This window comes from Hydractinia symbiolongicarpus, chromosome 6 (genome assembly GCF_029227915.1).
Source record: "Hydractinia symbiolongicarpus strain clone_291-10 chromosome 6, HSymV2.1, whole genome shotgun sequence".
Lineage (NCBI taxonomy): Eukaryota > Metazoa > Cnidaria > Hydrozoa > Anthoathecata > Hydractiniidae > Hydractinia > Hydractinia symbiolongicarpus.
Genome location: NC_079880.1, coordinates 8,723,748 through 9,008,924, shown reverse-complemented (window position 1 = coordinate 9,008,924; position 285,177 = coordinate 8,723,748). Strand labels below are relative to the sequence as shown.

At 34.2% G+C, this 285,177-nt stretch overlaps 27 protein-coding genes, 5 long non-coding RNA genes and 1 pseudogene across 46 annotated transcripts; 15 read left to right on the top strand and 18 right to left on the bottom strand.

Moving 5' to 3' along the window:
* Positions 1–1,436: 1,436 nt before the first annotated feature.
* On the bottom strand, positions 1,437–10,706 carry LOC130647957 (uncharacterized). Of its 3 annotated transcripts, none has more exons than XM_057453968.1 (8): positions 10,509–10,706; positions 7,491–7,587; positions 6,633–6,828; positions 4,779–5,062; positions 4,230–4,331; positions 3,829–3,997; positions 3,223–3,692; positions 1,437–1,875 (listed from the first exon to the last, which is right to left on the bottom strand). In XM_057453968.1, exons 2-8 carry the CDS (start codon positions 7,543–7,545, stop codon positions 1,619–1,621), a joined length of 1,533 nt encoding a protein of 510 aa, XP_057309951.1. In that variant the 5' UTR covers positions 7,546–7,587; positions 10,509–10,706; the 3' UTR covers positions 1,437–1,618. The 3 variants fall into 3 exon arrangements, with proteins under 3 accessions (XP_057309951.1, XP_057309949.1, XP_057309950.1); XM_057453966.1 differs by having other exon boundaries at positions 4,230–4,334; positions 10,509–10,701; XM_057453967.1 differs by lacking the exon at positions 10,509–10,706 and adding an exon at positions 9,215–9,364 and having other exon boundaries at positions 4,230–4,334.
* Positions 10,707–13,282: 2,576 nt separating this feature from the next.
* On the bottom strand, positions 13,283–19,006 carry LOC130647953 (uncharacterized). The gene is made up of 2 exons (XM_057453962.1): positions 14,265–19,006; positions 13,283–14,162 (listed from the first exon to the last, which is right to left on the bottom strand). Exons 1-2 carry the CDS (start codon positions 18,790–18,792, stop codon positions 13,507–13,509), a joined length of 5,184 nt encoding a protein of 1,727 aa, XP_057309945.1. The 5' UTR covers positions 18,793–19,006; the 3' UTR covers positions 13,283–13,506.
* Positions 19,007–33,069: 14,063 nt separating this feature from the next.
* LOC130647363 (uncharacterized) lies at positions 33,070–35,291 on the top strand. The gene is made up of 9 exons (XM_057453196.1): positions 33,070–33,135; positions 33,293–33,469; positions 33,610–33,690; positions 33,811–33,966; positions 34,052–34,177; positions 34,255–34,356; positions 34,424–34,726; positions 34,798–34,962; positions 35,039–35,291. The coding sequence occupies exons 1-9, from the start codon at positions 33,084–33,086 to the stop codon at positions 35,248–35,250; spliced, it is 1,374 nt and encodes a 457-aa protein (XP_057309179.1). The 5' UTR covers positions 33,070–33,083; the 3' UTR covers positions 35,251–35,291.
* A 9,112-nt stretch (positions 35,292–44,403) lies between these two features.
* LOC130647874 (uncharacterized) lies at positions 44,404–45,319 on the bottom strand. Its single transcript, XM_057453881.1, has one exon. It carries the CDS (start codon positions 45,317–45,319, stop codon positions 44,615–44,617), a length of 705 nt encoding a protein of 234 aa, XP_057309864.1. The 3' UTR covers positions 44,404–44,614.
* A 794-nt stretch (positions 45,320–46,113) lies between these two features.
* Positions 46,114–49,336, bottom strand: LOC130647587 (tyramine/octopamine receptor-like). The gene has a single exon (XM_057453502.1). It carries the CDS (start codon positions 48,725–48,727, stop codon positions 47,012–47,014), a length of 1,716 nt encoding a protein of 571 aa, XP_057309485.1. The 5' UTR covers positions 48,728–49,336; the 3' UTR covers positions 46,114–47,011.
* A 6,228-nt stretch (positions 49,337–55,564) lies between these two features.
* On the bottom strand, positions 55,565–63,118 carry LOC130647137 (uncharacterized). 4 transcript variants are annotated; one of them, XM_057452887.1, is made up of 12 exons: positions 62,915–63,118; positions 62,198–62,506; positions 61,314–61,622; positions 60,753–61,061; positions 60,023–60,303; positions 59,314–59,656; positions 58,547–59,110; positions 58,037–58,459; positions 57,359–57,658; positions 57,080–57,170; positions 56,856–56,941; positions 55,565–56,081 (listed from the first exon to the last, which is right to left on the bottom strand). In XM_057452887.1, exons 1-12 carry the CDS (start codon positions 62,970–62,972, stop codon positions 56,047–56,049), a joined length of 3,108 nt encoding a protein of 1,035 aa, XP_057308870.1. In that variant the 5' UTR covers positions 62,973–63,118; the 3' UTR covers positions 55,565–56,046. The 4 variants fall into 4 exon arrangements, with proteins under 4 accessions (XP_057308870.1, XP_057308871.1, XP_057308873.1 ...); XM_057452888.1 differs by lacking the exon at positions 62,198–62,506; XM_057452890.1 differs by lacking the exons at positions 62,198–62,506; positions 62,915–63,118 and adding an exon at positions 61,862–62,180.
* A 3,468-nt stretch (positions 63,119–66,586) lies between these two features.
* On the top strand, positions 66,587–73,571 carry LOC130647990 (uncharacterized). Its single transcript, XM_057454007.1, has 5 exons — positions 66,587–66,614; positions 67,097–67,187; positions 67,395–67,404; positions 67,901–67,984; positions 70,996–73,571. The coding sequence occupies exons 1-5, from the start codon at positions 66,587–66,589 to the stop codon at positions 72,334–72,336; spliced, it is 1,554 nt and encodes a 517-aa protein (XP_057309990.1). The 3' UTR covers positions 72,337–73,571.
* Positions 72,191–74,525, top strand: LOC130647185 (protein FAM241B-like). The gene is made up of 2 exons (XM_057452949.1): positions 72,191–72,332; positions 73,925–74,525. The coding sequence occupies exon 2, from the start codon at positions 73,930–73,932 to the stop codon at positions 74,263–74,265; it is 336 nt and encodes a 111-aa protein (XP_057308932.1). The 5' UTR covers positions 72,191–72,332; positions 73,925–73,929; the 3' UTR covers positions 74,266–74,525.
* A 2,882-nt stretch (positions 74,526–77,407) lies between these two features.
* Positions 77,408–84,567, top strand: LOC130647003 (putative autophagy-related protein 11). Of its 2 annotated transcripts, none has more exons than XM_057452705.1 (9): positions 77,408–77,542; positions 78,983–79,422; positions 80,314–80,870; positions 81,309–81,623; positions 82,177–82,340; positions 82,866–82,959; positions 83,327–83,461; positions 83,648–83,714; positions 84,020–84,567. In XM_057452705.1, the coding sequence occupies exons 2-9, from the start codon at positions 78,993–78,995 to the stop codon at positions 84,355–84,357; spliced, it is 2,100 nt and encodes a 699-aa protein (XP_057308688.1). In that variant the 5' UTR covers positions 77,408–77,542; positions 78,983–78,992; the 3' UTR covers positions 84,358–84,567. The 2 variants fall into 2 exon arrangements, with proteins under 2 accessions (XP_057308688.1, XP_057308689.1); XM_057452706.1 differs by having other exon boundaries at positions 77,409–77,535.
* Positions 84,568–85,505: 938 nt separating this feature from the next.
* Positions 85,506–86,750, bottom strand: LOC130647988 (serine protease inhibitor-like). The gene has a single exon (XM_057454006.1). The coding sequence runs from the start codon at positions 86,748–86,750 to the stop codon at positions 85,506–85,508; it is 1,245 nt and encodes a 414-aa protein (XP_057309989.1).
* Positions 86,751–88,517: 1,767 nt separating this feature from the next.
* LOC130647006 (protein ABHD13-like) lies at positions 88,518–91,699 on the bottom strand (annotated as a pseudogene).
* A 790-nt stretch (positions 91,700–92,489) lies between these two features.
* Positions 92,490–94,607, top strand: LOC130647007 (pleckstrin homology domain-containing family D member 1-like). 2 transcript variants are annotated; one of them, XR_008982798.1, is made up of 3 exons: positions 92,490–93,088; positions 93,527–93,841; positions 94,406–94,607. XR_008982798.1 is itself a non-coding variant. In XM_057452709.1 (3 exons), exons 2-3 carry the CDS (start codon positions 93,575–93,577, stop codon positions 94,586–94,588), a joined length of 450 nt encoding a protein of 149 aa, XP_057308692.1. In that variant the 5' UTR covers positions 92,513–93,088; positions 93,527–93,574; the 3' UTR covers positions 94,589–94,603. The 2 variants fall into 2 exon arrangements, 1 of the variants encoding a protein (XP_057308692.1); XM_057452709.1 differs by having other exon boundaries at positions 92,513–93,088; positions 94,406–94,603.
* Positions 94,608–95,079: 472 nt separating this feature from the next.
* Positions 95,080–96,664, top strand: LOC130647008 (uncharacterized). Its single transcript, XM_057452710.1, has 4 exons — positions 95,080–95,189; positions 95,557–95,691; positions 95,878–95,944; positions 96,249–96,664. Exons 2-4 carry the CDS (start codon positions 95,587–95,589, stop codon positions 96,584–96,586), a joined length of 510 nt encoding a protein of 169 aa, XP_057308693.1. The 5' UTR covers positions 95,080–95,189; positions 95,557–95,586; the 3' UTR covers positions 96,587–96,664.
* A 590-nt stretch (positions 96,665–97,254) lies between these two features.
* On the bottom strand, positions 97,255–98,948 carry LOC130647005 (serine protease inhibitor-like). Its single transcript, XM_057452707.1, has one exon. It carries the CDS (start codon positions 98,931–98,933, stop codon positions 97,689–97,691), a length of 1,245 nt encoding a protein of 414 aa, XP_057308690.1. The 5' UTR covers positions 98,934–98,948; the 3' UTR covers positions 97,255–97,688.
* Positions 98,949–100,709: 1,761 nt separating this feature from the next.
* On the bottom strand, positions 100,710–108,302 carry LOC130647943 (protein ABHD13-like). 4 transcript variants are annotated; one of them, XM_057453952.1, is made up of 5 exons: positions 107,720–108,302; positions 107,394–107,641; positions 106,285–106,389; positions 105,861–105,968; positions 100,710–100,874 (listed from the first exon to the last, which is right to left on the bottom strand). In XM_057453952.1, the coding sequence occupies exons 1-5, from the start codon at positions 108,252–108,254 to the stop codon at positions 100,779–100,781; spliced, it is 1,092 nt and encodes a 363-aa protein (XP_057309935.1). In that variant the 5' UTR covers positions 108,255–108,302; the 3' UTR covers positions 100,710–100,778. The 4 variants fall into 4 exon arrangements, with proteins under 4 accessions (XP_057309935.1, XP_057309933.1, XP_057309934.1 ...); XM_057453951.1 differs by lacking the exon at positions 100,710–100,874 and adding an exon at positions 100,881–101,093; XM_057453953.1 differs by lacking the exon at positions 100,710–100,874 and adding an exon at positions 105,113–105,232.
* LOC130647951 (uncharacterized) lies at positions 101,707–102,066 on the top strand. Its single transcript, XR_008982910.1, has 2 exons — positions 101,707–101,813; positions 101,859–102,066. It is a non-coding gene; the product is annotated as an uncharacterized LOC130647951 (long non-coding RNA).
* Positions 108,303–109,086: 784 nt separating the features above from the next.
* LOC130647987 (putative autophagy-related protein 11) lies at positions 109,087–112,984 on the top strand. Its single transcript, XM_057454005.1, has 7 exons — positions 109,087–109,659; positions 110,098–110,412; positions 110,977–111,140; positions 111,666–111,759; positions 112,127–112,261; positions 112,448–112,514; positions 112,819–112,984. Exons 1-7 carry the CDS (start codon positions 109,087–109,089, stop codon positions 112,959–112,961), a joined length of 1,491 nt encoding a protein of 496 aa, XP_057309988.1. The 3' UTR covers positions 112,962–112,984.
* Positions 112,507–114,563, bottom strand: LOC130647944 (serine protease inhibitor-like). Its single transcript, XM_057453954.1, has one exon. The coding sequence runs from the start codon at positions 114,493–114,495 to the stop codon at positions 113,251–113,253; it is 1,245 nt and encodes a 414-aa protein (XP_057309937.1). The 5' UTR covers positions 114,496–114,563; the 3' UTR covers positions 112,507–113,250.
* Positions 114,564–116,272: 1,709 nt separating this feature from the next.
* Positions 116,273–120,150, bottom strand: LOC130647945 (protein ABHD13-like). Its single transcript, XM_057453955.1, has 5 exons — positions 119,164–120,150; positions 118,838–119,085; positions 117,739–117,843; positions 117,315–117,422; positions 116,273–116,437 (listed from the first exon to the last, which is right to left on the bottom strand). Exons 1-5 carry the CDS (start codon positions 119,696–119,698, stop codon positions 116,342–116,344), a joined length of 1,092 nt encoding a protein of 363 aa, XP_057309938.1. The 5' UTR covers positions 119,699–120,150; the 3' UTR covers positions 116,273–116,341.
* Positions 120,151–128,819: 8,669 nt separating this feature from the next.
* Positions 128,820–137,060, bottom strand: LOC130647938 (transport and Golgi organization protein 6 homolog). Its single transcript, XM_057453943.1, has 12 exons — positions 136,061–137,060; positions 135,634–135,737; positions 135,317–135,494; positions 134,776–134,834; positions 134,360–134,466; positions 133,569–133,966; positions 133,209–133,477; positions 132,627–132,819; positions 130,727–131,014; positions 129,698–129,924; positions 129,262–129,375; positions 128,820–129,065 (listed from the first exon to the last, which is right to left on the bottom strand). The coding sequence occupies exons 1-12, from the start codon at positions 137,052–137,054 to the stop codon at positions 128,889–128,891; spliced, it is 3,108 nt and encodes a 1,035-aa protein (XP_057309926.1). The 5' UTR covers positions 137,055–137,060; the 3' UTR covers positions 128,820–128,888.
* A 392-nt stretch (positions 137,061–137,452) lies between these two features.
* Positions 137,453–146,071, bottom strand: LOC130647942 (solute carrier family 2, facilitated glucose transporter member 8-like). The gene is made up of 4 exons (XM_057453949.1): positions 145,693–146,071; positions 142,687–142,893; positions 140,708–141,011; positions 137,453–138,909 (listed from the first exon to the last, which is right to left on the bottom strand). The coding sequence occupies exons 1-4, from the start codon at positions 145,984–145,986 to the stop codon at positions 138,164–138,166; spliced, it is 1,551 nt and encodes a 516-aa protein (XP_057309932.1). The 5' UTR covers positions 145,987–146,071; the 3' UTR covers positions 137,453–138,163.
* A 2,049-nt stretch (positions 146,072–148,120) lies between these two features.
* Positions 148,121–157,871, top strand: LOC130647946 (probable serine/threonine-protein kinase DDB_G0272282). Its single transcript, XM_057453956.1, has 3 exons — positions 148,121–148,268; positions 154,756–155,346; positions 156,125–157,871. The coding sequence occupies exons 2-3, from the start codon at positions 154,776–154,778 to the stop codon at positions 156,526–156,528; spliced, it is 975 nt and encodes a 324-aa protein (XP_057309939.1). The 5' UTR covers positions 148,121–148,268; positions 154,756–154,775; the 3' UTR covers positions 156,529–157,871.
* Positions 157,872–158,738: 867 nt separating this feature from the next.
* LOC130647939 (fibropellin-1-like) lies at positions 158,739–167,583 on the top strand. Of its 2 annotated transcripts, XM_057453945.1 has the most exons (14): positions 158,739–160,237; positions 161,523–161,633; positions 164,170–164,280; positions 164,689–164,814; positions 164,944–165,042; positions 165,155–165,271; positions 165,409–165,519; positions 165,607–165,720; positions 165,815–166,036; positions 166,234–166,344; positions 166,445–166,573; positions 166,650–166,769; positions 166,945–167,004; positions 167,353–167,583. In XM_057453945.1, exons 1-13 carry the CDS (start codon positions 159,190–159,192, stop codon positions 166,968–166,970), a joined length of 2,445 nt encoding a protein of 814 aa, XP_057309928.1. In that variant the 5' UTR covers positions 158,739–159,189; the 3' UTR covers positions 166,971–167,004; positions 167,353–167,583. The 2 variants fall into 2 exon arrangements, with proteins under 2 accessions (XP_057309928.1, XP_057309927.1); XM_057453944.1 differs by lacking the exon at positions 166,945–167,004 and having other exon boundaries at positions 158,740–160,237.
* Positions 160,300–160,803, top strand: LOC130647950 (pikachurin-like). The gene has a single exon (XM_057453961.1). The coding sequence runs from the start codon at positions 160,441–160,443 to the stop codon at positions 160,786–160,788; it is 348 nt and encodes a 115-aa protein (XP_057309944.1). The 5' UTR covers positions 160,300–160,440; the 3' UTR covers positions 160,789–160,803.
* Positions 167,584–169,568: 1,985 nt separating the features above from the next.
* LOC130647940 (lysine-specific histone demethylase 2-like) lies at positions 169,569–182,289 on the bottom strand. 2 transcript variants are annotated; one of them, XR_008982908.1, is made up of 20 exons: positions 181,575–182,289; positions 181,217–181,306; positions 180,944–181,148; positions 179,096–179,131; positions 178,708–178,849; positions 177,112–177,238; positions 176,593–176,656; positions 175,813–175,983; positions 175,468–175,542; positions 174,989–175,123; positions 174,518–174,695; positions 174,293–174,351; positions 173,743–173,943; positions 173,428–173,502; positions 172,889–173,005; positions 172,613–172,738; positions 171,786–171,905; positions 170,672–170,824; positions 169,699–170,002; positions 169,569–169,664 (listed from the first exon to the last, which is right to left on the bottom strand). XR_008982908.1 is itself a non-coding variant. In XM_057453946.1 (19 exons), exons 1-19 carry the CDS (start codon positions 181,751–181,753, stop codon positions 169,913–169,915), a joined length of 2,343 nt encoding a protein of 780 aa, XP_057309929.1. In that variant the 5' UTR covers positions 181,754–182,289; the 3' UTR covers positions 169,569–169,912. The 2 variants fall into 2 exon arrangements, 1 of the variants encoding a protein (XP_057309929.1); XM_057453946.1 differs by having other exon boundaries at positions 169,569–170,002.
* A 17,849-nt stretch (positions 182,290–200,138) lies between these two features.
* On the bottom strand, positions 200,139–202,741 carry LOC130647948 (marginal zone B- and B1-cell-specific protein-like). The gene is made up of 4 exons (XM_057453957.1): positions 202,554–202,741; positions 201,667–201,776; positions 201,053–201,157; positions 200,139–200,768 (listed from the first exon to the last, which is right to left on the bottom strand). Exons 1-4 carry the CDS (start codon positions 202,713–202,715, stop codon positions 200,624–200,626), a joined length of 522 nt encoding a protein of 173 aa, XP_057309940.1. The 5' UTR covers positions 202,716–202,741; the 3' UTR covers positions 200,139–200,623.
* A 4,325-nt stretch (positions 202,742–207,066) lies between these two features.
* Positions 207,067–218,842, top strand: LOC130647941 (double-stranded RNA-binding protein Staufen homolog 2-like). 2 transcript variants are annotated; one of them, XR_008982909.1, is made up of 9 exons: positions 207,067–207,257; positions 214,190–214,952; positions 215,543–215,635; positions 215,990–216,174; positions 216,386–216,526; positions 217,057–217,269; positions 217,706–217,856; positions 218,179–218,263; positions 218,361–218,842. XR_008982909.1 is itself a non-coding variant. In XM_057453947.1 (8 exons), the coding sequence occupies exons 2-8, from the start codon at positions 214,193–214,195 to the stop codon at positions 218,190–218,192; spliced, it is 1,557 nt and encodes a 518-aa protein (XP_057309930.1). In that variant the 5' UTR covers positions 207,068–207,257; positions 214,190–214,192; the 3' UTR covers positions 218,193–218,842. The 2 variants fall into 2 exon arrangements, 1 of the variants encoding a protein (XP_057309930.1); XM_057453947.1 differs by having other exon boundaries at positions 207,068–207,257; positions 218,179–218,842.
* LOC130647952 (uncharacterized) lies at positions 208,881–210,057 on the bottom strand. The gene is made up of 2 exons (XR_008982911.1): positions 209,971–210,057; positions 208,881–209,886 (listed from the first exon to the last, which is right to left on the bottom strand). It is a non-coding gene; the product is annotated as an uncharacterized LOC130647952 (long non-coding RNA).
* Positions 212,143–226,144, bottom strand: LOC130647986 (uncharacterized). The gene is made up of 2 exons (XM_057454004.1): positions 226,128–226,144; positions 212,143–213,314 (listed from the first exon to the last, which is right to left on the bottom strand). Exon 2 carries the CDS (start codon positions 213,067–213,069, stop codon positions 212,143–212,145), a length of 927 nt encoding a protein of 308 aa, XP_057309987.1. The 5' UTR covers positions 213,070–213,314; positions 226,128–226,144.
* LOC130647949 (uncharacterized protein C2orf50 homolog) lies at positions 220,332–234,528 on the top strand. Of its 2 annotated transcripts, XM_057453959.1 has the most exons (4): positions 220,332–220,431; positions 227,834–228,151; positions 229,080–229,119; positions 232,944–234,528. In XM_057453959.1, exons 2-4 carry the CDS (start codon positions 227,901–227,903, stop codon positions 233,136–233,138), a joined length of 486 nt encoding a protein of 161 aa, XP_057309942.1. In that variant the 5' UTR covers positions 220,332–220,431; positions 227,834–227,900; the 3' UTR covers positions 233,139–234,528. The 2 variants fall into 2 exon arrangements, with proteins under 2 accessions (XP_057309942.1, XP_057309941.1); XM_057453958.1 differs by lacking the exon at positions 220,332–220,431 and having other exon boundaries at positions 227,767–228,151.
* A 4,551-nt stretch (positions 234,529–239,079) lies between these two features.
* LOC130647256 (uncharacterized) lies at positions 239,080–242,723 on the bottom strand. Its single transcript, XR_008982830.1, has 2 exons — positions 242,089–242,723; positions 239,080–241,313 (listed from the first exon to the last, which is right to left on the bottom strand). It is a non-coding gene; the product is annotated as an uncharacterized LOC130647256 (long non-coding RNA).
* A 3,820-nt stretch (positions 242,724–246,543) lies between these two features.
* Positions 246,544–265,791, top strand: LOC130647937 (uncharacterized). Its single transcript, XR_008982907.1, has 2 exons — positions 246,544–247,069; positions 258,297–265,791. It is a non-coding gene; the product is annotated as an uncharacterized LOC130647937 (long non-coding RNA).
* Positions 265,792–278,428: 12,637 nt separating this feature from the next.
* Positions 278,429–281,632, top strand: LOC130647461 (uncharacterized). Its single transcript, XR_008982858.1, has 4 exons — positions 278,429–278,610; positions 279,824–279,871; positions 280,072–280,148; positions 280,273–281,632. It is a non-coding gene; the product is annotated as an uncharacterized LOC130647461 (long non-coding RNA).
* The last annotated feature ends 3,545 nt before the right edge of the window (positions 281,633–285,177 follow it).

The following is a 285,177-nucleotide window of genomic DNA, read 5'->3' as shown; positions in this document are numbered from 1 at the left end:
ATTTCTTAAAATATTTGACATATGCCAGATGTTGATCGTTCAATAATAACTAATAACTTATAGTTATTTTTAACCGGTTTACACGGATAATCCACACCGTTGTTTAGCTAGAAAGCCTTAAAGCATTTCTCTATAACTTTCCTAAATTGAATCAAACACGGCACACTTATAGTACGACATAAAAGCAGCAAAATGGCAGCGATAATTTTTTGCTTAAAAAGCATTTTTATCTCTGACATCATCGGAAGTTTGAGATTTGTCTAATATATCATTATCTGCTTAAAATTTAATTACTTACGTTCTAAAGCAAATTTTTAAATTCTGTAAGTTTCTGACAGCTAAATAAAAGTTATTTAACATATTTTCTGTTTTTTACATAGTTCGCATAAATAAAGGCCAAAAATTTGCCCGACAATCAGTCTTTTCCTGTATTCTACCTAAAATCAGAAAAAATCGCGTAATCGGATTAATCACGTGACCAAAAGTTTTAAAAAGATTCGAAGTGAAGTTGTATTGTAAGTTTCAAATCCTTAAGAAAATTCAGGGGTAGTTTAAAGTAATAGCCAATATCTACAGCTCTGAGAGGTATGGGACTTAAATATTTGGCATAAAGGTGCCTAATCGATAAATATCAGAACTCAGTAAGTATTATAAACATGTGGTGTAGAAAAAAAATTATTAAATAAGCGAAAAGGGGGGGGGAGGGGGCCGCAAACGGGGGTAATAACGGTTGCGAGGGCATTCTGAACAACATAGAAACAACGTTGAAAAGAAGTTGACGTCTGATGTTGAATAGACGTCGAAAAAAGATTTCCAAAAAACTTTCATTTTTAACGCAAAATCAATGTTTATTTAACGTCACATGCAAAGACTTTTCCACGTTGTTTCAACGTTGATGTGCACACTGAGTGCAGTAGAACAGTTATGTGAGCCATTGTAATTTAATTTCTTTCGTATTTAAATTTTGTTCAATATAAGCTAGACAGTACGCATGACCCAGTGTGAATGTATTTCCAAACTTTCTACAATTAATTTGTTCACGATGAAACCCGAAAAAGCACTTATACAATCTTGTCCCTAGGCATCTTGTATATTTTCGGAATTCGGGACAAGGACGCCGTCTCAATATTAAAAAAGAGACAACAAGCGCTGGGGCGGTTATACTTACAAAATTTAACACGCACTCAAAACTTCGACTGTGACATTTGTGGTGCTTTCGACCCTTGTTTTTATTGTAAAGTGTATCATCTCCTTTTTCAAAAATTTTGTTATGAGCATTCCTCTATCCAAAAATATTGTAGGCTGCGCGGAAATTTAAATACAAAACTTTAGAATTTCAAATTTTCTGAATTCTTTTCAAACATCAGTATAGAATTCGGCATGATGTGTCAAATGTCAAATACAGATTTGCAGACACTGAATAAAAAAGCCAGTAATTATGGAGTACTATTCCATTTGTTTATTCAACATCGTAGATAGCTGGGCAACCTCAAAGTACAAACTTTATACAGTTTGTTAAGTGAATGCATATTAACGTAATCGAAGATGATTACATACATATATAAACAGTAAGAAAATTCCATGATGCATTATTCAGGAAATGAATTTCAGCTTTTTATTATGGTGTAATGGGAAACGGATTTTGATAACGAATTCGTAATCCACAACCGCCTAAATTATTATTGTCTACGTAATAACGTCTTTTCTCTTTTGGTCTAAAAGCAAGAAGGGTAACCGGTCTGGTCCTTCTTTTGTATCCAACAAACTTAAAAGCTTTTCCACGTTTCTGCCATTTATCCCATATGTTGTCCAGCATGGTGTGATGTAACCAAAATTCTGGAGAGTTAGACGCAAAATTTGACTCCATGTGACCACCTGAAAACAAAAACGCAAGATGGATTGTTAACAAGTAGCTGAAAGTTGAAGTTACTTATAGGGTATCAGTTTTATTAGTTGAATTGTTAACTATCCTTGCATTGACTCAGGTACATTAATGCTGGAGTTTCTAAAACCTTACTCACACTTGCTTCTTTCTATGCCACAAAAACTGAATCATTCAGCCTAAGCGAAGGAATGTGATCTTCCAAAAGAACGTGAAGAAGAAGATAAGTCTCAAGCGTAAATGGCTGATTTCACGCCATATTCTGCTTAAAATTTTGTGCGCAAATTTTGTGAATATTGGTAATTTGTAACTCAAAATCGAGAAAAGAAAAGACTGTATGTGACAGAAAATAAAAAAATAAACCGTAGTTTAAAAGAATTTTCGTGTCTGTTTTATTCTAGCAGGAAAAAAAATAATATCAATTTGTTAATTTTATTCCACTGAAAAAAAATAATAGCAACTTGTTAATTTCATTTTAACAGCGCCAAAAAAATAGACAACAGTAGAATAGACACGTGCATTTATAGTAATTTCTTCGTTTGCATTTGTTGTTGACAGCGATGGATTTCTCGTCTACTTAAATATAACTTGTCTGGTTTTGTTTTTAATTTTTGTTTTTGTAGAATTTACCGTTTGAATTATTTTTTATTAGAAATGTTTTCTAGTAGAATTTTTTTGACCAAAATATTAGTCGCTGAATCAACACTTAACTCGATACGTAGATACTAAATGTAGGAACTAACAGTAACCAACAGTAACCAGCAGTATTTCGAAGTAACCACCAGTATTATGAAGTAACCACCAGAGAACCAGCTGTAAATGGATTGTTTTTCGAAAATTGATCTACAACATTGTTCCGTCTATTTGGGCTTTTATTTAAAATATTAATTTTGTTTTTGTTAATTCTCGCGTGTGGTTTTAAAAGCCTTCTGTATCAACTGTTGCATAAAGCCTGAGTCACACCAGACATAAACATTTCCGAAAAATGGGACATGAGCCGTTGTGTACATTATAAATGTTTCACATTCGAGCGGTAGTTGCGTTTATTTCGTTTTATCTATTTAGCTGGTGGTTCTCTTGTGGTTACTTAAAAAAACTGCTGATTCTCTGTTGTTACTTCAAAATACAGGTGGTTCTCTGGTGGTTACTTTATAATACTGGTGGTTCTCTGGTGGTTACTTTTAAATACTGCTGGTTACTGCTGGCTCTTACTTTTAGTAAAAGCGCAATACGTCTTTTTCACAGCCATCAACTCAAGTTTCGTGAAAGTCATTAAGTCAAAAATAAATAGATGTTTCGTAGCTCTTTGAAATAGGAAATAGAAGAAGACATTTACTAACCTATAGCATTGTGAACGTCACTATGCCATTTATCTCTGGCTTTGTTTTCAAACTTTTTGAACTCTCTTAAAGGTGTTCGCATGGTTATATCGAAGACATAGTTATATCTCGGCGGGTGAGTATTAAAACGCCTGCGTAAGCATTTTTGGTATTCTTTGTGCTTCACAAATGAGAGTAAACAACTGTCCCTGGAAAATTTCGCTGAATGTTTCTCATCGCAAGATGCATCTAGGAGTTCTTTTTTGTCTTCATAATCTGGCGTCCGCCATCGGTTGTAACTGAAATTACCACTTGTAACACACAAAGCTTTTCTCGTATCACCGTTTCCACCAAAACCACCTATATTTTTCCACATGTGATGTGATGGTGTAACTGACCACGCCATTTTGGAATATAACGCCCAGTTCCAGAAAGGTAAAGTCACATGACAGTCAAGCACTCGTAAAAGATTTTCAAAAGCAAGTATATATCTAAATATAAAGCCTTTCACGAAAAATGTTCATAAAATCGCCCCTAATGTGAAATTCTGCTTGGTATGTTTATATATATACTGTATAGAGCCTCAGTATAATGCTGATATTCAAAATACACTCTTTTAATACTTACTTTCTATGCCAGGGAAAAAACTGTAATCTCTCATGAATTCCTTTTTCAAAATAGTCAGAATGATATGAAACAATGCCCAGGTAAGATTCTTGCAGGTCTTCACTCAATGAGAGAGCTTTGTAAGTTGATAGATATCGCATTCTTTCACTGTATGTCATACTGGAAAATTCTAAATAAAGAATAAGAAGATTTTTAACAAGTTTGTAGTTAAAACATACGCATGAAAAAAGCATGTATATTATAAAAACCCAGAGACAGGGAAAAAAAATATTAATAACCCTTGATAGCATAAACAAAAAATCAACTTTCTTTTAACTTTGATTTCTGCAATAATTGTTTCCTTACTTCACATTTTTTTTGTTTCATTATATGGTGAATAAAATCTAATTAAGATCCTTTACCTTTTCTAAGCCTGTAACAGTCCACCATTTTGTTCTTAACGCACTTGCATATTCTTCCACATTCATCTCGTACTGTGTGGCTGTGGCGACAATATGAACGTTCTTCTAAACCAGTAAGTATAACGATATTATAAGGGATAACAAAAGTAGTGCTTGAGAAAAACGTTTTTACTGGGCTAAGTGTTAAATGGAAGATATTCGTTGGGGTCAGTTGTAATAGAGATACTGGAAGTCATGCACATATTACAACTAGTCGCAAACCCGTATAGAAATCCATTCACACAGTCACAGCTATCATTTTTGGCTAACAGACAGATAGTGAGAAGTTTAACATAGAGTCTACTACAAAACAAGCTTAGTCAATATAAAAGTATTATAAGCCGTAAAATTTTCAGTCATTTTAGCACCACCAGTTGTAAACCAAGCCACATTGCAACAAAAAAGTTACAACTGAAACTCGAATACAACTAAGTACTACATCATAGCCTCAATACACTAGTTTGTTTGATCGCTTAACAGTAAATATACAAATGCAACGCTAACACTTACGATTAAGAAAAGGTAGATTCTGAGTAGTTTTGGCAATACGTCCTGAATGGGTCACGTGGCTTAAGAATAATTCTTTTGTCGTTTCACGTCCAATGGGAACGTAGTAGATTCCTTTATTCTTCGTCTCACTTTGATATTTCTTTAACACTGAGAGTGAATACTTTTGCAGTGGTCTGTCAGTTATTATTAAAACATAGTTTTGATCGTGACGAAATTTATCAATTACTTCATTTTGAGCATATTTTAGCACGTGACTAAGCGAATGATGTATTCTGTGGTGAGATCTAAATAAAGGCACGATTATTACAGACACATACAGACACCTTGTATTACTCACAAGCGTAATCTATAGGAGCAGAGGAGTATGTAAGGAAGAGTAGGTTGCGCCGCCACCCCAACCTAAAAATATTAAACACGAAAGAGTCCTAGACTAAATATGATTGCTCCATACGCAACCATTGTGAAACCTACTTAGTCACTTAATAATAAAGGTTATAAAATTTACAATCTTTCCCTTCCAACTGGAAACATGTAGTAACTGCAACAAAGAAAATCTTCAAGGCTACCTCTCTTTAACAACAGCCTCATTCAGTCTGTCCGCAAGAAAAAAATCAAATGCGATATTTTTTATCGACTTTGCTGCGATGTGCGAATTCCATGGATTTTCCATGAAATATGGACTAGTAAAGTGAAATAAATTTTTAGAGCATGAAATGTATACCTTATTAAAAGACAATTTTTGAATACTACGATAATATGGTGCATAACAAGTATACATTTCCTTGACTTTCTAACGGTATCAGTCCGTTTGCGTTACAACAGTTGCGTCACAAACTTGTAATAGCTATGTCCGGTTATGAGAAATAATGATTTTTTTCTTTCGTAGAGGAATATTCGAAAATATTCTCTTTGACAAAAATATTGTGTCTGTTGGACTGTTTATGAGAAGTAATGTTTATTTTCTTTCGTAGAGGAATATTCAAAAATATTCTCTTTGACAAAAATATTGCGTCTGTTAGACTGTTTATGGTAACTGTTCTAATTGGGTGATGCCACTTGGGTATATGGGACTTTCTTTTCAGAGAGAGCCTAAACAGTAATGTAAAATATTCACTTTTTATGCTTCTACTAACTTTGTTACCGCTACCTGCACAACATATTCTCTAAAAAATTTGAACTGTTGAACGTAGGATATTCAATCTGCCTTATACATTCATTTCTGGCCTTGTTAATTCGATGTATTAACTGTTTTCAGTCAATAAAATCACATGTATATTATACGATATTGCGCCCAGCAGCAGAACTACAGCCTTGATAATATTCTTGGGTCATCAATATTATTGCACTAATTTTACCGCCCATCAAAACCTCTGTCAACTAATCAACGATAATCTACAGATTGTAAATAAAATTTTATGATAGGCATACAGTTGTATGTCTTTCAGAAACTTTTATTAACACTTAAAGGCCTTACTACCATGCTGGTAAAGTACATTTATATTTGAAATTTCTAAACTACCTGTTCGGGGTGTTAAACGTTTTATGTTTACGGTTTTTAATAGAACTAAAAAAAAAACGTTATGTGGAAGAGAGGATTTTTGTTGTTTCGACTGCAACGACGCAAATCTCAAGGTACATGCATATACGCTCCCTTTTACTAAAAATTATGTTAGCCGAATACCCATACAGCCAGAATACACGTAATTACGGGGCGTATGTCTACTTGGTTTATTTCAAATAGCAGACATCGTTTTTATAAATGATGGAATATGTGTATACGATTTGCATATTTGGGCTGAGCAGAATACATCATCTTTGTTGTCATTGTTAATCTTTCACACTAAAAATAATTACCTTATTTTGTTTAATAAACATTTTCGCGATTGGAATTTAACAATCGGCACTGATACACCAGTTGTAGTGTGCAGGCTAACTCGGTGGTGTTTAAGGGATATACCTTCCAGCACCTGACGTAACATTTTGTATGAAAACAAATGGTGCTGAGAATTGACATCAAGGTAGATGAAGATATTGCTTCTTTGAGGTATTCCTAAAGAACAATTGGTGGATAAAATAAAATACTTTATATACAGCCCCATCGGTTCAATTTTAATTCCTTGAACTTTTGTTTTTCAAGGTTATGAATAAGCTTGAAATGTTATGAAATTTACTTTTCTTCTTCTTTTCTTTCTTTTCTTTTTCTTTCTTCTTATGAAATTTACTTTTTCGTAATGAAAAGAGAAAAAAAACTAACAATTAAAAAAAGCGGTCTTTTTATAAAAATAATAATGTCGTCAGGATTAAATTTGAGAGATGGGGAGGGTAAAATTACTACCACCCAACCGGGCCCAAAATACTTCTTAAATTTGGGTTGAACAGTGAAAAACAACTGCATTGTAGGATGAACGGAAACCGCAAGTTGTATTACAGATAGTTAGAAAATTGCTGTAATTTAGCTGTAATTATATCATTTTCTCTGTTCCAAACAATTTTATTAACTAGTCGGTGGCCCGTGGACAAATCCACAGTTTCGCCCGTCCCTTATTTGCCGCATTTATATAAATATATGACAACAATTTTTAATACTTTTTTAATACTTTTCCCAATACGTTTCGAAATAAACAGCACCCAACCAAGTAATTCCTACAAAGTTTAAAGAGCTGCTTTAACTTTTTAACCAGAAGGTATTACAAACAAAGATTTTTTTTTTACCTTGCAGTCTTTCCAACAAAACCAGAAAGAACACAATGAACGTTGTCTTCTTCATTTTAGCAAAAGTTTCGTATCAAATGCTTTTCGATTTGTATGACTACAATCAAAGAATTTGTGCATTAGACTTTTTTATAAATTACCTGTTAAATTAAACATGTAAATATACTAAAGATTATTCTTGTGGTTGGTTAAAGAAACGTAAGAAGTTTAACAATTTTGTTACGAATATTTCGTCTTTTACATACAAGAAGTTATTAACGCGTAATAAACTCTTTGCAGTTTTACAGCTTTGCAAATTTGTTAAAACATTAACAATTACACATGGGACACAACATTACACTACATCTCATAGAACATAAAACATAATGAGATCGTGGTAACTCTACCGTGCAGTGTTTAACCAATACCTTTCATGAATTGTTTCCTGTTAAAGTAAAGCCACGTATTGTGTACATATAGTGGAAACTATCTTTATTATTCTCAGTAAAAGACATTGTTGTGTAAATGAATACATAATTTATTGTGTACAAGGTTAGTGTTATGCCAGTGTTGCTGGTCTTCAGGTTAGTTGTGTATAAACTAAATGTTGTTATTGTTTTAATAGTTAAAGAAGGAGGAGTGACTTTTTTAACTATCAACTACTAATCTTACCAAAAGGATGAAAACAAAAGTATATGCCATCACGCAAGAAAACAAATCTTTTGTTCAAAAATACAGCCATTAGGGAAAAGGTAATTTCTTTTTGTGGAAATTTTTTAAAATAATTGAGCCTACAAAAAAATTTTTTGTGCCGGTCAGTTACTCGACCAGCTTGGATCCGATTAAAAATTGCCCACACCTTTTGCCCTTTCTTGACAACAAAAAGAATTTTCCACACGCTTTTTATGACTTGCAAAAGTCCACTTCTATCCACGCACTTCACAGATTAATCGTCACATAAAGGTAACAAACACACTTCTCGTCATTGCTTACATCTTGTGTACATGTTCGTCATTTGTCATTTATTTTGCTTGATTCGTAGTGGATGTACTTGTATCTTTTGACAAAATTTCAGTAAAATTGTTCGTATTACATTCCTAACCAAAAGTCTTAAAAAGCGTAATTTGCCGTTTATCTTCTTTAATCCATTGTTTGAAAATTAAGTTGGGAATAACCATGTTTTATTATTGTTCTTTATACCAAAATGCTGGCATATAACATTCTGTAATAATGTAAAAAGAATCATAGAGATGCAAGTGTAAAAACCGCATTAAAGCATCACTTCTCATACAAAAAATGGAATGCGAAAGCACCAAATTCTTTCTCGTCGAATCATTTAGTTATGCTAGGTCTTTTAAGAGTTCTTGGTTTCTGTTTCTGAAAGCAGATATTTGCAGAATCGCAATGCAAGTGAAGGATGTATTATAGCGAAAAATTTGCTCAGAAAAGGAACTGAAATTGCATGACGTTAATGTCATGTACGTGCATGACAATAACAAAATTCTCGTCAAAAAATCATTATAATTAAACTTTTACTGGTGAAAATGCCCGATGACAATCATGTCTGTTATTATACAATGAAAAAGTTATTCTAGTTTCCTATGTAGCGCTTGAATTAAGCAAGTTTTAGGTTAAGGGAAAGTGTTTTTTATTTGAGAAGGGCGTTTCGAGAGACGTTTATTCTACTCAAGGAAAGGTTTTATTTAAAAAAGTATAGCTAGCTACATATTTATTCCGAAAGTTACCTTTTTGCAGAAAGTTGACTTTGCTCGCAGTATCATCTTTAGACATCTTTTCTTCTTTTGTAAATAAAATGTTTTCGTATTTACACAAATTGAGTTTCGACCATCTTGTTTGTTTGTTTTTGTTTTTCAAGGTAAGTTTCCACAAATATTATTAAAAAATAGATGACTTGTTTTTATTTGTCGTCGCGATGACAACACGCATTGTTTAGTGAAAGATTTCTGCAAAAAGCTGGGGTGAAGAAGTATGCTTAAGTTTATTACATAGATAAAAGAAAAAAGCAATTTTTGCATCATCTCTTTTGCTGCAAAATATTAGCAAGACAGTAAGACAGTTGTAACTTTTTATTAACTGCATCAAGCAACTCGATCACAAGAATTACGTCAATCTTCAGAAAGTTCAATCAGTAGATCATTTTGCAAATTTTAATATGTTACTTATCCGTTTCATATTACTTTATTTACCTAGAAGATAGCCTTGATGTTTAACGTACGTATTTTTTTAAAATGATGATTGAGATTTCTTCCAAAATTGATTTCAAAGAAGTTGTTTAAGGTTTCTTGGCACGTGCGCTCAAACAGTGGTGGGACCTACTTTGTATACGTAAACCACTAGCCCCCTAAAATTTTGATTACGGCACTAATATAGGCTACATTTCTAAATGGTTATCTTTTGTTTACACCCTCCTAATCTGGTCTAAGATGTTTTCAAGCACACGTGTGCTTCTATGTGGCTTTATTTTGGATATGAGGTAACGTAGCTAATCTAAAAGGTTATACATTATGCATGCTAACCGCCTACTTCTTACCATAAGAAACTCACTGCGCGTTATTAATTATCTAATTGACTTCTTATGAAGTTTCTCTTAAAACCGTGCACACAAGTAGAGATAATTAGAAAGAAATCTAATATGTTGTCCAACATTGAAGTAGAAATGTTTTTTTTTCAGTTAAAGTAAGACCAAATGAGACTTTGACCCGCATGACTTGACCAGCATGATTTGAATCAGATTGAAAATTGACTACATCGGTTAGCTATTCTTCACAACATTAAGAAGCTTTGCGCACACAAGAGTGATAATAAGGAAACAAATTAATATGTTGGTCCTACATTGAAGACAATCACAGACTAGAAACGTTTTTTTTCCAGTTATAGGAAAGACCAAATGTCCCAAAAAAGTCTTAAAACAAGGAACAAGCTAAGCTCTACTGTTTTAACATAAACAATAGGCACTTCAAGATATTTTCTTTCTATCTGTAATAAGTACGTTTAAAAAAGAAATAATGTCATACGTACCATATTCTTACATGAGATAAAGTCAACTTTCTTCGTGCAAATTTATTTGTATAAGCTATAAAATCTGGTCACAAATTCTGATTTGAAACTGTGTCATGGAACACGTTATCCATCCAGATATCAAAGAAGATATAATCATTTCCTACACATCTTAATGATGATCAACAAACAAAGGATTAATTGCTTTAACCAATTAACATTTCTAAACGCAGGGTTAATACTTAATTGAAACAAAGATAGAAAAAATATGTTCTGCCAAAATAAGCAAGCAAACATTTAAAAATTTGAATGACCTTGATATAATAAAATAAAAAACATCGAGGAAGGAGAGACCAAAGATCGACCCACCAACTGTTTTGTTGAAAAAGGAAATGTATGAGTGAAGACGACACAAGGAAGTAATAATGCCATGTATTTCATAAAAACAACAACACAATAATTACTGCTTCATGGTTGGACAATTTTTGTTATTTATCGTATCTAAGGAATACAAACAAATTCTTCAACAGAATATTTAATTAGTGACATTTGATTTTTTATGTCAAAAAAGGAATTTGGATAGTTAAAGCATACTTCCCGCGAAAAAAAATTAAACTCGTATAAAAGAATTTTGGAAGTTGTCTTGAATTTTGTATTTTTTTGAAAAATCTTCATTAGTTGTTAAAAAATCGGACTTTGAAGTTCCACAAATTATGCATGACCTCATGAATTAGCTCAGGGTGGGGTGTTGTATTTAACAGCTTTACCAATAAATATAGGCTTAAAAATATTTTTGTTCATTCAATTTGAAGAAGGTATTTTACATCAATTACTCGATAACCGCAATCAGGCATTCCACAGTATAGTTAATAATGTCAAATTTTCGCATAATTAGCGAAATTTATAACACTTATATCTTGTGACCAATAATGATTTTCCAAGAAAATAAAAATATTTCCAGACAACTTTTAAAGGTCTTTCACATGAAATTAACTTAACGCGCAGTAAGCTTTGACCCTACTAGCAGCAGAATGGGAGAAGTGCTGAGAAAACTTTTTGTTCGACATGCAAGTAAGTGCTGAAATTTTGTGACGCTTCCTAAATTTTAGAGTCTTGTAAAGAAATATACATTTTTACTTTAAGGGAGTGAAATTGTATTTTATGGACGGGGGTAATTACCAGGTGGTTACTAAGGTGTTTCTAAGGAGATATAGGAGTCCTAGGGACAAAATATAAAACACAAAATGACGTCATTTCTGATTCCAGTGAGGTCATTATGTTGTTTTCCTTACCTCAAACATTTATGAATGCATATTCTGGACTTGTAAAAAATTTAATCAGATGAAGATCAATATTTCTGAAAAACCGATCTTCTCAGTTTTATCGTTAAGATGAGAAACTTTCGTTTCAATCTTAATGACGACATTAAAATTTACATATACTACACGAGATTAGTATTTTCTTATTTGATGTGCAAATTCACCAAGCATTAAGGCAATATGATCAGTAAAGCTTAAAATTTAAAATTTATTGCAAAATTGGGAAAGTGGATTATTTTAGGCATGTATGGCGTCATTTCTGGTCCCCATGACGTCATCAAATTAAATATCTCCCTGGAATCTGTTTGTATGCTACAGAGACCAAAAAATGCCAGACATAAGTGCAAGAAAGGACGAGGTTTTAAAAAATGAATAAAAAAATCAATGTGAATTTGTCTCAATAGATATTTGTTCTACAATAAATTGTACAAAAGAAAAGGAGGAGAGAGGGGTCAACATAAAACTCGACGATACTGACGACGCCTACTCACTCCTTACATAAACTCTTTATATGACACCGTCTTCTTTACGTATACGAAACTATTATTACAAACAAGTTGAACCTTTTGGAAACCAAAATCACACAGCCACAAAACACAGCTACAAAACACTGAAACAACTGCTGTGACAGCTTTGCTTATTGACAAAGTTTTTAATCTTTTTTGCGTCATACTCTCTTCAGTCGTCTAACATACTTATGATTCATGTGAATTCTAGCAACAGGATTTAACATAAAGTACTGTATAACACTTTACTTAAAAAAGGGCGGTATAATATTTAAAAAAAATAGAAGGAAGCACTTAGTGGGAAACAAAAGTAGCCTCTCGATGTAGTGTGAAAAAATGAAGGAAACTCGCAAGGGTTGTAAATTTGCAGTTGAGAAACTGTTCCGAAGAAAAAACAAATGACGCAATTTAAAAGAAACGAACAAAACAAAGTTATGAACAAAATATAACATTGTTGATAAAAAAACCGTAAAAGTGATTGTAATGTTCATAAATATATTGTCATCCATGAAGGAAACTCAGGCTGGCTTTCTATTAAAGAAAATAAAAGTCTTTTTTATGCCATGCTAAGTTCACTGGAAGATTGTGAAAGACATCGCTAATCATAGTTAATTCCCCCCCCCCAACCTACATGTTTTAGAAGCACCAGGTAGTTTTAGTCTCGCAAGGAACGATGAAGAAATTACGCATGCAGCATGACATATCTGGACGATATATATAACCTACTGTCCAATCATAAATGCGATTAATTACAAATTTTTATACTTACACAAAAAAGTTTTTGTTCATGTTTACTTGAAATATGTTATTCGACATCAATGCGTAGTTAATAGTGGCATAAGTTATAATTGGACGCGTTTAAAGTTTTGGATTAATTACTGATCAAGACAAACAGATTGTTTATCCTCAGGTACATCTCTTATTGTCATTACTCACTGAATTTCCAGATAAATTCGGATACAAATAAAACTTTATTTTAAAACGTGACTATATTTTTAAAGAACGAAATCTAAAACTAACATGTGCGAGAATATAAATACATAATAAGAGCAGCTAGAGGACTGGGGAAGATATAAACAAATATGGTAACCACATCCTCCCCCCTAGCTGCCTAAATATCTTATATATAACAAATACGTGATAAACTATAAAAGTGTCAACAAATGTATAACATAATGTCTTTATGTTTCTTATTTAAATGTTCGTTATGATATCATTTTCGTCAATGAATGTGATATTTACTTCTTCTTTCTTTTCAGCTTCGTCTTTCGCTAATTCAACAGGATAAAGTTTGTTTATCGGTCTTCTTATTGTATGTGTGTTTCCATTGAGAACATATCTAACGACAGCTCCCCGTTTCTTGCCGTCACGTGATGGTACGAACTCTTCAACGACTCCCATTTTCCAATTTTGTCTCGGTTGCTTTGCTTCCTCAATTAAAACAACATCGTTGATTCGAATAGAAGTTTCACCACGTGATTTGCCAACTCTGTGATATTCGCGTAACTCTGTCAAATATTCGCATTTCCATCGATTCCAATAGTGGTTTATGATACGTTGCAAATGATCATAACGTTGACACAAATCTTTTTCATTTTCATCGCTATCAATATGTGAGGCTTCCAAATTAATTTTTCTCCCAAATAATAAATGGTTAGGTGTTAATGGTTGCTCACCTATGTTTTCATACAAAAATGTCAGCGGTCTGTTATTAATAACTGCTTGAATTTCAGCTAGAACAGTCAGTAGTTCTTCATACGATAATCTGGTATTGTGTAAAGTCTTCTTTAAACAACGTTTAACGGATCTTACAAGTCTTTCGAACATCCCTCCCCACCAAGGAGCGGCTTCTAAATTAAAATGCCATTTAATTCCTCGATTTGAAGAAAATCGTTGCGTATCTTCGGCAATGAATTGACTACCATTATCAGAAATAATTTCAGAGGGAATACCTCGTTCACTGAAAAATCGGCGAAGACTACGAATACAACCTGAAGACGAAGCATCAGGAACTAAATCCAAATGTAAAGCTCTGGTACTGGTACAAGTAAATAAGAACACCCAAGCTTTATACATACTTCCACCATGATAAACATTTCGAACATATAAAGGTCCGGCATAGTCGAGACCAGTATGTTTAAACGGATGATGATTGGATAGTCGTGATTTCGGTAATGCTGGTGAAACAGGATACGCATAAGATTTCCCTTCATAATAACGACATAAATAGCACTGTCGGATTAACTGCTTTATGTAATTTCGTGCTTTTGGAATCCAAAATTTCGATCTGATGGCATTAAGTGTTTCTTTCAAACCATTATGCAAAACTTGAACATGATAATGCAAAATGACTAGCCTAGTTAAAGGATTTTTTTTCGGTAAAAATATCGGAAACTTAGTATCAAAGTCTAAAGGAGCGTTTTCTAAGCGTCCCTTACAACGAATAATACCATCAATATTTTGAAATCGTAAATCTTTTTGTAACTGCTTGTAACTCGGAAGTTGAATTATATCTTTTTGCGCATATTTAATCCACAGTTTTTCTGCATGCAACTGCTCGTCCTTTGTAACAAATGTATGTAAAACCAATTCTTCCTTACGACGCTTTTTTCTGAGGTTTCCAACAAATCGTAAAACCAATGCGGTAATTCGCAATAAACGTGTGTAATTAGAATATCGTGCAATGTTCATAAAATTTAAATCAATTTCTTCTTCGGTGCTCTCCTCTGATTCGTCGTTACCAACAATTAAACAAGTCGAATCATCAACCTTGAAATTACTGAAATTAAAACTCGAAGCTGAGATGTTAGTGTCGCGCAAGAAATCAGGTCCTGAAAACCATAAGTTATTGTTCACCAACTCAGATACCAAACAACCTCTCGACAAAATATCCGCAGGATTTGCCTTTGACTCCACATGAAACCAACTGTCCGGTGAAACTAAATCACGAATGATACCAACTCGCCGTTCGACAACCACCTCATACTTCTTATTAACATTTTTAATCCAATATAAAACAATAGACGAATCAATCCAACACCGTGTCACAGAAATATCATAAACCAAACTCAACTCATCACGAACATACTTCACCAGCTTCGCTAACATCACTGCACCATACAGCTCCAATCGAGGTATCGTGACCGGTTTAATTGGCGCGATTCTCGACTTAGACGTCACTAACTTCGTAAAAAAACTACCATCAGCATGTTCGAACCTCAAATAAACACACGCACCGTAATCTTTCAAAGAAGCATCAGAAAAACCATGCAATTGTACATCAACAATGTTCCCGCCATCGTAACATCGTGGTACATTCAAATGTGAAAAACTTTTAAAATCATTGTACGTAACTCGCCACTCGTCCAAAACCTGTCCACTCAACTCGATGTCCCAACCAATTTTACCTACACAGGTTTTTTGAAACAATGTTTTTAATCGCATAACAATAGGGTTAATAAGACCAAGAGGGTCATAAATGGAAGCGGTAAATTTAATCAATTGTCGTTTTGTCGGTATGTCCTTCGCTAACGATAAAATGTCGTCGAATGTGAATAAGAGCGAATCTTTCTTTTTATCCCACAAAACACCAAGAACTTTGGTAACATGTCCGGTATGAGCAACATGGGGTTTGGTAACTAATTGTTCCAACTCTTCGGAATTCGAATGAAATTTATGCAGATTGAAATTTGCTTCAGCGAGACGTTGTTTACATTTCTGGTAAAAATCATGTGCTGCATTAACAGTAGCGCCACCGGAAGTTAGATCATCAACGTGAAGTGAACTCAATAACTTCTGTACAAACAAAGGATCAACATGATTAAACGATTCAGCATGCTTAATAAGAGTGGCACTAAGGAGGAATGGTGACGAACTTACACCAAACAATACTCTACTCAATCTATAAATACCAATTTCTGCAGTTTCAATGTTTTGTTCTGATAAATTATGTAAATCTTTAAACCAAATAAAACGAACAAAATCACGATCGGTTGGATGTAAACTAATTTGTAAAAATGCCTTCTCGATATCAGCAATGAAGGCTACTTTGTGAGATCGAAAGCGCAATAAAACGTTATATAAAGGCTCCGTTAAAGATGGTCCAGCATACAAACAATCATTTAATGAAGACAGTCCCACCGATTTTGAACTTGCATCGAATACCATGCGTACTTTGGTGCTTGGTTTATCATCACGAATGACTGGTCGGTGTGGTAAATAGTGAACTTGTCTTTTGGTACAATCGTCGTTGGTAACTCTTTCAATGATACCTTGTTCAAGCTGTTCTTTGAGGATACTGTTATAATTACGCAATAATTCGGGATTATTTTTCAATTTATGCCTCAATGATTCAAGTCTCTTTGAAGAAACACAATAATTGTCAGGGAGCACATCGTGATCATCCTTAAAAGGCAGCCGCACCTCGTAACGTTTAGTCTGCGCGCTGAATTTAACATTTTCACAAAAATTTTCAACAGCTGGTTGTTCCTCGATACCAGCGTTTTCGAAGGACCAAAACTTTTCCAACTGATTATCCAACTTATCTTCGACAAACTCAGCCCCAATCTTCAATACGTTTGCTACCAAGACTGCACTTCTACTACCTTCACTCGACCCTATGCGTCCACTTACAATGTATCCAACCTTTGAATTTAAAGCAACTGGCCCATCCTCACCCCGAACTATACCACCATCAAAAAATTTCCAATAATTATCAGCACCCAACAAGACATCCACCTTCAAATCTCTATTATTACAGTTACTGTCAGCTAAACGTAAGTCTTTCAAGTGTTTATACTTCAAACAATCGTTAAAATTCTGTCCTGTTAAAGGATGACAAATATTTTTCACATAACAATCAACGTTGATTTTATCTCCATCTAAACCGATCACTGAAAACTGCACCCTATCTAAAGTTTCTTTGAACGAATGTTTACCAAAAATACGGATGCAAATCTCACGCTTACCAACAACCTTTAATTGCAATTTTTCACATAACTCGGGCGATATGTAACTTAATTGGGAACAGTTATCGAACAAAATTCTCGTGTTCTCAATTTTTGAAGGATCAGTAGTATTAACAACTTTAACTTTAGCGGTTTGCAACATAACGGAACTCGGAATGTCGAGCGAATTTGAACTTGTAACCAACGAAGTGGCACCAGCAACATTTTCTGGTTTTTCTTGTTCGGTTCCATCCTTATCTCTACGACCTTGGTCAACGTCCCTTTTCTTATCACAAATAGCAACATGGTGTCTACCCGAACACTTTAAACAACTAATCTTAGAATAACAAGACTTGGCTAAATGTCCACCTTTCAAACAAACAAAACATCTCTTCTTGTCACGTAACACGTTTTTCCTTGCGTCGAAATTAGTGATTATTCGGCATTGCTGTGATTTATGCGATTTGTCACAAAATATGCATCTATAATTATTCTGATTATTCTGATGATTGCGATAATTATGCTGATTGTTCTGATACTGATTGTGCGGAAGATCACGGTTCGATTGATGTGAATAGTGAACTGGTAATGCCGATGATGAAAACGGGTTGTTATCGTGTGGCTGTTGTAAAGAATATGCAGATTTCTCACGAACTTCGATCTCCGATTTTAACGCTCTTAAAACTAACTTCATATCCCAGCAATCTTTGTCGTTAAATTGACGACTAATAATTAAATTAAGCTCTTCTGGAAGTTTCGACATAAGTACCGGTATTAATAGCGGACCATAATTTTCAGACGTGACATCTAAATTTTCCAGACTTCTCACTTGTGTCTCAACGTTGTCAAATACATTACGCAATGTTTCTATGTTAGTTAAGTTATTCGCCTGTTCAAGTTTCAGTAATTTTTTCATATGTGCTGAAATAAGTAACTGTTTATTATTATATCTCTCTTTCAGTAAATCAACGACGGTTTTATAATTTTCATTGCTAAGTCTAAACCCAGCGATACAACTTGCAGCGGGACCTTCTACTAGATTTTTTAAATAGGTCATTTTTTGAACGTCGGAAATATCGTCATTAGTGTGTACGGCACATTCAAAGCTATCCCAGAAAGTCGACCAGTTTTCCGGATGCCCATCAAAGGGCTGTAAATGTAAGCGAGGCAATTTTATTAGTTTACTGTGGCTGAAAGTGCTTCCTGCTTCTGAAAAATCCTTTTTGGCTGATCGTTTTTCTAAAAATGATTCAAACAGACGAAGTTTATCCTTTAACATCATCATTTCCTCCGTACTAGAATCTTCTTCCTTGTCGATATCATCCTGCTCTGTCAAGCAATCCATAATCGACTCGTTTAGTTCAGCAACTTTCGCTATTTTTTCCATCAAAGTATCACGGATCGACTCAATTTGACGAACATCTGCAACATTATCGGTATATGACGAAATAATTGTCTCTCCCCTTGTAATTAATTTGTTTGCAGTTCTAACAACAGACTTTCTAACTTTGTTGTACTTCGCGAAATCACCCATTTTTAAAATCAAAACAACACCAAACTTTAAACCAAACCAATAAAAATAAGACAACTAAAAACCACTAAATAAAACCATAGATACATAAGCAAAGTATCTCTCCGAGGGCTCCAATGAATTTCCAGATAAATTCGGATACAAATAAAACTTTATTTTAAAACGTGACTATATTTTTAAAGAACGAAATCTAAAACTAACATGTGCGAGAATATAAATACATAATAAGAGCAGCTAGAGGACTGGGGAAGATATAAACAAATATGGTAACCACACTCACGGTCACTATGACAAAAAAATAGCAAATTGACTTAAAAACCAACAACGAATAGACAAAACATAATGTTTATGGTGTCTCAGAAATATCTGTGTCACGTTGGACTTTAAATAAAAAATTTTGTAAGGAAATACTTTATTTGCAATTTTAAATTTCCTTTGCTTTTTACGTTTTAAATTGTGATCTGAAAAGAAGAACAATGACTCGTTGTTTTTCGTTTGCACGATTTATTTATAAGAATTTACTATATAGGAATATTGAAGACGTAATTATACAAAAAGGTTGAGAATATCCTAAGACTATGTTCATCTTGAAGTTTTCTTGCATCCTAAATGGAAACATACACAAATTTTGCGTGCACGTGATGGATATTGTTCGTCGACAACATTAGAACTCCGAATTGTCAAAAATATATATTTTTTTCTATAGATACTGCCTTGCAATATTTTACTGCACACTTGAAGGAAGTATAAACAGTTATGAATATTGTAAGAATATATCAGGATGATTTTTGTCTTAAAAAATAATCAAGTACACTATTCTTATAACAAAAGAGGTAACTTTCTTATGTCTTACAAGTTCCATATATGATAATCATCCAACCAAAAATTTTCTTAGTTGTATGATCAATACACCCATTTTTCCATGTCTGTCTGTATGACCTCAGTGACCTGTAGTTAGCGGAATATTTAAATGAACATTATTTTTAAACGATACTTAATGACGTAGAGTAAGGGATACGTGATTATTGGTTTGCCAGAGTCAATTATTAAATATGCCACAACGAACAGGAAGAATCAAATATTATAAGGAAATATTTCTATTGTAGTCTCATAGCTTTCCATGTATACGTTGTTGAAATTCCTCTTGAAGATGTGTGTAGATAAAAACACGTACTGAATTGGACAAAGGGCGTTGTTAACGTATGGGAGATCCTCATTAGACGTTGCAGAGTCTCAGAGCGTTTGAATGAAACAGAAGGGGCAGAAAGAATTGGATGCGTCTTTTTTAAGAAATCTTTGTTTGTTATTTCCTTATCTTAAAAGAAACTGTTTATAAATATATCAATGGCTAAATTTGCAAAAATAAATCAAATCATTAAAATCAAAACAAAACAGAAAAACAAAAACAAAGGAAACTGACAGCAATTAACATTTAGTTTGCGTCAAAATAGCATTAAGTATGTTCAATATTGCGATCCTCTCTAACTTATGTCATAAATTGATAACTTCCACAATCGAGGACAAAGTTAATGAAACAAAGGTAGTTTTCTCGCCATTTTTTAAACAATACTTCGCAGATACAGACTGTGGAGTCGCTACTTTTGTGAACATATAGGTCAGGTAGAAAGCGTTTAAAATTTGCTAGGGAAGGACGTCATTAATAAATAGCATGTTTTTAAGAGTATGGATTTAACTAACAACTAAGCATTGATGTCGAAAAGCATATTTTAAAGAAACATAAATAAAAAATTTTTTTGTGGCATTATCGAAAATTTAAAATTAATCGCATTTAGGATTGGGACAGTCATATGTGCGCAAAAGTAGGCCTTCCTCAGTTCTAAGTCCTAAGTCCACTGTAATCATTGACAAGTGACAAGCGAACTTCGCAAGTTCAAAATACACGACTTTAATATAGAAGTAAGTAGCCAATAAAATCAGCTACAAAATTTAAAATAAGCCGTCCTGTTTTTTTATATTTTGTCCATCATTGTTTAAGTCCGATTTTAAGGCAGTAAATTGCAAATTTTTGAACCAAAAGATAATCTGAAAAGAAACTACATTAACTCTCATCTTGTTCAAATAAAATATGTTGTTTATCTGCTGACAGTTCCCAACCTTTTGGGCTCTTCAGAATTTGTCTTACACGTGAAGTCGGAAAGCATTTCCTTCCACATGCTTTCTTGACTTCGTGCGTTTTGATTGACTGCTTTAAACAACAAGAGAACAAGCGATGTTCAACATTTACCTTTAATATATACGAAATCTGGATTTAATGAGAACGTCTATGTGGTTCTTTAACTGATCAATATAAATATTATCATTAAACACAAGTTTATAGGGCTTCAGGCACCAATCTGTCCTGGCAAATGCTTCATTCATATGTAAGACATATGTAACGAAGGCAAATTTTTGCAACAGATTTTAGGCCAGTTAAATAAAACGTTTTCATATGATTTTTCACTTATGGGTAAATTTTGTTTAGTTCATTATCAATTATTTTGACTTGTGTAGTAAATTTAGCCGTTTTCGGGAAGGCCGATAAATCATTTTTGACAGCATATAAATTTTAGCAAGGATGCATCTTCAGAAAACAATAAAGCTAATTTTTATGATTAACATAAGTTAAATAAGGTCTAAATAAAATGTTTACCACGCTTGAGGACAGTTGATTCATTGCAGTCCAAAGAATTTCGGATTTTCATTAGGATTAATAATCCGGATTCCAGATTATTAATCCCAAGTTTATGCTTGTAAAAACTACATCATGTCTGGATGTATGACACAGTTCTCTTTACTAAGCGTTTAATCCAGCTTCATCCTGCTAGTTATGCTAATTATTTCAATATATCGAATTTCTCGTCGTACGTACGCGATTGTGGCGAAATTAAATGAGAGTAGAAACTGTCGAGAGACTGTAAAAATTATTGTATCATTTGATAGAAGACAGACAAGTACCTTGAACCATTTACCCTGTACCCTGCGGAAATGCACTTTTCAAATGTGTTATTAAACGTACATTACATTACGTATGTTATTAAATGTACGACGACTTGGGTCGAATTGTATTAAAAGTAATGTATTAACACCTTTTTGTTAAAAATGGACTAAATGCCGTTAAAGCTGATAATGTATTTGCGAAGAACTTCTTCTTATAAGTCAGTAAAACGTGATAAATATCCTCAACCAGCGAAGATAAAACAATATTTAAGAGCTGTCAAAGCAGAAAAAACAAATCCAGCCAACCAGCTAATATTATTGAAGTTAGTGTTACTTATATCAGACCCAAATTGGGCAATCAAGTTGGGTATAAAACGGATATGGCAGTACCTGTAATAAACTAGCAGGATGGATACTTATGTTTGCAGTTCTCCTAGAACTAACGGACGGTGGTCACCTTTGTTTGATGGACAAATTTCATCACATCAACCAAATTGTAGTCCAAATCTCATCGACAACTAAGCAGGCAAGGAATTAGCGGGCTTTTCAATTAACGAAACATTTGCATACACAAAATGGGTATTTCTAATTAGCTGACACCTGCATGACGCAACTGCTCTTTAAATTGTTTTTCCTAAAAAACAAACGAACAAAACAAACAAAAAACAGTGTTTTTACTAGTATTGATAAGAAATGAATTAATTTAATTTTCTTTTAAATACTTTCTATTGCTATAGAGAACATTTTTATCGAGACCGTTAAAATTGCACTTTTCTTAAGCATTTCCTGGCCCTCGGTAATTTTTGTCCACTTATCCCGGACATTTTACTAAGCGCCTTTCTAGAAGCACAGTTGGAACTACCTAGGTAAATAAATTTGTTACCAAAGGATGAATATTTTCCAGACCTTTTTTTCGGGAAATATAAGTGAAAATGCTTTCTTGAACGGTGGAACCTTTTTTGGTTGAACGTACGAAATTCTTAGTTAAGTAAGAAGCTTTTTTTAATCTGAACTGGAACTAAGCTGGCCATTGTCGTAGGGTTGGAGTTTGTGGTTGAGTTCAATCACGCCCTTATTCACGCCCTTATTCGCGCCCTTATTCAGGTTGTTTAATTTGCTTGAAAGGGTCATGACGTAAGGGGTTTCTTTTCAGGTGCTGAGTTTTGGTGCAAAAATTTAGGAGTTCGTTTTCTTGATTTCTCCGTTTTCATAGTATATGATGTAGAAAAGTGGAATTTTCTCAACATTGCCTTTACACATCTTTAATGTTTGTAGAAGATTTAACTGTGGTAAATAGGATTTACCATGCGATGCTTGATCCATAAACTATCCCACACTGTTTGGCATACTGTAGAATTTGTTTAGCAGGAACGTTCACCGAATTTTATCTTATTATTGACTATATCGACAAGTTTCTTTCACATTTTTGAAAATGACCAGATGATGTCTGTAACGTTTGTTGCATGCGCTTCCATGAATCCCATGCGTGACAAGCACTTTCGTCCTGCAAGAGATTCTTCACAAAATCGTATATAAGTTCTACGGGACAGTATTCTCCAACCGTAGCTTTTCTTTCACATTATTCTCAGAAATATATTCGTCAAGAAGAAATAACAGACGTTAAAAGAAGAGCTGAAATTTTCAATAAATTCTTCTTTGATTTGTCGGATCAAAACACGCAGCGAAAATTTGACGCGTATATAAACAGAAATGAAGAAAACATGAAGCAAGAAACATTGACTGATAAATAAATAACTGATGCTTTCCTCTCTCTTAAAATTAACAAAAGTCCAGGATATGATGATATCAGTTCAAATGTAGTTAAGAACTGTCAAGATCAGCTATTTGAACCACTAAAACACGTTTTTCGATATCTCTAAAAAGAAGGTATTTTTCCCGAGCATCTAAAAATAGCACGAGCATCTCTAATTTTTAAAACTGGAGACGACTCGTTACCAACAAACTTTAGACCAATATCCGTACTGCCCTGTTTCTCAAAATTACTTGAACGAATCATGTACAATAGATTATATAAATTTCTTTTAGAGCATAACATTTTATATGAAAAACAGTTTGGATTTCAACATGCACATGCTACTGAACATGCAATTGTCCAACTTGTTGACCAAATACTCCAGTCATTTAATGAAAATAAATATACCATAGGTGTATTCATAGATTTATCAAAAGCCTTTGACACCGTAGATCATGAAATTCTAATAAAAAACTCCAATCTTGTGGTATGAAAAACATATCACTCAATTGGTTTCGTAGTTATCTCTCTCAAAGAAAACAGTTTATAAGCTATGAAAAAGGTAAAACTGACTATGAACACATACTTTGTGGAGTACCTCAAGGCTCGATATTAGGCCCACTTTTGCTTTTAATATACGTAAATGATGACACCAATTTATTTTACTCTCATAGCAACATAAAGGATTTGTTCGATTCCGTAAATACGGAACTTATCGATATAAAAGAGTGGTTCCGTGTAAGCAAATTGTCTTCAAATATGAAAAAAACGAAATACACTTTTTTCGCAAATTTAAAAGAAGGGAACTACCAAAATTAGCAATAAACAATATAGAAATTAAAAGGGAAACAGAAGGTAAGTTTCTTGGAGTAATTGGCACTTACTCAAGGCATTTAATGAAAGATTTAAAGGCGCTTAACGTTTATATTAATTATCTATCAACACTTAATCTTTATGTTTAAACTTAAAAATAAGTTAGCACCGCAAACATTCCACAATAGTTTTGAGCAAATAAATCACAATTTTCCGACTACATTTCGTGAAATAATCTAAGGCAGCCAAAAATTGTTACGCAGCGAACTAGTTTTGCTATATCTATAAGAGGACCACGTCTATGGAATAACTTTTTAGACAGACATTTAAAAAAGTTAACATCATTATGTGAGTTTGAGAAAAATTTTATTGCGAATTTTGAAAGCGAAGTTACTTTCTTTTAAACAACAAGGAATAATAACTCTCTACTCTAACGAACCTTTTAATGGGGCTTGGTGATGACAAAATTGCTTTCTGCAAGCTCCAGTCAGTCTTTTTCTTCGTATGGTTTAAGATCCTTAATATACTAGCTGATGTTATGTATATATTTTCCATTTACTTTTAAACGATACGAACATGTATGTATAAACGAACTTGTAACTCTCTTTGACGAAAAAGATACACACTAATGCACACACACACGCACACACACAAAATGATGTATTGCTATTGATCTGAATGGTAGTTGCCATTTATTTTCCTATCCTTTTGGAACAAATCTAAATTGCTTTTTGAGTAGGTTGGCGTCCATGTCTTTCCTGTGTGAGTCATCAGACGAAGATAAGGACGGGAATGAGGATGGAGATATCTTTCTCTTTTTCTTTGACCTCTTCCTTTAGTTGTAAAAGAACATAGCGATAATGATAATATAAATTGATTAAAGTTGTTTTTTTTAAATGCAATCCTTAGCGTTTAGTTTCACGAAGGATGAAGAAAAATGATAAGCGAGTTGAGGTCAAGGAATCTAGTATTAGAATATATTTTATGAGATGTAATTGTTACCTCTTTAAAATTGTTTTCTTCGCCATCTTATAAGATTTTACTATTTAGTTCTTGGGGTGTTTTGCAAATGCGCGATGAAATAATGAAATATATTGGAAAAGCATCCGGATCCAAATTATAATCTTCACGACTTCCTTTTACAAGGGAATTTACATTTTGTATGAAATTATTCATCAAAAGACCTAGGATAACATTGACGCAGAAAAGGCTGCAGTCAAAACCCAAGGTGCCGCAGAGCCACCGAAGCTTGACGCTGGAGAAGGATGCTGTTATAAAGATCGTGCGTCTCATACGGCAAAGATCTCGAGTAATACTATTGCTCTTCTGACCAAAATCATGTGCATAGAATTATCCCATGAAGCTTCTACCCTTACAATACAAGGTCTATGGGCATTGGTGAAGTGCTAAGGAGGAGCGCTGTATAGACAAACATTAGTCAAAAGCGATGTAACAGGGGCTGCTGTCATTCGTTAACTTTGCGCTGGACAACAAAGTGGTTGTGAAAATACCTCGAACACGTTCAAAAATATGAACAAAAATAATAATGATTTACAGCACTTTCTCATTTGCTCGTGTTGACTAAAGGTTTAAATATTTGCCTATTTTTAAGGTGGATGGAGTGGGCTCTCTTTCCAGGAGGTACTTATGAAATTATTTTCCTGAGAGTAAGGAAAAAAATTATACTCGTGAGAGTTTCCTAGTCAGCTTAAGAAAGTTATATAGTCCATTGACGGTATAATTTTCCACATTTTAAGGACATTTTTCGTAGTTTGCAGTTTAAGACAACGTTTGGGAAAACGATATTTTAGCCCAATTTTCAAACCATTAAAATTATAACTTTTATATTTTATTGAACAGAACATTAATGACGTCGCCCAGGGACCAAACTTGTCCCCAGCGCCTTTTTTCTTTTTTGCTTTTGTGTCGCCGTCCAGTAAAAAAAGGAAAAAAGGCGCTCGGGACAAATTTGGCCCAGGTATCACTTAAATATGTATAAAAAATCTACCTTAAGCTGATTAATTTTTCAAAGACTTATTTTCGCGATGTCCAAAATCATAATTTGACGAAGATTAATTTTCGCGAATCAGCAGATAAATTTTGCAAATAAAACATTTTTTGCGAGGACTTATTTTTACAAGTTTAGTATTATTCGCAATTTTAATTAAATCACACCTACGGAGAAGTGTGATATATTGATTTACCCTTTCTTCGCGGTGGTTTTCAGGACATTTTCATCACACCGGATTCGACTCATTGTTATTGTTCATTTTACTGGATAAAAAAATTCTGTACTATTTTCTCGCGTATAAACGGGTCCTACACAGGGTAAGGCTGGGTTTTTTCTTCTTTTGACACACCATGTTCTAACTAGTTTTATAAACAATTTGGTTTGAGTTTTATCCCGCCCTTCTCAAATACAAAATTTACGAATATGGAAGTGACGCAACTGGAATTGCGGGTTATTATTTTTTTATTAATATCTAGAACGGTATTATATCGACATATTCTTTGCAGGAATGTGTAGTCTGAAATGTTTATTCCCAATATGTGATTTCAAACCGGCTGCGGCTTCTTGTTAATTTGAGGACGACGATTATTTTTATCAAATTTTTGAAGGATTTGATGCATGTACCCGATGGGCTAAAATCATGCCTTATTTGGGCAATTCAAGAGGCCTGGGACTATAAACACCCCCAAGGCTTTATAAGAAAATTTACTGAGAAGAACAAGAGAAAAAAAAGTTTCGCCAAGTTAAATTTAACAAGTATACAATTCCAGTAATTTCGAAGATTTATTTTCGCGAAATTGACCATACCAGGAATTTTCGCACATATAATAAAATTTCGTTGAAGTCAGAAAAATTAATTAACCTACGGTAGTTTTTTTTTGCATTTAACCCAACCGAAAACCAAATCCTAACAAAAGAATTGCATCTAACAAGCTTCGTCACACGAAAATCATAGTGATCTCCAGATAAATAAGAAAACACTTACAGGTTCAATATATCTTTATATTAGGTGGGTTTGGACAGGCTGATATTTTTTGCGTTTATAGGAGGCGAGCTTGCGTGGTTAGGCCGGCTGAAGAAAGTCACGAAAGTTTGATGATATATTTTTTAACATCGCGTTTTGAAGTAAATTTAAATTACAAGAATTCTTCAAAAAAATGTAATCCATGAGAGTGCTAACAAAGAATGCTTGTTTTGTCAAAACAACGATAAATACACAACAACAAAATTTGATGATGTTATTTATCTGAAGTGTTTTCATATGCATGTGAAATATAATATTATATTCACCAATAGTTTACAAGCTTACATAAATTGTCAAAAAAAATCATAAAACAAGAATGCATTCATCTCGAACCACCTGTGTGGAGCATTATGCTCTGTTCGTTCATACGACTGTTAAACGTATTTTAACTTTTAGTGCAGTAGGAAGATTTCACTCAAACTCGCATCCTTTTGAGGATGCTAGCACTGCATGCCGCATGTAAATAAAATAAAAGAAAGCAATTTCATTTCGAAGACTCCTAACCTATCCATAAACCATTTCTCTGCGTTCTCATGATCTATCAACTTTCGTAGTAAACCGTAATCTGCAGGTCCAAGTACATCAGCTGTAGGTTCAAGTAGATTAACAGAAGAAAGGGCTATTTTATTCTCTCCCTTGCATTTGCGTAGGCGTAATACCAATAATCAAAAAGGCACCATTAAAAGATCATGGACAGGCCAGTTTATCTGATTGCCAATAGACATTCTTCAAAGTTACCATTTGCACCTGATAAATAAATTTGACAAAATTTAACACCCAGTGCAGCGCCTAATAAGAACTGCAAAGAGCCACACATATTCAGGTGGAGCATTTTAGTACAGGTATGTAGTATGTCCTGAATCTAGTAGGGCGGCCACAACATTTTAGAGTTTCGGTTGCAATGTATTTTTTAAAATATAACTTTAGCTAGAATAAAAAAAATACAACTCATTGCTACCCGGTCATAGCAAAAACAGTCTGCCGATCTTTTTTATTTTTCAGAGAATGTTCCCGGTGAAAGTTCAACAATGAATTTTATTTCAGTCTGAGCGCATAGTGCAAATAAACAATGTTGCACATCTATGCAGGTGTAATACCGTTTACCAAAAAAAACTTTAACGGAACTTCGGTTAAACAGAAACACAGGAAACAGCCCGTCGTTAACACTGGACTGAGCTGTACAGGTAAACCATGTTGCACACGATTTATGCTTAATATCCTTTTAACACAGTTTACAACCTTTAACGTAGTCAATAGTAAAAAAACTCAATATTATTTTCTTTTTTCGCAGAACAAGTTTCAGTAAACGATATTAAATTATTACTGACACTGGAATGAGCATTTACTACAGATAAACTGTGTCACACATGTCTATAGGCGTAATAGCTTTTACCTAAAAAAGACTTATTACAACTTAAATAAAAAACCACACAAAACAGCCCGTTGTCAACACGAGGTGAAGGTTTATTACAGGTAAATCATGCCACTCATGAGTAATAGGCGCAATACTACTTTTAAAAAAAAACTTTATTACAACGGTTTAAATAAAAACACAGGAAACAGCCCATTGTTACTCTGCCCAGCTAACAAAATTTACTTTACGGAATAAGTTTTCGTGACGGTAATAAAATGTGTAGTTACCTAACTACATTTTGCATCATAAAAATTAATGAATAAGAAATTTGTTGTAGCTACCTAAAAACTACGTTTGTCTACTTTCGCTTTTAAGCGAGAGCTAGATAGCCATAACCCCAACATAAAAATGAATATTGATATACAAAACTAAATAAAAACTTTAAAAGAATGGAAATAAATACGGCTAGGTATAGCTAACTCGCTAGATTCAGCAGAATGCTGCCTCGAAATCTACGTTCCTAGCTAATTGTGATGAGGAGCTATCATAAGAAATACGAAGAGGTGGAACGCTAAGGTGTAGTAAGTGTTTCAAAGAAAATGAGAAAAGATTGGGAAAAGAAAAAGTGTGTAAAAGCAATGTAAAACCAATCCGTCCTCGTGGCCTCGTGGCCTCGTGGTTGCTTATATGTATATTCTAGTGATCTCGTGGACGCCCCGGCCAAAAATTAAACGCCATAAACAAATTGAAATCCAAATTTACGGGACCGAAAAAAATCAAAATTGTACGATGAGATCGCGATCGCGAGCTCAGATAAAACCATACTGTGTTTTACACAAATGGAATAATTCAGCAACTTATTTTTCTGAATTATTCAGATACACAGATGGAATAATTCAGAGCCTTATGTTGCATGATTTTCTTCGTGTAAAATATGTGTTCGAGATTGCAAATTAGCTGCACATGTGACAAAATGGTTGAACCAGAATTACCCCAATAATTGTCGATGTAATTCTATTCTGCACGTTAATGTTTTAAGGTCTGAAGCAGTTTTGAATTTAATCAAATTATGACGGATAGGTCGAGCGCTGTAGTAAAGGCGCACAGTATATCGCAAATCTGTTTCAGAGATAACAATGTTAACGTCTGCCAACCTCAGCTAAAAAAAGCAGCCTATACAACATATTTACCCTGCTACAGCAAAAGAGTCCAGTCGTCCTCATGTAACAAATCCGTTTGGAGCGCTTACAACAGTAGGGCCTTTTGGGTGTAGTATTCAAAAATAATAACATTCACACAACTTCTGTTTACATAAAAACACAGACTGCAGCCTCCACTGTTGTCATGTTTAGCTAAAATCTTTTTCAGAGCCGTGAGTAGCTTTTGTTTAAGTACCAAAACCATTGCGGCACAAAAGGAAACAATAATTACAGTTGGCTAGGATACTCCCTCACAATCTACGATTGTAGCCAAAATCTTCCTATTTCGTTTGCTTAAGATTTATACATTGATTTGCTTGTTTTAACATGTAAAACATAAAAACAAATATTACAAAAATAAAAAGCAGAAGACAAAGTGACAACAAAGGGAGACCTTTAAACATTAACACCACAACATCCAAAATGGTTGTTGTAACTCTAGCTCTTGTCGTTTCATCTTTCTTCGTCATCATGTTTATGCCCCAAAGAATTGAGGATTGGTTATTCATAAAAATTAGGGCTCATGATTGGTATACTATGCGCGAGCGATTATAACAAAGACGATAATTATAGAAATTTAGGTGAGAGTTTTAATGTAATCGAAGCATATAGAATGCATGCGCCAAATTTGTATAGCTGATTTGCTATTGTTTACAAAACTTTGCTGAGTTTTGTACATGTGCACGTATACTTGTATATAAGAAAAGCAGGAAAATATGTTAAGCTGGCTATTGAAATACATTCAGATATTTCTGAAAAACAAAAAATCCAAAGAAAGTTTTTCAAATGAATATTTTGTTTTTAAGTGACGTTATTTGACTTCTGTGTTCCGTTGTGTATATTTTCTACCTGCTGGAAATGAGCCCACATGTCAATTGTTCTGGAAGTTGTCTATTCAATGAAAACATTCTAATATTATTTGAGCCTAAAGGAGAGCTGGAAAAAGTTTTTATAACCTTTGTCTAAACTTATTTGGGCTAAATAAATACCTGTAATGATCAGCAACCATATTTTTTCATGTTTTGAGTTTCTTTTACACAACTTCGAACGAGAAAATTTTATTGCAGTGAAATGGCGTTTGATTTGATAAACATACAGTCCGGAAACGCTCTACAACAAATCGAACGCACATGGTGGCTTCATATTTAATAATCTTTTCTTTCTCATACACGCTCTCAAATTTGCTCAATAGGTTCAGTATGTGTAATTAACACTTCCAAAAACATTTTAAAGCCAACGTTTTTATGTAAACTTTAGAAGATAGTAGCTGGCGAATTCGAAAAAGCTATTTTACCCGAATACTTGTTTAAAAAATGGTTTTAAAGAATAAATTATGAATATCGAATATTTTTAAGTTACTTTTTTGTTGTCTCAGTTATATTTTGGTGTCAATACAGTATACTCTCGATAAGTGGGACACTCAAGGGACCGAACAAAAGTGTACTACTTAGTGGGCGTCCTACTTATCCGAATTTCCTTGTAAGTAGGGTTTTCATAAAAAAGCTTAACTTGTCCTAGTTATAGAGAGATTTTTTGTAAAACTTAGCGAACAAGAGGACTTTGAGGCTAAATTCATAAATAAGAAATGGTGATAATTGCATTTACTTTTCTATTCCATTCAATATAACATAAGATTACACTACATTAAACGGAAAAATTTTTTGTCAATTTGCTTTGCATGGAACCAGCTATTACTTCCTTTTCGACAATTCTAGAAACTTTGATCGTAAGTGCTTTCAGTTCGGTCGTGTCAATCATCATGGAGTAGTTCATCAAGGCATCGTGTAATTGTGGTTGGTTTCTCCAAAGGGCTAGCTCCATCTTGTGGTTGGTTTCTCCAAAGGGCTAGCTCCATCTTGACCATTACCCTCCTCGTCTTCCATTTCCTCGACCTCATTTCCCAGAATATCCGACAAGATCTCTTCATCGGACATCAAACCTTGAGTTACAGGAACTGCGTCATCAAAAGAGGCGACATCTTTAGCAGACAAATCTTTGAAATTTACATCCAATCTGCTCAGTTGAGGGATGGTATCATTTAGCGCGCGAAACGAATCGTCGGATGATAAGGTGTTTTCATCGATCTCATTAAATCCAGCTCTTTTGAAGCATTTTTGAACGGTTTTCTCTGTTACCTCATCCCAAACCAACACCAGCATCTTCATTGCATTGAAGAAACAAGCAATGTGTCTAGAATAGATTTGTTGACAAGTTTTTGATTAAAATCAATGCAATGTCTTCTGTTTCAAGAAAAAAAATATGAAGTCATTCCATTGCATGTCCCACAAAGTGTGCTACATAGCGGGCGTCCTAGTTATCCGGTGTCTCACTTATCGAGAGTATGCTGTATAATATTTTGTGGTTTTCAATGCTTATAAACCTTTTCCCCGTCATCAGCTTGACTTTCGTGTAAGTCACTAAATTCAAAAACTAACAGTGTCTTTGTAGCCGCTTTAATGATACGATAAAAGTTTAAAATTTGTTCAGTATACCTGCCACCTTTTCTGTGATAGAATAGATGATATGATGGTCACGTTACTCAGTGGCTAAGCAAATAAGAGATTTAACAGCTAATTATGGCTTCGGAAAGATTGCTTTAAATCCAATACGATTTAAATAGAAGGCAAAAAAAACTTCCTTTTTCGTGTCGAACGTACTTGCAGTTTGGCAACATTAAAAATCAAAAAAAAAAAAAAAGGTAAAAAAGACAATTTTCGTTTAACCGCTAATGACAGCGAATTAGTTAGCCTACCGCTGCAATATTTTGCAGAACTAACTCACTGAATGAATTCGCCTGATATAAACGGTATGAAAACTATCAGGCCGCCTAGTTATAGACAGAAATTTTGTCCGCGATTGAGACTTAATGATACGAATAAACTTATCTTGGCTTCATATGTCCATTCAACCTAAATAAAATAAAAAGAGGCAGAATAACCAGCGGTAAAAAACCATTTTTAATTTCAACCAGTTTTGCGTCATAAGTAAAAAACATCGTATTAAACTAATTATAAAATCCCATTGGGTAAACAGGAACATTCTGATTTTCTATAAATTAGAAAATTTTGCAGAAGTGTTCATACCTTTTCAAGTGAATCGAAGACAAGATCAAGGTAGGGTTTGAAGGTATTTCTAAGTTTAATTTAGGCTGTGGTTTTGCATTAACGGGATTGCTATGTATTTAGATACAGGCAAAACTAATCATGCGATTGCTGTGGCTTGTTGCTGTGCTGTGTCTCTGGTGTGCATACGCAGGTATTGTGTTTTCTTACCATAAACTCCACAATATTGTGATAGGGGTGCAGGTTGCTTCCAACCTTTCCCTATGGATAAGGTTACTGAACAATAATTCTTAAAACACCGTGCAATTCCCTCGAAAAATCGCTGAAAGTATATTTTTAATACTTAACAGAAGAAAAAGCTGGCACTACTTGGAATCGGATATATGGCGGATTAAAAGTTGTGTCGACCGGCCAAGCAGGTGTGTGGGGCGTAAACAAACACAACTATATTTACTTCAGACACGGAACATATTTACATGGACCAATATCACGATATCCTTCGACAGATTCCAAGTGGACGCGTATTAGTACGTATTATTTCTTTCTTAATTTCTTTAGTTGAACCTTGTTTTTCAAGTTCAGTTCATTCAACTGTTGTAATTACATTCTGGAAAGGGGAGCGGGGGTAAATTTGAATGTTTTACATGCTGACACTTCACTCTTTTAGGTGGTGGCTTAAAGGAAATTAGCTCAGGCTACGATATTGTATGGGGCGTAAACAGACACGATCATATATTCGTGAGAAGAGGTAAAATTTTTCTTTACTAATAAATTTTTAAATATGAGAAAAGAAAATATGAGACCATGGAAAGCTTTTTTAGTGGAAAAGCTCTTTTCGTAGCTAATAATGCTCTGCTTCTTGTTATAGGTATTTCAAAGACTCGTCCTGGTGGAACAAATTGGCAACGAATTGGAGGTTTGCTAAAGCAAGTAAGTGTGAGTCCTCGAACGAACAATGTGTGGGGCGTAAACAGACGTGATCAGATCTTCTACAGAAATGGTGCAAATCCCCTAAATCCTGTTGGTATGTGGACCTGTCTGCACACTGTCGATTTTTTAGTCCCTACTGCACTTCCTAAACTAGTTTTGAAATTATTTATGCATTTTAGGAAAATCATGGCGACATATTTCCGGTGGCTTAAAATACGTATCTGTTGGAGACTCTGGTGTATGGGGAGTTAATAGTCGTAATCAAATATTTTATCGTAAAGGCACTAGAGGTGGTCACAGCGCTGGTAAGCAGTAAATTGTTACAATTTCACGTGATTTGCCCAACTATTTGTTATTCTTGAAACATTTGCATTTTCGTCAGGTACTGGTTGGCAGCGCATTACAGGATCATTAAAACAAATACATTCTGGACACGACATAGTGTGGGGAGTCAACAAACACGATCACATATTTATAAGAGAAGGTACGTTAGTTGTATGGTTATGTTTTCTTTTTATTTCACAGCATATTTGACTTTTCTTATGTCTTAGCTGTCAGCGCAAAACACCCGACCGGTTTGCGTTGGAGAAGAATTGGTGGTGGACTGAAGTATGTATCAGTGAGCAGCTACGATGGTAGTGTATGGGGAGTGAGCAAGTTTGATCATATCTTTTACAGACGGGGTGCCAGACTTGTTAATGTCGGATACACGCCTTGGACCCGTATGTCTAAATGCAGTCGTACTTGTGGTGGATACCGATATCGATATAGATACTGTGTAAGATATTCACCTGGCTGTGGAAGGGCATTGTGTCTCGGAAAAACTGTGTTAAAGTACCCATGCAGTAACTCTTGTGAGTATAATTGGTTTGTTGACATCTGTTCCTCGATTTCTATAAAATAAACCTTAAAATTATTCTCGAAGGTTATCCAAAATGGCCGCAGGATTTTAAATGGAGTTATGCTGGGCCAATCAAGAATCGTAAATGCGTCCAGATAATCGAGCCATCGGATCCACATACCTGGAGAGACAATTTCCTTTGTTGGTTGAAAAGGCGATACAATCCTGGGTTTAGATGGTCATATGCAGGTATATGGAGCTTACGTTGGTCTTATCATATTTTATAAGAAAGACAGATAAGACTTTATATTTTTTCCGCTTATAGGACTTATTCGTGGTATGAGATGCACTCAAGTTATCGAACCTTCAGATCCTCATACATGGCGTGACAACTATTTTTGCGTGCCAACAAGATCTCCCTATCATTTCAGATGGTCATACGCTGGACCAATTAGAGGATTGTCTTGTATAAGGTTTTTGGAACCATCTGATCCTCACACGTGGCGCGACAACTATTTGTGTCATCGCCGAATGTAAAATGTCTGAAGCATATCCTGACAATATCTTCTTTTCTTGCTTTAGTGTGATTTTAAAGTAACTCTGTAGTAAATTTGAGTAATACTTACATGAAATAAATTTAGTTCTTAGAAAATTATTGCTTAATTGATATCCTCTGTCAATACTGCTAAATGCACTCACCTCATATGTACCATATGAACTTCTCAGCGTGTTTTAACCGACCCCTCATTTGTTCGACAAACAGACTGAAGAATAGGAATATTTCAGCACACTGCTTAGAATATGCATGTGAGTCCTTTGGGTATTATACATTCTGAAGTTTCTATGCTAGCTTTTACAACCATGTTGATTCTGATAAGTTACGGGGGGGATATGTTACACGGAAATTCGTCTTGCTATCATGAATAAAACTTATATTTTTAAAGTCAACAGCAACTTCAGAACACAAAATACTACAAAAAACTACCTCTGATCCTACCCTTCAGGTTGCGAATGATATATCAACATTTACTCGCTTTTTATATTCCAAACACAGAATAACAAGAGAAGTTGCTAATTATTCAGAACCAACGACTACTTCACGTACACCACATTTTTATGGATTCACAAACTTATGTACCCCCTAGAGCCATAGTATTAGCTAACGACCCTCAAACAAAAAACATGTCAGCATTTATAGATCATATATGTCACCCTGTCATGAAGTTATTCGCTTCTTTATAAAGACACTAAACATTTTCTCCGAAATATTCCGAAAATTCTCTTCCTCGAAGTCCTAATATAATTACTGTTGATGTAGTATCACTCTATACCAACATAAGGCATTGCAATTTTGTTAGAAACTCTATCAAAAAATAAAGACATCTTTCCACCAGAAACTCCAGCTTTAAACAGTATTAAAAAAATGATGTATTTTTTCCTGAAATATAACTGTTTTAACTTTATGGATGATTATTACTAATAAATCTCTAAATGTGCACCCCTTTTTGTGAATTTACATGGCCCACCATGAAATTACTAAAATACATCCTCTTACCACGGCTATTATGCTAAAATACTTTTTTTTGATATATACTGACACAGAAGAACATCTTTTTTTAAAAAAATCATTCGCTTAATGTTAATTCGTTAAGACTAACCTGTTTTTTTGGCCTATACGCATGTGTGACACGGTTTACCTGTACTAAGCGCTCAGTCCGGTGTCATGATAAATTTTTGAAAGTTCACTAAAACTTATTCCACAAAACAAAAAAATATCGATTGTTCTTGCTACAACGATGTAACAACGGGTTGTAAACCGTGTTTTTATTTCAGTTGAAGTTGCTGTAAAGTTATTTTTTACACCCGAAAGAGTATAATGTTGTGCGCGCTTTAGTACTGCATACCTGTACCAAAGCCCTCCATCTAAATGTGAGACAAAGCTTGCGGTTCTTATTAAGCGCTCCACTGGGCGTTTAACGGCAGGTCGCACAGTTACTTGTGGATTAACCCAGCGTTTCGACCTTGTCGCTAGTCTCTATAATAATAGTCTTTGTCTGTCTATTTGTCTGTCTATTACGAAAACACGAAATGCAATATAAAAGGACGGGCAACCCCGTCGATTCTTTCACGGACTGACTACTTGTCTATATTATAACACACGATTTTCCGTCTGTGAGCCAATGACGGTAGCCATGGGCTCATAACTACTCACTTATACTATTACCAGCATTCTGTCTCTTCAAAATCGTCGCACACAACTTAGTTACGGGTCCACGTAGAGTAATTTATTATGTTGATGAATGTTAATTTTTGCACAAGATAACAACTAGTTCATAGCTAATAAACTTGGGGTAAACATCCTTAAAAAACTTCCACTATAATGTGTGTTAGTATTGTTAGCAAATAGAGATGAAATATTTAAAGAATAGAACTAAAAAAGTGTGTTATTAAACTATATTATTTACGACAACTGTTTATTTACATAACAAAACTAACATATATTCTAATTATTATTTGCGTGGGACCATTATTTACACACGAATCAATATAACAAATATAGTTGAAACCTGCGATCGAAAACTTCTTGCCCTGTTTTACTCGACAATACGAGATTGCGTTATTTTTTTTAGTTCTTTTCACCAGCTTAGAGATACCTGTTTTTACAGGACCTTTAATACACCTTTCCTGGATTAGTTTTCTTGACGTGCCACAACTCTTTATCAACTTTTTTTTAAGAAAATGGATGTAGTACTTGAAGTCCTCGTGCAGAACTTGATAAAGCTGATAACTTGCTTATTCAACTAGTTATGTTAGGTCAATTTACCGTCTCCAGCGTCTAAATCACGGCAAGCCAAAAACAGTTGCTGACTATTATCATCGCCTAGTGAAAATTGAACTTGCACATTGCCGTTGTTTAAGAATACCAAAAAAGAGTCTCTTGGAAAATCAAAATGACGAGCAGAAATTTTGCAAGCATGAGTCAATAAATATCAAAGATTTTTTGTAAGAGGAGAAAAACGTGGTGAGAGAATATCAAACTTATTGAGTCGAAACTAATTATAAGTACAGACACGTCGTAGCACTGTGCGCATGTCTGGACCTGTTAAATAGAAATGTGTTTTGTAAAGTTACCAAAGCTTATAAAATCGAATGTTTTTCGAAAAATAACCTTCGAGATAACTTGCTAAAGAAAGCTTAAGGGATCCGGAAAATAGTTCGACAAAGCTAAGGTTCGAGATTGCAATGACTGAAGGGACCAGAAAAAAGTTTGAGACAGCGAAAGTTCGAGATAACCGGTAGTTCAGATATCGAATGTTGACTGTAAATACTTTCTGCATATTTTGAAACTTTAAACGTTGGACAGATCGTTTGAATATTTTAGTTTTTTTGTATCAAAGCTACGAGTAAACTACATAATGGTTGCTAACTAGAATTGTAAAGGGTATATACATATATTTCTGTTTTTTTCAAAACTCACGATGAAATAATACATAGCAAAATCGAAAAATCGAAAACAAGACAACACGAGGGACTGTATTTGTTAAAAATTGCTACATTACAAGCTTCAAGAACGTAACTAATACCTCTGAAAAATTTTTAAATTTACTGTTGTTACTTCAACCGGCTTTTTACAAACAAAAGGGTCAACTCTTCCACAAACATCCAACAGTGCAAAATATATTATTACTGTCTAAAACTCCAAAACTAATAACTATTTATAAAGCAGACAGATATTATAATATGATCCTATGTCAATAAATGTTAGTCTAGTTTTAAAAAGTGACACATCCTTATGATGCAGAAAGATTAGAGCTAGCATCGACAGTTGAAAGTGGAAAATATATTTTTTCTTCGGGTAGGTTATTTTATTTTTCTTCTTATTTTTTTCTTTTTTTCTTTTCTTTTTTTTATACAAGAAGAAAGATGAAACTGAATTTACTTTCAGTTGAATCACCCTCGTGTAAAGAAAACTTTCAAATTGAAATAAAGCGTCTCGAATCTGTCGGAAATGAAACTGAAGCTAAATTATAATTTAAAAAGTATCTGATGTTTAAAACCCAGACCTTAGAGATGTTGTAAACAGTTACCTCCCTGTAACTCGAACACCGGATAACTCGAACTTTCATTATCTCTTTCATTACTCGAACATTCGTTAACTCGAACTTTCATTATCTCAAACCATTTTCTTGAGTCCCTTGAACTTTCATTAATACTTTCTTATAAAACGCCCGGTTAACTCAAACCTCGGATAACTCGAACTTTCGTTAACTCGAATATTTTACTGTACTGAAACAATGAAACAAAACATGGCGTAGCCACAGTGACAAATGTTTCTTCACTATAAACCCTCTTTAGATGTCATGTTCCTGTTGAATTGCCTCCCTTTTTTATTTTTAGATCACAATGACTCGCGTTTTTTTACAATTATGTGTTGTGGTATTATTCGCTGCTACTCTGCTGTCAACAGAACTTACCAAAGAAAAACCTGGAAAATGGTTCCTCAATTGCGTCAGTAGATGTCAACAAAGCCACAATATGTGTTTGCAGCACGCAAGCAATAATTTTTCCATTCCTTTGGAAACTGTTGCTTTATGTTCACAAGCGCAAATCTTATGCAAAATGAAATGCCAAATCAGAAACGAAATAAAAAAAGAGTGATAATGCAAATATTTTTGATGTTAAGACGGGAATTTATCCATTTACTCAAGCTTTTTTTATAATCTCGTTCGTTGTGTTAGTTATATCCAAACGAAATGAAGTTTTCGTCGGCAAGGAACGTCGGTAAAAGAGTGACCAAGCCTTTGCTGAGTTTTTAATACCTTGTACCAACCAAAATTGTTTATTGACTACTTTTATTTACTCTATTCTTTGACGAATGAAATTTCTTACCCATATTTGCTTTCTTTTCTTGTAACAACTAAGAACATCTAGGGTCGGTTTGAAATCACACTGACAGAACAAACTAATAGTATATCGAATCGTAATGCAGATTTTAATAAAGAAGATTAATCCCCGCGGCCCTATCATTTACAGGGTCAGAAATTGTACGAGAGACAGATACACAAATTCATAAATTTCAACCCGTAGGTAGGAAGCGCTTTTCACAGGGGAGGGGAAAGGGGCTAAAATGCTTCTTCCTGAGATTCAAAAAATATTTCCATATGTACCGTTCAGATCAGCTAAAAATAATACAGTGTGTGTATTTTAAAACTTATTAGTTTATTTCAATATTTATTTTTCGTTCCGCGAAATATACATACCAAAATACCAAACAACATGACAACAAGTTTAGTTATGGGCACATTTTTAGTTTGCAGGGATGCGGATATAGTTTGTTTACTTGCATTTTTTGTGACAAATCTGTTGTGACAGGCCTAAAGAGAAATACAACGTGATTTGTAAATAGAATACGATATGATGTTGCCAACAGAGAACCCAAAGCTCAGCTCGCCTTATAACGATTAAAAATTCACATGATATCCTAATTTTGAAATTAGATGTTAAAAGAATGTCCTTTATGTTTGTTTGTTTCTTGGGGGACGGGGGGCAAATAAAATTTACCAGTGATTTTTGCATGACAGGCTCACTTGACAAAAGAAGTTTGCTTTTTCCTATTCATTTTTAAAAATTGTTGCTTGAAAAAAAAAGATTCCTTGAACGGTTCTGATGTACCGCCTTGAGAAAAAACGTTTTCGCAGCTTTAATTTTTTTATATAATGCTTGCCATGTTAAACTTTTACTCCCATTGGAGAAAACAATGTGAAGTGTTTTTGTGATTTCAAAAACTACATTGTTTTTCTTCCCACAAATCAACACTATAAAAGAATTTTTTTAAAATTCCTTTTTGTAAACAAACAATGATCTTTCTGACAGAAATGGAAGGAAACAAAATATATTTCATTACATGAAACTATTTTATAAAATCAAATTTACCAAAAGAGGTAAAACATAACCTTATTCTTGTGAAGGATAGATAAACGATACTTTGTAAACAAACAATGATCTTTCTGACAGAAATGGAAGGAAACAAAATATATTTCATTGCATGAAACTATTTTATAAAATCAAATTTACCAAAAGAGGTAACACAAAACCTTATTCTTGTGAAGGATAGATAAACGATACTGTGAACTGCTTTAAAAATTCATGGATAACTAAGATAGATGTCAATATTAGTTTTTCTATTTCAGCAAGTCAAACTCACCGCATAACGATACAATGTGATAAGTTATGTTGATGGTAATGCTTAATTAAGGACCAGTGACAAGATAGAAATTGGAAGAAGAAAAAGAGTAATTAAACATTTTGATCTCTTGCATCTCAACTTCTTAAACGAGCATGAAATGTTGTACGTCACTTTCATACATCATATATATATATATATCATTTAAACTGTAAACAATGACCAATAAATTTTATCTTTTCTGAAACTGAGGATTCAGTACACTTTGAGCGTGATGGATGGACCCTAAAATGTCACAAAATGAAAATCTTTCACATTAGTACTAATGTTGTGACGGATGGACTTTTATTTTGTCCTTTGATTTTTGGAGTAAAAGAATATAATATGTACATAACAACAAGACTGTCATTATTGGTAAAGGAATTTATGATGATTCTAGCCTGACTTACGCAACTAATCAGAGATGATTTGGAAGGATAATGGGACTTTCTGCTTTTTAGTGACGGATGGACAAAGTTGTGACTTTTTTAAGGGAGTTTCTTTTCAGAGAAATCTTTAGTTACGAAAACTTACACCAGTTTAGGACAGTTGGAAAGTATCTGTCCAATTTTCTTTCATTTAGTTAGCAAAAACAAATCCAAAACTCTATTTTACTCATAATGTTTTGAAATTAAACTTGATAATCCAGAGCAGCTCGAGTTTTAAATAAATGATAAGTAAATTAGTCGGAAAGTTCATTTTCTTATATGTCTATTCATCACGCTCAAATATCCTATATCATAATTCTGAACTTGAAATTTGGATATTTATACTTAAAAAATACTTATACCTAACTTTATACCTCTGTTATAAAATTGACAATATTTTCTTTTTTTTGCACTGATTTTGCATCTAAAGTTATATTGTAGTACACTTTGTTAAATGTAAATAATCGTGTAAGAGAAAAAAAATTTATTTCCCTGCTTTGCCGGCTTGATATAGATATGATAAGTGACTGAATTTTCTCAAATTGACTATTATCACACAATGTGACCGTAATATGGAAAATTTCAACGCGACAAATTTTAAATTTAATAGTCACAAAGCATAAAAAACAGCTTAAAAATATCTTACATCAGACATCAACTTCAGGATCCTTCTCTATTTTAATGTTTACTCAGGCAAATGTTCCAAAATGCACTCCAAATGATGCCTAACCTTAATCAGGTAGAAGGTGGAAAACAGGCAGTCCCCCACCCAAAACTGTGTAGAATGTTATAGACGGATTCTCATTTTGATAGAGCTACGTCATTTGTAGACATTTAATAAATAATGTAATGTAGAAAGAGAAGTGAATATTCAAAATAAAAATGGTGCATCAAAATGATGTATTAAATGGTGTATCAAAATGGTGTATCAAAATGGTGTATTAAATGGTGTATCAAAATGGTGTATCAAAATGGTGTATTAAATGGTGTATCAAAATGGTGTATCAAAGTGGTGTATCAAAATGGTGTATCTAAATGGTGTATCAAAATGGTGTATCAAAATGGTGTATTAAATGGTGTATCAAAGTGGTGTATCAAAATGGTGTATTAAATGGTGTATCAAAATGGTGTATCAAAGTGGTGTATCAAAATGGTGTATCTAAATGGTGTATCAAAATGGTGTATCAAAATGGTGTATTAAATGGTGTATCAAAGTGGTGTATCAAAATGGTGTATCAAAATGGTGTATCAAAATGGTGTATCAAAATGGTGTATCAAAATGGTGTATAAAAATGGTGTATCAAAATGGTGTATCAAAATAGTATATTAAATGGTGTATCAAAGTGGTGTATCAAAGTGGTGTGTCAAAATGGTGTATAAAAATAGTGTATCAAAATGTTGTATTAAATGTTGTATTAAAATGGTGTATCAAAATGGTGTATCAAAATGGTGTATCAAGGTGGTGTATCAAAATAGTGTATCAAAATGGTGTATTAAAATGGTGTATCAAAATGGTGTGTTAAATGGCGTATCAATTATTTACTAATCCGACGTTCTTTGGTACTTTTTGTTCTTTGTTCAACACTATGGTGTTCGTGCATCAAATGGATTTTGCAACACATTCAAGATAGAGGCTAGAATTGAATATTTCTTTAAGTTTTACCAATACTCTATTATTTTCAAAAGTTTCAAGAGCTTTCACGTATTATTTCTCTTGCGCTTTCAACATCTCCAACAACACAAAAAGACATGGAGTTAATACAGCAACTTCAGATTATATAAACTTTTCATCTCAGATTGTTTTCATTAACCTTTGAAAGTTTTGCAATAGCGTCCAATAAAAACTGCGCATTAGTCAAAACCTTGAACCACTTGACTAATTTCAGGGAAATGACGAAAATCTCTATTGACGAAAAGTAGTATATAACATTGTAGTGTCCAAATCTACGGCATGCAAATTCGAGCAATTCTTTTGACGTCAACATTCTCCGGCAATGCCATAAGCATAGAAAAATTAATGCATTTAGTTTTTAATTTTAGTTACGACAATGTAATTCATAATACGTAATATTTAGATGTCACCTTGTTTCGTAAAGTAGATTGGCACTTGGATTGGCGGGTTTGTATTTAATCCAAATTTACGCAGATTGTTCCCTAACACCTACCAAAAGGTGTATTGCGAATGCTGAGAACGATAAGAGGATTGTCAGATGGTATTGTGTTTTACAGAGCAAATTACTGCTGCTTTGCTGAACTGCGCAACTAAGAAATTATTGGTGGTACATAGCCATAACCGAAAGAACGGCGAAAATATTCTGATGCCTGCAAAAAAAAGAGAAAAAATATTTTCTTTTTAAGTTATTAAGAAAATTAATAAATATTATTGAAATGACTTTAGCTCATATTTTTTCGCTTAGTAAAATATTTTGTACTCAAAACCTCGGTTATTGCTTATTTTGGTTAAAATGCACCAGCAAAACAGCAGTGCATACTCTTTCCCTAAACTATCTTCATATTGTTTGCAAGCGATGTGTCGAAGAAAAAAGTGCAGAAACTTGACAAAGGGATTCAGTTAATTTTCTTATTATTATTATTACTTTTACTTACCCAGAAAATCCTCTTCCGTTCCTTTTGGACTGTTATTAACAAGGGTCCTACGAAGGGGATCCCAAAAGGGAACGACTCACACTTTTAAACCTCTGACATGACTTGGCCGGCTTTGACCCAAGACATTCCGCACTTGAGGCGAACGCTCAACCACAAGGCCAGCAGTCAGTTAGATTTTAACAAAAAGTAAACAAAACAACGAATAACACATGTTACCTCACAAAGAGAACAAAGCTCCATGATTATTTTGACATCGGAAATGGCAAATGTTTTCATTCAGCGACTTAAAAAATCTCCAGCTACACTACGTTTATCGTCCGTGCAGCTAATTGATAAAGACCTATTTTTTTGTAAAAACCGTCATTCTTACGCCTGCAACAATTAACAAGTGATAACTTTTTCCTTAAACCTTAAACCTGTTGCGACCACCGATACGTAACAAGTTAAAAACGTTATTATAGAAAGCATAGTAAATTAAACGCAAATGAGCTTTAAAGCCAGGCATTTCACTGCTAAACTGATTGCGAGCATAAATAAAACAATTTACACAAAACAAATAAATTGATATGTAAAAATATATTTTCTAAACGATCCTGAGAACAGTGGTTGTATTTTGTTTTATAAAAACTAGACTTCATATTGGTTATTGGATTGCACAGCTTGTCGCTTTTTCTTCTTCATAATCCAGCTGACTAGCGTTTCTGTGATCTTCAGCTTGTTTACGAAATTCACGAACACGTTTTTTCAAATTGTCATACTTAGCTTTTGTTGTTTCTAAGCACTTCTTCGTCTCACATAAGTCGTGTAAAGCCTTACAGACTCTCCCACAGTAACAAGTGCATTCTGGGATATCATTTCTTGAATTTGACGGCAACGAGAACGAATTTTGTTTTTGTATAGCATCTAACTCGCGCGCGTGTTTAATTTTCAACTCGCTAATTTCACATTCTAACTCGACAATACTCTTTTGCAATTTTTCGAGCTCCTCAGTTTTGTCATCATTGTCGTGTCTTTCCTTTTCGAGTTTATTATTCTCGATAAACTCTCGTAAACGTGTTATTTCATCGTCTCTTTCGGTTAACATACGTTTCGATTCCTGCATCGCACTTTCAAGTTCTTTGATGCTTTCTTTAATCAAATCTTCGGTAATATTCTCTGAGGACATTAAGTTACTCACGGATCCTCTCCAAAGATCATCAAAGGTATACTTTTCCATTAAATTCTTACTCGACGTATGTAAATTCAGTCGACTGAAGTTATTTCGGCTTTTTGAGCTGCTCGATTTAACTAGGGAGTTACCTTTGAATGCGTCGAACTTATCTTTTTTTGCTGGAGCTCGCAAATCCATTTTGAATTTGAAATGCTAAATTACTCTATAGACACTGTTGTCGTTACCAAGGTGAATAATATATTTTTTCTCGCCGTATAATATTTTGACTTTTACATAAATGTTATTCTAACCGTCGTTTTTCTTCTACTGATCCTGACTTTCTAAGTCAACGAATTGATCACTGTCTGGTTAGTTTAAAAGTTTTATAACCAGCAAATATCTAGTTCAGTTGAACTAACCTTAGTATTATTTCTCTTCGTATGCTATTAAATCAGTTCGGGTCGGGTTTGTTTATTTATATTTTAAAACAATTATTCAAGCGTAACATTAATGAGAGCTACTGAAAAGTTTCCATCCTCTCTCTTTTTACTTGATCATATTGAGCATGAAACAGCTGACCGTGAACGTAAAAGTTTTCGACTTAAATACAAAAATATTAAACAAAATTTTTAAAGTTGTTAAGGTGCTTATTTAACGATACAAAGTAGCATTCCAGGTGAAAAATGGAGGTGGTATATTATACTCACAAAGAGGCGTTCATATTTGCCCATCTAACCACTCAATTTCTAACTATTTAAACTCTGTTTCATAACAAAAAAAAAGAAATTTGATAACCATCTTCTACACCTAATTTCCCCCCCAACCAAGATGTTGGAGCATTTTCCTGCTTGACTGATGAACTTTTTCACCTTAAAACAACTGTTTTTTCGATGCTAGGCCAAGAGCTGTACTAAGCTGTTGGCCACAACAGACATATATATAAAAAATTTTGCATCAAAGAAATTAGTCTCATGGCATTTGGTGACACGGCGTTTGGTGACAAAGCATTTGGTGACACGGCGTTTGGTGACACAGTGTTTGGCGACACGATATTTGGTGACACGATATGGTGACATGTTCCTTAATTGACCCATTAAAAGTTGACTTTGAGGTAGAAAAGGACTACGTTTTAAAGCATGTTATTCGTCACAAGAGATTTAACTTTCATTTAAAAAAAAGAATGTAATCTGTTTAAAGGTGCTTGCTGTAAGATTTTAAACTTGCATAAGAACAGTAATTTCTAGGGTATCATTTTTTGTGGGCTTCGCTATCGAGGACGTGGGTTTTACATCCAACTTGCTCCAAGGAGGGAGAAGAAATCAAGATGGTACCCTAATTCTAAAATCACGCCTTATGTACAAACTTTTCTAGCTATTTAGCCTTTAGTTGAAACACTGAAAGTTTACAAAGGCGAGGATAAAGGTATGCTTTACCCGTCTTTGTTTACAGGATTTAGCATGTTGACAATAAAAACAACAGTTACTTGGAGTAATTATATTTGTACAAATATACATATATACAGGTCGTTTTTTATGTAAAATGAAAACGATCAAAGTGACTTAGTTACTGAAAAACACCTAATAACCTTCTTTCCCCATCCCCTCCTCCCTTTAATAAGTCACTCTCTTTTAATGACCAATCCAATTTGACCTACATTACGTATGCTTACAAACTCGTTCGCAGGGTATTTTGCCTTGTTGCAGCCACTCTGTAATAACGGCTCAGGAATCAAAAGACCCTGGGACAAGGTTGATAGGCTTAATAATGTCTGCCACTTTCATAAGCCCCCACTTCAATAAACCCCACCCACAGTATTACCCACCCTTAATATTTTAACGATAAATAAAGTCATTGGTTAAAATTTAACTAAGTTGATATTTCTTCAAAATTCTACTCTCTGTTGACATCTTTCGTATAACGGAAACTTTTACGGAAGAAAGATTTTTGTGATGACGTAAATACGTCGGCATTTTTTGGATTACTTGACGTTCTAAAGAAGGAACAGCAATAATTACGGAAGCCGATGTTCATACCGGCATAAATATAGCAATTCATGATGGAATTTGCTAGAACCAGCGTTGATAACCACAAATTTACTTCTATTATTGCTGGTAGGAGTTCATGACGTTCCATTAAGTCAATTAAAATAATAGCCGTCACATAGAAAATGTTGTACGGCAAACTACACACGACAAACACGGAGAACGTCACTATTAACATAGACATTCTGTCACGCTGTCGTTTATTATTGCATTTTTGACGTCTATGTTCCATGGATAACAAACTGCGCAATCTTCGATATGTGTTCGAAGTCTTTTTCGCTTTTTTTTCCACTTCGCGTGTAGCTGTAACTGTCTCACTTTCTCTTGTTACCTTTTGAGAATACATGGCAAGCCCGGTGTTCATAGATATGCTATATTTTCTATGACTTTTAGTTAAGCCATTTGTCTTTGATGCTTGCGTAAGTATATTGTTACCCTTCAACACATGACTATCTTCAGAGATTTCTCCCTCCGCTTTCTCATTCATACATTTCAAAGCCGAGTTTGTTTTACACAGCGGAGAAGAGTCTATACCCAAATTATCCGTATTTGCACGCCCTCCTTCCTCTATGGTATTCTCTTGCAAGACAGGTAAGCTAAAAGATCGTTTTTGAGATTCTCGAAGCAGCTTATTTACTGGTGTAAAATCGCTACTTTTTTCTCTCTCATTGATTTTTGACAGAATGCATTCTTTTTTTCTAACCATCGAGACACTAGACTGACGTGACGTCATCGGTGATTCGGCTTCCCTACTTTCCTTTAAAAACGGCGTCTTTTCAATGTTTGCATCATCCTGAAACTCTTCAGCAACGATGTTCTTCTTTCTGGTTTTGTTCTTCGCTCTAACGGAGGCATTTCGAGATTGGGGTTGACTTGAAGCGGAACTGCGTATAGATGACGGAAGCTTTAATCGATTTCTCAAAGTATGCATGATTCGTGTCACTGTAAATGTCATAAAGGCGATAGGCATAACACTCTGTAACACCAAAGTGACGCACGCGACACCTAATTCGTAAAAGGGATTCTGGTAATTTGGCCAGCACATTCTGTCTGTCATCTCTAACGCATCCATATATGGTATTTGTGATATAAGAGACAAAAACCATATTATACCAACCATTAAATGTATTCTAAATTTTGTCCAGCGAGGCTTGAATGGTTTGACAATGCCTCGATATCTTTCAAAAGCTATACTACCTAGTACCCAGGCTGATACGTTGACTGTCAATGGACCGATGATACTGACGATTGTGCATGAGATTGGTCCAAGATGCCAGATGTTACCGGAAAATACCGCGTAAACTGATTGTATCGGCGTAACAGTAGAAGAAATTAAATCGGCTATGGCTAGATGTATAAGATATATGTTGTACGTGCTACCACGTTTTAAATAGAATCCAAAATACCGGATGACAAGAATATTTCCGATCAAGCCGAAAACAAATATCAATACGTATACAACGATGACAACCACGTCTGCTTGTGATAACACGACGGCTGTTGTTGCCGGCGCCGTTGTTGTTGATGAGCCATTACCGTTATGTGACGTTAAATTGGACGACATAATGAAATTTTTTTAGACCTAAAAAACAATTCATTGACATATGTGTTATTGGCGTGATAAAGCAATTAGACTCACCACTTTATTTTTCCAGCATGTAAAATTTTATTCCCTTTCTTAGTCTTATCGCGTGGTCATGTATTTATTAACTCAGTTAACTCGGTCATTGTTCTATTTGGCGTGTCAATGATTGTTCATTCGTTGGTGTATTTGATGCGTCAATGATTGTTCATTCGTTGGTGTATTTGGTGTGCCGTCTGGGTATAGAAAATTGACAACAGGCGCTGGGAACGAGGTTGCCGTTCGAAAAAAATTACCAGCTGAAGGTAGCAAAGAAAATACACTTAACACAAGCTAACATCCTGGTCTCCAGGGCTTGTTAATTGTGGTTTATTGCGACAGAACTTTTAGCACACATTTCTCAGTAATTCTTTCTGTACTTCCATTACTCTTAATCAGTGTTGATAGAACCATAATTGCGTTTTGCAAAGAAACTTCTACAAAAAAAGATACAAAGGCAAGAACAACCTCGTCCCCAGGACTATCTGCTTCTCAATGACGCTCAAAAATAAAACATTAGACAAAATAGTGTCAGTAATTGCACATTTAAGATTAATTAGACAGCAGAAGGTTTTGTAAAATTCTCATGTTTAAATAATTTTAATGGTTTATTATGAGAGCTATTTTTGGTGCTTCAATTAATATTTTAGCGGAGTTTTTTTTTAATTATTCTCAAACGAGAGGGCTAAAAAAAGAAACTTAACATTGAACTTATTATAAACCAAAAAATTTGGATTGAAACTGAGAATTGTCTCACCCTTTTTATTAATATTTATTTATTCGACAGCACATTACAGATATTTGCCTTTCAATTATGTATAATTTTCCTAAAATCACGCCAAATGATTGTGTGAAAAAGATATTTAGGAAAAATGTAAAAATCACTAAAATTCCGTGTCATTATTTTATATATTCATTTATTCATTTATTTACAACTTCGTTCCCACGACTCGCCTATGATATTCAGACGGGGGTGCCGAGATTTGTTTATTTTCTTATTATAAAACCTGAATCTCATTTCATAAAAACTGCTTGTGTAAAAAATGGTATGACAAATACAACTACAGGAATAATAACAAATATTTCATTCAAATCCCTTTACTCCACAAGTTCGTATCTCTTTAATAATAGCCGTCGTCCGTCTGTCTCTCCGCGGACCCTCCGCTGAGTTAGAAAGACGTGATACGGAAACACGAATATCATATGCGATATATTTTCATCGACTTTGTTGCGACTTAAAGGACGGGCGAACCCGTCGATTTTTCCAAGGGCTCCCAATTAGTCTCTTAAATAATAGCTGTCGTCTGTTGTCTGTGCAGGAAAGACGCGTTCTGTTACGGAAACACGAAATGCGATAAATAAAGGACGGCCGACCCCGTGGATTTTTCCACGGGTAAACGACTAGTACTTTAATAATAGCCGTCGTCTGTCTGTCTGTGTGTCCGCGAAAGCCATGTCCCGTAACGGAAACACGAAATTTTTAAAATGCGCACCAATAACAAATGCGTTATATTTTTGTCCACTTTGTTGCGACTGGTAAATATAAAGGACGGGCGAACCCGTGGATTTTTCCACGGTCTAACGACTAGTCTATATTATAATACCCGTATACGTTTGTCTGTATGTCACGCAAAATGGTACCGCAAGTAGCGAGTAGCACGCCATGCCGTATAAAAAGATGGGTGAACCCGTGGATTTTTCTGCGGACGACGTCTAGTTTGACAAAATTTCCTATTGCGGTGACTACATATTGAGCAGATATTTCGTAAAGTAATATTGAATATCACAATAAACCTGAGATATTCCGCGACAAATATTAGACAAAGGGAAGCTCAGAGAAACTGGATTGTGTTTAAATGTCGAGTAACAGATCGCAAATACTGGTCTTGCCTCAAAAAATTTGAAGCAAATTTGCAAATATTAATATTGCATTTTGCTCTCCATGTTTTTTTTCCCGCCAATGATAACAAGTTTGATATATTCTACCGTACGAATTTCCTGTATCGACATTTCAGGAATTCCTGTTTACCTGTTAGCATGAAGTAACGAAATTTCTCTGTGGAGGTCCGAAAAAGCTGAGGCACACCCATTTTCTGCAGAGACTAATATCAAGACTATTATGTTAACCCGTGGAAAATCCAGCATATTTTTTTAAGGGTGGGGGGATCCGAAGTAATACTACAAGCAACTCTCTTAAACAGGGTCCCATCACCCCGTGGAAAAGTCCACGGGGTAAATTTTACGGGAATTTGCTCAAAATTTGCAACAAAGTCGATAAAATTATAACGCATTTGTTATTTCGTATGCCGTAACACGACAGATTGAATATGGATATTTCTAAAAATTAAAAAGAATAAAGTTTAGAAGAGTTGGTAAAACTTGCACATACAAATGATGAAGAACAAAAATACTAAAAATAAATAAATAAATAAAATACCCACTGCAATAAATAACATACCATAAGCATTCTATCTAAAAGTGAATCTGTTTATTTATGCTACAGATGATAGATAAGATAGGATTTGTATTCTTCTAATAACATTTCAGAATCCAAATCTTTAATTAACATAATTAAGAATTAAATATTAAATATTAAATAATAAATATGAAAACAAAACGTTTTAGCGTAATAAAATTTGCATGTAGTATATCGATATTGTATATTAAGCATATGAAATTCCCTTAAAAGAGTTTCTGCCGAAAATATTAAAACTATCGGCGGCATCTTAAAGAGTTGGAAATTTAGGTTAAAATATTTTAATAATAAATTAATAAAATGCAAAGAAACACGAAGAAGAATAAAACTAGTGTCCTAAAAAAAAGATTGTAGTGCAAAGTAGTTCCAAATTCCGAATATGTTGCCACAACGCCTATAAAAGCACAAACAAAATTATCTGCTAGAAAGCGATATCTTAGCGGTTCTCAGTTGAACAGTATTACAACTGTTCATACAACGTCATCATCGACAACAACAATAACAACAACAACAACAGCAATATTTTAAGGAGGAGATGATGTAATTAAAAGGGAGGCTTCAAGTTCAAGTCTCCACTTCGGCGCACTTTAAATATGGTGGTGTCAGTCCATTTACTGACCGCCAGTTGGATTGTGTGGCAGGCAAGCAGCTCTAGCGTGTAATGTAACATAGTTACCGAAATAATAACAAACTATGAGGATGGAATCCCCATAGACGTTAACACTTGCCGTCAACTTACCTACTTACAAAAATAGCAATCTGCTGAAGATTACACACGGTAGAGTAAGTAAGTAACGGGAAGTTTTAACGTCCTTAGGGATTCCATCCTAATAGTTGACTCTTCATCCCCTCCAACTGTAACTATGTTACATTACCGCCAGATTTACGCATCGCACTGCTCCCACCTGCTTGCCTGCCACACAAGCCGGTTAGCAGTCAGCACTACATTCGACAACACTACATTCTAATTTATCTTTGAACAGATTTTAGTGGGTATACTACTTTTCTCACCTGATCACACGCCATCACCTTGACACAAAAAAAACACAAAAGAAAAATGTTGCATACCTTTTGAAAAAAAAACAAAGACAAGAAGTTTTGTATATTAAACTTTTCTTCAAAATCAGAGTTATAAATAAATTGAAGAAGAGGGACCACTTCACAGAGGTGTACAGATACAAATATTCAATATTTCACGATTGGTGAATAATCGATTATGTGCGTGTGTTATTTCGACTATATTAAAGGTAATTCGTAGAACCACCTTCTTCATTAAACAAGTGTGACATATTTGAATATTTTATGTCAGCTATATTTTAAATTAAAAACCTCTCACAAGACATCCTCCTTTTTATCGCTTTGAAATTTGAATACAAGAAAAAGAAAATTATAATATTTTATTGCAATATTCAGACTGGTATTATCTTCTGAATGTAAACATTAGGTATACACAAGCCTTGCCTGGCAAATTTCTCTCACATAGCATGGGCTTTTTATGAGTTCATAGTTTGTAAAAAAAACTGCGTACAGTAAAAATTCGATATAAAATATATTTTACTTTGCAATATGATTTTTATGTTCTTCGAATAAAATTGTTCGCGGATAAACAAATCCATAATGGCGCACCTCAAAATCGCCTCATCCTTCATTTAACGCATGAAATTTTTAAACGCAATCAAACAAAATATATAACAAGTACTTCCAAAATATTATTTCTCAACATTTTTTTAATTCTTCGAGGTTTTTTTTGTTTTCTGTTTTTTATACTTTTATACTTATTAATACTTAATAAGTAGATATACAATAGGTAAACATAGGTTATTGAGATTTATTAACCCGAGGTGATTTATATTCTACGACGCGCAGCGGAGTTGAATATAATATCACCGAGGGTTAATAAATCCAATAACCTATGTTTAGCTATTGTATATATGTTTTATTATATACCCAAAAGAGATTGTTATAATTAATATTACTTATTTTGTTTTGGACCACTAAGAAACAACCAATCACAGTTAATTACGATAAAAATTAATGAGGCGGAAAGGATAAAATCAAAACATGCGTTTACGAATGTTTTGTCAAAACTATTGTTACGTCACAAGCATTGAATAATACGGGTGGAATACGATTATTTATTCAATGGCTGTTTTTGCTTACGGGTATATAATAATTGTATTTAACAACTTCCATCATATTCCAGAAAGTTATATCCAATATTTTTATGAAGGTATACCCGTTGTTTTTTACTTAAAATATTACGTTGTTTGTTACTTCAGATATTTAGTTTTTATTGAATTTCCGCGCCCGAAGGCGTAGGAAATTCTTTAAAACCGTCGTTTTTTCTTTCGGAGCATTTTTTGAGAAAAAATCGACCCTGGGATTTCACGTTGGTCCGTCACGGATGTAAACTTCGTACCCAAGCTCCTTAACTACTGTTGACGCTTCAGGCCAAAATTGGTATTTGTTTTCGACAAAATTTGACACAGTTAACAAAAAAAGTATGCTGAACATAATGGTGACATAATAATTTTGATTTTTGCCACCTTATATGTCATTTTAGGCCAAAATTGATCCAAAAATTAAAACTACTTCATTTTCAACAAAAATTGGCAAAGTTAACAAAAAAAGTATGCTGAACATAATGGTGACATCAAAATTTTGATTTTTGTCACCTAAATGCTATTTTAGGCCAAAATTGGTCTAAAAATTAAAACCACTTCATTTTCGGCTAAATCTGGCACAGTTAACAAATAAAGTATGCTGAAAATGATGATGGTACAAAAGTTTGGTTTTTGTCACCTAAATGTCATTTCAGGCCAAAATTTATCCAAAAATTAAAACTGCTTTATTTTCGACAAAAATTGACACAGTTAATAAAAAAGTATGCTGAAAATGATGGTCACATCAAAATTTTGATTTTTTGTCAACTAATGCCGTTTAAGACCATAAACGTTTCAATCGCAAGACTTTCAACCATGAATAATAGGCTGTATTTTTTGTTAGCAATTTCTTTTAAAATGTGAGTTTATTATGACACGTTTCGTTTTGTTTGCGTTTGTTCTAAGATATAATGTCACTGATGGGCTTTATCTTCAGAGGTTCATGCACCAAACCCCTTCAAATGTTTAGCACAATAACACAACGAATTAGCAGGTTTTCATCAAATATTTTGGTAGCGCGCGGAAATTCTTAGAGCCCCAAGGGCTTCTTGTTCCTCTTCGCTTCGATTTACATCTGAAAAACATAAACAAAATATTCTGGAAGGGCTTTGATAGCTAATATTTACGATTATAATCCATAAGTTGGTTTATTTCTTTTGGAACTTTGAAATTTTCTGAGGGGGTTTACTGTACAGCATTTTTAACAAATACAGTTTCTCGTGTTGCCTTCCTTCCACATCAAAACGAACTTTTGATTTTGCTAGTTATGTATTAGACCATAGCTTATTTTACCGCCAAAAAAATGCTTAAAGACGATGTATCTAATTTTAGAAAATACCATTTAAAAATAATTATTGATAACCTGGTTTTCTATTTTCTTGAAATAAAGTGTGCATCTTGTATCTAGACCTTTGAGTTTTCGGGCTGTCACACAATGTTATTCAGTGACGGAGATCTTACTTGAGCCCTTTTTTAGTCCCTTCAAACATACCATAGCACCGATTTTATTGAACTTCAATGCGGGTTTTGGTATTCTAGAGGTGCTAATATTCAAAATGTCTACTAAATTCAGAGCACACTAGTTTTAAAAAAATGCTTCCTACGATACTGTTTTGCTCATGTATCATTTTAGCTTTCAGATTCTTAAACATGTAAAAGCTGTACTTTCTCTATCTTTGTAGCCAATAATCGCGTAATGTAAATATGTATCTCTTTCTATATTTTGGTTTCTGATGAAAATTTTTATCTAATAAATTTTGATGCCAATTAAATGATGACATTAAATGGAACATGGCCACTATAAAAAGCGAAAGTCATATATGTTATTTTCCTATATAGGCTTTTTGGGACCATAAAAATTGTAGTTATGGAACTGTACTATTTAAGCATTAGACGAAAACGTTAAAAAAAGAATGTATTTAAAAGTGGTGGCTAAAAAATTAATTAAAAATTTTGAAAAAATTCTTAACGACTGACGTGCCTGTATCTTTATATTTTATCGTAGCGTCCTATACTTTCCCGCGCTTTTGACGATGGACTACGCTATAGTGTCATTTTTGTGGTCAAACTCGCATAGAGAAACAATCGTCGCTCCTTTCTGTTTTGACTGTTGTACAGGTTAGCGCCAATGAGGTATTCGGGAAAGGTGAAAAAGTTTCTATTATATTTTTACAATTATCTATATATACAAATGTCTTATACAAAAACTGTTTTAAAAGATATAACTGTATGATTTTTTAAAGTTTTTTATAAAAAAATCATCTCACATGTTTCTCACCAATAAAATGCTTAGCACTGTAAATGTTTCATTTATCCTTTTTTCTTATGTTGTTCTTCGTTTCGTCAAGGACAACACATAAACCAAGAAGTTGGTTGTAAAACACCAATCTTAACACGCGTCTACGTTTGTACGCAACTTCGTGTACACATCTAACGACGTCATTAGTTAAACCGCATTCAACAAGTTTTAAAGTCACGCCCTTTATATATTTCTCTTCCTTTTCGAATGCCACTTCTAAACGTGTGGGTACTTTACTGGAGAGCCTTTGTTGGTATAGCTACTCCCTGTGCTACCACCAACATCAACAACAAAGAGATTTTTTTATAAGCATCCCTAGAAGATGTTAATACCTTGGTTGTCGATATCTCGTGTGATGCGCTAAAAAAAAAAACATACCTGTTCTAAAAAACATAATATTTCATCTATTATTTTAGATAATAGATACAAGCAGACAAGTGAAGGGTCCTGGTAAAAGTCAACCATTATCTTTAAATTGATTGAAAGCATTTTTAACATGACCCACCCGTCAGTACATCTCTTCAACCTCGTTCCCACGGCATACGGTTCAGGGGCCAAGAGGGACGAGGATGTCCTTTCCTTATTTTTTCCGTAATAGTTACCATTAAAGGCAAAAACGTTAAAAGATAAAGATTTTTGTCATCAATTCTGATATAACTGATTAAAGTACAATCGTGTACCAAATATGTTGAAACAAGACAGCTAAAGTTTACCACCACAAGTAATTGCGTAGGCTATTTCTATATCAGATTCACACATTTTAAACTTGTAATGTTCAGAATAGACTTATATGGTAAAGTCCAAATTCTTAAAGTGTGCTAGTTGTTGCTGACGTCACCAAGGCCTTTATTCACGAATTTCGGGGCCTTCGTGGTCGCCGACGTGAATTATTTCGGTGTGCGGGCGTGCTAAAGAATGTGAAGCAACTTTTTAACTCTGTAAGCCTGTCCTAGGTGTGTGCAAAAGTAGCGACTTTGCAGTCTGCCGGCTGCAGAGCGTTGACTGTTTGACAGTTTTATCTATATTTGGATAATGAAGAAAAAACTGCTTTCGTCTCAACTATATTTTTCCACCATTGTAGGATAAATGCAGGCATAAAGCGATTATACACCGATGACGTGTGTAGCTACTTACGTCGTTTTTTCAATATATGTTCAATCGGCTCCTCATCTTCGTCGTCGTCTAATAATCTTTTGTGTGTTCTTCTCTTAATACGTTGTCTAAAAAAAGAAAACAAAGTTTATCGGTTGCCGGCAAATTAGTAAGATTAAGTACCTTGAAATTACAGGGACAGGAAATGTAAATACAGAATAAGATGATTACTTGATGAGAATGTGATTAGATATAAATAAACTTACTTTCTAGAAAAAGCAAAGACAGCCCATATGAGACCACCCAGCGTTGCGACGAAGGCTAAAGACCCGACTATAATGTACACGATCATATAATCTAAAAAGAAAATTGCTTTCAGATAATACATGTGAAAATTGCAAATATTAATGCAAAAATATGATGGTGGTTTTTTCCAAAAAACAGAGATCCAAAAGATACCCAAAACAACTTTTCGTATTTTATGAATTAAAATGTTGACATTGCGTCATTCACACAAGTCTATCAAATTTTGTATTATATCTAACCTCGTTGCTTTTCACCTAAGCCAACTTTGTTCATATATGCTAACTGTATATTATCTCCTGCTTTTGATGGTTCGCCGGTAGCTTGACATAACCTGCCATCAGCGCACTCGACTGCGTAGCAATGTCCATTCAACAGATATGCTACATCACAGTCCGGCCTGTCGCAACAACTATTTATACATTTCTTCATGGTCTTTTTACCCATGGATTTAAATTTTCCAGCTCTAGTGCCACCTTTGAGTGTTTTGTTAGTTGCTATTTCGACGTTCAGACAAGCACTATCTTCTGATATATCTAAGTCTAAAAAAATAGTTTAGGCATGCATAACATATAAAGCTTGTTGTTATTAGTTAAGCAGTTAATAGTCCTTTGTTTTGCATCCATTTCAGAAAAGAAACGGAGGATCAAGCGAAATAGAAGGCCCCTCTGAAACTTGTTATGCCTAAAAGAATGCGGAAGTCTTCCGAAATTTGACTATATGAACAGAAGTTTCTCATCTGAAAGTATAAGGGAGGGAGATTTACTAAAAAACCTGTTCTATTGATTTTTAAAATTAAACGATTTTGTAGTGCAGTAAACAGTAAAAAAGTAATTTTAAAAGATTTATCAATGTTGCTTTTTTTTTCAATCTTGTTATCATTAACCACCAACATGACTGAATGAGAAATATCCGCTTACCTGTTGAAATATCATTTTCTGCTTCTTCTTCGTCAACTTTTTCTAAGAAATGATCCATGTACGCAAACCTTGGGTTGACTTCAGATTCTCTCAAATCAACCGCAGTGCATGCAGTTTTTTTAAAACACTGAATACTAAAACATTTTGCATCTTCCATGTACGCTACGTCACATTGTTTTTTTAACGAACAACATTTTGCTATACAAGAATCCATGTCTTTAATGTCTTTAAATATTTTAAATTTTCCCGCCTTTTTACCACCTTTAATAGATTTGTCTTTTACTATAGGTTGTGTGACACAGGATTTCTGTTTTGATTTAGTTTTTGGTTTGGATTCTACTTTACTTTCAACATTTTCAGTAGGGTTATTTAAACTATCTAAATTTGTTAAGTCTACATCTTTAATTATGGTCGTCGTGGAAGCTAAAAAAATTTAAAAAAGTAGTTATAATCAAGTTTTAAAACAAAAAACATGGTGCGTTTGGTGCCTTATTTAGTCAAACAACATACCTGTAGTTGAGGGCATTGGTTCCTCTTCCAATCCTCTGACATATTGAATTAACGGATTAAATTTTGTAGGAGGTGCAGGCATGGTACGACATAAGTCTTTGTCTTTACAAGAGACAGAATAACACGTATCACCCAACATAAACGCTAAATTACATTTCTTATCACGGTCATCGCAACATCTTTTTACACAACCTTTCATGTCTTTCAATCCTTGAATTTCTATAAATTCACCGGCTTTACGTCCACCGCGCAGTGTAACGTTCGTTTTTAATATGCCAGGCTTGCACTTTTCGTTTTGAAGTGGCATAATATTTGATTTCTGAGTAACATTCTCCGCTGCTTCAAGCGCACTCATTAGTTCTTGGTCTTTTACAGAAACTTGTGTTTCAGGTTTGACCGTGTCATTCTTCAATAAACCTTCTGTGTCTTTGTTTTGTTCTAAACCCTGTGAAGGAGGGGCGTTTGCTTCAACGCTCTTCTGCTCAGGTGGTGCTACTTTTGCTTCTGTTGTTGTTATGTTTGCTGACGTGGCGCCAGGAGATTGGATTGGATTCACATTTACAGCTAAAGTAGACAGGTGAATAACAGTCTAAAATCCTACATTTTTGGCATTGATTTAGTTTTGATAAACCGTACTGACATTGGCCATTGGTATTATGCAGGGAAGGGGGAGGGGAAGCTACGTAAAACAAACACAGTAAAACAAACACATTTTACGCAATTTAAATTCAATTCAAATTCGATCAAAATACATTTGAATCACTTACCAAATCCGTTTGTTGTGTTATTAATAGTCTGTCCAGGTAATTGAACTCCAGTACCAATAGGTTTCAGACCATTAGGTGTAACTGCATATCCTTGTGCACCATTACCAAGCATATTTGCTTGCGCGGCTGGTTCTGGAGCAGCTGTAGTAGTTGTTGTAGACACAGCCGCTGCTCCGACGATAGCTTTTTGTTGAGGGTTTGCAGTTTGTTGAGCAGCAGCTAATGCAACTAGACTAGGTACAGCAGAAGCAGTTGGTTTGTCTGAGCCTGCAGTGTCTACGACTGGTAGGTTGACAGAACTTGGTAGCAACTCGTTCGTACCAACTTTTCTGATGTAAGATATCTAAAAATTGAACGTGATTTATAGTTTGGACAAATTTCACTAAAAGGATAAAAGTTGATCAACCTGAAGGATGCTTTTCGAATTAGTTTTAAAGTTTTACTTAATCTCCAATTTCATTCCAGGGCTTGTTGCCTTACATGATGTTGTCATATGGACACTCTAATTTGACAATTACTGTAACACGTAGAGCAAGCGTCCCCTTTGAAGAAACATCCCACTTGATAAAGCGTGGCAAAGAGCTGTATTACCCCCCTGCTCCTCTCCTTTCACTTCCCCCACTCTACCCCTCTCCGTTTAAATATACATTTTCTTTTACCGTAAATCTTTGGCATATTACTATAATAATATTTATGTCAAATTTCATACCTTTGGATAATACGCGGATGGTTTAGCCTTCTGGGCACGGCATGCATCAACATTTGCGCACTTTACAGAAAAGCAATTGGTGCCAAGCATAAAAGCTAAGTGACATTCAGTCATCTCACAGCAAATTCTTCGGCATACTTCCATGTCTTTTACTTTGCCATGATCTTTATAAGCTCCTGCATCTACTCCGCCTTTTAAGGTCATTTTTTCAAGAGTTTTTGTTTTTGGACATTCTGCAGAAACACCAGTTGTTGTGGTGGCAGCAGGAGCACGAGCGATACCTGTAAGAAATCATTCGTAATGAAAAGATGCAAATTTCTACGTGCAACAAAGTACTGATGCACTCATACACTTGAACAATAAAAAAATACATTTATCATATCTCATTTTAGGATTTAAAAAGCTTTGCCTAGTTCTTTTTGATATTAAAATCAATAATCTGTTACATTGATTATTTTTTATAATGATTTTTCAAACCACAAAAATTGCATCGCTTTAATTTTCGTAAAATTCAAAATGTTTAGAGCGAATATTTATTTGAGTTAATATGTTGCTATCCCAAGGATAAAAAAAGACTAGATCAATCAAGAGCTCAAAAATTTAAATATTATATATACTATAGTTAAAATTTTACCTTTCCCCTACAATATTGTTTTTACAGTGTAAACTGCCCAATTTCCTTTTTTAAAAAACATTACCTGACATAAACATTATCATAACAGAAGCTTACCTGATTTAGCAATCCCCATACGCTCTCTATGTGGCACATATGCAATTTGTGGATTGAAGATGGAAGGCTGAGCAGGCGTGGTCATACATAAACGTTTATCTTTGCATTGAACACTAAAACAGTTTTGTCCCAACATAAAAGCAAGGTCGCATTTCTCTTGTTGACAGCAGATATCGTAACATTGTTGAAGAGTCGTGACTTTTCCAACGTCGGTAAAATCACCAGATTGCAGTCCACCTTTCAGAGTGACTTTAACCAAAGGATTCATTTTGGAGCATGTGTACTGTACTCCTTTCTCTTGCAGTAACACTGAAACAGAAATCAATTTGGTGTTAGCTAAAAGTGATTTCAAAAAGTAAAAAGGTTTTTATGATAACGCAAAGATGCTTGTTAAAAAAAAGAACCTGATCTATTTTTCGCTTAGCTACAGAAAAATATTTTTGTGTATGTATTTGTGTTGTTGTTGTTTGTTTGTTTTTTGGATGTTGAATAAAAACCTATTCTTCCATTTTTACTAGGATTCATAGTATGAAAGAATAAATGAACGTCCTCTTTATTTACCTGTGTGCTTCACACCCTCGTTGTTCCATCTTGTAACATAGGAAATCATGGGATGGAACTTTGATTCTTTAGCGGGTTGCATAGCACATTGCTTTTGATCGTAACATCCAACTAAGTAGCAACTACCCGCCAACATGAAGGCTAGATCACAGGCGGGGAATTCACAGCATTTATTTTGACACTCTTCCATCGTTTGCACTCCACCGACATCCTTATATGTACCAGCATTTATTCCGCCTTTTAACGTGACTTCTTTAAAGATAGTACTTGGTCGACACTGCCCAGCCATGGATAGATCAGTCAGATTAGCTAAACGTATAAAGACATTACTGTTTAAAAAGCAAACTTAAATTTAATCTCACAAATTGTTTATACAACGGATTTTATCAAAATGGCATAGCTAAAATAGCCTCCAAAAGAGTAAACATATATATCCTCGATTCTGACTTGTGTGTTGTAACGAAAAGTATCTCTAACAGAATCGTCTTCACTTTAAAGTTGACAATGAGTGATGATTTAAAATAAAACAAGTTTTCATTGACTCTAACTCTTTGCAGCACGTTGAATTTAGTCTTAACCTAACTGTGAAAACGTCAATGTCTGCAAATACAGTTCTTACCAGCTCTAATTACATTTTAATTAAAAACTGCCAGAATGCAGCACTAATAAATTGTTCTTCAGGGATAAAAAATAAAATGATTTTTTTCTAGTTGTTGGCCTTTACTTCGCAAAAATTCTCCCCTACTGTCCGATAACCCATGTAAGATCAGGTTCATAAACGTGATTAGAAAAAGTGTTGTTTTTTGGTGACGAGTGCATGTGTGAACTGTGTACATATTGCAAAGCGCGGGCCTACAACTAGAGAGAAACCGCTATGTCCTAACCTGATCTATGACCTGCTCTTACATGGGATATCTCAACACGTATATCGTTCTTATCCGCCGGTACCGAATCGCAACTTTCGTTGCTATTACACTCGACGCCAAAACAGTCATCCTTGTTTCGAAATGCCACCCCACACACGTCCATATTACAACATAAATCAACACAAGTCTCCATATTTGGCGTATATCCAAGGCGATGAAAAGTGCCGGCACCGATACCACCTTTTAATTTCCCATTTCTAACAATAGGACTCCATTTGCATAAGTCTACTTTGGTCAGTGTCAATTGTTGGAGCTTACTTGGTTTCACTGTAAGTAAAATAACCAGAATGAAACTGGTTAAAACAGGTTTGAAACACATCTTTGCAGCAACGTTCATATTTTTGGTTAAAGTGGATTTAAAATCTACCTTATATATATTAGCTGTATTTTTTATATATTTATCTAGCTAAATTTATTAGAGCTTTTTTATCCAATTTTTAACAAAAGCAAGTCTTGCTCAGAACGCCAAAAATATGCGCTTTTTGGTATGTTGTAAAAAATTTGCGGTTTAAATTTTTTAAACCAAAAATAGATTACTTTCAAATTAAAAGGACTAACGTAATGAGGCGTGACGCTCGATTAAAACGAACGTATCGTTAGGTACCACACCAAATTATCCGTGAAATATAATTCAAAACTTAGTGATATAAAAGTAACAGGTTAAGGAACACGTACCTTTGTGAAAATGTACAAATAGTAAAAACAGAGCAATATAGAGCGTGAAATAATCCATGTTTTCTTTGTTTCTTCGGTCGGTCGGAATAGAAGCCTCGAACTAACAAAATTAAAATCTTCGGTCCCCAATTGTATTCAACTGCATGTTAAAAGGTTCGATTTCATCAATATTTCTTTGTTGTATATTGTCAATTACTTTATTTATTACTCTCTAATTCAATCAATATGTTTTTGATAACAAATATATTAGAAAAATTTGTCGCGAGAATCAAAACATCGAAAAATCATAACAAAAATCAGATCACAAGAGAAAAAATGTGCCGACTGAATAGCGTATTGTTCTTTTTGATCACGTGGTTTACTCAATGCTTGTGGTTTCTCATTGAGCACATCTCTATCATGCTGTATAATTTTCAGCAAATGTGTTTTCGTTTTCTTTTTTGCGGCATCGTTTATGCTTTTCAGCAGCTGATGGCTATTTCGCGGAAGTGCGCGAAATTTGTTATCTTGTTTCGCTGATGTAAATTGTAGCTTGCATTCAATAATTGAATGGGACTTCGACACACACAATTAATATGTAGTTTACATCCAATCGGTTGTTGTGCGAAGGGGGGACTGGAAATTATTGTATCAATAATTATCGCAAGCATAAGGGTTCATTTAACATGATTTAGCTAATTAAAGCTTGATTCAAAAAATAAATCAATGAAAATATTGAAATTACAAATAAGGATGATTTGCGTGGATAAATTGTAGGTTTTTTTGGTTTTAGTTTTTAGGTTTTTTAAACATATTAATAGCCATTTACCTATTAATCTGCATTCTTCTGTTTTTCTTTAACCTCAGTGATAATTGTTTTGTCATAGTAGAATGATATAATGTGAAAACGTCCCTGCAAATTGGCAAATGATAAAATTTCTGAAATATTTTCATCAAATGTTACATATCAACCATATAAAGTTTGTTTTATTATTTAGTGTGGCAATGCGAAAAGAAATTTCAAATGATGACAACACCACTATTGAATACAAGCAACTACCTTGCGCTTCAACTCCATTATATACTTCTCTCCAACAACAATTCTATTTTTAGAATACACACGCGCAATAGTGAAATAGAAATTTTTTCCCGCCTTTAAGGCGAAAGTCCACTTGCAAAGCACGAAATGCGCGCACAAATTGAAAATGGCGGCCATATTCAAGCAAATGCATTGGTCGAAATCATGAAATTACGTCATTATACACTCGAGCGCTTACAGCGCTCTTAAAAAAACCAAATGGTTTTGACTTTCAAAACGATCAGCGCGTGCAAAAGCGCTTTCAAATATTCCGCGATATTGAGCACTTTGATGCGTGCGCCCTAAATCGTCGTGCTAAAAGATTGAAGTGGACTTTCGCCTTTACAAAAATTGTGCATTTCCTTCCCAAGTCAACACAATATAAATTAAATTATGTACGAGAATTCTGCTCTTCATCATTTCATACATTTTATATGTTGAGCAATTATTTTAACAACCTTTACCCATCTATCGACGGAAACAGGAAATGGAATGGAAACAAAAATTGAAGCGAGTTTTAAGCCATCCCGATATATCATTAGACCTTGTTGAAAACTTGTTAAGACAGTTAATAAATAGTGTAAACATATTTGTCCTAAAACTACACGTTTTTTTTATAAGAAACCTGGCGAAGGGCCTTGTTCTAAAAGTTTCTTATTCGTAGGCTGAAATTCCATGTTTTTAATTCCAAACTTAATTTTCCTAGTAAAATAAGGGCTTGTGATATCAAATGAATAGCTAGTTCTAAAAGTTTCTTTAATTTTTAGACTAGTTGATTTCAAAATAAAAAATTGTAGCATTTTTCGTTTCAAAGTCTCTCTCTGGGAACTTAGGTACAGTAACGTATAAGTATACTTACTCCCTAGTGATGATTGTAACATCTTCTTTAATTAGTTGTAAGAATTAGTTAGAAACAAAAATAGAGCATTTTTCATTTCAGTCTCTCCCTAGCGATGATTGAAACAAGTTTCTTATTTCAGAAATAGACATAGAATGTAGTAGTAAAAGTTTCTTAAATTTTTGAAGATTCTATATGTAGGTTTCTTATAAACATGTTTCTTATAAAAAACCGTGTAATTCTTTAGTAACAATGGCCAATCTTTTGAGATTGTGAGAAAGAGAAAAAGAGCCCTGGGGACGAGGTTAGACCCTAATCTAAGCCATGAACTTCTCCATCTCCACTACCTTATCTCGTAGCCTTTGCGGCGATAACTTGAAGAGTGAGGTTTTAGTACAATTTTATGGAAAACTTATATAACCACAGTATAGATATGCCAGTGTTGAAAACCCTTAGATTTATTTGTACCAGTGAACAAACAGTAAAATAATGCGCATTGCTTTTATTTCGTCATTATACTAATAGACCCGCACATTATACATGCTTGTTGTCTTTTTTCTTTGACTTTAGCTTAGATCCCTATCAGCTTATTAGAGTTTACAATGTCCCAATGCATAGTCAGTATTTGTTTATGGAGCCTATCACATATTTTACCACGGAAAATGTTTATTTTTAATATCCACTTGTCATGAACGACCAGTGTTGCCATTACCACCTTTCAGACATTCATTCTTAAGCAGTTTCTGTGCGTCAGCAGTTCAATATTTACACCTCCAAATATATACGAGTGGGCAAAGTTTACAAAGTTCAGTCACGCAACATGAAAACAAGATATAACGCCACAACGCCCTCGTTTATATATACGCCCCGCTAGATACAGATTATTTGCAAATTTTTTTTAAAAAAATTGTGAATTTTTGTATGTGCCATATTTGTGGGGAAAGAAATTAAGAGCGTGTATACAATTAATAAAATTGATTTTTTAAAAGCATCAGACCCAAATGGTACTGGAGTTTTCGACTATGCTTTTCTCCCATCACGAAGTTTAACAATTTTAAGAAAAGTTTTTTATTTTACTGATTTCTTTTGATGACGGTATGCAATTGTCTATTCTTTATGTTATCAAACTTTCAGAGCACGCATGTATGGCCATTGTTATCTTCACAAGATAAAAACACCATGTTACATGGAACTTCGCGTTGTATATCTAACTGAAACTCTTTAGCAGTCGTCAAAAATATCTTATGTTAAAGTCATTTCACTACAGAATGGGATCAAGGGGAAAAAAATATTTCCAAGCATCCTCTCATCTCTTCCAAACATTGACAATTGATGATAATTTTGCGGTTTTTTATTATATAAAAGAAGCTTTTACACTCTGCTTTGCACTCTGTTGTTAACTATTCTCGGAATTATTAGCACTATTTTAACAGCACGTTGACACAACAGGATAAAGTATATTCTAGCATTATTCTAGATTAAAAAATGTCTTGAAAAATTTAATCACAAAGTATAGCCAGGTTACTCCAAGTAAAATAATTACTTGCGATACCCGCTTTTTTGCAAAACGTGTCATCACGGCAATTTCCATGGTTTTTACCAACTCGCCCAACAATATTTATTCAACGTTTTCGATAGTGCAGTGGTAACGCATTTGCTTGTAATCATAAGGTTTCAGGTTCAAGTCTCCACACCGGTGCACTTTAAATGTAGTGTTTTTAGCTCATTTGGTGCCATCTACTGACTGCTAACCGCCTTGTGTGGTAGGCAAGTAAGTATGAGCAATCCTATGCGTATCTCTGACGGTAATGTAACATAGTTACAGTCGGAGGGGAGGAAGAACCAACCGTTAGGATGGAATCCCCAAGGACGTCAAAACTTCCCGTGACTTACTTACTTGCTAGCAAGTTTAGTAGAAACGCCAAAAAAGCTGACATGCAAATAAAGCGCTTATTGAAAATTTGGATTATTTTAGGTTCAGATTGAGCATCACATAAACCTGAAGAAGTACAAATAAGTTTCGTAGAAGTAGAAAGAAGTTCTCATTCGCAAAAATACTTCGTGGCGATTATGGGCAAAGACGATGTTGTTTAAGAATCGAATGTTTACGACTGTCAATTGCAAAAACATGCTCTACAAAAATGTCTCCCCGCCATATGTTTTTTTGTGTCTATACCGCAGGGAGAAAACCTGAATGCAATCTTTAGAGAATTTTGACAAACTTTAATATGAATAATTAAATGCATATTGGAAATTAATTATGATTTTTTCAGTTAATCCACGGCAGATACTATAACGATCCTGAGTCAAGTTTACCAAAAGCTTTTTTTGCAACTCGATGACAAAAAGCTAGAGACACTTCGGACAAACTTCTACAAGTATAAATGTATAAGACTTTACAAGCCACGGATTTTAAACATAAAACAAGAAGCCCTTCGCCTTAAAGATTTCCGCCATTAGCAATAATCTGAAAAAGATAATAGCTATAATACATTATCTTTCACCAAAAATATCCAGCCTCAATAATTCCTCTTTAAATTAAAATTCATGAATAATTAATTAGTTATTATATTAACACGCCATAGAATAAATGTGGTAAAAAGTAAAATATAAAAAACAAGTTTTAAAATAGCATAAGCTTCTCGGTTAAAGCTTATGCTATTTTAAATTTTGTTTTTTTATATGTTTTGCAAGCGTATTCCACCCTGCTATTGTCGTTACATTTAATGCAGCGCTACATTTCGCAGTCATTTAATGCTGCAACAACAGTTCTGAAAACTATATTTTAACATTTTCTCTGCTTGGTCCTCAACTTCTACTTCGTTTTTTTCATTTTGGCTCTCCTTTTTCTTCTACTAAGCTCTATTGAACGTTATTTACAAAGAAGATTAGGGCTGAGACTGCGTGCAAGGTTGTTTGTTCTTCATATTACCGTTATGTATGATCTCATAGATACGGAATTGAAAATTAAAACCATGAAAATAGTCAAAAAAAAGTATTAATTAGTCAATTTGGTCACTTTTTGCTGACTTTCTTTTTATTGATAGCTGTTATATTGCTTTGTGAAGCTCTGACTTTTATATCTTCCCAGCTATGTGCTTTTAGCAACCTCGTCCCCAGGGCATATTGTATCTCTTCTGACATCAGGACGGCGATAAAAGAGATACTGGAACAGGTACTGAAAACACGAGGTTGTGCTTTTGGCTATTTACCAGCGTTTTTCCTGCTGATGCTAAGAAAGATCTTGATTTTTGTTTTTAATGTTTATCGTTTGGATACTTACAGGATATAACCCTTAAAAATCAGAAAGGTGTTTTACGTAAAATATCGCGTTACAACAATTCCCTCGCCCCTTTTCTCGGGAACTTTTTCACAACCACCGAAACGGTAAAAAATACCAACACGTGAGAGTAATCGCAAACGTGCTCCCTTCTCTTCAAGAACAAAGCAGAAAATTTCGCATGTTGTCAAAGTTTGTTTTGAAAAAGGTGCTGGGATTTTCACATGTTTTATGGCAAAAAACTAGAGGAATTCTAAATGACACTTGAAGCTTTCTCTTAGCTGCAGGTAACTCATCTTAGCTAATCTTATACACAAAACCTGCAGTGCGATAAGTTACATACATAACATACGTAGCTATGTGTAGCTATGTATAATAATATGTATGTTTTTATTCAGTTGATAAACGAAATTTAAGCATACATTAAAGCTCTAAAGGCCATTTCTCACATATTTCTCACAATTTCCTAAAAATAACCCTTTGGACAATTTGGGAGAGTAATAACTTGGAAAGAATGGAGGGGGATAATTGGGTAAGAAAGTGTAGAGACTTGATAGTTCCTGCGGCAAAACCCAGAGGCAGACTGAGAAAGACTTGGCAGGAGGTTATAAGGACAGACTTGATACAAAAGAAGGATAATTTTTCAGACATTTTTAGACATTTTGGCCTAAATTCTATTTCGGACAGGTGTCCAAAATTTTTTTTGTTTTAGATAGATAAATAGACAGTCAGGGATAACCGCAAATTAGGCTATAATAGTCTAATTAGTCTACGATAGCCTATTTAGGCGATTTATCTCTCCTAATTAGGCTATCAACATGGTTTTTGCTGCCTATCGCTGTTCTGTTGCATAATCGCAATGATTTTATTAGCTAAAAACATTCTATAGAACCCCCTTTTGATGGTCCAAATATATTTTTCTTTATTACTTACGCTGTCAGAAGATATAGCGTTTAGTTTGTTTTGATTAAGAACGCATGCGCTGTGTTACGGCTTCTTTGTTTTACGGCCACGGTTGCTTCTGAAAAAAGGCTAAATTTCCCGTGCGCATATTTTCAACATGGTTGCGCATAGCCTAAATAGACTATTTCTCGTCTAATTAGCCGATCCAAAGACTTTTGACGTATAATTTTTAGTCCCATGAAGCAAACTATAAAAAATTTTGCTCGAACAAAGATGATGTAATGAGCAACAAAGCTCCGAAAGAAGATGGTGCGACCAAACGTGGTTTTCGAGATAATCATAAAAGAAGATAGCAAATCGCCTAAATAGGAGATACTCTCCTAATTAGTCTATGAAAAATCTCCTAACTAAGCTACTAGCCTAATTTGGCGTGGTAGCCTAATTTGCCGTTATCCCTGACTGATAGATGTGCATATTTTACATGGCTAGCCTCACAAATATCGAGGGGTATACCCTGTCTATTATTTCCAGGAGGGGCCATGGCTTAGATGGAGTCCTAGAGTATTTAATGCTCATTTTGAGCTATACAGACCCAATTAGGCCCCGCGCTCTACTAGACAACTCCCAGCAACATCCAACGTCCCACACAGTGTGCCATCTCCCCAATTTCCCTCATATGGCTTGGGTCAACCCGGGGCTATGGTAACATTCACTCGCCCATGTTGAATCGCCATCAAGAGGAATCGATCCCCGGTTTCCCGCACAGAGTATGAGAGCTATAACCACTAATCTACGGCGCCACAAAATTTTTAATAATATGGACAATTTATCTGAGATTATTATTCTTTTTACAGAATATAAAAATCTTATTTCGTTCTTGAGATATCCTGTTGTAACTGAGAGGGTAAATTGAATTATTTTTTCGTAACAATTTTGTCCGCTTCAAAACAGCCCGTGATACGATCTATTTATTGTCTAAACGTATGAACTTCTTTAATTCAGATTTTCAACCTTTTTAACAAGATTGAATGCATTCAATAGTTCGTAAGTGTTTTCCGTTCCTCTTACAAGAGACTTCTTAAAAACTTTGCCAGGAAAGAAGATATGGTCTTCTATGTGTCAATTTAATTAATGTTCATGTGATGAATTATACACCTATGATGGTCTCCATGGCTCTTTTTTCCACCGAAAACTACTCTTCCAAAGTGTGAAACACTTCTCTTCCATGAACTCAAAAAATTCCCAGACCCAATTCTGGTCCGGAATATTAATTGAGCTGGATTTTGATGACTCACGTTTTTGAACAAACAACATACCGTTTCCCCCAGCCATAAAAAATCAATGTTCTTTGTAGCTAATAACTCTTGAAAATGTATAGCTAAGGGACCATAAACTTTGGATAAAAATATATGTAATGTGGCATTCTGTGTAAGACATTCCCATATCTTTTACACTTTTTATTTTTTTTAAACTAAAATCCAGCCTGATGTTCTTATAAAGTGCATTCTTATATAAAAAAGCATTTAGTATGCTTAGTAAACACTACCATCATTTTAATGACTCTGGGTAGCTATTTTGCCATTTGTGTCTATCGATATATAAATTAAGTTAACTACTCTGCTACTAAGCTGATTTGATTTGTGATATTATTATGAATGCAGAAATAAAGTTGAATTAATTAAAAAAAAAATTTTCCAATTACCCCAAAATCAGGATATACAATTTTCTGGGTAAACCTGCACAGGCCCTAAATGTTTGCTTAGAAAATTTGATTGCAAACTGACATTGATATCTTAATTGTTTTCTATTCACTTTTGAATTCGTGTTTCTTCAAAATTTAAAAAAATGGATAAATATCCATTTTCTCTGTTTGTTAAGATTGTTACAAGGGAAAGATTTTGTAAGCAACAAATTCAAAAATTTTGCCCAAGTAATTTTGCGGAAAAAGGCATTGTTTACTACAATTAAAGTTATACTCTTAATGGATTTGATTTTATTTTTAGTTGGGATTATGTTCGCTATACAAACTTTGTGACTTAATGCAGGCAGAAACAAAAGGAGTATTATTTGATGTATTTGTGTCCTATGCAAAACGAGACAAATCATGGGTAAAAAAACTTGTGCAAAAGTTGGAAGATAATGGCTTTTCAGTTTGTTGGGATGTTCGTGATTTTGATCCAAGTTTAACAAGGAGTGAAAATCGAGAAATAAATGTTAAACACTCTTCAGTGTGTATTCTGATATTTTCTCAGAATTATTTAGTTAACAGATCTGAATGGCTGTATTATCTGCCATATTTGAAATTCAAAAACAAAACAACAGTGAAAGATTTGTTAGAATCAAAGGAGATATTATGCATTTTAATTGATGATTGTGATATTCCAGATGAATTTTCAGAACAGGTGATGTTAGATTGGACAGTAACAGAAATTAGACAGCATTTTTGGAGAAAGATTTTTAAGTTTGTGAAGGCTGTTAAAAAAAGGTTGTCTGTCAAAAAGGCATTAATCACAGTCAATGAAGTGGTACCTTCCCTAGAACTTAAAAAACCTGATAAAGATGCACTGGAATTGTCTCCAATTGTCAATGCACATGATTACGAAAAGGAGCCAGAAAGTGAACAGAATGATAACACCTCAATTTTTGACAGTCATACTACAACAGACTTGGGTTATTTAGAAAGTGATGAGGCTATGAATGTTACAGATACTGAAGAAGTCAATGATGAATTAAATTTTGCTGAGAATACAATCAAACAATCACCTGAATCTTTAATTGATGGTGCTGAATCAATGCAATCTGTTATTAAATCACCAAATTATACTATGTATGATAATGTTTATCCACATTTGATCTCCAACAGCTTTACTGCTGAAGATGAAGATTTGACGAAAGAAGATATAAATAATTTAACATTGAAAATGGAAGATATTGAAACAATAATGCTTGTAAATAAACAAAAAGTGCAGGAAAAGTTCAAGTATAAAAAGAAATCCAATCTCGTTTCCTTTCATTCCCAATATGAACAAATTAAATTGTTGGATGCACTTCAAAATTTATATGAACGCCTTTGCAACAAAGTTTCAATGTGTCAAAATGTTTTACGTAAGAACTGCTATAAACGTTTGATAAGTCGTTACAATACTTGCATTATAAATGCGCTGAATGGAAAAAAAGATATTGCAATGTTGAGTGATTTACCACTGTTAGCTGATTTTGTGGATGTTTCAGATCTTCATGGTGTTCAGTGCTGTTGTTGTGATACGCTGTTTCATTCTCAACGTGCTTTAGATATCCATCTGGAAGAATGTGTAAAATCACATTGGATAGCATTGACGAGGTAGATTTTAGCTTTGACCAGAAGTCTTTTTTTGCTTTTGTGGCAGTTTTTACTTCATCTTTTACTATATTTTTATATTTTCTATGCATTTTATACTTTTAAGTACTCATGGGAAACAAACGTTTAAAAAATTAAAAGACAACAAATCTATTTACTGGTATATATGTTTTTGTTTTGTTATTTTGTTAAAAAATGAATGATTTAACTTGTTTAATCTTGCTGACAAAAAATGATCAGTTTTTAACCATCTATAAAAAATGAAGACCTCAAAGTTGTAGGTGACTTGAGCTGTTTTCTCACTGAATAGACAATTAGGTAGTTTGGTGCTAGAAATTAATGATTTCGTGTCTGTCAGCTCGTCATATAGACAGTCCATCGCTTTTTACAACGTACATGTTGTTTGCTCCAATCAGTCATTTATTTATTTGTTTTATTAAGATTTCGCTTGGATCAATGGTGTAATTTAATTATTTTTATGAATAATTTTTATATAGATTTTTATTTGGTTTTCTGCTGGTATGTGATAATCTTTAGCAGTTATACACCATAAACGAACGAATAAAAACCCTATGTGCAACTTATGGCAAAGTTGTGATGTTTATAAAGGACCACTTTTACCTTGAGTGTATAAATTTCCGCCGATTTTAACTCTGTTTGATTAAACCCGTGAAATCTAATTCTTCAGTACAAACAACTAAATATAATTTGCTTTTATGTAGATAATTTTAATTTTAACAAAAAAGATTTTTAAATTCATTTTTATTATTAAATACGCAAATTTTTACATGTGATTTTTATAATTACTAACTTCCAATTTTGCTAATGAGTTCCGGCGTTTTGGTTTTTCGCTCAATATCAACCTTTTAAAAGCATGCAGTTGTGTTTAACGACAACGCAAATTGTGGTATTGTGCACGATAAACCTTTAATATACCTTATTTAACTACCCAGCTACAACATTTTTTTGTCCCCCTTCCTGTAAGACAGGTCTAACAAAGTTCTTAAATTTGACTGATTCTAAACTCAAATATTTTTAGAAACTTGATTCTTTAAAGAAATGTGTATTGTAAATATATTATATATATTTTTTATTTTGTGAACAAAAAAATATGTCTACATTAAAAAAGTATAATAGCAAAGATAATATAGAAAATATATATTATAATCAGATCTAGAACATCAATTGTGAAAAAAGCGATTTCCAACCATGTTTGAATATTAAAGTTATTTTTGTAGCTTATGGATGTATACTTTGTCTTTTGGTTAAACATGTGTTTCGTATCATTTATTACACGTGGTTGTCCATTTTTTCCTTCCTATTGAATATAATTTTTTTCTTTCTACTGCGTCATTTTATCGAAGGAATATTTATATATATATTAGACAAATTAATCTGAAATCATAAGAAGTGTTCTTTTCTGACACACAGAAAACTGTTCAAATCTTGGCCTAAATGTTGTTCTCATAAAATTCTTATGAATTTAAGTTTGTTGTCTGGTAAAAATAATGGTTTGAAAAAAACTTTCACTTCACTTTTTAATGCAACAGGAACTATTATAACGCCAAAATGACGCAAAGAAATTGTATGTTTAGATAGCATGGTTAAAATAATAGGTGGCGAAGTGGTTCAAGACGATGACCCTCGTGCGATCGAATGGGAAAGAAGACAGAACAGAACTGCGCAAGGTGGGCTTGGTAGACCTACAGATACGGTGCACAACTTTGCTCAAGGTGTGAGACAAGATCCCAACCAACCGCCTTTAGTGGCTATCAACAACAGACTGCGTGGGTTTGGAATTCCCGATTTTAATGTAGGTGGACATGTTATCGAACCGCTTTTTTCGGTTGCCGGTGTGTTAGCGTTGGTATTTTGGGGTCTGCCCGGTTTGCTTATCGTGGCTGTGGTGTGGTACGTTATGACGAGACAGCAGTAATAGCAATAGAGATAAATTCCCTTTACCACAAGCGAAGACAGAAAACCACATGGACCACATCGTTGAGAACACAGGTGAAAGATTTTGACGCTTCAGAAATTCAGAGGAGTTTCCATGAGTGGTACCTCTTCATCTTGATAAATAAACAATTTTTTTATTTAATTATAGATTTTTTTATTAAATTTATTATAAATAGAATTTATTGATGTAAATTTTTCGTCTATATTTAAATAGAAGAATTAAAATTCATAGCGACAAAATTACACCTCAGTGATGTTAAAAATTATGGTCCCGTTTTTTATCTTTCAAAAGAACAGCGGCAATACTGAAGGTATAGGTAATTCTTGTTGTTTATGAGTAATTAGAAAAGTTTGTGTCCTAATTATCTTACCCATGACACAAGATAAGACACTTATAAGAAGGGTTCACTAAGGTTGACTTTATGGTTAAAAGATTCCCATATATCAGCCTGAAACACATGATGTAGTAGAGCAATGATTTGGCGTTTATCAGCACAGCCTGTCAAAGTAAGGTGTTACATCTCATGAAGGTTTTTGGATGAATAGTAAAAAATAAAATTAAGAAAAGTTTTTATGGCAAACAAATATGTAGCACAATATAAAAAATATAGAACAACAAAATAAATTAGGTAGGGATTACATATAGTAAGAAAAGTGAGATGTTTAAAACGTGGATGTGGACGTAAGAGGTCATAGCTTGAATCTTGTAAAAAGAAGACTGAGGGTGGCCACTGTTTATGGCACGTGAATGCTGCAGTTGAGTTGATTTTTCACTAGACGGTATAGAACATGCTGCCTGTGGTGGCTATTGTTCTTTTAGCCAAATAGCAACCTCTTTTCCAGGGCATTTTGCCTTTTTTAATGAATTTCACTGCGTAATAACTGCTCAAGAGCCAAAAACCCTGGGACGAGGTTGGCCAAATAAGACGCTGCTCAGCACAGGATCAATTTCACAACTAAACTTGGAAGTTAAACATATCCGTAAAAACTACAATTGTTAACAAAATTAATGAAACAAAGGCATTTTTTTCGTCACATTTTATAATCAACACTTTGCAGCCGGCAACCCTTGTACGCACATAGGTCAGGTAGAACGTGTTTAAACATTGCTAGTTGCATTCTATGCACAACGAAATAATCCACGTCAGGACTCACAAATGTCGCGAAATTCGGTTAAAATTGTCGTGCTGACGTCAAGAGTATGGATTTAACTCACCTCCGTCCCCAGGGTTTTTTGTCTTTTTGATATGAAAGAAGATGAGGAAAAATATTATATCAAGAAGGCAAAAAACCCTGGGAACGAGGGTGGGATTTAACTAAATAACTCTGTAAACATTAACAAGTGAACTTTGATAGGTTCAAAACATGCGGCTCCACTGCAAAAACAACCATATGTTATCACTTGTGGTGGCTATGTTTGAAATTAGACGTTCTGTTTATTATATTTTCTCCATGACTGTAGTATATGAGAAATACTTAAAAAGTCTGCAACCTCGCTCCTAGCGCCTGTTGTCTCTTTTTAATATCGCCTTCTAAATCAATATAAAAAAAGACAATAAACGCTGGGAACAAGGTTGCAGACCTACACCAAATTTCGGAACTTAAACTTTAATTTCATGTTCGTCTCGCCGTGTGATACGCAAAAAGAGACAATAGGTCCTGGGATCAAGGTTGCATAGGTCCTTGTTTATGCCTCTGTTTTATGAAGATAAAATTAGCTTCGAATTTGAAAAGTACTAGCGTATCACTTAATTTACGACTTTCCGTGCGATGTAAAAATTTATAAAAAAAGACCACAGTAGCCAAAAAATCCATTCAAAAAATTTAATTTCAGTGCCTTTTGGATCTTGTGCTTCCTAAAATCCATAAATTTCAGTAACAGCCGTATCACCAGCCTCGTTCTCAAGGCGTTTTGCCTTGTTGATGAAATTGATAGCGGCAAAAAGGCCGTTGTTTGTGTTGGCCATTCTGTAATAACGGCTCAGGTGCCACAAGAACCTGGAGACAAGGTTGTCGTATTACGCTATCGAGGTAGTAAAGCTAATGAATAACATATATTGTTGCATCATATGTGCATCAGTCAAAAGAAGGTATAAAACAACCTCATTTCCAACGCTTTTTTTGCACTTTAACATAAAAGATATACAAGTTACTGGTAACAAGGTTGTTGAATGTGCTGAACGTGTAAATGTTTTAAATGATAAAACAATAAGGAACACAAAAAATTAATAGCAGAAAATATTCAAAAGTAAATCTTGTCTTTTTATGCAAAGATATGTCAAATACGTAAGTCAGCTAATCTTCTTGTTGTATATAGTAATTAGAGTCTTTTCAATCTTATCCGAATGCTGAAAATGGCTAATTATATGAAATACATAGAATAAAAAAAATAAGTAAACACTTCTCCACATGTGATATTTATCATCAAATTGTCTAGCAATTTGGAAACAATGTTTGAGCAAAAATTGTTTTCTAACCAGGTTCAAATCTCTTATGGGACGGTGGAATGTTGTTCCGTCTACAATTTAAACTACATATGCTTATTTCTTTCTAATTTTATTTATTTTAAGACTTTCCCGCCTAAACTTGATGATTACCTAATGTTCTTAAAATAATGTTAATTTTAGTTAGAAAAAAGAGGTCCAAAATTTATTCAAAATATTTCAGTCAATATAACTTATTTTATCAACTCTTCATTTGTAATTACCTTATGAAACAAAGTTATTGTTTTGCAAAATAAAGATCTTCAATAATAACGCTCAACGATATAACGCGGAAAAACAAGGTAAAAGACTTGGCACCAGTTAACGTGGTCGACGGGTAGAATGTATGATAATAATAACAAAATACAACACTACAGAACACTTTTTAGCAATAAAAAAATATAATGTAAAGAATAAAAAAATATTTTAACTCCTTATTATACGCATTTATCAACCATTTTTAAATGTTGGTATTACCCCAGACGACCCTCTTTCGCAGAAATTAATATAGATTTAATTAGTGCAGTTTAAATTAGCACTAGTAAAAAAATAAACATCAATTAGTTAATTAACGCGCTAAATATAAAACAGCGTTATGTGAAAGTTAAATTATTATAAAGGTACATGATTCCATTCGTTTGTTTAGTTCAAATAACATCTGCGACGGAGAGTGTGTTGCTTGATTCTTATGATGTTCTGTGTAGGTAATTACATATTGATATTATAAAACGCGCAGGGATGAAAAATCAAGAAAATCGAAATTTTTAGTAAGCTGTAAGTATTATATTTTTGTACAACGTCCTTTATCTGTTTACTCCTGACAAGTCATGTAAATGAAACACGAAATTACGTGAGTCCGATTTTGTATAAAGCCTTTCTTAGGCCGAAGTACATTTCCCCGCAGAACGAAACAGGAACGAAAACTCATATTTCTGGAATTTAAATGATTTACAAATCTTTCCACCGCTGGAAACTAAAAAGGAGTAAACAAACAGAAAATTAGGAACGTAATAAAGCCAATCAAAAGTTGGGTATTGTTGCCGTTCTGTCTCGTTCATTGCGCTCTACTGGCCTTTGTGATCGTTCTTCTAACTTACATGTGATGGCTGCAAGAAATATTTCTATGTTCCCGCCAAAAAGCATAACAAAAACTACACTACACACTTCATGGTTGGCCAGTTGTTCCTTTTTTATTTTTTTCAAAATTATAAACCTCTTTGATTCCAAGGCCCGTAGCGTTTTTTGATATGAGGATGGCTACAAGCCCTGGGATCGAGGTTGCACCTATACTTGATCACGTACGTTAATAGAAGCAAAATTCTTCTCAATAAGCGGACCTGGCTATGTTTTTCTCTTCGATACCAACCTCGTCCTCGGGTCTATTGACTTTTAAACGACCCTGGGCTTTTCGATATCCATTGGCTTTATATACAATGTATATTCATCGATATAATGGCATCTATGAAACCCTCTCCATGCCTCGTCTGTGTTACCCTTCGTTTAAAATATTTTACAACCTCTACATTTAACTTTCTTCATGCAGTTCAAAATTCGCGTTGTTATACAACGTTTTAACTAATTGAATTTTGTTTCTGTTTCACAAGCTCGCGAGTTTTCTTGTTAGTGCGTGCACACTTTGAAAAGGTTAGGATTTTGAGTAAAAAAAATGCAGTGAAATGGAAATGACACTTAGTGTTTTGCGTCAACCTCATCATCAAAGTTTTGTGGCCCCTGAGCCGTTATTACGAAGTGGCCAAAAGTTTTCCCCGCTATCAAATTCATCAACAAGGCAAAATGCCCTGGGGAAGAGGTTGGTTTTACGTGCGCAAGATTCACTGTAAGCTACCAAACAGTACATAATATCCTGACGGTTGTCACTGGAATGAGATACCATGACTGCATTCATACAATGTATTTTAATGAGTCACAGCATCATCATATTGAATGTATACCATGTGTGATTATGGCAATGACCTTCCTTTGCAGTTTCAGAGAGACAAAAGAAGGTACAAATCGAGAATCTCATGACCCTTATTAATTTGACTTTGACCATATTTCTGATGTATATAGTATGAACTGAAAGATGAGAGGCGGGACAGGAGTCTGGAAAGGATCTGGACAGCTAACTTCTTCTTTCACACCTTTATCGAGTATTGAACATTTTGTTTTTTAAAAAAATGCCACATATGGGTTATTTATTTATTTACTTTATAGGCTCGTTCTCATGACTCATGAAACAATGGCCGAAAAATTACGCAGATTGGAGATAGAGTGTGAACAACTTCGTTCCAAGTTGGCCCAGCAAACAGAAATACAAAGTGAGGTCGAGTCGTTAAAGGAGGAACTCGAGAAATCCCTAGAAACGCATAAAAATCTTCAGCAGGTAGCACTAGCGTTTGAAGAAGAAAATCGAGGCATGCAGGAAAAATATAACGCGGTGTTACGCGATCGCGCGCAGCTGGACGCGTTAAAAATTGAACTGCAACACGAAATTGAAACGAAAACGCAAAGTTTTACGAACTTAGACAAACGATATAATAAATTAAAAGAGAAGATGGATAATTGGGAAAGTGTGGAAGATTTAGTTTATAATTTGGAGAAGGATAAACGAAGAAACACTGAAAAAATACAAGAACTTCAAGAGACGCTCGAAGGTATGTACGTCAGTTGCATTTAGATAGAGAAACCTTTTAAAAGAAACATTCTAAAAACAAATTTTTCGCGCAATACTATCAAGTAAAAATATAAAACATTTTGAACCTCATGGCCTGAACAAAGACGGTAACTAAGTCTCGTGCATGCGCATGGTGAAATATAATCTGCAAAATCTAAAGAATGCCATAGTCTAGGATAAAAAATCGGTAACATTTTCATAGGCAATTTAAAATCATAAACAATCATCTTGAAATAAGTAAACAAACAAATAAGTAAATTACCAGCACAAACGAAAACATTGGGTCTACGATCAACATTATCGAAATCACATTGCCGGGCGTACAAAAGCATACATCTACCGTTATAAACTTCTATTAGGAGATTGCCCAATCTGTTGACCCTGGTCACGTTGGGACCCCTACCGTTTTTAATGGTGAGAAAAAATAAGTTTAATTTTCTTTGCACTCCATCGCTGATAGTTTTAAAGATGTCATATACCAAATTTTTCTTGTCGTTTTTGTTATCTTCTATGTAGATATCATTTCACTGTCTATTTAAAAACATGAGGAGAAAGATTAAATTTAATGTCCAAACACATTTTCTTTGCTTAGATGACCGTGAATAAAACTTAGAAAGACATTTTTCCAGCACTCTATACTTTTCTAGATCCTAGTTATTCTTAGTTATAAGACTGACTTTAACTTATTCTTCACCGTAGAGATTTTACAAGTTATTTAACTGAATTTGTCTCTTTAACTTTGAGGGGCAATCTCATTTTTGCTCCTTGAGACATAACTACCGCTCTTTTATTTTAACAAGTTTGTAAAGACATAAAAAATTTGTGTATTCTTGTTGGCTTGTTTTGAAAACCATTATGAATCTTGTTTCAGCCTTGAGAAGAGGACAAGAAATTCGCGAAAAAGAGAAGCTGGATCGTGTTAATAAATTAACAAAAGAAAACACCGAGATGGCCATTAAACTAGAAACTTATATTGAAGAAATGGAAGAAATGGACTCTCGTGTCGAAAGTTTAGAAAAAGAAAATAAAGAATTATTGAAACAAAATGAACGAGCAAAAACTATGGAACTGTTTGGTTCACATACGGCTGAGTTAGTGGAGCTGGAAGCAGAGAAAGAAGAGTTGACAATCAAACTAGAAAAAGAAATGAAACGACGGGAAAATGTTGAAACTGAACTTTTTAAAGTTGAAGAGGAGTTTGAAAATTATAAACTACAGGCTGAACAAGAAGAACTTCAATGGCAGACGAAAATGCAAAGTTTCGAGCTTGAAGAAGACGAACTTTTAAATTTCCAGGATGATGAGAGTGTTGGGAACGTGGAAGTAAACAAGGATTTAAAAAACATTTTACGTCGCAAACAAATCGCCATTGGTAATTTGGAGGGAGAAAAGAAGGAGCTAATGAATAAAATTCAATCATTAGAGCAGGTAAATGAGACCAGGCTTTTATGTTTCATGTTAAGTAGGTGAGTGAGGCCATCATAAAAATACTTCTATGTCATAAAAGTCTTGTTTTCATTTGAATTTATTTCTGCTATAACGTTATTATAGCGGAAAATGCAGTCAAATGAAAACGAGCCCTAAGTAGGTAAGTAAGGCCATCATAAATTCTATGTTTCAAGGGAGTGAGTTTGGCCATCATAATAATGTTTTATTATTTTGAGTGGATAGGTGAATCCACAGATGAATGGAACAGGCGTTTTTGCTTATGGCGCAAAAAAGATAGACTTTTATGTTTAAGAAGTAAAGTTCGCTAAGCGGAATTCTATAAGCGATTGAAAATAAATGTTCCCAAGTTTTTGAAAATTATGATTTCTCCATATATTAAAAATAATACATTAAAAAGAGTAAATGTCTTGTCATTAGGAGCGTGAAATATTACTCGAAGAAAACAGTTCTCTCGCAAAAGCTAACATGAACCAGAAGGAGAAGAACGTGGAGGTTTCAGAAAACTTTAAAAACAAGATTAATCAACTAGAAAAACAAATGGAAGAAATGACTGAAAATCGAAAAGCGATGGAGCAAGAGAACTTCGATCGACTCGTTTCGTCAGCTGAAAAGGAGTACGAATACAGTCAAAAGTATAAAGAGAATCACCGCGAGTATGAGCGAGTGAAGAACGAGTTGAACGTGGCTCAAGAATATCTAAGATTAGCCACCGACAGAAACTCCGAGTTACAGGTAGAAATTTAATTTTATTTTCCGTTTTCTAATTTGAGTCACCTCACTAAACACGTTAGTTCGTGTCTGCCATTCTTTTTTTAAGATCTTTTATGTGTCCTAAGTAAATTATCGGCCATTCTTGTTTTGAAGCTTTCACACAGTTACATTTTTTCTTCGTACACCAAGCGGCCAAAGTCATGGCTTCAATGTGCTTTGTTTTTTCAATTCTCCAGTCTATATCTTTCCCCGATTTAGTTCAATTCTAAACACTGTTAACTATTTTTCAAGTTTATTGTTAAAAGAAAATGGGGTTAGATATAAATTGGATCTGTTGGACCGTCCAGTAGAATCAACAAATGTGTATGTGTAGCGCAATAGGCAACAAAATTTGGACTACAAAATTATCTATGCTAGCCCATAAACAACCTCATTCTTACCTACCTCTGTTTTCTTTCTTTTATCTGACAGCGAGACAAACGTAGGTCTGGAAACGTGATTGCTAAATAGACTGATTTCTTTTGTTATTACTTAGATGTCAGAATTTTAATTAGAATTAATTTTTTTTAACCAGGCGAAGCATGAGAAATTGCGAGACGCATACGAAAAACTTATGGGTGAAAAGAAGAACATGGAAGAGAATTTCAAACTTGAGAGAATGAAATCAGACGAAGCCTATGAGAAGGAGAAAAACCAAATGCGCGAGCACGCTGAAGAAGAGAAAGAACAAAGAGCAGGGTAAGGGGATTTTGTTTAGTATACTTTGCCAACTGCTATCTTGATGATTTTGTTAGCTACGTTCTTCTAAAATTTGATACAATATTGGGATTGCTTTTGCACGTGCCTAAACCAATAACATGAATTTTTATTTTTCTCATGATGTCTCCTAATCTCCATAATAATAGCCGTCATCTGTCTGTCTCTGCGCAGACACCCCGCTGAGTATGAAAATGATGTTACGGAAATACGAATATTAAATATATATATTTTTATCCACTTTGTTGTGACGGGTAAATATAAAGGACGGGCGAACCCGTGGATTTTTCCACGGGCAACGACTAGTTTATAATAAAATATCCGTATGCGTCTGTCCGTCACGCAAAACGGTATCTTAACTGCGCAAGTAGTGAGACGCACGCAATACGGTATAAAAAGACGGGCGAACCCGTGGATTTTTCCACGGGCTAACGACTAGTAATCGTAAAAAGCTCAATTCATTTTCTAGTAAGATGTTTGTACTACAAGTAAATTTTATATTTTTAGAGAAGAAAGAAACAACTTGTTGAATCGGATGAGTTTGCAGTTACAACAAGAACGATCTGACCATGAGAGAAGATTAATCGAGCAAAACACAGTAGTAAGTCACGTGATTTCCCCGCTATTTTTAATGAATTATTTTTTAAATCAAATTTACCTCTTGCTGCTTGAGTTATCTTCCACCTCGTACTTAGTGCTATTTTTCGCCCACCCATTATCGAAAAAGACTAAAAAAGGCCTTTGAACAAAGTTGTTTGTTCAATTTTTGTTCTGGTCTGGTCAATTTACCCTTTTTTTTAATGTTTCAGTGTTCAATCTTTCATACATTTATTTACGGGAGTTTGGCAACGAATGTTTTGAGCTAACACCGGTAATAATTGTACCATGTTTCAGAAATTAAAATGGTAGCGGTGCTGCGTACTGTTATTTTTTTTGCGACCTTGTAATTAAGAATATTTTAACCTTAGATCCAAAATCTTGAAGAAAGACTCTCTGCAATGCGTTCGTTTTATGAAAGCAAGTCCAACGCGAGTCACTCAACACCATCGCCTGAAACTACTCCGCCTGTCGCGATTAAAAATGGTAGACTTTTTGATTCGATGGTGAGTGTCTGGAAGGGCTATTACTTGTTAAATTGAAATATTTTGCAGTCTTCTGAACTAGAAAAATAGATCTTTATTTTAAAAATACAACTTCTAAGCTTTGCTGCCATGTTGAAGCATGATCCACGTTGCACCAATTTCTTACCTGCAGTGTGTGGTATTTTAATTCCTGCCAATTTTGTATAGGGTGATGAACTCGATAATGTTAGTCGTGAACGGTCAAACGACAGTGAAAACGATATGAATGAACAAGGTAAGTAAACTTTTTGCATGGCACAGTTTGTTTTTTGTCAACTTTTTCGCTACTATAGTCTTAAGAAATAGTCCTGCTTAAAGTCATTGCTAAAAACATTTATTTACAACCTACGTAAAAGAACAAAACTTTTGACAGGTTATATTAACCTCATCCCCAGGACTGGTTAAACTTTTTATATTCAGAAAAAGGCTAACAACTCCTGAGGACGAGTTTGAGGGCATATTTTCGGCTAATGAAACTTCGTCATTTACTCCTAAGCATTTCTCAACTTTTTTAGCACTGTGGTGTTATTTTATTTTTAGAAAGTTTAAGCGATCGTGAACTACGACGAATAGCGTACAAAATAGCGGATGGCAACTGGAACAATATTCCTTACGAGATAGGAATAAACCAACGAGACGCTTTTCAAATTACGAACTGTTTAGCAAACGATCAAGAAAAAGTGTATCGGTTGCTCGTCTGCTGGAGAGCACAGCACGATAATTCTCGTATCGAACTGCTAAAACTTTTATCGGAATCTATTGATTCAAAGCGAAAAGACGTTATTAAATTTCTTAAGGAGATGATTGGTGGACCTGCCAAAGAGTCAGGAGGATTGAAAACGAAGTTTCAGAAGTTGAAAAGATCCGTTAAGCGTTAACACGTTGTGACCACACTTCCTTGCCTTACTAAGTCAATAGTGAAGATAAAACGAAACCAACATGTTTCAGTTTATAGAGTTCAGTCTAGTTATTTGTGTATTTATTTTTTCGCCAGGCGTAGTTTATTACAGGATACAACTATATTTTGTAAATATTTTTCTGTAGCGAAATTATGATCTGGAATTTCTATAAAATAAAAATATTGAGACTATGGCACTTTTACGAAGTTGGCAAATAGCATCAAAAATTTACCGCAACTGGTAGCCTGCGGATGTGCTGCTTTTTTAAATACGTAGTTCAAGTAAGTAGCGTTTTTTTTGACGCGTTTGCTGTACGGAATAATTCACGTCAGGGCCTATAAAGGTGCCAAAATTTGAGAAAAATGACTGCGCTGACGTCAGGACAAATTAGCACTTTTTAGAGTTAGGATCTAACCAAATAATCTAGGATGCTAAGTCCGCTGTGAACATAAACATTGACTGTAGACATTGACAAGTTCAAAAAGTGCATGGATCTAGTATAGAAATGACCTAAAATACTACTCGATGCGATGAACTTTTCCAATTTTCCGACCTGTTCAATATATTTTGTAAGGGGTTGGGGTTTTGCGTGTACTAAACGCCAGATATGTGTATAAGCAGGATCGAGACATGATGGAGAACAGAGCTACGCGAGGTTTTAATTTTGTGGTCATTTCTACAAAATAATCGTAATCCAAATAAGATATAGTTTTCCCTTTTACATAATTCATAATTACTTTAACTACAGCCTCGTCATAAGGAAACTGGTTTACCTTCAAAAATAAGAAATCCAACACACTGGGGACGAGGTTGTTTCAACTAAAAATGCAGATATAATTTTCTACTTTCTTTGTTGGTTTTGGGTGATGTAATTTGAGTGACAGAGTTTGAGTGTTAAAAAAAGTAGTTTCCTCTCTTACTTAAAAAAAAAGTTTAGTTTATAAGCTTGTTCCTATTCGACTACATTTTTGTTGATAGCACAAAAGGCTAACGAGTTTTTTTTGTTAGTGCATGAACTTGGGCAAAACCTCTTAATTTTGTCAAAGCGCACAGGCGCTAACAAGAATATTCGTTAGCTTTTGCGAAAACAGTCAAATGTAAACGAACCCTTACGTTCAAAGTCAGTTTCATGACGATGTTGGATCAGCCACTTTCCCAGCAAACAAAATGGCGTCTGTATTATGATCCACAATATAAAATACAAAAGGACGATCAGCTCGAATTTGAGGTGGCATGGACAATAAAGTTATTCCAAAACCGGTAGCACCACCTGCCACAGTCCCTTCTTCGTCGACTTCTATGAAAGCCTTATGATATGCGCCTGAACAATACAACTCACGTTTGCCGTTTATGCCAGATAAGTCAGCTTTCCCAGAGGTAAATAAATCAGTTATTCCAAGCTGTTGTAAACCCTTCTTTAGATCTACGGCATGTTGTATTTTGAATGTGGGTAGATAGACATCTACATCTTGCGGATATCTCCCAGGTTTTAAACGTTTTAACCAGTTTTGTATAACATCAGGAGTAGCACTTTGAGCAAGTTTATTTGCTGTCATTTTGAGTGGGATAGCTACCAACATACTGTACTTCTCTCCGGCGTAAGGTATTTTCACAACTTGGAATTCTGTTTCTGCTAAATAATCAAATTTATCACTTTTCCACATCATATCCACTTCAATATTTTTGCCATCTTCAAGTTTAAATTCACTTTTCCGGGTGTGCTCCTTCTCGAAAGGTATTTTCCATTTTCCTTTAAAAAAAATAGCATTGGCTAATACAAGTTTTGTTGTAGAATCAATGGAACCATCTGGAAACAAATCTTTGATGTTATTTTCAGTTTGCTGTGCAACCCAGTTATTAATGTTTTGGCGGGCGTTTTCAGAATTTTTTTGAAAATCTTCTGTTCCAAGAACTGCTTTATAAAATGTTTTTAGGTTTTCTTTGTAACTTTCCATAACGTCATTTTCTTGATCAATCCAAACTCTATTGGCCAATGAAACATCGCTGTTGTTACTTTCAAATCCTTCAACAAGCTCTTGTACGAGTTCATGAAACTTATTTTCTTCAATACCTCCCCATCCAAAAGTCGTTTCAATTTCTTTTCTTGTGTTTGTCTTTGAACCTTCATGAACCATCGCCATTGCAGATGAAATGCTATACGGTGAAAAAACTACGTTCCCATTGGAAGTATTTAAAATATGATTGAACATTTTGTAGTTAAAGTCGTTTACAAGCTTTTTCGCCTGCGCCATTCTGTCTAGTTTTTTTAAGAAATGAACAACTTTTTGTTGTCGAAAGTTCCGTTTGTAGTCAGCATCCACTACAAACACGCTGCTTAGAAAAAACACGAAGAGAATAATCAAATTTTCCATCTTCACTTCTCAATGTTATTTCAACATACGTTCAGGCAGCCATATTTAAAGACGGTTTCGAAAACAAAAACAAAACTTAACAGTGTGAAATTCATTGTTTAAAAAAGTAAATATATACACAGGTTTCGAAATGTCAAATAAGGCGTGCTGACGTAAAAAAAATAATAAATAAAAATGTTATTTCATGAATTTGTGTTTTCTGCATACAAAAAAATTAAGTATGCAAAAGCTTTTGCCAAGGTAATGCAGCAAACTACTTTGATCTATCGAACGCGGAAGTTATTTGAAAAAAAAAAGATGTAACGCCTTAATTGGTTTAACAATGGCATTTTTCTATTGTCTGTAAAGACGTCAGCAAAGTGTTACAACGTGACAGCTTACAAGAAACTCCACCCTTTAAGTGGAATGTTAAAAAATGGATCAAACAAACATACTGTGTAATCGAATTTCGTGTTTTGCGAAACTTAACTTTTTCAGCGGAAATGTTCTACAGCGCACGAAAAGACATTGGGCATTTATCAAATGGAAACACAAACAATACTGTTGGTAAAGTTTTAACAAAATAAAAATTCTGTTTAACGTACTCTAACACCAGAGAATTAAAGAATTAAATGAGTTTGTCATTTAAATTTTACTATGCCATGACGTGATTGTCTAGTTGAGCGGATGTTGTGCTTCCGTAACACAAACGGGAACTTTGGATGCACTAGTACACCTTCATTGATAACAGTGCCATTAGGAACAAGAGGTTGTGCTGGGTAAATAATAGTAATAATAATAACAATAATTCTCCTCCACCATATTAAAACCATCGGCCATCTTCAAAGTATACTCGCTCGATCTTTTAAAGTACATCACGTGACCCTGATAGTACACGGTCATTTTAAAAATGGCTTCTAATATTGGTGGAAATAAAGATGTTTTGATATCATCGGATAATTTTTTAGGATTACTGATAATCCTATCGAAGTTTTAGATGATAATTACATAAATTGGATTTAATCCGGTTTTGACGTCAACAAGTTATTGGTGGGTGCGCTAGTTGTGTAAAAGGGCCGAGCGAGGGTTTTACAGCCGTCATACATCCGTTTATGTTTCCAGCGACTTAAATTCGGACGGAGCAACGAACCCAATGTCAAATTTTACTCACTATGTTAATAAACGCAAAAATTCCCCTGGAGTCCCCTTTGCCGGCCAGCAATGTGATGACGTCAAAATTACTTTGTTTGCGGCTTTACGCAGGAGCTTGTTTATTTTATCTTAGTCTTATAAATGCAAATCAGGCAAAAATAGAAATATTTTCTTAAATACTAATGTTATATGAGTGTTTAAGATTAAGTTGTTTAAAGTAAGCTTTAAGCATGTCTGAACCTGTTCTCAACTATTCATATGCTTTTTAAAAAAAACATGTATGTGACGGAGGTGCACAATGCGCTTTGCATATGATGGAGATAATAAAAAGGTGATTTAAAGACAATTTCATTGTGATTTAGAGGACCTTTTTTAAACTGTTCTTTCTCCTCGGGTCATCCTCAAAACAAATTTCTTACAGAAATCGGTCGAAAAGTTCAGAAAAAGATTGTGATGAAATTATCACCAATACATAGCAAATATTTTTTATGTCTTAGAAATGCAACTAAATTAAACGTCTCCACTAGGTTTGAATGTTACGGCGATGGTGACAACGATATTTAATCTAAGTTTGTGAAACCAGGAATAATGTGTTGTTAACATGAAATCACAGAACTAAAAAAAAACATTTATTTATTAGTTCTTGAAAAAATGATGTTATAAATAATTACAGTTATGAAAACATCAAATATCAATCACAGCATCGGGACTTTCATTTATACCGTGTGATTTTCGATACCGTCGTTTGGGAATAAGACCTTGTTTTCTTGCTTCGTACACCTAAAACAAGAATTTACCAAAAACTAAAAATTACGAAATCGAACTATGATCTTTTACTTTAATAATTTTTAATTAGGGCCGCCCCCTTTTTTCAAATATAAAACGAAGTTCGTTTCACATTTTTCGTGATGCTGCGTGATGGTAAATAAACGGGGGTGGGTAGTACTAGATGCAGTTGTTGTCTTCCCGTGAGACGTGATTATTAGGGTCCTAAATAAAGACATGACGAGTCGCGATGAGGGTATTGGGTGGTTCTAAAATGACAAATTTAGCGTTACGTAATTATCAAAAGACCCTAAATTCACTTGCTTCATTTTTAAAAATGTAAAATGAGGCTCCTGCATGCTATGTTTGAAAAGTTAATATATGTATGCAAAATTAAGGCTGAGGAAAGATTTTTTAAAAAAAACTAAAAATCCGCTGGATAAAAACGTGAATTGTTGTTATAATTGGTCGTTGAAGCGCTGAATTTGTTAGTATATAAAAAGGTAGTGTATGGACGTATTTCGTGTGTTAAATAGCCATGCATAGGATCTGCGAGAATTGATCTCTTTAACAACTTAAGAACCCTAACATTCCACCCACCACACCTCATCCAAAAAAAGGTTAACTGGGCATACAATTATTGTAGAGGTCTTACCTCGTTTAGAAATCTGTTGATGACGTCAGTGTACCCATGACACTGCCACGTTTCATTATGAGTGCCTGTCTCAAATGTTTCGATGCGTTTAACATAAGCACCTGATAGCTAAAGCACGCAGTAACATATTTTGTACGACAAATTTAAAAATAGCGTATCAGAGAATGGTTAGCAATTTTGATGCTGGTCTCATCAAAGAAAACCAAAAAATTCCACAAAATCGCAACAATTTGCAATTTTTTAAGAGCAGAAATTTTCTTTTCGCCAGTCTCCGACATTACAGTAACATACAGGAAATCTTATATTTTTCAATGAGTGACTAACACCATATAATACATGTAATGATAGTTTATTGTAGTTAGTCTTGCAGACTTCTTATAGCAGAAACATTTCCAATTTGGCTACGTTACACAACAAGACTTACATTATACAATTTTGACATGTGCTTGGGAGGCACTGTTGATCAGCAAGTCCAGACAAAAACAGAGTCGGAGTGGTGATTGATTTTACACGATCGATTGATGGATACTGAAACAAAAAATATTATTGCCTCGGATTGTTATCTGGAGATGTAAATACAGCACGTCATTGTATAATTTATATAATTGTCAGACACAAAAGAAAGATGCATTATGAACATCAACTTCTTAAAAGTTAGTAACGTAAAGTTACTATATATATTTAATTCTGTTTTTCAAAAGGAGACCTATGATAAAAACATAATTTACTGTGATATTACATTTCGTGGTTAAGCTCATCCGCAAAAATGGAGCATTTTGCAGGGACTTATTTTCGCGGATAATTTATTTTTTAATATTTTGCGTTTCGACATTTTTGACTATTTTTTGGCAAATTAGCTCTTGTGACAAACAGCCAAATCTATTGTCATTGTCAAAAAATCTCCAAAAACAGTGAATTTACAAACACGATCGTGACATCAGAACAATGTTTTTGAATGCCGCTACTTGAGATCAAAATCACACGGCTGGGAAAGTCAAGCCAGGTGAAAAAGTAGATAGTTTTTTTGTAATATCGATGACTAGAGGTAGTTTATTTTGAAATATAGAACAGATAATATCTCATAATTTTTACCCTTTTCTTTTCTTATGGGAAAACGGGGAGGGACATAGGAAGTAAGAGATTTCGACCATGGAAATTTTTTTGAAAATTTTCTTATATAAATCTCGCGGATCAGACAATTATTAAAACTGATGGCGGATGGCTACTTTCCAGATTTTCGCAGGGACTTAATTTCGCGGAATTAGGTCAAAATACGCAGATTTTAATCCCGCGAAAATTTATCCCAATAAAATATTGATATAATAACTTTGCCGGCATAAACACGTAATTAGAACAACAAACTAATAAAAGTGCTATTGTCTCTTAGATTATCAAGGTAAAGATCTAAATAAAAGTCATGCATCTAAATTAACATATGGTGTCTAGGTGGCTGCTACACTACTCCTTTACACTACTCCTTCCAGGTAGCGATACAAAATATACTAGCTTCAAACAAACTTACTTTATTTTTGTAACACCAACTTGGCAACTGTTTTAAATATTTGAAGAGATGTTTCGACATATCTGGAATACTTGTAAATGTATTTTCCACAACAACAGCAAATAAAATATCTGCGTATTGCTCCAGAGAAGACAGTGAAAACGCTACAGCTCCTCCAAGTGAACGCCCATGCAAAATTATTTTCTCATGATCAATGTCTGAACGACTTAAAAGATATTCAATTGAAGCCACGGCATCTAGTTCAAAACCTGAAATAGTAAAATTTTCAAATTCAACTATAGAGCAGCAAACAGATATGAAAAAAAATAGCATAGTAGCATAGCTACCTTTTTCGCTTGGTGAGCCATCACTTTTTCCATAGCCTCGATAATCCAACATAAAAATATTACTACCCGTGTAAGAATACAACACATGTGCATTTATTAAACGATGTCCAATATTCCCTGCATTACCATGAAACATTATAATGGTGGGTGCAATACCTAATCGTGCCCCAGCTTGCTTTAAGAATATTGCATTTAAAACTACGCCATCTTTTGTAGTGATGTGCAAGTTTTCGTATGGTAGGCCTAAAAACCTTGGTGACTGAACAAAAATCCGAGAATTCTCTGGTTGATCAGGAAAATATAAAAGTGCATCTTGGTAATGGTAAAATGCACCAACAAATGCACAAATTAACAACAACAATGTCACTATACCACCATATAACCAATACAGCAAAAAAAGAAACAATAACGCAATACTGCAGGCTTTCCAAAATCTTATTAAAACAAATAGCACAATTTTGCCAATCTTTTCTATTGATTTAAAGCCAGTCTTTTTGTCTGATACAAAATTTCTATTTGAGATTAATTCATCCATTTAACATATATAGCTATAAATCTACATATAACATAGAGCAAATTTGTGCAGACTAAGCGTGGCTGCATGAGTAAATGAGTAAATAAATACTTTTCTAGGTTTGAAAGTTAAAACATCAAATGCTTAATCCATTTTTTATTATTTTACACCTGTTTTAAAAAACAGGACAATCTGCAAACACATGCCTTGTGCACTGGCATTTTTGCAAAGTTCTTTGAAGGGATAGCTTATAGTCAAAACCAAGAAAGCTATGTGGCCAGCAGAGTTGCTAGATTGTCGCTAGAGCGGTTTGTTTAGATAATCATGTTATTAGGACGGTATATGGTTCTTGAAAACATGTTATAACTTTTTTATTACATAATTGCCATTTTACCCTATAATGTCTGTGAAAGAATATGCACATATGTACAAAAATGTGCAAACTGTTGTAGCTAGCTAAAAATATTAGCTGGATTATATATTTAGAGTCGCAAGACCTAGAATGACAAAAAATTTTCTATGCTTCTTGCCTCCCTACAGGCCCTACCTGCCATTATTATCGTCCTTCGCTTTAAAATTCTAGCCATGACTATCAAGGGTCCTGAGAACTAGTTTAAAAAAGTGCATGGGAAGCTCCAATTAAACAAGGTGTGCAAGTTATCAGTAAATATAGAATAGGTGTAATGCCACATATTAATGGCTGGAAAGTTTTTTTAAACTTTAGAAGTTACTTTTTAAAAATGAAACGCAGTGTCTGCATGGCCGGCAGCCAGCCGATGTTATTCAAAATGCTAAATGGCCAGCAGTTTGTAAAGACTTTTGTATTCTTGTTGGCTTGTTTTGAAAACCATTATGAATCTTGTTTCAGCCTTGAGAAGAGGACAGGAAATTCGCGAAAAAGAGAAGCTGGATCGTGTTAATAAATTAACAAAAGAAAACACCGACATGGCCATTAAACTAGAAACTTATATTGAAGAAATGGAAGAAATGGACTCGCGTGTCGAAAGTTTAGAAAAAGAAAATAAAGAATTATTGAAACAAAATGAACGAGCAAAAACTATGGAACTGTTTGGTTCACATACGGCTGAGTTAGTGGAGCTGGAAGCGGAGAAAGAAGAGTTGACAATCAAACTAGAAAAAGAAATGAAACGGCGGGAAAATGTTGAGACTGAACTTTTTAAAGTTGAAGAGGAGTTTGAAAATTATAAACTACAGGCTGAACAAGAAGAACTTCAATGGCAGACGAAAATGCAAAGTTTCGAGCTTAAAGAAGACGAACTTTTAAATTTCCAGGATGATGAGAATGTTGGAAACGTGGAAGTAAACAAGGATTTAAAAAACATTTTACGTTGCAAACAAATCGCCATTGGTAATTTGGAGGGAGAAAAGAAGGAGCTAATGAATAAAATTCAATCATTATAGCAGGTAAATGAGACCAGGCTTTTATGTTTCATGTTAAGTAGGTGAGTGAGGCCATCATAAAAATACTTCTATGTCATAAAAGTCTTGTTTTCATTTGAATTTATTTCTGCTATAACGTTATTATAACGGAAAATGCAGTCAAATGAAAACGAGCCCTAAGTAGGTAAGTAAGGCCATCATAAATTCTATGTTTCAAGGGAGTGAGTTTGGCCATCATAATAATGTTTTATTATTTTGAGTGGATAGGTGCAACCACAGATGAATGGAACAGGCGTTTTTGCTTATGGCGCCAAAAAGATAGACTTTTATGTTTAAGAAGTAAAGTTCGCTAAGCTGAATTCTATAAGCGATTGAAAATAAATGTTCCCAAGTTTTTGAAAATTATGATTTCTCCATATATTAAAAATAATACATTAAAAAGAGTAAATGTCTTGTCATTAGGAGCGTGAAATATTACTCGAAGAAAACAGTTCTCTCGCAAAAGCTAACATGAACCAGAAGGAGAAGAACGTGGAGGTTTCAGAAAACTTTAAAAACAAGATTAATCAACTAGAAAAACAAATGGAAGAAATGACTGAAAATCGAAAAACGATGGAGCAAGAGAACTTCGATCGGCTCGTTTCGTCAGCTGAAAAGGAGTACGAATACAGTCAAAAGTATAAAGAGAATCACCGCGAGTATGAGCGAGTGAAGAACGAGTTGAACGTGGCTCAAGAATATCTAAGATTAGCCACCGACAGAAACTCCGAGTTACAGGTAGAAATTTAATTTTATTTTCCGTTTTCTAATTTGAGTCACCTCTTATCTACTCACTAAACACGTTAGTTCGTGTCTGCCATTCTTTTTATAAGATCTTTTATGTGTCCTAAGTAAATTATCGGCCATTCTTGTTTTGAAGCTTTCACACAGTTACATTTTTTCTTCGTACACCAAGCGGCCAAAGTCATGGCTTCAATGTGCTTTGTTTTTTCAATTCTCCAGTCTATATCTTTCCCCGATTTAGTTCAATTCTAAACACTGTTAACTATTTTTCAAGTTTATTATTAAAAGAAAATAGGGTTAGATATAAATTGGATCTGTTGAACCGTCCAGTAGAATCAACAAATGTGTATATGTAGCGCAATAGGCAACAAAATTTGTACTACAAAATTATCTATGCTAGCCCATAAACAACCTCATTCTTACCTACCTCTGTTTTCTTTCTTTTATCTGACAGCGAGACAAACGTAGGTCTGGAAACGTGATTGCTAAATAGACTGATTTCTTTTGTTATTACTTAGATGTCAGAATTTTAATTAGAATTTAATTTTTTTTAACCAGGCGGAGCATGAGAAATTGCGAGACGCATACGAAAAACTTATGGGTGAAAAGAAGAACATGGAAGAGAATTTCAAACTTGAGAGAAAGAAATCAGACGAAGCCTATGAGAAGGAGAAAAACCAAATGCGCGAGCACGCTGAAGAAGAGAAAGAACAAAGAGCAGGGTCAGGGAATTTTGTTTAGTATACTTTGCCAACTGCTATCTTGATGATTTTGTTAGCTACGTTCTTCTAAAATTTGATACAAATTTGGGATTGCTTTTGCACGTGCCTAAACCAATCACATGAATTTTTATTTTTCTCATGATGTCTCCTAATCTCCATAATAATAGCCGTCATCTGTCTGTCTCTGCGCAGACACCCCGCTGAGTATGAAAATGATGTTACGGAAATACGAATATTAAATATATATATTTTTATCCACTTTGTTGTGACGGGTAAATATAAAGGACGGGCGAACCCGTGGATTTTTCCACGGGCAACGACTAGTTTATAATAAAATACCCGTATGCGTCTGTCCGTCACGCAAAACGGTATCTTAGCTGCGCAAGTAGTGAGACGCACGCAATACGGTATAAAAAGACGGGCGAACCCGTGGATTTTTCCACGGGCTAACGACTAGTAATCGTAAAAAGCTCAATTCATTTTCTAGTAAGATGTTTGTACTACAAGTAAGTTTTATATTTTTAGAGAAGAAAGAAACAACTTGTTGAATCGGATGAGTTTACAGTTTACAACAAGAACGATCTGACCATGAGAGGAGATTAATCGAGCAAAACACAGTAGTAAGTCACGTGATTTCCCCGCTATTTTTAATGAATTATTTTTCAAATCAAATTCACCTCTTGCTGCTTGAGTTATCTTCCATCTCGTACTTAGTGCTATTTTTCGCCCACCCATTATCGAAAAAGACTAAAAAAGGCCTTTGAACAAAGTTGTTTGTTCAATTTTTGTTCTGGTCTGGTCAATTTACCCTTTTTTTTAATGTTTCAGTGTTCAATCTTTCATACATTTATTTACGGGAGTTTGGCAACGAAAGTTTTGAGCTAACACCGGTAATATTTGTACCATGTTTCAGAAATTAAAATGGTAGCGGTGCTGCGTACTGTTATTTTTTTTGCGACCTTGTAATTAAGAATATTTTAACCTTAGATCCAAAATCTTGAAGAAAGACTCTCTGCAATGCGTTCGTTTTATGAAAGCAAGTCCAACGCGAGTCACTCAACACCATCGCCTGAAACTACTCCACCTGTCGCGATTAAAAATGGTACACTTTTTGATTCGATGGTGAGTGTCTGGAAGGGCTATTACTTGTTAAATTGAAATATTTTGCAGTCTTCTGAACTAGAAAACTAGATCTTTATTTTAAAAATACAACTTCTAAGCTTTGCTGCCATGTTGAAGCATGATCCACGTTGCACCAATTTCTTACCTGCAGTGTGTGGTATTTTAATTCCTGCCAATTTTGTATAGGGTGATGAACTCGATAATGTTAGTCGTGAACGGTCAAACGACAGTGAAAACGATATGAATGAACAAGGTAAGTAAACTTTTTGCATGGCACAGTTTGTTTTTTGTCAACTTTTTCGCTGCCATTGTCTTAAGAAATAGTCCTGCTTAAAGTCATTGTTAAAAACATTTGTTTATAACCTACATAAAAGAAAAAAACTTTTGACAGGGTATATTAAATTCATCCCCAGGACTGGTTAAACTTTTTATATTTAGATAAAGGCTAACAACTCCTGAGGACGAGTTTGAGGGCATATTTTCGGCTAATGAAACTTCGTCATTTACTCCTAAGCATTTCTCGATTTTTTTAGCACTGTGGTGTTATTTCTTTTTAGAAAGTTTAAGCGATCGTGAACTACGACGAATAGCGTACAAAATAGCGGATGGCAACTGGAACAATATTCCTTACGAGATCGGAATAAACCAACGAGACGCTTTTCAAATCACGAACTGTTTAGCAAACGATCAAGAAAAAGTGTATCGATTGCTCGTCTGCTGGAGAGCACAGCACGATAATTCTCGTATCGAACTGCTAAAACTTTTATCGGAATCTATTGATTCAAAGCGAAAAGACGTTATTAAATTTCTTAAGGAGATGATTGGTGGACCTGCCAAAGAGTCAGGAGGATTGAAAACGAAGTTTCAGAAGTTGAAAAGATCCGTTAAGCGTTAACACGTTGTGACCACACTTCCTTGCCTTACTAAGTCAATAGTGAAGATAAAACGAAACCAACATGTTTCAGTTTATAGAGTTCAGTCTAGTTATTTGTGTATTTATTTTTTCGCCAGGCGTTGTTTATTACAGGATACAACTATATTTTGTAAATATTTTTCTGTAGCGAAATTATGATCTGGAATTTCTATAAAATAAAAATATTGAGACTATGGCACTTTTACGAAGTTGGCAAATAGCATCAAAAGTTTACCGCAACTGGTAGCCTGCGGATGTGCTGCTTTCTTAAATACGTAGTTCAAGTAAGTAGCGTTTTTTTTGACGCGTTTGCTGTACGGAATTATTAACGTCAGGGCCTATAAAGGTGCCAAAATTTGAGAAAAATGACAGCGCTGACGTCAGGACAAATTAGCACTTTTTAGAGTTAGGATCTAACCAAATAATCTAGGATGCTAAGTCCGCTGTGAACATAAACATTGACTGTAGACATTGACAAGTTCAAAAAGTGCATGGATCTAGTATAGAAATGACCTAAAATACTACTCGATGCGATGAACTTTTCCAATTTTCCGACCTGTTCAATATATTTTGTAAGGGGTTGGAGTTTTGCGTGTACTAAACGCCAGATATGTGTATAAGCAGGATCGAGACATGATGGAGAACAGAGCTACGCGAGGTTTTAATTATGTGGTCATTTCTACAAAATAATCGTAATCCAAATAAGATATAGTTTTCCCTCTTACATAATTCATAATTACTTTAACTACAGCCTCGTCATAAGGAAACTGGTTTACCTTCAAAAATAAGAAATCCAACACACTGGGGACGAGGATGTTTTAACTAAAAATGCAGATATAATTTTCTACTTTCTTTGTTGGTTTTGGGTGATGTAATTTGAGTGACAGAGTTTAGTTTATAAGGTTGTTCCTATTCGACTACATTTTTGTTGATAGCGCAAAAGGCTAACGAGTTTTTTTTGTTAGTGCATGAACTTGGGCAAGACCTCTTAACTTTGTCAAAGCGCACAGGCGCTAACAAGAATATTCGTTAGCTTTTGCGAAAACAGTCAAATGTAAACGAACCCTTACGTTCAAAGTCAGTTTCATGACGATGTTGGATCAGCCACTTTCCCAGCAAACAAAATGGCGTCTGTATTATGATCCACAATATAAAATACAAAAGGACGATCAGCTCGAATTTGAGGTGGCATGGACTTTAAAGTTGTTCCAAAACCGGTAGCACCACCTGCCACAGTCCCTTCTTCGTCGACTTCTATGAAAGCCTTATGATATGCGCCTGAACAATACAACTCACGTTTGCCGTTTATGCCAGATAAGTCAGCTTTCCCAGAGGTAAATAAATCAGTTATTCCAAGCTGTTGTAAACCCTTCTTTAGATCTACGGCATGTTGTATTTTGAATGTGGGTAGATAGACATCTACATCTTCCGGATATCTCCCAGGTTTTAAACGTTTTAACCAGTTTTGTATAACATCAGGAGTAGTACTTTGAGCAAGTTTATTCGCTGTCATTTTGAGTGGGATAGCTACCAACATACTGTACTTCCCTCCGGCGTAAGGTATTTTCACAACTTGGAATTCTGTTTCTGCTAAATAATCAAATTTATCACTTTTCCACATCATATCCACTTCAATATTTTTGCCATCTTCAAGTTTAAATTCACTTTTCCGGGTGTGCTCCTTCTCGAAAGGTATTTTCCATTTTCCTTTAAAAAAAATAGCATTGGCTAATACAAGTTTTGTTGTAGAATCAATGGAACCATCTGGAAACAAATCTTTGATGTTATTTTCAGTTTGCTGTGCAACCCAGTTATTAATGTTTTGGCGGGCGTTTTCAGAATTTTTTTGAAAATCTTCTGTTCCAAGAACTGCTTTATAAAATGCTTTTAGGTTTTCTTTGTAACTTTCCATAACGTCATTTTCTTGATCAATCCAAACTCTATTGGCCAATGAAACATCGCTGTTGTTACTTTCAAATCCTTCAACAAGCTCTTGTACGAGTTCATGAAACTTATTTTCTTCAATACCTCCCCATCCAAAAGTCGTTTCAATTTCTTTTCTTGTGTTTGTCTTTGAACCTTCATGAACCATCGCCATTGCAGATGAAATGCTATACGGTGAAAAAACTACGTTCCCATTGGAAGTCTTTAAAATATGGTTCAACATTTTGTAGTTAAAGTCGTTTACAAGCTTTCTCGCCTGCCCCATTCTGTCTAGCTTTTTTAAGAAATCAATAACTTTTTGTTGTCGAAAGTTCCATTTGTAGTGAGCATCCACTAAAAACACGCTGCTTAGAAAAAACACGGAGAGAATAATCAAATTTTCCATCTTCACTTCTGAATGTTATTGCAACATACGTTCAGGCAGCCATATTTAAAGACGGTTTCGAAAACAAAAACAAAACTAAACAGTGTTAAATTCATTGTTTAAAAAAGTAAATATATACACAGGTTTCGAAATGTCAAATAAGGCGTGCTGACGTAAAAAAAATAATAAATAAAAATGTTATTTCATGAATTTGTGTTTTCTGCATACAAAAAAATTAAGTATGCAGAAGCTTTTGCCAAGGTAATGCAGCAAACTACTTTGATCTATCGAACGCGGAAGTTATTTGAAAAAAAAAAAGATTTCCAAATAAAACGCCTTTGAAGAATGTAACGCCTTAATTGGTTTAACAATGGGCATTTTTCTATTGTCTGTAAAGACGTCAGCAAAGTGTTACAACGTGACAGTTTACAAGAAACTCCACCCTTTAAGTGGAATGTTAAAAAATGGATCAAACAAACATACTGTGTAATCGAATTTCGTGTTTTGCGAAACTTAACTTTTTCAGCGGAAATGTTCTATAGCGCACGAAAAGACATTGGGCATTTATCAAATGGAAACACAAACAATACTGTTGGTAAAGTTTTAACAAAATAAAAATTCTGTTTAACGTACTCTAACACCAGAGAATTAAAGAATTAAATGAGTTTGTCATTTAAATTTTACTATGCCATGACGTGATTGTCTAGTTGAGCGGATGTTGTGCTTTCGTAACACAAACGGGAACCTTGGATGCACTAGTACACCTTCATTGATAACAGTGCCATTGGGAACAAGAGGTTGTCCTGGGTAAATAATAGTAATAATAATAACAATAATTCTCCTCCACCATCTTAAAACCATCGGCCATCTTCAAAGTATACTCGCTCGATCTTTTAAAGTACATCACGTGATCCTGATAGTACACGGTCATTTTAAAAATGGCTTCTAACATTGGTGGAAATAAAGATGTTTTGATATCATCGGATAATTTTTTAGGATTACTGATAATTCTATCGAAGTTTTAGATGATAATTACATAAATTGGATTTAATCCGGTTTTGACGTCATCAAGTTATTGGTGGGTGCGCTAGTTGTGTAAAAGGGCCGAGCGAGGGTTTTACAGCCGTTTTACATCCGTTTATGTTTCCAGCGACTTAAATTCGGACGGAGCAACAAACCCAATGTCAAATTTTACTCACTATGTTAATAAACGCAAAAATTCCCCTGGAGTCCCCTTTGCCGGCCAGCAATGTGATGACGTCAAAATTACTTTGTTTGCGGCTTTACGCAGGAGCTTGTTTATTTTATCTTAGTCTTATAAATGCAAATCAGGCAAAAATAGAAATATTTTCTTAAATACTAATGTTATATGAGTGTTTTAAGATTAAGTTGTTTAAAGTAAGCTTTAAGCATGTCTCAACCTGTTCTCAACTATTCATATGCTTTTTAAAAAAAACATGTATGTGACGGAGGTGCACAATGCGCTTTGCATATGATGGAGATAATAAAAAAGGTGTTTAAAGACAATTTCATTGTGATTTAGAGGACCTTTTTTAAACTGTTTTTTCTCCTCGGGTCATCCTCAAAACAAATTTCTTACAGAATTCGATCGAAACGTTCAGAAAAAGATTGTGATGAAATCATCACCAATACATAGCAAATATTTTTTATGTCTTAGAAATGCAACTAAATTAAACGTCTCCACTAGGTTTGAATGTTACGGCGATGGTGACAACGATATTTAATTTAAGTTTGTAAAACCAGGAATAATGTGTTGTTAACATGAAATCACAGAACTAAAAAAAAACATTTATTTATTTATTTTTTGAAAAAATGATGTTATAAATAATTACAGATATAAAAACATCAAATATCAATCACAGCATCGGGACTTTCATTTATACCGTGTGATTTTCGATACCGTCGTTTGGGAATAAGACCTTGTTTTCTTGCTTCGTACACCTAAAACAAGAATTTACCAAAAACTAAAAATTACGAAATCGAACTATGATCTTTTACTTTAATAATTTTTATTAGAGCCGCCCCCCTTTTATTTAAATATAAAACGAAGTTCGTTTCACATTTTTCGTGATGCTGCGTGATGGTAAATAAACGGGGGGTGGGTAGTACTAGATTTCGTGACGTGACGGGAATAAGACCTTGTTTTCTTGCTTCGTACACCTAAAACAAGAATTTACCAAAAACTAAAAATTACGAAATCGAACTATGATCTTTTACTTTAATAATTTTTATTAGAGCCGCCCCCCCTTTTTATTTAAATATAAAACGAAGTTCGTTTCACATTTTTCGTGATGCTGCGTGATGGTAAATAAACGGGGGGTGGGTAGTACTAGATTTCGTGACGCCACGTGTGAAAAGTTTTGTATAATTATTTGCGATAGAAAAATTTCAGATTTTGTTGTAATTTTTAACAGCTAAATATTTTATTTGAAAATAGATTGTGGGGGGAAGGGGGGGGGGGTCGGGTGCAGTTGTTGTCTTCCCGTGCAACGTAATTATTAGGGTCCTAAATAAAAACATGACGAATCGCGATGAGGGTATTGGGTGGTTCTAAAATGACAAATTTAGCGTTACGTAATTATAAAAAGACCCTGAATTCACTTGCTTCATTCTTAAAAATGTAAAATGAGGCTCCTGCATGCTATGTTTGAAAAGTTAATATATGTATGCAAAATTAAGGCTGAGGAAAGATTTTTTAAAAAAACTAAAAATCCGCTGGATAAAAACGTGAATTGTTGTTATAATTGGTCGTTGAAGCGCTGAATTTGTTAGTAGAAATCCAACACACTGGGGACGAGGTTGTTTCAACTAAAAATGCAGATATAATTTTCTACTTTCTTTGTTGGTTTTGGGTGATGTAATTTGAGTGACAGAGTTTGAGTGTTAAAAAATGTAGTTTCCTCTCTTACTTAAAAAAAAGTTTAGTCTATAAGCTTGTTCCTATTCGACTACATTTTTGTTGATAGCGCAAAAGGCTAACGAGTTTTTTTGTTAGTGCATGAACTTGGGCAAAACCTCTTAATTTTGTCAAAGCGCACAGGCGCTAACAAGAATATTCGTTAGCTTTTGCGAAAACAGTCAAATGTAAACGAACCCTTACGTTCAAAGTCAGTTTCATGACGATGTTGGATCAGCCACTTTCCCAGCAAACAAAATGGCGTCTGTATTATGATCCACAATATAAAATACAAAAGGACGATCAGCTCGAATTTGAGGTGGCATGAACTTTAAAGTTGTTCCAAAACCGGTAGCACCACCTGCCACAGTCCCTTCTTCGTCGACTTCTATGAAAGCCTTATGATATGCGCCTGAACAATACAACTCACGTTTACCGTTTATGCCAGATAAGTCAGCTTTCCCAGAGGTAAATAAATCAGTTATTCCAAGCTGTTGTAAACCCTTCTTTAGATCTACGGCATGTTGTATTTTGAATGTGGGTAGATAGACATCTACATCTTCCGGATATCTCCCAGGTTTTAAACGTTTTAACCAGTTTTGTATAACATCAGGAGTGGTACTTTGAGCAAGTTTATTCGCTGTCATTTTGAGTGGGATAGCTACAAACATACTGTACTTCTCTCCGGCGTAAGGTATTTTCACAACTTGGAATTCTGTTTCTGCTAAATAATCAAATTTATCACTTTTCCACATCATATCCACTTCAATATTTTTGCCATCTTCAAGTTTAAATTCACTTTTCCGGGTGTGCTCCTTCTCGAAAGGTATTTTCCATTTTCCTTTAAAAAAAATAGCATTGGCTAATACAAGTTTTGTTGTAGAATCAATGGAACCATCTGGAAACAAATCTTTGATGTTATTTTCAGTTTGCTGTGCAACCCAGTTATTAATGTTTCGGCGGGCGTTTTCAGAATTTTTTTGAAAATCTTCTGTTCCAAGAACTGCTTTATAAAATGTTTTTAGGTTTTCTTTGTAACTTTCCATAACGTCATTTTCTTGATCAATCCAAACTCTATTGGCCAATGAAACATCGCTGTTGTTACTTTCAAATTCTTCGACAAGCTCTTGTACGAGTTCATGAAACTTATTTTCGTCAATACCTCCCCATCCAAAAGTCGTTTCAATTTCTTTTCTTGTGTTTGTCTTTGAACCTTCATGAACCATCGCCATTGCAGATGAAATGCTATACGGTGAAAAAACTACGTTCCCATTGGAAGTATTTAAAATATGATTGAACATTTTGTAGTTAAAGTCGTTTACAAGCTTTCTCGCCTGCGCCATTCTGTCTAGCTTTTTTAAGAAATGAACAACTTTTTGTTGTCGAAAGTTCCGTTTGTAGTCAGCGTCCACTACAAACACGCTGCTTAGAAAAAACACGAAGAGAATAATCAAATTTTCCATCTTCACTTCTCAATGTTATTTCAACATACGTTCAGGCAGCCATATTTAAAGACGGTTTCGAAAACAAAAACAAAACTTAACAGTGTTAAATTCATTGTTTAAAAAAGTAAATATATACACAGGTTTCGAAATATCAAATAAGGCGTGCTGACGTAAAAAAAATAATAAATAAAAATGTTATTTCATGAATTTGTGTTTTCTGCATACAAAAAATTAAGTATGCAGAAGCTTTTGCCAAGGTAATGCAGCAAACTACTTTGATCTATCGAACGCGGAAGTTATTTGAAAAAAAAAAGATTTCCAAATAAAACGCCTTTGAAGAATGTAACGCCTTAATTGGTTTAACAATGGGCATTTTTCTATTGTCTGTAAAGACGTCAGCAAAGTGTTACAACGTGACAGTTTACAAGAAACTCCACCCTTTAAGTGGAATGTTAAAAAATGGATCAAACAAACATACTGTGTAATCGAATTTCGTGTTTTGCGAAACTTAACTTTTTCTCAGCGGAAATGTTCTATAGCGCACGAAAAGACATTGGGCATTTATCTAATGGAGACACAAATCAACTGTTGGTAAAGTTTTAACAAAATAAAAATTCTGTTTAACGTACTCCAACACCAGAGAATTAAAGAATTAAATAAGTTTGTCATTTAAATTTTACTATGCCATGACGTGATTGTCTAGTTGAACGGATGTTGTGTTTCCGTAACACAAACGGGAACTTTGGATGTACTAGTACCCCTTCATTGATAACAGTGCCATTGGAAACAAGAGGTTGTCCTGGGTAAATAATAGTAGTAATAATAACAATAATTCTCCTCCACCATCTTAAAACCATCGGCCATCTTCAAAGTATACTCGCTCGATCTTTTAAAGTACATCACGTGACCCTGATAGTACACGGCCATTTTAAAAATGGCTTCTAATATTGGTGGAAATAAAGATGTTTTGATATCATCGGATCATTTTTTAGGATTACTGATAATCCTATCGAAGTTTTAGATGATAATTACATAAATTGGATTTAATCCGGTTTTGACGTCATCAAGTTATTGGTGGGTGCGCTAGTTGTGTAAAAGGGCCGAGCGAGGGTTTTACAGCCGTTATACATCCGTTTATGTTTCCAGCGACTTAAATTCGGACGGAGCAACGAACCCAATGTCAAATTTTACTCACTATGTTAATAAACGCAAAAATTCCCCTGGAGTCCCCTTTGCCGGCGAGCAATGTAATGGCGTCAAAATTACTTTGTTTGCGGCTTTACGCAGGAGCTTGTTTATTTTATCTTATAAATGTCTTAAAAATGCAAATCAGGCAAAAATAGAAATATTTTCTTAAATACTAATGTTATATGAGTGTTTTAAGATTAAGTTGTTTAAAGTAAGCTTTAAGCATGTCTCAACCTGTTCTCAACTATTCATATGCTTTTGAAAAAACCTTTATGTGACGGAGGTGCACAATGCGCTTTGCATATGATGGAGATAATAAAAAGGTGATTTAAAGACAATTTCATTGTGATTTAGAGGACCTTTTTTAAACTGTTCTTTCTCCTCGGGTCATCCTCAAAACAAATTTCTTACAGAAATCGGTCGAAAAGTTCAGAAAAAGATTGTGATGAAATCATCACCAATACATAGCAAATATTTTTTATGTCTTAGAAATGCAACTAAATTAAACGTCTCCACTAGGTTTGAATGTTACGGCGATGGTGACAACGATATTTAATCTAAGTTTGTAAAACCAGGAATAATGTGTTGTTAACATGAAATCACAGAACTAAAAAAAAACATTTATTTATTAGTTCTTGAAAAAATGATGTTAAATAATTACAGTTATGAAAACATCAAATATCAATCACAGCATCGGGATTTTCATTTATACCGTGTGATTTTCGATACCGTCGTTTGGGAAAAAGACCTTGTTTTCTTGCTTCGTACACCTAAAACAAGAATTTACCAAAAACTAAAAATTACGAAATCGAACTATGATCTTTTACTTTAATAATTTTTAATTAGGGCCGCCCCCTTTTATTCAAATATAAAACGAAGTTCGTTTCACATTTTTCGTGATGCTGCGTGATGGTAAATAAACGGGGGTGGGTAGTACTAGATGCAGTTGTTGTCTTCCCGTGAGACGTGATTATTAGGGTCCTAAATAAAGACATGACGGGTATTGGGTGGTTCTAAAATGACAAATTTAGCGTTACGTAATTATCAAAAGACCCTAAATTCACTTGCTTCATTTTTAAAAATGTAAAATGAGGCTCCTGCATGCTATGTTTGAAAAGTTAATATATGTATGCAAAATTAAGGCTGAGGAAAGATTTTTTAAAAAAACTAAAAATCCGCTGGATAAAAACGTGAATTGTTGTTATAATTGGTCGTTGAAGCGCTGAATTTGTTAGTATATAAAAAGGTAGTGTATGGACGTATTTCGTGTGTTAAATAGCCATGCATAGGATCTGCGAGAATTGATCTCTTTAACAACTTAAGAACCCTAACATTCCACCCACCACACCTCATCCAAAAAAAGGTTAACTGGGCATACAATTATTGTAGAGGTCTTACCTCGTTTAGAAATCTGTTGATGACGTCAGTGTACCCATGACACTGCCACGTTTCATTATGAGTGCCTGTCTCAAATGTTTCGATGCGTTTAACATAAGCACCTGATAGCTAAAGCACGCAGTAACATATTTTGTACGACAAATTTAAAAATAGCGTATCAGAGAATGGTTAGCAATTTTGATGCTGGTCTCATCAAAGAAAACCAAAAAATTCCACAAAATCGCAACAATTTGCAATTTTTTAAGAGCAGAAATTTTCTTTTCGCCAGTCTCCGACATTAACGTAACATACAGGAAATCTTATATTTTTCAATGAGTGACTAACACCATATAATACATGTAATGATAGTTTATTGTAGTTAGTCTTGCAGACTTCTTATAGCAGAAACATTTCCAATTTGGCTACGTTACACAACAAGACTTACATTATACAATTTTGACATGTGCTTGGGAGGCACTAGTTGATCAGCAAGTCCAGACAAAAACAGAGTCGGAGTGGTGATTGATTTTACACGATCGATTGATGGATACTGAAACAAAAAATATTATTGCCTCGGATTGTTATCTGGAGATGTAAATACAGCACGTCATTGTATAATTTATATAATTGTCAGACAACACAAAAAAAAGATGCATTATGAACATCAACTTCTTAAAAGTTAGTAACGTAAAGTTACTATATATATTTAATTCTGTTTTTCAAAAGGAGACCTATAATAAAAACATAATTTACTGTGATATTACATTTCGTGGTTAAGCTCATCCGCAAAAATGGAGCAGGGACTTATTTTCGCGGATAATTTATTTTCTAATATTTTGCGTTTCGACATTTTTGACTATTTTTTGGCAAATTAGCTCTTGTGACAAACAGCCAAATCTATTGTCATTGTCAAAAAATCTCCAAAAACAGTGAATTTACAAACGCGATCGTGACATCAGAACAATGTTTTGAATGCCGCTACTTGAGATCAAAATCACAAAGCCGGGAAAGTCAAGCCAGGTGAAAAAGTAGATAGTTTTTTTGTAATATCGATGACTAGAGGTAGTTTATTTTGAAATATAGAACAGATAATATCTCATAATTTTTACCCGTTTCTTCTCTTATGGGAAAACGGGGAGGGACATAGGAAGTAAGAGATTTCGACCATGGAAATTTTTCGAAAATTTTCTTATATAAATATCGCGGATCAGACAATTATTAAAACTGATGGCAGATGGCTACTTTCCAGATTTTCGCAGGGACTTAATTTCGCGGAATTAGGTCAAAATACGCAGATTTTAATCCCGCGAAAATTTATCCCAATAAAATATTGATATAATAACTTTGCCGGCATAAACACGTAATTAGAACAACAAACAAATAAAAGTGCTATTGTCTCTTAATTTAATATAACCTTAGATTATCAAGGTAAAGATCTAAATAAAAGTCATGCATCTAAATTAACATATGGTGTCTAGGTGGCTGCTACACTACTCCTTTACACTACTCCTTCCGGGTAACGATACAAAATATACTAGCTTCAAACAAACTTACTTTATTTTTGTAACACCAACTTGGCAACTGTTTTAAATATTTGAAGAGATGTTTCGACATATCTGGAATACTTGTAAATGTATTTTCCACAACAACAGCAAATAAAATATCTGCGTATTGCTCCATAGAAGACAGTGAAAACGCTACAGCTCCTCCAAGTGAACGCCCATGCAAAATTATTTTCTCATGATCAATGTCTGAACGACTTAAAAGATATTCAATTGAAGCCACGGCATCTAGTTCAAAACCTGAAATAGTAAAGTTTTCAAATTCAACTCTAAAGCAGCAAACAGATACGAAAAAAATTAGCATAGTAGCATAGCTACCTTTTTCGCTTGGTGAGCCATCACTTTTTCCATAGCCTCGATAATCCAACATAAAAATATTACTACCCGTGTAAGAATACAACACATGTGCATTTATTAAACGATGTCCAATATTCCCTGCATTACCATGAAACATTATAATGGTGGGTGCAATACCTAATCGTGCCCCAGCTTGCTTTAAGAATATTGCATTTAAAACTACACCATCCTTTGTAGTGATGTGCAAGTTTTCGTATGGTAGGCCTAAAAACCTTGGTGACTGAACAAAAATCCGAGAATTCTCTGGTTGATCAGGAAAATATGAAAGTGCATCTTGGTAATGGTAAAATGCACCAACAAATGCACAAATTAACAACAACAATGTCACTATACCACCATATAACCAATACAGCAAAAAAAGAAACAATAACGCAATACTGCAGGCTTTCCAAAATCTTATTAAAACAAATAGCACAATTTTGCCAATCTTTTCTATTGATTTAAAGCCAGTCTTTTTGTCTGATGCAAAATTTCTATTTGAGATTAATTCATCCATTTAACATATATAGCTATAAATCTACATATAACATAGAGCAAATTTGTGCAGACTAAGCGTGGCTGCATGAGTAAATGAGTAAATAAATACTTTTCTAGGGTTGAAAGTTAAAACATCAAATGCTTAATCCATTTTTTTATTATTTTACACCTGTTTTAAAAAACAGAACAATCTGCAAACACATGCCTTGTGCACTGGCATTTTTGCAAAGTTCTTTGAAGGGATAGCTTATAGTCAAAACCAAGAAAGCTATGTGGCCAGCAGAGTTGCTAGATTGTCGCTAGAGCGGTTTGTTTAGATAATCATGTTATTAGGACGGTATATGGTTCTTGAAAACATGTTATAACTTTTTTATTACATAATTGCCATTTTACCCTATAATGTCTCTGAAAGAATATGCGCATATGTACAAAAATGTGCAAACTGTTGTAGCTAGCAAAAAATATTAGCTGGATTATATATGTAGAGTCGCAAGACCTAGAATGACAAAAAATTTTCTATGCTTCTTGCCTCCCTACAAGCCCTACCTGCCATTATTATCGTCCTTCGCTTTAAAATTCTAGCCATGACTATCAAGGGTCCTGAGAACTAGTTTAAAAAAGTGCATGGGAAGCTCCAATTAAACAAGGTGTGCAAGTTATCAGTAAATATAGAATAGGTGTAATGCCACATATTAATGGCTGGAAAGTTTTTTTAAACTTTAGAAGTTACTTTTTAAAAATGAAACGCAGTGTCTGTATGGCCGGCAGCCAGCCGATGATATTCAAAATGCTAAATGGCCAGCAGTTTGTAAAGACTTTTGTATTCTTGTTGGCTTGTTTTGAAAACCATTATGAATCTTGTTTCAGCCTTGAGAAGAGGACAGGAAATTCGCGAAAAAGAGAAGCTGGATCGTGTTAATAAATTAACAAAAGAAAACACCGACATGGCCATTAAACTAGAAACTTATATTGAAGAAATGGAAGAAATGGACTCGCGTGTCGAAAGTTTAGAAAAAGAAAATAAAGAATTATTGAAACAAAATGAACGAGCAAAAACTATGGAACTGTTTGGTTCACATACGGCTGAGTTAGTGGAGCTGGAAGCGGAGAAAGAAGAGTTGACAATCAAACTAGAAAAAGAAATGAAACGGCGGGAAAATGTTGAGACTGAACTTTTTAAAGTTGAAGAGGAGTTTGAAAATTATAAACTACAGGCTGAACAAGAAGAACTTCAATGGCAGACGAAAATGCAAAGTTTCGAGCTTGAAGAAGACGAACTTTTAAATTTCCAGGATGATGAGAATGTTGGAAACGTGGAAGTAAACAAGGATTTAAAAAACATTTTACGTCGCAAACAAATCGCCATTGGTAATTTGGAGGAAGAAAAGAAGGAGCTAATGAATAAAATTCAATCATTAGAGCAGGTAAATGAGACCAGGCTTTTATGTTTCATGTTAAGTAGGTGAGTGAGGCCATCATAAAAATACTTCTATGTCATAAAAGTCTTGTTTTCATTTGAATTTATTTCTGCTATAACGTTATTATAACGGAAAATGCAGTCAAATGAAAACGAGCCCTAAGTAGGTAAGTAAGGCCATCATAAATTCTATGTTTCAAGGGAGTGAGTTTGGCCATCATAATAATGTTTTATTATTTTGAGTGGATAGGTGAAACCACAGATGAATGGAACAGGCGTTTTTGCTTATGGCGCCAAAAAGATAGACTTTTATGTTTAAGAAGTAAAGTTCGCTAAGCTGAATTCTATAAGCGATTGAAAATAAATGTTCCCAAGTTTTTGAAAATTATGATTTCCCCATATATTAAAAATAATACATTAAAAAGAGTAAATGTCTTGTCATTAGGAGCGTGAAATATTACTCGAAGAAAACAGTTCTCTCGCAAAAGCTAACATGAACCAGAAGGAGAAGAACGTGGAGGTTTCAGAAAACTTTAAAAACAAGATTAATCAACTAGAAAAACAAATGGAAGAAATGACTGAAAATCGAAAAGCGATGGAGCAAGAGAACTTCGATCGGCTCGTTTCGTCAGCTGAAAAGGAGTACGAATACAGTCAAAAGTATAAAGAGAATCACCGCGAGTATGAGCGAGTGAAGAACGAGTTGAACGTGGCTCAAGAATATCTAAGATTAGCCACCGACAGAAACTCCGAGTTACAGGTAGAAATTTAATTTTATTTTCCGTTTTCTAATTTGAGTCACCTCTTATCTACTCACTAAACACGTTAGTTCGTGTCTGCCATTCTTTTTATAAGATCTTTTATGTGTCCTAAGTAAATTATCGGCCATTCTTGTTTTGAAGTTTTCACACAGTTACATTTTTTCTTCGTACACCAAGCGGCCAAAGTCATGGCTTCAATGTGCTTTGTTTTTTCAATTCTCCAGTCTATACCTTTCCCCGATTTAGTTCAATTCTAAACACTGTTAACTATTTTTCAAGTTTATTATTAAAAGAAAATAGGGTTAGATATAAATTGGATCTGTTGAACCGTCCAGTAGAATCAACAAATGTGTATATGTAGCGCAATAGGCAACAACATTTGTACTACAAAATTATCTATGCTAGCCCATAAACAACCTCATTCTTACCTACCTCTGTTTTCTTTCTTTTATCTGACAGCGAGACAAACGTAGGTCTGGAAACGTGATTACTAAATAGACTGATTTCTTTTGTTATTACTTAGATGTCAGAATTTTAATTAGAATTTAATTTTTTTTAACCAGGCGGAGCATGAGAAATTGCGAGACGCATACGAAAAACTTATGGGTGAAAAGAAGAACATGGAAGAGAATTTCAAACTTGAGAGAAAGAAATCAGACGAAGCCTATGAGAAGGAGAAAAACCAAATGCGCGAGCACGCTGAAGAAGAGAAAGAACAAAGAGCAGGGTAAGGGAATTTTGTTTAGTATACTTTGCCAACTGCTATCTTGATGATTTTGTTAGCTACGTTCTTCTAAAATTTGATACAAATTTGGGATTGCTTTTGCACGTGCCTAAACCAATAACATGAATTTTTATTTTTCTCATGATGTCTCCTAATCTCGATAATAATAGCCGTCATCTGTCTGTCTCTGCGCAGACACCCCGCTGAGTATGAAAATGATGTTACGGAAATACGAATAATAAATATATATATTTTTATCCACTTTGTTGTGACGGGTAAATATAAAGGACTGGCGAACCCGTGGATTTTTCCACGGGCAACGACTAGTTTATAATAAAATATCCGTATGCGTCTGTCCGTCACGCAAAACGGTATCTTAGCTGCGCAAGTAGTGAGACGCACGCAATACGGTATAAAAAGACGGGCGAACCCGTGGATTTTTCCACGGGCTAACGACTAGTAATCGTAAAAAGCTCAATTCATTTTCTAGTAAGATGTTTGTACTACAAGTAAGTTTTATATTTTTAGAGAAGAAAGAAACAACTTGTTGAATCGGATGAGTTTACAGTTACAACAAGAACGATCTGACCATGAGAGGAGATTAATCGAGCAAAACACAGTAGTGAGTCACGTGATTTCCCCGCTATTTTTAGTGAATTATTTTTCAAATCAAATTCACCTCTTGCTGCTTGAGTTATCTTCCACCTCGTACTTAGTGCTATTTTTCGCCCACCCATTATCGAAAAAGACTAAAAAAGGCCTTTGAACAAAGTTGTTTGTTCAATTTTTGTTCTGGTCTTGTCAATTTACCCTTTTTTTTAATGTTTCAGTGTTCAATCTTTCATACATTTATTTACGGGAGTTTGGCAACGAAAGTTTTGAGCTAACACCGGTAATATTTGTACCATGTTTCAGAAATTAAAATGGTAGCGGTGCTGCGTACTGTTATTTTTTTTGCGACCTTTTAATTAAGAATATTTTAACCTTAGATCCAAAATCTTGAAGAAAGACTCTCTGCAATGCGTTCGTTTTATGAAAGCAAGTCCAACGCGAGTCACTCAACACCATCGCCTGAAACTACTCCGCCTGTCGCGATTAAAAATGGTAGACTTTTTGATTCGATGGTAAGTGTCTGGAAGGGCTATTACTTGTTAAATTGAAATATTTTGCAGTCTTCTGAACTAGAAAACTAGATCTTTATTTTAAAAATACGACTTCTAAGCTTTGCAACCATGTTGAAGCATGATCCACGTTGCACCAATTTCTTACCTGCAGTGTGTGGTATTTTAATTCCTGCCAATTTTGTATAGGGTGATGAACTCGATAATGTTAGTCGTGAACGGTCAAACGACAGTGAAAACGATATGAATGAACAAGGTAAGTAAACTTTTTGCATCGCACAGTTTGTTTTTTGTCAACTTTTTCGCTGCCATTGTCTTAAGAAATAGTCCTGCTTAAAGTCATTGTTAAAAACATTTGTTTATAACCTACATAAAAAAAAAAAACTTTTGACAGGGTATATTAAATTCATCCCCAGGACTAGTTAAACTTTTTATATTTAGATAAAGGCTAACAACTCCTGAGGACGAGTTTGAGGGCATATTTTCGGCTAATGAAACTTCGTCATTTACTCCTAAGCATTTCTCGACTTTTTTAGCACTGTGGTGTTATTTCTTTTTAGAAAGTTTAAGCGATCGTGAACTACGACAAATAGCGTACAAAATAGCGGATGGCAACTGGAACAATATTCCTTGGTTTACCTTCAAAAATAAGAAATCCAACACACTGGGGACGAGGTTGTTTCAACTAAAAATGCAGATATAATTTTCTACTTTCTTTGTTGGTTTTGGGTGATGTAGTTTGAGTGACAGAGTTTGAGTGTTAAAAAATGTAGTTTCCTCTCTTACTTAAAAAAAAGTTTAGTTTATAAGGTTGTTCCTATTCGACTACATTTTTGTTGATAGCGCAAAAGGCTAACGAGTTTTTTTTGTTAGTGCATGAACTTGGGCAAGACCTCTTAATTTTGTCAAAGCGCACAGGCGCTAACAAGAATATTCGTTAGCTTTTGCGAAAACAGTCAAATGTAAACGAACCCTTACGTTCAAAGTCAGTTTCATGACGATGTTGGATCAGCCACTTTCCCAGCAAACAAAATGGCGTCTGTATTATGATCCACAATATAAAATACAAAAGGACGATCAGCTCGAATTTGAGGTGGCATGGACTTTAAAGTTATTCCAAAACCGGTAGCACCACCTGCCACAGTCCCTTCTTCGTCGACTTCTATGAAAGCCTTATGATATGCGCCTGAACAATACAACTCACGTTTGCCGTTTATGCCAGATAAGTCAGCTTTCCCAGAGGTAAATAAATCAGTTATTCCAAGCTGTTGTAAACCCTTCTTTAGATCTACGGCATGTTGTATTTTGAATGTGGGTAGATAGACATCTACATCTTGCGGATATCTCCCAGGTTTTAAACGTTTTAACCAGTTTTGTATAACATCAGGAGTAGTACTTTGAGCAAGTTTATTCGCTGTCATTTTGAGTGGGATAGCTACCAACATACTGTACTTTTCTCCGGCGTAAGGTATTTTCACAACTTGGAATTTTGTTTCTGCTAAATAATCAAATTTATCACTTTTCCACATCATATCCACTTCAATATTTTTGCCATCTTCAAGTTTAAATTCACTTTTCCGGGTGTGCTCCTTCTCGAAAGGTATTTTCCATTTTCCTTTAAAAAAAATAGCATTGGCTAATACAAGTTTTGTTGTAGAATCAATGGAACCATCTGGAAACAAATCTTTGATGTTATTTTCAGTTTGCTGTGCAACCCAGTTATTAATGTTTTGGCGGGCGTTTTCAGAATTTTTTTGAAAATCTTCTGTTCCAAGAACTGCTTTATAAAATGTTTTTAGGTTTTCTTTGTAACTTTCCATAACGTCATTTTCTTGATCAATCCAAACTCTATTGGCCAATGAAACATCGCTGTTGTTACTTTCAAATTCTTCGACAAGCTCTTGTACGAGTTCATGAAACTTATTTTCGTCAATACCTCCCCATCCAAAAGTCGTTTCAATTTCTTTTCTTGTGTTTGTCTTTGAACCTTCATGAACCATCGCCATTGCAGATGAAATGCTATACGGTGAAAAAACTACGTTCCCATTGGAAGTATTTAAAATATGATTGAACATTTTGTAGTTAAAGTCGTTTACAAGCTTTCTCGCCTGCGCCATTCTGTCTAGCTTTTTTAAGAAATGAACAACTTTTTGTTGTCGAAAGTTCCGTTTGTAGTCAGCATCCACTACAAACACGCTGCTTAGAAAAAACACGAAGAGAATAATCAAATTTTCCATCTTCACTTCTCAATGTTATTTCAACATACGTTCAGGCAGCCATATTTAAAGACGGTTTCGAAAACAAAAACAAAACTTAACAGTGTTAAATTCATTGTTTAAAAAAGTAAATATATACACAGGTTTCGAAATGTCAAATAAGGCGTGCTGACGTAAAAAAAATAATTAAAAAAAATTATATTTCATGAATTTGTGTTTTCTGCATACAAAAAAATTAAGTATGCAGAAGCTTTTGCCAAGGTAATGCAGCAAACTACTTTGATCTATCGAACGCGGAAGTTATTTGAAAAAAAAAAAGATTTCCAAATAAAACGCCTTTGAAGAATGTAACGCCTTAATTGGTTTAACAATGGGCATTTTTCTATTGTCTTAAAGACGTCAGCAAAGTGTTACAACGTGACAGTTTACAAGAAACTCCACCCTTTAAGTGGAATGTTAAAAAATGGATCAAACAAACATACTGTGTAATCGAATTTCGTGTTTTGCGAAACTTAACTTTTTCTCAGCGGAAATGTTCTATAGCGCACGAAAAGACATTGGGCATTTATCAAATGGAAACACAAACAATACTGTTGGTAAAGTTTTAACAAAATAAAAATTCTGTTTAACGTACTCTAACACCAGAGAATTAAAGAATTAAATGAGTTTGTCATTTAAATTTTACTATGCCATGACGTGATTGTCTAGTTGAGCGGATGTTGTGCTTCCGTAACACAAACGGGAACTTTGGATGTACTAGTACACCTTCATTGATAACAGTGCCATTGGGAACAAGAGGTTGTCCTGGGTAAATAATAGTAATAATAATAACAATAATTCTCCTCCACCATCTTAAAACCATCGGCCATCTTCAAAGTATACTCGCTCGATCTTTTAAAGTACATCACGTGACCCTGATAGTACACGGTCATTTTAAAAATGGCTTCTAATATTGGTGGAAATAAAGATGTTTTGATATCATCGGATAATTTTTTAGGATTACTGATAATCCTATCGAAGTTTTAGATGATAATTACATAAATTGGATTTAATCCGGTTTTGACGTCATCAAGTTATTGGTGGGTGCGCTAGTTGTGTAAAAGGGCCGAGCGAGGGTTTTACAGCCGCTATACATCTGTATATGTTTCCAGCGACTTAAATTCGGACGGAGCAACGAACCCAACGTCAAATTTTACTCACTATGTTAATAAACGCAAAAATTTCCCTCCTTTGCCGGCCAGCAATGTAATGACGTCAAAATTACTTTGTTTGCGGCTTTACGCAGGAGCTTGTTTATTTTATCTTATAAATGTCTTAAAAATGCAAATCAGGCAAAAATAGAAATATTTTCTTAAATACTAATGTTATATAAGTGTTTTAAGATTAAGTTGTTTAAAGTAAGCTTTAAGCATGTCTGAACCTGTTCTCAACTATTCATATGCTTTTTAAAAAAAAACATGTATGTGACGGAGGTGCACAATGCGCTTTACATATGATGGAGATAATAAAAAAGGTGATTTAAAGACAATTTCATTGTGATTTAGAGGACCTTTTTTAAACTGTTTTTTCTCCTCGGGTCATCCTCAAAACAAATTTCTTACAGAAATCGATCGAAAAGTTCAGAAAAAGATTGTGATGAAATCATCACCAATACATAGCAAATATTTTTTATGTCTTAGAAATGCAACTAAATTAAACGTCTCCACTAGGTTTGAATGTTACGGCGATGGTGACAACGATATTTAATCTTAGTTTGTAAAACCAGGAATAATGTGTTGTTAACATGAAATCACAGAACTAAAAAAAAACATTTATTTATTTATTTTTTGAAAAAATGATGTTATAAATAATTACAAATAATTACAAATCAAATATCAATCACAGCATCGGGACTTTCATTTATACCGTGTGATTTTCGATACCGTCGTTTGGGAATAAGACCTTGTTTTCTTGCTTCGTACACCTAAAACAAGAATTTACCAAAAACTAAAAATTACGAAATCGAACTATGATCTTTTACTTTAATAATTTTTATTAGAGCCGCCCCCTTTTATTCAAATATAAAACGAAGTTCGTTTCACATTTTTCGTGATGCTGCGTGATGGTAAATAAACGGGGGTGGGTAGTACTAGATTTCGTGACGTCACGTGTGAAAAGTTTTGTATAATTATTTGCGATAGAAAAATTTCAGATTTTGTTGTAATTTTTAACAGCTAAATATTTTATTTGAAAATAGATTTGCCCAAATATCGATTTCGGTGGACAGATATTCTCATGGTGGCTTGCACTCGCTCATAATCTCAGTAGTTTGCGTGTTTTTTGTTTGTTTGTTTGTTTTTGATTGTTTTGGGGGGAAGGGGGGGGGGTCGGGTTCAGTTGTTGTCTTCCCGTGCGACGTAATTATTAGGGTCCTAAATAAAAACATGACGAATCGCGATGAGGGTATTGGGTGGTTCTAAAATGACAAATTTAGCGTTACGTAATTATCAAAAGACCCTAAATTCACTTGCTTCATTTTTAAAAATGTAAAATGAGGCTCCTGCATGCTATGTTTGAAAAGTTAATATATGTATGCAAAATTAAGGCTGAGGAAAAATTTTTTAAAAAAATTAAAAATCCGCTGGATAAAAACGTGAATTGTTGTTATAATTGGTCGTTGAAGCGCTGAATTTGTTAGTATATAAAAAGGTAGTGTATGGACGTATTTTGTGTGTTAAATAGCCATGCATAGGATCTGCGAGAATTGATCTCTTTAACAACTTAAGAACCCTAACATTCCACCCACCACACCTCATCCAAAAAAAGGTTAACTGGGCATACAATTATTGTAGAGGTCTTACCTCGTTTAGAAATCTGTTGATGACGTCAGTGTACCCATGACACTGCCACGTTTCATTATGAGTGCCTGTCTCAAATGTTTCGATGCGTTTAACATAAGCACCTGATAGCTAAAGCACACAGTGACATATTTTGTACGACAAATTTAAAAATAGCGTATCAGAGAATGGTTAGCAATTTTGATGCTGGTCTCATCAAAAAAAACCAAAAAATTCCACAAAATCGCAAAAATTTGCAATTTTTTAAGAGCAGAAATTTTCTTTTCGCCAGTCTCCGACATTAAAGTAACATACAGGAAATCTTATATTTTTCAATGAGTGACTAACACCATATAATACATGTAATGATAGTTTATTGTAGTTAGTCTTGCAGACTTCTTATAGCATAAACATTTCCAATTTGGCTACGTTACACAACAAGACTTACATTATACAATTTTGACATGTGCTTGGGAGGCACTAGTTGATCAGCAAGTCCAGACAAAAACAGAGTCGGAGTGGTGATTGATTTTACACGATCGATTGATGGATACTGAAACACAAATATTATTGCCTCGGATTGTTATCTGGAGATGTAAATACAGCACGTCATTGTATAATTTATATAATTGTCAGACAACACAAAAAAAAGATGCATTATGAACATCAACTTCTTAAAAGTTAGTAACGTAAAGTTACTATATATATTTAATTCTGTTTTTCAAAAGGAGACCTATGATAAAAACATAATTTACTGTGATATTACATTTCGTGGTTAAGCTCATCCGCAAAAATGGAGCATTTCGGAAGGACTTATTTTCGCGGATAATTTATTTTCTAATATTTTGCGTTTCGACATTTTTGACTATTTTTTGGCAAATTAGCTCTTGTGACAAACAGCCAAATCTATTGTCATTGTCAAAAAATCTCCAAAAACAGTGAATTTACAAACGCGATCGTGACATCAGAACAATGTATTTGAATGCTGCTACTTGAGATCAAAATCACACAGCTGGGAAAGTCAAGCCAGGTGAAAAAGTAGATAGTTTTTTTGTAATATCGATGACTAGAGGTAGTTTATTTTGAAATATACAACAGATAATATCTCATAATTTTTACCCGTTTCTTTTCTTATGGGAAAACGGGGAGGGACATAGGAAGTAAGAGATTTCGACCATGGAAATTTTTTTTTGAATCTCGCGGATCAGACAATTATTAAAACTGATGGCAGATGGCTACTTTCCAGATTTTCGCAGGGACTTAATTTCGCGGAATTAGGTCAAAATACGCAGATTTTAATCCCGCGAAAATTTATCCCAATAAAATATTGATATAATAACTTTGCCGGCATAAACACGTAATTAGAACAACAAACAAATAAAAGTGCTATTGTCTCTTAATTTAATATAACCTTAGATTATCAAGGTAAAGATCTAAATAAAAGTCATGCATCTAAATTAACATATGGTGTCTAGGTGGCTGCTACACTACTCCTTTACACTACTCCTTCCGGGTAGCGATACAAAATATACTTCAAACAAACTTACTTTATTTTTGTAACACCAACTTGGCAACTGTTTTAAATATTTGAAGAGATGTTTCGACATATCTGGAATACTTGTAAATGTATTTTCCACAACAACAGCAAATAAAATATCTGCGTATTGCTCCAGAGAAGACAGTGAAAACGCTACAGCTCCTCCAAGTGAACGCCCATGCAAAATTATTTTCTCATGATCAATGTCTGAACGACTTAAAAGATATTCAATTGAAGCCACGGCATCTAGTTCAAAACCTGAAATAGTAAAGTTTTCAAATTCAACTCTAGAGCAGCAAACAGATATGAAAAAAATTAGCATAGTAGCATAGCTACCTTTTTCGCTTGGTGAGCCATCACTTTTTCCATAGCCTCGATAATCCAACATAAAAATATTACTACCCGTGTAAGAATACAACACATGTGCATTTATTAAACGATGTCCAATATTCCCTGCATTACCATGAAACATTATAATGGTGGGTGCAATACCTAATCGTGCCCCAGCTTGCTTTAAGAATATTGCATTTAAAACTACGCCATCTTTTGTAGTGATGTGCAAGTTTTCGTATGGTAGGCCTAAAAACCTTGGTGACTGAACAAAAATCCGAGAATTCTCTGGTTGATCAGGAAAATATAAAAGTGCATCTTGGTAATGGTAAAATGCACCAACAAATGCACAAATTAACAACAACAATGTCACTATACCACCATATAACCAATACAGCAAAAAAAGAAACAATAACGCAATACTGCAGGCTTTCCAAAATCTTATTAAAACAAATAGCACAATTTTGCCAATCTTTTCTATTGATTTAAAGCCAGTCTTTTTGTCTGATGCAAAATTTCTATTTGAGATTAATTCATCCATTTAACATATATAGCTATAAATCTACATATAAAATAGAGCAAATTTGTGCAGACTAAGCGTGGCTGCATGAGTAAATGAGTAAATAAATACTTTTCTAGGTTTGAAAGTTAAAACATCAAATGCTTAATCCATTTTTTTATTATTTTACACCCGTTTTAAAAAACAGGACAATCTGCAAACACATGCCTTGTGCACTGGCATTTTTGCAAAGTTCTTTGAAGGGATAGCTTATAGTCAAAACCAAGAAAGCTATGTGGCCAGCAGAGTTGCTAGATTGTCGCTAGAGCGGTTTGTTTAGATAATCATGTTATTAGGACGGTATATGGTTCTTGAAAACATGTTATAACTTTTTTATTACATAATTGCCATTTTACCCTATAATGTCTTTTTTCTATCTGAAAGAATATGCGCATATGTACAAAAATGTGCAAACTGTTGTAGCTATATTTAGAGTCGCAAGACCTAGAATGACAAAAAATTTTCTATGCTTCTTGCCTCCCTACAGGCCCTACCTGCCATTATTATCGTCCTTCGCTTTAAAATCCTAGCCATGACTATCAAGGGTCCTGAGAACTAATTTAAAAAAGTGCATGGGAAGCTCCAATTAAACAAGGTGTGCAAGTTATCAGTAAATATAGAATAGGTGTAATGCCACGTATTAATGGCTGGAAAGTTTTTTTAAACTTTAGAAGTTACTTTTTAAAAATGAAACGCAGTGTCTGCATGGCCGGCTGCCGGCCGATGATATTCAAAATGCTAAATGGCCAGCAGTTAAAAATTTGTACTATGTTATGCCAGCCAGCAAATTTCCAAACAGTAAATGACAGGAAATTATAATTTTCGTTTCTCTCATGCTGGTGACTGATATTCCATATATGTTGGGCAGTGAAGGGGGTGTTGGAAGAAGTGTTACTTGCAGGATAGGTTCTGCTTGGAAAAAGTACAGAGAGTTAGTTCCTTGGTTGACTAGCAGAGTCTTGTCAATTGAGTTAAAAGGTAGGTTGTATGAGGCCTGTGTACGAAGTATTATGTTGTACGGTGGTGGGACATGGACAGTGAAGCAGGAAGATCTTGACCGATACGAATTTGAAACGATTTCAAAATATTTTTTGCCAAAAAAAATCGTTTCAAATTCGTTTCAAAATAGTTTAAAATCATTTTGTTGAAACGAAAATCGTTTCACAATCGTTTCAAAATCGTCTCACAATATCAACATCAATTTGTTTCAACAGTTTTTTAAATTTGTTTCAGTTTAAATCGTTTCAAATTTAACACCATTATTATTATGTTTATCAGGCACTAATTTCTAAAGCAATTTTATTACCAAAATATTTAAAATATCTTGTTTTTATATTTTTATGTTATTATAATTTTTAAAAGATCCACAAGGATGTCTTAGCTTCCAACGAACGGATTTTGATAATATTTAAACGATCTACAAGCATGTTTTAGCTTCCTACGATCGTGTTTTGATAATTTTTACTATTGTTTTAAATCGTTTCACCTTCATTTCATGAAAAGATCTGTAAACGATTTTAAAAAATGATGATACAATCTCGAAACGATCCTAATCGTTTCAATTCATATAAAATGTGAAACGATTGTGGAGACGGTCCCTTAATGACTGGCACATACCATTCTCAACTGCCAGCAAGTATGTATAACTTTAATGATTAGCATATAAAACATATACATCTTATACTGCTGGCCATTTCGTTAATAGGATAACAATGACCGGTACATTTGTTACGTATATTTTCAACTGCCAGCCATTCAGCATATGGAGATTCGATGGCCGGCTTAACATAGTACAAATTTTTTAATTGCCGACCATTTAGTATTTCGAATATCATCGGACAGCTGCCAGCCATGCAAAACTAAAATTACTTGGGTTCATGGTTGTCTGTGCAACTAATATACAAAATTCCATTCTTTGATATCAAATCTTACCATATTCAATCATACCCTGCATATCTGCTTTAAATAATAAAACATTGACATGCTGTGTGCACTGTTGTCATCAAACATTAGGGTTAGTGTTAGGGTTTGTAGCCACAAAGCCATGCAGCTATTATATATAACAGCAATGAAACCGTATTATAGCTACAGCCATGTCATATAATATTTTCAACAGAAAAATACAGTGTTGATTCTAAAGTTACTCCTTTTCAAACTTTCGTTTGTTATTTGCCGAGAAACCGACCCTGTTTTGAGGACTGGAAAAACTCTAACACTACATATTTATGACGTCCACCTTCTTATAAGTACATAGAGCTATCTAGCAGCCGCAAGCGATATAGCTAGCTAGCTAAACATTGACAATCTCTATATCAGTAAAGTTGGTTTCCATTAATTCCTCAATCTAACTCATGGTTCATCTCTTCTATATAACCATTAAAAAAACTGGATATTGAATAACATAAAGGGTGAAAAGAGAAGCAAGATTTTCTTTTCTTTTCTGTATTTTGTTTTGCGTTATTTTTTGCCCTTGTTTTTACCCACATCGAGTTGTGCTATTCTGTTCTCCAACTTTGTACCCAGCTCTTCTTAAGTTCTTTTACATCGCATATCTTGACAATCTCGACCCCAGGGCTTTCGTCGCCTGACTAGCGTAAAAAAGAGTAGTTTTCTTTCCAACCCATTAGCCAAATTCCACTTAAGCCGAGAATGAAAAGACAATATGCATTAAAGGGATACACCAAGTTACTGTTGCGTCACGCCTCTCGTTTTTTTATGCTTTGGAAGGTATGTCGCCAGTGCAGCATAATCTTCTCAAATGCAGGAAGCAACCCAGGAGCATTAAATCATCCACTGGATGAGAATAAACTATTCTCTATTGCGATCCAGCTTGCTTTGTATTTAAGGCACAAAAGCCAGAAAATCTACTAACCGCAATCGAATGTAAAATTTGAACTTGATCAATATTTCGGTTGATATATGTAAAAGAACTTACTTCGTGGCAGCACACATACTAGATAGCAAAAAAGAAGTTCTGGGAAGGAGATTGCGCATCTTTACACTGCGTTATTCTCGTCCCCATTTGACGGGCAAAAAACCCTGGGACAAGGTTGTACACCGCGTCCACCCATTTACCGCCACCTCTCGCGACCGGCAATCACCTTCAAAGCTGTTATGCAACATTTTTTTTCTTTCCTTCTTTATTTAATTCGCTACTTTCTATCTTTTGTTGTGTTACTTTACGTTCAGTATTGTGTTGTGAGCCCCATCCCCTTTTTGTTATTGTCTCTTTCTTTCCAAACGCCTTTAAATGTTTATCATTTCTAAGCTTGTGTTTTTTTGCATTATCATTTCCTCAGGTTTTGTAGCAACTGTTGTTAGTATAATATTTTCCCTTTCTTTTTTTCGTTCTTTCTTCTTTCTTCTTTCTTCTTTCTTTCTTTCTTCTTTCTTTCTTTTTCCAGCAATTATTTATAATTTTCATTATCGAATATCATAGTATCATCGAATGTCCAAAACCTCGTCCCCGGGGTTATTTTCTCACTTTTTAAGCAAAAAGGTAGGTTTATATTATTCTATGATAAAATATTTAAAGAACTGTTTCTCTTTGAAAACGCAAAAGGTAAACTACACTTCTAATAATTCATTCCCAACTTAATCAACCTCGACCACCAGGACATGTTAGGCTTTTTATATTTCAGAATCCATCCAAATTAATACCTAACAAGCCCTAAGGACGAGGTTGCAATTGAATACTCTCATCTTTGTTAACTTTTCTTTAATAATGTTTTTCATTTCTTTAGACTTCTCATCTTCTTCTTTAATTTTTTTCTCACGCGGCACGAATATCAAAAATAGAAAAATCGCTTTGCGAGAGAGGTTGTCATGTATCGTGTTTTCCATTTTTGAAATTCCAGAACTACCTTTCCATTTCTGCCCCTCCACATCGTTTATATACATGAAACCAACTGGTGCACACATATCACATTTTTAAAAATAAAACTTCCCTGTTCTTTTTGATAAATGCCTGTAGACGAGTGTAGACAAGTGCAGACGAGTGTAGACGAGTGTAGACGAGTGTAGACGAGTGTAGACGAGTGTAGACGAGTGTAGACGAGTGTACCCAGCCTTGTTTACGGGGCATTTTGAAGTTGATTGCGGCATTGTTGGTCACTCGATAATAAAGGCTAAGGGGCCACAAGACCCTGCGGACGAGATAGGAGTGAACCTAACGTCCAAGGCTTCGGCCACTCGATGATTTAGATACCAACCTTTTTATTACTGAAATACCGTCGAATTGAGCTCTAAAAGACTTAAGATGTTTTGGGCAACTGTTGAGTTGGTTAACCTATAAAAAGTCTGCGATCTAAGTTTAACTATTACGCACTATATTTTTTTCAATTTATGACACAAATAAGTCAGTGACGTGCTTATTCCGCACATCGCCCGCCATTACACATTGCTTTTAATAACTGTCGCATCTTAACTACAAATACGGTCTTTCACGTTGCGCTATGTACGTGCTATTTTGTGCACATGTTCTTTATTTATGTCCTTACACAAGCCCTTCTGATATAGTTGTACCTAAATTCTTTCACTTTTAAAAAAGCGCGGCATTACTTAGGAGAAAATGTTTTTTCAACCTTATGATACATTTGGTTATTTATTCTTTGGCCATTTTTTTAAGATGCAAACAAAAAGGCAGGGAAGCATCAATAGCATACTAAGAATGAGATATAACTATTCTCTAAGGAACTGTTGTAAAATACGTTGCCTGAGAAGAAAATGTTTACCATTTTTCCTAAACATTATTATTCAAAACTAGTCGGTGGCCCGTGGACAAATCCACGGGGTGTCCGTTCTTTATTTACCGCATTTCGTGTCTCGCTATTTGCGGTATCATTTTGCACACAGAAAGACAGACATGTCACGTTTTTAATCTGCACTTATCATATCTGCTTCTAGTACAATAAGGATCTAACAGCGAAGTTTTCCAGACCTCTGTCCCAGAGGACAATCTGTCTGATTTCGCAATGCAATAGCAAAAGTGTTTTATATTTTATGCCGTGTGCTTGATACAACATTTCTTAGATCGCACGTGGTACGCTATTACTTGCTTCGAAGTTACATCAGGGCTTTTTCACATCTGGGTTACCATCTTTCTGAAATATTAAAAACCATCTTTATGAAGCATTCGCTTCCATAGCAATGATTTTTCTGACGTTGTAATAAGTGATTTTATATTTGACGTCAGTTAGTTCCTGTTTAATGCAGCGAGCATTAGCTTTGTTCTTCGAAACAGAAATTAAAGTTTTAAAAGTGAAGTAATATACGAGAATATAAATTGTTAATCATGGGGAAATGTTTTTCAAAAGTTCGTTCCAGAAAAGTAGCTCCATCTGTCAGTGGTTGCCATAACAACGTTATTAAAACAGACGTCACCAAAAACACGTCCAAAGAAATGTCGCGTCAATACGAGAAAGAAGAATTGCATGCGATGATGCAAATGCTGGTCGCAAAGAAAAGCAAATCTTTGTATGCAAAACAAACGGCTGTTGGGGCAAAACGCCCAAACGACAATATTGATGAGAAGCAACACATGCACGTTAAAGAACTTGTTGGACAATTTGGTGAATTCCGCTCTTACTATTTCAACTTGAATGTAGAGAGGCATTGTCTGGTAAGTCAAGTCACAACAAAGTCCGATATAAAGATTCTAAAGTTTGTCAGAGGTATCAATCAGAGCACGTTAAGTCCAACTGGTTCCAGCAACGCCTGCGTTATCATCAGCTTACTTACAACCCAATCGTTTTTCTATGGACGGTTCAGGAAAAGAGACGTATTCGACATGTACAGACACATAATGATAGCTGGTAACAACCTTTACAAACACGTGCCAGAAGCAGCGTCTCATGTCAATTTATTGGTGGAAGAGGTACTTGACGCTGTCAAACTGAAGTTGCGTAGAGTAAAACTAACCTCGTTCTGGGATTATGATGACATTCCCAATGAGATTATCAACCAGCACGCAACCCAATACAACGACAGATTGCGCTCTGCTTTTGTTCTTACGATACCACCATACTATTCTATCGCTGTCCTTATTGAAGATGACGAGGTAGTTATCATTGACAGTCACAAGCATCGAAACTACGGAGCTTTAATTTTAACATCGAAGTTGGCTGACATAAGAAAACTCTTGGCGTATCTCAAAATAGTATATGGAACGAAAGAAAATGCGTTGGGTGGATGCGAAATGAGCAGCATCCAATTTGGCCGTTCTTGCTTATAAAGCAAGGATTGGCTGATTAAAATTCAAATCGCACACGCTTGCAAATAAAGATTGTTGGACTTGGACAAGGCAAGCGTGTTAGTACAGGTACAAAAATGTGATTAAGGGGAAGTTCAACCCTGCAGTCCAATGTGGCGATGACGGACTCCAGCACTAAGATGCGACCAAGAGAAACAATAGTTTAGCTTCAAATGCGACGAAGAGGAAGTGCATTCAAACAGTCCTATGTGACGAAAGGAGATGTAACATAGAAGTAATATGCGACAAGAGATAGGGCGATAAAGAAGTTAAATGCGACAAGAGAGAGTGCAATCCAGCAGTCCTATGTGACGACGAGAGTGCAACACAGAAGTTAAATGCGACAAGAGAGTGCAATCCAGCTGTCTTATGCTACGAAAAAAGAGTGCCACACAGAAGTTAAATGGGACAAGAAAAAGTGCAATACAGCAGTCCTATGCGAAGAAAAGGAAGTGCAACACAGAAGTAATATGCGACAAGAGAGAGTGCACTCCAGCAGTCTTATGCGACGAAAAAAGAGTGCAACACAAAAGTTAAATGCGACAAAGAGAGTGCAACACAGAAGTTAAATGGGACAAGAAAGAGTGCAATACAGCAGTTCTATGCGATAAAAAGGAAGTGCAACACAGAGATAAATGCGACAAAAAGAGAGTGCAATCCAGCTGTCCTATGCGACGAAAAGAGAGTGCAACACAGAATTAATATGCGACAAGAGAGAGTGCACTCCAGCAGCCCTATGCGAAGAAAAGGAAAAGCGACACAGAAGTAATATGCGACAAGAGAGAGTGCACTCCAGCAGTCTTATGCGACGAAAAAAGAGTGCAACACAGAAGTTAAATGTGACAGAGAGAGTGCAACACAGAAGTTAAATGCCACAAGAGAGCGCAATCCAGTAGTCCTATGCGACGACGAGAGTGCAACACAGAGATAAATGCGGCAAAAAGAGAGTGCAATCCAGCTGTCCTATGCGACGAAAAGAGAGTGCAACACAGAATTAATATGCGACAAGAGAGAGTGCACTCCAGCAGTCCTATGCGACAAGAGAGAGTGCTACACAGAAGTTAAAGGCGACAAGAGAGAGTGCACTCCAGCAGCCCTATGCGAAGAAAAGGAAAAGCAACACAGAAGTAATATGCGACAAGAGAGAGTGTACTCCAGCAGTCTTATGCGACGAAAAAAGAGTGCAACACAGAAGTTAAATGCGATAGAGAGAGTGCAACACAGAAGTTAAATGCCACAAGAAAGCGCAATCCAGCAGTCCTATGCGACGACGAGAGTGCAACACAGAGATAAATGCGACAAAAAGAGAGTGCAATCCAGCTGTCCTATGCGACGAAAAGAGAGTGCAACACAGAGGTTAAATGGGGCAAAAAGAGAGTGCAATCCAGCTGTCCTATGCGACGAAAAGAGAGTGCAACACAGAAGTTAAATGCGACAAGAGAGAATGCAATCCAGCAGTCCTATGCGACAAGAGAGAGTGCTACACAGAAGTTAAAGGCGACAAGAGAGAGTGCACTCCAGCAGGCCTATGCGAAGAAAAGGAAAAGCAACACAGAAGTAATATGCGACAAGAGAGAGTGCACTCCAGCAGTCTTATGCGACGAAAAAAGAGTGCAACACAGAAGTTAAATGTGACAGAGAGAGTGCAACACAGAAGTTAAATGCCACAAGAAAGCGCAATCCAGCAGTCCTATGCAACGACGAGAGTGCAACACAGAGATAAATGCGACAAAAAGAGAGTGCAATCCAGCTGTCCTATGCGACGAAAAGAGAGTGCAACACAGAATTAATATGCGACAAAAAGAGAGTGCAATCCAGCAGTCCTATGCGACGACGAGAGTGCAACACAGAGATAAATGCGACAAAAAGAGAGTGCAATCCAGCTGTCCTATGCGACGAAAAGAGAGTGCAACACAGAGGTTAAATGGGGCAAAAAGAGAGTGCACTCCAGCAGTCCTATGCAACGAAAAGAGAGTGCAACACAGAAGTTAAATGCCACGAAAAGAGAGTGCAACACAGAAGTTAAATGCGACAAGAGAGAGTATGCAACACAGAAGTAATATGCGACAAGAGAGTGTAATCCAGCATTGTGCGACAAGAGAGTGCTATGCGACGAATAGAGTACAGCACAGAATTTATACGCGACGAAGAAATAGTATAGTACAATCCAACAGCAGATAACACAATTTCTTAACAGAATGGATAATCTTTCGTAACTTGTTATTAAAAAATACATTAGTCATGAATACTTGATTTTTCTATTTGCTTAAGTTTGTTCTATCTGCTTACTTTAGGGGACCTGTTTTTCTCTATCTGAGCATGTGGTCAAAGGTGTTTGTAGTAATTAATCTCTTTTTTAAGTCGTAATTTTTCACCAGCAACATTGCATGTGTAAAACGATTAAATTTATCGTAAACAGAGCAAAATGTTGTGATAAACTTAGCAAACACATGACGGAGTCGCTGAGTGAACTTATAATGTAAGAAATTGATCAATATCTGTTTCCGAAATGCGTCCCCAGGGTTCACTTTACGTCGTAAGACTACGAACTCCCTATCTTGCTGAGCAAACTTGCAATACAATAAGTAATATAATAAGCTCTCAACTTTTTAGTAAATTTCGGAACCTTGTTTTTGTTTTTCTCTGTTATCCCGTTTTTTTGAGACGGTTTCCTGATTTTTAAATAATCCGCACCCTGATTAATAGGCGCCGTATAAACATTTCTTCAAAAAATTAATATGCGGTCCCTCGTTAAGGAAGCACGGTACATAAATTTATGAAAAAATTGCCACATGTGTTCTTGGTCTAATCAGATTTAAAACGTAGGGGTGAGTATTAATAATATTGTAAAAATATTCGAAAACATCATAATTGAAAATATTTTTTTCCTTCGTACAATATAGTAGCAACAAAAACCCTAGTTCACGAAATGATCTGAATCTTTTTTACAAGTTGAGACTGTGAAGAACAACTTTCTTTCATGATGTCATCCAAAATATTTAATGCGTTGTCAGCATGTAATTTGATGACGTCATCTGTTTCACTCGATAGCACCATCTTTAAAAGTCGATAGATATCTCGTAACGAATCTGGAATCATCTGAAAGAATACCAAAGTAAAAAAGTTTTGAGAAAAGGAATTTTAAAAGCATTCATAAATCTGGATTGTAATGTTGAACTTAAATTTCTTTGCCAAGCTCTAAAGAGTTAACATTTCTTTCTTTACTGCACTTACTCACCCACCTAAAATATGTTCCTAACCCTTTGAACATTACCTCAAACACTTGTACACCTACCTTAAATATGTTTGCTCCTAACCCTTTAAACAGTAACTCAAACACCTGCACAGCGGCTTTTCTCACATCAGAAGATTCGTCTGATGCTAACACAGCACTAACACAAGAAAACACCTAAACAGAAAAAAAACAAAAACAATGGTTGAAAGTAACAACATAATCAACTGCGTAAATTGATTTCATAAAATTAACCATATTTATTTATTTATAATTCCACACAATTACTTTGTATTTTAAGGAGTCCTTCTTGAGCAGGTTAGGCCACAGAAAAACCTTAAAATGTTATCACAAACGTACGTGAGGGCGGTTACAATGCGTAGAAGAGTATTACTGCTCCACCATTATTATACATCTTTAATTTTTACTGATAGCAATAGCTCATTTAAGCCTGACTAACTCTAACTAATCTCCAGTACGCTATGAAATAAAACGGTACCTCAGTTATAATGGCGCCGATTGAAAACCTCAACAGTTTGCACACATCACCCATGGCAGACAGACTACTAGCTCGTATAAAACAATCTTCATCTTTCACCCCCGTCATCAAAGACGAAAGCAAAAGGTTGGCATACTTGGGCAACATTTCTCCACACAATTCACAGGATTTAACAATTGCTTCGCATAATTTCATACGCAATTCACTGGATAGATTGTTGTTACTCGCTAAAAAAAAAACAAAGAAATCATTTCGCAACTGTTCCACAATAAAAAGAAAATGGTGTACAACCCTGCTTATTATGAGTTCAAAATGGTGTACAACCCTGCTTATTATGAGTTCAAAATGGTGTACAACCCTGCTTATTATGAGTTCAAAATGGTGTACAACCCTGCTTATTATGAGTTCAAAATGGTGTACAACCCTGCTTATTAAGAGTTCAAATGGTGGTATGAGAAAAGAAATTTTGTAAAAAGTACAAAACTGTGTTTACGACCTTACACAAGGCTAAAAACCGATTAAAGTTGACAATATACAAATTGCAAATGAGACACCTAAAATTGCACTCGATGACGTTGGCGACATACAAATTGCAAATGAGACATCAAAAATTGAACTCGATGACGTTGGTGACATACAAATTGCAAATGACACGTCAAAAATTAAACTCGATGACGTTGGCAATATACAAATTGCAAATGAGACGTCAAAAATTGAACTCGATGACGTTGGCGACATACAAATTGCAAATAAGACATCAAAAATTAAACTCGATGAAGTTGGCAACATACAAATTACGAATGAGACGTCAAAAATTGATCTCGATGACGTTGGAATATACAAATTGCAAATGAGACATCAAAAATTAAACTCGATGAAGTTGGCGACATACAAATTGCGTCTGCGAACGAAAATAGCGTACATGACTACACCAAGCAAATTATATAACTGTAGAAAAAAACACAGTTCTGCGAATTGTGTAAGACGACCAGGATTCGCATTTTGACTCTTCAGCGCGCACAAACTAACCTTCATCTGGAAACTGTGCAAATTTACGACACAGAAGCGGAAGTATCTTTTCGTGTTGAATGTCGACGAACGCGATGAGACCATCGATAGATGACAAATACAAGTAGGAATCATCGTGACACAGGTTCGTTTGAAATATGTCCAATAGCTTCTCGTGATCACGCACCGCGTAAACGTTACGTTCTTGTAATAATTTTGTAAGTAGTATCAAGGCATGTCCTCTAGTTGGCAGTAGTGGGTCGTTTAAATCTTTCATTGCTTTTTTGTAAGTAGCTTCACTTCGTAGATCTGAAATTAAAACACAGGTGACACCTTCACAAATACATATTATTTTTTATAAACAATTGAAATTCTAAAATGAGGTTTAAGGATGCCTATCAAAAGTACTTTTTCAGGCTCAAAATATGCTTAGGTTATCCTTAGTCAGGCCTATCAATAAGAAAATAACACCCGAGCAATAAATCGCTCCCCCAGGGTTACAATAATTTAAACTGGCCAAGCAATCTGAATAAATAGAATAAGTTTATAAATACATATTTTATCACAAAGTCATTTTTATTTATTTTGGTTCTTTTTTACTAGAAATAATAAGAAAGAGAACATTGATTTCCATGTGAGATAAATTGATATTTCTCAGTTTTTTAGAATTGGCCAAGGTAGTTTCTCACTTCTCAGAATTGGGCGAGCCTTTGCGTGAGCAAAAGCAATTTGCTCTCCTATTATTGATATGCTTGCGTAATGGCAAAAAGATTTATGCCTATGAAAAACACATGATCAAGCTCGAATTATGTTTATTTGAAATAAGATATTGCATTTGAATATTGAACACCAGCACTTCCAACTTAGAACTCACTACATAACGTTTTTTATTCTTTATGTCTATAAAGAGTAAAAAGAAAAACTGCTCACGAAACAAAAAAAACGTAGCAACTTTACAACACCTTCTTAGGCTTCACAGGATGCTTAGCATATGCTTAAAAAATGAACAAATTTTAACCTACGATGGTATTAAATGTCATGCTTAAAATACTCAGAACGATTAAGATTATACAAAATATCAAAAAAATCTGAAAACAATAACTGTATACAACACTCATAAAAGTTTGAAGTTTTGTTACATGCAGACACTCTCTCGGACTCGCTTGCCTCACCCTAAACACTGGTTTAAACAGATGAAATAAGCTATACACAATGTTGTCACTCCATTTTTAGAGTCAAAATGAAGCGGCATTGAGGAGAGCTTTTAGGGAGAATGTTCAATTGCTTTCGTGAAAAACACAAGATTTGATTTGAGAAGAATCTCAACCTTCTGCTGGTGTTCTTCGCGAAGTAAAGTGAATGTTATTTCAAACATTTCACCAACAAAGAAAAATAAAAGGCGCTCTTTGACAGCCACAACGTTTAACTAGGAGTCTTGAATAATCAAATATGAGGACAAATAAGGAGAAAATTACAAAAAATGCTACACGTTTTTCATAAGAAACATGCTTTTGAGTTCAGCCTGAATGCTTCTTAATATCCAAGGTTTTACGAAAACGTATAGAGCCTCACCCTTGCCTTATATATAAAACACTTTTCTTAAGAAAACAGCCAATTTACTTTATCAATTCTCTCAATAATTCGTGAGTTAGCAGTTGAAGCACCTATAACTTCAACCTTATATTTCTTATGTTTCTCATATGAAAAACGTTTCTAAGAGGAATGGAGAACTTTTGAGAGGAATGGGGAACTTTTGAGAGGAATGGAGAACTTTTGAGAGGAATGGAGAACTTTTGAGGGGAATGGGGAAGTTCTAAGGAGACATTTGTTAATTAAGAAGTGCAATAATTGAAGGTGGGATTTGTCAGTGGGTTCAACAGCATGTTCTAAGTTTATTGAGAAAAAAAAATAATAACAGTACCGTTATCCCTAGAATGTGTAGCACCGACATTGAGATTTGATGCACCAACATCAGGCCTAGTTACTCCTCTAGTTAGAATAAAAACTTTTAAATCATTGGCCATAGAGCGACTGCTGTTATTGCTATGACAACGCGATATTTTGTCCAATGACGATGTCAGGTTACTGAGGATGACGAAATCGGAAGTAGTGAGCTAAAAAAGAAGAAAAATAGCAGTCCCTGATTTTGAAAAAAAAATTCCAGGAGAAAATTAGGAGTTTTTAACCCTGTTACAACAGAAATTTCAATCGGGTAAAAAGTAAAGTAAATAGTTCTTAAGATCTGATGACTAAATATCCAATAAATAAATTCATAAAAATAATATCCAACGAGTTTTTCCATATTTTTAACTTTTTTTTATTGAAAAATATCTCAACACATTTTTAAAAGAATATAAGTTATTCCAGGAATTTCACATTTCAGAATAGTGTGCTAGCCAGCTATGACAAAATATTTCTGAATATCTTTTCACACAGTCTCAATCTCAACACTATATTCATGTTTTACTTACAAAGTTTTCAAATCATGAAGAAGTGAACTAACCTGGTCAGTGGCAAGCAGAGTCGAAATTAGCATAAGTGCTAGATCGACTGTTTCCTCACGAAAACCATCATCAGTTAACATTTCCGCGTTGTCAGGAATAGAATCCATATTGAGAATATTCTCTAAGAAATCCACAATTTGTATCGTGTTTTTCAAAATCGAATGCTCAAAACTGTCAATCATAGCAGATATTAAGCTGACCAGCTCGATCTTATATTTTAATTTATTTACTACGTTGTCGATTTCCAAAAGTTCATTGGAACGATGACCTAAAATGTAACGATATCAGGTTTTTAGCAAGGTGGACAAACAAATAAACAAACAACCAAATCAGAAAAAATACAGAAAATATGGTCTCACTTGTTTCCGCAAATGTCTCACATTCCTTCCTCTTTCTTTGTGTAGCTGCTGACAATTGTGACAGCAGGCTGACAAAAAAATCACCTCTCGTACATTCCAGCTTCTCACTTTTTAAAATATTTATTATCACATCGACTTTGTTTTCTGTTGATATATTACAAACTTGAAATGCTTCGCCAGTAACAATAATATCAGCAGCATGTGAACTTTCCACTAATCTAATACTTGCATTTGTGTCCACCATGTTAAATGGAGTTTTTAAAGATTTCAACGTTTCGAGAGAGCTTGTATTTCGCATCTCTTCACTTGTCCAAAACATAAACAAGTTTAACAGCTTCACACTATCAGTGGCTTTTGACTTGTGAACTAAGTTTACGATCACATCTTGTGCCAAAAGCCTATAGAAAAAAAAGCATGTTTTTAGTAAGTCATAACTGTTATGAAATCAGCTGGTACGAAATACGTGGCTATGGACACACAGCGTCATCCCAGTGCCTACTGATCAACCCACAAGACGTTTGTAGCTTACCATTTCATTTACTGTACATCTGTCTGACAGAATCCATTTCTACTTTTGTTAAAGAAGGCAAAAATATTTTTTGTGAGTAAACCCTATCCAAATTTGTTTTGCAGACCCACCTTTTAAAATCAGTAAAAGACAGCTGCCATGGCAACGACAAATATTTTTCCTCATCCCTAATCTCTGAGGTATATCAATTCTCCTTAAAATTAAGTTTTAAATAAAGGCAAAACCTAATCAAAATTAAAGAATCTGCACGTGCAAGGCATACCTTGAAGATTTCTCAACGCTTGGTATGTTTACCAAAGTGAATAAGGGATGGGCTACACTAGCTAATATACTGAACAACTTGGCACTAACATTTGAACAATTGAATAGCTGAAAAGAAGAAAAGATTTAGTTAGCGCATTATGAAGCGATAAAGGTTAGCAGGTAATCGAGACAAAAAATATAAAACATGTGTAAACAAGTAAAAGCTGAAAATTAACCACAGAATAAATAGGGTATATAAACATTAGCATCAAACTTTAAGTAGTTTTAAACAGCTAATAATATAAGAAAACTGATTTTCAGACAGTTTAACGAACAAATTGAGCTGACTATAAAACTGCATCTTAAACAAATTATAATTATATACTGAACTGAGAAAAATAAAACACGGCATGAATTTCCATTGTATATACCTACCGAATAAACACACGTCAAACATTTCCATAATTCATCTTTAGTGAGAGTGACCAAGCTTGCTGAAAGAAACAATAAACAAATCCAGATATTTGTGACAAACTAAGTTCTTGAATAACACCAAAAAAAGTTTTCAGACAACATGAATTATTTCAAAAAGTTATCTATGTTAATTTTTTTATTTAGCTTGAGACCATTCCTAATTAAACCAAAAAATACAGCATTTAATTTAAACTGCAGTACGTCGAAATTCTTTCGGCTTAAGTTATGTTCAGAAGATTACTTAAATTGGTCCATAACTACCAGTTGGATGCATGGTCAGGAATACTTTGGTCTACGATTGCGACACGTACAAAGATGGTAGAAAAGGCTTTGATCCCCTTTAATTGCACCACAAACTGACATAACTGTTGTATTGACAGTAACTGTTACTATTAATATATTTCAGTTTTTACTGACTTTCACTGGTGCAGTCAAAGGGGATCAAAGCCTGTTGTATCAATTTTAAAGTGTTATTGTTTCTACCTTGAAAAAATAAAGATACCTTTACATGTTAACCTCATTAGAGGATGTAACATTGGTTTAAATATTAGTTTTGTTGTCAGTTGCTCTTGCAGACGAAGCATTTCTTCGATGCAACCAACAGAAACAAGAAAAAATTGAGAAAGTTTAGAATGTCGTTTAAACTGATTTACGCTTTCTGCTTGCAGTGCATCCAATACCTAAAAAAAATGTGAAGTTTCTTGTGCCTTCATGAAATGGTATTATTCTAGTCTGTTTCCAAAAAATCTAAGTTCTGAATGTTCCTGTAGTCACTAGTTATAGCTTTTAATACATAAGCTAGTATAAATATTGTTTTACCTGTGGACAAACTATGTAATAGTATTTTTCGACACTTGTGCATTGTGATGGAGCATGCGCGATGATCCTCCCAACTGATTCAAACTGTTTCCAGCTCATGGTGTCTGAATTTAAAGAAACATACATATGGTGCTGCACAAAAATTAAATGTTTTTATAGGACTTTGCAGAAGTTTAAAGTTTTCTTTGTATAAATATTAGATGGATATTTCCTTCTGCTAACCAAAGTTGTTTTTGTTCCCTTTACAAAGCAAAAGTGTAGTTGAAATAAAACCAACAAAAGGGTTAATACAGGAAATACAACTCCAGTCCAATCTTAACAAAGGGACGTACCAAAATTTAAAATTTTGAAATTTAGCCTCAATCAATAAAATTTGTAGGACTTAATTTCGTTTTAGTTTCAACTTTGTGCGAAACAAACCACTTACCTATATTGCAGCCATCTAAAATACCTCTTATCACAGTTACGACACCATCTTTTTGAAGAACACAGTGTGACAAGAATTGACCTAGAGCACGTAGAAACCATCCACAATTCCGGTTTCCACTACTTCTACAGCAACTCTGTAAGCGCAGAAGTTCTTTTACAATCAATGGTTGATATGTTTGTGTTAATAACCTGTTTAGTTGTGTTTCACACCATGACACTTCGTGAACACACAGCTTTGGAGAACACAGCCGTCTACCAAATTCAGAGCATTGACAGTTTATCGATGTGCTATCTAGTAACTTTTCAGGTGTAAACTTTAACTGAATTAAAGCAGCTATCAAATCAGAGCACAGTTTAAACAAAATTACAGAACTCAATGTTTTATTTTCAAGTGTAACAAATATAGCCTTTAAAATTAAATACAACTTTCTGGGATTAAAACTTTTCCTTGTAGCATGTCCAAAATTACACGTTTTCGACTTAAATGGCAATCCAACACCAAGAGACAAATTAGGAATAATTCCAAAAGCAGTTATAAGTTCGATAACACCAGTTATTGTCATTTCATCGTTGACTCCAAAAAAATTTGGACTATCGTGATTAGATTCCTTCAAATTTTGATGGTATGTTTTCGTAATTTCAGAAAGTGATAACAGAAGCCTCAAGCATATTTTAAGAAATTTCCAAACAGTATCATCATAGCATGATTCGTTGCTTAATGACAAATTCTGTCCAATATCACAGTCTATACAACTGTCTATATTCCAAGTTTGCTTCTCAACAAAGTCAAAAATACCCAAAGAAACAGAAGTGCTATAAAAAGATTTCAATTTTCCATCTATTATGATTCTTATATGCTCATTTGTTGGTTCATGACAGTACACACAGCTTGTGTTACTATTTTTTTTGTTCAAGTCTTCCTTTTTGTTGTCAACAGAGCTTTTTAGTATTTCATTCATACATTTTATTATATTTTGTTTTAATTTCAACATTTTCTAAGGCTAAAAAAGAAAATACTACTTAAAAAGATTATTGTAAAGAAAGCTTTTAATACCAAAACAACACTACAATTTCCAATATCTCCAAACTTTCTCTTATATTTACAGACACGAACAGTTTTCATATTTTGACTGTACATAACATTTTCTAATATTTCTAATAATTATTCTATGAAACTTAAAAGGTGTAAAGAAATAAACACCAAATAAGTTAGTGCAACTAATAATTGCAGATTTGAATCCGAAATAAAGGTTACAAAATAGGCTTATGCTTTTTGTGACTTTGGTGACTAACTGCAATAAGAGCAATATTTACGAAAAACCCATTATCAGTATCAGATAACACATATGCAGGATGCTGCTAATGGCAGCAACATCAATGACGAAGAGCGTAGCTAGTTGTTGTGTTTGCAGCTTCTTTAAATTGTTTTTAACAATGAAATAAAACGTTTACATGTAAGATGTACAAGAGTTAAATAGAAGTGAATAAAACAAAAAAAGTGCAAACGCAACTAGTGTATAGTAAGAACGTACAGCTGCTATATCGTCAAAACGACTACATCACTTAAAACGCAAAGAAAGCTTAGTGAAACTATTTTAAATTTAATATTTCTATGACTGACCAAAAATTAACAATGTGAAGTTATTTCTGTGTAGACTTAGAAATTATCTATAAAAATGTAAATTAAACGGGATAAGAAAAAGAGACGAACTCCGTAAGTTTCAAACATAGGCACATATAAGACTCACAGCAAAAAACTTCTATATGAACTATACATAGACTATCCTTTGGTGATATAGGCAAAAAAGAATTGAAAACTGGGTACAATTAATATTTAACAAGTATAAAAAAAATAAAGTTTAATTTAGAGACAATATATCATTTTTTAAATTTTGTGCATAAAGATATTTTTGTAAATTAGTGCATGAAATCTGTGAAACAAAAATTTTTTGTGAACAATTTCTCTTTTAATACAGGACTAAAAAAAATGTAAAATTGACAAAATATTTTGTAAACAATTGTTAATATTTTTGTTACACAAGATTTTCAGTCACACCGTCATAAGTTTATTCTCAATATTCCAGGTAAAAAATAATACTTTTCAGGAAACAGATTTTTTGATACGCATCCCAGATTTCATAAAGATCTGTTCAATTTCTTCCAGTGTCTTGCCCTTGGTCTCAGGAACAAAAAATAAAACAAATAAGAAACTAAGCAGAGAAAATCCAGAGAAGAACCAAAATGTTCCCTGCTCGTAGAATGTTCTCGTCATTGAATCAAAGGAATATGTGACGACAAAAACAAATGACCAATTGATGAGGGTAACAATTCCACTGGCTAAGCCACGGGCTCGAGGTGGGAATATCTCTGACATCAACAACCAGGGTAAAGGACCCCACCCAAGGGAGAATACAATGATATAAACAAGCACACACAAAACTGCAAGCCAGGATATGTTAGACAAGGCAACAGAATGTGACCATGATCCAAATATCGAAATTTGTTTCTCATCGGTATCTTTGGGCAGCTTTGCTATATCGTAATATATACCCAGTAGAAGAGTGCAGGCAAACATCACTATACCTCCAATTATTAACAAGATCCGTCGTCCACTTTTATCTACCAATAAACATGCCACTCCAGTAGCAATAACCTGTGTACCTCCAACAGCCAACGACACACCTTCTGCATCCTTAAACCCAGCTGTGGAAAAGATTTTCGCATCGTAGAATAATACAGCATTTATTCCACAAAACTGTTGAAAGACCATCATCATTGCACCAATTATTAGAGGTCTGTATAATCCAGGGGTTCTAAAGTCTTTGAATGAAACTCTCTCTTGTTGATCTGTAAGGTAAAAAAAATGTTAGACAGTTCTAGTAAATTTTGAGATGTAAGTTATAAATAGAAAATAAAAAAAAGAATGTTTTTTTAATCTTAGAATGTGTTTTATTCAAATAAAAAAAAATGTGCTGGAGGAGTGGAGCAACCCAATGAGCTTAAATTTATATTGCAAACATTAACTAAAAAGTAAGCAGGGATGTTAGAGTCAAATTTGGGGAGTTGTGAGGACTTTTAATGAGAATTCTTAACCTGTTTTTGAGAAGATGCATCAATACAATTACCGTATTTTCGGTATATAACCCGCAGGTTTTGTGTTGATCTTTACATCTTCCACTGTTGGTGCGGGTTATAATGTGGTGCGGGTTATATAGTAAGTTTTATTTTTTCAATCATTTATTGTTAAATTTAAAGTTTATATATACATTTACAGATGCAAGCAAGCCAAGGTTTTCTTTCTTTTAACAGAATCTTTTGTTTATTTGTAGTACTAAAACAACCTTATAAAATTACGCAGAATGAAACGAAGCAATAGTATGTGATGGTCTGGGAAGAAAGTAGGGAACAGAAAAGAATAATATAACTACATGCGCGATCCAATACGTAGTAACCTTACTTCACCTATGTGATTTAATTTTTCTCACACAGTGAAATTGCTTTACATTTCTATTGCTTGCTAGTGCTGGAGGTCTCTCTAAAACACAATTCTGGACCTCATTTTTTCTTTTGTGTTGAATGTGATTTTAATCGACGTCTATCTTTGCAATCATATTGAGCACATTGAAATGATTTGCTTCTGGCAATAGAGCAGTATAGCAGGTATCATTTGTAATTTTTATTAACACGTATTTCACAACTTAGTGCCCAGGACTTCATTAATAATTCCTGGTAAAAATATTGAAAAATCTTTTTTTATCTTCGATACCTTCAAGCAAAAGGTGACCATTGAAAATATGAAAAACAAATTAAAAATACAATTAATAAGCCACATGCAACTATCTCCATTCATTAGAAAAGAATGTTCCGTATATACATCGCTGTTACAGACAATCCGTGATACTTATTATGTTGTTTAATATTATTTCGGCAGTCGGAGATAAGGAAGTGAAGACTGAGTGAGTCGCTAGTTCAGACACTCGGCTCTCGCGTTTCAGGTTCACGAGTTTAAACGTCCCCCACTTATCTCCAGCATGAAAAAAAAATTACACAGAACTAAAAAACAAACGAAAAAACCAACCAAACGAGCATGTTTATAAAATTAATTCGGGTAAGTAAAAATATGTCAATTTTTTTTAACACAATGCGGGTTATACAAAGGTGCGGGTAAGGAAAATCGCCGATTCAAATTTTATGCGGGTTATACGAAGGTGCGGGCTATCTGGTAGCATCTGGTCTCCCTAAAAAAGCTGAGCTGCGGGTTATACGATGTGCGGTTTATATACCGGAAAATACGTTAAGAACATTTCTCTACTTTTTTAAATAATTATCGTTGTACAAATGTAGTATTTCTATGCATTTTGAAACTAAAAACATATAACAAGTTATAAAACTAAAATCGAGGAGATTTGAGGAGAGTTTTCAAAATTTAGGAGAATTAAGGAGTTTTAAGAGGTGTGGAAAAAGCCATGGTAAGACACATTTGTACGTATACATGAAGAACAAATTTTTCAAGCAACATTAGATATAATATACAGTAGATGAAGTTTTAAAACAAAACATTTTATAAGAGAGGAGTTATGTGACTACCCTCGCATACATCAAGCAAAATGCATCAGCCTTTTGAAGCATTAAAATGTTTACCTACCTAGATTACTTTCTATTTCAAAACATTCCTCCTCAACATCATAGTCTGGACCTCTTAACCATTCTAATTCTTTTATCGCAGTGTGACGTTGATTATTCGCTAACAACCACCTTGGGGTTTCAGGCATGAAAAACATTGCACAAACCATCAAAACAATAAGAAAAACAGGAACCATGGCTGTCCACTGCCAAGACAAAGAAAAGCCAACTAAATATGCCAGAAAAATTCCTATTGTAACAGCTAACTGATTGACGGAACCAAGACCTCCTCGTAATCTTGCCGATGCTATTTCAGCTATATACACCTAAACATGAAAACAACAATAGGAAGAAATTTAAAAAAAAAAACAAGCAAGTTTTGTAGTAAATACCTATTGGTAAAAAAAACAATTCCATTTCTCATAACAAGATATTTTATGTTTTACAGCATTTATTTCCACAAATAGGATCCCCAAAAATGTATTTGCGTTATTTTTGTGTGAATCCAACATCAAAAAAACATTATGGTGGTAATTTTCTCCAAACTTCCACAATAAATAAAAAAAGGAATTTTTTGTTCCTATTTTAACAGCCGCTTTTGCAAATTTTGTGCAAAATTTTTCTGCACCAAATTCTATTGATATTCCAATAAAATGTAGTGCAGTGCATTTTGTTCTGTACTATGTCTTAAACATGCATTTTAATTCAAATGGTGTTTAAAGCCATTTCATAAAAGTTCTTATTGTTTGTGATAACAGTAACTCACTAAAATGCAAAAAATAAAAATTCACAGAATTGGTACTTAAGGTAATTTTTAGACTATATAACCACATTTTTTTCTAAAGTCTTGTCACAAATTCATAGTTATAATTCCATGATAGCATTTTCACTTTTCTATAAAATCACATCCAAAATTTATTTGTACTGGTTCCCCAGGAGAAGGCTAAGATTCTGTTTTTTCTGAGGTTACACAAAATCCCTCAACCTTATTTACGAGAGTTAGAATATTGACGTTAAGGTGCAACAACAAACTTAACAGATTGTAAACTTTTTTCCGAGGACTTCTTGACTGTGTTACTTACAAGTGTAGTGGAAGGGGTTGTGAAAGTACACCACCTTGTAGTCAGTTCAAAGAAGTGCTTTACTTGATGAATGTAACTTGTAAATAAAAGAGAATTGTATTCTTTATATCCATCTGCCTTTCTATTTTATTGTTTAATAGTATTTATAAGGTTTTATTTGTTTTAGCAAGTTTTTATTTGTGGGATAAAGAGCCATTTACTGTTTATTTATGGATATTGACCTGAAATACATACGTATTATTATTTGAAAAAAAGAAAATCCCTATGTCAGTTTAAAGAAGTGTTGGAGTTGTTGACTGTTACTTGCAAAAGAAATATTGTTTCTTGTATATAAAACACTTCCAGTCTTTATCACTTTACTATCGCATAAATCATAATAGGAAGGGAAATAAGTTTTTTCAATATAATTTGTGTTTGTGTTTCAATGTTTAAACATCTACATTGTGTTGTCATTAAGTCATTAAACAACTGAAGAAAAAAACTTTTTATTATTATTTGGACCAAATTTATGATGGACTAGATCAACTACTCATTTTAGACTTGTTAATACTTACTTACATTACTACAAAAATTATTTATGTTAATACTATTTATACACAACTCTTGAAAAATGTTGCAATCAAAAGTGTGACATAATTAACACATACCTAACTTTTTGTATTGCTCTCATTACATGAAATGTTTTATTAGGGCGATAAAAATCAAAAATTAAACTACTTTGCAAGACAAAATAGTGTATATTGGTAAACCTTTGCATGATCAATTTTGATACTTTTAAAACAAAATGAAACATATTATATTGCATAAAATCAGATTATAAACAAATTTAAGCTACATGTGTCTTGCTTATTATTGTCCCTCCAATAATGCATCATAATATTTCAAATGTTTTCAGAGGCGGGAGTACTGATACACTTACAGGTACAGCCAATGATGACATACCCACAGCAACACCAGTCAGTATTCTACCTGCGTACAGCATTGATACAGTATCTGCATAGGAGATAAGACACCATCCAGGAGTGTACAAGAGTGATGTACATATGATAGTGGTTTTTCGCCCAAACTTATCAACAGAATAACCACCAACTATACTCCCAATGATGGCACCAACTGCTATAAATGCCTGAAAACAGAAAAAAACTCATAGTTAGTGTAGTGTATATTCAAGAAAAACATTAACATCTGTCAAAACTCTGATATTTTTAACTTCCTTATGGAAATACTCGCAATACACCAAGGAACAGGAAAATGGAGTAAAAGTATGAATACAGTAAAGATTAACTTTTGCTAACTATTTCAATTCTTTCGCACCCAAAAAATATTTAAAGAAAAACATTTAATTGAAAATGGCAAATAATGAAAAATTGGTAAATATTTTTTTATTACTTTTTTGCTGTAGGCTTCATAAAATTTAATATAGAGTTAGACAAAAAAACACGCATATCGGCATTCATCACTTTTAAAGGGATTTAAAAGTGAGACTCGCTATAAAGCATATTAGTTTGAAAATTTTAAAATTTTTTTCCTAAAATATTCACGCAGTAACTTTAACCCTATTCTTGCTGGTTATTTGAGGGCTCTTCGTTGCTGGATGCGAAGATTTTTCAAGTTGTTGTTTGTTTGTTCGACATGAAACAGATTACAATTGATTCCTGTACCTCAAGTAACAATTTTTTATTTGAAAAATTACTGATGTCAGCATTTTTGCTAATCACGCCATCAAATTTCCAGAAATGGGAAAAGTTAGCTTAAATTTGCTATTTTGAAATTCATGAGATATTTGTAGCATTACTTGGGATGTAATCACTAATTTTACAAAGAAAAAATGTAACAAGTCCACCTAAACCTTCAGAAAAAAAGTTCTGCATAAGTTTTATTGAACTCCAAGAAATGGAAAATAGTTGAATGAATCAGGATGTAATCCAGCGTTCTTAGTAATTGTTTAACAGGTATTTCCTAATTGGAATTTATCCCAAATTTTCTAATTTATTGGAGGATCTAATTATATTCCAGGGGCACTTCAGTAAAAAAAAAATTGAAAAAAATGTTATTTTGATAAGACAATACATAAATATGTCAGAGTAAACCTTTTACAATCATTAAATATCTTTATTTATACCTTAATAGGGTCTGTAAAAATCTTCAATTTTAAATAAAATTTGCAAGGTCGCAGAAAAAAGGAAACATAGTTGTTAACAAATATGACCTTACTAAAATATTCTGGGTTTTACATCTGCTTGAAACACCTTACTGACAATTATTTCCATGGGATATGATGAAAGAAAAAGTTAATTTGGATTTCTCAAATGTCAAAAAAAAGTTTTCTTGTATATATTTATATATTTACAGGTCATAAAATCCATGCTATTAATTTATGTTCGGTTTTAATTTATTGAAGTTATTTCACTCATTTGTTACCCTTTCCATTCGTAAACTTAAAAGTTTTTTCGATTTTTTTCCTCTTAGATTTTCTTCTTTCAAAACTCATAGAGCATAGTTTTGTATTTTAGTTTGGTGCAAATAAGAATCTAAATTTTAAAGGGGGTAAAAAGCACTAAAATATTATATTGCTAGAGTGAGCTAATGGGTAAACCGATATCATCAACATTCCAGACATCAAATTAAATTAAAACACAATTTTAACACTGGTTTGTATAGGCACACAGTTTTAAAATCAAGTTTTGTTGATACCCTTCTTTCCTAACGAAAAAAATATTTTTTCATTACACCCTAAATTGTTACTTAAATATGGGAATTCCTAATGTGAGGTCCATCACACTAGAATAAAAAAAGGATGAACTTCTTTTCTTCTCAATCGATATGATTTCATTTTTTGGTAAGGGACTGTCTTCACCTTTGACATTTTATACAAATAAGCGAACATGATTGCTTTATGGTCACATTATCATTTTCCTTATGCACAAATGTGCCTAATCTGACTGATGGCAAATAAAAGTAAAAAAAAAATGATCTGGTTACACACGCATAAATTCAAAATAATAGAAGGAATGACAGAAGGTGAAGTGCATTCATGCATCAAAACCCCATCATGAGTAAGCATTGTGGTGCTGTAGATATTCGTGGTTATAGCTCTCGTACTCTGAGCTGGAGACCAGAGTTCGATTCCTCTTGATGGCGACTCAACATGGGCGAGTAAATGTTACCATAGTCCCGGGTTAACCCAAACCATGTGAGGGAAATTGGGGAGATGGCACACTGTGTGGGCCGTTGGATGTTGCCGGAAGTTGTCTAGTAGATCGGTGGCCCTAATTGGGTCTGCGTAGCTCAAATAAAGCATTAAATACTCCAGCACTCTCCATCTAAGCCATGCCCCCTCCTGGAAATAATAGACAGGGTATATCCCTTAATATCTGTAAGGATAGCCATGTAAAATATGCACATCTATCTATCTGCATCAACAAATAAAAAATAAAAATGTATTTATTATATGCAATAATCAAAAATATGTTATGTTCACGTCCTCTGACCGACTAACTTTTAGAATTAAAAACAAGAGTCAGTAAGTCGGAAAAAACAAGAGTCGGTAAGTCAGAAAAACCCGGAAAAAATATTTTTTAATCCAAACGCAACATAAGGTCACGAAATTTGGGTTACCCAAACTCTTAAATATATAGTGTGAATAATTTTATATTTCTTTCAAATTTTGAGGAAACATTAATAATAATAAGATACAACTTATGCGTGCTTTTCATTAAAGACAAAACGCGGAAAGAAAATTTATCACGAAAGAACGTGTTTTCTCCTTAATAAACTCTATAAAAGTGTGATGTTTACCTCCTCTGATCGCAAAATAAGCTGCAATGGAGTGTTAGTTTTCCCGAATTACCATAAAGGTGTATTGTCAGTCTTATATTCATGACCTTTTTAATAAAAAGAATATAAATTGGATATAGATTTTTACCCCGAATAATGAAAACTCATCTTTAGTAACACTAAAACTTCTGTGGCTGTCCTGCAATTCTGTCTGTGTTGGCGATGTGTAACCAAGAGTGTAGCCAAAATTAAGGGATGCTAACGAAGCAATCACACAAGCTAAAAAAACTGAACTAAACCTATCTTTACCACGTGCTGAAGTACTGCCTACGGGCATTAGAGGACTGTTTTTCTCCATGTATCCTGTACCAACTATATCTGAAAGGTCTTCGCTTGTATTAATAATTCCCTTTCTTACAGCACTATCCGTTGCATCTATCATAACGTAACAGCGAATTGATCAATCACATGCAACTTTACACAAGAACATTGTAGTTGTGCCTCCATTATTATCATCACATGACGCCAGAATTTTGCAAGAATTAGAAACAAGATGACCGGTTTCTACTTGCTGTCTTCACCACCACCGACTTTAACTGCTTTTGTCGGTTAATGGTTTAGGTTGGATTTTAATATTTAACTTGTACAATGATCTCAAAGACTAGAAACTAATCGTCCGCACATCCACACAAGAATATGAAATAGAATTTTAAAGAAACCCTCTTCGCATAAGAAAAAAACTGAGTACTCCCGTATTTTTTAGTTACCTTAAGCGATTTCCACTAGGCGTTCCAGAACGCGCTGAGCGTGTGGCGCTATTGTTCTTTCAGTCCCAAGCCCGCTAAAAGCGGTCCGCTCAGCGTGGCTTCACAAGTCGACTCTACTTCGACTTTTGCGCGCGTTTTCAAAGCGCTATCCAATTAAAATGCTGCAAGACCACCTGATATAAACAACTTTTTGCGAGAGCTATCAAAGCTATCATTTTCAATTCAAGTGGGTAACATACAAGAACACTGAAAAAAAAAGAAAGCTGTCATACAATTTCATATCTTGAAGGAGAAGATTAAATTCTCCTTTTAGTTTTCGTTCTTGATACAGCCGTCTTATCCAAAACCTACTTTTTTGTTTTGCTTCCTTTTTCTTCATTCAGCAACAACAATAGTTTGAGAAGATTTATTTTCTTAAATAGCAATAACATTCTACGTAGAAACGTTCATGTTTACATATTTTTGTCGTTTAAAAGTTTACGCGCTCTTTTTGCTGCTTTTAACAAGTGGAAATCAAAAAATAACATTCGAAGCGGATTTACAGCGCGTTTTAGACTGCCTAGTGGAAAATCGCTTTTAATGTCAGATTAAGCGCTTCAAGCCCAATAAGCGCCCCTGTCAAATAAGCGCCCCGGGGTTTAAGGAAATATTTTTGCAAATAAGCACCTCTGCCCCCTCCTCCCTGCACTTATTTGAATCGGCGCAAAAAACAACTATTTTTACTATGATTATGAATTCCTCACACAATAGACGAAGACAACGACGATGAAGATGAAGATAAAAATATTGAAGTTCATAAAAGATAGATCATTATTACTATTATATTTTTTTATTTGTTGTTTGTATTTCTATTTTTTATTCATAAAAGTTATCAGAATGAAGTTTAACAATTTTCTTTTTTGAAAAAAAATTAATAAGCGTGAATTAACTGCCCCTGCCCAAAGCGTTTAATCCGTTATTTACGGTGTTTCAAAGTGTGCCATTCTAAAAGTACGGCACAAAAAACTTATATAGCTATATATAGGACCACTTATATGTGGATTTTCGTTCAATCGGTCTCATGTGTGACCTTTTTTGTCATAGAGAAATTTCCTGCTTTAAAAATTAGAGTAAAACCTCGATCAAAAAAAGAAAAAGAGCCTTGGGATCGAGGTTGAGTTTTACAGGCAGATTTTTTTTTAAAATGTTGGGAATTAGTAGCAGCACATCAACAACAAAAAACAATTTGGAACAGGTTTATAAAGATAAAGGATAAAGTATAAAGATAAGGCATTAGATGTAATGCACAAATTTGTACATTACATCCATTATAACTCCAAATTAAAAGACATGCGAAGTTAGTCGAGGATAGTTAAGTAGCTTCGTATCCGCCATATCATTTCTAAATATTATTATATACAAGAACATACAAAAATTTACAATTTTGTATGTTTTTGTACATAATAATTTTACTATGGCGAAAGAAAACAATTTTATTTATGAATTTGCGGTTAACTTTGATGCTGCATACATGTGTCGTGTTTCCACAGAGATTCAGCCTAACATTCTAATAAATCACCTGGAAAGGTTTTTGTGTTTGTGTGGAATACTTTCCTTAATTTAAAACTATGCTATTAGCTTTGCATCTGCAACTGGTTATCCTACGCAGACTGATTTAACTAACATGGAAATAAATGATTATTTCTTACATAATTACTACTTAAAATTTGCTAACGATTGTGCGTTATCCATTGACAGGAGGAAAAGACAAACGATAATGCAGAACGCAAGAATAGAAACCAGGCTTAATGCTTGAACAGAATCCATCGAAATCATATATTTTGTTACACAACACCTTGAGGCCTCCTCGTAAAATGAAAAGGAGCGATCAACACAAAATAAATGTACAAGAGAAAACGAGACAAGTTGCTAATTTTAAACAATGATTAATTTACTCGTCAAGAGACCGAAATTTTTGGTATGTCATCATAATAAAATAGTCATTTACTGTTTATTGCTTATGTGTAATGTCTATGTTGTTTATTGTAATGGTATTTTATAAAAACGATAGTCATTCTTCTGGTCTCTGGGGAGGTGTTGCTGGCTATGCTAAGCACTAAATAAGGCTTTAGTTTATTTCTTTTCTTTTTCTGTCGTTGTGTTATATTTATTAACAACCACAATAGGTAAGATACTAAATAACTTTAGCCAGCTAGATGTATAAGGTAGCTTATCTCCCAGTCACCCCTCCTTCTCTGCACCTAACTAGACAAAAAAACAATTTATTACTGTATCAGAAAAGCTCCGTACTTCGTATGACATACTTATACTATAGGACTTCCCATCTTAGCCATGGTCCCTCCTGGAAGTAATAGACAGGTTATATCCCTCGATATTTGTGAGGCCATGTAAAATATTCACATCTATCTATCTAATAATGACAGATCTTGTACAATAGTCATATGGTAAATCCAAACTATCATGATCAATAAAACCCAGAAAAAGAAAAGCTATGCTGAAATTCTTACCTTTGGTATAGAAGACTTTATGTGCTACATAAAATTTGATTTTACATTTAAAACAAGGTGGAAATTCACACATTTCACAGCAGTAATAGAAATGCCTTAATATACGGAAAAAAAGTAAAAGTCTTAGCTTAAAATTGATGAAACTTTTCTTTAAAAAAAGGAGAAGAATGTAGTTAAGAAAAATCTGAACACCTTGAACCTTGTCCTTTTAAAAAAATTATTAATGTCATTTATATTCATTTTACCCTACGAGCTGTGCATTCATGTTGAGGAATCTGGAAACTTTGTAAACTTAACTTTGGCAAATCATGCATTTTGCATAATGACTTCTTGTTTCACATTAATTTTTTTATAGGGTCTGTTAAGATAGGGGCAGAGGAACAACCCTAATGATGTCAATATCCTTACATTTGTATGCCAACCTGTTTAAGACGGTCAGTCAAGGAGTAAACAAATGATAGATTAGACAAGAGTGTAATTACATAAGAATCGTCGACTTTGCGTGGGGATTCTCCCTTAAAGTGATTCATGTATATTTGATATTGACAGTGAATAACTTCTATAAAATTCCTTTTTTCCCGACAAGTATTTTGACTTGATGGATAATTTTTGTGCCAAAACAGTCAGGGTGGGAAGCCGGACATGTGTGACCATTGTAACATTTATTGATGTTGGTGTGGTTATGTGGTAAAAGCTATACTTCACAATATTTTTATCAAGTCTTTGTAAAGACAAAAGTCAGCTGGGTGTTCTCTCAGTTTACAGTGAATTTAAGGTGGACTTAGGTTAATAAATATTAAAGGGGAACTCCAGTAAAAATCACTTCTTTCTTTTTTGTTATATACGTACTCAGAAAAGCATAAGAAATCAAAAAAAACTTGTTTTTCTTATTTAAAATTGTTGTACAAGCCTTCGCGTATTCAATTTTTTCTTCATAAAAAAAACAGACAGGCTCGATTTCATTTAGGACTGGACCCGATTATAAATAATGACATCACATTGTGCAGAAAGTTTAGGCGAGCACAGAGAACATTCATGTTAAGACCTATAGCTTACATTAAATCGCTTTTTTATGCAATTTACGTGTAAATCTTCAAAAAATGGTTAGTTGCTCTGCGTTTCGATGTACCAATCGATTAGAATAGTGTAAAGAAGTAAGTTTTCACAGAATCCCATCTTTCTAGTGAATGCGATCAAAGTTTCTCATTTCTTCTCATTTCATTATTTGTACTTATATCCACAGAACACAACCAAATAACATTTTGCACATTTTTATATTAAATAAAAGAACATTATACCAATATCCAATACAAACACAGACAAAAAATTTTTCTAGTTACACATGTATCTTTCGTACCGCTCAAGCTTTTTTGATGGAAGGACATGCCAAATATTTTCAGGGGGTAAATGTACCCATTTTCTTCAATCTTTGTAACTGTTTAAGGCTGCATGTAATGCTAATAATGCAGTTTCTAAAACAGCTTTGTCAAAACAACTACTTATAAGTCAGTAACGCATTCTGCAACGCATTTATGACCTACCATAATCATAAGAATGATTTTTATTTATGCAATTTTAATACCGCCGTTTTACCAACTTATCAAGACCCGAACATTATTTGATCTTTCGATCACGCATTTGAATGGTCTTCCATCACGGCGAATTTCAATGTTACATAAAATTTGTTTGCATTTGTGCGCAAAAAAGCGCGTGCGGAGGAAAAATATTGCTGAATACACCTTTACGATAATTCGGGAAAACTAACACTCCATCGCAGCTGATTTTGCGATCGGAGGAGGTAAACATCATACTTTTATAAGAGTTTATTAAGGAGAAAGTACGTTTTTTCGTGAGAACTTTTCTTGCCGCGTTTTGTTTTTAATGAAAAGTACACATAAGTTGTATCTTATTATTATCAACATTTGCTGAAAATTTGAAAGAAATTGATTGGACAGAAGTTAAAAAACTAGAGAAAACACGCTTTCGTCTCTAACAAACTCTCATAAAAACACGATTTTTACCTCCTTTTTCCAATATTGTAAAACAATGGAGAGCCGTAGGAACGCATGCACAATTGAATTATCGTAAAGGTGTATTGTGAAATAAAAATAAATTGGTTTGTAAAGTAAGAAAGTTTTTGTACTGAAGCAAATGATAAAGTTTTTTGACGAAAAAAATGTTAAAAAAAGCGATTAAATATATTTTTTATTTCTTTAAAAAGAAAATATTTTGCTAAGAGCGTTACTTTGAGTCAGTAAAAGACACCTCGTCACTTTGCATCATTATTAATTACTCCCTTGTGAGACACAAGAGGTTCGAACTCGTGTGCCTGTAGCTTTGTAAAGTCTTTCATGAAGAGAATTATCCGATTCTAAGTTTTCTAAGTTATAATCTTCGTCATTATTACAAGACGTCTTATCAACGAACAATGTAAACAGTAAGTAAACAAACTTTTAGAAGGTGTGCTGCTGAGCTTTTGGACTTTCTGCACGATGTGACGTAAGCTTATTTATTCGGACCTAGTCCTCTCGACTTTACACGGCCTTGCAAATTTATTCAAAATTGAAGATGTTCACAGACCTGATAAAGTTATAAATAAAGATTTTTAACGATTGTAAAAGGTTTATTCTGACATATTTTTGTATTGTCTTATTAAAATAATATTTTTTTCAAATATTTTTTTTTCACTGGAGTGCCCCTTTAACTTAAAATGTAAGGTGATTTCAAAAAAGTGCAGGCTTCATTAGGGGTTACGATGTTGTGGATGATCCTTTGGCTTATTTGTAAAAAAATGATACAGAAAAGAAAGAGTGTTTGACTCACCATGACTGCTAAAATTCTTAGAATTTAGTGACAGTGAATTGGGGCCCACCAACTGAAGTAAATCTTCTCAACTGTTCCATTAAGATAAATAAATCTCAGCATATGCTGATTAGTGTGTTGTTGGTGGCAATTTTCTGTTGGAAGATAGTAAACATAAATCTAAACCAGCCAGTTTGTGCATTGTAAAGATACATGGGACTTTTATGGGGATACATGGGAGTTTTATCAATTGTGTTTAATATTTCAATATGGGCATTAAGAAGATCCTTTTTTAGTGGATGCCATTAAAAATACAATTTTAGTATATATCTCTTAAATCATTGGAACAGCATATCTAAATCAGAGCAATGCTGCCAATATATAATTTAGTGCCTCCAACACAAGGTGAATTCTTCCAAGTCTTGCAATCGTGGATTTCACATATTGTTTTCTTGCATATTGTTGAATGTTCCCAAGGTTTGTGGTATACATCCAACATCAAGTCTTTAAAGCCAGCGATAAACATGCAAGAGTCAAATGAACCAAAAAACAGCAAGTGCTCCACCTTCAGTTGGAGAGTATTTGTATTTGGATGACAAAAAAGTACATCTTTAATGAGTTCATTACACCATCTGGTACATGCATCACCAGCGGATAGGGATCCCTGTGGCATTTGATGAAAATGGTACCTTCTCCTTTTGGTGATAAAGTTGGTTAGGGCTTGACTTTTTTTATCAAGTTCAGCAGCATGGTATCCATCTATATCATTAGTTTGTGGTGACTAGGATTAATGGGTTTCCTGAAGGAATTAGATTTTAGAAATCTATAGTATGCCATCTTTCTTGGTGACAATCACAATTGCGCTGCACAATGTGACATGTGTTCCGATTGGTATTTCAGCAATTTGACCTCATTGAGCATCCCTGTCAAGTTAAAGTAGATACAATCTACCTTCTCACAGAAGTAGTGTGCTTGAATTGTATGATTATTTTCCACCTCGAAATTGGCTTTAATGCATTCTTTGCCATCTAAAATTAAGGTACCAATGCCAACTATGCTTGTGACAATGAAAGCTAAATTTGATGCAGATGTCTGGTTTCAACTGGTCATAGGTTTGCACCACTATCAGGAAAGATGTTCAAAATGGTATCCGGACCTTGATGAACATAACCAGTGATAGGAGTGGCATTTGGCAAAATGAGGCAACGATTTTGTTTTTGTTTCTTTGATACTTGAATGTTCTTACAGAATGGCTTGTGGATGCATTGGATTTCAAATCTCTTATGACACCCTTAGAGGCTTCAACCTTTTTTAACCACATTGCCTAGAGATTTAAGGTAGCAAGTATGTCAATTTGAATTATTTCGTAGTGTAACTGGCTGATAAATTGATCTTTGATGCTTTTATGACAAATATCTATTTTACATGAGGATTCTTAAATTCACAGTCTGTAGCTGCTGAGCAACAAACCACAAAATCTTTTACTCTTTCATGCTCTTATTAATTATTGTACAGCAGGATTCAAATATTTTGTAACTAACTGTTCTATCAGTTTCATAGGATCTCTGGATAGTCCATGTCCAGACAGGGATAATATTCATATAGCTGTTTTGTATTTCAAGTACATGCACTATATTTGTGGGTGGTAATGATCTTGTCATAAACATCCCAGTCGATTCTAAATTTGCGAAACTGTGGGGAGGAGGTTCATTTCTGTTGAGACAGATGGTTGCAGGTTGTTTATATTGAGTTGCAGGAGGTTTAGTGGTGGCAGAGGACGGCATCCATAGCGCTTGGGCCATAGTGGCTACAAGGATGGTTATGTCAATGACTTTTAAATGTTCCATAATCAAATCTGCTAATGCATGCTCAGTTAGTCTATTTAAAACAAATGTTTTGCAAATCTTATTGGTTCAGATAAAGACTTAAACAAAATAATTGAGATCTTGAGTAATTGTTATAGTTACACAAGATCTTTTCAAAAAATATAATCGCTGAGCCTTAACTCAAATTTTCTTATTAAAAAAAATGTGTAGAACACACACACATGCAAACATTGTGAAAGTCGGCCTAGTTTAAATCTCACATACATCATCATCATTCTTGACTTAACGTCCGTTTTCCATGCTAGCATGGGTTGGACGGGGTATATTAATGACACACATACATATACACATACATGACACACATACATATATATGAAATAAAAATAGTTGTCGTTATTTTTATATTTTTGGTTCTTTTTCTGGGATAACCCACCGGAAAGACTTGACAGGAGGTAATAAGGTCAGACATGCATTTAAGTGCAGAACTATATCACAACCCATATCAGATTTGATCAATACACTCCATCAATATGCTCTATCCAGGAAGGCCCCACATGATGGTTGGAACCGCCCTAAAATATGTTGAAATAGACTTCCCAATTGGGTAAAACGCTATTCAGAGTTTAACTACGTTAGAGTGGAGAAACTGCAGCTTTTGAAGCTGTCTAAGCTATCCTGTCCTATTTTTATTACATACTTGATGTAAAGAATGAGTTAATATGTCTATTGTAAAAGCTATATCTATGCAGGTGGTTTTTGCCTGCTCTTTTTTTTAATTATTGAAGATATTATTTCGGTTTGTCTGTTCAGTATTCATATTACTGTGGAAAGTTTATCATTTCTTGAACATGATAGTTTAGTAGGCGACGTTTCGGGAGATCCTTCTCCCATCATCGGGTAGTGGGAGAAGGATCTCCCGAAATGTCGCCTTTTTTTTAAGTTTATAGGTAAATATTGATTTTATGTATTTTTATATGCGTATATATCTAATAGTTTTGAAACATGAATGAAAAAGTCAGTTTGTTGTGGGTGTTGTTTTATGAAGTGTTTGAAAGTTCTGTTAACCGTAGAAAAACTATTTGTCTGACATTAATCTTCATTGGAAACATATTTAATTTTTTTTGACGTTTGGAAGTATTAAGTCTAATACTTACGGAGAGTTTTCTTGGTTTTGCGTTGAGAAGAATGGACATGCGCACGCATTTCTGTAGGTAGAAGATTTAAACAACAAACCACAGTAACTAAAGAAACTCATTCTGAAAAAAATCTCTTGTCTTTTGATGTCATCCGAACGTTTATCTCTTTTTAGGTGCCACCTGTTTAGTCTCGATGTGTTTCAGTTCGTATTCATACAGGAGACAAAAGATGAAGAAAAGTAAGAACAAGAACAGTCTAGCACGGGATAAAATTATCACCAAAGAAGGCTTCATGGAAAAAAGGACTGGCCTAATGAAGTTATGGAAATCCCGTTATTTTGTACTGCTCGACGACGTATTGTGTTATTTCTTACGAGAAGAAGAAAAAGAGCACCTGACACCAACCGGAAGAATCTTTTTTAGCGATATAGACAGCATGGACAGGGCGGAAAAGAAAGGCCATCCGTTTTCAATGTTCGTAAAAACTGAGCAGAAGAAACATGTTATGAGTTGCTCGTCCTACGCAGAACGCGAGGACTGGATGAATCGGATATGGGAAGCGAAGGAGAAACACAAAAGTGATGAAAAACATGACCCGGTGAGAAGGAGAAGTAGTCGCCTCGGAAAGGATTTTAAACGAGTCACAATTAAGAAAGATCCGCAGCATGGTATTGGTTGTACTATAAAAAATGTTGGTGGAGCAATTTTTGTTAGTCGCATCATACCCGATGGTCCAGTAGCCACGTCCGGTGTTTTGCGACCAGGTAAATTACCCTTAAAGAGATTAATTTAGGGGGAAGAGCACTGTTTCGTCAATTTTATACAAATTTGCGCAATTTTTAAGCATTACATGTTAAAGGGAACCCGAGATATAAAATCATGTTGGACTTATATTATAGAGCTTAAAAAGTTAGCTAACAAGTCTTTTTAAATTTTTTGAAAATTTTTTGAAAGTGTCATTTGGCAAAAAAATAAGGTTAATCAATTTACCTTTATAATATCTATGCATTGATAAAGTTTGAATGCGCACCCCAACAGGTCTAAAATTACTGATGAAAGAAAACGCAGCATAATCTGAAATTCTTTAAATGTGAATATCTTTAGAACGAAAAGAGCTTTTTAAAAAATTTAAAAAAAAACTTGTTAGCTAACTTTTTAAGCTCTATAATATAAGTCCGACAACATTTATACCTTGGGTTCCCTTTAAGGACTATTCTTAAAAATAACTGCTCGCGAAATTTTTAAGGTGTTTTTTTTATGATTCTTGTTGTTAATTCTTGAATGATGTGACCAGTATCTGTTATATTTATTACGTCATGATTGTGTCTACATTATAATATAACTTGCGGTACCATTTTGCATGACAGACGGACGTATACGGGATACGTCCGTCTGTCGTGCAAAATGGTACCGCAAGTAGCGACACGCACACTGCGGTATAAGAAAGACGAGCGAACGTGTGGATTTTTCCACAGGTCCCCGATAGTCTTAAATAATTTCCGAAGTAATTGAAGTTTAAAGTTATTACGTACTTCCTAATAGGTGATCAAATAATCGACATCAATGGCAACCGCGTGTCAGAATGTCCGATTGAAAAAATCAAAGATGTTATCCGGAGCAGTCCGGATTACGTTGTGTGTACTGTGAAACCCGTGACGCATTACAATCACCATGATGCAAGCCCGCAAGTTGGTAAGACGTCGTACACTAAAGTCGATCCGGTGTTATTACAAAATCGTGACAATCACGGCGTCAATACCGGGGAACCGATATCATGTTTTGATGTCGGTGCGTACGCCAAGGAGTATAAACAACAACATGAAGAAGAGACGCAAATTGATGAAAAGCCAAATTACAGGGACACACAAGTTGTTGACCATGAACATGAGAAAGTGAGCAAAAAACCTACAAACTATGCCGAGCTCGAATTTGGTGTGAAAACGTAGATTATATTTAAAAGTGGCGTTTGCAGTAGAGAAATTCCCGCTTCATGTGAGTCTTGTGTGATATATCCTTGGTTTCTTCTATCCTTTCTTTTTTTTTTGTGATCAATAGAGACACTTATTTTTATCATTTTTACAAATTTTATTTAAAAAGTATAAATATATATGTACATTAATTCAAAACTGTAGATTTTCCAAACTCTGGTTTTTATTTGTTTGCTGTTGTTTACTCTTGGTTGTATTGTTTTGTTGTTGTTGTTGTTGTCGTCGTCGTCGTTGTTGTTGTTGATTTTGTTTTGCTTTTTTAATTGTTGCTTGTGCTTTTTGTTACTTTAAAGTATCTTCTACGGTATTGCCATTTTTCCATTCTGATTTTAACAGTCCATTCAGTCAGTCTGACCGTCAGTTCTTCATTCAGTCAGTCAGTCAATCAATCAGCCATTTATTCAGTCATTAATTCATTTATTCATTCATTCATTCATTCATACTTTCATTTATTTATTTTTTTGCAAAGAACCTAGTTAACGCAAACAAAAATTAACAATTTGTTTACATATGCCATGTGTTTAATGCGACACGCTCTGCTACCAAATTCAGAACCATCATTCCCAGAGTGTGAATTGTGGAAACAAGTGTAATCTCAAATAATAGAGAGGGGGGTAGGGAATCCCCCTCCCTCGTCATATAAACCCATAAGTAGGGTCAGATCTTAGATTTGTTTTATATACATCACCTTGTTTATATTTAGGAACATATTTTTTACTGTATTAGATTTTGTGCTTTTAACCGCGACGCACCTAGAAAAATATTAACAGCACCTTGTTTGTTTTTTTTCACGAAATTCATTTTAGTCGATTTTACCAATTGCAGGCGTATATTTGGTGCGTTTGTTACAAGACACTTCTGTCTTATTTTACTAAAAGTGATTGGCTCAAAATGCGGGGTTTTTTTGTACCACATAGCTAGTAAACTAATCATTCTTAATGAGTGCAAGTTTTTCAAATCAACAACGCCTGGTTTTTATAAGATTATCTCTCAGCGTGTATCTGAATGGGGCGTTAGTAGCTCGAAAGAGGGCGTTAGTATTTAAACAGAGGGCGTATTACAAATACATCTATATTATTCAAAGCTGTTGAAATGTCTTCATACGTTTACTTTATTTTAATATAACTTATACTTTATTTTAGTAAATAACTTAGTTCCAAATATTTTATATTTAGTCTTACCTTGATAATAATAATGAAGCATGGAAACTAAGTTGTTTGTAAGATACTTTTTGATTAAAAATTTTGTAGGTTTTAAAAAGCTACTTTTTTTATAAAAGTAAATATAGTATACCACATTTACTTTGGACTTGACTTTAAACTTCTTTATTCAGCTTCTTTGTAGCAGGGAGTGTAAACATAGAATAACGTTCGAAAAAATTCCTGAATTATGTTAAGTTATTTAGTAAGTGCGTCCTTGCTCTTAGCCTGTCGTCATGAAGTAATAAAAATTACTTGGACGGGTTATTACTATAATTATAGGTACGAATATAAAGCCGATTTTGATTACAGAACCCCCGGTTTTTTAAATTGGCTCATAGACGAGTTACTCGCATTAATTTCAGTAGTTTTACATCACCTTTTGTGATATGTTTTTTTGGAGCCTTACAATGTCCAAATGAGAAAAAATAAGCCTAAAATGTGAAGGTCATTTGACGTCAATTTGAAGTTTAACTCGTCCGTGATAGGAAGACAATGAGAAAATAAGTAATTTACGTCATTTAGGAGGAAAGGATGGGGGGTAATAAATTCGATATTTTTAAGTGAGACAGATTATCGACTGTAAAAAAATCTATCCATACATTAGTACGAATAGAAGCTGTCGTTAAATTTTGATTGAAAAGAACGACAGTTAGGTCAGTCAGATGGCTGCAGTAGCATTTTGAAGAGTGGCAATGTCTCAAAATCAGCGATGCGTTTTAACGTGCTATGAAACTCGGCACAATGCCCATGGGATGTTTTCATAAGACCTAACACAACCCAGATTTATCTCCCACTTTAGTATTCTTTAGATTTTTATTTTTTGATTTTGTACAAAAAGTCTTTAGAAGTAGCACCTGTACGTATTTGTTTTTCCCAAGCTTATTAGATGTGGAAACTCTTAGGTGTGTTTTTTCTACTTTCACTCACTTTCAGCATGATAATTAGAAAATTTTTAAAAAAAATATTCGAATTGAGAATACATATTTTGTTTTTATTTCATGAGGAAAAAAGAAAAATAATAAAAAATAATGTGTGTAATAGTTAACCGGTGAAAATTCAACAGTAATACTCTAGTTGTAGCAGAGTCAGTTAAAAAAAAGGTTTTTAAAGTAAAAAATTAAACAAACTTTTTTTGCACACCTCGATCTGTTTACCGGCTCCCTTTGAGCATCAAATTGTTAATTCATGGTGGCTACGCTAAGATCACGGGCTCGAACAATACCAGTGCTGGGTAAGCGCTAATTATTATCGTACAGACAAAATCGACGCTAATTTCTTGCTAATTAAACGGAAGAATCGAATTTTCGAACGTCTAATTTGTTCGAATTTATCTTAAATTATATTTTCGTCAACACATGGGACTATAATAGATACGAGTAATTTTTTAGGTTATGTATATGTAAATAAATAAATAACTATGAAAGCTTCTCTTGTTGTGTTGCTGTTTTTACATATATCATGTATATACGTCACTTCCTCGGATGTAAATTACGATGACGGACTAGAATATTTAATCCACGAACCCCAGGGGTATTTTAGCAAGATTGACAATGAAAACTTACTGGAGAATTCGAAATGGAATTCGAAAGACTATGCTATAGATAAGAAAAGTTATGTACCTGAAATGGAGGAAGAAGAGGTATATAATAATGAAGAAGATGGAAATATAACTGTGGATAATCCGGAAGAGGAAGAAGAAGGAGAAGAAGAAGAAGATGGAGGCGAAGAAGAAAATAACGAAAATAATGAGAAACGCGAAAATGTTGCTGAAGCTTATGACAATGATGAAAACAGCGACACCGATAGTGACGTAACAGAGGATGATAGCGATCCCAATGACGCTATTGAAAGTGATGAATCGGGTTCAGGGTCAGGGTCAGGTAATGACGAAGATTTAAGTTTTAAAAGAGATGACCTTGCTATGAATCTCGATGATGTTGAAGAAGAAACCGAGTCAGGAAGTGGAGATTCCGACACAAGTGATTTATACGATAACAATGACGAGCAGTCGTCTGATTCTGATGAATCTGGTGCATCCGAAACTTCCGATGCTGAATCGGGTTCAACAGACGATAACGCTGAGTTTTCAACGTTCAACGAACAAAAAAATACACCGAAAACAAAATACAGTGCAGAAATCATCAAAAAAAATGAAATTCCTGTGCCACCAGTAAAAAGAAGTCATATATCGGGAAAAAGACAATATATATCTCGTCCACGATTTGTTGTTCGTAATGGATATGTTTACATGAAGGCACCACCAATGACGCAAAAGACCATCGTCACAACACATATCCCCCGTCCACCAATGGTAATGCCATACAACACATTCCTTCATCGTTATCGAGGAGGGGGCGGGTACGGAATGGGACGTCGAATGCCACATTACATGCTTCCACAACAACAACTTATTGACGCGAGTGATGACGGCTTTGATGGCGACGATCGTAGCGACGACGAAAGAAGTAAGTGTCGCGTCAATAAATATGCACTCCATACAGGTTTCTTTTTATATCATATCGTATCTCATGTACACCGTGATTTTTTTTATAACAGTGCAGTAGATAGTTAAAGTTTTGTAATGTATATATATACATACACTGTTTAACCGCATATACCCTTCCACTTATAGTTACTATAGCCATGTGTACGACTGACCCTTAGAGAAATGGCGACAATAAAGTTTTATATTGGTTTTCAGAAACTCTCCCCCGTTATTCTTCGTATTGAGGAGGAAATACTTAAAAACATATTTTCAGGTCACTGTGAAGGAGATCCGTGCATGAACGGAGCAACATGTAACGAAGTTCGTGATGGCTATGAGTGCATATGTCCTACGGGGTATAAGGGCACTGACTGTGAAGGTATTGAACGTAGGATATCATTTAAAACAGTAAACATACTTAGTGGAACGCAAAACACGCAAAAAAATGTTTTTTTTCACACCCTTTATCCCGCAATAAAACGCCATGTCGTTGATTACTATCCCGCAATAGAAAACCACGCTGTTAATTAATTAAGAAATTTTGAAGGGAGACTGAAAAACAATAAGTGATCTGTGAGTAAGGGTGTGTCCTTGAAGTAACATCTTCGCCAATTTGAAAAGAGCTGAACAAAGAAAATAAATGTTTCGTTTCTGTTTACAATTTTTCTTTTCGATGTGAAACGTTGGAACACCTGGAAGCGCCCATTGCGCCCTTATCTGAAAACTCTCAACTCTCCTTATTCCGCTAATGTTTACTGTATTGAGTGACTTTTCGTATGTTCTATGTTTAAATAATTTTGTCAAAAAATCCAATACTGCGACGCTACGCAACGTAATTTGACGCTTAGATACGCTACGTTTTGACGTACGACGCACCACAACACAAACGTTACACCCAAAGTAAAGTTTAGTGCAGTATATTTTCGTATTGTCAGCTCTTTCTCTTTTCACTCTTTACTGTTCAAAATCTCGATTTTTTCTGTATGATAAAAAGTTATGATCAGTGTGTTAACATCAAATTTTTTCCCGTTTTCAAAAGCGGTGCTATGCCAGCAATAATAATAACGGTAGCCGATAACTTAATAAATAAACGAATAAAAAAAATAGTTTATAACGTTTAGTCCACTACTGCGACAAGTGACTTAAAACTGATCTTTAGTAAAACTCTCCATGTTCCATGTTCTTACAGGCAACTTATTCTTCTACCAATTTTTGTACCTGGCTATCGAGATATGTTCTCAAACGCAGATTATATTTCGTTTCAGAGGAAGACAAGTGTCATCCAAATCCATGCCACAACGGAGGTGTGTGCACTGAAGCTAATGGACAGTATGTCTGCACATGCGCAGAAGGATTTAAAGGAATAAATTGTCAAGGTAATAAATTCATGGGTTGGCATAGTAACATATATCAGTCAATGTTTACATTTTCTTATCGCTCCATTTGTATGGCGCTAAAGTTGAAAATACGCCCTATTTCGTAATGCTTTACTAACGTAATGCCATCTCTTTGGACTTTTGTAACATTCATTAAGTCAGGGTCATTCTGAGGTAGGGTGAAAAAGGCCCACTGAGATAGTTTATACCTTTAAAAAGATCTCCATTAGCCAAATTCATACGGCGCGGTCAAGTTCGTCTGAATTCACTTGTAGGGAAAAAAATCATAATGGCGGCGATTGTTTCGATGTACTTGGCTAGATAAATAATAATAAATCGAAGAAAAACGTTGTATATTGCAAAAGTATATAGTTTATTTATGATATCGATTATTAAAGTTTATAAACATGGACAATACAAAGGATGTTAGCAATTATAGCTTTGAAGAATGTTCAGAATGGCTAAAAAATATAGGTCAGTGTGCCACAGGAAATGTTCAAGAACTGCAGATAAAAATTAGAAAGTTTATGCGATATCCTCGTTTAGTAAAACGTCTAGAAGACAAAGCAAATAAAAATTACAAGTTTAGTTGTAGCTTAGATCCCACAGATATTCCTCCAACTACAGCTAAATGGTGTAAAAAGGATGAGGATCTACCACTTATCAATGAAGATATATTTAAGAACTACTGCAAAATGAAAACATATGGTAGTTTAGGCCAGCAAGAAAAGGCTATTAGAATGTTACAGAGTAGAAAGATAGTAACTGTTAAAACTTTAGTTGATAATTTGTGTACATATGTAAAAGCAATGGTCAAAAAGTCATATGGTACTGAAACAAGGCCAGCAGTGCTTGTTTTTGAAAATGGGTACCCTCAAAAAGCTCATTGCAGTTGTCCAGTTGGTGCAAGTGGCTTATGCTGTCACGTTCTTGCAGTTTTGTTATTTTTAAAACATTTCAACGACACTGGCAATCAAATTTTGGAACTGACTGTGACACAACAGTTACAAAAATGGCATCGGCGGTCTAAAAAAGGCTCTATTCCAATGGCTCCATTGAAGGCTATAAAAGTTAAGTCAGCAGATGTAAAAAAGAAAAATGGAAAAGTTGTTCTTAATGCTGCAGATCCAAGTGAATCTTATTTTAAAAGAGATGTCACTTCAATTATGAAAACTTTAAAGGAAAAACTCAACAAACATAACATTTGCCAAGTTGAGGATAATATGTCTATTCTATTCATAGGCCAAACTGTATTTAATATTGACCAATCTCGAACTCTGCCAATAAAACGTTCCACATGGATCCTCGTAGCAGCTATGTCAAAATTGGATGATACGTCTTTTTCAGAGAACTGATCACAATTTTTTTGTTTTGGCCTGTTTAATGTGATACCTTTTAGAGCACAATGCTCTTGAATGGAAAACCCACGATCACTCATTTTTTCATGCTCCTCTTCAACAAAACGAATGGCATCTGTTTTTTCTGTAATATCACTATCTGAAATTGACCCAGGATAGATATCGCTAAAAAGAATTCCACTGCCATGTGGGGAAATACCAATTAATGCTTTTCCAGTTTGTGTATTTTTATAGTTGGAAAACATCAAAGAATTTAACTCATAATTTGAGGCACGTTGAAATTTAAATTCAGTGGCATCAATGACTAAATCTGTGATTGATGAGCATGGAGTATTTATATTTTGGTTCATTATATTTCTGGCAGTTACCAACTTTTGTTTAGCATTTCTTAATCTTTTTTTGTAAAGTTCTGTGGCTGATTTTTTTACCAAGTTATTAGCATTCTCATATTTCTGTTCAAGCTTTTGGAAACTTCTTTCTGAAACGACAACATCTGGCAAGTCTGTCACTGATAATCTCTTATTGGAGCTCCAGTGTTCACAGCAAATATACCCATTATTCCAGTTAATACCATCTGTTTTTAAAATCTTCCGATATTGCGATTTTAAAGATTCTAATCTTGGTAAACGATAAAATTTTAAAGGTTTCCCATCAATACCCAAAGTTGTGTGGTTGTTGAAACACAAGGCTGATGCACAAGACCACTTAACCATTGTTTGTTGTAGTTTTTAGCTAGCTAACGTTTGTAATGACACCTTCCAGTATATTCGGAAAGGTCTTCACCAAGTGTTAAACTATACGATTATGCAGCTAAATGTTTATAATAACGTTATAACATAATTTAAAGCTGGACGTTTTGTGTTTAACTCCATTTGCTTCACTTTAGAAGCCCAACAAACCCCCCATTATGGATTTTTTTCCCCACAAGCAAAACATTAGCGCCCATTCCTCCGGCCTATGAATTTGGCTAATTCTAACACAATAAACTTTAAAACTATTCGACCAATCTATGAATCTTAAATTTAAAAAACAACTTTAGACAGCCCTAACCATTAGTTACTATGTTAACCACTTTTATAAACCTATAATAAGACCAAGATAAATATCATCTGAGTAATTCTGTATTTATTTATTTATTTATTTATTTGTTTCTTTTAAGCTTAATGTTATTTATTTAGAATTGAACAGATGTCAACCGAATCCGTGTCACAATGCAGGTACATGCAACGAAATCAGCAATGATTACGAATGCATGTGTCCAGCAGAATACATGGGGCGTGATTGCACAGGTTAGCACCTAAAATATCTTCCTTCTCAGAGTTCTATATCTTTCCTTTCTTGTGTAGAAAGGGAAAGAGGTTCGAATACAAAATTACGGAAAGTGATGGAAGGAGAAAAAACACGCTTTTTCGTTTATAAGAATGTGCTTTAAAAGAATATCAGGCTGGAAGTTAAGGTTAAAGACAATTGGTCTATTGTTTGGAACACTAGAGAATTTATTTAGAAAAATAGGGAAATTAAGAATAATGGCTGATCCGGTTAGAATTTTGGTACAAAGCGTGTACTTCGTGTCTAAATAAAAATAAAATAGACCCGGAAAAAGTAATTCGTTTTCGATTTATTCTTGAAGGTAGAATTTTGCTATGGCGTATGTCTGGAAAGTAAGTAAGTATTTTAATAAGTTTCTTCTGTTTTAGAGCTTAATCATTGTCATATGACACCATGTTTAAACGGAGGAACATGCTCTTCTTCGTTGGGTATTAACTTATCAGGTCTTGTGTCTTGTATGTGTTTACCTGGATTCAGTGGCTCGCGCTGTGAGAGTAAGTATCTTCGTTTTCCATTCTGTGTTGTGACACTAAAACATTGTTTAGTTGGTAAGCTCACGGCATAAGGTTTGAAATGTTATGATTGGTTTTTAGTTAACTTAAATTGTTATGATTGGTTTTTAGTTAAAGACAAATGTCACGTGAACCCTTGTAAAAATGGTGGATCTTGTCACGATGGTTTATGTTCATGTCTGGGTGGTTACACCGGTGAATACTGCGAAAGTAAGTTTTAATAAAGTTATCATCAGCCTTGTACAACTTGCTTATATATCGTAATTTTAACAAAAATTCTAGAATAAGTTTCATTTACACGTTCGCCTGTTTTTATTTTTAGCTGCACCATCTCCTTGCTCAGTTTCACCGTGTTTAAATGGCGGCACATGTTTAACAAAAGGTTTAACTCAATACAAGTGCATATGCAGACACGGATTCCGTGGCAGTAACTGCGAGGGTGAGATTTGATTGGCCGACATATTTCATTCCGAGACTCCCTGTATTTTCGTTGCTTCGCTGCGAGGATGTAAAAGGAGTACGATATTATAACGTAATAGCTTTTCTATAGCGACTAAAGTTTTGTATATTATTTAGAGGAAAGCCGATGTGAACCGAACCCTTGCTTGAACGCAGGAGTTTGTCTTGACCAGGATGACAATTATAAATGTGAATGCACTCATGGTTTTAAAGGAACACACTGCGAAGGTATAATTCTTTATTTTTCTCAAACAGAGAATAAAAGTTTGGTTGTTTTTGTTGGTTTGTGTTTAAATTTTTCACTTTTTTACGCAGATGAAGTGTCGCCTTGTGATACTAATCCATGCTTGAACGAAGCCACTTGTATTGTTGAGTATAACAAGTACAAATGCTTATGCAAATCAGGATACAAAGGTTTAAATTGTGAAGGTAAGTTTGACCATGAATGTTCACCTTTTTTAACCACCTGTGTTTTCTTTTCTCATCTTTTACAAGGCAATTCGCCTAATCTTTTTTAAAATAGATCTCGACAAATGCCATCGTCATCCATGTAAAAATGGCGGCAGTTGTACGGCAGATGGTGACGACGTACGTTGCGAATGTGCTTCCGGATTTAAGGGTATACTATGCGAGGAACAAGATCACTGCTTTCCAAATCCATGCTTAAACTCTGGTGTTTGTTATGAAAACGCAGAGTCATATACGTGCCAGTGCGGAAGTGGCTTTAGAGGATCGCACTGTACAGGTAAGAGAAAACGCCCGATTTTTCTGGTACAACCCTTATAAACCCTTATACCCTTATGTATTGTATATTTTTATAGTAAAAATATGGTTTATAAATGCTTTAAGCTTATATTCAATGAACATTTAACAACACGCCCAGGAGATGGGTGCTGAAAAGCATTGCTTATACAAAATCACTATTTTCTGTGTTTCCTTTAGAACGAGATCCTTGCCATCCAAGTCCATGTCACCACGATGCCGTTTGTATTCCCGAGGGAGAAGATTTCCGATGCCAGTGTAGTTTAGGATGGGCTGGAGTCACATGTGAAGGTAACACATAATTATTTGTCGTTGTTTTTTGACACTCAGTTTTCAAACAACCCGTTTTTCTGCAAGCACCCCTAATTTAACACGACTCTCGTTTTTTTAGAGGAAGACAGATGCCATCCGAACCCGTGCTTGCATGGCGGTGTCTGTGTATCTCATGGAAGCACTCAGTATGAGTGTCATTGTCCGTCCGGATTTAGCGGAATAAACTGCGAAGTAGATGCTTTACCAGGTAAGAAGATCGCCAATGCTGCATTACGTAATTTATACACTCCGAAGTGTTTATATATGTTTTCAATATCGTCTAGTTGAACACCACGTGTTTGATGAACATACTGAAACAGCACCAAGCTGTCGCAACACTCGATACGGTTGTTGCCCCGATGGCGAAAACGCCGCAAATGGTCCAAGTGCGGCTGGTTGTCCAGGTAGGCAATGAAGATATATAATATATAGACTTATTTAAATGATGTATCAACTTTAGTTTTTCTATTTATCACGCTTTCCATTATCTGTTCCCTTACGCAGAGCCTTAACTATTATAAGTGTTCTTAAACATCCCTGTACGTATTATATTTAATTTTACCTATACTTTCCTTGCAGCATTTCACTACGAACCATCAGGATAGATAAATGCACAGTAATATATATGCACATACACTGGTAAGAATCAACTCGATTTTACTTCAAAGTAAAGAAGCCATAATAAGGCACTTAATACATCGACCGATTCCTTGATTTTACGAATTTCGCAAACTGAAGTTGCGGTTGTATATAAAATTTATAACAATTGCATTCTTCCATTACCTCCTTACGCCAGCACTAAGAGAGCTAACTATGGGTGATTATTTCAAGAATAAGGCCTAGGAGGCATTTCTACGATAAAAACGACTTGATCAAAAAATTACCGGATAAAACATATCCATTCAAAAAAAATTGTTCGCCGACAAACTTTTCTAATACTCTGGTACAAACGTCGATTCCAACCAAATTCTCTGCTTCTATTTTTAGAATATCATCGTGAATTATCTGATTGGCCAGAAAGACATAATACACATAATTGGCGCTGAAGCATAACTGAAATATATGTAGCAAGAACATTCTCCGCAAAACATTCAACATGAAGAAAGATAGCAGTGGACTAAGTACGAAAGTGGCCGTTATTAATACCCGCTCCTGAAGCGAACCTTTCTATTATCTCCTGAATAATAAAGATTCCTGACGATATTTATACAAGCAAAATGAATATTTAAAAGTGCATCTTTATTTTTATGTAACATTTTTCTTGCATTTGCTTTCTGAAAGTTTTTGGAAATTTCCAAACGCAAAGGACTACGTTCTAGGTTGTTAAATGTTACGTCTTAGTACTTTCAGCTTTGATTTGACTATTATAATGAGAATGTCTTACATTATATTTATAACTATTGGCCATAATTTAAACCCACACTTAGTTAAAGCAACTATGTCTAAGTTTCGTAAATTTTATTTTTGTACATACATGCTTTTGTTAGAAAGTTCAAGAGGAAACAATCATTTTGCAGAACGATTCTTTTTAGTCACCTCTCCACTCAACCTCGTTCCCAGAACATTTTTATTTGTTGGCCACTCCGCAATAACGGCTCAGAGACCATAAGGCTCTGGGGACGAGATTACTCTCCACTTACAGCTTACGCATTTTGTATATAAAAAATAGGATAAGCACGCTTGTTTTCTTCGCCATTGCACGCTTGTTTTCTTCGCCATTGCACGCTTGTTTTCTTCGCTATTGCACGCTTGTTTTCTTCGCTATTGCACGTTTGTTTTCTTCGCCATTGCACGCTTGTTTTCTTCGCTATTGCACGCTTGTTTTCTTCGCTATTGCACGCTTGTTTTCTTCGCCATTGCACGCTTGTTTTCTTCGCTATTGCACGCTTGTTTTCTTCGCTATTGCACGTTTGTTTTCTTCGCCATTGCACGCTTGTTTTCTTCGCTATTGCACGCTTGTTTTCTTCGCCATTGCACGCTTGTTTTCTTCGCTATTGCACGCTTGTTTTCTTCGCTATTGCACGTTTGTTTTCTTCGCCATTGCACGCTTGTTTTCTTCGCCATTGCACGATTCTTAAAACGTTCTTGATTGCTCCTCAACAAAGTCTTGGCTCAAGGTTAGGGAGAAGACACAGAAAATCTTCTAAAATAATTCCCACGAAAACACAAGCTTTGAGATTAAAACCTCGTTTATCTCAAAAAGCTCTAGGGTCGAGAATGTGCACATCCCTTAAAAACCTGAAATTCTTTAAATGTGAATATCTTGAGAAAGAAAAGAGCTTTTTAAAATATTAAAAAGACTTGTTAACAAAACTTTTTAAGCTCTATAAGTCTAACATCCTTTATACCTCGGGTTGCCTTAATGTTGAAGATTTTTATGTCTGCCAAAATTTCCTAAGTTACATAAATTTGGCATTTCTGAGCTTAAGGTTTCTTGTAATAAAAAAGTACAGGCGATGAGTATTTTCACGATTGCTTGTAAAAAAAACAGCAAAAGTACCAAAACAAAATAAGTTACTTATCATAGTTATAAATCAATAATTTTTTATTTTATGTTGCTGTTATTTCCCTATAAAGTTAATGCCAGATGCGAGATGCATAATTATGACGTCATCTAAAAACTTTGCATATTAACCGTCAAGAGTAAAAAACATAATGAAACAGATCGACAGGGAAAATTGATAACTAGTTTTTCTATCTATCGGATATTTTATGCAAAGCTCTTGTTTATATCAATGATCCCATGTAAGAACATCACAGAAGTCATACAGAAGGGAGAAGCTCAAGTACCAAAATCAAAAACTGGGTTTACTTTTCTGCCATTAAACGTAGACAGAAAATTAGCGGGAATTTATTTGCACAATCGCTAAAAACTACCTCAGCAAATAAAAATATAAAAAAGAGCAAAAAATTTCACAAAAGATAACGTTTATTCAGTATACTTTTTTCGGTTTTAATTTGTCTGCATTTATTTATCTCATTTGTTGAAATTTTTTCCAGGTAAAAGGTATAAAGGTAGGTAAAATATTATAAAGGCTAAAAATGTCGATCAACAATTTCAATGACATCATTTTCTGTATAATTCATATTTTCCATTATTAAAGGTTATAAAAACACAAGATGAACTGCGTACAAAAACATCTCCCCTTTCACAGCTTTGCACGCATGCGTAGTAAAGCTAGCATGGTTAAAAAACAAGTAAATGTATAAATATGATATATTAACCTAGCTAAACACACGAAAATGTACAAAAAAGTCCAAAATGCAACAGAATACTGGCAAGAGATCCAACATAACACCTTCAAATCGCTCATTTCACACTCAACATACCACCTTCAAATCGCACTATTTCACACTCAACGTAACACCTTCAAATCGCCTTATTTCACACTTATCATAACACCTCCAAATCGCTCTATTCAACACTCACTCGACCAATATTAGCCATTTTCAATTCTTTCTGATGATGCATTCCAACCAACAGATCACTTTTCGACCTTTCTTCTACGGAATCTCAAATATATTGACAAACATCTCGAAACAGTTGTCAAGTTCCCGATCGAAGAATGTTTTTTGCTTCTCTCAAACCACTCAAGTAGGCGCCAGTCACCGTTTGAGGGAATTGTCGATTCGTTGCCTGAAACATAGATGTAATTCAGATATATCTTCGTAGTCAAATTAGTTAAAAGCAGTTTTTACATAAATCAGCGTTTGTACGACAGACACGTCTAAATATATATTTTTTACAGGATAAGACGATGGATATTATTTAAGGTCACCTAATTCTATCTTAAGATTTTAATGTTCAGGGTCCGCAGGCTAGCTGTGACGCATATCAACTGAGTGGAATGAGAAAACATTCCATGCCAAATAAAATTGCTCTTCTCGCACGTTTGACTCCTCGAGTAGACTCCTACCCTAGTTTAGCCGCAGCACAGAAAATCAGCATTTAAATAAGCGTCAGGAAACTCACTTTGGTTTAAATTTTACTTTAAGCTTTTTTAGAGAAGGGAAATTTCATTGTGGGTGTATCTCATGTTAACCAAAGTGAAATTCAGCTAAAGTGAGTGTCACTGCGCATGTGCAGCTATCATATTTTACTTTAGTAAGGACAAAGTGAAACATTCATGTAGTTGCCATCAAAGATATTTATCGTCGTAAAAACAAGGAAACACTGATTGACATACCTACACGGAAAATTTCATCGAAAACCAACTTTTTTTACATAGAAGAAAAAAAACTCTCCTAAAATCTCCTAATCTGTCTCAAATGCACGTCTTCGTCATTCGAGTGTCAAAACACATACCTCTCCAGCAAAGTAAATCTTTTCATCCATATTAGTTGCCAAGATATCGCAATCTTTTCCGGAACTACCGACTTTAACAAAAGAGTACGCCATCTTAGTAGAAGGTTCACTCGCCCAATTACTGATTACGTATGAAACTGGTTTCAGCTCACCCTACATATTGGAAATTTTGAAATATTAAACCACATAAAGAAATTTTACAAATCAAAGCCTCAATATACAATTAAATTAAAAAAAAAACAAATCTTGTATTGTTGGTATCACTCATTTATTTATACTACGTACTTTCATAAACAAAATGATATTCTTGATATCCTGTATAAAAAATTTGGAATACTTAAGTAACCTTTTATTGAAATAGCCGTGTTGCTATTGTTCTGGCTCCGTGGAAAATAATGAAAATATCTTGACTGAATATTATTTCGCCGTAAGGAATATATCAGAGTTGAAGGGTTGTAGATTACAACACTTTTAGCTATACGGGAGCTAAAGGATTGTAAATCACTAAATTTTTAGCGAGACTGGAGTTGAAGGATTGTTTTAAGCAGTTTACGCTACATTTTTAGAACCCTCATTTTTTGTCATATCCTTTTTTAAAACGTTGAATTGTGTTACGATGATATATTATGTAGGGTTCCAACCCTATTTAAATCAGTTAGTGGGATATAAATTATTCAACGTTTGGTCTAAAAACATAATGAGAAGCTTACTTGCATGGGAATTTTTGACCATGTGAACTCCCTTTGGTGGCATCATTTCAATAAAAAGAGGCTTTTTTACCCCTATTTTATTTACCCCTAAAAGCATCCAATAACAACTTTGAAGTCACTTTCTGTAACAAGTTAATGCATTTTGATTTTCACGTAATGGGCCAGGACCATGGCTATATGACGATTACTGTAACTGGTGGGATTTTTGCCTTTCATATGTGAACCGCTTGACTAATGTTTGAGAAAACATATTTCATAGAAAATGCAGTGACCAACCAAAAAAATGCAAATACAGTTATCCTGTAGGGCTATTTCCAATAATAAAATAAAATTACTAAACAAAAACAAACAAACAAACAAGAAACAAACAAAAAAAACATAAAATTTAAGTAGATTTTTTTTACCTCAGGTTTAAATATTTTCTTCAGTGTTTCAATGCATTTATCTACAAGTTGTTCATCCGTCATCTCTGCTTTAACTTTGACAGCTTCGCCAGCAACAACTGTCATCAAGATGTAGTTTTCCTGAAGAGAAAAAGTTGAGACATAAGAGATACATAGTCAGAAAGCATCCTTGAATTTGAATTTTTGTATTACGCGAAATGTTTTTCTTGTGTGTGACGTTTTTTTTTTCAGTCTTAGTATTTCATATAGTGTTTTAATTCTAAGTTATATTTTGTTTTTAGTTAAAATGACATATGAATAACAGAAAAGAGGATGCAGTTAGTTCTTTCGGAGAGGAATGCATAAAAACATAGAAATGTCTAGATTCCCTATCTTCAACAGATAAGTGTTCTACGTTACAGCAGCTGCAGTAGATTACGAATATCGTGCCAAGTAGAAATTCGAAAATATGTACCTGATGTGAACTATGCTACAACTATACTAGAAGCTGCATTAAATCATAAAATATTGTGTTTTTTCAGTAGCCAGGATTGAAAAGCCTGTCTACTGCTTTTGTGTCCGACATACATTCCATCTACGCAGAAAACACGCTCCTCCCTACAGACACAGTGATGGTAGAATAAGGAAGCTTTATTGGGTGCAAAATATTGAGGTATTTTACACAGTGAGTCATTCTACTATATTAATAGTAGTTTTTTTACTTGAAGTTGCTCTGATTAAAAAGAAACAGTGTTTGTTAGCAAAAGCAGCACAAAAACACTGTGCGCTTGTGTAGTATACAAATGAAAGAAACTTTGAGCATGCAAACAAAATAGTAACGCACTTACACCTTTTGAGACGTCATAAAATACCGAAAATAATCCACGATCTTTCACTGACTCAGGTACGTGACCAAAATAATCCGCTTCGCCGATCTTGCTACGCCAGAATGGTGTTTTAAACTTCAGCGCAATCTACGAAAAATAATGGACATGTAACTCGTTTTTAAATGCCATTTTTTTTGCACAAATGTAACGTAAGGATGAAGTGGGCTTTCAAAATCGTCTACATATAAACTTACAAATAAATGGTATATCGACATTTTTCTATTTACAAATACTCACTTTTTCTATCAGTCCTGCACCTAATCGATCGCATGCGTTTTGTTTTTCTGTAGGGATTGGCGGATTAAATTTGATCGATCGTGATTGGAATATACTTAATGGAAGGGCTGATATAACCTAAATAAACAATCATCTCACAAAAAAAAAACAAATCAGTACTCCGACATATTCATGATAAATTTCATTCAACTTGTTAGGATATCGAGAAACATTTTAATAAGTCCAGAAAACAAGATTTATACAATACGACGTTACTTTACGGATTTTATCTTCAGTTTTTATCAACGAGAGTTTTTTCAGCCCCACTTACAACAAAACAAAGGTCATTATTTCGGTTCCTATGCTTTTTATTTAACAATAACTTAAAAATAAGGTTTAAAAATTTTTGAGTGTATAAAAATAAACAAATAGAATGCAAGCAAAGCAAGCCAAAGTAATTGGAAATATTTTAATGAATTAGTTTTTTAAGGTGATTCACAAATTAAAAAAGTATGCTAAACATCAATAAAACATGTCTTTTCAGGCAATCTTTCTATTACCTTGTCAGCTTTGTACGTTTCACCGCACTTTGTCTTCACAACAACTTTTTTACCAGAGCTATCTACAGAAACAACCTGAATGAAAAAATAAAACAGTTACCATATAGACTCAGTGAACAAAGCCTTGGCTCAACTTATTACATCTATATTATAATGCCCGTATACGACTTTCCGTCCGTCCGTCCGTCTGTCTGTCACGCAAAATGGTAGCTTAGCTGCGACGGGTGAACCCGTGGATTTTTCCACGGGCTAACGACTAGTAATAATGAAATAAAACAAAGCCAAAATTAAACGTAAATAAAAAGCAAGAAAAACCTGTGAGGAATATTTAACATCTAGTCCATCTATCATTTCATGCACTATCTTTTCAAACCCATCTATTGCCCACGCATGCGCACCACTGTATTGTGGGAATTCTTCATTTTGATTCCAATGTACTGCAGACACATATTGAAGTGATGATCCACAACCATATTCAAGATTACCAAGGTGAAATTGAAGTAAACAGTTTTCTTCCTAAATAAGTTACAGTAAAATAGCCCAGTCGATGAGACAAATAAGCGAGACAATAAAATTGGTGGTATTCGCAGATATAAAAACGATATAAGTTAATCGTGCTTCTCTGAGAAAACTTAATACCCTTTTAGTCCTAAACAAGTCAACCCTAAGTAAATGCCACACCATTTTAAAGCAGGTGTTAGTTAATACTACCATTTATCGAATTTTCAAATTGAATCTCTCATAGCGATACGTTGAGAACGACAATTAAAGTTGACACTGTAGTAAGTAAGTGGAAACACAACTATCCTATAGTTTGTACGAAATAATTTCAATAATTTCATTGGAACAAATATTTTACATTTACCTCTGACATTTCTTTACACAAACTTTTTTGTAATTCTTTCTGTTGTTCTGCTAGAGCTTCTAAAGAAAAAGCAGAGAGAAAGTGTCAAAACTTAGATAGTGTAAACATGCCTTTATTACTCCATTTGCATTCAATACTTGTTATTATTATATTTCATAATCTCTACTTGCTGAACTCAAATATAAATAACAGAAAATGTTATACCCAACGACCAAAAAGAAATACCTGATAGGGAAAAAAGCTCATGTTTGCCTTTATCGATTGATTGTTTCCAGTCTTCTAAAGAGTCTAGCATTAAATTAAAACGAAATTCCACTTCCTGATCTACTGGTGAGTCAACTAAAAATCCATGGTTATCCACTAAATCACATCGCATTCCCAAATATCGCAACGGTAACGAAACCTATAATGTTTGAAAATTAAGCTTGAATATTTGCAAGCAGAAACTCGTTTTTTGGCGCACATTATACATTTTAATAATTCTACGTATTTCTGTGTATCAAACAAAAGTGCTGGCATATTCCATTCTTTTAAAACTAGGAATTAAGTCAATCATTCAAAGTCAGGTATTTATCTGTATTAAACGAAAGGGGTGGAATATTCAATTCTTTTAAAACTGAAGTCTTCTTGCCATCCAACAACAGCACATCAAAGTATTTACCAGAAAATGAACTTGTTAAAACATATACATGTTACCTGCTCACACATGACATACAATGGATTATTTATACATCCTGTTATTATTTGTGCACCCAGTCCAATACAACTTCCTAAAGTATTGTCGTCTTTTATACGCCCACCACAGCAATCAGAAGCTTCAAGTATCGTAACCTGTAGCAACAAAACAAGACAAAAAACATAAAGAAAGAATACCATATATAATTTGATTAAGCTACCTTAAAATAAAAAATGATTCTAGTTAAAAAAAAAATACAGTTAAGGTGTATTCATTTAGAAGATTTAAATTTGAATGCTTCAAACGAATTTTTGTCATAGAGTACTTGGATTTAGATATATGCTATTTGTTCGGTCACATGGGCACTTAGAGCATATAAATAGGAGTCTGTAAATTGCACATTTAAAAAAAACACTATGATCTATGCTATTTGTTCGGGTGCAAGGGGGGGGGGGAACTTAGACCATAGAAACTATGTTTCTTTACATTGACTTTATACCTTGCAACCAGCATTGTGCAATTGTCTCGCTGCACCAACACCAGCTATGCCTGCACCAATTACAACAACAGAGCCCTGCAGAAAAAAATTTAAAAAACAATTATCTTTCCATGCCGCTTGCCATACTGGAAGCTGCTCAATCTGTGATAGGTGATTTTTTTTTTTGTATTTTTTGTTGGAAACAAAGAACATCACAGAATTTCTCAATATAACAAAAATTTAGACACATCTTGAAATTCCCACTGGTGTGTAGCTTAATAGCAAGTAGTGTATTTTAACATCAATTTTTAACTAGATCCAGGTCAGCCAAATCAGACTTCCTGTATTTTATTCGAAGACACTTACCTTCCAATAATCTAAATTAAATGGCTTTGGAACACGTGGAAGAATTCCAAAATTTACGTAACCATTAATTGTTAGGAAATCTAATATCTTTTTTAATTCTTCTGCCAGTGTTATCCTCGCAAGACCTCTACAGATCATATAATTCAAACATGCCCTGTAAGTTAGATATTGCTAAAATAAAAAAATAACATGTAAGGCTATCAGATAATTTTTATACCAATTCTGAAGTCATTGTATAAACACCTTAAATCTTGAAATGCAACATTTTCTGGCATTAACATCATCTTTTAGGTCAAGGCCAACATTACGGAACTGAGTTCTTCAGATTAAGGCATTGATTCACATTTTTATTTCCAAGTTTGAAAAACTTATTACTTAGTGTATTTCAATATAAGAATGGTGCCATTTTATACACTATATACAAAATATTGTGTTACTGATGACGATGCAGTATAAAAATCGCCACATAACAGAAAACCTATACAATATGATTTTGTAATGACAAAAAACCTATACAGTGTGGTCTAAAGTTCCCAATCCGAGTATAAGATATGTTAATAGATGGATTGCTTCTAAACTTTTGTAGGTTTGTAGTAAATGATTGAATCAGATGGGTGAAAAAGGACTTTCATGAACTATTTAGACGAAAGGTTTTTTTTGCCATATGAAATATATAATTATTCAACTGTAAGGATTTTAGTTTACACAAGATAAATAGCAGAAGCTCATTTTTTTCTGTTTTATAATGATCAATCGAAAAATAAAAAAGTTGTTGCAAACCTTTGGATTAATACTCCACATTGCCATAACAAGATTCCGTAAACCGAGATAAATTGAAGCATCTCTGAAATGAAAAAAATATAAAATATATACAAAAGCTGAGTTTTGCAATGGTGCATGAAATTTGCATATTAATCTGTTCTCCTTTTTTCTGCATTAACTTAAAGGCGAAATAAGTTTGTTTGAAAGGTCTGCGCTACATATCTTTCTTTTAGTGAGACACAAATTGCCATCTCTCAAAATAAATATAATGTGTGTAAAATCAAGGATTTCATCAAATAGAAAATTGGCCATGAAAATTATAAGGTTTGATAACGCATTGTTCCTTAAAATAAAGGTTAAACTATTTAGCCTAAATATAATACATTTAGGTTACCATATAGTCTAGTTAACATGTAGCCTAGTTTTCCTATTTTTCAAAGTATAAAATATATGATATATAAAAATATAAAAAATATATAAAAAAGGAAATAATGTCAGTCACTGATGACAGCCAGAGTGAGGTTACATCAAACCTACTTGATATGATGAGGGAATTCTTCTCTTTCTTCACCTGTCATAACATCTGCACAGATACACCGTGCTTTCTCAGAATCTTCAGGACTGTAGAAGGGTATCATATTTTCAGTAAATTTTTGTTTGGGCTCTAAAAACAGTATTTTATATTCTATTATTATTGTCTTCAGGATATTGTAAAGATGTTCCTACTTTCCAAATATATTCCTACTTTCCAAGGGATGCTGTAGGTAAGTTTTTCTAAGGAATTCCTTAAAAAATAAGATTTCCTTTATAATCCTTTTTGCACTTTTTAAGAAAAATAAAAACGTCCAAAAACATAAGTTACTTATAAGAATCTGTAGTATACTTTGACTGTTTGTTTTTTTCTTTTGTTCAGACTGTTTAACTTGTATTTTATATCACTCCTCTTAGCTAATCATGTTTGAGAGATTCTTAAAGGCTTTTTCAGGAAAATTTTGACACATGTGTAACAATTGTTTTAAATATGCTTTTAGGTGTGCTACATCGACAAGCCGGTTAATAAGGGTAGAGCAATCATTCTCGCACATGCAAAGACAAGCCCAATTCTGAGAAATGGGATAATAGTTAAGTCATTAACTGCTCTCCAGGTTCGAAATAATGTTTGGCTAGCTAAATTATGTAGACTTGTCTTATCCGTGTTTTATCAGTGTTCACCTCCACATCAGTGAAAGTTTGCATGGTCAGGTATCAGCTGTAATCCAGTTACCACTATGAAGTGGCTGTGTTGATAATATATATAGTCTATATAATTGTTTATCTAGGTATTGTGGATTAGCTAGGATTTACAGGCTTTAAATAGGCTTTTCTTGGTTAGTTTCTTCACAATAGTACCGAAATGATTATTATTTCCTGGGTGGGTTATCATTGCATTTCTTAGAGAAGTGCAAGCGCCAGTATATTAATAGAAGAAGGTATGGTCGTCTTTTAAAAACAAAAAAACTAAGTAAAATAAAAAAATATTTGACAATAACGGAATATTATTTTAGGTAATGATTTTCATGATCTATTGTTAACAAGTCATTATTAGCCAAAGTTCAACTTCCCGTAATTTAATTTACATACAAACATTGTTTGTTTCACAAGTAGTCACAAAATTAGTGACTTGACTTACAATTTTTTAATATCTGGATTGAAATTCCCAGGCATGAGCATTGGTAGAACTTGTACCACACTTGTTCCCTATGCCAAAAGAGCAACCTGTGCAGTGTACAGGGGTAAAGGAATTTTGTTGTTTCACTTTTTTAAATTTTTTTTGCAACTTCTATATTTTAGGATTGCTTGGACAAACAAAATTATCGAAGCATTTGGATTTGTCATGCACATGAATTTTTCTGATTAATAGGCCTGCATTAGTCAACCTCTTATATAACCTGACATTTTGCAGGTCCTATCAATAACACATCTTAACCAATTTTCGTGTGTGTGTGAGAGAAGTCTGTACTAGTTTTTCGTGCTAATGATAAAGCGTCATAAAATTTATCAAAAAGCTCCGTACACTGATAAAAAAGTCTTTTTATTAGTACAACTTGGTACTCAAAAAATACATTAAGTTTTAAGCAAAACAATGTTTGTTACCTTCAGAGGGATTCTTTGGCGGGCTTAATCCAATACCATCATAATAAAAATCTTTTAAAAAAGGACAAGCAGGACTGTCTTTTAAATATGGTAAACACGTTATTGAATGGATCCATTTATAATTTTTCACTTGCTTTGTCACCTGAAGAAGACAAAGAACAAAAAATAACATGTCAATATAAGTTTTATTACATGTGTTACTCTGAAAAATAATCACTTCATATGAACACAATACATGTTAAAGCAGATCTGTTATGTAATTTGATAAATGAAATAGTAATTTTAGGCTTAGCCTCGGCTTTTACAACATGTCAATAAAACGTTTTAATATAAAGTCATCTATTATTAAGTGGTATTATCGAAGATTTGTTAGCAAACTAATAGCTACCTCATCTTCAGCAGTATCACAATTAAGATCATCCACCTATAAAGTCAAAAAAAGAAAAAGCTATAATTTCATAGATTGCAGTTATTTTATGCACTTGTAATTGTACTCCACATATTTACACTGGATATGTGGGTCCCGTGTTCTGAATGTCTGCATTATGTACACACTTGTTACCAATTACACTCACACGGGTTGTTCCACAGAGAACAAGGCAATAAGCATATCAAAAATGTTGATATTGCAATTTATGTTAATTATGTTTTTATTTTTCAGTAACCAATACAATAGTATTCAGACTGGCGAAGCCTTCATGTTACCTCATTAAAGTAAGAATCAATTAACATGGTAGTAGAGGGTATAGGCAAATATCAACTGGCCTGGTATTTATGATTATTGTTGGTGCAATTTGTGTTAAAAGAAAGCAATTGACAGCACACACTCGGATGTGTTCCTTAAGGTAAGAGTGATAACTTTCCCTTTTGTTGGCTATTTGTTGGCAGGTGTGTGTGCAAACCAATTGGTGAAGTAGTTCGTGAACAATGGCAACAACAACATTGAAAGGCTCCACCAGCGTTTAAAGAGAATGACTCTAACAGTTGGAAGAATGATTTGGAGATCTGGCAGATTTGTTTACAGAACTATCAAAGAAAAAGCAAGGTCCAGCTGTATACTTGTTATTAACTGGTCGGGCACAGGAGGCGGTATGCGTGCTGACACTAGCAGAAGTTGGATCAGGACAAGATTATATTCAAGCTAAATTCAAAATTATTTGAAAGATAAAAGCACAAAAGCATTTTTTCCTTTTTTATAGTTTTATGGCTCTATAGAAGAGTAGTAGTGGAGACAAATTTCCTGATTTTATTGTACAGTTTGGGAAGCTCTACAATAAGATATCCAAGTATGATATGGCATTGCCAGAAGCTGCTGTCCGGGCATTATTTTTTTCTCACAGCTGTGATTATGTCTAAAGACAATGAAAAACTGTCTTGTACAACTCGTGCAGAACTCAAATACATGAATATGAAGGGCACAATCATAAAGATATTCAGAGAACTGAATACAGCAGAAGATGCTGTCTATGTGGAAGCTCTGCCTGTGAAACAGGAATGCTTGTACGGAAATCTACATGCTGATACCAAGGGCAGCTTGTCAAGGAGCACACGTTCAGGAATAAATCCTGTTGATAAGGATGGGAAACTCATGAGGTGCCATGAATGTAACTCAAGAAAATACTTTGCTAATAAAAAAAGTCAAGAGCAAAGAGGTTTCAGATCACAGAATAGTAGACCAACAGAAAAAAAACAAGATCTAAATGAGATCCATATCACCCTTTTTGCAGCCTTTCCAGACGAAAGGCAATATTGTCTTGTTGGAGAACTCTTTGGTAGAGGTGTCTTGGATTATGGCTGTACAAAGACAATGGCTGGGGAGAAATGGATCTGATTCTATATATAGATTTGGTGATGGAAAGAAAGTAAAAGCTACAAGAAATCTAATAATACCAGTTATTCTAGGCGGCAACAAGTACAAATTCTCTGTTGATATATTAGAGAATGAAATACCACTACTGATCAGTCGTAGTACTATGAAGCCTCACAGTATGAAGTTGGATTTACTAGTGACTTGGCTTTTATTGGGAAGAAAAAAAAGGACTTCGTAACCACAACAGGACACTATTGTCTTCCACTAAAACATTGTGATCTTGATGCTCAAAAAGGAACGGAAATCATTTTACAGGAAGAAAATGTGAAAAACAAAATTAACACAAATTGCAGTATCAACATTGCCACCAGTGAAGAAATTTCAAAATCATTACAGTTACAAAAAAGTGAAAACAGGCGTGCTTACGTTGGAACAGACAAAAGTTTCACAAAATTTCTTATTGACTACAATTTTATTATTCTCAAGCTCACGCCATTTGTCACATTTGTTACATTGCACCCAAAATGGCATTATCTCTTCAGCGAAGAACAACTTTAATGAGCCTTCTTTACGACAGTTTGAACTCCAGTGTGCTCTCCAAGGTTCGTATCGCTTATATCCCTCTTTGTGTCTAGAAATACATACACATTTATTAGTTGAAATTCACACAAAGTTTGTGACCTACAAAGTTATACTTACGTTCTGTAAAAATAGTCAAAGCAATCATTGCAAAAATGTTCGAAGTCTGACATATGATACCATCTTGATGTGTTACCAGTTCTTGCACAACTACAAATTAAGATCAGATTTCAAAAAATATAACATTGCAAGAATTGGGTAGGTTTTTAGTTTTCCTGAATTTTTGAAAAATCTGCATATTAGAGAAACTTTTATGATAAAAAAGGTTTTGTGCATTGCCTTGGGTGTGAGAGAACAAAGGATTCTGATCTATGCTTTGGCAACTAACTTAAAAAGATACTTTGCATAAATTGAGTCTGATCTCAGTTTAATCAAGTCTACACTAAGTCTACTAAAAATTTTAACTCTAAAAACTCACTTAACAGCAGCTTCAGCAAAGCACTTAAGACTTTTGCTTGGACAAGTCGCTTTTTGACATCTTCTGATTTTACTTCCATTTGAGTTGGCATTGACCTTTTTAGGAACCACGTAACCTTCATTTTCAGCAAATGATTTCCGTTTTGGTGTACGTTTTCCTTTTTTTCCACTTGTTTCCATACTCTCTGCAGTTATTTTTTAAGCACTAAAAAAATTATTTATTATATATTATTTTTGTTAATACATGCTGGGTTTTATTGTATTTTTTTGTTGTATTGCAGTTTAACTTGTATAATTTTTTTGTTTATCAGTGTATAAAGTATCTGGGCTGTGTGGGTACGTATGCGAAAAGTAAAACTTTGGAATTTTTGTTTTTAAAGTAAAAATATGTTTTTGTTGTGTGCGTTATTTCTTGTGTATAATGTATTGGCTGTTTGGCATCAGTCTTTGTGAATTTAGACTTGTTTTACGTCATTTCATATACAAGCTTGTTTTCATTGTTTTATTGCAAGTATGTAACTTGTTTTTTTTGTTTGTTTGTAGCGTCATGAATTGTGAAAGAAAAGTAAGTGTTTACCACTTTGTGTATGTAAAACCACCCATCCAACTCGGCACTGCTGAGTTGCAGTAAAACACAAAACATAGGAATTTGGTTTGTATTTTTCTTATACCACACACGCAGCCAGATAGACCAGTCAGGGTAAGGAGTCTCACTGAAAAAGCTGGACTGTATAAACTCGGTGAGAATGAAGAAAACAAAATATGTAAGCAGTTCTTAAAGTGTTCAGGTTATGTTAGACAAAAAAATTAATACAAAAAAGGATTTGAATGAAAGCACAAAGGCGAACAAAATATTGTTTACACTTTAATAATGTTAAACAATAGTCAATGTACACTACAGTAGATTGGTAAACATATACATCGAAATTTGGTAGAAGATAGCAGAATTTGATAATTGCTAAAGGACATTATAGACAATCTGTTTAGTGACTATACATGCTGTTGAATATAATTGCTGTTAAAAATATTGAAAAATGTTAGAATTAAATTTGAATATTCTTCTCTTTCTTTTTTATCTTCATTACTTTCAAACAACAGGTGGCCGCTTTAAATAAAAAATACAATGATAAAGGTACATGCAAATACGTCTGTTACACCAATCTCAATGTGTATAATTAAAAAATTTGTCGTGCAACTTATTTTAATATACACATTGTTATTGCTAAGATAAAAAACGGATAATAAAAATATCAAATATCAAAAAAGAATCTTCCAAACTCATTGTTACACACAATGTGTGATAATTATGTTTTTTAATGTTTTTTAAATAAAGTTACATATACATAATGAAAACAGACACAGAAATTTAACCCTAATGATGAAAATCACAGTAAAACACTTTTGCACAAATTAGATTTAAATGCTAGTCGTGCTTTTTTTGTTTTGCATTACACATTTGTTTTCGTATTATTAGAAACAATCATAAGCAATAAAGGTGTAGATACACTTGCCAAGTTCTTTAGGCCTGTTAGAAAATCGCATCTAAGGCAAGTTCATTTACGTCAAAATTGTTAAATTACAAGGTCAAAAAATTTTCAGACCACAACACAAGCAACACAGTAAGTAACACTACCTGTTTTGACTACCAAAAATTTTTAACTGTCTAGCAATCACGATAATTATCAAAAGTAAAATATTTAGTTTAAGTGCTGAGCCTTTATATGTAATTTCCAGATGAAGCAAAAAATTACTGACAACTATGACATTTCTATGTAGATAATTAGTTTTGTTTTTCCACACTTTACATTTTTACAACATGATGTGGGGCACACTTCATGATTGTGAGATGACTTGCGGTGGCCATCACTAGCCATGTGCCATTTAGGAGTGCAATGTACCACACCCCACCACTTTTCCTTACTATCGTGAGTTTTTTTCCTGTGTAACTATTTTATTTTACAAACAAATGCATTAAAATGTCATCCCAAATGTTTCTTTTCATCGACTTTGCATAGAAAAACAAGGTGCATCATTTCAAAGTAACTGTTACTATTTATCATTTTAGATCTCTTATCTAGCATTCAAAAGTAATTTTAGGATTTTTATTGTCACTTAGGGTACTAACCTTAAGTATATATGTGAAGTATATCTCTGTTTTTTATGTATATCTATTATTATTATATTATATACTAGTCCTTAGCCCTTGGAACAATCCACGGGGTCTCCCTTCATTTAAATTAACCTGTTGCAACAAAGTGGACAAAAATATACCGCATTTGGTATTGGTGAGCATTTTAAAAATTTCATGTTTCCGTTACGGGACGCGGCTTTCGCGGACACACAGACAAAATACAGCTACTATTAAAGAGATCAAAGTTTTCTTGGCGTATAAATAAACGTAATATATAATTATTGCGGATTGTACATCATTTAACAGTGATGTATAGGGAAGGTTTTTTTAATTATTTATTTTGTTATTTGTTTATATCTCAGCAATCACAGTGTGTATGATAATAAAAATAATGAATTGCAGCAATGGGAAGGAGATAATTGCATGTGTCTTATTAATTGTATCTTAATTTATTTTTTGCACTTTCAGTGGCCACATGTTAACATATACATTTCATTTCAATGTTAAATTAATAATTAGTCCTGGACACAAGGTTGAAATACATTTCAATAACACCTAGAAATGATACCTGCCATACTGTGGTATTACCAGAAGCATATTATTGTGCTCAATGGGAGTGCAGATTTTGGTTTGTGTGTGCCAAGGTCAACAACATTGAAGAATGTGAAGGAAAGTTCGAGAAAATCACAAATTTTGCCAGCTAAGTCCCTTCAAAATTTTGAAAATGAAAAACCTAACCTGGTCAAATATTCTTTTGCTAAATATAAGTTTCCTGCAATGTGCCATATTCTGAACGATCTTAAAGCAGGGTCAAACAGGCGACAACAAGATTTATCATATCCTGTCAATAAAATAGAACCAAACTAATTTTTAATCCATGATCTAATAATTCTGACCCATAATACACTGTTTTAAAAACTTACTAAAAATAAAGTTTGAGAACCAAAATAATTTCAGTTTGAGCAAACTAGGAGACAACTTTGGAACTGCACAAACAACTTTATTGATAAAAAAGCAGTGTTTTTATTTAGAAATATACATAAAGTTGCGTTGCAAAAATTTCTAGGGGCAGGCCTATCAATAAGAGGAGAGCGATCGCTCTTTTGCCCAATTTTGAGGAATAAGAAATTAGCGGAGCCATAAATTGCTTCCCTAATTCCACAAAATTTTTTCTGGTTGAGCAATATCAATTCATCTAACATGGAAATCAATGTTATTTTTCTTGTTTGCGTTAACAAAAAACTAAAATATATAAAAAAAAGTCAAGATAAAATAAATAAAAAAGATTTTACCGTATTTTCAGGTATATAACCTGGGGGTTATAAGTTGATTTTTACAAGTTTCACCGTTGGTGCGGGTTATATTGTGATGGGGGTTATGTGATAAGTTTTGTATTTTCTGTCATTTATTGCGAAATTTAAAGTTTATACATTCAATGAAGAAAATAGTACCAACGGGATAAAATGCGTACATTAATATCTACGTAATCTCACTTCAACTACGTGATTTAATTTATTTTACACAGTGAAATTGCTTTCTTTAACTTTCTATTGCTTGCCATTGCTAATATTACAAGCTCTCTCTGAAACACAATTCTGGAGATCATTTTTCTATGTGTTGAATGAAATTCTAATCTATTTATATCTTTGCAATCACATTAAGCACAGTGAAATGATTTGCTTCTGGTAATAGAGCAATATAGCAGGTATCATTTTTAAGTTTAATTGACACGTATTTCACAATCTAGTGCCCCGGACTTAATTATTAATTCCTGTCAAAAATTTTGAAAAATGATAAAATTAAGGTATAGATAATAATTTTCTTTTTTTATCTTCGCTACCTTTGAGCAACAGGCAGGGGCGGATACAGGATTTTTCTCCTTAGGTGGATTTGCGAAGTGAAGTCCACGCGTAATTTTGCGTAGCAAAAATTGCGCGTGTCAAATCAGCTGGGGGTCTACAGGGGGCGCTGTTAACCCCAGAGTCGGGTTTGGGGGAAAGCCCCTGAAGCTGAAGCTTATTTACCTATTTCAGCACTCCAAAATGCAGCAGACAGGACCTTTACAGGTCCATCTGTTACATATTATTTAAAACAATCACAAAATTCAAGTGAAAGCAAAATAATGTTTTCAGAAAAATTAAGGCTAAAATTAGACAGCCAGCAAAACTTCTTCTTTCTTCCATATTCACAAAAATATTTGCAAGCATGAATATAATACCTTTTGGCTAATATTGAGGCTATAAATTCTCAGAAACTAGTTCAGTACATAATTCTTTTGAATCGGTAAAAACTTTTCACATTTAATCTATTTAAAATATTTATTAACATGAAAAAGGAGGCCTATAAGAAAAATAAGCAAAAAACAACAACACAAAAATGCATATTTAAATAGGCTTTATTTGTATTATTATATCATAGCAACAACAACATAAACAACAACAGATAAATACAATAAAATAAAAAATCATCATCATCATCATCATCATTCTCGGCTTAACGTCCGTTTTCCATGCTAGCATGGGTTGGACGGGGTATATTAATGACCCTCTTCCAATCTGATCTAGACTGTGTTAGATCTAAACTCAACTTCCTCTCTATCAAGTCTGTCCTTATAACCTCCTGCCAAGTCTTTCTTGGTCTGCCTCTGGGCTTTGCCCCAGGAACTATCAAGTCTCTACACTTTCTTACCCAATTATCCTCCTCCATTCTTTCCAAGTGCCCCAGCCAATTCAATCTTCTTATCTGGATAACATCTTTAATTCTACAGAGACTTAGCCTGCTTTTTAGCTCATCTGAACTCTTTCTGTCTCTCAGACTGGCATTACACATCCACCTAACCATTCTCATATCATTCCTTCAAGATCTTCCTGCTTCACTGCCCATGTCTCACTACGGTACAACATAACACTTCTTACACAGGCCTCATACAACCTACCTTTTACCTCAATTGACAGGACTCTGCTAGTCAATAAAGGAAGTAACTCTCTAAACTTTTTCCAAGCAGAACCTATCCTGCAAGTAACACAACTTCCAACACCCCCTTCACTGCCCAACATATCACCTAAGTAACAGAAGTTCTTAACTATCTCTAACGAGCCACTGTTGTACATCATTAAAGCTGGAAATACTTCATTCTCTATAATCTCGCCTTTGCAACGCTTGCATACAAACTGTATGCCAGCTCTTAACCTTCCACTAATACTACTGCACTTCTTATGTACCCAATGCTTGCAACTCTGACAAAAAATTGAGTTACTACCAACCCCTTTCCTGCAAACTCCACAAGGCCACTTTCCAACTAGTGGTGGCCACCGAAACTAGTGGTGGCCACTGAAAATGGCTAACTAGTGGTGGCCACTGAAAATATCAAAAATAAATATAAAATACAATTAATAAGACACATGCAACTATCTCCTCCTCATTGCCGCCATTCATTTTATTATGCACACTGTGATTGCTGAGATATAAATAGTTAACAAAATTCTGTAAACATTAGAAAAGAACGTTCTGTACATCGCTGTTACAGACAATCCGTGATAATTATACGCCAAAAAAACTTTCACTTTAGGTTTATAACCTGATAGAATGGTTTTTTATTTGTTTGTTTGTTTAATCGCAGGAAACAAGAGTTATTATTGGCTGAAACTAATGTCTACAAATAAAAAGGAAACAGCATTGTCTGATTTAGTACTGTCGGCATTAGCAGAAGATCGACTTGTCAAATTAATTTTAATTCATTATTACTTCGGCAATCGGAGACAAGGAAGTTAAGACTAAAAGATTCGCTACTTGTCTGCAGCATGAAAAAAAACAGAACACACACACATGTTTATAAAATGATTAGGGTAAGTAAAAATACGCTGAATGTTTTTCTTAACATGATGCGGGTTACGCAAAGGTGTGGGTTAGCAAAACAAATTGATTGAAATTTTATGCAGGTTATACGAAGGTGCGGGCTATCTGATAGCATCTAGTTTATAACTTCCTAAAAAAGCTGAGCTGCGGGTTATACGTGGTGCAGACGAACCACGATAAAATCGTGGTCTTTATTTATAACAAGCATTCAAACATTCTATCGTGGCCACCACGCTAATATTATTATCTCCACAAAGGATCTTGTATCCCACGATTATTTTCGCGAGCCCCACGATTTTTATAGCCAGTATAATTTAATATTTTTTCTTCTCAAAAAAGTCTTTTATTAAAGTTAATTTGTTTGTTTCAGGTTTTATCAAGTTAAAAAAGCTCGTAGTTTTTGCTTGGTGCATACTTTTTCGTCATGGACGCGATCGTATTTTTGCGAAATGTCATATTATCTAGAAAAGTTAAATTTGTCTGCGCCGATAGAAATGTTTTTTAAGATCACATTTAAAAGTTTATAAACGAAGAGCGGCAATAGAAATGTTTTTTTAGATCGCATTTTAAAAGTTTATAAACGAAAAGCGGCAATAGAAATGCTTTCTTAGATCGCATTTTAAAAGTTTATAGACGAAAAGCGGCGATAGAAATGTGGTTTTTTTACATCGCATTTTGATTCACGAACAATTAAAATCTATTATGTAGCTAGCTTTATGACAACGAATTAAACGTGTTAATTTATTTTTTGCTGTCGATTTTTTGATTTAATTGATAAACTAACGGTCTTTGTTGTTTTACAATAGAAGTTATCTATCGTGGAAGCCACGATGTAATATTTAACTTTCGTTAGTGTAGTCCACGAAACATGATCATGAGATCCATGATTGTTAAAAAAATGCACATCGTGGACTATCGTGGTTCGTGCGTAAGATGAAATAAACACGAACCACGATGTTAACAAACCTTTTCACAGTACTGTACATTCTGAAAGTTAGGTGATGGTGAGTGTAAGCTTAAGCCATTTTCCTGACTATCAAAAAATTTATACTTTATTAATATACTTTGTAAAGCTTTGGTGAAGGGTCTCTTTAAGAGACAAGAGAGGAGTTGAACGTCGGTTTGCGCTAGGAAGGGCATCCAGCTGTAAAACAATGCCAAAACTCTTTATTTATGGCCGTAAGAACAGTTGATCAGACAAACTGCGTAAACAGGGCTGGAACTCTAAGGAGTGAAGGTGTCGCGCACCGTAGGACAGATCTCAGGTGTGAGCATCGTCAGAGCGTTATCGAGCTATCACATCACAAGGTAGATAACACTAGGTTGAGGATGGCTAGTGTAAATGTTGGTAATCTGAGAAGTAGAGCAGGTGAAATAGTTGAAATGTTAGAGCGTAGATCTGTTGATATGTGTTGTGTTCAGGAAGTCAGGTGGAGAGGAGCTTCAGTGAGATTTGTAGAAGATAGGAGGGTAAGGTATAAGCTTTTTTGGATTGGTAATAGTGATGGATATGGAGGAGTTGGCATATTCATTGCAGAGAAGTGGGTAGAAAAAGTAATAGATGTTATGCGTGTTAATAGTCGTATTATAGTGATAAAGTTTTTGATAGGTAATAGGATTGTCACTTTTCTGTCAGTTTATGCTCCACAGTGTGGACTCAGTGAGGAAGATAAAGATAAGTTTTATGATAAGTTAATAGCAGTCACATCAAAATTTTGAGACCCTGAACTTGTCATGGTGGGTGGCGACTTTAATGGTCATGTTGTGAAGTCATCTAAAGGTTATAGAGGTGTGCATGGGGGCTATGGATTTGGGAGCAGAAATAAGGAAGGGGAGAGATTGCTTGATTTGGAATGGCAACGGACATGGTGGTTCGCAACACATCATTCATTAAGAGAGAGAGTAGGCTGATAACATATGAGTCAGGTGGCTGTAAGACACAGATTACTTCCTGGTTAGAAAGTCAGACACAAAAGTGGTGAAGGATGTGAAAGTTATATCGGGGGAAGAGTGTCTTTTCCAGTATAGGTTGCTGGTTTGTGATATTATCTTGAAGAGTGTTAAAGAAGCCAAGGGAAAGTACAGGCCCGTTGTAAAGTCTGAGAGCTGAAGGAAGAGATTGTAGCAAGACAATTTAGTGCGAAAGTTGAGCAGTTAGCCCACAATGGTCAGTGTGATAGTGACAATGTTGAAAGTACTTGGACTACTTTGAAGAATGGTCTTCTAGAAGCTTCTGATGATACATGTGGGGGGACAAAAGGACCAGCTAGACATAGACAGACCTGGTGGTGGAATAATGAGGTTGACCAGTGTATAAAGGAAAAGAGGAAACTTTGGAAAGAGTGGAAGTCAGTTAGTAGTAAAAATATTTACTTAGAAGCTAAGCGTCGTCCTCGTACAGCAGTGTATAAGGCAAAATAAGAAGCAGAAAGAAACAGATTTGCAGATATGTTAAGAAGGGAAGACCAGCACAATGAGTGTGTATACGTAAGTGTATACGTAATGATGAAGGTGTTTTGGATAGCACAGAGGAGGAGAAAAGGCTTGGAAGAATTATTATCAGAGGTTGCTTAACACTGAGTTTGATTGGGATGAGGATAATTTGTCTGATGATGATGTTGTAGAAGGGCCAGCTATGCTACGATTAAGACAGAATGGGTAGTGGAGGCTATTAGCAAACTGAAGATTGGCAAGGCTGCAGGAGTATCAGGTATTGTTGCAGAGATGGTAAAAGCATCTGGATATATTGGAGTTGAGCTTATTACAAGTCTTGCTAATCAGATTATAAAAGATGGTGCTATTCCGAGTGAGTGACAGTCGAGTGTAATAGTGAATCGTTTCAAAGGCAAGGGTGATGCATTAGAAAGAGGTAAAGAGGTTTTTTTCCAGGCGTGGCACTACAGATGCAATATTTTTACTCAAAAAGCTTCAGGAAAAGTATTTAGGAAAAAGAGAAAGAATCTCTATTTTGCCTTTGTGGATTTAGAGAAAGCTTTTGATAGAGTGCCACGTAAAGTTATTTAGTGGGTTGTGAGGGTTATGAGGTTAGGTGTGGATGAGTGGCTAGTTACGATGGTACAGTCTTTGTACAGCAATGCTAGAAGTCGTATCAGGTTTAACGATTCACTTAGTGATGAATTTAGTGTAAATATTGGTGTACATCAGGGTTCTGTACTTAGTCCTTTGTTCTAGTCTTAGAAGCGCTGTCAATGCAGTGCAGAACAGGTTGTCTATGGGAGTTATTGTATGCAGATGATTTGGTTCTCATAGCAGAGTCGATGGAAGAATTAGTTGAAAAGTTTGAGAAGTGGAAGAAAGACTAGAAGAGAAAGGGCTAAGGGTAAACACAACAAAGTCTAAAGTCATGATTAGTAGCATTGCAGCCAAGTGTAACCTTGTATTTGGAAAGTGGCCTTGTAGAGTTTCCAGGAAAGGGGTTGGTAGTAACTCAATTTTTTGTCAGACTTGCAAGCATTGGGTACATAAGAAGTACAGTAGTATTGATGGAAGGTTTAGAGCTGACATTCAGTTTGTATGCTAGCATTGCAAAGGTGAGATTATTGAAAATGAAGTATTTCCAGCTTCAATGGTGTACAACAATGGCTCGTTAGAAATAGTTTGGAACTTCTGTTACTTAGGTGATATGTTGGGCAGTGAAGGGGGTGTTGGAAGAAGTGTTACTTGCAGGATAGGTTCTGCTTGGAAAAAGTTCAGAGAATTACTTCCTTTGTTTACTAGCAGAGTCTTGTCAATTGAGTTAAAAGGTAGGTTGTATGAGGCCTATGTAAGAAGTGTTATGTTGTACGGTAGTGCAGGCCATTCCTTGAGACGAGTGCGATCGCACGCGCACTCGCCCGCACACTCGTAAAAAAAGTTATGAGTGCTTTTTTACTCGTGAATTTTTTTGTTTTCTAAAATATTATAGAGCGATGAAAAAGGCTATTACGCTGATTACTCTTCGTGATTGATTTTGTTTCAAAGATATTTTCTTCATGTTTTCATACTCACTTTGATAATTGATCTTTATTTAAAAAAAACAAGTGCTCACATGCTTATTTTCTTTTCACATTGATCCCACTCACTTGCTACATTTTATTTTGAAACAATGACTGAGTTGTTCTACAGTAATCCCTTGTGACGTATTTCGAATATCACCTGTTCTATATGATAAAATGTTTGTATTTGAAAAAAACAACAACTTCCTTCCGATGTTGAATTATCATGGAAGCAAAGATAAAGCGAGTGGAACTTTCAACATTTAAATCATATGGACAAGAAGAAGTTATAGGACATAAAACAGAAGAAAGAAATAATAAGACATACATAACTTTTATGTGCAAAATACAAAGATGAAATTCTCTCTAAATTGAAAGGATCAGTAAAAGTGAGCGTCGCGTCTTTCATCAATGGTACAAGTGTTGTGTCCAAGTATCAGGTAAGAGATAACAAAGTTTATTCTATAATTTTTATCAACCTCATTCCCAGTACTTTTTACAAAACTATGTAAATTTCATTTAGTTGTTCAGACATATTGATAAAAGTCAAGGTCACCAGATTGCTTTGGAAAAAGACCGTATGAAACCTCCCGAAGAACGAACAGTTGCAGTTAGGGACAGTGGTGCGTTAAAGCAGAAACGTGTAGATCTCATGACAAACGAAGCCAGCAAACTTGCATATGAAAAGCTCGTACGAACAGCCTACGAAATGTGCTTACACCCCACTATACCTGTCACACAATTCAAAACTTTTGTTAAAGTTCTGCAAATAAACGGAGTTCGTTTGGTCACAGGTATGAAATCTTATTTATTGTAAATTCAACCTGTGGAACCTGTATAATATTTTTTTTTTATATTACAGTTTGAATTTTTTTATATCTGAGTTTCTATATTCTACATGAAATCCATCTGTTTTTAATTTCAAAACTTTGTTACAAGACTTTTGATTTTTAATACATAGGACACGACAATTCGAAAACAGCGAGACAGTTGATAGATTGTATTTACGCTTGTGTCATCAAAATGTGTGCAGAATTAATCCGAAGAGAAAATTTCATGTCCATACTGTCTGATGGATCTCAGGCACGCAAAACAGGCAGTGACAAGGAAATGGTCTTAACTCGAGCTAACAAAGACGGTAGGTTATATTTTCGATAGGATACCTTTCTTTTGTAGCGATAGTCATCATTGTGTTCTCAAACAAAAACATTTGTTACTAATACAGTTACTACAAGTTATTACAGGAATATATAAGCTGATCTGATGATAAGATGATCGGATCTGATGCACAATCACTGAAGGATGGCATAGACCACGTTTACAGCGTTTACATCAAGGAAATGTTCCTCTTCGGACTATACTACAAAATTGATTGGAATGACCATGGACAGAGCAAGTGTGAACGCTGGTTGCCGTACTGGCCTCGTTACCAGAGTTGAAAATGATGGGAGAGAATGGCTAGTAAAGATTCACTGCGCCAATCACAGAATCCAGCTAGCTGTGAAGGAGGCATGTAAAAACACGGCCTTGACTGATATTGATGACTTATATCAGATGATATTTAGTTTAATGAAAAACTCTGGCGAAATTAAAAGCGGAATTAAAGCTGCCTGTGGTGTACAAGATATCCAACATTACACACTCTCCAAACTCACTGGAACTAGATTCGTTGGTCACCGGAGAACAGCATTTAAACGATTGTTGGCAGTGTGGCCAGCTATCATAACCACTTTCGACAATGTTATTGCTGACGAGAAAACAAAAGCTGATACTAAAGCAAAAATAACAAGAAAGATGAAATCTTACCGATATCTTTGTTTGACTTGTGTTTACCTTGATGTATTGGAATTGATCACTCCAGCATCCAAGATATTTGAAGGAGAGGGTTTGTACCCATTTGAGTTGGATCATATCATTAAAGAAACTGTAGCGAACATGGAAGACGCCATTGCATGTGCCGGCCAAGAGGAGGAAAACCTAACAAGTCACCTTGCTTCGTTCCCTTTGATTGATGGTGATGTTGTAGCCAGTTTCATCAAAGCTAGTGGTCCAAGAAAAAAGATCATCGAAAAAGAAACCTCACAGGTTACACTGGGTGATTTAACTTTGACTATAGATCAGGTGAGGCTAAACGCATGCGAAGTGAAAAAGGATGTTTTGGTCGAACTCAAGGAACTTCTACTGGAAAGATTCAACGATATCAACAGTGATATATTTTCTGCAATGGAGTGGTTCGATCACAAGAACGGGCTGCCAGATCGGGATTACGCAGTTAATGACTTGCTCTTGGTAGCTGACCATTTTTCAAAGCCCCTCCCAGCCGCTGGTTTCAAGCGTGACCATGTTATTGTTAAGTGGAAGGCATTTAAAAATCATGTTAATGCTCGTTACATGACATGTGATTTCCGAGTGATGTGGAGAAAAATTTTCGCACTCAAGAAAAATGAATTCAAGAACATCTGCCCTCTTGCTGAGATTGTTATCGCACTGTCGGGGTCTAATTCTACGATAGAACGAGCATTTAGTTGTCTTACCATGATGCTTTCTGATAAACGTCTCTCAATGAACCACACTACAATGGAGAAATTACTTACCATCTGCAATAATGATAAACTTTTCACCAATGAGGAAAGGGAAGAAATTATCAATGAATCCGTCGCTGTTTTCCTTCGTAAGAGGAGGACAAAAAGAACAGAAGAAAAAATTCCAGTGAAAGCTCCCCGCCTAGAAGTTATGAACATTTCAGACAGAGATAGTGAAGACAGTGAAGACGATCAGACAACGGAAGAAGAGGATGAAGGTTTCCCAAGCGATGGAAGCACGTCTGAAGACAATGAAAATACTCCTATGAGCCTTTGGACAGTTAATAGCGATACAGACAGTGACAGTGATATTTGAGTATTTTATTTTCACTTTTTTTGTAGGGTTTTGTAAGGCTTTTTTACTGGATTTACTCAATATGTTTAAGGATTTTATGTGTACAATATTCCCGTGGCTTATATAATGTTTGGTTCAATATCGTATTTGAATGATGCAATTTATTTCTGTATAAAAACTATATTTTGAGTATGCCCACGTGGATCAGTTATTTATTAGAAGTGATTTTCATATCTTTTTAGTTCTCATCTTTTCATTGTTTTTTGTTAGAAAAAGACCTTGTAATATTATATTTTTACTAGAAAAGAACATTATCTTTTTAACTTTTTTTGAACAGCAGGAAAAAAGGTGTTGTGCAATAATTGAAATGTATTTTTATACTTTCACCACCAGGTAGCTAAAGATTAAAATACCTTCTGGTGGCCCACAAATATAAAAACGAAAGAAACTGTTTTTAAACAAATAATTGTTTGTACACAAGGAGAGTATGACGTGAATATTAGGCCAAAAATAAATACTAAAAAAAGTTGTTTAATAAAACAAAATTTTGTTTATACACAATGAGAGTGCACAAAAGTATATCGTATTAAAAAGAAGTCCAGAAGTTCTCTCTCCAACAAGACACAGTAGGCAATAAGTCAGCCCTGCCCTCGGTTTTGTGAGGAGAGATGTTCTGCAAAGACTCTATCAATTGAGTCTTCTGTACAGTTTGCTTCATGTTGAACTGTGCCCGTGATAAGCATTTTCGACGCATGTCACCGGCGACTTCTGCGATATACAACCTAATGATGCCCTGACCTTCAGTTCGTAAAGAGCACGTGCTCAACGTACTTCCTAATGAGTTCATCTCGAAACATAGAAAGCCAGTTAGCAGTGAACTATTAACTTAACGAAGTAACCATCGGGTAGGTAGGTCAATGGGACTTGTACTCCATTTCCAAATCAGCTGAAATGTATCTCACGTCTGCATTTTTATTGCCGACGCAAAACAATCTAATTTTAGGGGCGTTATGCAGCTTAAAAAACATAACGTTCTGGTAAACAAAAAATAGTGAAGTGTGAATCACACTTGCAAATATTCACATCGCACTAGTAAATTTTGTTTACGAGTGCGATTTTTCGCACACCATAGCACTCGTAATTTTTTTAGCGGGTGCTTTTTGTAGCTCTGGCATAGTTTTATTTAAGACATGGCCTGTAGTGAGACATGGGCAGTGAAGCAGGAAGATCTTGACCGTTTAGAAATGAATGATATGAGAATGGTTAGGTGGATGTGTAATGCCAGTCTGAGAGACAGAAAGAGTTCAGATGAGCTAAGAAGGGGGCTAAGCATCCGTAGAATAAAAGATGTTATCCAGATAAGAAGATTGAATTGACTGGGGCACTTGGAAAGAATGGAGGAGGATAATTGGGCAAGAAAGTGTAGAGACTTGATAGTTCCTGGGGCAGCCCAGAGGCAGACTGAGAAAGACTTGACAGGTTATAAGGACAGACTTGATACAGAGAAAGGTGAGTTTAGGTCTAACACAGAGCTAAACTCACCTTCTAGATCAGATTGGAAGAGGGTCATTAATATACCCTGTCCAACCCATGCTAGCATGGAAAACGGACGTTAAGCCGAGAATAATGATGATGATTATGATGATGATGGTGATGATGATGATGATAAAAGCTATTTGTGTTTCTGTTAGCCAGCTGCATCCTTCCATTTCCGCGTTTTTTCAACATTCTTTCTTATAACGAGTTTGTTTTCACCCAGAGGCAGATGTAGCACAAATGCGATTTGTCAATTTAGCTAAATGCCAATCACCACTATGGCAATAACTTTAGCCAAATCGTTAAATTTTGAGGGATCTTCTTATATCACTCCATAGGTTGAAAAACCCTGTGAATACAGAGACTGTCTCTATTTTTGAGAAAAATGGCATTTCGTTACAGGCAGCGTCCAAACTCAAGTTGCCATAAAAAACGTCAATTTGAGGTTTCTTTCTCATACCCACCTATATCATATGTGACACTTGCATAACATAATAGCCATTACATCATAGTTGGTTAGTTGTTTTTTTACATTTTAAGCTTATACATTAAATGCAAAAAATTTCGGACAAAAACAATTCTGAAAATATTAATGTCTGAAATATTTTAGGTCTGAAAGAGCTCTACAAGAAAAAAAAAATGATTTTTAGATATTTTTACGACAAAACTGTACATTATCATTTTTACTGCGACTCTTATTGTCGGTAAAAACGATTTTGTCATCATTAGAGTCCTCGCCTTCTCATTTGTTGGTTCATTTTTAGTTCTTGGTAAATTTTGGTCTATCAAGGTCTGCAGAGACTCCAATATATTGACTTTTCCTGTAGAAATTGAAAAATTTACAACAAGTGCAATTTAAAGACCTACTGATGAGATTTGCAATGGCTTGTAATTAAAGAAAAAAACTTTGCCTAAATTTTTCCACCGTAATTCAAAACTAAACCATGGCTCCTCCTGGAAATAATACACAGAATATAACCCTCAATATTTGTGAGACTTCCTATAGAAAAGTTGATCTCAAATAAAACGAAATTTTGTTGAAACTAAATTTTGGGATTCGCAAGTTTAATAACTTTTCGCCAAACTCAATTCTCGCAAAACGATTAATTAAGGTCATCCCCAGAATTCAATTCAATAAAAATGAGCACACCCATCTGCAAAATTTAGTTCTGTGAAATTTAGTTATTTCAAATTATATTTGAAATGTACTCACAAGACAAGTTTATAAGAATTACATCAAGACTTTTTTTCGTTATGCCTAGTTTTCAATGGTGTTTCATCTGCAGAGAAAACTTATGTTGAGACTTTTTTCTTTCGCCATTTCTAGTAAATATGCCAATCACAGCCTCTTATATTAGCGTTTATAATCTGGTCACAACGACATAATCAGGGCAAAAAATAATCTGGCTATGCGTACATAACCTGGCTCTCCTGTTTATAAGCAGGCAGTTTTTGAAATATGGGCAGAACAAACCTGGGGCTATGGTAACATTCACTCACCCATATTGAATTAGATAGATATAAGTGCATATTTTACATAGCTAGCCTCACCAATATCAAGGGATATACCCTGTTTATTATTTCCAGGAGGGGCCATGGCTTAGATGGAGAGTCCTAGAGTATTTAATGCTCATTTTGACCTACGCAGACCTAATTAGGGCCCGCGCTCTAGTAGACAATTCCCGGTAACATCCAATGGCTCACACAGTGTGCCATCTTCCCAATTTCCCTCACATGGCTTGGGTTAACTTGGGGCTATGGTAACATTCACTCGCCCATGTTGAATCGCTGTCAAGAGGAATCGAACCCCGGTCTCCCACACAGAGTACGAGAGCTATAACTACTAATCTACGGCCAAGGGCAATTGAACCCAGGTCTCACGCACAAAGAGTGAGAGTTATAACTACTAACCAGGTTCTAGGTTGTTTTTAGGTTGTTCCAGATTGTTTTAGGCTCTTCCAGGTTGTTCTACCTTGTTCTAGGGTGTTACTCTTAAATATTTTTGGCCCTGTTTCTGGGTATGTGCACCACTAAGTGGAGAGAAATGGAGATGAAATTCGCAACTAAAAGAAGGAAGCATAGCTAGAACATCTGATAGTATTTATTATAAAATTTAAATTTTTTTTAAACGGTTCTTGTAGTCAAAGTGGCACAGAAGAAATGTCAAACCTGAAAACTCACCCACCAAGAAACGTAAATTGATATTCCCTGTGGCAACTTGAGTATTTGACACACAATGATGACTCTTCTTAACAACACCATACAAACCCTACCATCGTAAATGGGACGAAAATGACTATTCAAAAGGTAATGAAGAGTACTGTATAATTAACATGAGTTAAACTTAGCACCTAGTGGACACTAGGTCTGTAGGGTTAAGTATACACATCGTCACTATTTTATACACATACAGATCTAGCTAGCTAGCTAAGGGATATTAGATATTTGGGGGTGGGCGAAAAATTAAAAAACAGAAACAAAAAATAAACTTAAAACTCGCCATGATGTCATCTTCAGCGTATCAAAAAACATAATTTTCAAGATTGGTATAAAAAAGGTCAAGGTCATTTGCATTTAAAAACACCGCTTGCAGCACACAACAACAAAAACCCACATGCAAAGCTTTCTTCGCCATTATGGTTGGAACTCGAAGCGGTTTTTGTTTATTGTTTTTTCCTTACAATTTCGAACCCAGAGCTCTTTTTGCTCATTTTCGACACTAAAACAGTTTGTCCCACCTGTGCACTCCAGAGGCGATTTTTGTTAATATGTCAGAGCAAACCCCAAAATTCAAATCCACAAATATAATAAACAAAAAGTAATTTCTCAGAGCAAATCTTAAATTAAAAGCAACTTTACGCTCGTAGTACAAAATTTTTTCCTGATAATGATCGCATGAGCAAAGAACAATAGAAGTAACCAATAAGGCAAAATGGAAATCATTATATCAAATCATCAACAGGCCTGACAAACATCTTCAGAATGATCCTACAAAAGTTAACCAAACCAGAAGCAAAAAACATCTTAATGGTTTAGAGACAAAAGAATAAAATGACGATATCAACTGATTTTGGGAATAATCTTGCGATCCACAACCTCAATTTTACAGCCTATTGGAAATACATGCAGGAAATCCAATTCGACAAATAGTGTCTTGCACACTTGTACGTGTACATCGTACATTATACACCTGTCAAATTTGTTGCTTCTGTTACCGGCAAATTTACAGCCAGTCACCTATTCATGTTGTCGTGCATTGTCAGTAGTTGTTGAAACCTATCCTCCTACCTGAAACTTACACGTAACGACACGAGACAACAGTATTGCTGACATCCAAAGGTTTGGAAAAGATTCATTAACGTATTCGCTAATCAAAATATCCCATCTGAAAAAGTTCCATGAACACATCAACAGCCCCCAACGACAAATCAATTCGCTGTTGAACTTTACACAAGTGAATTCATGCTCAAATTCACGAATGGTACCATTTCAGTCAACGTATCGTAAACCTACTGGTACTGACCAATAATTGCACATCAAACCATTAGATTATCTTTTCTTCATGAAATTGAATCGCATAAACAATAATGCAATGATCGCAAATAGAAAAATGAAAGAGTTAACTAAAAAGTCGAAAATAAAATAAGGCACAATAAATCCAGTTGTGAGACATAAGAGAAAGTCACTGCATCAGCGTTTTTATCATTTGTTACCTGACGAACAAGATTACACCAAGATCTTATTTATTAGAAGCCACTGAACTGGATTTAAAAAATTGTTAAGCAACTTCAGTTCTGTACAAACACAAGCAACACAAAAAAAATATTTGTTGTAGTATGGCACTTTTCCATCATTTGAATATCCTTTTAACACTCCAGCATTTTTTATGTGTTAAATTTGACAAAATGTTTATTAAAAATTCATAGCAGGCGTTTTTTAATGAAAACTAATGCGTGCACCATATTTAAAAATTTAAATAATTTTACGCGGGAACTCATGTTGGAGATGTATTAAAAACAAAAGAAAGATCACCAAAAGCTTGACATATTGTAATTCACTACCTCTTAGATTTCACGCAAAAAATTATCTCCAACATTTTATGTACATCTATTTTATTTCGAAATACAGACCGAGTATTTTCATGGCGATGATGGAGATAAAAATAAAAACAAACCGTGAAACGGCTTGTTAAATATATGGGATTACAAAGATTTGTTATACAATGTTTAACATCATAAAGTACACTTCATGTTGATAACAAATACAATCATAATTTAAAAGTTTTTAAAAGTTTTTATAACATACATCTACAATCGTACGAAACAACTCGGCGCTACATTACCAGAACTTAAAGCCATCTCAACCAACGCATATATGAATTCGTTTCGCTTCATCGTCACTAGCACATTTAACACATGTCAATCTTTAGGTGGAAATAAAAAACTCGGGAGTGTATACTAATAAAAAAACTTTGTCCAAACGAAGCAAGCTTGGCATCGGAATGATTTAAGTTTATAACTAACTTCCCTCTCAATAAAAAAAGTTGTGCTGCAAACATTTTAAACTGATAAAATAAACGTGCACAACTTCTAGTGTCAAAAAATAAGTAGATTTTACGCAAAAAAAATTTCAACTAAAAAAACCCGCATTTCTCAACTACAATTCATTTTTCTTGTTTTTTACGCAATCTTTCGAATATACCTTACATAAATAATGTTGTAGATTTTTCTTTTCTCGGTATTCTTTGTACAACTCGTCCTCACCAACATCGCCGATTATTTCAAAACATTTTCGTTCCAACCTAAGTAAAAAAAGCAAAGACAATATAACTACAAAGATTTTCTCCCAAATGTGTCGCATAGCTAGCAAACATGAAATTTGACGCAAAAATTTAGGAAAATTGTATATGCAAAAGGCGTATTTTTATGTTTGAGATAAGTGAAGAACATTTCTGGAGGATCATAAAACATGGCTGACAATTCGGGCCAGTATTGCATCCCTGATGCGTTTTAAATCTATGCAGGAAGTGCGTCTGTGCGTTTAGAAATAACACTGTTAGATATTCGTTTTATTTATCACGCATACCTTCCTGGCCACTTTCCTCCTCCGTACATCATACCAGGTATTGCGTCCGCTTCAAGACCTTTTCCAGATATTCGATTTACACCGTTGACAGTTTTAAGACCATAGCTAAACAAAAGAAACGGGTTTAAGAAAAGTAGCTAATTTGGTTATCAAACAACTGAAAGGATTCGCAAAAAATGATTCGCAAAAAAGGATTCGCAAAAAATGATTCGCAAAAAATGATTCGTACTGTAGAGTGTTAGTGATATCTTATTTTAAATTAATAGTCTCGGTCCAGACTCCCTAATATGAAAAACTAATGAAACTCTTAAGAGTAAAAAAACTTCCTCAAGGTTCATATTGAATGTGAAAATTAAGGAAAAGTTGACAAAGCGAGAAAAAAAAGCGCTTCACAAATTTCTGTAGGTGAAAATGTGGTGGGTAGCCGATTTTCAAATTTTGGTGCGACTTCTTTTGTGGATTTACACCCAATTACAGGACTAAATTTTGCAAACAAGAATAAAAAAAGGAGGGGGTATACATCAGTACATTGCATTTATATAAAAAGAAAAACATTTTCTAACATTATGATAAAGACACATCAAAAGAAAAATAACATTTCTAAAACAACTTACTTTTCCCATGTTTTACCATTGCACAAATTTTCAAAAAGATCCAGATACTCTGACTCCTTTAATGCCCTTCCCTTTATTTTTTCTTCGCCTTTATTTAAAGCTTCGGTCATCTAAAAATCAATTTCATCTAATGTAATCAATGTTAGTTGTAAAAGTTACTTTGGAAAAAAAAAACAGAGAACAGCCTAGTTTTATTAAAACTAGCATAAAATCATTTTCACAGATCGTGAGTTGTACTTTTAACTTCTTGATATATTTCTGATCTACTCTTTTGTATAACTTTTTGAAGTATTTTTGATGCATCAATTCAAGCTGTTATTATATTTCTATGCATGATAGAAGTTATGTACCTCAAACATCTAAACAAAGTCAACTGTTTTGCAAACAAGGGTAAATAACAATCCCTTGTAACCTATAAGTGTGGCCAAACACATGAAAAAACTGTTTCCAACACATCATTAATATACCCCGTCCAACCCATGCTAGCATGGAAAACGGACGTTAAGCTGAGAATGATGATGATGATGATGATGAACACACCATTTCCATTCTTGATTTTTTTTAAAAAACAAGTTAGCGAGTAAGGCCACACACACACACACAAAATTATTTGCGACACAGCAGTTTTCTGGGTATTTTGATTCTCCCAACGTTGCTTGGTAGGAGGAAAAAAATGATGATACAGCTAGTAAACATACCTATACGTGAACAAGGAACCTTTTTATAAACACAATTTGTGTTTTATATTATAAAAAAGAAACAGTTTTTTCCACAAAAAACTGCAGTTGTAGTACACATATAGGTGTGATAGCCTTAACATGAAAACTTCAGGAAATCTGAAATTCGATTTCCATAATTTGATGTATAATTTAATGGCATGAAATTACCTGATAGGCCACAGCAGTACAGGCGTCGCATTTTAAGTTATCTGGCATATGTGCTGAATGCTGTTCTTCGTCTGATAATTCAGGAGATGTGAATGACATTTTTTCTCCTTGCTGGCAAAACACGACTCCACAAAACAACACAAGTTTTAAAAATATATACATATTGCTATAATAAAAACAAAAAAGGTTAAATACACGAAATCTATACACTGTTGTCAGAATCTGCTGCCTTAACCAATGGGAGATTTTTTCAAAGTTTACAGAGCTGGAAAAGGGAAAAATTATGATACAAATGTGGCAAATATTAGCAACCAATGAAATGGAGTGCTTCAAACGAAAGGAAGCTTGTTTTATTTAAATTAAACTACAAGGTCTGCTTTTTTATTGAGAACTGGATAATTGTACTGACTTTGTGTTTCAGTCCTATCAATAAGAAAATAACACCCTAGCAATAAATCGCTCCCCCAAGGTTACAATAATTTAAACTGGGCGAGCAATCTGAATAAATAGAATAAGTTTATAAATGCAATAATAAGTTTATTATATTTAAACAGACATGCTTGATTCTTCTCCTTGGCCAAAAGTGTTCTAATACTAAATATTGCAGCCTATCACTTTGCTCTTTTTTACTGTCGTCACGTGGAAACTGGGAACAAGTTATTATAAAACCGCCATCTTAGTGCCAGTATTTCTTACTGGCTTATAATTTTGGACAAGCCAAAAGGGAATTTATATATAATATGACAAGCCACATACATTACAAATCGTGGAGAGTATTTTGAAAAATCATATTATTTTTGGCTGTTACGATTAATCTATGAAGCCATATCTATATTATAATACCCGCATACGTCTGTCCGTCTGTCACTCAAAATGGTAACCACAGTAGCGAGACATGGAATGCGGTTAATAAAGGACCGGCTAAGCCGTGGATTTATCACGGGTAACCAACTAGTATGTTTAAATTGCTATAATTAATCATACGGTTTTTCTCAAATCAGAATTTAGGAAACTATTTCTGGCAAGTGAGCAAGAGAAAAATAAAACTTTTAGCATATTTTATATTTTTGCCCTTTTGTGTTTTAGGAAGTAAAGATATATCAAAGCAGAATAGGAATAGGAAATTTTATTTACATGTTATTGTCTTAAATGTTGTTACTTGTTGATTTCTGTGCCTTACTGACAAATAAAAAGCTTTTTCCCCTTTACAGCCAGGATTTCTTTTTGTGTTCAATATGCACTTTACGTGTGTGTTTGGTTTTTCTTTTATGGTGCTAATTAACTAACGCTTTAGGTTTGTGTCTCAAGCGTGCCTTTTTAATTAATCAAAATCGTGACAGAAATAATTTGTAAATATTTAATATTTATTTGAAATTGCTAATCTTTATCTTTTTCGGTCAGATGTGTTAATCAATACAAAACATTCTTTTTTACCACTGTTGCATTTATTTGAGCAAAATAATTTCGACTTTTCATAGTATCTTTTTTATCACAACATGTTAAACTTCAAAGTTAAAAGACGTATGATGAGGAAGGAATAAAAAATACGCTTTTTCATAAAGATGGAAGGGGGGAGGGGTTCAGGGAATTTACTTATGTTTATGAGCAAAGAAAAACCCATGCAATTTGTTTTCATAAACAAATAGGCAATTGAAAAGCATTCTAAGTATTGTCTGGTTGCATATTCGCCTATCTCAGCATTTTTAAAATGCAATAAAATTGCTGTGTGCAAAATAAAAAAGGAATGACGCTTCTGTTGAGCAGACAACAGAAACAACAATTTGGGCAGATTAGCGCAAAGACAATAAATTTACCATGCAGAACTTATTTTAATATCAAATTGATAATTATTATTGTTGGTGGTGCATAAGTTTCTGAAAGTATATGTTGCTGCCAAAGTAAGCGACACAATTTAACAAAACTCGTACTTGTTTTCAACGGCTAAAATAATTATACAGAAACTAACTAACATAAAGAATCAATACGCATAGAAAAACAAACAAAAGCAACAGGGTGGAAACACACACACAAAGAAAACAAAAAGGGGCTGGTCACACTAACCACAACTAAAATTTGATCAGCCCAAAAAGGGGTGTGGCAAAATGGCTGACCAAAACAAACTATAGCCTAAGTGTGACCAGAAAATCCAAAATGTCACTATATAAATTATATAATATCTAATAATAAATATAAACTTACTGGTAAAGTTTATGCCTAACTTATGCAGTGCAGCAACAAGAACAATGTTTTTGGTAAACACCAAGAATGACAAATACTTGGTCAACACCAAGAATGAACAAATACTTGGTCGACACCAAGAATGAACAAATATAACAGAAACAATTTTTCATGTCATGTCTTACTAGTGAGGAGACTAATTTCCAACTGACTGCAAAATGCAAAAAAAACATCATATATATATATGTCCCTTGAGACATACCTAAGGCCATTACCATTATGTAAAGAACAAAGGTAGCATTACTTTGGTTTTGCAAAAGGTATTTTTACCTAATTGTGAAAAAATATACCATAACAACATAGACTTATGTTCGCGTTGATTAATGATTCTTTAGTGGATTAACGGATGTGAATAAGTGCTAATTTTTTCTTCAAAAAACCGAACACAACAGAGTGCATTGAAGTCTTAAATGTGTTTATGTATAAGAATATCAAAATTCTAACCAAGCTGGTCATTATTCTTATTTCTCTGTTGTTTAAACAGTAGACAAATTACGTTTAACCAAAAATTCCAGCATGGTATTCCTTTAAAGCATGTTCTTAGAAAAGAAAAAGCATGTAGGTGTACACTATTCTAACTTTATTTAAAGTTTTCCTACCCAGCAATTTTCCTCGTTTTGCTTTTTTTAGCAACCCTTACCACTCATCTGGATAACCTTTGTTATAATGCTTTTATAAGAATCTGTTTTGTTTACTGGTATTTCAGGTTAAAAAATAGGCTTATTGTTTAGAAAAAAAAATGAAAAACAACACAGAAATAAAATAACTACCAGGCCCTGTTCAAATTTTTATATTATTTAAAAAAGGGTGTGTACTATCACATTTTTTAATTTGTTTCCTCAAAAAAAATTTTTTTCTCAAATATCGCTGATCACCCAATTTAGCTGCTTCAAATGTGTGCAAACTTAATGGCTACATCTAGACGTCTTAAATTTTTATTTTGTCCAAAGTATTCTTTTAGCAACTGACCAGAGTCATTTAAGAGGCTTCAAAACATAGTATGGTTTGTGGTTACAGGCCAAGTAGCATACACCACTTTGGTTTTCTTAAATGTAAATTGCTCAACAGAATTGGATGTGTCACTATTGTGAATGTATTGTAGGTGCACCTTTTTAATAACTTAAACAAGATGCAGCAGCTGCATCTTGTTTAAGTTATTGTTCTTTTTCAAATTTAGGCATGTTGTGTTATTCTTTATATATATACTTCATATTTTTTGTGTACTTAGCTATAATGCATTATTTTGGCTATAATGCATTATTTTGGTTGTCAATTTTTGCAAGAAGTCTTATAAACATTATAAACAACATGTTACGATAAAACTTGTCTATAGATGAATTCCATTGTTTAAATATTCAGCGCTAAGCTCTTTCGGCTTTGGCATTTCCATAGCAGGGAAAAACATGGGCGCGCTAGGTGAAGCAAAGTAATAATCGGTTCATAATTAGTTCTCACGAACGTATTTTTATGACTTTTAATGAATTCAAATAAATCAGAAGGCATCAACCTGCACTTGATAATAGTTTATAACCCCAACAATGTCCCCGTTAGAAGAAATTCACAGTAAAAGACCTTTCTTCACAAAATCCTAGCATCTTCTTTTTTCCTGCCACGCAAATGTCAGAGCCAAGGGAGCTCTTACCACTAAAAAGTAAACAAATGACGTCATGCTGGAATTCATCTATAGCTAGCTATAGCTTAAATTAAAACTTTAAATTACAATAATTGCTGTTCTAATAGTCATATAGTATTCCAAATCTTAAACCTTATATAATTTTTGCTGATAATTCCAAATAGGCAACTTGCTCTCTCAAGTTTTTTTGTTTGTTTCTTCAAAACTTTAAACAGACAAAGTTTGCTTTCCATGGATATGATGCAAACCTGTACTACATTGAATATAACCTAAACCGCCACTGCTGCTAGCAAAACAATGAAGAAGAGCCAATAGCCAGAAGACACACGGCGGGGCAACAGGACAAGACGCGATATTATGATGCGTAAACAAACCTACTTTGAAAAGGAAAGTGAATGTGTCTACCATATTGAATATTAAATGATACTCGTGATGTGGTCGAACACTCCCAAAAAAACCAAAATAATTCCTTTTACGTTAAACAAAGCAGGTGTGTCGCATAAGAAACATCAGATGGCAAAAAATTTAATTTTTCAGAGTATTGATTTTGTAGCAAATCTAGACATTAAAAGTTATAAAATTTTCTGAAATTAATTCATTATTCGCTCCTGTCACACAATTTTTTAGCACTAATAAATAAAGATTTAATCGAGTTTGCTTGGCACATCAGAAGTATTGGTTTTTTACGACAACCGAAGGTTACAGCCGTGACGTCACATATATGTGAATGTGAATGGCAGAAAGAAGAATTCTGGAGTGACAATTGTGGGTTGTCTTTGCTAAGCTTGTTTAGGAATATTGATCATTGAAGTGCTCTGTTTCTCACAGAATTGGTAAGATATATTTTATTATTTAATGACCACATATTTTCTTTTTTATATATAGCATCTCTTGTTTACATTTTCAGTTAGCTAGCCCCTTATCTCAGGGATTTTAGTAATTTTTCTCAGTATGGCACTTTACGTCGTTGTCGCGCTCTTTAGAAGACTTTCTCCTCAATTTTAAAAAAATCTCCCTCAAAATAGAATTTTTAACAACTTTTCCTCAATTCCTCTCAATTTTGAGTGAAAAAAAAACTAGTATATATAGCTATATATATATATATATATTCCGTCCTCTAAATTACATGGTTATCTAAGTGACAATCTGGCAACTCCGTTTGCCACATAACTTCAGGGTTTTCACTATGAGTCATCCCTAAAAACAATTTTGCAGAAATGCCAGTGAACAAGGTGAATGTTTGTAAAGCGAAAAAGAAAAAATCTACCGCATACACGGTAATATCACACCTTTGTGTGGAGGGTGGCAGCCGTTTGTCTTTTGTTATAATTAAATCCCTTAAGGGTTTTGCGAGTTTATATTTGCGTCTTAAACAATGTGCTCGCGAAGAAATATTGGATCAATTATATTTCTTGTAATAGCGAGATGCATTGTGTAAAAGTATTGATAAGCTTTTCTCTTAAAGGTACTGTCCAGTAAAAATATAATAATAAAAAAGTAGCCTGAACTTAATTGCACTTCTCTTATTTGTTGCGAAAATGTAAGTGGTTATATTTCTAAAGTTTTACAACTTGAATAACATTTCTTTTATGTTTACAAATTTTTCATATCGCACGTTGTCAAAAGCAAATTTATACCGAAGCTATTCTACACGAAAGGGAGGCTAAAATAATATTTTGTTGTGACGTAAGCGTTGGGTTCTCGGCAAGTCAAAACATTGTAAATAGAAAATGATTGTTTTACTCTGAACAATATTACCAGATTAATTTAATCTTTTTTTTTAAATATTTTACCCCCTTTTTAAAAAAATGTAGCAATTTATGAATATTTAATTTCAAAGCATGCAACTCACTTTCAGAAATAGAACTTAATGTCCACACAAACAGAATGTCTGACTCTACACAAATTAAAGTAGATTATGTTAAAGCTGCTTTATTTTTTGTGCCGATACTGAGACCAGACACGGGTAAGATTATTTACGTAAAAGATCTATGCAGACATCCGTTGGAGTGGCCAATGCTTAAACGCAGACAGCAACGTGCGATGATGAAATGAAAAAATCTGACGCGACATTACAAGTTAAACTCCTTGACGAATCTGAATCATTTTTTGTAATATACCAAACGATATGACAACTGTTGTTTTCATATCGTACATATATTGTACTCCAGAAAGCCGACCAGCAAAAGAAGAAAGAATAGAAAATACAAACGCATTAAATAAATTGTGTTTTATATAGTTTTATACTTCCTCCACAATTATAAACCTCGTTCCCAATGCCCCTATTCTATTACCAAAGCTACCTTAATTAGCAAACAAAAAGAAATACTTGGTTTGAGGTTATTTATATTTATACTTTTTATACCGTAATGCTTCGAAAAAACGCCCATTAAACGCCCCCAGAAAGATTAAAATTGTTTAAATAACACTTGGGGCATGAAAAAAACCCCAGTCAATTCGGACCAGCTATGGTTTCCAATTGTTTTGTCAAATGAAGAAATTATCTACACTTAAATCCATGATAAAATGTCTGTTCCGCCCGTAAGTGCAGTTTTGCAGACTTGATTCATCCGTGCTCCGTCGGTGTTCACCTCCGCATAAGTTAAGAACCGCATGGCTGGATTTCTTGTGTAAGACCTGGTTACCAACGACGAAGGGGCCAGGCAAAAGACATTCATGTCTACGTAGTTCTTTTAGCTAAGTCAGGAGTTGGTGAATTAGCTAGGATGGTCAGGTTGGCTATGAATAGGCTTGCTCGTGGATGAAAATGACCAGGACTATTCGATAATTCTGAGATCTAAAAGTGTTCGGCGAAGACGGAAATCTATCAACGTTTTGTCCGACGAAAGTCTGACGAGACTCCAAAAATTATTTCGAAGGCTGCCATCGCTTGCTGTAAAATGGGATTTTATAGGATTGATTTCTAAAACTCATTATTAATTTTTCAGGCGTTTAATTAATCGCACGCCTGAAACGATTTACGCGTGTGCCACGACGTGCGCGTGCGATCGAACGCCTCTCCTGCAAAAGACTGTTGTTTTTAATTTACAATCAAATATTCTCATCGTCAACTTCATTTGTCCGAGAAAAATCAATTTGAGATATTTCTTCATCTTCTTTGAAGCCAGTATACATCCTATTGGTACTTGGATATTCTCTACGTATCTTAGACACGAAACAAGATGGTATAACCCGACGAACGCCTTTTCCCAAGTGGTTATGAACAAACCAACAGAATTGGCGGTATGCCGCATATCGATAAGATCTAAAAATATCATCCTCAAATAATAAGATTGGAAATACTATGACAACAGAAATTTCAAGAGTGCTAGGGATTTTTTAAGTCCACGGCTTTCCCGATCGTGGAGAGCGACTAACGCTGTCCACAAAGTGTTCTTTAAAATCACAACCGCGTTGACATCTTCGTGCTCTGTTTAGTATGCTCTGTTATACATTTCTTATCTAAAACACAATAGAAACCTTGTACCCAGGCGCTCATTTATAATACAACCAGTAGAAAAATGTGAGGTCAAATTATATAGGTACCGTAGTTGTAAGTATTTGATAGTGTCCACCTCGTTACAGCACAAACACTCAACAGCTGAAGGCATCCTCTCGCAATTTTCACATAAGCAGCACTCACTGATATATAAATCTGTGCGAGAAGCAGCGGGTAATTCTGGTGCGTCTGGGCCATCGTCATTATAAGAGGGAATTTGTTGTTTGTTATTGGGCCGTTCTAGCTCAAACTGAAATCCAATTATGTTTTAATTTCTGCTTGTGAACATGATTGATAAACGTAAAAAAATTCTGTTGGGAATATCATTAACTTTTTTTTCTTTATTTCTCTTTCTGCACGCGCCAGTCTTTACACGGGGGTAACCCAAAGAATACGTCATTGCATAAATTGCGCATATTAATGTTTTTACCCAGTCCTTTTCCGCGTTCGAAGTTCAGTAAAGATGGCGATTGAGAATGGCATGGTCAAGTAAACAAATTCAGTTTAAACTTATGAAAGACAATTTTGGTTGTATTTAAATACTTTTTTCTTTACTTTTGTGCCGAGATGTAACTAATATCAAGTTTTAATATTTTACCGGACAGTACCTTGAAGTATTAGCGTGAAGTAATTAAAAAATAAAAATCTTTCGCAAAGTTTTATAATAAATTACGCGAGAATGTATTGCTGATTAAATTACTTAAAAAGATTCCAGCACATTTAATTTAAGAAACGTATGAGAAGCATTGTTCACAACTATTAAATGCCGCTTTTCGTTTATAAACTTTTAAAATGCAATCTGAAAAGACATTTTTATTGCCGCTTTTCGTTTTTAAACTTTTAAAATGCAATTTAAAAAAACATTTCTATTGCTGCTTTTTGTTTATAAACTTTTAAAATGTGATCTTAAAGAACATTTCTAATGCCGCTTTTTGTTTTTTAACTTTTAAAATGTGATTAAAAAAACATTTCTATCCACGCTTTTCGGTTTTAAACTTTTAAAATGCGATCTAAAAAACATTTCTATCACCGCTTTTCGTTTTTAAACTTTGAAAATGCGATCTAAAAAAACATTTCAATCGCCGCTTTTCGTTCTTAAACTTTTAAAATGTGATCTAAAAAACATTTATATCGCCGTTTTTCGTTTTTAAATTTTGAAAAGGCGATCTAAAAAACATTTCTATCATCGTTTTTCGTTTATAAACTTTTAAAATGCGATCTATAAAAAAAGCTTAATTACTGCAATTAAAAATTTCAAAAAAATAGATTGCTAAAATTCATCTTGCAACATAATGTGATTAAACAATCTATCGCGTGCGGTCATTGTTTATCAGCGAGGCAATTATTTTCTTAAAAAAACAAAAGATATCGCAATGTTATTGTTCTGTGTAACTATTCATGTGAGTTTCGCGTCCGCGGTAGATTACATTCAGACTGTACTGTAGACTAAAACGTCTTATTTGACGATTTGGCTCTGCTTTGTTGCCGTAGTGTTTTGACATTTTGCCTAATTGACGAATCACATTTGTGCTACATCCGCCATTTTTAAAATTTAGCAGGGTGAAAACAAACCTAGTTCGTAAAGGGGAAGAATGCTAAAAAATGTGGAAATGGAAGAATAATTAGCTAACGAAAGGTAACCACAAGAAAAATCTGTGTGGAAATGATGCTTAGCTATCTAGATTTTGTTCCAAAAAGTTATCTTTGCTCAAACTTCCTAACATTGTTCTTAAAACTCCAAAATGTGTCTAGCTTAGCACTCTCTTCACCTAAAATACAAAAACTTTTCACCTCCAAAAAATTGTTATGACGTCAAATCGAATTTCCGTAATTTACATCTTAATGTGTTTTTCTGTGTTTTTTTTCTGATGTGAGACCCACTGGAATTATTTCTAAAGTCTATTTAATGATTGACGACTTGTCTCGGGTGGAGTTAGTAGCTGCTTTAGGCATTGCCATGTGCTTAACAGTCGTGACATTAGGAAACAGTGGCGTATCCAGTTTAGTATACCAGTTTAGTCGCCCAAACTAAGTGCTTATGTCTTAAAATATTGCGATTTTTTTATATAAGAGACAAAGGAATACTGCAGTTCGTCTGTGAGGATAAACTGTGTTTCTCGTTAGTCAAAGCTTTTCCGTGTTCTGGCAATTTTATTAGCTTACATCGTAGTTGATTAAAATACGCAAACTGGTTTAGCATTACGCTGGCTCTCTGGGTGTCAGGCTTCCTGTACCAAATGGGGCCGCCCTAGTTCGACCGCAATCAAACAAAATACGGCAGAGCGTGGAGTGTTAGCATGTAGCCTTGATACTGACTCTAACTCGTGTCTGTCATATAAACCTTGTCCCCCAACATGGCTCTGCCCTGTACCCTCTTGGGGGAGAGGCAGACAGAGAAAGTCTTGGCAGGAGGTTACCTCAATTGACAGGACTCTGCTAGTCAATAAAGGAAGTAACTCTCTAAACTTTTTCCAAGCAGAACCTATCCTGCAAGTAACACTTCTTCCAACACCCCCTTCACTGCCCAACATATCACCTAAGTAACAGAAGTTCTTAACTATCTCTAACGAGCCACTGTTGTACATCATTAAAGCTGGAAATACTTCATTCTCTATAATCTCACCTTTGCAACGCTTGCATACAAACTGTATGCCAGCTCTTAACCTTCCACTAATACTACTGCACTTCTTATGTACCCAATGCTTGCAAGTCTGACAAAAAATTGATTTACTACCAACCCCTTTCCTGCAAACTCCACAAGGCCACTTTCCAACTACAAGGTCACACTTGGCTGCAATGCTACTTATCATGACTTTAGACTTTGCTGTGTTTACCTTCAGCCCTTTCTCTTCTAGTCCTTTCTTCCACTTCTCAAACTTTTCAACTAATTCTTCCATCGACTCTGCTATGAGAACCAAATCATCTGCATACAATAACTCCCATGGGCAACCTGTTCTGAACTCCATCGAGAGCGCTTCAAAGACTAGAATAAACAACAAAGGACTAAGTACAGAACCCTGATGTACACCAACATTTACACTAAATTCATCACTAAGTGAATCGTTAATCCTGACACGACTTCTAGCATTGCTGTACATAGACTGAACCATCGTAACTAGCCACTCATCCACACCTAATTTTCTCATAGCCCACCAAATAACTTAACGTGGCACTCTATCAAAAGCTTTCTCTAAATCTACAAAGGCAAAATAAAGATTCTTTCTCTTTCCTAAATACTTTTCCTGAAGCTGTCTGAGTAAAAATATTGCATCTGTAGTGCCACGCCCTGGAACAAAACCAAATTGCATCTTATCTATATCAATTCTTTCTCTAAGTAACTTATCAATCACTCTTTCAATAACTTTCATTACTTGATCAACCAACTTCAAACCTCTATAGTTACCCCTTTCTAATGCATCACCCTTGCCCTTGAAACAATTCACTATTACACTCGACTGCCACTCACTCGGAATAGCACCATCCTTTATGATCTGGTTAGCAAGACTTGTAATAAGCTCAACTCCAATATATCCAGATGCTTTTACCATCTCTGCAACAATACCTGATACTCCTGCAGCCTTGCCAATCTTCATTAGAGTTCCAGCCCCGTTTACGCAGTTTGTCTGATTAACTATTCTTACGGCCATTAATAAAGAGTTTTGGCATTGTTTTACAGCTGGATGCCCTTCCTAGCGCCAACCGTTCACAGACCGGACTGGGTGTTTTTTAAAGTGACACCATCACCATCACTATGTGGCATTTCATGGGACTTCCACAATCGCCCCTTTAAACTAAGGTATGGTGGAGGACGTTCAACTCCTCTCTTGTCTCTTAAGGAGACCCTTCACCCAAGTTATCTTAAAAAACTTGTTATCTTAAAAAACATGCACACTAGTGGCAAGGTTTATTTCCCTTTGATTTTCCCAAAAATGTAAAACCTGCACGTACACATTAAACAGCAGTCTTTTGACTTGGGTGTCAACTTGGTTCACAAATAAATATGCCAAGGTTTAATTAACTATTGCTGTATTGTAACAAGCACCCCTGGAACTTCCTTTCGTCTGGGATAAGGGTTCTTTTTTAATTTGAAATGTAGTGTGGAGTTGTCAAAAATCAGGCATTTTTAGCAACTCCACACTTATGTATCAAATATAAAACACAGTTATACAGGAAAGAGAGTACTGGCAAACCTCTGAATCGGAAAACATACAATAATGTTTATCTTTAAACCACCCTCCCCTAATAAACAGTATAAATGTTTTTTAGAACATGGCAAACAGTACACCTAGCAGTGTCTTAAACGAGCTTGCAAAAAGCAACAAGGTAACAGCACATTACAAAGTTGTTAGTGAAACTGGCCCTGCTCATCAGAAGTTGTACAAAGTTCATCTGCACATTGGCGGACATGGGCCCTTTGAAGGAGCTGGCAGTAGTTTGAAAAATGCACGCAATGCTGCTGCATCTAGAGCTTTGATGGAAGGTGCACCTGGTTTACACGTAAACCCAACTGTTGAACTAAATATATTATCTATGAAGAGTGGCCAGACAGCTACTTACCGTGAACTAGATAGTGTTTCATTACCACCGAGGCCTGAATATGAAAGCTTGTTTGTTTCACAACAGTATCACCATGGTGTACTACAAAGGCCCTCTCGAATGTCTCAGAAGTTTCGTCGATTATGGAGAATGTCTGTTACTATTTGTGAGAGAGCATATATAGGAGAAGGTCATACGAAATCTGAAGCAAGAGGGAATGCAGCTTCTCATGCTCTCCAGGAACTACGGCCACTGTTGTTGGAACAAGCCAAAATGATGGAGATTGAACGTGCACAACAACAACAGTCAACTGTGCAGCTGGGAAAAGACAACACAATGGCAGTAATTAATCCACCATCATTTGTTGCTGATCTATATGAACTTGCGAATAGGCATCGTATGGAAGTTTCTTTTGAGACAGTGAATGAAACTGGTCCTGCCCATGTGAAAAAGTTTTATATTAAATGTATAACTGGTTCAAAACAAGTTCTCGGTAAGTAAGACTATAAATACACGTGTATTTACTACATGTTGACTTTGTCAACAATGGTCCAATGTGCAACAAAGAGATGTCTACTATTGTTTTATGAGATGGAAAAACTGTCAGTGGTAGTAGCATCACAACAACTAATCAGAATTGCACAAAGACTTCACATTGGAGTCTGTGTGATTCTGATTAGTTGTTATTGTACACAGTACACTGTTTTCTTGTGAACACAGTACACTGTTTTCTTGTGAACACAGTAGACAATAAGTAGACAATAAGCATAATGTGTTTGCTTTTTTAAACCTATCTGCAATGACAAAAATAGTTATTCCTACATACTTTTTTTATATTTTTGACACTTCTTGTAAAAGTGGCTGTTTGTTGGGAGTGTCTTCTTTTAACACATAAAAGTTTTTCCCACAAAATTTGCAAAAAGTTTACACATACAATTTCACATTTTTTTGTTTTAAAATGGTTGCAGTTCTATTTTGGCATATATTATTCTTTTTTAACTAATATTTTCACAGATTTACATAGAACACTTTATTTTCACTTTAAAAAGTATGTATCAGTCTTACAAGCCATTACACTTACAGGTCGAGGCATTGGGAAAAAGGCTGCAAAAAATGATGCTGCTGAAAAGATGCTGGCTCTTTTGCAAAATTTACCACCCCCAGAACCTAAAAAAGGTTAGTTTGTAAAGATTCTGTAGTTCAGAAAAACTTGTTACAAATCACTTTGTGTTGAGGATATTTGTTACTTACTACAAACTTATAGATTACAACTTTTGGCCTGCGTTCAGTGTGTGTCTGCTAGATTTTGAATTGTTAAAGTATTACAAGAAAATTGACAGAAACCCTGGTTCTGATTGATGGTCAGAAAAATATTGGTATTTTATTGTCACTTGTAGAAAATGGTACAGATTTTAAGGAAAAAACTTAGGAAAAATTACAACGCAGTTATGAACTACCCTTTTTTGTAAATTCTGTTTTATCATACAATTTTTATACCTTTTTCACATCACATTTTGTGTTATTCTAAAGGTCCTAAGGGACAGCGTCACGGCAAAAAAAAAACAGAAAAACTGGACAACGGTATCGATCCAAGTCACGATGCAGTCACATACTTAACTCAGCTGTTGCAACTGCGCAAAGAACCTGCTCCGGTTTTTACTTTGATATCTGATGCAGGCCCTCATCAGAAGGGACTGATGAGGTATCATATCGAGGTATTGAGCTTTGTTAAGAAATAGTTTTAAGATCAGTTTTCTATATTGCTTTGTATTGTAATGGTACACTCTTTAAGCAATTCAAAACATGTTTTCAATAAGCGCCACCTCTACAAAAACAACTTTTTGTATGAAAACTTACAAACAACCTTGCTTTTATATTTTCTGTATAACAACAATGTTCATTGATATGACAGCCCTAACGTTTTAGGCATCGGTAGAGGAGCATAAAGCTGCTGGATATGGGGTAACGAAAAAAGCTGCTAAATTAAACTCTGCAACAAACTTACTAAAATCATTCGGCATTGATCTTGAAGAACAAAGAAAAGCACATGGTGTAACTGAAAAGAAAGTAAGTAAAAATAAGGAGTTAAAAAACAGACCTGGCGTGTGTAATTCAAAAAGGCTACTTTGGTTGTGCTGAACAGAAACACAAATCAAAATATTAGTAATCAGGCATCAATCAATTAATTTCAGGCTTTCCACATCTTAAAATCCTCAAAAATAAATTCCTCCTATATAATCCTAAAACATCCTAAAATTTTTCTTATATTTTATGAAAACCCCTAAAAAACTCTTACATTTCTCGAAAATCATTTTTTTTAAATGGATGTTTTTTTGGGATCAATTTAATTTGCCTTCTTTATTTAATTTTTCAATATTTTTTGCTTTTTGTGATAGTAATTTACACTTTCAGTAATTTAAATTCTCCTAACACTGTTGCATGAGTTCCCCACAATTTAGAGAAATCTCCTAAAAAAAGTACTGAGTCCCCCTAAATTCTCCTAAAAATCCTTAAAAATTAGTATGCAAAATTTCCTTTAATGTGAATTAATTTAGGAGATTGTACCGTTCTAAAGTAACTATTTATTTTGATTTTAGAGTGAAGAAAATGGGACTGAATTACTCAATCTAGCGATAGATGTTTTAAAGTCGGATAAAACTATGCTCAACCGTGCTCCTGGTAGTCCCGTCACTCAGAAGATAACTGTTAACAACAGCGACTTGAGCCAAGCTTTTCCCACGGCGAAACAAAAACTTGACTACGTTGCAAGATTGGAAGGCTTTCAAGTTATGTACAATGATTTTGTTAAGGTAACGAAAGTAATTTTTTCTTACCAGCATTGACACATGGCATTGTGTTTTTCTTACCAGCATTGACAAATGCATATTGTGTTTTTCTTACCAACATTGACACAGGCATTGTATTTTACATACCAGCATTGACACATACGTTGTGTTTTTCTTACCAGCAGTGACACATGCGTATTGTGTTTTTCTTACCTGCATTAACACAGGCATTGAATTTCGCATACCTGCATTGGCACATGCTTTGGGATTAATTAAAGAGTATTTGCCTTAATAATGTACCAGATAAATAGGCACGTTACTATTCTAATAGGTCCAGAAGCAATAATTGTGGGGAATTTAGAAACCAGAGAATAAAAGGCTGCCTAAGGCTTGCGTAAAATAATTCCTTTTCTTAGAATTAGCAATTAAAATGTTTTCTCATACCATGTGCTTTGTTCAGGACAAACTTGGTGAGTTTTCGTCACATCTAGCTGTCTACACCACGCCACCAGAAGTGTTTCAGGGCATAGGCGAGACGGTGGATGCATCAAGAGAGGACGCTGCCAGTAAAGCACTGCAAGCTATGGTAGTCAGCGAGACCAAAACTGAAGGTATGTGCAGTGTAAGGTTGTGTCGCCAGGTTGCTTGAAGGCGTAAAGATTTTGCGGTGGAATATTTCTTTTACCCACGAAAACCACTTTTAGAAAGAAAAACAGGAATGTGAAAATAGAATGTAAACGGGAAAATGTAAAAAAAAAAATAATAAATAAAGAATTTATTTAAATCAAAAGAAAAGTACGAGTTGTGCTAAGAAGCAGTAGACTGTTATTATATTGGAAAATTGGTGGATGTACACTTAGCTTTTAAAAAGTTTTATTTTCTTTTTTATATCTGCATCCAATGCTTAGTATATATTTGTTTTGTTTCTTTTAGGTTCGGGTATATAGACGACATGCGCCACAAATTGAGGACAATTTTAATTTCTTTTATTATTACACAAAAACCGATAACGTAATTCTTTGAATTCCTGGTCACCTTACTTTTTTTAAATTTCAACGAAAAGTACTTGTAGACTTCTTAGTTTTTGTCAAAAGTTGGTGCGAAGCCAGGAATTCATTGATGGGAATAAAAATGTATATATTTTGAAAAAGTTATATACCAAACGGTAGATGATCTATCCAGTAGCGTATCTGGCGTCAGCAAGTCGTATGAGGTTAACCTAGGAGGATAAAAGTCGTCTCTATTTCTATCCTCTTAGCGTCAACACATGAACGGAGTAAGAACGAACGAACGAACGAAGTTCGGCCAATGCGGGAAAGAGAGTTCTGGTGGAGCTACAAAATAGATCAACTAACGTTTGCGTGTAATATTTATACACGTAACTTCTTTTTTTATTTTACTCGAAACGTTTGTGGACGCGTACGTATCGTTTATATGTTGTTGTCTTATATTAGCGTGCGAGTCTGAAGCGATTTTTACGCCTTTCTTTAAACGTGTCGTTTTACCTTTTTTTCAATATTCGTGAAAAAAATATACTTGTGTTACTTGTACAATTTTTTGTCAATTCGTTTATCCAAAGAAATATTTTAGGCTCGTATACACGTGTTATCGGTTTTAACTAAACCAAAAAAATGCTGGCTGTCTGAAAAAGTTCCTCCTTCGTCAATTTCAAATGAATCAGGCATTTTTACATCTAACTGCCGTCGGGTCTTAATACACTTGACGCTTGATATCTCGAAGTTTTAGGTGACCGACAAAAAGGTCAAGATATCGAAAATTTGAGATAACGTAATTTTGCTTCAAGAGATTGCAAAAGTTTAAAGTTGGAATGTTCCGAGTTACATGAGATAGCCGTAAAAATTCCTTGATGTTTCGAAACGCTAGTTGTCAATCTGGGAATATTGATAACGACATAAAGAATCAACGAAAATCTAAAAAAACAGAGGTACCATTTTTAATGTTAAAGCGGTGTACGAACGTATTTTTACGTGTGATGTTCAGAATCATAAGTTAATCCTTTTAATAAGCACCCAGGACTGTTATTTTAGTACCTGGTTTTGAGGCCCCGCGTTTATTAGAGGGAAAGCGTTTAATTAAAAATAGTTTTTAACTTCAAAGAACAAACACAATCTTCTCTTCGTCAAGAATATTGAACGGCGTGTTTGTTTCTTCACAGGATAAACCACAGAAGTATAATACATGAGTATCCCGTTTACAATGTCAACCGGACATCTTTGTTGCGTTGTTGTCCGCTCAAATCACTCTAGAGGTTGTTGTATATCAGATACATATGTGTTGTAGATCGTCTTTGCTATGATATTTAATCTCGTCTTGTAGTGTCTTCATTATTGATATTTCTTCTTTATTCTCATCTGTTCCATCTTTTTCAGTAGTGCCTGTTTTCTTCATAGTGAACATTTCCGTCTTGTTCTGTTGGCTCATCAAAGTGCATCTTTTCATTCTGCCTTCCAGTAATTTCTTTTCTTGTCTTTTTTGATCAAGTTTCTTTTTTGACTTAACTTTCAACCTCGATCCCAGTGTCTGTAGCGTTTTTTGATATGAGGATAAAAAAATGCTACAGACACTGGTATCGAGGTTGCTTAACTTTTGCACCATCTACATTAGAAACAGATGAAAGCCCTGGGTTTAAAAGTGTAAATTGTAAAAGCTGAAAAACCATTTACATGGGCGACTCTAAAACTATTTTGTTTTATCTTTTTTGTCGCGCGCAAAATTGAGATACAGGAGAAAAAGGAGAAAAAGCCGAAGATAAGAATTTTATGATAATGTGCCAAAATAAGTTATACTGTCTTGTCACCTTGTGAACAGGACACTTTTTGTTATATCGCAGGAAGACAGCAAAAATGAAAAAGAGCGTTAAAGGGTTGCCTCAATTAATTTCCTTCCCTAAATTCCCCGAAATTGAAACAAAATATTGTCATTTGTGAAAGTTAGTTCCAATGAAATCGTGAATGTTTTTGTGCCCATGAAGTTTCTGCCTTTTAAAAAAGTCCATCCTCGTCCTGGGGTTTGTTTCTTGACACATAGTTTATAGAAAAATTGCCCGACGCCGCTTTCCCCAAGTTCGTATGCGTCGGGGGTAAAATACGGAGGGTAAAAAAAATCTAGTCCGATAATTTTACTTCTAAAGAAATATTCCATAACAAATATGGCTGACATGTAAAGGTGAGAAATCTGTGCATTTTTCTGCTTAAACACCTTGATATATTTCGTATTTTACCTGTTTATATTGGACGCTTATATACTATTTTATTACTAATTTGCAAATGCCGTAACTAAAGTTAAATTTTAAACTTTAACACGATAAGTTAATTCTGGCTAGCTAGCTCCTTATTTTCCTTTTATCTTAAATATTATAGTGCATTTAGCATGGCTTTTGATGACTTTACATGACTCAGTAGTAGCATGTTAGACTGTTAAGAGTGTCAGGGCACGTTTGCCATTCTACTTCTACTTCTGATCCGGAAACTCACCTCACACACAGTGAAATAATGTTTTCCATTTGTGCCTCAACTGCTGTTAAGGTTAGGCATCACAAATATCTGGTGTTAGAGTCATTTGTGCACCAATAATAGAGTCGTTCGGTCTGTCAGCAAATGATAACTCAAAAATTCGCAAAATTGTATCCAACCATCCAGCAATTAACGCGCGGCATTAAATCACCGATATTTAATGATAACTTTGGCACCTCTTCAAATAGAGTTTCCGTGCTCCGTTTTTAACTAGTTCTCGGAATCTTTTTCGCATATTTAAGCGAGGCATAACAATAATGATGGGTAATGGCTGTGGGAAGACAACAAGCGAAAAATTTTGATCAGAAATTAGGGGCGGTTGGGTGACTCTAACACCAAATATTTGTGACAACCGGCTTACTGTAAAGGAAAAACTCACTTGATGAGTAGTCTCAGAGAAACCCTTATAATTTATCAATACTTTTATATTTTTTTTAATTTTTTTTTCTTGTTTCTGAATGCTTGATGAAAGACTTTTTTGATGGTGTATTTTCGTGAGATGCTAATTTTCCAAAAAGAAAATATAATGAAATAAACACTTGCCATTTTTTTTTCACTGTACGTTTTAAAATGGCTTATTTTTCTGAACGCGTGGTCGCAGACTTCTCGTTTTTGCACCATTATATTCAGCACAAATTAAATTCAAAAAGGTTCCCGTTTTTTTTCTAATAACATCATTATGAAATTATTTGTAATTATATATAATTATTTAAAAAAAATTTTCTTTTTGTCGTCATAATTCGCTAATCAGTAATTTATACAAAAAAATCCTGGAACCTTTTGTGCATAATTTTCCATTACCGAAAATTTCAATGAGCCAATAGGAAGCTTTCGGAAAAAGGCATGTATGTGAAATTTACTAAGGAGATATTTGTTTTTAAAAATTTTCATAGGTGTTATGAATATGTGTGAACTAAGTATGCAGAAAGATGATAGAAGTGCGAACTTTTTCTTTATGCTGAATATGTGTGCACGCATTTAGAATTATTGTTAGATCATGCATCATTTTGTAAAAAATATGCTCAACTCATTTTGCACATATTTTCTCGAAAGTGTAAAGGATATACAGTACAGTCCAGATGTAAGCGTACGCGTACGCTCAACTTGCAAAAATAATTGCTTTCATTAAAAAAAACAATAGGATAGCGAGTTCCTTTCAAATTGCGCGAAAATAATTACTTTGTGTTAAAAACAAAAGCATAGCAAGAAACATTTAGTCGGGGCGCTGAGTTAATTTATTTTGGGAAATTTAGGAGAACTTCTGATATTCACACAGCACAATCGTATATATAAAAGCATTTAAAAAACATTTACTGGCCTTCTTGAATTTTCTTGCTTGTCCTATTTTTAGAAATGACGTCACAGCATAAAAAAGCTAACAGCCATAACTATAAAACCCCACAGAAAACATATTGCCGTGAGCATTTTTTGTCGAAATGTAAAACAAAATGGGACTCAATAACGCCGAAGTTACTTTAGGCTCCGTAATTATGATATTAATGCGCATAAATCTTGTCACCAAACCTCTGTATGAGAAAATATTGAATATTTGACAGGAAATACACTAACTAATTTATTATCTAACATATACTTAAAAACCAAGAATATTAATGTTAATCTGAAAATAAAGTTTCTTCATCTTCTGTGTCATCCTCACTTTCGTCATCAGAACTATCGACTTCAACATCATTTTCGAGAATTATCTCGTCGTTGTCTGATCCTTGATCAACACAGTTACAGGAGCATAAATCTGTGCAAGGCAAATCGTACGAGCTACAAACACAAGTTTCTTTGGCGCAAGATGATGACTTACGGCAAGAGCAAGAAACCATTTCCAATAGAGCATCTGGTGCAGGTCGTCTTAATAGCCAAATGATCTCTAGTTTCTCACCGTTGACATTCTATCCATGTCCATTTGGGCTTGGTAGGTTTGGATTTTCAACCAAAGAATTTCGAACTATCGCTGTGATATATGAAACTCTTTTACAATGATTTAGTAGTGCATCTCGAGTTGGAGGAAGCTGTTGCGGCTCAGGTGTAGGTTTACACGAACAGAACTTTTTGTAGCGTGCGTCATCTGTGTTAGTTGCACTGACTCCATATAATTTGCAAACAAATTGCTCAATGTGTGGAAAGAGGTCAACATCAAATGTCGCAGATTTACCTAGCTTGGCAAACACATTTTGAAATATTTCGTTAGCTTTCAATAAGTTGTATGGCTTCACTTTCCCTATGCCGTGAAATGCACTTGTGAAGTCATTACCTGTAAAAGCATGGAAAGCTGGAAGAGCCTCTGCAATTGCGGGACCAACAGCATCTCGAATTTTGGTCACACTTAAGATTCGTTTCCGTCCACCCGAACCGATCTGTAGATAAATGTTGATTCCAATTTTATTTTCAAAATGTACAGCATATATGACAATGTCACTGTCCACGGTTACGATGCATGCATTATCAACGCCAGTCACGCTTGCGTGGTTGCAACAGAGAAATACCTTGGTGTCTGCCTCTTCTTGGTGGTTTTCTAAGGACGATTCTTCTTCACAACATACACGACCGTTGACGACATATATTTTGAAAAATTTTGACAAACAATTGAAGTAAATTTCACGACGATCTAGTAGACCTACAAATCGACTTTCATTGAACCAGTCGTTTAATAAAAACTGAGTGATTTCTTTTTTGTTTTCGTCGTTGGGCATGTACTTCTTCAACTGAGATGGCTTCTTTTGATCTCTTCGTTCGATGCGTACTCGGAGTGTTCCATCTGCGGTACGTCTGCTTCTCTCATAGCCTTTCACAGAATTCTGGAAGTACTGGTCAGTAACGAAGTAGATGATTTGAGACTTACACCGCAAGATTCTCTTTAAAAGAAACTCTGATATATCCCCGAATGTGAGGAGTGGAATACCATCCAATTGCTGCAGCAAAACCATTTTTCAGAACTCAGTGCCCTGACTAATTGTTTAAAAACAATACTCTGCGCGAGAATAAATTAAACGCGAAGGCCATTGAATTTTTATTTTTTTTAACAATAAAACTATTTATAGTAACGCGATTTTAATCTCGATATATTAAAAAAACACAAGCTCTTTTAAAAAACAACAAATCCAATGATCTAAATATTTAAAAAAAACTTATGCTACTTTTAAAACTTTTAGTAATATTTCTTTATCGTCAAACCTATTTTTTAACATGCGAAACTTTTAAAAGTTCTTTTATAAAAAGCAAACGCAAAAACCCTACGTTTTTAAACTTTTAAAATGCGATCCTTCTATCGCTGCTTTTCGTTTTTAAACTTTTAAAATGCGATCTAAAAAAACATTTCTATCGCCGTTTTTCGTTTTTAAACTTTTAAAATGCGATCTAAAAAAACATTTCTATCGCCGCTTTTTGTTTTTAAACTTTGAAAATGCGATCTAAAAAAACATTTCAATCGCCGCTTTTCGTTCTTAAACTTTTAAAATGTGATCTAAAAAACATTTCTATCGCCGTTTTTCGTTTTTAAATTTTGAAAAGGCGATCTAAAAAACATTTCTATCGCCGTTTTTCGTTTTTAAACTTTGAAAATGCGTTCTAAAAAAACATTTCAATGGCCGCTTTTCGTTCTTAAACTTTTAAAATGTGATCTAAAAAACATTTCTATCGCCGTTTTTCGTTTTTAAATTTTGAAAAGGCGATCTAAAAAACATTTCTATCGCCGTTTTTCGTTTTTAAACTTTTAAAATGCGATCTAAAAAAACATTTCTATCGCCGCTTTTCGTTCTTAAATTTTGAAAAGCCGATCTAAAAAACATTTCTATCGCCGCTTTTCGTTCTTAAACTTCTAAAACATGATCTAAAATAGCTTTTCTATGAAAATTAAAGTTTCAATCTTTGTTAAAATATAATAATTTCTATCGCTTAAAAGCTTTATTTAACCCGCGCAACCAACAATACCTTCTCGCTAGTTTATTTAGTTTCCACGCAAAACTTTTGCTTAATAAAAATATTAAACAATGGCTCTTCGTGTCTCATTGATAGAGTTGATAACATTTGCAATTATGCTATTGAGAATAGTTATGTTAACACTATTTAACAATAGTTACGCGCAGTTATAATAAGCTATTTTTTCTTCAATAATCTTTTGTTTATTACGCGCAAGTTAATGATTTACAAGACTCGCAAGATAATTATTAAGAACAAGACAATCAACTACCGCCTCCGAGAAAAAAGGTGTGAAACTTGAGCGTACGCATACGTTTACATCTGGACTGTACTATAACACCTCTAAAAAGGCTTTTTTCTAGAAAAAAGGATGTTCCAAATATTTTCATGGAATATAATATATGTCATTGGAAAGAGAATTTTATTTTCTATATGTCATTAATTTTTTCCAAAAAACCTAAAAAAAAATTGTTTCCTATACAGTAAGCTTAAACCTGTAGCTAAACAAATCCAGGTAAGGGTGCAAGATTCGCTTAGCAAAAAAATTGGCTCTCTTTTTTCTAACAGACCCATTCAAGAATACTTTGCTTTTTAGGCACGAAACTAGGACCGTGGTTCGTATTTAGTGACAGACAGTTAGTTAGCCAGAAGTTTGTTTCCTTGTTTCTGATAAAAAGATTGCCTAATAATATTAACATTAATATACTTAGTTTTCACATTTCAGCTGAGGGATCCTGTGGGATATCTGATATTAAGATTATTGGACAGAGGAGCTGTCAGACAATGTTTTAACAGAATGGTCTACTGGTATATCAGAGCTAAATGGACTGAAAAATAGTCTGGGACATAAAGTCAGTGCTTTAGGCTGAGTTTTATCTTATATGTCAATTGTCTTGTTTGTTACAATATCAGTAATTTGTTAACTGTCTTGTCTGTTGCAATGTCAGTAATTCATTTCAGTACAAGCGCAGGTTTAGAAGGATAGTCCTTTGTCATGAGTCCTTCCTCAGGAGTTTAGTCATGAGTTGTGAGTTCTTCATTAGAAGTCAGTTACAGCATTGTGAGTCATTTTCAGTACTAGAGCACAAAGTTTAGACACATTAATAATGTCTACCTAATCCTTAGCACCTCAGCCCATACCAAATATAACTGTAAACTATTTAGGAATACATTTATCCTCTTATTTTGCACGCTTTTACTTCTGAACTACACCAATTAACTAGCTAGCTATATTGCACACAAAATTTATTTTAGATGTTTTGGGTCTGGTGTATTCCACAGGTCGCAGGTCACAGGTCAAAATATATATACCATATATTTTTAGTTAGCTTTTGATATTTTTCAAGTTTCAACATGCAGATCATTTTAGTAAAATGATGCAATCATTTTAGTAGCCCTTTTTGGTGATGCAGCGCCATAAACACAAAGTTACCTGTGCTTACGTTAGACAAAAAAAGACCCTGGGACGAGGTTAATATTTCATTTCCGAAATTATCCACAGGGACATGATGATATAAGAAAATAAATTAAAAAAACAATTGCCAGTTTATCAGAAATACTTTTCACACCTATATGGTACCTGTAAAACTATTGTTTGTAGGTGTTTGATAAGTATATATTCAGTATTTTTTGTTTTACCTATCTTTTGTTTCAATATAACCTTCAATATAAGTGTCAATATAACCTCGTGCCAAAGTCTGTATGATATATTCTCACATTTCATTGCTGGTGAACAAATACCTTTTTACTGGGCATGAGGTTGACTCGATAATTTGCTTTGTTCTACGGGATATAAACATAACTATTACCTGTTCTGTTTGTTATATAATGCATGTATTTTATAGTTTTTTTCACTTGAAAAAAACTTTTTTGAAATGCGTGTTTTTTAAATTCAATCTCAACGTTAAGGTTTAAGTGGTGTCTCTGGGTCTATTGAGAAGAACCAGAGGACTAAGTTTGCTTACAGACTGAGATGTTGAAGCGGTTAAGGCGTTTACATGCAGCTTATATTCATACATTCTAATTAAAAAAAGGAAAAGAGTGTTAAAAATTCTCTGTATTGCGTATTTTGTAATGGTGCTGTATCACGAAACTGAATGGCTTAAATTATTTGCAATTTCATCATGTCATAATTTGGAACATTTTAAAATTTTGTCTTGTGACGTGACCTGTGGAATACACCAGCTGGATATTTTGGGGACTGTGATTTGAAATAGTGACAATATAATCATGACAAAATGATGCATTAAAAAGTTATGATTGGCTTGCCACAACTGATATGCAATGTTGTGAGTCATTTTCTGCTTTTGGAAATATTTTAAAAATATCAGACACAAGGGGACGTCACAAATATTTGCCCCCCCCCCCCCTCCCTCCCTCACAACGCCCTTACTCACCATTATTATTGTGCTTTGCTTTAAAATTCCAGCCGTGACTGCTAAGGATTTGGAAAACTAGTTAACCCAAGCCATGTGAGGGAAATTGGGGAGATATCACACTGTGTGGGCTATTGGATGTTGTAGGGAGTTGTCTAAGTGCGGACCCTAAGTGGGTTTGTGTAGCTCAAAATGAGCATTAAATACTCTAAAACTCCCCATCTAAGTCATGGGCCCTCTTGGAAATAATAGACAGGGCACATCCCCTAATATTTGTCACCCTAGTCATGTAAAATATGCAAAATCTATCTATCTGTGCGGGACTTCTGGGATGTAAAAAGCAGGTTTGTGCCATGTGGTTTTAGTTGATGGACGATGTAGTGTTTACATCAATTCTGTGTATTATTGACTTAGTAAATTTCCATAGTGTTTAAGATAACACATTGGTACTGTACTTCGATTGAAAAGTATATTTTTTAATTTAGAAAATGCTACATTCGTCCCAAAGCCTCTTTCTTGTTTCTTGCAGTGTACCCAGCCAGTTGTCACTCTCTTATAAAGTAACAAAATGTTGTATTCTGACGTTACATCAACCTACCTGCAATCAATACTATTAGCTGTGTGTTATTATAGAGATTAATATAAATAAACAAACCTGTACTGCATAAAACTAAGAAATTTATTTTTATTTTTCTGATTTTTCAGAAATTTTGTCCATTGAGAAATAAATTACTACTTTGACTATAATCATAGAGAGAAAGTGCAAAGTGTCCTGTTGTATATCTTGTTGCACAATTTTCAACACACATGATTTTGTAACATGGAATATCCTAGCCAGTTCTGCAATGGCTCCCGTCAACCACAAAGGTCGTACCTTTCTTCTAACACTCTTCTGATACGAGATGCCAGTTCATATCACGAGAAATGTATTCCTAAAGAAACGAGAGAGCGTATTAGATCAGCACCACCGAAGTTAAAAAATGCAAGAGACTACCAAATATGCAATCATGTTGCTGAAGAAATGATCTGGGAAGAAAGGTGCAAGAAGGAAAGATCCCTGCAAAAGAAATGGTAAATGTAGATTATGTTGTTTTAGTTGTGCTGCATGCATTAAATTATGTCATCCAAGAAAGCAGATCATATAGAATAAAACAAATGTTACAAAATTAGAACACATAAACATTTAATAAATAAGTAAACTACACAGGATTCTTATTCTGTCTAATATTCTATCTGTTTTAATGATTTTAACTTATTTTTTTATGTTATTTTTAAAATAACAATAATGTTTCTGTTATGGCTAAAACAAAAATGTTTTATTCTGAATTTTAAAATTTCGCTATTTTACTATTTATTTTTCACGATTTTTTAAAATAAATGCCTAATTTCTAAGATCATACCCACAAGCAATTATTTAACTCGAACCTCAAACTGTGATAATTCTTGCTAAGGTGGGGTGGCCACGCCTCCTCTAAAATTTGGAAAACCCTCTTTAAAGTCCTCTATTATCCTCTTAAAAAAAAAAATATAACTTAATCTTCTTTTTAACTCTTCTATTTTTTTCAGTATAGATCAATAATAGTTTGATAGTTTTACTTGCTGTTTTCAATTGACACATGAAAAAATATTTTAATTGTTTTGTATAGCTTGAATTTTTGTTTGTTTGTTTTGAAAGTATCAGTTTTTATTTACTGCTGTATCATCTAAAATCCTCTATTTCTCTTTAAAAAAAAACTTCTCTAAATTAGGTGCAAAAGCTTCTTTAAAATCCTCTTAAATCGTCTTTTTCTTGAAAAAAAAATTGTGGCCACCCTGTTACAGGACCTTTGTGAGCCGTCTTGTTAATTGTCTAATCATGCGGACATCGCAAACTGTGAGTAGCGTATTTTACACCCGCCCCATACCAATAGAACCTTCGCAACCTGTCACCTGCAGAGAAATCATCAGGCTGGTTCTATACAACTCACACACATTTTTTGACTATGCTTGATTTTTTTAGGGAAAACAATCTTAGTTTTCTGGCACAATATGATCCGAATGTAAGTTAAGCTTTGTTTTTCTTGTTCTGGCCATTTTTTAAACCCTCGCAAAAAATTAGTATGCTCTAACTTAAATCTAAGTTCAAAATAATACTGCCAATAAATAACCAGTTACAACGGTTTGTTTAGTGTAACTTGTGTGAAACTTTGAGGACTATATAATATAAAATTGAACACAAGCTGATAAATAAAAGGCATGTGTTATCTCTTTCGTATCTTTTACTAAAGTTCCAAAATATGGCGGCAAAAACGGCCGATACATAAACAAAGTCACGTGATAAAAGGCAAGAACAAAGTGGTGGCGTTTCCTCTGCTGCGAGGTGTAATATATCGAAATACACCAATTCAACATATGAGACTGCGTTAATAAAAAGACTGGGACGAGTTTGAAACAAAACTAACCGAAAATTAGTTGCACAAGAAGGAAAAAGGAAAGAAAGTTGTTTTGAGAACGTAGTTTGAAATGATAGAGAAGATGAAGGTAGACGAGTTAAAGAGGTATTTGAGATTGAGAGGTCTGAAGGTTAGCGGAAAGAAAATGCGAATAAGTAGCTAGGGTGTTTGCAGCTAGTAAAAATAATGTTCCAGTCATCAAAACAGCAGAGGAGGTAGAGAATGCTTTACATAAAGATTACCAGGCTGAGCTTACAGTCAGTAAATCTGGTGTTGTACTTCCTGATCCAAAGAATCTTGCTTCTGGATGGCTCTGTGAGAATGATGGCATAAAGTTTTGGCCATGCATACTGTATGCTGATATATTCAATTACCAAATGTTTAACCCCAGTGAACCCCAGTCTGCACATTGTGACTGCATGGCTGGTATCTCAGAGACCTGCAACCACATAGCAGCATTGTTATTTCTTCTTGAAGCAGCAGTTAGGCTTGGACTGACCAATATGTTATGTACCAGCAAACCGTGTGAGTGGCTCTCTAACCGTACAGAGGTAAAACCGGTCAAGATCAAAGATTACATTTAAACGTGATGATTTTGGAAAGACAGGCAAAAAATCAAAGGGTCTCTTAAGTACATCAAAGAAAGACTATAATGTGTCATTTAAACTTTGAAGCTTTGCGATTTAGCTGCTGCATTTGAAAAGGTTGTTCTAGACAGCACTCTTTTAACGGCTGTTCCAAAACCGGAAATAGATTTCGTCCGTGAGATTGTCACTGGCAAGTTACCGAACCCCAATGCCCTTGTTAGCATCAACGATGTCATTTTAATGTCCAATTCTATTAAAACCTTTTCATAGCAGTGAAATCATTACTCGAGGTCAATGAAAACTGGTATGCCTTTAGCAAAGGTGTCATAACTGCATCCAGAGCTCATGAAGTGAAAACCAAAGTGGAAAAGTTTGTGAAAGGTGGATGTACCATGTTGTTGTGTTCGTGTTGTCCTAAGTCTTGCTTAGAAGTAAAATGTCTATGCTCCATTAATTACACATCTCCAAATGATCCTAAATTTCATCTACCCTATTTAAAATATGTTGAAGGGAAGTTAGTTCTGAACAAAAATCATCTGTATTTTACCCAGTGTCAAATGCAGATGGGAGTTACTGGTTTAAAATTTTGTAACTTTTTCGTTTGGACTCAGTATGGTGTTTTGGTAGAGGAAGTTCAGTTTGATCCTGTGTTTTGGAACGATCTTATAAAAAATTGTGATCCTTCTATGTGCATTATCTAAAACACACGATCTCACAATACATGCTATATATGGAATAAAAACAATAAAAAGGCTATTTTTATAGCCACACATTTATAAAAAATATTATTTGGTTGAGACTGTTTCAGTGGGAAGGTAGGTAAACAGATTTTGTTATGCATAAGTTGAGGAAAGTAAGGTAAAACTTAAAAAACAAAATCAAAAAAAATTTAAATCACAAAACACTTTGTGTTTACCAATAATGTTTTTTATAGATATGTGGCTTTAAAAAAAGCCGTTTTTTTCTTCACCAAGATTATTTTGCTTGTATGAGGCGTGGCTTTAAATTGCACAGAGCTGCTGCAGGTTCGAACAATATGATCAGCATGTTGAAGCAATGGTGATTGATAAAACATACTTGAGAATTCAAAACGTTTTCATGCGATTAATTGCTCGTTCAATATCAAACATCTTTAATACGTTTACATTCTTCAGTGGTCATTTGCGCTTTTATTCTAGCACCTGGTGGAATACTTAAACTACAAAATCTTAAAAGTAGATCTTCTTTTATTTGGAACCCTCTGTCTGCCATTATTTCATCTCTCTCCAAAGCATCAAATAATCCACTATCCTCACAGATGTACTTGTCAGACGTTCGAACACCATAACAATCTGACAGAAAAGTGATGAAACCAACAGGAGAAATTCCAATTAAAAATTTAATTGTATTATGGCTTTTGTAATCTGACCAGGTTTGTGCTTGAAGCTCTAAAGATTTTGGTCTTTCGATAAAAACTTCTGTGCAGTCAATAATGCAGCGCAGCATGTAATGTCCCATTTTCTTGTAAATATTTGGCAAATGATCCCTGATAGCCTCTCGAGGAAGCCAGTTTACCAAGCAATTTCCAAGGGCAGTGCTAAGGATACGTACCCAAGTGGTGAAAATATTTTAATGTTGCTGGAGAGATGTTGAATCGGTCAGTAAAATCTTCGTTAAGAAGGCATAAGCGAATTCTCATCAAGTCAAAAAGACAATTTTTATCTTTGACATTTAACAAATTTTCGCCGCACCTTTGTGCTAAGATTCCTCTTAGTTCCACGCCAATAGTTTACAGCCGGTAAATTTGGCTCAATTAAGGAAAATACTGTATTGAATGCAGCTACACTGCACAATCCTGTTAAAAACATCATTTTTTGTCCGTTTTTATTTGCACCCATGTAAAGTTGTGAATTCTGTTATTGAAAATTTCTCGCCTTTTAGATATTTTCAGTTTAAAAGACATGTTTTTTACTCAAGGAATTAATTACTTTCTGCTTGTCAATACAAAAAAGACATAGCTCTGTATTCTTTTGTCTACAATACTGGTGGTCTCCCTGACCTAACTGATCAGATGTGCCAGGTGACAAGGTACGCTTTTTGGCCTTTTTAGGACGTGGCTGATGCTGTCGAATGAGTTCTCTTTGAGGAACAGGCTCTCTAAAATCATACCCAATTTTTAATGATGGTTACGGATTACTGCAGGTTGGTTCTGCATCCACAAAGTGCTCACTACAAACCCTGTCACTTGGACGTGGACTTCACGAAGATTTATCATCTTTTTCTCTCTTAACTCTCTGTACCCATTCCAAACGATTAGCTAAATAACGATTGGTACTGGGAAAACAAAACAGACGATATGGTGGTGGTTGACAGGAGGCACAAGTTCTTTTAATTTGAGGCTGACTATTATGCTCTGTGCAAATACTTTTCTTCCACTTTTCCAATTTCCTTGTGTTATTCATACACCCAACAACACCACAATTCGCAGGACCCATCTTAATAAGACTAGAAAGCCAAACAACTTCTGTCACTACTTTACTCACAACACAAGGTGACTGCCAGAGCGGTTTTGTTTACCCCAAACTCGTCCCAGTCTTTTTATTAACGCGGTCTTGCGCTATGTTGAATTGGTGTATTTAAGAAGACTTTGAGTGTGACAATAATAACTACTTAACAACAGTTCCCGCTACAGCTGAATCCAAATTAACCTGGATTTTAATATATAGGTTAAAACACGGTGGATATTGTTTTTACATTAATATCCTTAATTACGATATAAACTTGATGCTTACAATGTAGAATTAGAGTATCAAAAAAAGATCTATTAAAATTTATCCTTAGCTGACCAATTTTTTATTATTTTAGGGTAACTTAAAACCTAAGAAAGAAGTTTCTACTGTCGTACCTACTGTTTATCAGGTGACAACGACAAGACCGTTAACAGCTTCTAGAGAGTACGGCCACAGAGTGAACACTCCTCCTGCTCAGACTATGCAGCGCTTGCAACAGAAAATGACACAAGGTCTCAAACGAAACAAAGATCTTGTATATTACGATTGAACATAGAGTTTTTTCAGAATTTAGCTAAGAATTTTTGTGTGTTAATAAATTGTAAGTATTTTTATTTTTATTTTTTTTAATTTATTCATTATTACCAGTGTTTTATGTAATACTAATATATTATGGATTTTTATAAATAGTGAACTAATTTAATATGGATTTTTATAAATAATGAAAAAGATCAATCGATTATTTTATAGCTACAACAATGTTTTTGGTGCAAATACTACAGCTTACGTAAAGTGACTACATGTTATCGCTTTTCCCTTCTCTTCATTTAACCACACCTCTCGCGAAAGAAAGTAGCTTCTCTATTCACGATAATTTGTTGAAATGTGCTGTTGTGTATATATAGTAATATATTCCTAGGCTTTTAGTCTTTGTTCATATACTAAAAATAATATTTTGTTTTAACAGACCAGTACTTGAAGTTTTTAAACTATGAGAGTTTCTTAAGATAACATCTGAGGGTTGTCTTTGAGGAGTGCTATGAACTCTGGTTTGATCCTAAAACACACATTTTTTTCTACAACTTGTACCAGCACTAAAATACAAGCCAGACACATCATTTAGATAGGCCACCTTTTATACCAACTAGATTTTTTATTGGGTGTTTGTAGTTCGCAGCAACATTGTTTGAAAATCTCAAAACGGTAGTCTTTCCCAGCATTGTATATACGTATTATACTTTTTTATACTAACTGAATTTATTTTAACTAATTGTATTTTTGCATTTATATGGAATAACGATGAAATTACGAAGTTCTTTGTTTGTACATATCTGGTCAGTCCTGTCTCCAAGGTTTTCTTGTAATACCGAAACAGCAATTTGTATCTTCTATCCTTCCCGTTGTCAATTAGACAGAAGGCCTTGGTGGAAAAGACGGTTTTCTTTTGATCTTTTGACCCTAGCATTCAAACTCTGTCGCTGCAGTTCAACTAACAACTCGCATCGCAAGACGGAACATCATGCATGTTTGCTGTCAGCCAAATATACACTATGCTACAAATAATCGAAATGTGGACTGTGTAAGCGATGCACGAAATAAATATGGCGGGTAAGTTAAAGAAAGAGATGAATTTGTCGGCCCAGTTTCTTTAAGTACACTGTGTATATTTCAGGTAAAATCTAATAGAAGTAACGAAAAAATTGATTTATAAAAAATTGTTACACGTGTTCTTTGCTGCTAGTTATATCCCGACTATTTCCCCTCAAATTTTTCAGGATATAATTAACCCCATTTGTTTACAAGTCGTTCTCAAAAGAGTCCAACAAGAATGTTTTTTTGTTTTTTGGCTTGTCATTCCAGGATTTCTGAGCAGCTGGTGTTGAAACTGAAGATTACATCCCGGTGTCCATTGACTTTGTCGCTGCCATTCACCTATTACAAATGAACGTGGTATTGTTTACAGATTAAAGCACCACTTCAAATGGTATCCAACATACTTGCGCTACAATGATTTACGTCAGTAAACAAGCTAATGGTTTTTAATCTCTCACCATAAAAGCTATGATAAATCGTGGTGTCACAACGAAGGACTTCCTTACCATAGGAGTTTCTACGTCTGCAAAAACTGCCTTCCCCACATCACGCAGTACTTGAAGCGCTGGCTGTTCAACGCCTTCTGATGATCTGGCAATGCTTGTATATTCCTTCCCCTCAAAACATTGTGGCAGATATACCAAAATATTTGCCATTTAAATGTAAAGTAGACAATAACGCTCCTATAAAGGAAAGGATATTGAAGCATTTCGCATCCTCGACTTTGAACAATTATCCTCATCGCGCTTTGCCTCGCAATACTGTTTGGACGATATGGTGATATCAGACGACTTCTAAAGGTTTTGTTCCCTTTGGTGATGTATATAACCGTCGACTTATTGGTAGACATGTTCGTTATGCCTGTGCTTTTACCAATAGGTAAAATTCAGCAACACTTCTGTTCGGCTATAACGGCGTGAAGCATGGATGAAACAAGAAGAGGCGATTGGAACGACTAGATGCTCATGCTTACCCGCTGCAATTACTAGTTGTTGGTGATCGTGTATTTGTACAGAATCAACGTGGCCATTATTCAGAGAATTGGGGCAAATCAGGTACTCAGGTGGCCATGAACAATACGAAGTGAAGGTTGATGACTTTGGTCGTTTGATCTGTCGCAATAAACACTTTTTACGCAGATTTCGCGAGCAGTATGTATTGAGCAATATCTCGCATCGCATCCTGCAGTTCATGTTTTTCCACAAACCTCCCATATTCAAATGGACAGACAATGCAGACATATACGCACCAACCAATACCATTCCTACTTGACCAGTTTCTGCCTCATCACTCGTTATGCTATCGCATACACTTGCTGACACGGCACCAATCCCGACTTCAGTATCGAATGATGATGGTCCTATCCTGAGTCATCCCGAAAAATCAGTACCTCCTCCAACTAATAGTAGATAAACCACGAGATGTGGTTCAACGTCCCCTTTTGTAGACTTAACTGCTGTCATCACGAGGAGGGGAATACAGCGCACATCCTAAACAACCCAGAAAACCATCAGAACCAACCATGAACCCACCAGCATTAAGGATAAATCAACGACCAGAACAGTGGTTACTGCTATTAAATTTTTGATTGGCTATCTATCGTCTGTCTAGTCACGTGTGTCAGGAAAGTGACCTGATAAGGTTTGCCGTTCAATCAAATTAATTTTTTATTTATTTTTTAGAGCAAAAAAAAGTGTAGCATGTTTATTTAACATAGCGACTAACGAGTTTGTTGTGTATCTGCACTATATAGCATGAATGTGAAAATCACATCGTTTTAGAAAAAGCTGGTAATCCTGCTTGGTTCTGGTGGGTCACCAGCTCGATTCTCGTCGGTTGCTGGTCGATGGTATAGTATGTATGCGAATACATGGACGTTACTGTATTTAATGAACCAAATATATGCGAAACAACCATCGAAATGTATGCATATCATCTATGGATCCCTATCAAAGTTTTACAAGTTATTATATATCAGGTTTAAAATATGGTCTTTGAAATAAAGTTCAGGAATTTGACAAATCGCAGTGGATTTTAAGTGCATGATCTGAAAAATCACCCATCGAGCAAGGTTTAATTAATATGGAAATTGCACCTTAATATGGACTTCACCAAGAAAAAAAATACTTTCTTCGCAATTTTTCTTGCAAACGAAAAACTGCATACAAATATATCATAAATGTTCAAAGTACATTATCTTCCAAATACGAACACAAAAAGTATCCGACCAAGTATTATAATGTTTATACAACATAAGGTTCTTCAAGCCTCACCATTGGTGGCTCATTACGTTTCAATCTTGTTTCATAGCAGATCACTGCAATATTGAAAATGCAAAATATTAAAGCCAATATTTCAATGAGATATTCCCACTGATAGCTCCATGTGTGATTGCTATTATAGTTTTCAAAACCCTCCACAACGATAATTTCCTTTGTCAATGGATATGTGACCATGGTAGCTAGTGTCAGTATTGTTACTAACCCAACATAGACAACTTGGACGTACTTACTAAAATACCATTTAACTGCTTTCAAAACACCTCCAATATTAACACCAATGCTTACCAGTGAGAATAAAAGAGCGAATGAGATGCAACATTTTGTCGCGTCCAATTTATGTTTCGATGAGTAAAACAATACCAGATCTTTGCATTTTCGCCCGCAAGCCTTCCACACTCCTTGCTGAGTATACCAATTTTTCCCTTTTTATCTTTGTATTACTCTCTTATCCAGTTTGAAGTGGAGATTGATACCAGTAACGTGACAGTGACAACAATGCAAGCAAAAAAACTCAGAACTCTTGCAGATGTGTAGTCCATGTTTTTATGTTTCCAAACTTTAAACTCCAAAAAAAAAATATTTTTATATTTCCTTAAAAATAAATAATTAACGCTACTTGAAAATACCAAGATGGTAGAAACAATTAAGAACGATTAATTAATTTACCTGAAATACCATTATAATTTAACTGTGACAAAAGCTATCATTTTAAAGCTTGGTTTCCATTGGCATCTATAATGTTGTGTAAATGTTGTAGGAGATATGCTATCTTTACAACCGTTGTTGTGCAACATCTCTTGCGTTGCTTTTTTGTATAACATATATTAACAATAAAATCGTAAGAGTAACTTGTACAACTGTTACTCAACAATTTTAATGGTAATGAAAGCCGACCTTAAGGTGTATCATTAACAATGGTTTTGGTAGAATTAAAGTTAACTTAGAGTTAACTACAACGATCGCGCGTTAATTATACTCGTATGTTTACATCATTAACATATTTTTAGCTGGTCAGTTGAAAAGTTTTATAGTTCGCCATAGGATTTCAAAAAATATTAAACCGATGAAGTACTCGCTTAAGTTTCCTCCATCAAATAAGCCTTCCCTTTTAATAAGCTCCAATCCTCAAAAAAAAACATTTCTGACAAAAAAATTTCCCACAGAGATTTATTTAAAGAAATTTATAATATGTAAGTCCTCGTCAGCAAAAAAAAAAACAAAACAAGGTAAAAAACAGAAAAATAGTAAATTAAATAATTTTGTTAACATGTTGGTATTGTACTTAGCAATTACCGAGTACCAACGTGGATTACAAAGAATATCGTTTTTGTGTGTTTCTTATCAAAAGAGTTCCAAACTGCAAATCTCCTTTTGAATCTACGTAAGTACGCCACTGTAGATATATTTTCTTGAGTATAAATTTAATGTTTTATATTTTTTGGAAGTAAACCTATATTGTCAGTGTTAGAGAAGTAAATAAATAAATCAGTTTTGCAGACACGTATATATGCAAGCAAGATTGAGAAATAAATATGCATTCGTAAAAAATGTTATTGTCTTATAATTACGTTTAAACATGATTTACATTTTAGTAGAAGTGTACTTTATCTTCTGTCTCCAATATTTTTTTTAAAAAATATACAGCTATAAAAGCAACCATTTCATTCAAAAGTAGTACTGATACACATGAAGGTAATGGGGTATTGTAGATGTACGATATTTATATAATATATCTTTAGAAGTAAGCTAGCTACAGTGGAATCCCCTCAAAGCGAGTTCTAATAGAGATTTTGTCTGCTTTAGAGAAGTGTCCTCCTTGGAGAAGTTTTTCTTTTTTTTTAACTAGAAACCTCAAAAAAAATTCTACTCCAAAGTCAAAAATACATTAGGCATACCTATATTACTCTTTTCCCTTCCTCTGTTAGGCAAAAAAACATTTTAAAAAGACAATTTGGCCCATAGAAACAAAACTTGCTGTAAACAGAGACGTTTTTGGACAATTTAGATAGTAGGGTAGAAGAATATAAAAACCTTGTAAGACTGAAAATGATTGCACATTTATAAAGCTGGTCAAAAAATTTATTTGCTCAAATCATAGAGGTAAATTCTGGAAAAAATAACCGTGGAGGTGTGTGCTTTTTAGACTGTCTTCTTTGAAGAGGTTTTATTATAAGGTTTATTTGGAAATCGTCAGGGACAAATTTGTTATCCGCCTTTTGTCCGTTCGTTCGTTTTGGAGGATTTCCGCTTTAGGGAAGTTTCGATGTAGTTAGAATTAGTCCTCAAAACTCACGCGCGATGCTAGTTTATTACACTTGCGTCATCTACGAAACAGTATTTTCTCAACCTTGTTCCCAGTGCATTTTGCTTTTTTTAATGAATTCCATAGCAGCAAAAAGAAATTGTTAGCCACACAGTAATAACGGCTTATGGGCCGCTATCAACTTCATCAACAAGGTAAAATGCCTTGGAAACGAGGTTGGTTCGTTCATCTTCCTTATGAAGGCTGAAGATGCATTTCTTATTGCGCAAATAATCATGTAAGGGAGCACGGTCCAAGAGTGACTGTCGTGTGCTTCAACAATACAGTAGAACAATACAGTAAATTTACAGAAATGCAGATGATAAAAACAGTCTTATCTTTCAGCTAAAAATATCTGATAAGCACTGAACAACACAAGAGTGTGAAATCATACAATAATGAATGATAAAGACTTGCATTAAAAAAGTAGTAATATATTATAATATTTTATATTTTATATTCTTGAAGACAGCTTTCCAGAGGTTTGCCAGACAACTGAATGATCAGACAATTCACCAACGCTGCAGAAATGTTCAGTTACTGGTTAGTTTGCTGTTGTTGCCGTTGTTATTTTAAACTATGGCTTGAACTGCCTTATTTCTTCTTGAAAGGTTGCCGTTAGTTTATAGCGTTAATGCTATTCTGGCTTTTATTTGCTTTGGAAAGCTCTGTCAATGGACATTCTTGTCATAATCAAGACAATCGTCCGTAACGTAACCACATTTCGACAGCACATGAGCAGGCGATTTTATTGGATACAACTAAAAGCAACAAGTTATTTATGGGATGCGGATTTGAAAGTACATAAACCGGTTTAAATTAATTTTTGCGTCGTGTAATTATTTTCATGTTTCCTAAAGATAATCGGTCATACCCCTAACGATGTTTATACTGATTGATGAAACAGATTCTTTTTCCTGAATTTCCTGCATTTAACTCCTTCCAATCCAAAATGTCATTTACACAGCTCTCAGCATCTGACTCTATGCACACCAAGCTACAAGCGGACTACCCTAAGTACAACCTCGTGCTCAGGGTCTTGTGACCTGTTATTACAGAGGCTATCAACTTCATCAACAAAACAAAATGCTTTTGAAACAACGGTTTCCTAAATAGTAGTGAACTCGCCAGCCTTGCACAACTCGTAACTCGTAAAATCCACAGGAAAGACAAATGCGTCTTTCTCAGTTCACTTTCCAACATTACACGGAATATGGTCGCTGATAATACAAGTGGTGACGCCAACCTTGTTCCAAGGAATTGTTAAGTTGTTTTTTGACGGAACCCAATCTCGTCCCCAGGAGGCTTTGCCTTTTTAAAATCGGGGCCGGCCGTCAAGTAAGCGCTAGCCGCTTTAAAATAGGCAACAAACCCTGGGCACGAGGCTGGACGAAACCTGAACAAGGTGACGAAGTTGGTAGTGACTCAATTATTTTCTTCACATCTTTTACCTTACAAGTTAGTTATTCTTTCACTGTACAGTCGCGAAACAAAAACAGGCGACAGTGCATTTAACCATAGTATTTTTTCCATTAACTATGATAGATCACAGCATCCGTTTTTATTTTCTTGTAGGGCAGACAAGTGTACATAGGTGAATATTTATCATAGCACATCCGTATTTCATTCTCAACAGAGAATGCTCCACCCCGATCAGACCTCTGATCATGACGTGCAAGTATAATGCGTGTAAGTCATATTGAAGAAGAACAACTTTGTTCATCACTAACATATTGCCAAGCAGTGGGCGGAATTCGATCCGCGGTCCCCAGAACTTGGAGGCGCAGACAAACCCACTACACTACGTGCGGCAATATGTTTGTGATGAACTCAGATATATTATCCGGATGGTGGGTATACATATAGGTGAATATTTATCATAGCATATCCGTATTTCATTCTCAACAGAGAATGTTCCACCCCAATCAGACCCCTGATCATGACGGGCAAGTATAACGCGTGTAAGTCATATTGAAGAAGAACTACTTTGTTCATTACTGACATACTGCCAAGCAGTGAGCGGGATTGGATCCGCGGTCCCCAGAACTTGGAGCCACAGATGAACCCACTACACTACGTGCGGCAATATGCAGACAAGTGTGTTGTTTTTCCTGGAAACGCGTAACCATGGCAATAAGCCAAGTTGATTTTCTACTTAGTTTTCCGAAATTATCGTACACTATCATTAAATGGTAGAAGTAAGTGTAAGATTTGCTGTAATTTTAAAAGGTTGCTTACAAAAATTACCTATAGCTGTCTATATGCGCGTTTTAAAAAAAAGATGCATCTAGTTCGCAGAGGGAGCATGAGGGCAACGACTTCATTTAGCACCGGGCTAAGTGGTCCCGACACACGACGTACAACATAACTAACAACCTTCATACTTTATCGACATAAAAAGCCGACAGACGTTCAGTCATACTTCTCCTCCAACCAAATGGACCCGACAAATGAAACCGCATTATCCGACATCCTCTCTATATAACAAATACATATTTTTTCTGTCGATGGTCATACCAACGTAATATCGCATAATACTGCATAATACCTTCATAATACTCTCTGTCGCTACATAACAAATACATATTTTTTCTGTCAATAATCCATAACCAACGTAATATCGCATAATACTGCATAATACTGCATAATACCTTTATAATTCAAAAAAAGTACATAAATTTTCTGTCGATGGCCATAACAACGTAATATCGCATAATACTGCATAATGCCTTCATAATACTCTCTGTCGTTACATAAAAAATACAAAAATTTTCTGTCGATGGCCATACCAACGTAATATCGCATAATACTGCATAATGCCTTCATAATACTCTCTATCGTTCCATAAAAAATACATATTTTTTCTGTCAATAATCCATAACCAACGTAATATCGCATAATACTGCATAATACTGCATAATACCTTTATAATTCAAAAAAAGTACATAAATTTTCTGTCGATGGCCATAACAACGTAATATCGCATAATACTGCATAATACCTTCATAATTCATAAAAAACACATAAATTTTCTGTCGATGGCCATACCAACGTAATATCGCATAATACTGCATAATACTGCATAATACCTTTATAATTCAAAAAAAGTACTTAAATTTTCTGTCGATGGCCATAACAACGTAATATCGCATAATACTGCATAATACCTTCATAATTCATAAAAAACACATAAATTTTCTGTCGATGGCCATACCAACGTAATATCGCATAATACTGCATAATACCTTCATAATTCATAAAAAACACATAAATTTTCTGTCGATGGCCATACCAACGTAATATCGCATAATACTGCATAATACTGCATAATACCTTCATAATTCATAAAAAATACATAAATTTTCTGTCGATGGCCATACCAACGTAATATCGCATAATACTGCATAATACCTTCATAATACTCTCTGTCGTTACATAAAAAATACAAAAATTTTCTGTCGATGGCCATACCAACGTAATATCGCATAATACTGCATAATGCCTTCATAATACTCTCTATCGTTCCATAAAAAATACATATTTTTTCTGTCAATAATCCATAACCAACGTAATATCGCATAATACTGCATAATACTGCATAATACCTTTATAATTCAAAAAAAGTACATAAATTTTCTGTCGATGGCCATAACAACGTAATATCGCATAATACTGCATAATACCTTCATAATTCATAAAAAACACATAAATTTTCTGTCGATGGCCATACCAACGTAATATCGCATAATACTGCATAATACTGCATAATACCTTTATAATTCAAAAAAAGTACTTAAATTTTCTGTCGATTGCCATAACAACGTAATATCGCATAATACTGCATAATACCTTCATAATTCATAAAAAACACATAAATTTTCTGTCGATGGCCATACCAACGTAATATCGCATAATACTGCATAATACTGCATAATACCTTTATAATTCAAAAAAAGTACTTAAATTTTCTGTCGATGGCCATACCAACGTAATATCGCATAATACTGCATAATACTGCATAATACCTTCATAATTCATAAAAAACACATAAATTTTCTGTCGATGGCCATACCAACGTAATATCGCATAATACTGCATAATACTGCATAATACCTTTATAATTCAAAAAAAGTACTTAAATTTTCTGTCGATGGCCATAACAACGTAATATCGCATAATACTGCATAATACTGCATAATACCTTCATAATTCATAAAAAACACATAAATTTTCTGTCGATGGCCATACCAACGTAATATCGCATAATACTGCATAATACTGCATAATACCTTTATAATTCAAAAAAAGTACTTAAATTTTCTGTCGATGGCCATACCAACGTAATATCGCATAATACTGCATAATACCTTCATAATACTCTCTGTCGTTACATAAAAAATACAAAAATTTTCTGTCGATGGCCATACCAACGTAATATCGCATAATACTGCATAATACTGCATAATACCTTCATAATTCATAAAAAATACATAAATTTTCTGTCGATGGCCATACCAACGTAATATCGCATAATACTGCATAATACCTTCATAATACTCTCTGTCGTTCCATAAAAAATACATATTTTTTCTGTCGATGGCCATACCAACGTAATATCGCATAATACTGCATAATACCTTCATAATACTCTCTATCGTTCCATAAAAAATACAAATTTTTTTTGTCGATGGCCATACCAACGTAATATCACAGAATACAGCATAATACCTTCATAATACTCTCAATCGTTCCATAATAATATTATATTTTTCTGTCAATAATCCATAACCAACGTAATATCGCATAATATTGCATATTACCCTTATAATACTCTCTATCGCTACATAACAAATGCATTTTTTTGTAGATAGGCTATAACCAACGTAATATGCCACATTATTCCGCAGTAGAAACAAGTGTTCTCCCTGGAAATGACGTATCAAAATTTCTAAAGTAGACCAATTAATGCAAAGTGATCACATATTGAAAAAAACAACAATTGAGGTTGAGTATACATCCATTTACCAATAGAAATGATATTATGGCAAAATACTCTTCTGCGAAATGATACATCAAAAGTCCTACATTAAAAGTCCTCAAGCACGCCAATCAAGAGAAGACTTTATACTTTAAACTAAACAAACACTGATGTTGAATACACGTCAATACACAAAGAGACACTATATTTTGGACAAGTACTTTGCCGCGATATAAAAAAATGAAAGTTCTAAAGCAGACTAATCAATGTGTAGACTTTACACTGTAATTGAACAAATATTGAGGTTGGATACACATCCATCCACCAATAGAAGTCATATTTGACTAAATACCCTCCAAGAAAATGACACATCAAAAGTCCCAAAGCAGACCAATCGAAGGAAAAACTATTCACTATAAACCAAACCAACACTGATGTTGGATAACAATCCATTCACAAATAGACACTATACTTTGGACGAATACGCTTTCGCGAAAAGATGAAGCACGCCAATCAAGAGAAGACTTTACGCCTTAAATTAAACATTCAGTGAGGTTGGGTGCACATCTATGCACCAATAGAAACAATATTCTGGACAAATACCCCCTCGCAAATGACACAGTAAAAGTCTTAAGCCGTTAGATTTGAGGAAAGATGTATAGTATGCACTAAAAAGGCGGTTTTGTTCTATATACACATGCAATAGAGACGACAGTGACAGCTTGGATAAGACTATTTAAAAAATGACCTAATAGATCTATTCAAATAAAGCCTCCCTAAACCAGTAAGTAAATGGGATATTCCACAATACATGGCTAAAAAACAACCTGGATGAAAGTAAAGGTCGAAATCCTAGCAGAAAAATTAAAAGAAGTCTGTAAATGTGAGACACATCCATACGTCATTTAAGGTAACACTTTTAGAAGTTGAGGTATGTGCAAAATAAGATCTGAGATATTTTAAAAGACCAATCAAAGAGAAAATTTTATACTTTACCCTGCACAAACACTTATGCTGGAAATACATCCATACACAAATAGAAACAATTTTATGGAGAAATACCCTCCCTGGAAATGACGCATCAACAGTCCTAAAGCAGACCAATCAATGCGAAAGCTTTACAATATAAACCAATCTGAGGGAACACGTTGCACTATAGAGGTATTGAGGTAGGATACAAATACATCCACTAATAGAACAGATATTTTGACAAAATACCAAAACTGCATTCTGGACAAATATTCTCTCGCGAAAAAACATATTAAAAGTCTTAAGGCAGACCAATCTGACGACAGACGTTATAGTATACACTGAACAAGCAGTAGTGCTTTATACCCATTGATTCATCTATAGAAACAATCTCTTGGACAATTACTCTTCTCTGAATAGCATGTTAGATGTCCTAAAGCAGACCAATCAAAGAAAGTGGTTGCAACCTTAACGGTTATTTTTATAGTATAAGACCACTGAGGTTGAATACATATCTATACACCAATAGAAAGATATGTTCCCATAATAGATGCTAAACAGCAGTTAGTATTCTGTACCCATCGATACAACACCAAAAACAATATTATAGACAAATGCCATCTCGTGAAATGACATATTAAAAGTCTCAAAGCATGTCGATCTTAGGGAAGTCGTCAAACAATACATTGAACAGACAGCAGTGTGCTATACCCACTCATACTTCATTAGAAGCGATTCTATGTTCATTCGAACTGACATTATTAGATGTCCTAAAACATGACAATCCGAGGGAAGACGATATACTATACATTAAACAAGTGGTATTATTCTATACTTATCCATACACCAAGAGATACGATGTTCTGGACAAATACCTTCCTGCGTAATGACACATCAAAGGTCCGAAACCAGACCAATACACTACACAATATAGAATCTTAGATCCTTTAAAAGGGCAAATAAATTCAAAGGAAAACCATCTTCTGGTCAGTAATAAAGCAGAAATGCTGGACCCATTCATAAGTCAATGAAAAGGAAATTTTGCGAGAATTTTTAGCTCCATTGAAATATTAGATGCCCTAGCAGAACAAGACAAATAAAATATATGTACGATACAGTAGACAAGCAGAGGTGGAATATACCCTTGCATACATCACTAGAAAGATACTTTTAAGAAATATCGCGCGGGAAGAAGATAACGTTCTAGCAGACCATTTGAAGTAAATCTTTACTTTTGCAAAAAGGCAAATCGGATACCCATTCATAGCTACATCACTAAAGAGATATTCTGCGAAAGTAACCAAACGCGGAAAAAAGTATTAAATGCTCAAGCACAATAATTTAGTGCCCTAACATCATAACTTCCCTTGTGTTAGGTTATAAATTATAAAACTTGGTATGGATGATATCTGTCACATGACAATTAAAAATCATGATTCAAATGCTGACTTTGTCAGAATTTCTTTGCGGACGTCAGCATTATTTCTCTTGCATTTGTGTAGCTTATGATAGATTTTTATTATTTTTTCTGTAAATATTGACAAAAATAATGTTAATTTTAATAATTATATAAACATTTTAGCTATTTTGGCTTACTTTAAGACCCTTCGTTTGAGGCGCCAACGCAGCAAATTTTATTCACATTTGAAAAGGGCAGTTTATTACTTTTTTTCTATTTCATGATAGATTGATGTTTACTTTTTCCATTTACAGTAACATAAATTTGTAAGGTTTAAACTTGACATATAGTTAGTTATAGTTACTTATAATAACTAAAAGAATATTTTTTACTTCAAAGAACTTTTTCCTACTTCAAAGAGAACTTTTTTACTTCAAAGGGGAAAATTTGTTATTGTTGCTTATTGAACATGTGTGATGATACTTCAGAGGGTTGATTGTAACAATAGTCAACGTAATTGGATCAATTATATGCAATTACGTCGTGTATAAAATGTAAAAACATATTTCACCCATATAATTGGAGTAATTATATGATCGTAAAAAGGTTAAATATATATGCACACCACCTGGCGAAATTGTCAAAAAGAGAATAAGAGCCCTGGGGGGTTGGATATCATATCTGAGAGCGCTAGGCCAACCAGAATGCCTAAAATCCCGTATTCCCCGCTTTGCAAAATCTAGACGATTAAAATAGAAGCGTCCGGTCACGTGGTCGATATAAGCCAATAAAAACGTCAGTCAAAGATTTTCACGATCCCGAACCTGCCCGAAATGCACTTTGTTGTATTATGCGGCCAGAAGGAAAAGAAAGGAACAGTCGAACAAGAAATAAATTATATAATATCAAAGAAGCATAAAAAAACAGTTCTTTTAAGAACTATTAAGAAGAATATAAAGTAAGTTTATAAACTATTTTTCTATCTGTAAGTCCCCTTCCATTTTTCGAGTTATAATAGCTAAGTAAGGAACTAAGAAATAAGGTTTATAATGCAAGTTTCACAAGTCGTAAATGTCAGATATAAAAACTAGCTAGTACGTAGGATAAAAAGCCTCTAATATATAATATAAAGTAACACACTATTCCTAAGTTATTTGTACAATGTGCTGTATAAGGGTTTTTTGTAAATATTATAAGCACAAGCACACAGAGGAATTTCATTGTTTACATTTTCAGCAGTATGCTCTTTTGACTTGGGTTATAAAATATGGGGGCTCTAGTCTATGTGAAGCAGTGTGATTATCAGTCCATTTTGTCACACAAAGGCATCAATTCAGACTTAATAAAAGTTTAAACCTCATTTTTTTATGGGAAGAAATCCACAGGAAAAACCTCTCTTCACCAAATCCTAGCATCTTTCTTCCTTCAACGCAAATGCCAGAGGCAAAAAGCTTACTGCTGAAAAGTAAACAAATGATGACAAAATCCATCTATTTACTAATACATTTACTAACATGCAGTTTTATAGGCATGGGCTTTACCAAATAAGGACGGGTGAGAAAAAATACAAATAAAAATTATATACAACTAAAAATCATTTTATTGGTTTTGGTAAAGTCACATAGCAGGACCATGAAATAGAAAGGTAAAAAAGGGTTTAAATGACTAAACTAAATAATGTATATAACCTGGAGAGAAAAATAGTTCATACCCATGATGGACTAATTACCCATAATTTCAACTACTGCTCACAGAGATGTGCCATCCAAGGTCTTTGTAATTTGCAATGACAATGGCAAAAAAAATACTGTCATGTCTTTTCTATGTTTTTTCAATGAATGAGTGAACGACAAAAATTACTACTTAATTATTATCTTTTTTGACGCAGGGATGTGAGGTGATTCAAAATCGTTTTTTATTATCCACTATATATAATTATATTAAGTTAATTTAAAACCAAGAGCTGTCTAAAATATTAAAGTCGAAACAGTTGTTTTCTAAATTCTTTTGTTTAATCACAATAGCACAATGACTCCTATTTTTTTCTCCTGTTTTTACTAGTGGCTTCAGGCAATTGCTTTTAATTAATTCTGATCACTACTGACTTTTAAACTGAGTTCTTTTTTTTGTTTTTATTATTGAGACTTCAATACTAATGAATAATACTGATATTTATTCCTTGCAATTTTTAGACAAAATTGTACTGATTATGCATATATTTTGCATGCTTCCCAAACAAATATTTTTCAGGCTTCCCATGTCTTTTTTCAACTTCGTCCCAAAGATTTTTTACCTCTATGATGAATGTCTCAGTGGCCAAGAGATCCTAAAACAATTTTTCTCAACCCTTTTTCAATTGTAAGACGTGTTAATTTTTCTGTAAAAACTTATCTGTTAAAAAAAGGACAAACATACATTACTGTTGGATGACTCAACTTAATTAGTTGTTCTACGGCAAAGTTGATAGTAGCTTACGGTCCTTCGGCAAATCATTGTAAATTAACATTCAACTAACAAAAAATAACATTGATTATGTTCTATACTCATTATATTTTCACAAAATGGGAAGGGGAAATTTTTTTTTTCCTTTTTGTTTTTTATTATTTTTTTGTTTTCATTGGTCGGTCAGGCCCATAGAACAATTAAGTAAGTTGCAGTTGCCTTACCACAGAATTAACAGTATAATTGTAGTGTTGTCTATACTGTTTCTTGTTCTATTTAAAACAGGAAAGTAATTACGTGGTAAATCATATCATTTTACTAAGACCTAAAAAATCTTTCAAGGAAATTTATTATGGAAGCCTTACACTGCCTTTTTTATATTTGTGCTTTGATTGTCTGTCTCCTCATATTCACATTTGTCAAGGTACTTTTACAAGTGCACATTTTAGAGATGTAGGTTGGGAATTATAAGTTTATACAAAACAGCGTGTTTTCAAAACATATACCATTGGTAATTTTATGGCTTGGTGAATTTACAAATAAGAAGTCCCTATAACTTTGTGTGACTGCATGAGCTGAAAGAACCCAAAGACATGTAACAAGAATTCAATTGATTTTCCAGAGTATAGCTAAGTTACCTCCTAAAGCAATGCACAAACAAACTTTTGGCGGAAAATCAATTACCTTTTTTTACGTTTGTCACCACAAACGTGGATAAATTATATCACTGCAGAAAACACTAAAATATATTTAATAAAATGGCACTTTTCCTACCTTAAACTTTAATGTGCATTTACCAACTTTTTGCAGGCCTATCAATAATTCGCATAATTCTGAAATGAGAAACTAGCTGAGCCATTAATTGCTCCCCCAATTCCAAAAAAATTTTCTGGCTGAACAATATCAATTCATCTTACATGGAAATCAATGTTCCCTTTTTTATTATTTACAGAAAAAAAGAACCAAAATATATAAAAAAAGATAAAATAAAATAAATAAAAAAGACTGTGACCTTGAGGGAGCTATTTATTGCTCTGCTGTTATTTTCTTATTGATAGGCCTGTTTTTGTGTATTACTTTTATAGCTTTTATTTTATATAAATATAATATTTTTCCCTGATAAAAAGGGGGTAGCTAAAACATGTTTTTGTGTTTTGTTAAGGTGGCAATAACCCTTTTTTAGCTGTCCACATTTATTTATTTACTAAGTGTATTATTTATGCCTGTTTACATTTCCTAAAAATATAGGCCTCAATACATAATAAAATGATTTTAACTTGAAACCAAAATTGATGAGTCACCAGAAATTTCTATGTAAAAAATCCTTGTTTTTCAACGAGAATTTGTATTTTTTGTGACCTGGGAGCTTTTTCCTGCATTTTTATTTTTCATGTTGGAGACAAGTGGGGGACTACTAAACTTTTGAACCCCAAACACGAGAACTTAGTGTTTCAGCTAGGGACTCTCTCAGTATTAACTTTCTTGTCTCCGATAGCCGAAAAAATGTTGCAAAAATGAAATAAGTTTATTTTTATAGCATAACATGCTGTAAGAAAATATACAAAATGTAATTTTTATTTCAGAGGTTCTTAACCAGTTTTTCTGAACATAAAACGTAAGAAGTTAAATACAGTATACTGATTAAAGTTGTTTTCAAAAAAAATATGTTTGTTTCAAGCGAGTCATTTAGTAGTAAAATGTTGTTTCTTATTTTCTTTGTTTCGATGTGATGAAAACAAAGTTTAATGCAACTTTACTTAGGTTAATAATACTAATTGAACTATTTGCCATTATTGAAACTAAAAACTCTAAAAAAACATTTTGACTTTTAAATTTTGTCTGAATAAAATTTTTAAAGTAAAACAAAAATACTATCAAAAGTTAAAGCTTGTGCAGTGTAGCATAATGAAGATCGCCTAAATTCCTACATAATGCACTGTTTTTGTTATTAACGTTTCTTTTTAATAATTACTCATTTCTTTCTGTATAATTTGCAAGCACGCAGACTAAAGGGCCTGATACACTTGTATGATATCACTGAAATATATAATTTCTTATAATATAGCTTTAATATGTAGTTTTAATATGTATAATGTCAACACCTGGTATGTGTGTCATAACCTCATAATTTGCAGCATAGCTATAATATTTAAATAAAATCAAACCAATTTGATTTTAATAATATTGTTGGTAATATGGTTTTGAATGCCTTTTTGTTTGTGTGATGATATATCTATTATCTGCTAGCGTTGTTGTGGCAACGATGGTATGAAAGTATCACAATACAAGAAATAATAAGTATATTGTAGAAAAATTATAAATTTATTGTAAAATATATTTAATGATATTATACAGGTGTATCCTGGCCTTAGATTAAATTAATTATTATAAGTTTTAATTTAAAGAGGAATTGTTAAGGTATTTTGGTGAAAGATAATAGTAATATAGCTATAAAATCGTGACAAGTGTGTTATAACAGAAATATATAAATATATATAGTGTGAAAACAATTTTATGTAACTAATTATGTACAAAAGAAATTCTGACTGCCACCTTAAGTTCAAAAGTTTCATCAGCTAAATCCATATCTGAGTAACTTAAGTGACCTTGCCCCCGCGGATTGTTAGTTTTCTAAGAACCCCTAAGAACAAGGCTGGCAATACTTATTTGAGCATCATATCCCACCTAGGTTGATAGAGTATAGATAAGTAATTTTTAACAACCTGTTTGTTAAAAGGAGTTTTTAATTGTTAGTAAAAGTCATTAATTTGAGCGTTTTATGTAACAGATATGATAACGAAAATTATTGTTTTTGTTTTACATCCGCACAATTTAGGAGGAAACTAAAAACACTATTCAAAATATTTATTCTTTTGGAAAATTAAATTAGTAGGCTCAGAACAATCATTTCTTCTTGTTGTACTTTATCTTTCCGATATCGTCTGGTTTCGTCTCGCAATATTGTTTAAATTCAAGCTAAATTAACAAAAATTGTCTTAAGTAAGCAAATTAAAAAAAAAAAAAATCTTCCAAGATCAGTTTAATTTCGATACAGGAAAGACTCAATTCGTGTCAATTCCTTATATTGAGAGACATGATGATCCATAAGTCCAACTTGAAAAGCTAAAATGAACTAAATTGAAAATAGTTTATTTATTAATTCTATTTCATCTGGGTTTTATAAAAGCAACCTGTACGAGGTAGAAGTGATTTTTTTTAATTTTTAATTTATTTTTTTACTTGCTTAGCCAGTTGTAATGGCTGTTAGAACTTGGATCTTCTTGCTGAAATGAATGGTTTCAGGGATCAAAATAAGAAATTTGAAAGGCAGGTGTGTAATCGACAGTATAAGGGAGCTTAACATGTTATCCATACAATTCAGTTCACTGGTGTGATTAATAACACATGGTGAGGAAAAAAAATTGTGCCCTGCGAACAGGATAAACAAACTAATAAACTAATACAAATAAAAGTTATATCCTGAAAGTAATAATTTGCGTGATTGAAAAAAAATATTAACAGTAAATTTCGAAAAATGGTGGAGATTGATCGAGTATGGAACAAACTCGCACTCCAAAGAAAGTATTTGTTGGGTGTGCTTCACTTCATTTTATTCCCAGAAACTTGAAAATTATAACTTAGAAAGAATAACAATTACTGACTGATCACCAGGGTAAGAATGAGAAAAGATGGTCAGTCATAACTCAAGTTTTGGTTGGTCATGACCGATGACTGGTAGTTATTTCGATTCCTGTTCATTGGCATAAAATTTCTGTTTGTCATTTTGTTTTTTATTTAAATAAGAGCTGTTAAATTGACTTATCTTCCTTGTTTTAAATATATAGTTTTCCCTGGTAAATTAAAAAATTATGAAAAGTTATTTTTATGTTGAACATTAAACTTTGGAAATGTTTAGTAGGTGTATAGCTGCCTTCTCTAAAAATATTAATGGTTCTTAAAGTTGTTTTTATTATCTTTAAAATTAACTTGACACTGTGCAACAGTAAACATCGGTAATGGAAACATGATCTCTTGGGATACTCCAAAAAAAATTAAAACAAAGCTATTTTATTAGTTGTAGAGCAATCTATATCCAAAAACTTTTTAGCTGAGAAGAGAAATTTTTTCATAACATGTAAAAACCTAATTCTAAAGTTCATTTATATTCAAAAGAGTTATTGTGGAGTATTAAACATATGGACCCTTGTCCCCAGGTTTTTTTGTCTTTTTGATATGAGAGAAGACAACGAAAAATACCTTGGTATGATTTAGTGATTTTTCGCCAATATATCGCCAGATTATGCGAACACGTTAATTTATGCGACTAACAAAAGCGGAACTCTAATTTATGTTCCAGAAAATATGCAAGAAAAATTATCTTGGTAACTGTAATAAGCGTCTTTCAATTTTTAAAAAATATGTTCCTTTTTTTAGCAGGTTACATAATACTTTAATATAGTTTAGCTAGCTAGTACCTAGCTAGGTAAACTCTATTAAAAAAAAACTCTGAAAACTTATGAAAATTGTAAGGTTTCAAATCAAATTTATGAAAAGATTTTTTATTTTTGTGGTGTTTTGAACCATGAAAAAAACAAAGAATTAAAGAGAAGGATATATATGTAGACAGCTTCAGATATCATAAAAGCTTCCCTTAGACATTCCGTTACGTAAAACAGCAGAACCATTACAGGATATTTTATAGAATTATTTTTGCAAGAACTAATTATACAAAACATTTTTAATTTCAATAAGTCCTAATAAATAAGCTTATGCCACATCGTGCAGAAAGTCTGTAAGATTGGTAGCTCGCCTTCTAAAAGTTTTGTTTACTTACTGTTTGCATTGTTCGTTGATAAGATGTCTTGTTATAATGACGAACATTACATAACCTTTACAAAGCTACAGCCATATATAATATATTTTATCGCTTTTTTTACATTCTTTTCGCCAAAAATTCAGTAAAAAATCTTTCTTACTTTTTATATAAAAACTTTGATTGCACGACATTTTTTTAAGTCATTTTTTGTTTGAATTCTTTCTTTTTTAAAGACGGGATTCTATGAAAACTAACTTTTTTACATTTCTCCGATCGATTGGTTAAATACATACAAAAACAAACAATTTAAATGTAAACTATAAGTTTATATTTAATATATATATACTCTCCAACTTTCTGCACAATGTGTCGTCATTATTTATAATCAGGTCCAGTCTTAATGAAATCGCGCATGTCTGTTTTTTTATGAGAAAAAAAATAAATATGCGAAGGCTAGTACAACAATTTTAAATAAGGAAACAAGTTAAGTAAGCTGTTTTTTATTTCTTATGCTTTTTCGAGTACGTATAAAAGGAAAAAGAAAAAAGTGATTTTCACTGGAGTTCCCCTTTAACAAAATTGAGGAGCTTTGATAGTGGTGATTCAAAATAAACAATATAAAAACTATAAAAAAATAACCAAATGTTAAAATTTTTTTCAGATGATTTGAGAAGAAAAATCAGGACATTTAAGGAAAATTTAGGTGACCTTTTGAAATCAGCATCTTTTTAAGTTGTGAGTGGGTTGATTTTACCTGCCTCTGCATAAATACGGTTAAGGTATATATTATTGAAATTCATAGATTTCCCCTTTTCTTCTTTTTCTTGAAGAAATTCATTAATTTAAGTAAGTATTTGGTAAATTTTTGAAAAAGGGTCCCCATAAGTATATATATTTGTAAGATTTATTTTTGTGGCGCCATAGATTAGTGGTTATAGCTCTCGTACTCTGTGCGAGAGACCGGGGTTCGATTCCTCTTGACGGCGATTCAACATGGGCGAGTGAATGTTACCATAGCCCTGGGTTAACCCAAGCCATGTGAGGGAAATTGGGAAGATGGCACACTGTGTGGGTCTGCGTAGCTCAAAATGAGGCCAAATATATTATTGCATTGAAACACCATGCCTAAAACAAATCACGACTGGTTTACTTATATAATATATTATATAATACCGAATAACATGAAAACGAGATTACTTATAAGCGAATTTTAAGTTTGCAGCGAAGTAGTGCAAACATGGTTTGTTTACTTGCCATATTTGCCAAGTTAATTTGTCATACAGATTGTTATAACCATTTGGTGATAATATGGGATAATAGTATGCATCACTGGGCCATTCTAATGCTTTTGTGTATTATTCTTGGTGTTAAATGAGCTAGGTGTTAGCTAGATTTGAATATAATGATATGGGTAGCTAGCTAGTTGGCTTGTTGACTTGTTCCAAACAAACGTAAAATTTGAAGCTGTTTACAAAAATTGGTGATGTTGCTGGTATATATCCTGTGTCTCCAGTGTACCTTTTTTTTAAACAACATCTGTGAAAAAAACATTAGCCAGGATTACATAACTCACATTTTACACATTTGTGATTTCAGAATTAGTATACTAATTTAATTTGGTGGGGAATGTTGGACTTTAAACTTTCCTTGGAATGTTCTTGCTTATTTGTGTCACATTTTAGGCCTCTATCATAGATTATATTTGGTAAAAAAAATTGTTAAAAATTCCAAAATATAAGGTTGACAAAAGGGATGATATCCTAATTCTTAAATTTTGTATTCAGAGAGTTACCATCTTGGTATTTTTCAGGCAAATGAAATCGTCCAGTGATTTCACTCAGTCAAAAACATTTTTCCTTAAGAGGATCACTTCACGAAACAATTTAAAAATTGTTGCTTGAAAAAAAATAACTCTATGGTTACTGACGTACTGAGTAAAAAAAAAATTTCTCTAAAATTTTGTCCACGGAATGCTTGTCATATCGAACTTTAACAAATGAAAACAATGTGAGTTTTTTTTGTGGGGTCAAAAACAAAAAAGAATGCCATGGAGATTATTTTCTGTAAATAAACAATTTGAACAATTCTGCAAGATTAATTTTCAAGATTTCATGAAAGAAACCAAAATATATTAGGACCTGGCTTTTACGAACATTGAGACTGAGATTTTGCCAAAAATTAAGCACGTTCGCAGCTGAAATCCAGACTTTAAAAAGAGTTTACTTTTTTATATATATACACAGATTTATGATAATCTCTATACTCTATCAATTCATATTACTTATAAACTGTAAGTTTAAGGTTAAGGCATGAATATACAAAAAAGATGTGATATTTTAAAATGCTTTTAATTCACCAAAACTTTATTTTGATATATTAATGTATATATTTTTAGAAAGCCTATATGATTACCTATATTTATTTATTAAGAAAAAATAAATTTTGAAGGTTTAATAGACACAAAAAAATTACCCCTCTCCTACAAATGCAATCTCTTTTACAAAACTACTAATTTCTGAAGTTTGCTGTTTGCTTTTTTGTGATCACAAGACATTGATCTAAAAATGCTTTTTTAATTTTTTCTTATTGTTTTTTACTTTTGGAGTTATTTAGTATTAAAATTTTTTCCACAATTTTTAACCTCCAATTGTCAGAATACTCATCATAACTTGCGTTCTACTCATTCTCTCAAGAAGAAGAAAAAAGCTTTTTAAAGTATAAAATTTCTGTAAGAAACTTAAAAGCTCTTTCACAGTGTTAAATTTTTAAGAGAGTATCACTTACATTTTAAATCTCTTTTACAAAACTATAAAGGATGTGGGATGGAAAGCACGCTTCTGCATAATAATTGATCACTATGGTAACGACTATTTGTATGGGCTTTTTTGACCCTTGTAAGTATGGGGGGGGCATAAAGTGCCTGCGGGCTGTAACTTTTGTTCAGTTTGGTTTTAAGTGACAAAACTTGGCACAAAGAAGCATCAATATGTTGTGACTTAATTAGTGACAAAATATTTAAGTTGATATGTCATCACAGGAAGTAATGACATCATAATGAGACAATGGTTGAAGAAAATATGTCTTTCTTGGAAATTCTTGTTTTTTATTTTTTTTAAAAACTATTTACAGTACTAGTCATTAAGAAAGTAATATAAGAATGTAAGATATTATCAGCAACATTAACAGGTGGTATAAAGACAAAGGCTTTCTCTAAGGAGAAAATGGAAATCGATCAGAATTCAAATCATCAAGAATTTTTTTTAAAAAATTATATTTGTGAACCTTAGTTTTAGTAACTCATGGAATAAAACTTAAACAATAAAAATAGAGAAATAGGAAATTAGTAGCGTGTAGTAGAGCGTAGTAGAATGTATTTCTCTGTAGTAAAGCGTATTTTTCTGTAGTAGAGTGTAGTAGCCTGTAGTAGAGCGTATTTCTCTGTAGTAAAGAGGCGTTCATAATGGTCTCGCACTATATACAAACGAAAAATTATCGTGACATCTTCGCACAAAGAGATTCTTATCAGTACATCACTTGTAGTTGGTAGATAAGCAAGGGATGATGGCAGATACGCCGGTGGTCATCATAATATCAGAGACAAAGAAACAAATTTAGCAGACACGCCTAAATATTCATTTTCAATTTCACATCCTGTGTTTTACTGCGCTTACCCAACGAGACATGATCCGTTTGTGTGAGCCTTAGAGAATACATTACAAGCAATGTATGTCCGAAATACCATGAGTGTTCACTATTATGCTTTGTATTCATACATCAATCGTCAATTCCTCACAAGTTACTTTGGGGATATTAATTTTGCTCTTGATTGTTGAATGTCTAGTTGCGGTTTTATGAAAGAATAGTCGAAATTTCTATCTTTGAGCTGGAACGTGAACAACCAGTGTGTAATGTCATCCATACTTCATAATTTTCAAGTGCAGAAATTGTTACTTTAAAATTGCTCTACCATGTTTAGTATTTGCGAAAACACTACAAAAGTCTTCATGGAAAAAATAAATGAAGCCTTTTCAATGTAGTTTATATGTTCAAACGCGATTCATGATAGCCGTTCACTGGGTGAAGCAAAACTAATTTGGATATGTTTACATCCTACAAAGAGCTTTTTCTCAGTAAATCAAGTGTAGTTGGCAGATAAACAAGGCATAAACGTTGATTTGCCAGTGTTCATCATAATATCACATACAAAGAAGCAAATTTAGGAGACCCGCCTAAATATTCCTTTTCAATTTCACATTTTGTGTTCTTCTGCGCTCACCCAACGAGTTCGAAATACCCTCAATTATCAATGAACAAATACAACTGGTAAACGAGACGGAAGACAACCCATTTATCCCAGATGCCGAGGAAATGATTGATGCGGCTCCCTTAGAGACGATCGTAGACAAGGACGAAGAAGGCAATAGTGATATTGAGATCGATTAGTGTTTGTTTTTATTATACTTTAGAAATATATGTTGTGTTTATTAAAATTGTTGTTTTTATTTTTAGCACACTAAGACTTTTGTATAATTTTATAAGTCCCCTCCCATTTAACCCCCCGCCACGCCCCTCCCGAATAAGCCCTGTCCCCCAAAACCCATTTTGACAAATAAGCCCCCAGGGGCCTAATCGATCATTAATGGTAGACGTAATAGATCTTTCACGGTTGCGCAAAGCATTCTGGGTAATCACTATGACAAAATACAACACCGCTGCTAGCAGGGATGCGAAGTTTATGTGGTGGCGTGGTTTTCCTGTTTATACAAGTTAATTTTTAATCAATTCTTATATATTTTACACAAAAAAATTAATTAAAAAAGCTAAAAAGTTAAATCAAGTGAGCTTGATGGCTTCGGTTGAAGATATTAAATGTTTGCAGAATTTTTTAGAACTTTCTATGGCTGAACTTCAATTTTTCCTTTCCCAGCGTGGGCTTCCAACATCTGGATCACATGGAACGTTGGCTGTAAGAGCTCTGATTGCTCATGAGCAAAAAGTAGAAGTAAAAGCCACTGCTGAACATACAATTTGCTTCTGCGTAACATGCGAAAAGACATTTGATTCAGACGAAGAGCTGACTTGGAATGTTTGGAAGGGTAAGTCGGTTTAAAATAACTGAAACAAATACCCTTTTTGGTTGGTTCGTTTTTAACGTAATTTCGAACGTTTTCTTCTCCCTTTAAAATTTGAACTGTACATTCTAATTTAAGTAGTTGTGGATTAAAATTTGCCATACACTCAATTATAGTGCCGTATTTTTCCTGCGCGCAGAAATTGAGGTAACTTTTCTGATTAGTTTGTTTACATTTTTACCTCCATTTCTGCGTGCGCATCGGGCATTACATAATCACTTAGATGCGTGCGCAAGTAAATATCAGGACTGTGATTCCATGTATTGGTATTCCATCTAATCATGTGCAAAATTTGATTGTTGTTTTAAAGATGAGAATAGATTTCAGCTATAAAATGGCTACTGACCGGTTTTGATTCTGCCCTGTAAAATACAAAGCCATTTGTCAGGGGCACAGACCTCACAAGCTTGGTCTGTACTTTTGAGCCAGGTTTTGTATTTCACAGTACGTTATCAAAACCGGTCAGTATTTGTTTATTAATGATTAGGCAGACGTCACAAATATTTGGTGTTAGAGTCACCCGACTGACCCTAATTTTTGATCGAAATTTTTGATATACTGAGTCGGAAAAACTAAAATGACAAAAAATATTATACGCTTGTTGTCTCTCCACAGCGATTGCAGCGATTGTTGTGCTTCGCTTTAAAATGTGAAAAGTGTTCACGCGGAAACTGCCGGAGATGCCAAAGTTATCATTAAATATCGGCGATTTAATGGCGCGCGTTAATGGCTGGATGGTTGGATAAAATTTTTTGAAATTTTGAGTTATCATTCGCCGATCTACCGACCGACTCTATTTTTGGTGCTCAAATGACTCTAACACCCGATATTTGTGACGTCCGCCTTATGTAATTTGGATGCCAGCTATCGTTCAAAGTGTTTCCACTCTTTGAAGGCTTGAAATGCATAAAGAACTGTCAATTCTGAATTCCAGCTTGTATTGAGGCTTTCGGTGGTAAAGTAGCTGTATATTTATTTTTACTATAAAGCCAATGTTTAGCTAGCTACTAATAAAAAGCCTGTAATTAGTAAGTTAAAAAGAACACCCACTGTGCTGAATGATAAAAGATAAATGGGCTGTGGTATTTCTTTTGAATAAACTTCACTTCTTTTATTCTGAACTTCTGGTAACCAATTAAACCGGGGCTATGGTAACATTCAGATTCACTCACCCATGTTGAATCTCCATCAAGAGGAATCGAGCCCCGGTCAGAGTACGAGAGCTATAACCACTAATCTACGGCCCCACAAGTAACCTCGAGATTTCCTCCTTTACACAAACCAGGGTTTCAAATAACCTGGAAAATACTTAAACTTGAAGTATAGACCTATATTTTGAAATTTTAACCCCCCCTGACGGTTTTTTTTTAATAACTCCTGATTGCTTTGTTATATGGCTATGATACTTACTGAGTTTTAACATTTATCTATTAGACACCTGCATGCTAATTTTTTAGGTCCCATACCTTTCAGAGGCTTTGATATTGGCCATTACTCGAAACTACCCCTAAAAATCTCTATGAAATCCTTATAATGGGGAAAATATAATAACTCCTGTTAGGATTATCCTTAGAACTTGAAACTTGCAACACAACTTTGTTTTATCAAGAAGAATCATTTGGAATAATTTGAACACGTGACTAATTCGATTTCCCGATTTTGTCGGATTTTACCCGAAAATCGGAAAAAACGGATTTTCTGGAAATTTTTGGCAATTTTTTATCCGATCCATGTAAAAACCGGAAGATATGTTAAATAACTTTTATTTAGCTTTCAGAAACTTCAAACAGAATGTAAAAATTCGCTCTAGAACAAAAGTAATTATATTTCAAGCAGATAGTGGCATTTTAAAATCGGAATCCGCCCCCCCCCAGTCATAGTTTGTGCGAAAAACCCCGGACCGAATAGGGTTAAAACAGATGATCATTCCAATTTATTTTTAAAAAAATTATAATTTGTTAGGATTTGTGCGTTTAATGTTTACAAAATCAAGATTTTTAATTTTAAAAATGTTACCACAAGATTTTTAGTTCCGTAAATTCTCAGTGATCTGCTGTTATAGGACCAAAAAATAACTTTTTGAGGAAAATGATGATAATAGGTATAATTTACATATAAAAATTGATTCTTTCCAGTATACAATTTCTGGCAACAATAACTTGCGCTGTTGATTGTCATAATACTTATTACTGCCATTCATTGGAAAGCCATGCTATTAATAGTACACATTAACTGTGGAAATTTCCTATTAAAAAGTTTAAATTGGTGTTTTTTTTTTCAATTATCTGCTGAATAATAATTTTATAAAAAGATTAAAAAATAATTTTTTGAGGAAAACGTTAGTTTTTAAAATCTGATGTGGTGGAAAAGTAGGCCAGGGTTGATTTTTTATATAAAGAGAATATTTTTTTAAATATAATTTCCACCAACATGAAATGCAGCTAATTCCATACTGAATACATGTTCTGAAAGAGCTGGCACATTTATATTTATTTTTGAAAAAAAGAGACAGTGTACGTCATCTATTCAAAGATATCTGAGTTAAGCATATAATTATATTTCTGTAGCCTGAGCTAGATTGAATTTTGTTAATTATTTTGAGTAAGCTTATTTTTTAAAGAAAGACAAATAGTGCTGTGTGTTCACTTAGTAGTAGGAATACTTTTTGCCACTTGAAATACAATTGATCTGAAGATATTTTTTGTCTTGTATGAAAGAAATTTGGACAATACTTTAAGGCAAAAACTTCTATTGTTCTTTGCTCACGTGATCATTATTGGGAAATCTTTTCTTCTTTAATGTTAGATGTGGCCATGCTGGCTTTATGCATATTGGTTGATTTTAATTCGGGTTGCACTGAAAAATTATTATATAAAAAACTCAATTTTAATATCTCAAAGAAAACTTAGTTAAAGGAGCACTCCAGTGAAAAAAAAATATTTAAAAAAAAATGTTATATAAAACATAGAATCGGATAATTCTCTTCATGAGAAAGACTTTACAAAGCTACAGCCACTCGACTTCGAACCTCTTCTGTCTCACAAGGGAGAAATTAATAATGATGCAAAGTGATGAGGTGTCTTTTACTGGCTCAAGCAACGTTCTTAGCAAAATATTTATTTTTTTTAAGAAATAAATATACTTAATCGCTTTTTTTAACATTCTTTTCGTCAAAAAACTTTATCATTTGCTTCATTAAAAAATCTTTTATACTTTACAAGCCAATTTATTTTTTTTTACAGTTCAGCAATATTTTTCCTCTGCACGCGCTTTTTTTGCGCACAAATGTAAACAAATTTTATGTAACGTTAAAATTTTCTCCGTGATGGAGTACCATTGAAATGCGTGATATAAAATCAAATATGTTCGGGCTAGATAAGTTGGTAAAACGGGGTATTATTATTGTATAAATAAAAATCAATCTTATGATTATGGTAAGTCATAAATGTGTTGCAGAAGCTACTGACTTACAAGTGGTTGTTTTGACAAAGCTGTTTTAGAAACTGCATTATCAGCATTACATGCAGCCATTATAAAGTTACAAAGATTGAAGAAAATGGGTACATTTACCTCCTGAAAATACTTGGCATGTCCTTCCATCAAAAAAGCTTCTTTTTTGAAAAACAAAGAATAGAAACTTGAGCGCTACGAAAGATACATGTGTAACTAGAAAGCTTTTTTGTCGGTGTTTGTATTGGAAATTCGTATAATGTTCTCTTATTTAATATAAAAATGTACAAAACGTTATTTGGTTGAGTTCTGTGGATATAAGTACAAATATTGAGATAAGAAGAAATGAGAAACTTTAATCGCGTTCACTAGCTAAAATGGCATTTTTACAAAGTAGCAGAGTATCTTAATATGGAAGTTTATTTCCTGCAGATATCTTTTAAAAGAACTATCTGTGAAGTGCGCCAACCAAATATAAAAACTTTGATCGCTTGGTAGATCACCTGCACAACGTATTTTGTTTAGCCGTTTTTGAGTTCTATTTTTTTCACAGACGGGATTCTGTGAAAACTTACTTCTTTACACTTCTCTGATCGATCGGTACATAGAAACACAGAGCAACTAACCATTTTTTAAAGATTTAAACGTAAATTACATACAAAAAGCGATTTAATGTAAGCTGTATTTATAGGTCTTAACATGCGCTCGCTTAAACTTTCTGCACGATGTGATGTCATTATTTATAATCGGGTCCGGTCCGTAATGAAATCGCGCCTGTCTGTTTTTTATGAGAAAAAAATTGAATATGCGAAGGCTTGTACAACAATTTTAAATAAGAAAAACAAGTAAAGTAAGTTTTTTTTTGATTTCTTATGCTTTTCTGAGTACGTATAAAACAAACAAAAAAAAGAAAAGTGATTTTTACTGGAGTTCCCCTTTAACTAGGCTAGACATGTCTGAAATCTGTACAATACTTGTTAAACTGAGACAGTGTAGAGATACTGCTAACTTGGTACCATAATTATTCAAATAAGTAGTCAAATTTTTATTCAGTATATTGACTTTCAGGAGGGATGTTATATGTACAGGTAATATTGCCAGTTGAAATACCCCTAAGTTGAAGTATATCCCTCTTTTCAGTCAGCTAATTTCCTACCTCAAGGCTTTATTGCGACTTATGCTGAAAAATTGAATAAGCAATTTCTGAAACTTTTACATCCTGTTTTAATTTATAACAGTCGTGGAGTGGTGGAATTAGTTTTACAGTGTAATGATTTTAAAAACTAGATAAATTTCTGTTGTTTTAATTTAATGATGATGCGCAATGTTTTTTGTTCACAACTCTTCTCGGGATTTTTCTGTTCTAATTTATACTTTGCTTTTTATGTTAATCAATTTGGTGGTAATTTTTGCTGTTTTTTTTGTTTGTTTTTTTGTATTTCTAATGCAGGTAAAACCAAAAAAAACTTTGATGAAAATGATTCTTGGAAGAGTGGGACAAGGAAGTTTTCTGGTAACAAAATTAGTTTTGTGTAAATACTGATACTATGTGTGACCTTTTGTATTTCTGTGTTATGTTATTTAAAAAATATTTCCATTGTTGTAAAACCATGAAAGTTATTGGTTCGAATCCAATCCATCTTTAAAAGGTGGTAGTTCAAATGGAAGAACAACATGGTGTGTAATTAGTTTCATACTGCAACAAACAATAATGCAAATCAATTCAAAAAATTTTACAAACAAATGTTTCAAAAAAAGAGGTAACTATAAGAAAAGAAATGAAAGAAGGAAATTTTTTAATTTACTCGGGATATACGTTCAGTTATTCAGGTTTTGCTGAGCTATAACTACAATCATGTTCATAAATTATTGGAAAAACGGCTTTTGAGGCTTTTTTCAGAGTTTCCCCCCTCTCCCCCAACAGTCAGTGTTGATTTTGTGTTGATTTGTGCCCCAAAATACTGCCGGCGACTCTGGAAAAGACCTCCAACCAACACTGAAGAGTGGGGGGAGGGGGAAAGTGGTTTTTCCAAAACTATTATGAACATGATTGTAGTTGCCATGTGAAAATCAAATCCAATAAGTAAAATTTAGTTAAAAAAATAATTTTTTGAGGAAACTAATTTATCACACCGCAGTTTGTAACATGTAATTGGTAATAATGTAATAATGTAATTGGTTCAAGAAGCTTGAAAGGTGGATATATTTTGGATAAGGTAGAAGATTGGATTAATGAATTAAAGATGCTGAGTAAAATTGCTAAAACAGAGTCGCAAGGGACATAAAGTTGTTTTATCAGTGGCTGGCTACAAGCATAAATTAACATACTGTATGCGAACATACCACACATATATAATTATTGGAAGAAGTACTCGTAGTTATTAATTCGAATTAATACCAGCACTGACGGGAGGTATTAAAGTAAACAATAACGAGAGACAACTGCTGTCACTCCCGGTTAAACTTGGTCGTCTTACGAATATTCTAAAACTTATCACAAATAACTGAATATCTTGGTAAACAAATAAAAAAACAGACTCGACAATATGAAGAAGATCCAGAACTGAAACAAAAGAAAAAACAATCAAACAAAATAAATTGCTAAGATTAGTGTCATTCTTGATCATGTCAGAAGTGAAATGTGTAAGCAGGAAATCAGACTGAACGATATCAACCAGGAAGCAGTGTATCTAGTTGACTGACTACCTTCAAGGAACGAGAGATACACAATTAACAAGCTATGCTTCTGGGCTCAGATTCGAATTTCAAGTTCACAATTGATCATGCTTTGTCATGCAAATAATGTGGCTTCCTTTCGCTTAGACAATGAAATCCGTAATGTCACTGGGATGTAACTAAAAGAGGTTTGTCATGATGTACGCATTGAACCGTGTCTACAACAGTTACCTGGTGAGCCATTGAGCCAGTGGACAGCGAATGTTTCTCAGGAATCGAGAGTTATGTATGCACAAGAGGCTTTTGGAACACTGGTCAAATGGCATTTTTAGATGCGAAGGTGTGCTACCAAAAGCATATGATGTAAATAAAAAGGAAAAAAAGAAAAATTACAATAAACTTATTTTGCAAGTAGAGCATGAAACTTTAACGCCACTAGCGATATCCGTGTGTGGCGGAATGGGTCGCGTGTGTCGAAAGTTCTATACTCGGCTTTCCGAAATGATTTCTGAAAAGCGTAAACAACATTTTTTAAAACTTTCGGCATGGATATGACGTAACATTTGTTTTGCGCTTATCAAGTCTATATGCATATGTGTTCGAGGAAGTCGATCAGTCTTTTCATCTAACCTTGTCGCATCTCTGTCAGTGGATCCTAAAGTAGTTCTGCTACCTTTATATATCATACTTATGTCGACATCAACTGAATAGCATTTTTCTTTTAATAAAGCGGCGATATTTCGGTATAGAAAAATTATAACAAATTATTTTATTAAAATGTATGTACAGTTGACTCTCTCTAATCCGAATCTCAAGGGGGATAATTCTCTTTCAGATTACAGAGAGTCGGATAGTAGAAAGTAGATTATGAGAGTTTCTTAAGGAAAATCGACGCTGATTTTTAATTTGTTCGGATTATAGTTAAAGATTCGGATAATAGAGATTCGGATTGGAGAGAGTCAACTGTATATACGTTTTAATTAAATATAATGTTCAAAAAAGGACCATAATTTTTTTGTAACATACTGTGTGCTTCTATGCTACCTTCGTGTAGTATGGATGGAGCATGATGACGGGTCTATTCAGAGCAATACGCTAACTATCTTGTGAAATGCCTTAGTCTATTAGAATTACTAAAACCTTTTAGAAATAACTCAACAAATTTTACTGTTTTGCAAAAAAAAAAAAATGCTAGAGTACTATTTCTTTTTAGGAGTCAAAATATACCCAATATTAGCTAAATCAAATTCTATTCATACTATTATTACCTAATAGCTATTTTCAACCGGTTATTATGAGAAAGTCGTAGCGTTCAATGGCTAGAGAGCCTTAAGAACGGGCCTAGGACAGCAGAATATAACTTAACTTCGTAGCAACCATAACAGTCATAACTCAATTTTATTTAGCTAGTTACACTATATTAATAACTATGTCCCTCCAATAGTTTTTCTAACAGCTACGAACAAAAAAAATCCATATACATTTTTATCATTTTTGTCATAAGGTTTTAGTTTTAAAAATATTGAAAGTTCAAAATCACATTACCCTGCTTCCTATGAACAGCAAAAAAAACATATGATACACACAAGTATTTTTCTAAAATATCGTTTTTATTTGTGTATGGATAGTTATTCAACTCTACTGCTTGTTTCAATATCTCTCTTTTGATAGATGTATGGATAGGTGTCCCACATTTCTTCATTTTTACTGCGTCGAATAAAGTATTCCGTGAATTGAGCTGTTAGAACATCTAAGGTTGGCGTGCTAAATATTTTAATTCGCGCGAAGGGTAAGATCAAAAAATGCGTTTTTCAAATGATGCATGTATATTGATAAAATCTCTATTTTTATAAGGTATGGATGGATCTCTCATTTGATTGGTTGTTTACTGAGTAGAACTAATTTTGTATACACAGGTCTGCTAGGACATGCTGTATGTTTTTCCGCCTGAAGGTATTTTGCAAAATATCCTATTAATATTGTATGGTGGTATGGATCGGTCCCCCTTGTTCCTGCTTCTTACTGAGTGGAATAAAGTCTTCCCGTGAATTTACATGCTAGGACATCCGATATTATCGCGCGTGATTGTTATCGGAGTGGAATGAAGTGTTTTTAGACATATATGGTAGGGTCTTTTTCTTGATTGCTTCTTTGTGGTGTAGAATAAAGTTTCGCTTTTGATTCGCTTACTAGCTAAATCTCCTTTTTAGTAGTGTATGGATGGATATCTAACATTATATTCAGCGTGAAAGGCAACTTCCAAAATTCTCATTTCAAATGATGTATGGATAGGTCTAACACTCCCGTGCCTGTTTTCTGAGTGGAATAAAGTCTTTTCTCGAATTGGCCGACCAAGAGATTTAATACTTCACCTTTCGCGATAGCGTTTTTATCAGATATCTTTTAAGTTGTATGTCAGGATCTTTTGCTCCCTTGCCTGTTTACAAAGTAGAAGAAAGGCTTTTTTATTCGCTTGCTAGAACATTGAACATTTCATTTGGTACGAGCTTCTTCCTACAAGGTTCGAGAGAGCTTTAACAAAATCTTTGATGTATGCACATGCAATGATATACGCACGCGCGTGCTACTCGCCCTTTCGATTTGTGAGTAGAAAAAAGTGATCGTTGGACCGTTTTTTATTCTGTTCTTTTTTTTATATTGCGTAAGATTATTCCCCAAAATACTTTTTTAATGATGAATTGATAGGTTTCGCTACTTGTCTAATTGTTTTTTAATCAGAATAAGATTTGCCTTGTTTAGCTTCACAAAACATTCAATATCGTATATATTGCGGGAATGGTTTCCTAAATTTTGTTTTCAGTATTGTATGTGTAGGTGTGGATGTGCCAGGCTAATTGCCTAAATATTTACCCTAATAGGACATCTTTCCCAATTACTTAATTCAATTCGCTTGCTTGTGTACTGACTAGAATAAAGTTTCCCCTTGCTTTTTTGTTTCCGAACAAACTCGTTAAAATTTAGAACACTTGTACACATTTCATGTGATAAAAAAAGACCTTAAATGTTAATCGAGATATTTAGTAGGCCTTTGCGTTTTAATTCTTAGTATTTAACCAGAATTTCAAAATTTGTTTAACGATGAATTTCACGTTGCAAAAATTAAATGCGTACGGTACGGTATGGATGGATGCGTTGTTTTATGAATGACGAGCATATGCCATAACCCATTGGGTAATTAATTACTCTGCAAGTAATAAAAGAGACACAGTTACATTAATACATGCAGCCATGCTGCCGAGCATGGTGATACATACTAACTTTCTGCAGCCCTTCCCTGGCCTCTTCCCAGCTGAACTTGTGTTATGTTATATAAGTACAACGTCGTCCGTAGCGAGGTTATAATAATACAACCTCGTCCCTGGCTATAATCGCTGTTGCGATGTCAGAAAAATACAACTAGTAGCTTTTTAAACGTCCTGGATATTTACGTTACACTTTAATAAGGGACATTAAATTAACGTGAATTTTTAAAAAAGTCTGGCTAAAAAGCGAAAATAGCCGAAAACCAGTTGGCTGAAACAAAGTTTTCAGATAGGTGGCTACACCCTTTACTTTAGAAAAAAATTTGGCGAAAGTCTAAAGTTTGTTAATTCAAGGAGACAACAGTTTCAACAAACCTGTAATACTTAGCTACGGTTTTTAACTCACAATTAATTTTGTAACAACAAGCTTTATGATGTGTTTTTATTTGAAGTGACATTGAATTTTGTGAATTCCAAGTAAATTAAGTCTATTGTTGCAAGACTATGAAAGTTATTGGTTCGAATCCAATCCATCTTTAAAAGGTGGTAGTTCAAATTAAAGAACAACATGGTGTGCAGTAATTAGTTTCATACTGCAACAAACAATAATCCAAATCAATTCAAAATTTGTGATTCATTCAGTAATACACTTATTCTATCTTTTTGTGTGCAAAATTGCGGTGTAATAGAATAAGCTACATTAATCTCCGGTATTTTAATTATTTTTAATTGCCATTGATCATAAGAACCGCCGTACGCTTTGTTACCCAGTCTTTTGTAACCACATCATCAAGTTCTATCCAAGCCAGTACCGATAAGTAACGATATGGAGGAGATTCTTATTTATCTTTTGCTGCTTTTTTAAAATGGAAACAAATCAGAAATTTAAGCTCTTCGAATTTTTCTACCGTGATTAATCAAAAGTTAAGGCTCTTTACATTGCTTTTTAATGGTTCGACAACGAAGATTTGAACAGCCAGATTTGAATAGTAAAGTTGTTGGGTTTTGACAAGGTTTAAAATGTTCTCCTTAAGACATTTTTGACTTCTAAGGGCTTTGTTTTTACAACATACTCACTATAAAAAACGGACAATATATCGATAATGTAGAATTGATATTATGTCCATATGCACTGGAATGAACGGGCTTCTAAATATTGATATATTGACCATATGTATGAAAAATGGATATATTGATGATTTTTTCGGGAGATCCGAGAATCCATATAATATAGAGACCTGGTGACTATGTCAGGACGGAGCGCATCACTGCTGCGTCTATCCGCTGCACTGCAGGGCGTTCCGCGGTTTACGGACTACTGCATCCTTGTTCCCATCCTCTTCCCTGTTTCAAACAAGGAAATATAACACTAAGATTTATTTATTAACGTCATCATCAGGCATCTACAAACTTGAGAAGCCGCCACTTACACTAGGCTGAGTCTGTAGCCAGGATAGCCAGCTCAACCATCCATAACATTTCATATCATACTTTATGACTAGCCTAGTTATTTAAGCTTTCTTTGATAGAGAAAGAAAAAATTGATCATAAAGGCGGTTTGAAGGGAAAACGCTGGGTCTCCTGGCTAAATTTGTGGCTAGACAGACTCGTTTTTTCACAGAACTGTGCGTTTCTCTGCACGATAGTCGTTTAGGGGACGTAGGTAATGTTTATTTACAGGTAATCAAGATTCTAATATGAAAGTGAAAAACAATAAACTGCGAAAATCTATTTCATGAAATTTAAATTCACTTTTCGAACGTTTTTTTCAATTCAATTCAATCTTGCAAAGTTTCTATGATTAAAGTAGGTAAGATATATTCTATCATCTGAATATATCTTCTTGTTTCATGCAAAAGATCTAGAGTGGATCTCAACAAAGAATTATCCTGCTAGCAAAATGGAAAAGTTGCTCCGTGAAAAACTTGAAAATAACAACAGCAAGAGAAAAGGACAACGACACCTTATTTCATGGGCAGAAGCAATGCATATAAGGACAAACAAGAAACAAAGAAGGCAGATAATAAAAGGAGGATTGAATTACATAGTATGTAAATCTGTGGAGACGTTGATAAAGACTTCATGAAATGTTATAACACCATTGCGGGGACATTGGTGTACCTCGTGTTGAGGAGAAGTCTGGCGAAGACAGTGATTTTGATTTCCCATGGATGGAAAATACAGAGATTGATGGTAAGTAGAATTGTTGTTACATTTCTTGACACTTCATATATCATGATTTTACACTCATTGTGAAAACATTCGGGTTGAGGTACTGTAGGGTTTAAAAAATAGTGGCGACAACGAAAATCAGTTGTTGAAAAGATGTGAAGAAGAAGTCAGCATACTCAAAAAAGAAATGTCTAGCTACTGGCTTTTTTACAGTATAATTGGAAAATGAGATAGATGTCAATAGCTTCAACTTTTATGCGAATGAGGTATGCTGAATGCTTCTTTTGCCTAATTGTGCTAGTTTATATTTATATTTATTTTTTTTTGGTTTTGTCAAATGTTCAGGATTCTTCTTTATTGTGTGCTTCTCTTATCTTATCTTAACAACAGCTCTTGCAGTTTTAAAACTTAGGATTAGATATGGTTTCTCAAATGCTTTTCTATGACATTTTTTTATATTTCAGTGCTTACCAATGGCGAAAAGGTTAATCCTGAAGGAAGGCATGGACTTCGCGGAAAGGCAACTGTTGGAAGGGTGTCAGGAATTGCTGGTGTTATTGCCATTGATCAAAACATATCTGCTATAGATAATGAAGATGATTTGACAAAAAAGTGACAGTGAAAGCGATTTTTCCCTGTCCGGCTCAGACAGTGACCCGGAATAATGTAGCTCTTATCGTCTGTATTTATTATTTGAACTACCATAGCTCTTTTCCGGGATTACATATTTTTTTAAGATTTCGTATCGTATCCGAAATCTTGTTTAAACGGGCTTTTTCCTCCTTCGTTTTCCTTCTTATCCTTCTTACTCATTTCACACAGTATGTTCTATTGTTTGTAATCTCTTTAATAATAGCCGTCGTCTGTCTGCCCGTAACGGAAACACGAATTTTTAAAATGCGCATCAATACCAAATGCGATATATTTCTGTCCACTTTGTTGCAACGGGTTAATTTGAAGGACGGACGACCCCGTGGATTTTTCCACGGGCTAACGACTAGTCTCTATAATAATAGCCGTCGTCTGTCTGTCTCTGCGCGGACCCCCCGCTGAGTTAGAAAATGATGTTGCGGAAACACGAATATCAAATGCGATATGTTTTTATCCACTTTGCTGCGACAGGTAAATATAAAGGACGGGCGACTAATCAACGACTAGTCAATTTATATTATCAACTTGTGTCAAGTCATTAAAGTATGTTTCTGAACTATAAAGGGAATGAAATAAATTGAATTTGTTCCGAAATCTTTTAGCCTGCAAGGACTTTTCATTCTACTTTAATCAAGAAGAGAAAAGCTATTAGCTCTATACTATATTTCAACTATTTGTAGAATATATATTTTTCCTTTTTAACAAGTAGTTAATTGCTTCTTAGAATAATACAAGACGTATAATATACGTAAAACTAGCACACCTCATACGTGACAATGTATTATACATATTCATTTGTGGAAATAAATTAAAATCAATCACAATGGGCGAAAAGTGAATGTCTCAAAATATCATTCCCTATGTAATATATTAAAAAGGATGACCACAAGCTTGATCATATTATTTTTGAAGTAATCATAAAAAACTTCCTATATTAACAAAAAGCAATTCATAAAGAAGTAGCAATCTTCTTGTGAAACATTCTGTGATGCCACGGATGCTAATTGTTTTGACTTTCGTAGTGCATGAGCATATTTTTAGAAAGTAGCTTTTAGTCTGTGAAATACACAAACACTACTAGATTTCATCAAGACTCTACAACTATAAACTACAATCGTTCAATATATATTAACAATTGTTTGACAAAAAACGGATTCTTCTATATTCGAAAGCATAACAGATTAATCCTTAGCGAAGACGGCGTGATACATATTTGCCGAAACTTTGTTCCGGTATACGTTAACAAGTTTTAATGTTGTGAAACAAAAAAAGGTTTCTTTCAACCAAGAGATAATCGGCATATACAAAAGTATTCAGGTCTTAATTCATCGAAACAAGACAAGTAGAGTTCGTATATGTGACAATACCTGAGACACATTTCATTTTCCGGCCAAAATTAAGCGAAACGAGAGAAACATGGAGCGCTTAATTGATAATGGCATAGACAAGTGCCGACTTCGGTGATTTTTGGTCTAAAATTTCGTTTTATATTGTCAAAATTGAACGAAACAAGAGAAACATGGAGCGTTTAACTGATATTATCATAGACAAGCGCCAAATTCGGTAACTTTTGTTCTGAAATTTTATATTCCGGCCAAAATTGAATGTCAAAAAGTATTATCTAAAAGGTTGTGAAAGGCCCAATTCACCAAAACAACTGAACCTGTTATGTATAGATTGCTTCTAGAAACATGACCATTTTCCTGAATTTTTATCAATGGCCTAGCTCACCGAAGCAAGTAATTCTATTATGTACGGATTGCTTCTAGAAACAGGATCTTTTTCCTGAATGTTTATCAATGGCTCAATTTACCGAAATAACCGCATCTGTGATATATGGATTGCTTCTAGAAATAGGAGTTTTTTCCTGAATGCTTAACAATGGCCCAATCCACCGAAACAACTGAATCTGAGATGTATGGATTGCTTCTAGAAACAGGAGCTTTTTTCTAAATTTTTATCAAGGGTCTAATTTACGGAAACAACCGTATCTCTTACGTAATACTGATCACTCGCCTTCACTACTGGTATTTGGAACATACATTGCTTGTGATGTATTCTGTTAGACTCAAACAAACTGATCATGTCTCGTTGGGTAAGCGCAGTAAAACACAAGATGTGAAATTGAGAATGAATATTTAGGCGTGTCTGCTAAATTTGTTTCTTTGTCTCTGATATTATGATGACCACTGGCGAATCGGCCATCATGGCTTGTTTATCTACCAACTACAATTGATGTACTGATAAGAATCGTTTTGTGGGAAGATGTCCAGATAATTTTTCGTTTGTATATAGTGCGAGACCATCATGGCGATGGTAGTCACCGTTTTCCCCAGTTCAATTTAACTGAAAAGTTAGAATATTTTTTGAAACTATTTGTATGAAGCTTAACTGCTGTAAGCCCCTGCGCTTCTTAACAGGCTACTACACTCTACTACAAGCTACTACAGGCTACTACACTCTGCTACAGAGAAATACGCTTTACTACAGAGAAATACATTCTACTACGCTCTACTACAGGCTACAACAGTCTACTACAAGCTACTACAGGCTACTACACTCTACTACAGAGAAATACGCTCTACTACGCTCTACTACACGCTACTACACTCTACTACAGAAAAATACGCTTTACTACAGAGAAATACATTCTACTACGCTCTACTACACGCTACTTCACTCTACTACAGAGAAATACGCTTTACTACAGAGAAATACGCTTTACTACAGAGAAATACATTCTACTACGCTCTACTACACGCTACTACACTCTACTACAAGCTACTACAGGCTACTACAGATGCTACTACAGGCTACTACGCTCTACTACAAAGAAATACGTTCTACTACGGCCTGCTACAGAAAATAACGTACTGCTACACATCGCTACGAAAAATTACGCTTTGCTACATTGTATTACAAGGAAAGAAAGGGCTTGCTACACTCGACAACAGACATTGATAAGTCTCACTACAATGTGCTTTATGGAGAATAGCACATTATTATCTCTACAAGGCTTGGGAACGTACATAGGTCTAACGCATGTTGAATACTATATTTCCTTCATTTTCAGGAAGTAATACGTGGACGACTTACCATAAATTCACACTGTATCAATATCTATTATATGTAACTATATTGTGGCAATAATATGCTGCAATATTTTCGCAATATGCTGCAAGGCCGATATGTAAATTGTTTCTTTTTTCCCTGTTTAGATTTGGACAAGTTGAAGCCCAAGTTAACCATCGCGTCTTATGATGTCTACGTTGGTTTAGGGTTATATTTAATTTTAGCTATTAGCGCGCTAATGTTGTCCGTTCCGATCCGCTTTCGCTTTTAAATGGAAATTCACCTTGGAAATTAGCCAGTGTCAGAAGTGGACAAATTTTATGAGAAAGTTTAATTAAAGTTCTTATACTTCAAGTCAGTTTTGATTTTCTCCGCAATTTCTTGTATTTATTACTCATGGTCTCAAGATTTGGAAAAAGAAAGTTCGAAAAATTTAAAGAATGCGCGAAAGTGTTAGTGGAGTGGCCTTTTGTGCAGTTGGAAAATACGTTAGCAGATGTCTACTCTAGAATTTTACGATATATTTTATTGTACGAGATGGTTTTACGAAGTTTTAAAATCTTTTGTTTAAAATTAATTTCTTTTTTCAGTGTCCTTTATTATTCAAGTTATTATGCTGTGTAAAGTTTCTACATTAGACATTGTGATAAAATGAACCGGACATCATCTTTCAAGATTTGCTTTCCCGCGCATTCTCAAACAGAAAGAATAAGGAAATGCTCATAACGTTTTTGAAGTGGAATCAAACCTTCTGACAAAAAATTAATTGTTGTGAGAATTTTTTTAGCCCTGACAAATATCTTTATTTTGGTAAGGGTGTGACATCTTTTTGTTCGATTATGTCCATGCGCATCGTATCTTTAGAGAAAATAATTGTAAATATTGTTTTCTTTTGTTATGTTATTTATAAAAAGAAAGAAAACAGCAGATCATACAAGCTTTTTTACTTACATCAAGCCAACGCAACGGAAGCCAACGTAAAACGGCCACACCTTGGACTTCAGAAAAGCTCTGTTATTTTTCTCTTTCAAAGAGGGAGGGCTGAACCCCCAGCCCCCTAGTGGCGCCGCCCCTGAAACTAGCGAGCTGAGCGCAAGCAATACCCATTTGACATTTAAGTATGCGTAAAAAATAGCCAACCCCATGTTCCATCTTTGGTCGAAGATTTTAAAGTAAAAAAGATCTGTCAGTTTAATATTGTTCATTTTAGTCATCACCTCTAAAATGCATTTTAAACATCTTTGATTTCCTCAAGCAATTTCTAGAGAAGCGCGGGCAAGTTGATTGCGCGCTAAAAGCAAAAAGTGTTAATGAAAGAAAAGATATACCATAAAGGACACGGTTTTCTTTTTTCCTTAGTTTCTCCTGTTTCTTTTTTGCTGTGAGTAAAAAAGTTGGTAACTGGAAGACAAAAAAGTTTAGAAAAAAAGTTTGTACCAAAAGTAATTAAGCTAATTTTCGAAATGTTTTTAGGGAAGCATTGAAATTGTATTGATGTAACTTGCCGGCTAAATTGAGTTAAAAGTTATCTTATGCATCAGTATATTCCATCAAAATTAGCCACACGTTTTCACAATTCGTTGAAAATAATGCTTAAAACATTTTATCACTATGAAATATAGTCTCAGGGTAAACAAATAATAACTTGCTTTGAAATACAACTTTCAAGTCAAGTTTGCAAAAACATTAACAACAGATATCGCCCTCGCCTGTGTAACGAGGACTTGATCAAGTTCCTTTATTAGCTGCATTATGCTCTTGTTTAGCCGTCAAGTAAGCGCTAGCCGCTTTGCCACAGGCAACAAACTCTGCCGACGAAGACAATGTACTGCTATAAATAACAGTTCACAACGTTCTTCATAATTTAAAGTGGAAAAAGAAAAAGAAAAACATTAAAAATATGGTTTGTTTTGTTTTAATATTACCTTTAAATTTAACGCAGGCAGACAGGGTGGTTTGGGGTTGTTTAAAATAATAACTCGGCAAACGATGTTTATCCGTTAAGTTACGATCGTTCAAAACTTTTTCTATTCATTAAATTTAGAAGTCGGTACGTTCCGAATTAAAATCAAGAATGACATACCTTATCAGAGAAATTACCAAAGGAACAAAATTAACGACTACGAAATTAACACGAAAGAAATTAAAACAAGGAAAACATATATTATTTCTTTTGAAATATTTTTTATAGTGTTTACATATTTTAAACATTAGTTCAAACCATTATTATTCCAAAGTTAAGTTTGGTTCTCACAATAGGGATAACTCAGTTCCGTTTTCTTTTTACAAAATATGATAAAAACACTAAGAATTTTAGGGGCGCTGGCACTTTTTAAAAGATTTCCATCATATTTGGACTTTTTAAAATGTGCTGCCAGCCCCCTTAAAACATTCAGCGATTTTTATAATAATGATGATTCGTATGATGCCGTTCCAACCTTTGAGATGATTGGTCTGAGAGGTAAATCGGCAACGTCGTCTGTTTTAAGCTTGTGTACTTTGACAGTACCATACAGTTTGCCAGGGGCTGAGTCAGTGGGATATAGGCTCGTGGTGGAGAGCGGTCATGCACCAGTGAAAAAGGACGATTCTACGATTCCTTTTAAAACCAAACAACTCGGCAATTATTACAAACTAGTCGTTAACCCGTGGAAGAATCCATGGGGTCGCCTGTCCTTTATATATCGCATTTCATGTTTTCGTAACAGGAAGCGTCTTTAATGGCAGACAGACAGACGACGGCTATTATTAACTAGCCGTTAACCCGTGGAAAAATCCACGGGGTCGCCCGTCCCTTATATATCGCATTTCGTGTTTCGTGTTTCTGTAACAGGACGCGGTTTTCGCGGACAGACAGACAAAATACGGCTATTATTAAAGAGAAGAGAAGAAGGACAGCAGAAGCATTCCTTCACTTCTTACAGAATTTAAATGCTTGTAACCGGATTTTTAACATGTCCACAACAGATTGTGCGTTTTTAACAGCTTTTGTAATTAAGATGCATCAAACCCGTTGATGATAATTTCTGCTTCGTTGCTTAAATAGTGGTAAAGTTGAACGATTCAGGAAGCGTGGACTGGTTTTAAATCTAACAACTTTGAGGAAATCTTCACATCCGCAGGATCAATGCCTCGTTTCAACTGAATTGCCACTTGATTTGAAAACTTTTTATTGTACAAACTTTGTTTAAATAAGAAATAACAAAAATCCAGAATAAACAAAATTTTCGTCGAACAAAATTTTTCGCGGACTAAAATGACGAAAACTTCAGGTGTCCGAAAAATTTTGTCGGACAAAAGTTTTGTCCGACAAAGTTTTCGTCCAATTAGGTGAAAACACAGAAAACAGCCCGTCCAGCTAAAAAAATCGCTCAGCAATTTTATTTTGCGGAATAAGTCTGGTGTAGCTACCTGCTTTTGGCATAAGAATTACTAATTAAGAATTTTGTTGTAGCTGGCTAAACTGTATCACACATGCTTTTAGGCTTAATACGCTTTTCAAAAAAACTACATTGCATCTTTGGTTTACAGAACACAGAATACACTCTGTAAAAAGGCTAGGTAACTGTTACCCGCCGTTGAACACCCGGATGAGTGATTAATAAGAGCCGTCAACTGCGCCACATATTCAGGTAAAGCGCTTTAGTAAAGTTATGTAGTATGTAGTAAATCAAATGAAGTGCACACAACTTTATGGTGTGTCCAGTGTAATATGTTTTTTATCAAATAACTTTCCACAACTTAAGCTGAAATAAAAACACAGATTACAATTTGTTGTTACCCCGTCATAGCAAAAACTTTCTGGCAAACCTTTTTTATTTTTCGGATAATGTTCCCGGTGAGTGTTAGCTGACCATTTAGTACGGGTAAATAATGTGACACATCCATACAGATGTAATACCAATTTACCATGTCACACATGAGTATAGGCGTAACACTATTTTTCAAAAGAACTTCATCGCAAATTCGGTTAAAAAAAGTCCAGGAAACTGCTGTTGTTATCATGTTCAGTTAAAAAAATACTCAGCAATTTTATTTTGCACCATAAGTTTTCATAACAGTAATAAAAGTGGTATCTGCCTAACTTCATTTAGCATAAGAATTAAGAATTGTGTTGCAGCCAAACTGCATTTGGCTACTTTCACTTTTTGGTCAGAAGTAGCTAAGGAGCTAGCTAGGTAAACACAACTTTAACATAAAAATAAATAATACTGGCTAGGATATAAAGCTGTTATACTAAACTGAATAGTAATAACTAAGGCTAGCTAGCTAGCTGATTGTAGAATGCTCCTTAAAAACTTCGTTCCTAGCCAAAAATCAAGAAATTTTTGGGTTTGAGATTTGTACTTAGCTACAAAACGTGAGAATATATTTATCTTAACATGTAAAAATATGTAAAAAACAAAAATGAAAACCTTTTTGAAGACAAAAACAGATTAACCGTCAATGCCACAGCTTTTAAAATGGCCGTAGCTCAGATTGCTTTATCTTTCCTTCATTGGTAAAAATCTGATTCTGCGGGGTTTTCCCAAAATTTTCTGATAAAAGCCGCGCACAACCATTTTGAATATACAGAATACGGCTATTATTAAAGAGAAGATGGACAACAGAAGTGATAACCAAAAGAAATAAACTAACACTAAATACACAAGAGAAATCAGTGTCATTAAGGCTTTTTAACTAACTATACATAGATTTCCATAGATTGTAATGGCAATATAATGTGTGTTACGAGTAAGTTATGTGTGTTTGAGAATGTATTTACAGTCTCTGTGGATAAAGAAGTAAAAAAATTGTTGGAAAAAAACTTCATAAAAGACTGCATGTAATGATTGCATGATCCTTCTCTAAAGTGACCCTGTTCATTTAGGTGCAGTGATGGGTTGTATGAAGAAAAAAGTGCCAGCTTGTATAAGAATCGTGTTTTCAGTGTAAATTTAGCTGATTACTTATACAAGACTAGTTGATAAAGCCCATGTGAAAATCCACTAAGGCAGAAGAACAATGGAAAAATAGGTTGCTTTAGATTTTTTGCCGACGTCAGCAGTGCATATACAAAAAGAAAATTGGTTAAAATTAGTCATTCGTTGTCTGTAAGGTGTGGAGGTTGAAACGTTGACCAAAATAATGTATGGTATCGTATGTTTTTGACAAACGCTTAGGGAGATATAAGGGCTTAAAAATTTTTCTGACGTCAGCAAAGTCCCTACCAAAAGTTCCAAAAAATTTCTTAATTCGTACACCCGATGCATTCATCGTATAGATCTTGAAATGCAGATCAAGAAAATGTATAGGAACATGGACTTTTGACAAACGGTTGCAGAGATATTGGGGTTTGAAGGTTTTGTGATGACGTCCTCAACCTTTCCATTCCGAAACGGATTCGGGGACCCAGGCTTGGGAAACTTACCCAAATTGGTCCCGGGTGATCCCTAGTTACTTACGTGGTGAAAAATCACTGACGTCACCACCTCGTTTTCAAGTTATTTGGCGGTTGCAGAGATATTGGGGTTTGAAGGTTTTGTGATGACGTCCTCAACCTTTCCATTCCGAAACGGATTCGGGGACCCAGGCTTGGGAAACTTACCCAAATTGGTCCCGGGTGGTCCCTAGTTACTTACGTGGTAAAAAATCACTGACGTCACCACCTCGTTTTCAAGTTATTTGGCCTCAAAGCTTTAAGTGCACTGTAATGGCTTCATTTATTTAATATAGAATATTAACGTTAAAGTAGTCTTATTGACGTCGCGCCGTAACGTCAGAAAATTTAACATATTAGACATGCATTTTTCAGTTACTTCAAAGAAAATTTCGGTAAGATCAAAGGAAAATGAACATATCCACTTTGCCTGTTATATATATATATATATATATATATATATATATATATATATATATATATATATATAATGTATATAAGATAAATGTTTATCATTCATTTATTTTTTATGTTAAAAAATAATTATTTGAGGAAACTTATTTTTTTTAGGAAAATCTTTGTAAAACATTCACATAACTATTTAAGTAATTTTGTTTAGATAAATGCTGTAATGCCAAAAGGAAAATACTGGGTTAGGCAGCCAATGGTAAGTTTTTATTAAATTTGATTTGAGATTTGAAATTTGACTTGAGGTTTAATTTGAAAAAAAATATAAAAGTAATGTTGTGTAGTGGGTTGCACGTACTATTACTTTCAGTTAAAAAGTCCAAAAATCAACGTGACAGAAAATAATCAATTGGATATAACAATTTAATTGCTATGTTGTGCTTTTTTTATGGTTTATAGAGAACAGACAAAAGATATTGCCGACAGAAACGATGGTGAAAGCATTAGAGAACAAAGAATCTTTACAACAAGTGAAGGTTAGTCCGAACATATTAACTGTTTTCATGTTAGAGAAATGCTCGAATGTTCGTTGTTATCAATCTCAAGAAACCCTTTCGTATTAACGAATAAGATTTGTTCCATTTTTATTCTTATCTTTAGTGAAGAAACTCAAAGTCGCGATAACCTAGATTCACAGCAAGCATGACGAATTCATGGTGGTTCAGTTAAATTTAAAATATAAAATTATTGATAGATAGACAATTGTCAACCAGGCCTTAACTTTTGCAATCTTAAAGTTAAAGTCCAATAGACAAGTAAAAATTAGGGCCTAAAAATATTTTTCCGTTCGACTTCCTTTTGAATATTTTTCATTTTGTGTCGTAGTGTAAAACGTTTGTAATATTTTTTTGCATATTGGGAAAAGCTGCCAAAAGGGAACAAATCCATAGTTCAGCTTGTTTTGATTAACCACAAAAAAAGCTTAGGGATGAATTTCCCGTATTTAAAAGCAATCCATACACATTGTTTCAGTAAATTCGGTCTTTGAAAAAACACGTTTGGGGAGATAATTTACCCGCATTAAGAAGCAATCCATACAAGCAATCCATGATATTCAGTTCTTTTAGTAAATTCGGTCTTTAGAAAAAACATTTACGGAGATAATTTACCGGTATTAAGAAGCAATCCATACATATAAAATTCAGTTGTTTTAGTAAATTCGATTTTTGAAATATATATATATATATATATGAATACAAATTGTAGCTATAGGAATAACCAACAAGATAGATGACTACATCAAGAATTAAGTAAAAAGATTTTATTATTTAAAATTTTCGTCAGTTCATCGACTGACTTCTTCAGTATCGCTTACAATACAGTATTAACAATTAAAATATCTTATATAGTGATAAAAATAAATTATATACAATTAAATACACAAGGGTTTAAAACTGGTTTCCATCACCATCATCCTACTATCAACTTAACACACGGTTTCTACAACTTGCATTTTTCTGTTCTTTTAGTTCTATTCCAGTCATGAGAACCATTAAGTCCCTGATGTTGTGTGACGAGTGTCCCTATCCAGAATTTTTCTTTATCTAATAGCAAACTATCAATTTGCCTGTTTGTTAAATTCTCTCCATTGTTCACAACATCAACTATAATAAACCCAATATTTTGCACGGAGGCATTAGGGCATTCATCAATAAAATGTTTCACAACTTTGCAAGATGGTATCTTCTTTTTAATGTGGGATTTGTAATTCGAAAGTCGAGGCTTCCAAGCAATGTAAAAATATATAAAAAAACAAGGACAGACTTAGCAACGTCAACGTTACGCAACTTTCAAAATGGCCGTAATAACACTGCTCTCTGCTTTACACATCCCTTTGTCGTGGCTGCAAAATCTCGGATTGGTTTTTCAAAAAAAATCAGGCGTTGCAATTGAATGCTACACGCGGGAGAATAAAACAAAGTCGGTAAATATATATCGCATTTGGTATTTTGTGCAGATATAAGAATTTCGTGATTAATTAACAGGACGCGCTTTTCGCGGACAAACAGGCAAAATACCGCTATTAATAAAAAGACTAACGATATCATACGTCTATTGGTTTTTCGGTCAGTTGCTCATAAAGTTGATCTTGTTAACTCACCATATGATTTTTTAACAATAGCCAATAATAATTACATTATTTAGAACTATTTTCAGCTTTTGTACTCTGATCCTAACTTCAATGGAATATCAAATCTACGGAGACTCTTTAAATGAGATAAATTTTATACTTATGCCTTTTTGGAACATCTTTGTTCCATGTAAATAGAAGTTTTGACTTTTAATTTGGAATTCTTCCATCTTTTTCCTAATGATACGTTATATTACTGACATGCCTTCTACAGAATTTCAGCCTAAGAGCCTTTGCCGATAAAAAGTTATGACCTGTCAAATTTTAACTACAAACAATGGAATAATTTCATCGTAAACGGCTCTAAACTTTAATGTGATATAGCTTCTCTACGGCAGCAGCTTCTTCAGTCGGACAAAAATCAATGGAACATTTAAATTTTTATGCATCTAAGAATTCATTTGGTTTAAGAACTAATCAAGCTATACTATTGAAATACTGCACCGAAAAAAAGAAATAAAAAACACACGTAATGTCTTTGGATTGATTGGCCTGCTTTAGCGCTTTTGATGCGTCATTTTCAGGGAGGACACTTGTTTCTACTGCTGCACGGATAAGTACATAACAGTAAAGCCCGGTAAATTTATAGTATAATGCCTTGCCTCAGATTTGCATTTTTTAGGACTTGTGATATGTAATTTCGCGGGGGTATTAGTCCAAAATATCTTTTCTATTGGCTATCGGTGGGCATAGAACACCACCGCCTGTTCAATATATTGTACAAAAACGCCTCTTTGTTTAGCCTGCAATAGGGCCGTTATTATGTCTTGTTGCAAAAGGATATTTGAGCGAAATATCGTTTCTGTTTGTGTATGGATGTGTATCCAACCTCAAACTTTGTCTACTTTATAAAAACAGCTTTCCGTAAATGGCAGTTATGCGAAATATTCTGGAATATTACGTTGGTTATGGCCATCGACAGAAAAAATATGTAGTTTTTATGAAGCGACAGACATTATTATGAAGGTATTATGCAGTATTATGCGATATTACGTTGGTATGGCCATCGACAGAAAATTTATGTACTTTTTATGAATTATGAAGGTATTATGCAGTATTATGCAGTATTATGCGATATTACGTTGTTATGGCCATCGACAGAAAATTTATGTACTTTTTTTGAATTATAAAGGTATTATGCAGTATTATGCAGTATTATGCGATATTACGTTGGTATGGCCATCGACAGAAAATTTATGTGTTTTTTATGAATTATGAAGGTATTATGCAGTATTATGCGATATTACGTTGTTATGGCCATCGACAGAAAATTTAAGTACTTTTTTTGAATTATGAAGGTATTATGCAGTATTATGCGATATTACGTTGTTATGGCCATCGACAGAAAATTTATGTACTTTTTTTGAATTATAAAGGTATTATGCAGTATTATGCAGTATTATGCGATATTACGTTGGTTATGGATTATTGACAGAAAAAATATGTATTTTTTATGGAACGATAGAGAGTATTATGAAGGCATTATGCAGTATTATGCGATATTACGTTGGTATGGCCATCGACAGAAAATTTTTGTATTTTTTATGTAACGACAGAGAGTATTATGAAGGTATTATGCAGTATTATGCGATATTACGTTGGTATGGCCATCGACAGAAAATTTATGTGTTTTTTATGAATTATGAAGGTATTATGCAGTATTATGCGATGTTACGTTGTTATGGCCATCGACAGAAAATTTAAGTACTTTTTTTGAATTATAAAGGTATTATGCAGTATTATGCAGTATTATGCGATATTACGTTGGTATGGCCATCGACAGAAAATTTATGTGTTTTTTATGAATTATGAAGGTATTATGCAGTATTATGCGATATTACGTTGTTATGGCCATCGACAGAAAATTTATGTACTTTTTTTGAATTATAAAGGTATTATGCAGTATTATGCAGTATTATGCGATATTACGTTGGTATGGCCATCGACAGAAAATTTATGTGTTTTTTATGAATTATGAAGGTATTATGCAGTATTATGCAGTATTATGCGATATTACGTTGGTATGGCCATCGACAGAAAATTTATGTATTTTTTATGTATTATGAAGGTATTATGCAGTATTATGCGATATTACGTTGTTATGGCCATCGACAGAAAATTTAAGTACTTTTTTTGAATTATAAAGGTATTATGCAGTATTATGCAGTATTATGCGATATTACGTTGTTATGGCCATCGACAGAAAATTTAAGTACTTTTTTTGAATTATAAAGGTATTATGCAGTATTATGCAGTATTATGCGATATTACGTTGGTATGGCCATCGACAGAAAATTTATGTGTTTTTTATGAATTATGAAGGTATTATGCAGTATTATGCGATATTACGTTGTTATGGCCATCGACAGAAAATTTATGTACTTTTTTTGAATTATAAAGGTATTATGCAGTATTATGCAGTATTATGCGATATTACGTTGGTATGGCCATCGACAGAAAATTTATGTGTTTTTTATGAATTATGAAGGTATTATGCAGTATTATGCGATATTACGTTGTTATGGCCATCGACAGAAAATTTAAGTACTTTTTTTGAATTATGAAGGTATTATGCAGTATTATGCGATATTACGTTGTTATGGCCATCGACAGAAAATTTATGTACTTTTTTTGAATTATAAAGGTATTATGCAGTATTATGCAGTATTATGCGATATTACGTTAGTTATGGATTATTGACAGAAAAAATATGTATTTTTTATGGAACGATAGAGAGTATTATGAAGGCATTATGCAGTATTATGCGATATTACGTTGGTATGGCCATCGACAGAAAATTTTTGTATTTTTTATGTAACGACAGAGAGTATTATGAAGGTATTATGCAGTATTATGCGATATTACGTTGGTATGGCCATCGACAGAAAATTTATGTGTTTTTTATGAATTATGAAGGTATTATGCAGTATTATGCGATATTACGTTGTTATGGCCATCGACAGAAAATTTAAGTACTTTTTTTGAATTATAAAGGTATTATGCAGTATTATGCAGTATTATGCGATATTACGTTGGTATGGCCATCGACAGAAAATTTATGTGTTTTTTATGAATTATGAAGGTATTATGCAGTATTATGCGATATTACGTTGTTATGGCCATCGACAGAAAATTTATGTACTTTTTTTGAATTATAAAGGTATTATGCAGTATTATGCAGTATTATGCGATATTACGTTGGTATGGCCATCGACAGAAAATTTATGTGTTTTTTATGAATTATGAAGGTATTATGCAGTATTATGCAGTATTATGCGATATTACGTTGGTATGGCCATCGACAGAAAATTTATGTATTTTTTATGTATTATGAAGGTATTATGCAGTATTATGCAGTATTATGCGATATTACG

Excerpts from the sequence above, each read along its gene's own strand:
- LOC130647938 (XM_057453943.1), bottom strand. The coding sequence starts at position 137,054 with ATGTTGAAATTAAAACAAAATATAATAAAATGTATGAATGAAATACTA. Across the intron at positions 134,835-135,316 it reads AATGAGGTTAACATGTAAAG|CAAGCTTGGTCACTCTCACT; the intron begins GTATCTTTATTT and ends TGTTTCTTTCAG. Across the intron at positions 133,478-133,568 it reads TGAGACATTTGCGGAAACAA|GTCATCGTTCCAATGAACTT; the intron begins GTGAGACCATAT and ends GTTACATTTTAG.
- LOC130647003 (XM_057452705.1), top strand. The coding sequence starts at position 78,993 with ATGACTCATGAAACAATGGCCGAAAAATTACGCAGATTGGAGATAGAG. Across the intron at positions 79,423-80,313 it reads ACTTCAAGAGACGCTCGAAG|CCTTGAGAAGAGGACAAGAA; the intron begins GTATGTACGTCA and ends ATCTTGTTTCAG. Across the intron at positions 80,871-81,308 it reads AAATTCAATCATTAGAGCAG|GAGCGTGAAATATTACTCGA; the intron begins GTAAATGAGACC and ends TCTTGTCATTAG.
- LOC130647987 (XM_057454005.1), top strand. The coding sequence starts at position 109,087 with ATGAATCTTGTTTCAGCCTTGAGAAGAGGACAGGAAATTCGCGAAAAA. Across the intron at positions 110,413-110,976 it reads ACAGAAACTCCGAGTTACAG|GCGGAGCATGAGAAATTGCG; the intron begins GTAGAAATTTAA and ends TTTTTTAACCAG. Across the intron at positions 111,760-112,126 it reads TAATCGAGCAAAACACAGTA|ATCCAAAATCTTGAAGAAAG; the intron begins GTGAGTCACGTG and ends TTTTAACCTTAG.
- LOC130647948 (XM_057453957.1), bottom strand. The coding sequence starts at position 202,715 with ATGTATATATTTTTAAAACTTGTGTTGTTTTGTGGAGTCGTGTTTTGC. Across the intron at positions 201,777-202,553 it reads GTACTGCTGTGGCCTATCAG|ATGACCGAAGCTTTAAATAA; the intron begins GTAATTTCATGC and ends ATTGATTTTTAG. Across the intron at positions 200,769-201,052 it reads GGAGGAAAGTGGCCAGGAAG|GTTGGAACGAAAATGTTTTG; the intron begins GTATGCGTGATA and ends TTTTTTACTTAG.
- LOC130647874 (XM_057453881.1), bottom strand. The coding sequence starts at position 45,319 with ATGGATTTGCGAGCTCCAGCAAAAAAAGATAAGTTCGACGCATTCAAA.
- LOC130647941 (XM_057453947.1), top strand. The coding sequence starts at position 214,193 with ATGGCAAACAGTACACCTAGCAGTGTCTTAAACGAGCTTGCAAAAAGC. Across the intron at positions 216,175-216,385 it reads TGATGAGGTATCATATCGAG|GCATCGGTAGAGGAGCATAA; the intron begins GTATTGAGCTTT and ends CTAACGTTTTAG. Across the intron at positions 216,527-217,056 it reads ATGGTGTAACTGAAAAGAAA|AGTGAAGAAAATGGGACTGA; the intron begins GTAAGTAAAAAT and ends TTTTGATTTTAG.
- LOC130647946 (XM_057453956.1), top strand. The coding sequence starts at position 154,776 with ATGTGTTTCAGTTCGTATTCATACAGGAGACAAAAGATGAAGAAAAGT. Across the intron at positions 155,347-156,124 it reads GTCCGGTGTTTTGCGACCAG|GTGATCAAATAATCGACATC; the intron begins GTAAATTACCCT and ends ACTTCCTAATAG.
- LOC130647988 (XM_057454006.1), bottom strand. The coding sequence starts at position 86,750 with ATGGAAAATTTGATTATTCTCTTCGTGTTTTTTCTAAGCAGCGTGTTT.
- LOC130647943 (XM_057453950.1), bottom strand. The coding sequence starts at position 103,292 with ATGGAAAATTTGATTATTCTCTTCGTGTTTTTTCTAAGCAGCGTGTTT.
- LOC130647185 (XM_057452949.1), top strand. The coding sequence starts at position 73,930 with ATGGTTAAAATAATAGGTGGCGAAGTGGTTCAAGACGATGACCCTCGT.
- LOC130647986 (XM_057454004.1), bottom strand. The coding sequence starts at position 213,069 with ATGAGAAAATTAGGTGTGGATGAGTGGCTAGTTACGATGGTTCAGTCT.
- LOC130647137 (XM_057452887.1), bottom strand. The coding sequence starts at position 62,972 with ATGGATTATTTCACGCTCTATATTGCTCTGTTTTTACTATTTGTACAT. Across the intron at positions 62,507-62,914 it reads ATTTGTACATTTTCACAAAG|TGAAACCAAGTAAGCTCCAA; the intron begins GTACGTGTTCCT and ends TTTTACTTACAG. Across the intron at positions 61,062-61,313 it reads CGAGGGTGTGAAGCACACAG|TGTTACTGCAAGAGAAAGGA; the intron begins GTAAATAAAGAG and ends TTTCTGTTTCAG.
- LOC130647949 (XM_057453959.1), top strand. The coding sequence starts at position 227,901 with ATGGAATATCCTAGCCAGTTCTGCAATGGCTCCCGTCAACCACAAAGG. Across the intron at positions 228,152-229,079 it reads AGATCCCTGCAAAAGAAATG|GGAAAACAATCTTAGTTTTC; the intron begins GTAAATGTAGAT and ends TGATTTTTTTAG. Across the intron at positions 229,120-232,943 it reads TGGCACAATATGATCCGAAT|GGTAACTTAAAACCTAAGAA; the intron begins GTAAGTTAAGCT and ends TTATTATTTTAG.
- LOC130647940 (XM_057453946.1), bottom strand. The coding sequence starts at position 181,753 with ATGGAAACAAGTGGAAAAAAAGGAAAACGTACACCAAAACGGAAATCA. Across the intron at positions 179,132-180,943 it reads AAACTTTTGTCTGTTCCAAC|GTGGATGATCTTAATTGTGA; the intron begins GTAAGCACGCCT and ends TTGACTTTATAG. Across the intron at positions 175,543-175,812 it reads TTAATTTAGATTATTGGAAG|GGCTCTGTTGTTGTAATTGG; the intron begins GTAAGTGTCTTC and ends TTTTTTCTGCAG.
- LOC130647957 (XM_057453966.1), bottom strand. The coding sequence starts at position 7,545 with ATGAAGAAGACAACGTTCATTGTGTTCTTTCTGGTTTTGTTGGAAAGA. Across the intron at positions 6,829-7,490 it reads TTTGTTGGAAAGACTGCAAG|GAATACCTCAAAGAAGCAAT; the intron begins GTAAAAAAAAAA and ends ATTGTTCTTTAG. Across the intron at positions 4,335-4,778 it reads GAATCTACCTTTTCTTAATC|AAGAACGTTCATATTGTCGC; the intron begins GTAAGTGTTAGC and ends TTACTGGTTTAG.
- LOC130647944 (XM_057453954.1), bottom strand. The coding sequence starts at position 114,495 with ATGGAAAATTTGATTATTCTCTTCGTGTTTTTTCTAAGCAGCGTGTTT.
- LOC130647990 (XM_057454007.1), top strand. The coding sequence starts at position 66,587 with ATGAGCAATCCTATGCGTATCTCTGACG. Across the intron at positions 66,615-67,096 it reads TCCTATGCGTATCTCTGACG|ATACTATAACGATCCTGAGT; the intron begins GTAATGTAACAT and ends AATCCACGGCAG. Across the intron at positions 67,985-70,995 it reads TAAAAGAGATACTGGAACAG|TTGGGATTATGTTCGCTATA; the intron begins GTACTGAAAACA and ends TTTTATTTTTAG.
- LOC130647942 (XM_057453949.1), bottom strand. The coding sequence starts at position 145,986 with ATGATAGATGCAACGGATAGTGCTGTAAGAAAGGGAATTATTAATACA. Across the intron at positions 141,012-142,686 it reads TGTCATCATTGGCTGTACCT|GTGTATATAGCTGAAATAGC; the intron begins GTAAGTGTATCA and ends TTTCATGTTTAG. Across the intron at positions 138,910-140,707 it reads TGAAATAGAAAGTAATCTAG|ATCAACAAGAGAGAGTTTCA; the intron begins GTAGGTAAACAT and ends TTTACCTTACAG.
- LOC130647953 (XM_057453962.1), bottom strand. The coding sequence starts at position 18,792 with ATGGGTGATTTCGCGAAGTACAACAAAGTTAGAAAGTCTGTTGTTAGA. Across the intron at positions 14,163-14,264 it reads CCGATTTTTCAGTGAACGAG|AAGCCGCTCCTTGGTGGGGA; the intron begins GTATTCCCTCTG and ends ATTTTAATTTAG.
- LOC130647363 (XM_057453196.1), top strand. The coding sequence starts at position 33,084 with ATGCGATTGCTGTGGCTTGTTGCTGTGCTGTGTCTCTGGTGTGCATAC. Across the intron at positions 33,136-33,292 it reads TCTCTGGTGTGCATACGCAG|AAGAAAAAGCTGGCACTACT; the intron begins GTATTGTGTTTT and ends AATACTTAACAG. Across the intron at positions 33,470-33,609 it reads TTCCAAGTGGACGCGTATTA|GTGGTGGCTTAAAGGAAATT; the intron begins GTACGTATTATT and ends TCACTCTTTTAG.
- LOC130647939 (XM_057453944.1), top strand. The coding sequence starts at position 159,190 with ATGAAAGCTTCTCTTGTTGTGTTGCTGTTTTTACATATATCATGTATA. Across the intron at positions 165,721-165,814 it reads CAAAGGTTTAAATTGTGAAG|ATCTCGACAAATGCCATCGT; the intron begins GTAAGTTTGACC and ends TTTTTAAAATAG. Across the intron at positions 166,345-166,444 it reads GGCTGGAGTCACATGTGAAG|AGGAAGACAGATGCCATCCG; the intron begins GTAACACATAAT and ends TCGTTTTTTTAG.
- LOC130647005 (XM_057452707.1), bottom strand. The coding sequence starts at position 98,933 with ATGGAAAATTTGATTATTCTCTCCGTGTTTTTTCTAAGCAGCGTGTTT.
- LOC130647587 (XM_057453502.1), bottom strand. The coding sequence starts at position 48,727 with ATGTCGTCCAATTTAACGTCACATAACGGTAATGGCTCATCAACAACA.
- LOC130647945 (XM_057453955.1), bottom strand. The coding sequence starts at position 119,698 with ATGGATGAATTAATCTCAAATAGAAATTTTGCATCAGACAAAAAGACT. Across the intron at positions 117,423-117,738 it reads ACATGTCAAAATTGTATAAT|CTATCAGGTGCTTATGTTAA; the intron begins GTAAGTCTTGTT and ends TGTGTGCTTTAG. Across the intron at positions 116,438-117,314 it reads TCAACAGATTTCTAAACGAG|GTGTACGAAGCAAGAAAACA; the intron begins GTAAGACCTCTA and ends TTCTTGTTTTAG.
- LOC130647950 (XM_057453961.1), top strand. The coding sequence starts at position 160,441 with ATGGCGACAATAAAGTTTTATATTGGTTTTCAGAAACTCTCCCCCGTT.
- LOC130647008 (XM_057452710.1), top strand. The coding sequence starts at position 95,587 with ATGCGTTCGTTTTATGAAAGCAAGTCCAACGCGAGTCACTCAACACCA. Across the intron at positions 95,692-95,877 it reads GTACACTTTTTGATTCGATG|GGTGATGAACTCGATAATGT; the intron begins GTGAGTGTCTGG and ends AATTTTGTATAG. Across the intron at positions 95,945-96,248 it reads AAACGATATGAATGAACAAG|AAAGTTTAAGCGATCGTGAA; the intron begins GTAAGTAAACTT and ends ATTTCTTTTTAG.
- LOC130647007 (XM_057452709.1), top strand. The coding sequence starts at position 93,575 with ATGAACCAGAAGGAGAAGAACGTGGAGGTTTCAGAAAACTTTAAAAAC. Across the intron at positions 93,842-94,405 it reads ACAGAAACTCCGAGTTACAG|GCGGAGCATGAGAAATTGCG; the intron begins GTAGAAATTTAA and ends TTTTTTAACCAG.